The 288,358-nt window shown below is 42.7% G+C and overlaps 1 protein-coding gene and 1 long non-coding RNA gene across 2 annotated transcripts; one reads left to right on the top strand and one right to left on the bottom strand.

Moving 5' to 3' along the window:
* The first annotated feature begins 94,023 nt into the window (after positions 1-94,023).
* Positions 94,024-186,306, top strand: LOC308613038. The gene is made up of 3 exons (XR_014015210.1): positions 94,024-94,121; positions 154,181-154,389; positions 186,097-186,306. It is a non-coding gene; the product is annotated as an uncharacterized lncRNA (long non-coding RNA).
* On the bottom strand, positions 171,402-222,273 carry NGF (nerve growth factor). Its single transcript, XM_081225931.1, has 3 exons — positions 222,185-222,273; positions 178,963-179,086; positions 171,402-172,299 (listed from the first exon to the last, which is right to left on the bottom strand). The coding sequence occupies exon 3, from the start codon at positions 172,285-172,287 to the stop codon at positions 171,562-171,564; it is 726 nt and encodes a 241-aa protein (XP_081082057.1). The 5' UTR covers positions 172,288-172,299; positions 178,963-179,086; positions 222,185-222,273; the 3' UTR covers positions 171,402-171,561.
* Positions 222,274-288,358: the final 66,085 nt, after the last annotated feature.

Below are 288,358 nucleotides of genomic sequence, written 5' to 3'. Positions count from 1 at the left end.
ATTGAGGGGTCACAATCAGAAGACTTAATAAAATGCAAGTGGTCAGCTTCACAAACATCTGCTGCAGACAGTCTGTGTCCATGTACAGTCCTAGGATCTGGGGTACAAGAGTCACTGAGACACAGTCCTTGTTCTCGAGAAATTTACCTTCTGTGGGGGAGAGTCACATAAGTCAGTGGCTACATCCGGTGTCCCAGGCATGGAGAGAAGTATGCACGAGGAGGGCTGATGGGAGATGAGGACAAGCTTTGCTAAGGAAGGTCATTCTAGAGCAGGTTTTAAAGGGTGAATAGGGGTTTGCCAAGTGAGCAAGGGGAGGGAAAGGGCGTTCCAGGCAGACAAAGCCCCACGGGCCAAGGAGCAGATGTGTGAGGTTACACGATGTAGTAGGGGAGTTGGGGCCAGGGAGACAGCGGCATGGCCAGGGCCTGAACACCTAGTTATAAAGTTTGTGATATGAGACTGCAGAGTTATGAAGGTCTTTCTCTTCCATGCTGAGGACTTTTAGCTTTATACTACAGGGACTGTGGATCCCAGAAGCATTTCAATCCTATCACCTTTTGGTGAGCAAGTGGAGGATGGCTCGGAGGGGTGTGATAGCGTGTGCACGCATGTGAATACGTGTATATGATGTGCATGGCCAGATGCAGTTGATCAAAAAGCCTAAGGATGTGGGGCCTCCCCCAGCAGACATCCTCATAGTCTGCTTTGAAACCACACTTCTATCCTCAAATTGTTTCACTTGCCTCTCATGGAATAAAAAAATCATTCAGCTCGGTTCTCTCATTTGACAGAGGAAGAAAGTGAGACCCTGAGCAGGGCACTCCCTTGCCCAAGATCACAGAGCTAGGAAATGTCAGATTCCTTGGTTTCTTGGCTCTTAATCCAGTGTTCTCTTCATGATGTCATTCTGCCTTCTGAGAAGCTCCAATACCCACAGGGCGGACCTGGAGCTCTGGAGAATGGTAAATAAAGCTTTGGCAATCAAGACACAGCTGTCTTTCCTTCCCAGCTAGGTCCCCAGCACATAGAATGCCCGGGGACACCTCTCTGCCTCACTTAAAAAGCTCCTGCTTCGGGGACTTCCCTGGTGGCGCAGTGGTTAAGAATCGCCTGCCAATGCATGGGACACGGGTTTGATCCCTGCTCTGGGAGGATCCCACATGCCGCAGGAGCAACTAAGCCCATGCGCCACAACTACTGAGCCTGTGCTCTAGAGCCCACGAGCCACAACTACCGAGCCCGTGAGCCACAACTACTGAAGCCCGCGCGCCTGGAGCCCGTGCTTCGCAACAAGAGAAGCCACTGCAATGAGAAGCCCGTGCGCTGCAATGAAGAGTGGCCCCCACTCGCCACAGCTAGAGAAAGCCTGCACGCAGCAACGAAGACCCAAAGCGGCCAAATAAATTAATAAAATTAAATTTAAAAAAAGCGCTTCTGCTTCCCACTAGCTATCTATTTTACATTTGGTAGTGTATATATGTCCATGCCACTCTCTCACTTTGTCCCAGCTTACCCTTCCCCCTCCCCGTGTCCTCAAGCTTTGTGACCACGGGGTGGGGGGATAGGGAGGGTGGGAGGGAGACGCAAAGAGGGAGGCATATGGGGATGTATGTATATGTATAGCTGATTCACTTTGTTATAAAGCAGAAACTAACACACCATTGTAAAGCAATTATACCCCAATAAAGATGTTAAAAAAAAAAAAAAAAAAGCTCCTGATTCTCTTCTTCCTAAAGAACTCCTACTCCTTCTTTAGGTCCCGGCAAATGTCACCTTTCATCTGAGGGAGTCTGTTACCTCAACGCCTTTGGTCAGAACCAATCATGTTTCCTCTCTGTTTGCACAGCACCTAATATGGCAGGTTTACAAGCCTCCTGCCCCACAAGTCTTCAAGCTTCTTGAAGGAAGGCACCATTTCTGTCTGGCTCCTGGTTGGAACTTCAATGCCTAGCATGATACCTGGCAATGAGTAGATGTCCACAGAATGTTTGTTGGATGACTAAATTGATGAATGTATGAATCAGGAGTCTGACCCTGAATCCTTCTATGTGGATCTATTGTGAGACTCTCAGGGGTCTAACAGAGCACATGGTTTTCTTACGTTATAGTGGCTGGTGCTGGTGTTCTAAGCAGAAATGCATTAGGGCTGGAAAGTTTTCTATGTGTTTCTTTTTCCTAAAGCAAAGTGAAGGTGGTGACTCTGGGTTCATTTTTCCTTTGTAATTCCTCTGCATTACATTGACCCCAGGAAATTAATTTCCCCTGGACACTTTCAGCCTGGAAGATTTATTTGTTTATTTTTTAGCTGCTAAGAGCTAAAGCTGTTCTTACAGTTTAGATTTGTTTTGTGTCTTTTGGGAAGAAAAATTCTCTTGCCCTTCTAAAAAAATTTTTTTCTTCCTTCTCCCTCTCAAATTCCATGCTTGTTTAATCTTGTTTAAACAATTAAATTCACCTTAAGGGAGCCAAAAGTGGAGCCACTTTGGGGAGGGGGCTGGGGCTTGGCCAACTCTTCTTCTCTTTTCAAGAAGAGCCTTTCCTATCAGCATTCTTCTGCCAACTGATTAACACCTTGTGTTGAAGCACCAGGCTGTGCATCTCCAAGGGATTAGCTCTTTCCGTATGGAGAAGACTTGTTCTTTGTTTAAGGAGAACTATTTACATTTTTTTTGCATTTGATTAAGTGGGCCTGGTGCAGGCAAAGCTGTGAGAGGGTGACCCTGGGGCCAGGGTGGACTGCATCTGGAGAGCTCTGGCCTCTTTACTTTGGGGGAACCGCAGGGCTTGGCCTGGGCAGGAGAGACCCTCTTTGGTTGTAGGTGTACAGATACCTTCTCTCTCTCTGGCTTCATTTTCGCCTAAGCCTCAGATCCCTGGGGCTTTCTGGGGGCTGTTGGTGGCTATTGTCAGCTGGTGGCTCTGGGCAGGAGCTTACACACAGCCTTGAGGCCAAGTGGTGTGAAGCAGGGGCAGATATGTCTTCCTGCAGCTCAGAGAGGTCTGTTATGGAGTAATAGCCCTCTGGGATATTTGGAGAGTGATTGGAAGGAAAGTGAAAGGAAGGGCATTTGTGGATCATCTTGCAAGTGTGAGGAATTGAGCTAGGTATATTTAAAATGTTTGCTCGTTTAGTCCTGGGAATAACAATCACTAAGTGTACTGAGTGCCTACCTCATGCCAGGCAGGATACATACACGATCACGTTTAGTCCTCAGCATGTTTCCCCATGAAGTGCTTACTGTTATTTCTCTTTTACTCATGTGGAAACTGAAGCTTGGAGAAGTCAGGCGAGTTAAAGAAATTGCCCAGGGGTGGGAACCAGACCTGACTCAAAATCCCCTTCCGCAGTGCCTTGTCATGGAGCCTACCGGGGTTGGAGGCTGGGGCCTGAGAGTCATGAGGCTTTTTTCAGAATGCCATAAAATATGATCTATTGAATCCCCTCAGATGAGAAAGGAACAATTTCCCCAGCAAAGAAATGATCGTATTAAACCACAAACATAAGCAGCCCAGGCCAGGAGAAAGCAAACTGTTGAAGGATGTGTGAGTGTTTGCTTTTGAGTTTTCTCATTAATAGTTTCTACTCATTCATTTATTGTGTCTTACGCTCTCTCTGGCTAAAAGGCAAGTGGTAACAGGCATTAAGGGCGGATCAGAAATTTATGGAAGAAATGCCTACAAATTGAGAAAAGGCTATATGTTCACATTTTTTTAGCGCTTTAGGAAAGCTGCTAATATTTGATTTAAGCAGTGCACCCCCCAGGCATGCTTCCAGAGCGCCAGCCTCCACAGAAGTACTGATTCTGAGCCATACTGAAGATGTGTGGTGGACATGGGTCTGTGCAGGGGAGGGCTCACCCCCAAGTATGGATCTGCTCCTTTGAGCCCTAAAAGACGTTGCCTCCCATTTTACAGGCAGACAACTCACCTTCCACGTCCTTTTTGCTTAGGTCACCATCAAAATGATTGGAAATGCTCAAGTCACTGGTGGGCCTGTGAACTTGACCTGAGGGTGCTAGAGCAGAGGTGGGAGTGGGGAAGGTGTATTTGCTTAGAATTTTAGAAACAGGGATAATGCTGTAAATGGTCCACTGCCCTTCAGAAATCACCTAGGTGATTATCCTTGTCCTTCCAACAGGCGCAGACTCACGGACCATCATTTTCCCCAACTTGCAAACATTCTCCACAAGAGAGAACGAGAGCTTTCTGTGCTTCTTCTCATAATCATTCCTCACTGGGGCCTGAAGGTGTAAGTACCACAGATTCCCACACTCTGTAGAAGGATCAGAGCTCTCTCTGCTTTTGCTGCACTAAGTAACTATTATTGTCATGCACGAGGTCAGCTCTTTTAACAAAATCTCACATGGATCTTTGACCAGTCCCTCCATTTGGATGGCAAGGATGGGTGGATGAGTTGGGTGGGGGAATAATATCAAGCTACAACAATGCCAATATATTTCTCCAACTCACCTCTATTTCTAGTCTCTGCAGTGAACTGGGCTCCAGATGATAAGATACTAATGAAATGATTACACTGTACTTTGCACTGTAAAAAAGAACAAATGTTAAGTAACAACAACAATAATAGTAATAAGATTTTGATTTGGGGCTGGGGCCTCAGAATTTCAGAGGTGGAGCACATATGGAATACATTCGTAGCTCTGTGTAATGCCCTGTAAACGGATTGGGTTCAGGTGAGAAACATTTGTCAGCAAAGTTCCCATTATGGGGCGTGGTGGGGTCTGGCCTGGGCTCTTACTGGAGGGGCTGCCTTAGGAGACCAGATGCTGTTGTTAGCTGTGGTAGTGGGATAGGTTCTGCAGGGAATTCTCCTTATCTTCTTGTAAGTTCCAAGCCAAGGAGTGGTTGATCTGGCTTGAATTGCTCATTTCAGTCTGTTATACAGAAGGTATGATGGATCAAACAGGAAATGCTAAGCACACACGAGGAGACCTGCTGAAGTCATAGGCCATGAGAATTTCAGATTTCAAGTTCATCCTCTTAAGGACCTCACTATTCTGGTACCAGTAATGGGATGTTATTGGTGAAGTTATTGCAGGTTTGGATAATCTAGAAGACCATGGATGATGAGTCCCAACATACCAGTAGCTGTTTGTGGTACGCTGCAGCGCCGCTGGGGTAGGGCATACAAAGCCCCTGCCCTTCTAGTATTGGGGCTGGGCACCCCTTTCATGATAAGATAAACAACCATATGACTATATTTTTGTTCTGGAAAAGAGGAAACCAAAGGTTTTCCCAGAGGCTTCTGTCCCCGGAGTTTCCTGATCCTCTGTGGTTTGGCTTCCCCACTTGGGTGGCCTTAGTGGTCTGCTGTTTTTATCCAGTTTCCTTGCTGCTATTTTGATCACCGTTGCCCCTAGTCACTGTTGCATGTTCTAGTGGAAATTTTACAAATATTTAAAATGAGACTGAGTTAGAGGTGTATCAGATAGAGATCTTCACCACACTTAGGGAGTAGTTCTAACATATGGGGAATATTTAAAAAGCCAAAGTCTATTTTAAGAAAATTTCTCCTTTGAAGCATAAATCAGTTTTTTAAGTTTTGTTTTATAAAACTCAGTTTTTGCTGGAATGTATCGGGGGTATGGGTAGATGAGAGAGCTTCAAGGAGCTGGGGAGGAAGAAGGGGTGTTGGGAGTTGGGTCTGAGGAAGGAGGTGACAGTGGGAAAATGGGCAACTAGTGGAGGGGAGATGTTCAGATGGATGATGGAGCAACCATCAGTATCATCAGAAAATAATTATTAAGTGCCGATGTATGCCACTAACAAAAACCTGGGGATGACCGATACGCCCAAATCTAGGAACCGAGGCAGGTAAGCTAGTGTTTCTCATCTTATCGAAGCAGGAGGGCTTCCTGAAGGAGGTTGGGCATTTGGAATGATGCACGGGAAGAATGCTGGCTGAGCAAAAGGGCAAGGGCTGGCCTTGCCCCTGGGGGTAGCCAGTGTGGACTGCTGGTCTTGTCCTAGTCACTTTTTCTATTTTTAGTATCTTTGCCAGTCCTTGGCCTAGGTTAAATATTCCAAAGCAGTGGTAGAATTTTAGCAGAGACTTGTGCTAACTTCCAGCAAGGCAAGCTCTGGCTCCACAGCTTAAACCATCCCCTCTCTATAGACTCTAACCTCGACTCCTGCCTGAGTCCCAGCTTCACATTTCACCCTGCTTGTTGGACTTCTCCAAATGTATCCAATTGGTACCTCACGTTTGAAGAGTATAAAATATAATTTTCTTATTATCCCTCTCTTTTTTCTCTTCCTGACATCCAATTTTACTCTGAAATGCATTCCACATTTTTTCCTATGATTTTCATTCCTATCACCACCACACTCCTCTTTTCAGACCAAGTTACATCATGACTAGTGTACTAGCATGGCCATATTTCCCATCACCATGCCCCCATATTCTCTCTTCCCTCATGTGCTGATGCTAGAGTGCCTCCCATATATAGTCCAGCTTAGTAAATATTGACCGAGTGCTTAATATGTGCACAAGGCCTGTCGCTTATAGACCTCGATAAATATGTCCTGAATTATACCAAACTGAAATACTTTTAAGATGCATGTAATCTCTTTCAAGAAGAAAAATACAAAGTCATTAATCAGAAACAACTGAACAAAGGAGAGGAGAGATCTGTATAGAAGAAGGGGATGGAGAAGAACTTTCCAGGCAGCATGAGATAGTGGACTATGTACTGAAGGAAGATCCAGGAGCCATTGCTGGTCCGTGATAGACTTGCAATCAAGTGCAACCCCGTACTTACTAGTTACAAGGCTGTGGGTATTGACTATCTCTGGACCTGTGTTTTCTCATTTTCAGGGTGATAATTAAAAACTGTCATCATCAAGTTCCCTTTTAGGGGACAATTATTTGATTTTTTTGTTGACTTTTGGTCATTTTCCAGTTCTGCCCAAGGGCTTAGGTTTGGGGTGATGACTGATGATTTAGTTCTGAAATAAGTAACTCAGTAACCTATTTGTTAGCATGGGTCCTGTAAACAGCACAACAGGCCTGCCAATTTACGTTGAGCCAACAGACAGAGGCATATGAGTGATGTGCTCCTGGAGGACTTTCGTCTGCATCGCCCTTCTTCGTGGTGGGGAATGATGCTGATGATTGTGGCTGTCCACCAGGGTGGGTGTGTCTGCAAGTTCCCCACCTGCTGCAGGACTTAGTCACCACCCCCTGCTCCTGTGAGAGTTCACTTTACTCTTTATTCTCTTAGCCCAAAGTCCCGCTATAGTCCTTGTTTATAATGATCTGAGCTGTGTTTCAAAAGACCCAGGCACTACCACATGCTGGACCACAGGTAAATCCTGGCACCTCAGATAGTTAAGGTCACTAAACTGTATGGGATGCAGGGAGGTTGATGTCACTCTGAACACAGGCTTCTGAAAATCTGGTTCCAGAGTGTATATTAACTCAAATGTTAAAATGTCAGGAGAGAAATTATGAGATCAAAAGAACTCCAACTTTAAATATTACTTAGTTTTTTTTTTTTTTTTTTCAATTGGCTAATGTGGAGCACGTGGCCTAATCAATGGAATATTACTCAGCCATAAAAAGGAATGAAATTTGGTCATTTTAGAGATGTGGATGGACCTAGAGTCTGTCATACAGAGTGAAGTAAGCCAGAAAGAGAACAACAAATATTGTATATTAACGCATATATGTGGAATCTAGAAAAATGGTACAGATGAACCTATCTGTAGGGCAGGAATAGAGATATAGATGTAGAGAACGGACATGTGGACACAGTGGGGGAAGGGGAGGGTGGGACAAATGGGGAGATTAGGTTTGACATAAATACACTACCATGTGTAAAATAGATAGCTAGTGGGAACCTGCTGTAAAGTACAGGGAGCTCAGCTCAGTGCTCTGTGATGACCTAGATGGGGCGGGGGGTGGGGGAAGGGAGGAGGGAGGTCCAAGAGGGAGGGGATATAGGCATACATATAGCTGATTCACTTCATTGTACAGCAGAAAGTAACACAGCATTGTAAAGCAATTTTACTCCAATTAAAAAAAATAAAAATAAATGCCAAAATATTAGTTTTGAGGAGCAGCACTGTGGGCTTGGGAAAGATCTCAGGAAAAATATATCATATATATTTTAATTCTTCCCAAATATGGGAAGGCTTATTGTCATCAAGGGTAATAACTTTGGTCAGCTTAACAAGTCTAGGAAAAGATTAATTTGGGTCCAAAGATAAGATTAATAAAAGGAAATCATTCACCAAATGCATTCTTTGCTTTGCCAGCCAAGCTCATTGCTCTCAGCATCCTCTCTGTCCATGCAGCTTTTTATTCCTTCACCTCTATCAGCCTGTGACTCTTACCTGTAATGACCTTCACCTTCTCTCTGTAGAATTGTATCATTGGAGTCCTCCGAAACTCATTCCTTCTAGAAGTCTTTCATTATCAAGACATCCAACTGGAGGGTCACAGAGTTGTGTGGTAGCGGGCAAGACTGTAAACCCTGTGCCACATTATTTTTTTAATCTTTGAAATGAGTCAATAAAATATTAAGCATCTGTCTAGCTGTAAGAGCTATGGCTCAAGATAACCTGTCTGCATTTACCTTTTTTATAAGAACTAGATTGCAGATCCAGGTATAAGGAGAACAGAGAGAGATCTGTGGTTCTGTTTGAACAGAAATAAAACATGAAAAACACATTTTATCCCTCTCTGCAAAGCTGATTTTCCTCCTCTCCAGATTAATGTTATCTCCTCCCTTCCTGACATCCACACTGTAGGGACAGGCTTATTTTTGATTCTTCCTGCTCCTGTAGTCCTCCTTCCCATTTAAGGTCATCATAGTCTGAATCCTATTATTAGGTTGAACCACAGGAAATTGCCTTTTATTTTTTTGTATGTCAAAGAAACGGTCTAATATTGGCAATTTCATATGGTCAACCTAATGCAAAAGCATTTGTAGAAGCTGTTCCCTCAGTCTTGGCACTCTTGTCTCCCCCTCCCCCGATCATAACCCTGTTACTAACTGACAAGCCTTTGCTCCTCTTTCAAGGCTTTGTCAGGTATGAGCTTTATCTCTGCAGCTTTCACGGATCACTTAGGCTCTCACAGTACTTTCCTTGTGCTCCATGAGGTCAGGGTACCAGTGAGAAATAGATGGCATGTTCAGGTGGGGAAATCAAGGAGAGCCTAATGAGGGTACCATTTATAAAGTTACGGGCAGAATGAAGGAAAACCAGACTGGACATTGAAGCACCTGGGGCTTGTGACAGCAAGGAGCCATTACCCACCCCAGGCCTGAAGAAGCAGGGAAGGAGGGATTGCTGCAGCGCCCAGAAGGAGCCACAGGGGAAGCCGGTAGAGGCCCACACTTGGAGATGTGGCCTTTAGCAGAGAAATGCATCCACTTCCAACCTGTAGGCCAACAGGGAGGAAGCCATTTATTTAAGTACCTGGTCCTTTCTTTCTTCCTGTTGGGCCATCTCTGCTTCTGCCTCCCATTTGCCAAACCCAATCAGAAGCCAGAATCTGGAAGCAGTAAGGACCTGTTGTCCTTACAGGTGAACTTCTCAAGGCATGGGGCAAGGTGGAGGGGGGATGTCTACTAAGGTCAGGAACGGCCTGGAGGAGAATGGGTGACCCTACTACCAACCTTTGTTTAGCATAAATTTCCATTTGCGTCTTAAAGAAGGAGGAAAATCTGGCAGATTAGACAAATTATCCTTTGTGAGGGAGGCAGGAGCCTGGAGAATTTTTTTTTAATTTTTTTAATTAAAAAATTTATTATTATTATTTTTAAATTAATTAATTTATTTATTTTTGCCTGCGTTGGGTCTTCGTTGCTGCGCGCGGGCTTTCCCTAGTTGCAGCAAGCAGGGGCTACTCTTGGCTGTGGTGCACGGGCTTCTCACTGCGGTGGCTTCTCTTGTTGCAGAGCGTGGGCTCTAGGCGCATGGGCTTCAGTAGTTGTGGCTCATGGGTTTAGTCGCTCCGCGGCATGTGGGATCTTTCTGGACCAGGGCTCAAACCGGTGTCCCCTGCATTGGCAGGCGGATTCTTAACCACTGTGCCACCAGGGAGGCTCTGGAGAATGTTTTTTAAGAGGAGTAATTCACATTCATTTTTTTTTCAGTTGGATAATATTTCAAATACAAGAAAGCACAATCATGAAATAGACACTCGATATACACACTACCAGATTTAAGTAATTGTTACTATTTTATCATATTTGTTTCAGATGCTTATTTAAAAAAAATAAAATATTAGAGATTTGGCTATAGCCGTCTCCCCCAAGTCCCATCACCTTCCCTTCTCAAAAGTAACCACTTTCCTGAAGTGTGTCACTTCTCCATAACTTTGTCACACATCTGGAAACAACATGCCTGGTCTTGTATGCTTCAGTGTACATAAATGGCATCCTACTGTACATATCTTCTACAACTGCTTTTTTTTACTCAGCTGCATATTTTTGAGAGTTATCCATATTAATATATTAGATCTAGTTCATTCATTGTAATAACTGCTCGTCGTGTGACTGCTCCATAATGTGTTTACCATGCCTATGTTGATGGATTCTGAGGTTGTTCCAGGTTTTTCCCTTCTTTCTCTTTGTGCTATCACAAATAGTGCTACATTAAACATCTTTGTACCTGTGTACTGTGCAGGAGTGCCTCTGAGCTATATATCTACAAGTGGAATTGGTGGGTCACAGGGAATGTGCACCTTCCACTCTACTAGCAGTGCTAAGTTATCCTTCAAATTGGTTGCACCAGTTTACAAAGTTGTGGAGCAGAAAGTAGGGCCATGTGAGGATAATTGTGAGTCCTCTCTTAGTCTCGGTCTGGTGGAGCAATGAAGGACTCTGCTTCTGGGTCCCTTCCTATTATCTATAACCTTGGTCCCAAAGGGAGAGGGAGCGGAAGGTCAATAGTTGCCTGTGACAGCTTGTAATTTTCCTTGGAGAGCCCTTTGGGAGAAGAAAGTCTGTTTTATGTGCTCAGGGGTGAGAAGGGTGCTTAGTGAATACTATTTAATAGTGAAGACTATTTTCTAAGTGCTTACTACATGACAGGCACTTTAATTATTTTGTTTATTTTTATCTGTTTTTGGTTAAGAAATAAAACCCACATACAGAAATATATATATATGTATATATATATATAAAATAAATGTGCTTAATAAATTATAACAAAGCACATAACCTCCTTCATGCCCATTCCTCTGTCTCCACACTAGACGCTCCCTCAAAGCTAATCATCATTATTTGACTTCTAATGCTATAGTTTAGTTTTGGTTGTTTTTAAAGGTTATCTAACTAGAACTACACAGTAAATTTTCTTTTGTGTCTGGTTTCTGTGGCTCATTCATATTGTTAAGTGTACCTGGAGTTTATAAATTTCATTGCTGTATAGTATTATATTGTATACATACAACATAATTTAGTTATACATTTTTACGGTCGATGGACATTTTGAGTTGTCTTCAGTTTTGATTCTTAAAAAGAAAGTTACTATGGACATTCATGACCATGTCTCTTGGTGCCCATATGCATGCATTTCTGTTGGGTATGTGTATGCCTGGGTTACAGGATATGCGTATCTTTTTTGTTATTGTTGTTGCTGTTTTTGGCTGCACTGCACGGCTTGTGGGATCTTAGTTCCCGGATCAGGTATTGAACCCAGGCCCTTGGCAGTGAAAGCACGGAGTTCTACCCACTGGACCGCCAGGGAATTCCCAGGATATGACTCTCTTTAATACTTAACGTCAAACTATTTTTCAGAGCGACTGTGCCAATTGATGCAACCACCACTAGTGGATGAGAAATTCCATTGCTCTAAATCCTTACCAGTGGTAATTATTTTCAGTTTTTAAAATTTTGGCCAGGCTGTAGAAATGTAGAGCTACTTATCTCACTATGGTTTTAGTTTGCTTTCTTTCTTTTTTTTTTTTTTATGACTAATGAGATTAAACAACTTCTACTTACTGGCCATTTGGGTATTATCCTTTGTAAAGGGCCTGTTTGAATCTGTTTCACATACATCTATTGGGTTGTATTTTTTTTCTTTTTGATTTATGGGAATTCTTTATATTTTCTAAATGCAAACCATTTGTCAGTTGCATAAATTGCCAATACCTTACTCTATTTTGTGACTTACCTATGTATACCTTGTTCTCTTAATTGTCTTTTGGTGAACAGAAGTTCTTAATTTTAATGTATTCCATTTTATCAATCTTTTTCTTTATTTTTTGATGCATATTTACCTCCTGATTAAGAAATATACCCTCTTCACAGTCATGAAAATATTCATATATGTCTAGAATCTTTATTTTGCCTTTTAACATTTAAAGCTTCATTCTTCTTGCAACTGATTTTTGTGTATGGTGTGAGATAAAGAGTTCAGATAAGACTTTTTCCCATATGGCTATCCAATGAACTTAATACCTTTTATTAAAAATATCATACTTTTCCCACTTCTCTGTAGTGCCACTTTTGTCACAAATATCACATATCAAGTGACATACATGGATTTCTGAAATTGCTCTTTTGTTCAATGGTATGTCTATCCTTGCACAAAAACCACTCTCTTAATTTTTGTGGGTTTAGAATAAGTTTGATATCTGGAAAAACTTCTCCCTCTTTGTCTTTGTCAAGAGTGTCTTGGCTATCCTTGGCCTTTGTGTTTTCCTACATATTTTAGAATTAGCTTGTGAAGTTCCACCAAAAAAAAAAAAAAAAAGACAACTCTACTGGAATTTTTATTGGAACTGTGTTGAATTTACAGATTAAGTTACAGAGAATTGATAACTTTACAATATTGGGTCTTCCAAGCCATGAACCAAGCCAAGTTTTCTTCAGTTTATCTTGATAATTCATATTTTTTTTCTTCTGTGAAAGATTTACACATTTTTTATTAGAATAATTTCTAGGTACCTAATATTTTTAATGGTTTTATAAATGATATCCCCCTTTTAAATTGAGGTTTAATTTATTTATTTTCTATTTTTTTCTTTTAATTTTTTTATTGGACTAAAATTGCTTTACAATGTTGTGTTACTTTCTGATGTACAATGAAGTGAATCAGCTATATGTATACCTATATCCCCCCACTTCTTGGACCTCCCTCCCCCCTTCTCCCCCCCCATCTAGGTCATCACAGAGCACCGAGCTGAGCTCCCTTCCTACCAGCTATCTGTCTTACACATGGTAGTGTATTTATGTCAGACCTAATCTCCCTATTTGTCCCACCCTCTACTTCCCCACTGTGTCCACATGTCCATTCTCTATGTCTACATCTCTTTTCCTTCCCTACAGATAGTTTCATCTGTACCATTTTTCTAGATTCCACATATATGCGTTAATATACGATATTTGTTGTTCCCTTTCTGGCTTACTTCACTCTGTATGACAGACTCTAGGTCCATCCCCATCTCTACAGATGACCCAATTTCATTCCTTTTTCTGGCTGAGTAATATTCCGTTGTTTATATGTACCACATCTTCTTTATCCATTCATCTGTCATTGGATATTTAGGTTGTTTCCATGTCCTGGCTATTGTAAATAGTTCTGCAATGAACACTGGGGTGCATGTGTACTTTTTTTTTTTTTTTTTTTGCGGTATGAGGGCCTCTCACTGTTGCGGCCTCTCCTGTTGTGGAGCACAGGCTCTGGACACTCAGGCTCAGCGGCCATGGCTCACGGGCCCAGCTGCTCCGCGGCATGTGGGATCTTCCCGGACCGGGGCACAAACCCGTGTCCCCTGCATCGGCAGGCGGATTCTCAACCACTGCACCACCAGGGAAGCTGACATGTGTACTTTTGAATTACGGTTTTCTCAGGGTATATGCCCAGTAGTGGGATTGCTGGTTTATATGGTAGTTGTATTTTTCGTTTTTTAAGGAAACTCCATACTGTTCTCTATAGTGGCTGTATCAATTTACATTCCCACCAGCAGTGCAAGAGGGTTCCCTTTTCTCCACACCCTCTCCAGCATTTATTGTTTGTAGAGTTTTGACTGAGGTTTAATTTATAAACCCTAAAATGCATAGATTTAAAGTGTACAGTTAGATGTATTCTGACAGTTGTATACACCCATACAACCAAGGTATAGAATATTTCTATCACCCATTAAGGATCCCTTTTCTCGGAGTCAACCCCTACCCCCTCCCTGACTGGAGGTAACCACTGCTCTATTGTGCTGATTTCTTTCACCATGGATTACTTTTCCCTGTTCAAAATGTCATATAACTGAAATAACACAATATGTACCCTGTCATGTCTGGATTCTCTAACTCAGCATATCTTTTGCGATTCACCTACATTGTGTGTACCAATAGCTCTCTTTTATATTGCTAAATGATATTCAGCTGAATGAACATACCACAATTTGATTTTCCATTTTCCTGTTGATGAAAATTTGGGCTAGTTCTAGTTTTTGGTTAATATGAATAAAGCTGCTCTGAACATTTTTAAAAATTAATTAGTTAATTAATTAAGCAGGCTGCGCTGGGTCTTAGTTGTGGCACGCGGGATCTTTTTTTAGTTGCAGCACGTGGACTCCTTACTTGTGGCATGCACACTCTTAGTTGCGGCATGCATGTGGGATCTGGTTCCCTGCAGGGATCGAACCTGGGCCCCCTGCATTGGGAGCATGGAGTCTTACCCACTGGACCACCAGGGAAGTCCCACTCTAAACATTCTTGTATAAGGCTTTGTGTGAATGTATGTTTTCATTTCTCTTGGGGAAGTACCTAGAAGTGGAATGGCTGAGTCATAGGGGAGGTGCATGTTTACCTTTATGAGAAACTACCAGACTCAGGCCCAAAATGAATGTCCCATCAGTAATGTCTGAAGTTCTACTTGCTATATATCCTCACCAATATTTGGTATTGACATTCTTTTAAATTTTAGTCATTCCAGTGGGTGTATTGGTATCTTATTATGGTTTGAATTTTATTTCTCTGATGATTAGTGATGTTGAGCATCTTTTCACATATCTGTTGTCCATTTATATATAATACCATTTGTCAAGTATCTGTTCAAATTTCTTGCCCATTTAAAGAAAAGTGGATTGCATTTTTATTTTTGAATTGCAAGTGTGTTTAAAATACATTCTTATATATTCTTGATATAAGTCCTTTGTCAAACATAAGTATGAAATTTTCTTGCAGTCTGTGTCTTACTTTTCATTTTCTTAATAGTGTCTTTTGATAAGCAAAAGTTTTAAATTTTGCTGAAATTCATTTACCAATTTTTGTCTTTTATGGTTACTGCTTTTTGGGCACTAAGAAGCTGTTATCTACTCAAAGATTATAAAGATTCTTCTCCTATGTTGTCCTCCAAAAGCTTCATACTTTTAGCTTTACACTCAGGCATGTGATCCCTCTACAAATAATTTTTATGTATGGGTTGAGACATGGATAGGCAGTTTTTCCAGCATCACTTAAAAATTTTTTTTTCCTTTTCCCATTCATTTGCTTTGGCACCTTGGTAAAATATTAATTGATCATATTGTATGGGCCTAGTTTTGGACTCTATTCCATTGATCTGTTTGTCTGTCTTTATGTCACTACCACATTGTTTTGATTACAGTAGCTTTATAATAAATCTTGAAATGAATTAGAGTAAGTTCTTCAAGTTTGTTCTTTTTAAAGAATGTTTTGGCTACAGTATTTATGTTTCCATATAAATTTTAGAATCAGCTTATCAATTTCTACAAAAAAGTCTTCAAGGGTTTTGATTGGGATTGTGTTGGATATATAGATCAACTTGAGAAAAATTGACAACTTAAAAATATTGAATCTTCCCAACCATGAACATGGTATATCTCTGCCCTTACTTAGATCTTCATTACTTTCTTTCAGCAGTGTATAATCATATTTCATGTGGAACTCTTCCACGTATGTCTCCAAGTTTATCACGGAGTATATTATGTTTTTCAGTGTTACTGTAAATCATATTTTTAAATTTAATTTTACATTTTTCCTATAATATATTATATATACAACATTAAAAAAATAAATTTATTTTATTTTTGGCTGTGTTGGGTCTTCATTGCTGTGCATGGGCTTTTCTCTAGTTGCGGCGAGCGGGGGTTACTCTTTGTTGCAGTGTGCTTGCTTCTCATTGCAGTAGCTTCTCGTGTTGCAGAGCACATGGGCTCTAGGTACATGGACTCTAGGTGCGTGGGCTTCAGTAGTTGTGGCTCGCGGGCTGTAGAGTGCAGGCTCAGTAGTTGTGGCGCATGGGCTTAGTTGCCCCGTGGCATGTGGGATCTTCCTGGACCAGGGCTTGAACCCGTGTCCCCTGCATTGGCAGGAGGATTCTTAACCACTGTGCCACCAGGGAAGCCCTATACAACATATTTTTATATATTGATCTTATTTATTAAGTTGTCTATTATTGTGTAACAAACTACCCCAAAACTTAGCAGCTTAAAAGAACAAGCATTTTATAATCTTACTCTTTCTGAGGGTCAAGAATCCAGCTGGGTAATGCTGGCTCAGAGTCTCTTTTGAGTTGTGGTCAACCACTGGTCAAGGCTGCAGTCATCCAGAGGTTCAAATGAGGCTGGATTATCTTCTTCCAAGGTCACTCATGTGACTGTTCGCAGGAGGCTTTTGTTCCTCACCACAAAGGCCTCTCTATAAGGTTTTTCATGACACGGTAGCTGGATTTCCCCAGAGTGAATAATCTGAGAGAGAGCAAGAGAGAGAGTACCCAATACAGAAGTTGCAGTATAACCTAATCTCAGAAGTCATTTACTATCCCTTCTGCCATATGCTGTTGATTACACAAACTTTTGTACAGCATGGAAGCCACAGGATGTGAACACCAGGAAGTGTGAATCATTCAGGACCATCTTGGAGTCTGGCTACCACAGTCTTGCTGCTAACCCTCAATAATTCATAGGCCCTACACATACAAAATAAACTCATCCCCTTCCTAGGTCCATGAGAGTTTCATGCCATTACAGCATCAGACCCAATTTCAGAATCTCATCTTCTAAAGCAGATCCAGGTTCTTAAGTGTAGTCCCTTAAATATAGCTCCATGAATATAGTTCCTCTCAATCTGTAGACCTGTGAACTAAGAAAACAGGTTGCCTGTCCCCTACCCACCCAACATGCAATGGTGGCACACCAGAGGATAACCAATATAGACATTTCCCCCTTTGTGCTTCAGGGGGAAACTGAAGCACAAAGGAGTCATTGGTTCATAGCAATTCTGAAATCCAGCCAGCTAAATGTTGTAAGTTCCTTGATTAGGGCTCAGTCCTACTCCTGCCGGAAGTGACTTTCCATAGTTCTTGGCTCTGTTCTCTAGGTTCTTAGTCCACCTTTCAAGTCATCCTTCCTCATTCATGAAAGGTATCGTGTTTGCAGCTGAGTTGTTTTCTCAGACTATTTCCTGCTTGTAGAAGTTTGGGGGTTCAGAGGCCTCTTTTCATTTTATACTGTCCCTGTCACTCTCAGGTCAAGCTGGCAGTATTTCTGGTCTCTCAAAACCTCTGTGGTCCTCCTGTGAATCTCACTGGGGTTTGCTCCGTTAGACAAACCTACACCTACAAGTCTGAGATAAATCCTCTCTACATGGGCTTCTGCTGAAATGGCTGAGGGACAATGCCCTTAAACTTCTTAGGACCTCGATTATTTTATTTATATGTTCTGTGAGGCAAACCTTAAAAAAAAAAAAGAAAGAAAAGTCACTTTCAAAAATAAAAATAAACTCTTTGGAGGGCCTGTTGTCTGATTGAATGTATTCTGAGCATTAATTAGGGACTACCGTTTAACTTTTTGAGGTCTTAACAAAGGATTTTACAGTTACCCCATTGGCTTTACCTTTAGAATATTGTTCCCTGAGAGTGTCCTGGATATGGTCTTTGCTTGGGAGCAATTTCTTATTTTTAGTATTGTTTGCCCTCTAGGGAGGCTCAGAATCTTCAAAACCAGCAAGTGTTGTCTTCTTTTGATTTAACAGTACTTCCTTTAGCTTATCTCTCTCCTCTAACATTTTAATATAAGCAGCAACGGGAAACCAGGTAGCACCTTCAACACTCTGGCTGGAAAACTTCTTAGCTAAGTTACCCAGTACATTAGGTACCTTTTCTACCTTTTACAATACTGCGGGAGAGAGTGTTGCTAAACTTTCTACCACAACAATGCAAGGATCGCCTTTCTTCAAATTTCCAACAAGATTTTCCTTTAATATCTCACCAGCAACCTTCCCAAAGTCTGATTCTAACAGTCTGTTCTAGGTGATTTAGGCTTTAATTAGTGCTCTCCTTAAAGTCCATTGAGAAGGGAGCTAATGATTAACATATGAAGGGATCTAGGTCTAGGTCAGTGCTAAGTGTTTAAGAAAATAAACACACACACACACACACAAACACACACAAACACACACACGGAGAAAACCTAAACTGACCTCATTTTACAGATGAGGAATCTATGATTCAGAAGGGTTAAGGGACTTGCCCAAGGTCACATGGCCAATTGGTGGCACAGAAGGGACTAAAACCAGTTCTTCTAACTCTTTATCCAGTGAACTTTCCAGGTACCATATGGCCTCAGATTCCCATCATGTTCCATGGTTCTAAGAAAGCAGCTCCTACCTGAGAATTCTCAGTGACAGCATGTAAGAAAGCAAGGGAAAGAATGTTAGGATTTTCTGTCAACATATTAATTGTTTTAACACTTTGTAATAAGTCATCAAACTAACTCTTGGACAGCTAATGCTGCTCATGGGAACCTTTCCATTGTGATTCTGAAGATATGAGAACTTGACAGTGACATCTTCAGAGATCCAAGAGTGAAGGATTATCCCTGGCTCCTCTTGTCTTTGATTTTTTTTTTTTTTTTTTTTTTTTTTTTTCGGTACGCGGGCCTCTCACCGCCGCGGCCTCTCCCGCCGCGGAGCACAGGCTCCGGACGCGCAGGCTCAGCGGCCATGGCTCACGGGCCCAGCCGCTCCGCGGCATGTGGGATCCTCCCGGACCGGGGCACGAACCCGCGTCCCCTGCACCGGCAGGCGGACTCCCAACCACTGCGCCACCAGGGAAGCCCTTGTCTTTGATTTTTAAAAAAATTAATTACTTAATTTTTTTTGTCCCAGCATTATTGAGACATAATTGACCAATAAAATTGTCTTATCTTTGCTTTTGTTTCAGGAGTGATGAGTCAGGGATCTTTGAAGACAGTTTTCATTTTCTTGGTTACTTTTTCTTTGGAAATAAAGTTTACAGTACACGTTCAAAAAAGTAGATTTTGAATAGTTTGGTTCACCTGCCTCTATGAAAGACTTGAGTAAAAATTAACTCTTCCGAGGTCCTGATGCATATGTCTAGTTGTCTACTGGACTTTGGGTTAGCTCCTACTCAGCATACTCCTAACTCAACTCATTACCTTTCTCTCTCAACCTGCCTGGCCTCTTATATTTTTAAAGACCTTAGAGACCTTATTAGTCACTCAATATGGAAACTTTGAATTTTTCCATTTTCTTCAGACAAAATTCTTTAGACTCTAGCCCAGATCAATTTTTTGAATATGCCCTTTTCTCTAAATCCCCACTGATGCTGCCCTACTTTAAGTCCGCATTCATTCATTCACCTATGAAGGGCATTTTTTTGCATGCTTGCACTGTGTCAGCCATTCTTCTCTGTGCTGGGATACAAAAGTGAACAAGACATAGTGCTTGTCCACAAGGAACGTCTCTGTGTGTCTGGGGTGGGAAGGGGACAAAAACAAAGAATGACAGTAACATGTGATATGTTTTACTTTCATCATTCCTCTCCTAGCTATTACAAAAGATCTTGACTTCTCTCTCCCTCCTGATCCATTCTCTTCACTGCTATCAGCACTATCTCTCTAAAGTACAGATTTGATCATGGTCATGATTATGATCATCTTTGTCTCCTTGTTGCCTAACGAATGAAGGACAAAGTCCTCAGAATGCTGTTCCTTCACAAGCTTTCAAAAGTTGGTCCAAAACTACTTCATCACCTCTCCATCCTTTTGTTCTCTAGCTTTGAATCCTATACTTTAGCCAGTTAGGCTACTAGTAGGTCTCCAGATACTCCACATGTAGTCTCACATTTCTGTCTTTTTTTCCCCTTTTCCTTTTGTCTCAAATATCTTTCAAATCTCATGCGTCACCTGGCTAGCTCTTACTCATCATTTACCTTCCTCAACTTCCCTACCCTGAGGCAGAATTAATTATATCCTCCTTTTAAAGTACCACTATTATTATATAATTTATTTTGTTTCATTGTACTTAATTCACAACTTAAATGTTGAGTTTCCTCCTAGCACCTAGCACAATGCTCAATATATACTTTTTGAGTGATTGGGAAAAAAAAGTATAAAGTATTTAAAATATACAGTGCACATTGTAAAAGGTGTTTTTGTTTTTACTGGTAATATATTGTGAAAGAGTAAACAGAGTCTCTAGCGCCTGGACATGGTAATCAAAATTCCTGCATTTGGAAATCAAAAGAAGTTCCCAGGCATATTTTTCATCCCCCCTCTTTCATGTGAAGTTTGGGGATATGAGTTGGGACATTTCCATTAGGTTATCCTGAGTTTCCAAAACGTAAGATGGGACTAAATGACCTTAGGAGTTCCCACGAGAGAAGTGGTGGTGAGAGAGACTATTCCTCAGGGACGCTGGAGGTCAGGAGAAAGTCCTACTTCCACTTCACTGATGTGCCTGAAGTCCTAGTGTCACTTCACTACTTTCACTGAATCACTGATATGATTTCACAATCTGTCTCATGGTTCTGGTGGTGAGGTATATGTGGCTGTGCATGTGGCAATACTTGGAGATAGTTGAAAATCTTAGACATGAGATGACCTATACATGATTCACCTATTGCTGTCACTGTATCTTCCTTAACTTTATGAGTAAGTGGCAAGATATCTGGGCCTAAGTGCTTTTTTCTACCAAACCCTGCCTTGAGAATGCAATCAGGATGCTTCAGAAAAGAATCTGCCCCACATCCAATTGAATAAAGATTTCTCATACATTTGGGAAAAATCACTCTGAAAATTTTCAGCCTTTATTACAGATTAATCCCCAGAATTTCATTTCATGGAATGTTTACTATTTCAAAACATTTCCCACAGGGAATTCTATCAATGGATAAGAAGTCTGCAGGAGGTTACAGATAAGGGCTGTAATTCTTTCTTTCTTTTTTTGAAGCTAAATTTCCAAGAGCTAAACCACATGATCCCTAGACCTGGTTTAGGGTTGCATGCTTTCAGGCTCTTAGAATGTTGGAGCTGGAAGGGACTTGAGGGAACATCTGGCTCAGCCCCCTCACTTTATAAATGGTGTCAGGGAGGTTAATGGTTTTTTAAGGTCACATAGCTTGTTGGGGTGGATCTGGGACAAGGACCCAAGTCTCCTAGCTCTCAGCTCAGGGATCTTTCCTCTATACCAAGTTAGACACAGACAAATTCCTGTATGAAATGGATGGAGCAGTTTTTAAGTTTAAATATAGGACTGTAATCATTTTTAATATGGCCATGTCCCCCTGTTTTCCTGAGGCCTGAACCTCACTGCAGGCTGGCTTTCAGAGGCATCACTCTAGGAGGCTCGTGCTGTTGGTCTCCTTATCTTGGACCTGCTCTTAGAGGAGCAGTAGATGTTGATGTTGATAATGGATCAATATTTAACCTAGATTTTGGGGGCTGGCCAATCCACTTAACTGGTATCTGCTTGTCCTCCCATTACTTTCAGGAATTTCTGGCCCATCCTCAACCTTTGGCCTCCTCGGGCACTGCCTCCTTCCCCCAGTGGCAGGCCTGCCCTCCTCTCTTCCTACCCAGGTCAGCCCCTCCCACCCAGGACCCCTCTGCTCCCCCTCTATGGGAGTCTTCCACTGAGCCCAGTAGAACCCTTATTCTATCGGAATAAACTCCTCCTCCACCTTTCCCTAAAGCCTTCTTCCTGCTTCCTTATCACAGCAGAAGCTTGCCTTTTCCCTGGATACTGTCCCTGCAACTTGCTCTCACAGAGGCTTCTGTTTTCCCATTCCCGATGGCTCACAGCACGGGAAGGCTGAGGAGTGTGTATGCCTTCATTTTCCTCCAAATCGTGTTCACTGGTCATTCTCTGGCCCTCTCAGTCTTTTTACTCTTACTTTAAAAATTCTTACTGACTCACCAGAGCTTCCTCAAGGAGTCAGTTTCTTCCAGATCCCTTCTTCTCTTTAAACCTTGAACAATAGTTCCACTCCCTCAGCCTTCATAGATGGCTCCATATCCTTCCTTCAGAGATGATTTAGGCTTTTTCTTCTTTTTGTCTCAAAATTTCTATGTATCTTTCCCCATATTTTTGTTCCTCCTGACTATTTTGGAGAAAGGAGTCAAAACTTCAAGGTCCACTTCCCCCTGGTTCATGGATTCTGGCCCATCCACCCGCTCTGGGACATCAAGACCCATATCTCTGAATCGCATCTCTCGGTATTTCCTTTTCACTGAATGCAACCTTTCCTTCCCCATCTTTTCCAAAGAGTGCTGCCCAGTTAGTGCTGTATCCCCAGTGCCTAAATAAAAATCTTTGGGTCTGGTGCCTAGAATCTGCATTTTGTCTTCAGGTAATAAAATTTGAAACTAGAATCATGTGTAGGCCTCCCTTATTAAAAAATAAGCATCCTGTGTTGGCTACCTATTGTCATGTAACAAATTATCCCCAAATTTGGTGGCTTAAAACACATTTCTTAGTTCACTGTGTTCTGTAGGTCAGGCGCCAGGACATGGCTTAGCTGAGTCCTCTGCTTCAGGGTCTCACAAAGGTTGCAAAGTGTTGGCTGGAGCTCCTGCCCACATCAAGGCTCAGTCAGGGGAGGACCTGCTTCCAGGTGCATTCGTGTAATTGTTCAGAGCACTCAGTTCCTTAGGGGCTGTTGGTTTTAGGGCCTTAGTTCCTTGCTGGCTGTTGGCTGGAGGCCACCCTCAGTTCTTTGCCATGTGGGCCTCTCTGTAGGGCAGCTCATAACATGGAAGCTTGCTTCATCAGAGTGAGCACACTGAGAAAAGCCAGAGAAAAAAAGAGTGCAAGTAAGACCAAATCACAGTCTCTCATAACCTGATCTCAGATATGACATCCCATCACTTTTCCAGTCTTCTGTCTGTCAGAAGCAAATCACCAGTCCAGCTCATACACAAGGTGAGGGGATTAAACAAGGGTGTGGATGTCAGGAGGGTGGATATTGACAACCTTTTAGAAGCTGACTACCCTATAGCCCAACCCCAAAGCTTTTTCTCAAACTTGCTGCTACCTATTTAAGGTGTCAACCTTTTTTCCTCCTTGTATTTACCACTCAGCTTCTGAAGAGAGGAGTCTAAATTGGAATCACCCTTTAACCTGTGCCACTGTGGCTTCCACGCTCGCCACTCTATACAACTGTCTCCTTGAGGGTTGCAAGTGAACTGACTGCCAAGTCCTCTTCTTCTCCTCCTCTCCCAGGGCCTCTCTGCAGCATCTGATTGCCCTTCTTTCTTAGGATTCTCTCCTTCTTGGCTTCCATGATACTCTACTTTGCTGGGTCCTCAAGCTCTTCTGTTCACTTCTCTGTTTATTCCTCTACTGACTCCTGCACCCCCCAACTTTGACCAATTATTACACTGTACTGGACATAATAATTTTATATTTGAATAGGACATATTATCTGAGAGAGACTGAAGAAGTTTTGGGACCAGCTCAAGATTTCATCTAGGGGCAGAGAAATGACCAGTCCACTAAGCCTGTTGGGAGAGACAGTCTGAGAAAAAAAATAAAGTTGCCTTAAAAATGAATGCTATCACCTGTCACAGTCACAAGGAACCTAAGGAGACATGATGACTAAATGCACTGTGGTATCCTAGATGGGATCCTGGAACAGAGGAGACATTAGGTTAAAAACTAAGGAAATCTCAGTAAAGTACGGACTCTTGTTAATAGTAATTAACCAATATTGGTTCATTAATTGTGACAAATGTACCATACAAGTGTAAGATGTTAAAAATGGGAAACTTGGGTGTGCAGTGTCGGAACTCTGTGCTCTATTCACAATTTTTCTGTAAATCGAAAAATATTATAAAATGAAAAGTTTAATTTTAAAAATGCACGCTATCAAGGTCTACTCTTCCAGGTAAAGGTCACACTAGTATTTGTACATTTACATTTATGTGTCATGCCTCTACCAGATTCTACCTTCAGGTGTATGCTCACCTTTCTACCTCCTTAGGACTAAGTTCAGGGCCCCACATGTTTCATAAGTAGCTATTGAATGAATGAGTGAGTACATGAATGAATGATTGTGAAATACCAAAATGATCTCTGGGACAGGCTGTTCTGTAAGGACATAATTAACCCAGTTGAAGCCAAGGGTGATGGGAACATTTTACTGGGCTTTGTCTTCAGTTCGTTCAGTTCAATCAAACCTCTAAAGTGGTGTTTTCCCACTTTCTTCTTCAAATTACATGTTCCTGCTCTGTTTTTGTCTCTGTCACTTAATCTCCTTTCTTTTATCTTTTTCTCTCTATTATTGTTTTTCTTCTACTGTGGTGTGCTTTCCACTCATTTTGACCCAAACAATAGTTGTTCTTCCTAATGTGTTGTGGTCTAGTGGGAAGTTTCTGGAGTGTCAGTGATGAGCTGGGACTGAAGCAATAGGAGAACAAAGACCTTTGGTTCTGGATGTGTGCCACCCAGGTAACCACAGATCCTGGACAGGAAAGCTTGGTGCCACTTCCCGTGGAATTAGTCAAAATGAACTTGTTTTTACTAGCATTAAACAATTAGACTTAATCTCCAAATTTCATCATTTCGAAACAGTTGTTTTGGCCTCCGTTAGCTTCAATTTTAGTGTTTGCTCCTGGATATGGTTATCAAATAAGAGAAAAGTCTCCTTTAATGTCACTCACAGGGCTCCTATTTCTACGTCATAGAAACATTTGCATATTTGCCTCCTCCTCCTTCTTCTTCCCCTTCCTCTTCCTTTTCCTCTTCTTCCTCTTTCTTTCCCCCTCCTCTTCCTCCCCCCCTTCCTCCTCCTCCTCTTCCTCCTCTTTCTCCTTCTCCTCATCCTCCATTTCTGGATATATGGCTTGCTTATTCATGGACTTGAACTTTCCTGGGCCTTGCGAAGTGTCTTCTTTCTGTTCTTTCTTCACGTTTCAAAAATAACATGCTGTTCTCTGTAAAGGAAACTAGTGCTATTGGCTGATCCTAAAAAAGGATAGATGGGAGTCAGCTGATTTCTGTTGGTTTTAATCAGTGGTTTGGGGTTTAAGTTCAGGATGTGACATGAAAATAAATGCAGTTAATGAGATCACAGAGTTTTGACCTCAGCAGCACTATTTTCTGATCCTCTGACCTAACTGGCTATTGATTACCATTGAAAATGCCTTGTAATTTTACAGCGTTTCATGCTCTTCAAATAAGTTAATTTTATTTGATTCTCACACTTCTTAAAAAAAATCTTAAGACATAGTTCTTTCAAGAATTGTAGTTCTTGGGTTTTCAGACCAGCATGGCACTGTGTGGAAAGTGTGACTGAGGGGACTAAGCTTGGGGTGGACGTCCTTAGACTGTGTTTCAGAGTTTGACGTCTTAGCAGGGCCTAGGAGGGAATTTATGGTCCTTCATGGAGGCAGGCACTGTGTCTGTCCTGTTAATGCTCTATCCCCAGTGATTAAAACAGTGCATGACATGAGGTAGATACCCAGGGAAAGTTGGCTCAATATCTCTTTCTCTTGGTGGAGATGAGAGAAGGAAGCTGAAATGGGCAGATGAGAGAAGGAAGCTGAAATGGGTAGATAACCCAGGGAAAGTTGGCTCAATATCTCTTTCTCTTGGTGGAGATGAGAGAAGGAAGCTGAAATGGGCAGAAGGTGTGATTCATTCTCATCATCCACTTCCCAAAATAGAGATTTCAATCAACAGTCTTGGGAAGGTTGTGGTTCCCAAACTGTTCCTATTTGTAAGACAGGGATGAGCTTAGCTCTATTCCTACTTCCCCTTTTGTGTTCAACAGGGAGGATGAGTTATTAGTTAGATTTGTCACAATCCAAGACATAGAGCCATATTTACTAGTGGGTGGGCTTTAAAGGACAATGGGCTGAAAGTTTACCAACCCACACAGGTTTGTGGGAACTCATCTCTTTGGTCTTCTACAATTGACCAGAAAGTGGTAAGACCCTCCAGCCATTCGACTGGGACACATGTGTCATCCCAGCTTACCAGGAAGCTCTGCAGTGGACTTTTAGACCCAAAGTCAGTTAGATGTTTAGAGAGGTATATTGGTCTTGTACTTGTTATTTTTTGTTGTGCTCCCATCTCTTAGGAGCTCACAGGGAGGAGGGCTGGCTGAGCCAAAGCAGGTCTTAAGTACTCCTCGACCCACTGGCAGGACGCCAGGTAAGAGCTCCTGCCTCACCTACATCCCTAATGCTACTGCTGGAGAAACAAGAGACGTTCTCCTTCTGCTGTGCAGCAACTCTTTAATCTGAATGGACCCTGGATGGATGCAAACATCAGTCAGCAATGAACCTCCCTCCCATGTGTAGAAATCTTACAGCCTATTAGTTCCACTTGTCCCTTCTTTTACCCTCATCTCCAGGCTTGTATTCAGTGGCTCTTGTAAATAGCTGTGTATTAGTCTCCTGTGATTACTATAACAAATCACCACAAAGTTGGTGGATTAAAGAAACAGAAATTTATCCTGTTACAGTTCTGGAAGCCAGAAGTCTAAAACCAAGTCAGCCACACTCCCTCCAAAGGCTCGCTTCTTGCCTCTTCAGCTTCTGGTGGCTACTGGCATTCCTTGGCTTGTGTCTGCATCCTTCCAATCTGTTTCTGTCTTCACATGGCCTTTTCCTCTTTTGTATGTGTCAAACCTCCCTCCACCTCCCTTTTATAAGGATACATGTGATGGCACTTGGGGCACACCTGGATAATCCAGATGACACCTCCATCTCAAGATCCTTAACTTATTCGCATCTGCAAAGATACTTTTTCCAAATAAGGTAACATCATAGGTTCCAGAGATTAGGACCTGGTATCTCTGGGGCCACCATTCATCCCACTATAAGCAGACTCTAGAATCTTGCTTTTATCTATCTATCTCCCCGCCTTCTTCTCCCTTATAGAAAGAGACTGGTGTGTCTACAACTAAATTTCTTTGAGAAGATTAAGCCCCCAGGTCTTGCTCTTGGGCGTGGTGCTGGAAAAGACAAATAACATCTCACTTCTTCTAGTTGTTGTGACTAATTCCAAGTCATAATAGAAAACACAGCTTCTAGCTGTGGCTGCAGGACTTCTAGGCAGGGTCTACAGGATACCAACATCTGGATGAAAAGTAAAAAACCAACACCCACCCCCCCCAGCCAGTTAACCAGATGCTTGTTTCCAAGCATCTAGATGTTTGGTCCTCATATTGGTTGGGGGGGGCAGGAAGCATCGTGGAGGCAGTTCTGAGAGGAGGAGGAATCAGTTTACCTTCACCCTGACGTGATGGAGGAAGGTCATAGGTGGTGAGGCCAGCCTGCGGGCAGGGAGGCAGGGTGTTCAGGGTCTGGAGTTGAGGCATGCTATGCTCTCAGGAGGGGGATGAGAAGAGAGGGAGAGAAGAGGGACTTCTGAATGCAGAGTTGCAGAATTGTGTTCAAGAACTTGGGGTGGAGGCAGAATCAGTGGAGGATGAAGACAGAACTAGCTGCAAATACTGGGATCCTGGCCCCTCCAAGCAGCCATAGTAAAGATCAAGGGGACAAAGTCCATGCATTCCAGATGGAATCAGGTGCAAAGCACCACTGTGAAAGCATTCTTGGCCGTCATACCCTCGAGTGCAGTGGGTGGGCTCTCCACACAGTACTCTGTGTTCTGCCTGCAGCGTTGAGAATGCTCCATGTAGTCTTCACAGGGTCTGGGCCTTGACAGTGAATATTTTCAGCGTGATCAAAACAAGATGCTTCAGTGCAGTGGTTCCTTTTTGCTGGGGACGTTTGGGGGCCTCTAGGAATAGGAGGATGAGGGACCCTGTCTCTTTGGTTTCTGACCTTTCAAGAGTGATTGAACACATTCACTTTGAGGCCAGGGCTTTTGGAACAGTCACCTGGTTGACAGCTCCTTTTCCTTTTGGGACCTTCCTGAGAGCTCAAGATTCCAGGATCCTGGCTGGAGGAGAGACTGCCAAGCTTGGTGCCTGACCAGAATGTGGTTGACAAAAGGCTGGCAGGAAAGTTGCTTGGGTCTGAGTCCCTGGGCCTTTAGTCTGGGGTGGTGATGGGCTTTCTCTGTCCCAAATCACAGTGACTCTTATTACTTCCCCAGTACCTGGTCAGAATTTTAGATTGGCTAATGGATGTGGGCCATGTGATTTGGCCATAGCTCAGCTGAGAACCAACACCCGGATGGGTCCTTCGGAGTCAGTGTAATTGGGGATTAAGGGCCCAAGCTCTGAACTTAGTGACTCTGCCACTTACTAGCTGAGTAACCCTGGACCTCAGCTTCCTCCTTTGTGGAAGTTTGAAGATAATGCCCACCTTTTAGGCTGTTTGTGAGGATTATATGAGATAACTTTTGTAAAGCACTAGCTCTGACTGGCCTATAGTGAGTGCTCAATAATGCTAGCTATTTTTACTACTCTTATAAAAGCACTTCTTCCTTCCTTCCCTTCTCTGCCTACCCCCACTTCCTTTTCCTTCTAGGGTTGCACATCTGGGAACCAAAAACAGAGAGAGAGAGAGAGGAACAGACAGACCATGGATTCTTCCATAGATCCTCTCGCCTTGGCTGGGAGCTTATTTGTCTGTATAGTAAAACAGTTTTGGGGTCACTCATACTCTGAGGCAATTAATAATTTTAAAAAATATGTAAATTTCAATTAAAGAAAAAATTATGAGCCACATTAAGGTTTCCAGGTAGGGCTAAATCTAGTTAGTCCCTTAATATACCTACCAATTCCTGCCTTTCCTACGAGGAGTCATGGTGGGAAGATGTGTACTGTCATCACGCTCCACTCTGTGTTACCCTGGCTCCTTCCCAAGGCCCAGATTTCCAGACTCTCTTATATTTCAAGCTTGTTCTTCATGTGTGGTTCATGCCTACCTGATACAGGAAATTCTGATGACAAAATGAAGTAGAACCCTTGACTCATAGTCAGTGCTCACTAAAATTAGATTGAGTTTGTTGAGTAGTTTGTGTTGCTTTAGAGGTAACTTATCAGCTTTACCAGAAATCTTCTTTCTTCTTCATGTGAGGTGGATGTGCTCAGGACCAGCCACCAGATTAGTACGCGATTGCCCAAGTGGCATGATTTAGAGGGGTGAGAGAAGGCCCCTCCCCGCACTTAGATACACAGCCCATTCCCTTCAGCTGGTGTAGAAGAAGTCAGAATACCCTGACTTCTAAAACTATCTCTCCTTTGTACTGTGTGGTCGTACTTATCCCCTGAGTAACTTAGTCACCCTATCTATAGAATAAAGATCAAATGGTGTCTGTAAAGTTGCAACAAGGTAAAGTAATATATATGTGTGAATATAAGTGAGGATTTATCCAAATGGGAGCAACCTTGTATTTGAGGCCATACCAAAGCTTTCATATTACAGGGGACTCTCTCAATTACTTTGTTTTGAATAATAGGGTAATGTTTGGTTAAGGGCCAGCCTGAAACAATCTTAATTAATGCCCTTTTGAGATGTTTTGGAGTTCTTTAGATAGAAACTATGGGGGAAAAAAGGCAGATAAATTTAACATAGATTAAATGATTCTTCCTGGAAATAGGGCTTCCCTCTTGCAAGTGATGGATGTAATTTTAAATAAGCCCTTTGAAGATCATTTTTAGTTATGATAATAATCACCTATAAGAAGAATGAAAAACATAACATTTCTGTTGCTATAAATTGCTTTCTTTTCTTTCTTCCTTCCTTCCTTTCTGTGAGTGTGGAAAAAATTTCTAAAATATTATATTATTTTATATATGATGTGTTTTAAATATTTTTCTAATTAAATTTTCAATTGTAAATGGACATTTAACTATTTCATCATCAGCTTTCATGTTTATATATTAAAACTGGAGAAAGCACTTTTTGGGTGGTACTGGACCCTGGGAACTGGGAAGTATAAGGGACCTGGGCAATGCATTTTCCTCCCACCTCTGCTTCTGTGTGCATTTCAGTTTCATCCTGCCCTCACTGTGGACCTGCTTTCTAAGCTTTCCTGGTCATGTTATGGGAAAAATGGCTCCCCACCACTCCTGAGTCTTTACAACTTACTTGTTTAAGCCTTTAGCCTAGACAGAGACTGAATGAAGCTTTTGACCATCTATTCAGAATTTCCCAGGAAGAGATTCAGACTGGCCCAGGTTAGGTCAGGGGCTCACCCCTGGACACTCAGCTGTGACCAGGGCCACATGGTACACACGTGGCTGCCAGGAGCTACTCCCTCTTACCCTACATGTGGCTGGCAACGAACTATACAGTGTTAGGAAGAAGACATTTTTACTGAATTTGGTATGAGATGGGAGTTTTTGAGCAGTGAGCTACATCTGAGGAAGATTAATCTGGTAATAATATCAGGCATGATTTTAGTGGCAAGAAGAATGATTTACTAGAAATTCTTTTAGCAAGGTCGGGGAGGGGAATTGGGAAGGCTTTGGGGCCTTCAAGAGTTTTCTAATCATAAATTACAATAGACAGGGAGGGAGCTGCCTTTTTTGTAGTTATCCTCTAGGAGCTGATGCAGAAGCAGGTGACAGCAGGAGGACAAGAGGGGCAGACGAAGGAGGGCTTTTGGAGGAGAGGGAAAGTACCTGGTGGGGCCTGGGGTAAGCACTAGTGCTCAGCCTTGGGCCAGGGCCCGATTTCATCGGGGTGCTCCAGGGAGCCTGGAAACACATGGCTCCTGAAGACAGACAGAACCTGGCTAGTAAGCAGATCGCATGGCCCCTGCCACACCATGAGGCATGCCAAGCTTCACCTCTCTTGGAAGGCATTTCTCCTGGGAGAGGACAAGTAAGCAGTGAGTCACTGACACTATAGCCCAGTGACATAGCTTAAATAAAACGTGAGAGAAATCTTGACTCATCTTGGCTGGGGTGTCTGCTGAGCGTGTGGGTATGGATATAAACACACAGCCACACACACACACCCACGTCCCCTCGCACATGAGGCAGGCCCACAGGGGGTCAGGTCATGTCTCTGAAGATAGCAGCATGGATAACCCACTGACTCATGGTCTTACATTCCTCAACTCCCTCCTCAGATAGGTCCTGGGTTTGAAGCACAGGTGACTCACAGACTGCCCCTCTCTCTGCTCTGGCTTTTCCAAGTGCTTTTCTTAGTTCTCCAGGTCACCCCAACCTCTGGGGCATCCCTAGTCTGGAGGCCAATCCAGCCATATTAGGTCCTCAGCCCCCTACTTAGTTTGCTCACTGGGATTTCTGTTCCATCAGCCTCTCCATTTGTAATCATTCATCAGTTAACAAATATTTAGTCAGTGCCCGCAATGTGCCAGCTCCGTACTGGGTGCTGAGCATCCACCAGTGGCACAAGAAATGACCCCTGCCCCAGGCAGCTATAGCCTTCTCTTGGGGACTGTTCTTACTCACTTTCTGTGGAAGTTGGTTCCGTCAGGAAAGAGACACCTCTTCAAACCCCCCCTCTCTATTGCCCCAGGGGGCTCATACTTCTGGGTGGTGACTGGTGGGTTCCCAAGTCTGGCCCAAGTGTCTGGACCCTCTCCCATGTTCCTACTTCATATTTCTTGCCACCTGAAGGGAGTGATTCCTCTTCCTCTCACCAAGCATTTAGCAATTTGGGACTATTTTGTAGGCAAAGGGTTGCTTGAGTGTGTACTGAGCTTCACACATATAGTAGCCCCAGCCTTGCTCCTAGACTCCTGGTCATTGCCCATGGGTGCACCCCGGGAACGGCAACTGCTTATTTATGGAGCCTTAGAGTTTTGTATGTAATTTGATAATCACAATGACGCTCTGAGATAGGCTGTTTGTCATCAGGTCACATTATCATCATCATTATTTTACATGTCAGGAAACAGGCTCAGAGCAGTGAAATCCCTTAGATCACACAGCTTGTAAGAGACAGTCATGGTTCACCTGGATCCCACTGCTCTCCATGGCTACACAGATTGTCTCAGACCGAGGGTGAGTTCTCTGCCTTCTGGGGGCATCTTCATTTTGAGATTGGGGGCTCTTCATCTTTTGGCTTCTCCAAGTGCCTGACCTCTATTGGCCTAGGAGGCTGGCAGTAGAAGGAAGGGACAAAGTGTAGGCGAAAGCTTGTGGGTGCAGAAATAACAAGAGTGGCAATTTCAGCATTGTGTGAGTCTGGTGTCAGGGCTTGTGATTGGACTGCAGGGTGGTCTTAAGCAAGACTGTGGTGTGGACAGAATTTAGGTTCAGGCTCCAACCCCTTTAGTAGTACCTTCTCATGGTCCTGGTTCGGTGGGCTACTCTTTCAGGTGGGCTGCGTCTCTGTGGTCCCATCAAGAATGTGAAAAGAAGAACACTAGAGTCATGATCACTTGCTTTTGAGCTGGAAGCGTCTCAGAGGTCACCTAGTCCAATTTCTTCATGTTACAGACAAAAAAAATATGAGCAGAGGAGCTTCTGTGACTTTCCTGAAATGGCAGCAGGACCAGGACTTGAACCCAGGTCTCCTTACTGTCCAGTGGTGTTTCTCTGACATCACCTTTCAGCATGCTAAACAAGATCACAGGCAGTTTGAGGGTCTATACATTTGGCCATGAGATACAATGAAACTTTCATCAGTACAAGTCTACACAGATGGGCTCTTTCTTCTGCAGACCTCCCCTCCCCAAGCCAGTTATCTTGCGTGTCTACCCCAGGCCTTTTGGGGCCCATCCCCCCTACACTTTATGCATGTTGTCTTATATTATAAAGAATGCTTTGCGTAAGAGTTCCTTTCTGACCATGGCATCTGAGAGTAGAAAGTGTAACCATGAGTCTGGCTGGAAGAGCAAGGATTGTATCCATCTGCAGATGTTCCTTTTCTCTCTCTTTTGGCACCGACAACTGTCTTTTTGTATTCTTCTTTGTTTCTTTTGCAGAAGAACCTGTGTTTGGCAGGACAGATATGTCAGTGCCCTTGTAAAGTACACTTTTCTCTTTGTGAGGGGTCTTGGATAGTGTGTCCTTAGCTTTCTTTCCCTGGCTACGACGAAGGATCTCCTCCAGGGAGCATCACTGTTCCCTTCTGCTCCGCTCTGCTGTGGTGGGTGTTATGGAAAGACTTCGTTCCTGAAATCAAATAGAACCTGGTTTGAGTCCTGGCTCAAACACTTTAATAGCAATGAGACCCTGGAAAAGGTACTCAGTAGCTCTGCATCTTGATTTCCCACCTGTGAAATGGGCATCACACAAGAAAAGGTGAGTGAAGGGGTCTCGTATGTGAGACAGTCCTGATGCCTTGTGGACGAGGTGGCCTTATCTTCACTAAGTTGAGGAGAGTTGGCTGCCAGTCGTTGCCTGGGATGGTAACAAGACTTTAACTTCAGCTAAACCCCACAGCAGTGTCTTTGGTACACACACATTTGTGAAATAATCTTTCTCCTGCTGGCCTCCGTGTTATTTCCTCTGGTGGCATTGTGGGCAGAAAGTTTACTGATGCTGTGACCTGTCTGTGGGGAGCAGTGGGCCAGAGTGGTGGGAAATGTGGCACGGAGGGTTCTAGACCTGTCACCAGCTGCCATTTGCCAACAGGCAGGATATTTAACTATAGTTTTCTCATCTGTAAAGTAATGGGAACACTTACATTGCATTGGGCTGATTAGAGGATTAAATGCGATGGTGCCTGTGGAACATCAGCACAGTGCCTGGCACATAGTAAGTGTCGCCTTTTAAATTGGCATCATTTCTGAGGATCCTTGTTTTGAGTGTATTTTTATTTAATTAATAGGGTGATAACTTCTTATAGGAACCTCTCCAAAGAGGTGATCATTTCCCTGGTTCCCCCTGAAGTTTCTCCAGTTGGCTGAGCTATGTCTCTGATTTTGGAAATGTAGTGTCTCCTCATCAGGAGGGTCCCTGTGCTCAAGGACCCTGGCCTATGTAAGTTACTATTACTTATTGTCAGTTCCCCCCACTTTTTCTGGAGCTTGGGGCTTCATAACCTTGCCCTTGATGTGAGCGTACAGAACAGAATTTGGTATATGGTGTGTTGTGCATCTTGGGCCCCACCTAGGATTGGGGGAGAGGATAGGGTTAATTTTCAAAGTGCAGCATGGCTTCCTCTGCCTGGAGCAATCTTCTCATTTCTTCTGGTAAATGCCTAGTCACTGTTTAAGAGACTTTTTGTGTGTGTGTGTGTGGCAAAGCCTTCTCCAGCCATTCTCAGCAAATTCCACAGCTCCCTGCTCTGTGCACCACAGCCCTTCTGCATGCGTCTATTAAGCTCCTGTTGTGTGCTGTATGTGGAGGCCTGTCTGCTGCCCAGCTCTCTCTCTCCCCTTTCCTCTGCATTTTACACTCAGTCTGACTGTGTTCCTCTTAGTTTCATAAGTGTGCTGTGCCTCCTCTCACATGAGATTTTGCATATCCAGTCCCACTGTCCCTCCTCTGTGGCCCTTCCTTGCCCCCCAGCCCTGTGTAGTGACCTCCTGCTCTTCCCGGGTTTTGGCTGAACACCCTCTCCTCTGGGGAGATGCTCCTGAGCGCACACGTCGGGGTGGCCCTCCCATGGTACCCCTGGCACCTCCTCATATTCCCTATCACAGTGCTTTCATATCTGTCTCCCCCGCTAGACTGTGGCATCTGGACGGTTGGGCTGTATATCTTGTCCCTGATTATATGCCTAGCACAGGCCTGTGGTAGCTGTTCATCATATTAAACCATCAAATCTATTTCCACGTTTGTCTCCCACTGCAGGAGCCTAGCTCCTTGAGGAGGGAGCTTGTCTTCCTTCTCTTCACATCTGCAGTGGTTAGCCCCATGCCCGGCCCACCAGAGCTTCTCATCAAGGCCGACTTAGAGCATCAGCTCCTAGGCCCTGTCCCAGTGAGCTCCAAAGCTACTTTTCCCCAGCAATCAAATTTCTCTTTTTAGCATCAGAAACCAAGAAACTGGAAGGAGCCCCAGAGGCCCAGCTCCTTACAGAAAGCTTCAGCTCCCTCCTCTCTCCATGGCAGGTGGTCCTGCACACCTTCCCTCACACCACTCTTCACTTCCACTTACCTCCATCTCCACCCCCTAGCCAGCCAAGCTGTTATTGGCAATTAATGTAATATTTCTGGGCTTTTCTTTAGGCCGAGACTCTCTGGTTGTACTTAAGAACATGAGTTGGTGTTGTCCAGGCTTGGCCTGCCAGTGATTTTAAATATTCCCCCTAATCCGGTCGTTGCAAACCTGTCTCTATCCTCTTTATTTGATCAATATGCTGAGCATCCAGGTCAATGGGAGTCATCCCATGGATTCCTGGCCCATTTATTAAAAATGTGGAACAATTTAAGTTCTTGCCGCTTTGACTGGAAGTCATTGAGCACATGTTTCCAGCAGGCTCTGGGACTGGGAGGTCAGGTTTCAGACGCGACTAATTCAGTGCAAAGGTGAGCCTTCCAGGCCTGGAAGAAAGAAGAACTGACAGCTGATTTATGATGAGGCTTTTAAACAAATCGCCCCTAAAACCCAGCTCGTTTCATTATGGAAGGGGCTCAATTTGTATTAAAGTGTCATCCTTGGACACTGAATGCTGCCCCTGTAGTCAGCAGCTGGTGGAATAAAATGGGATTTCAGTGATTCCAAAAACTGTCTCCATGATGTTTGGCAAAAGAAATGCTGGTGTGTTCAGGTCCCTCCCATGACAAAACACACTGTTGGTGCCCGGGGGTGTGTATGACGGTAACGGAACGGCTCTGTGAGGCCCATACCTGGGGCCAAGGGTGACCCAGTTTGTGGGAACACCCTACACAAACTGCCCTTGGCATCTGTGACCCGATGTGGTTTCTGTCCCCAGAAGTGAATGGGATCAGGAATAGTGACAGGTCCCGAGAGGAAGCTGCTCTGTGTGTTTGGGAAGTGATGCCTGTCTGGGAGTGTTTACAGGGATCCTTTCCTTAATTAATGTGTTTCAGTTTACTGCATTCTATGGAAGAAACAGAAAGCCTACATTAGTGCTGAGTAAATAGAGAATGTGACTAAAGCCTTCTCGTAGGTCTGGGTAGGGGGGGTGGACTTCCAGGTATTTTAGTGTTTTGGTATTTAATGACAGACCGTCTTGATTCTCTTTGTCCTTTCTGTTCCAAATAAGAAAAGGAACATTTTTTTGCCACCATCCAGAAACACTGGGCTCAGGTGGAGCCCTGAGTGTGGCAGTGTAGGGAGTGGCCCTCACCACCGAGACATGCGCTTTCATAGGTTTTGATCTTCCCGTCCGTCCCAATAACAATGACTCAGCGGCAGAGAAAGCGGAGTCATTTCTGAGTCCCAGACATGCTGCCACAGGGACTCCTCATTAGTGGTCAATCCAGGCAGGAGCTGGCAGGAGCTGAGAGGGAGCCATCTGTGTGGGTAAAGTGGGAGGGCAAAACTTAGAGCCAGAGACCCTGACAAGTGATGTTGACAATGGAAGAAAACCTCTCTGTGAGGGGATGAAGATGTAGCCAAATAGCACCGGGTAATAAGCATGCTTACATCCTGGGTTTCCAGGCTGAGCTCTGCTCTCTGTTCAGACTGAGGAAGACCTGTAATAGAAGACTGCTCCTGGAATGGGCAGGCCTCATTCTGGGTGGTTGCAGACAAATGTCTAATGAATGGCATCTGGAGCTGTGAGATGCCAACTGCTTTTGGTTGGGCAAGTGACTTCCTGGACTTTAGAACTGTAGTCCATAAAAGGAGAATTTATGAACAAACAAGGATACTGGTCTATTTTCTGGAACATTAAAAAATACATTTTCAACATGAGGTCCTCATTACTGCTGTTTTCTGGGAAACCAGTCAAATTTAGTCAATATACTATAGTTTCACATTTCTGTCACTTACCACCCACCTGCTGAACTCCTCTGGCAAGCTGTTTGTACTTCTTGTCTTGCATGCATCACTTAGTGCCCAGTGTTTTGGGTATTTATACATTGATCTACATTCTCAGTATGGCTTGATGGAAAGAATTTGAACTTTGGGACCAGACAGATCCAAATTTAGATCAAAATTCAACTTTTCAGTGGCTCTGTGAGCTTGAAAAATCGAGTTAACTTTTCCTAGCTTGGTTTTCCTTCTCTGTAAGATAGAGACAATTCCTCTTTCAGGGTGTAGTGGGGATTAAGTGGGGCAATGCATTATAATTCCAATGTGTTAGTACCCATCTCTCCACCCAACCAGACTGTAATTTCCTTAAATGTAACATTGTATCACATTTATTTTTCTGTCTCTCTCAACCCTTAACCAATTGTCTTGTCTATAGTAGGTACTGTAATAAATAGTGAATGACCTCATTTTACTTTAAAGTCAAAGTGGGGTGAGAAATGGACCAAAGAGTTATTGGGTTAGAGCCTCCCTATTCAATGTGTCGTTCAAGAGCCAGCAGCATCAGCATCACCAGAGAACTAATGAAAAATGCAGAATCTCAGGCCACACCCCAGGCCTACTGAACCAGAATCTGCATTTTAACCAGACGCCCAGGTGATTCATGAGCACATTAGAGTTTGAGAAGCCCTGGTCTAGAGTACTGTGTCAATAACCTTGTACTAAATAAATAAACAAAGGAGTAATATTAGGAAGCTAGCAGAATAATTTACTAGGACACTACTGGTTTTGCTTAAAAGGAAAAGTCTATTAAAAATGAAATAGAGTACCAAGAATTCGAAGTCCACCAGCAGTTTTACTCCATTTCCAGCAGCCCCTGTCCCTGGCTATTAGTCCATGGCCACAGACACTGAGATGCCACCTGGACTCCCCTGACTCGAGTTCCCTTCCCCCTCTGGGCCCCCGTGTGCTTGTGCCCTGTGCTTCTGCTCTCAGACAGCTGTGTTGTCCCTTTGACCATCTCCTCTCCCCAGCTCTGTGAGTCTGTTCGCTGCTCGGCACAGTGTCATGTCTCAGAACACCATGAGTCACTGCGCTGCCTGTCTGACTGTGAGTGCCAAGCGTGGGGATTGTGCTGGGCCCTCGACAGAACATCTACTGTTCCTGTTTGGATCACTGCCCTAAGTTCGGGTTCATTCGAAAGCGCTTGAGAGATTCCGGCTCTCGCATTCACCTTTCAGAGTCGTGTGTACCTGGAGAGCAGCTCAGGGACTACTGATTCCAAGACAGAGCATCTCTTTGTGTCCATCTGTCCTTCCCACCAGTACGCTCTGTGGAAGTACATGGTCCTTCTTGCCCTCTTCCTCTGGATTTATGCTTTATCCGATGGAGGTCTAAATCCTACTGCTTTGACGGTGGTGGGAACAAAGTTATGAACACCTGTCAATTCTGCCTCGAAAATACATTTCAAATCACGGTCCTTCTCTTCATCTCCACGGACACCACCTGTCGGGCTACCACCCACTCCTGCCTGGACGACAGCAACTCCCTCTTAACCGGGTTCCTGCAAGCCATTCTCCTCACAGGTAGTCAGAGGTTTTGTCCTAAAACAGAAATTGGATACTGTCTGTTTCCTGCTTAGAGTCTGGCAATGTCCCCCTCCACTACACTGCACTCCCGTCTCCTTCTGGTGGCCTCGAGGGCACTGCCCATCTGCTGCCCTCACTTCTGTCACCTCTTCCTCATTACCTCTTTTCTAATGACGCTGGCCTGTCACTTCCTGCACCCACCCAGCTCTTTCAGGACATAGCTGAGATGATCCGTCCTCAGACCGGCCTTCCTATCACCCTAGCTAAAATAGCAACCCATTTGCTATCCTCCAGATTTTCCCGTCCTATGGCTCATCACTTTTCTAATTGTTTAATTCATTTGTTGGCTTTCTTTTTTTGTCCATCTCGCCTACTCGACTCTAAGCTCCACGAAGGCAGGGAGGGTGTCTGTTCACCCACTACTGTGCCTCCTTTGTCTGTAATGGGGCCTGATATACACCAGGCACTCATTGAACATCTGTGAAATTGGATGAATGAACCCATTGGGTGCTAAGCGTTTTCACCCCAAATTCCCTTTCTCCCAGTCTCCACCCATATGGATCTTCTTTACTCCTCTGGGCTTTCTCCATCAGGGGGTGGAATCAGTCTTGCTTCATGACTTCCTACCCCACTCTAGCTCAGAAATCATCTTCTGTCTTAGCATCTACTGTGGTACCATTCACCAACAAATCTCTCATCTCATTGGAGTCAATTACCTCCCCCCAAACACAGGGCACATTCACATATACACACATCTGTTCTTTTTGTTTTAACCAGACATCATCCTTCTTAGAGAGGAGGTAAGGGGTAGTGGTTAAGGGCTCAGCTTCTGCAGCCCAACTGCCTGAGTTCAAATCTTGCCTCTTTCATTTACTTGTTTGGGCAAGTGATTTAACCTCTGTGCTTCAGTTTACTCATCTGTAAAGCTGGGACAGTAACAGAACCCTCCTTACCTGGTGAGAATTAAATGGATTAAAACATATAAAAATATACAGAACAACGCTGGGCATGTAGTGAGTACTATATACATGTTAGGTGTTGTTATCATTTAATTGAAGAAGAAATCAAGGACCACAGATGTGGTTTTGCACTGTGAGGTCCTTGTGAAACTAGGCTTTGAACCCAGATTTCCCCTAGACCAAGAACCTTTCTACCTTCACCATGGCTGCTAAAGGCTTTCTTTGGGACAGAAATTCCCCTGAGGAGAATAGGACTTGGTCATAGATGTAGCTGGGTGAAAAAGAAAAAGGAATTCAGGTATTGAGCAAAGACGTGTTTATTTAGCAGCTTAGGTCACTTTGCTGCCCCGCCTGACCCTCAGCTGAAAACAGGAGGACAAGGATGGTCTGTGGCTCCCAGGATGGGCTTGCAGGCAGAAGTGAGCGCTGCCTCAGCAAGTGAAGCCCCTGAAGTTAGGCTCGCCCCAGATGCACTGTGTGCATCTCCTCCCATCTCAGGAGCAGGTGTGAGCCAGGATTCCTTGTCTCCTGGAGCCTTTCTGCCCTCCATCTGTCCTGCAGCCTGCTGACTTATTGCTGCCCCTGCCCGTATTTTGGAGTTAAGTCTTCTTTTGGTATTTGTCTTAATTTATAAGTCTCACTTCCCTCAATCCCTTTCAGCACATTCTCTGCCCTTTCCCTCCCCTCTCACAGCTCACAGAAATTCTCCACAGCTGAACTGCCTCAGCCTCTGGAGCTGACTCAGGCTTCCCACTGCTCCCAGCCTTCCCCACGATAAGGATCACCTGGAGCACAGGTTAAATACTTAGTTTACCAGGCCTTTTCCCTGGAATTCCCCTTCGGGATTAAGTCCAGGAATCTGTTTCTTGTTTTTTTTTTTTTTTTTGCGGTACACGGGCCTCTCACTGTTGTGGCCTCTCCCGTTGCGGAGCACAGGCTCCAGACACGCAGGCTCAGTGGCCATGGCTCACGGGCCCAGCCGCTCCGCGGCATGTGGGATCTTCCCGGACCGGGGCACGAACCTGCGTCCCCTGCATTGGCAGGCGGACTCTCAACCACTGAACCACCAGGGAAGCCCGAGGAATCCTTATTTTTAACAAGCGCTCCTGGTGACTTGTCTTTAGGGAAGTTGAGGACTCCACACCCAGGGCTGGCTCGTGTTCCTTCCCCAGGAGATCTCCATGGTTCTGTCCCAGCCTAAGATGCATCTCCCGCTTTGACAATGATGACAGCTCTTGTTTTGGTACCCTATGTTGATACCTAATCCTCAGTAGCCTATAGCTTTGCTACTCAAACATGATATATTTCTTGAGAGTAAGCATCAAGTTTTTTCTTACACAGGAGACCCTCAATAAATATTTGGTTAAAATTTTACTGTTTTCCTCTCATTATATTCATTTTGGAAGAACATTGGAATTGTTTTACCTAAGCGCCATCAAAAGATCATGAGGGGGCTCCCTGGTGGCACAGTGGTTAAGAATCCAACTGCCAATGCAGGGGACATGGGTTCGAGCCCCGGTCCGGGAAGATACCACATGCCGCAGAGCAACTAAACCTGTGCACCACAGCTACTGAGCCTGTGCTCTAGAGCCCGTGAGCCACAGCTACTGAGCCGGTGTGCCGCAACTACTGAAGCCCACGCGCGTAGAGCCTGTGCTCTGCAACAAGAGAAGCCACCGCAATGAGTAGCCCACGCACCACAAGGAAGAGTAGCCCCTGCTCGCCCCAACTAGAGAAAGCCCGCACGCAGCAATGAAGACCCAATGCAGCCAAAAATAAATTAAAAAAAAAAGAAATATAAGAAAAGGCAATGAGAGAAGAGACCTAGAAATATGCTAAATAAAAGAGGTGTGTTCATTTGCAATTAAACACATCTCATATACTCGAAGTTTGATTGAGTGAGGCTACACGAAAACATCTCTGCTGTCTGGGGTAGTTTGCTGCTGTCTACAGGACATGACAGATGGACAGAGCAGGGCTGGGTTTCTTATCTGAAGAGTGATTCCAATTCCTGGCTCCACCGTGGGCTACATGGGTGACCTTAGGTGAGATGTCAGCAAACCCAGCCTCAGTTTCTTTCTTGTAAAAAGAAGGTTAAATTCCTGTCTCATGGGGTGATGGTGAAGTTAAATGAGATGTCACATGTAGAATCATTTTGTAAACAGTAAAGTGCTCTGCTGACAGTAACAATTACTATGAGTCATCCTTACGCTGCGTTTTTCAGCTCACCTGTTTTTCTTCATTGTCTCACAGCTTTCCTACCTGAGGCATGTAACTAGCATTTAAATGCCATGCTAAGGAGTCCAGAAAATCTATTTCCCAGCAAGAGCTATAAAATATCCCATTCTAATTGAGAGAGACAATGGGGAACAGTGACTCAGAGACAGCTCCAGGGGAGTGGCCAGCTCAGACAGGAGGCTTTGAAAGAGACTCTTCATGTCTTAAAAACGTCTTCTTGCATGGGTGTGCCAGGGAATGGGAACAGACCCACTGTAAGCTTTGGTTGTCCAGGAGAAATTTGTAACCAAACTGTGATTGGGTGGATGTTTAACATCACTGAAAATGGACAAGATTTTCAGATGGTAACACAAAGTCTGAACAATAACAATAAAAAAATGATAAAGGCATTACAGCAAAACAGGACGCTGTCCTGTCAGTGAACCCTTAGAAAATCAGATTTGCTGAGTTTGATAAGAATGTATTAGAGGAGGCAGTTTTCAGAGTTCTGTAAGCTTCGGCAGGGATGGGCTAGTACACGTGAGAAGAAAGCGACAGATTTAAAAAATCTGTACAAATACCACTAGAAATAAACTTGTGACTTGTTGCAACGTACCCACATCGTTAGAGCTTTTGCCCTTAACATCTCTCTTTTAAATCTGACTCCAGGAAATAGATTTGGAACCTGATCAATCCCGTCCTCGACTCTGCCATCCTTCTCTCAGAATTATAAACATAAGACTATTGCAGTGCATTTCCTGCATGTGCCTTCCATGTGGCTCCAGTCTCAAACTCACACATGCAGCAAGCAAACACTCTGCAAGAGTAGTTCTGAAGTGTCACCCAGATGATTCTCCGCTGATGGGGGAGGGGCTGGGGAGGCGGGGCCCAGGGACTGTCTGCGCTGGGAGGCACCATTTCAGGGAGGGAACCACCTTCTCCCGGTGGCAGAAGAGTCGCCCTTCCTTTCCTGCTTTGCGTGTTTGGTTGGTGTGGGGGAGCTTGAAAATATTTTCCTTTCTTTCTTTTTTAAAAAAACCCATTTCAGTCCATCCCATTCCTGGAAAAACCACAATCCCCCAACAGTCTCCAAGTCCTTCGGCTTTGAAAAACACGTATCTTCCCTGCTATCCTTTGCTTCTGTGGATTGGGTTTGAGCAGCAGTTAATTTCAATGTAAATGAGTTTGAGGCTGAGGCTTTCCTTAGTGTGTTAGGACTCCAGACTCCTGTGGTTTGACACCACTTAAATACACACATTGTTAACTTCAAAAAATTTCCGCAATTTCTCCCCCTCTTCCAAATCTCGTATGAAACTCATTTCCCAAAGCATTGACCAAGGACCCCTGACCTCTTGCCTCAGTTGCTTTAAGGCCCTCAGTACTTTTTCTTGGCCTGCTGCTCTTGATATGAGAAGGTGAACTGAACTTCAAAGGGCAGCAAGCCAGATGTCCTCTTTCCCTCACGAGTGGCTGACTTCCTCTCATTTGTCTGCACTCTGTGTGCATGAATTCAGGTTGGCGTCCATTCCCCCTGGGCCTCCGCCTGTCCAGGGTGCTGCACCTAGATGCCTGGGTGCAGGGCTGTAACTTGTGTTATTTGCTGGCCCTGATACTGCAGCGATTTGAAAAAGTTCCTTGATATTTGTGCTGCTCTGGGATGAGTGTGTGCATGTATATGGGTCAGCACGGTCCAATTCAGCAGCCATGATTCACATGTGAGCACTTGATTTATGTTGATTCCTATCGAGAACTTGAAATGTGGCTTCTGTTTTGAGATGTTCTCTAAGTAAAATACACACCAGATATCAAAGACTTAGTATGAAAAATAGAATGTTAAATATCTCAATAAATTTTTATATTGATTCATGTTGAAGTGATAATATTTTGGAGGCACTGGGTTAAACGAAATATATTATCAATATTAATTGTACCACTTTCTTTTTACTTTTTAAGTGTGGCTACTAGAAAATGTAAGCTTATGTATGTAATTCACTCTGTGAATCTTCATGGTCTCACATTAAGATCCCTCAGGTGGTACCTCTACCCTAGCCAGGTTGATCTCCTGTGTGTGTCCTCATGGACAGAATAGGGAGATGTGCCCACCAGTCTGGGGGCTGGAAGGGGGCTCCTGATGACTCAGACCTGCTTGGTGGCCTGCAGTACACTCTAGGTATATTTGTCCTGGACAATATCCAATCACTTCCCACAAGTCTGTGCTGGATCATTTCTCTTTGACCTTGACATGTTTAGTATATAGCTTAATGGGAGAGGACTTTAAAGATTATATAGTCTAATCTTTTTATTTTACAAAGAGGGCACTAAGGTCCAGCTGTACAGTGCTAGAGGGGGGTGATTGTGAGCTTAGACTTTGGCAGAGGAAGTTTCAAGTTCAAATCCTAGCTCTGCCACTTCTTAGCTCGGAGAACTGGGTAGGTTCATTGAATGTTTCTGGGTTCAGTTCAGATTTCTCTCTATTAAATGAGAATCATCGTATTTCTCTCACTGAATTGTTGTCAGAATGAAGTAAGAAAATGTATGTAAATACTGTGGACTAAATACGTGTGTCCATGCAAATTCATATGTTAAATCCTGACCCCCAATGACATGGGCCTTTGGGAGATGATTTGGGCTCCCCTCTCATGAATGGGATTAATGCTTTTATGCAAGAGACCCCGGGGAGCTCCCTCATCCCTTTTGCCTTGTGAGGACACAGTGAAAAGATAGCCATCTATGAACCAGACACTGACTCTGCTGACACTTTGATCTTGGGCTTCCCAGCCTCCAGAATTGTAAGAAATAAATATCTGTTGTTTATAAACCAGCCAGTCTATGGAACTCTGTTACAGCAGCTCGAACAGACTAAGACAGTAACTTACTCAGCCTGTGATCTGGCAGAAAGTGAGTACTTGATGAATAGTGATTACTGTAATTTAGATAACTCTGGAAAGATCCTATGGCCAATTAGTGGCTGAGGTTGGGTTTAGAGCCCAGATCTGGACTTCCTACACCAGTGTCCTTGTTTTATCAGAGGCACCAGGACTCAGACAGAGATCAGTTGCCCACAGCTCTGACAAGTGCTCCTGAAGCCGCCTGGCCTGCCGCCAGCACAGCCCTCATGTTCTGTCCTGCCTGTTTGCTTGAGTGTGTCCTCCTGGGCACTGAAGGCTCATTGAGGGCAGCGTCTGTATTCTCATTCATTATCATAGCCCTTTCATTCTCTCAACAGTGTGCTGAGTAACTATTACGTACCAGGCCCTTTTCTAGACTCTTGGGGTGCCTCACGGAATACAAAGAAAGATCTTGCCGTTAGGGAGCTTATATTCTAGCTGGGGCGATGGATACTGTGTTGGAAGATCATACAGAACTCAGTTTGTATACATCCAGATCCACACACGGACGCTGCCTGGTTAGAGCAGCCCTGGCAGCAGCTCAGTCTGCGCCTTCAGTCCTGGAGCCGCTGGTGCTCTGTCAGCCACTGCCACTCCTGCAAGCAGAGAGGCCACTGTGAGCGCTGCCCTCATGCTGCTCACGCGTGGGCCCCATAGCTCCACCCCCGGCGCTTGTGCTGCATCTCTTAGCTCCCACCTTCCACACTGGGGCTTCCCTGCTGCTGCTAAGGTGAGGGACCTCCTGTGTGCTAACCTGCATTTTCATCAGCTGGAAATATGAGGGAGTTAACCCCCATGCGGCAGACTTTTACCAACAGGAGACAGATGCTGAAGGACACGTTCTTTTCTCCTCCTCTGGGCAGATCGTTTGGGGTTGCATTAGCTCCATTCAGTGTCTCTGAAGATGTCCTGTGGAACTGAGCTGTCTCTTGTTACAACACTGAGGTTCTTTGGAAACATACTCCCTTAGGTTTGCTGTCTCTGCTCCTATGCTTCACTTTCCTTTTGCCTCATTTCTGCTTCCCTGGAATTGCGTTCCTTCAAGCTGTGTTTTCTAGGGAACTGGGCCAAAGCAGTAGGTGATAAGTGCTGCAGAAAAAGAAAATTTAGGGTAGGGCAGGAAGGGGGATCAGACATGCTGTCGAAGACGTGCCGCTTTCAACAGAAGTGTCAGTTTAAGCCTTGTTGAAAAGTGATATTTTAGCAAAGACTTGCAGAAGCTGAGGAAGTTAGCCACTGTGGGGAAAGGGCATTCCGGGTGTTGAGGAGGGAACAGCCAGTGTGAGGGCACTCAGGCAGAGGAAGCAGCATGGTCACAGGAGAGCAGGGAGGCCCAGGTAGCTTTGGGGAGTGAGTAAGAGGGAGAATTACAGAAGAAGAGATCGGAGAGGTAGGGGTGGGAAGGGGGTCGTTTTAGGTCTCGTAGGCTGTTGTAATGACTTGAGCTTTTACTCCAAGTGAAATGGGAGTCTGTGTTGAATTTTGAGCAGCAGTATGATGTTGTATCTGGCAAGTACCTGATGGACAGCACAATGCTTGGCACATAAGAGGCACTCACTCAGTGATTTTAGGTTTGAAATAAGACATGCAGCTGATCGCCCACAGACTGTTCTCTGGAGCTACACCCTGCAGAGGACCCCCAGCCCTGGAGAGAGCTAGAGCTGGACTTGCATGTTTCTAACCAAGACTTGAAAACAGATGGAAACAAAATGCCAGCATTAATCCAAAAGGCATGTGGAAGAAAAATCAAATGGGAGAAGAGGATGAATGTGTTTTCAGTGGAGCTCCATGCTTCCTTCAGACCAGATTTGTGGAAAGTCTGCTGAACCAACCCGATGCCTCATGGCAGAAAGTGGTTTTCACTGGAGCCCTGGCGTTGGGAAAGGTGCATCCATCTTCCCCAAAACACGGTCACAAGGGGCCAGCTCTCCACTGAGAGCCAGGCAGCTCCTGTGAGCTTTGACTTGGAAATGTACACAACAAAGTTTGCCATTGTTGATGCTGTGAAATCCCTTTGGCAGGGTCCTTTCAGGTTTGAGTTCTGTGGTTCACTCACTTTTTAGGTCCTGGGTGGATCTAGTGGCTGGCTCCTTTCCTGGTCATCAGGGCAGCTAAGGGCAGGAGGAGTGTCAGGAAAAAGAGCTCCCCACATGCATCCTTATTTTCTTGAGGCTTGTCTTCTTTTCTTTGATCCCGTCCTTTTATACCTACCTCTAAAAGACTGAGTGTCAGAGAAGGAGAAAGAGTCTGGGGTGGTAGCTGGGAAGTTAGAGATCTTGGAGCATAGATAAGGGAAGAGGTCAATGAAAGCATCCCAAACATTCTGTCTAAGAAGGAGGTATAAATGCTTCCAAGGAACAGAAAAGAAGGGAAATGTAACAACATGAATCATTTTATTCTAGGAGCAGTGGGTTGGGGGTTGGGAGAGAGAGGAGGGATTTAGTGGTTTTAGAGTCTGAATTTGATATGATATTGATTTATTTTTAAGAAATCTGAATCCTTGTGCCCAGGTCAAGGAAGATGGGTGGGCTCTTTGTCAAGAATCTTGTAAGTCAGTCTTCCTAATCATCTAATTTTGATGCACAGCTATCCCTCAGCTATGCTTCTAGGAGAAAAGACAAAGCCAGAGGGTTCTCAGTATTTTCCAAGCAAGACCACATAAATCTTTGGAAGCTAGAAAAGATCGTTTAGTACCTAACAAGGGAAGAGACTGAGAATTGGGAGGGTAAATAAAACACTGTGCATCTGTAGGTGATCTGAGAACCTTCCAAGCTGGAGCAGCCAGCTGGGCAAGAGCAAGTCTCAAAGCTGCTTGGGAGGTTCTGCCCATTTCCCAGATGGGCAGCTGAGGCCACAGGGAGGTCCAACTGCTCATGAGCATGGCCCCACGTGTTACTTGGCTTTTTTATTTTTTATTTTTTGCTTTATAACAAATTTAATCAGTTATACATATACATATGTTCCCATATCCCCTCCCTTTTGCGTCTCCCTCCCACCCTCCCTATCCCACCCCTCCAGGCGGTCACAAAGCACCGAGCTGATCTCGCTGTGCTATGCGGCTGCTTCCCACTAGCTATCTACCTTATGTTTGGTAGTGTACATATGTCCATGACGCTCTTTCACTTTGTCACAGCTTACCCTTCCCCCTCCCCATATCCTCAAGCCCATTCTCTAGTAGGTCTGTGTCTTTATTCCTGTCTTACCCCTATGTTCTTCATGACATTTTTTTTTCTTAAATTCCATATATATGTGTCAGCATACAGTATTTGTCTTTCTCTTTCTGACTTACTTCACTCTGTTTGACAGACTCTAGGTCCATCCACCTCATTACAAATAGCTCAATTTCATTTCTTTTTATGGCTGAGTATTATTCCATTGTATATATGTGCCACATCTTCTTTATCCATTCATCCGATGATGGACACTTAGGTTGTTTCCATCTCCGGGCTATTGTAAATAGGGCTGCTATGAACATTTTGGTACATGTCTCTTTTTGAATTATGGTTTTCTCAGGGTATATGCCCAGTAGTGGGATTGCTGGGTCATATGGTAGTTCTATCTGTAGTTTTTTAAGGAAGCTCCATACCGTTCTCCATAGTGGCTGTACCAATTCACATTCCCACCAGCAGTGCAAGAGTGTTCCCTTTTTCCCACACCCTCTCCAGCATTTATTGTTTCTAGATTTTTTGATGATGGCCATTCTGACTGGTGTGAGATGATATCTCATTGTAGTTTTGATTTGCATTTCTCTAATGAGTAAAGATGTTGAGCATCCTTTCATGTGTTTGTTGGCAGTCTGTATATCTTCTTTGGAGAAATGTCTGTTTAGATCTTCTGCCCATTTTTGGATTGGGTTGTTTGTTTTTTTGCTATTGAGCTGCATGAGCTGCTTATAAATTTTGGAGATTAATCCTCTGTCAGTTGCTTCATTTTCAAATATTTTCTCCCATTCTGAGGGTTCTCTTTTGGTCTTGTTTATGGTTTCCTTTGCTGTGCAAAAGCTTTGAAGTTTCATTAGGTCCCATGTGTTTATTTTTGTCTTTATTTCCATTTCTCTAGGAGGTGGGTCAAAAAGGATCTTGCTGTGATTTATGTCATAGAGTGTTCTGCCTATGTTTTCCTCTAAGAGTTTGATAGTGTCTGGCCTTACATTTAGGTCTTTAATCCATTTTGAGCTTATTTTTGTGTATGGTGTTAGGGAGTGATCTAATCTCATACTTTTACATGTCCCTATCCAGTTTTCCCAGCACCACTTATTGAAGAGACTGTCCTTTCTCCACTGTACATTCCTGCCTCCTTTATCAAAGATAAGGTGACCATATGTGAGTGGGTTTATCTCTGGGCTTTCTATCCTGTTCCATTGATCTATCTTTCTGTTTTTGTGCCAGTACCATACTGTCTTGATTACTGTAGCTTTGTAGTATAGTCTGAAGTCAGGGAGCCTGATTCCTCCAGCTCCATTTTTCGTTCTCAAGATTGCTTTGGCTATTCGGGGTCTTTTGTGTTTCCATACAAATTGTGAAATATTTTGCTCTAGTTCTGTGAAAAATGCCAGGGGTAGTTTGATAGGGATTGCATTGAATCTGTAGATTGCTTTGGGTAGTAGAGTCATTTTCACAATGTTGATTCTTCCAATCCAAGAACATGGTACATCTCTCCATCTATTTGTATCACCTTTAATTTCTTTCATCAGTGTCTTATAATTTTCTGCATACAGGTCTTTTGTCTCCTTAGGTAGGTTTATTCCTAGATATTTTATTCTTTTTGTTGCAGTGGTAAATGGGAGTGTTTCCTTGATTTCACTTTCAGATTTTTCATCATTAGTATATAGGAATGCCAGAGATTTCTGTGCATTAATTTTGTATCCTGCTACTTTACCAAATTCATTGATTAGCTCTAGTAGTTTTCTGGTAGCATCTTTAGGATTCTCTATGTATAGTATCATGTCATCTGCAAACAGTGACAGCTTTACTTTTCTTTTCCAATTTGGATTCCTTTTATTTCCTTTTCTTCTCTGATTGCTGTGGCTAAAACTTCCAAAACTATGTTGAATAAGAGTAGTGAGAGTGGGCAACCTTGTCTTGTTCCTGATCTTAGTGGAAATGGTTTCAGTTTTTCACCATTGAGGACGATGCTGGCTGTGGGTTTGTCATATATGGCCCTTATTATGTTGAGGAAAGTTCCCTCTATGCCTACTTTCTGGAGGGTTTTTATCATAAATGGGTGTTGAATTCTGTCGAAAGCTTTCTCTGCATCTATTGAGATGATCATATGGTTTTTCTCCTTCAATTTGTTAATATGGTGTATCACGTTGATTGATTTGCGTATATTGAAGAATCCTTGCATTCCTGGAATAAACCCCACTTGATCATGGTGTATGATCCTTTTAATGTGCTGTTGGATTCTGTTTGCTAGTATTTTGTTGAGGATTTTTGCATCTATGTTCATCAGTGATATTGGCCTGTAGTTTTCTTTCTTTGTGACATCCTTGTCTGGTTTTGGTATCAAGGTGATGGTGGCCTCCTAGAATGAGTTTGGGAGTGTTCCTCCCTCTGCTATATTTGGGAAGAGTTTGAGAAGGATAGGTGTTAGCTCTTCTCTAAATGCTTGATAGAATTCGCCTGTGAAGCCATCTGGTCCTGGGCTTTTGTTTGTTGGAAGATTTTTTATCACAGTTTCAATTTCAGTGCTTGTGATTGGTCTGTTCATATGTTCTATTTCTTCCTGATTCAGTCTTTGCAGGTTGTGCATTTCTAAGAATTTGTCCATTTCTTCCAGGTTGTCCATTTTATTGGCATAGAGTTGCTTATAGTAATCTCTCATGATCTTTTGTATTTCTGCAGTGTCCGTTGTTACTTCTCCTTTTTTTTTTTTTTTTTTTTTTTTTTTTTTTGCGGTATGCGGGCCTCTCACTGCCGTGGCCTCTCCCGTTGCGGAGCACAGGCTCCGGACGCGCAGGCCCAGCGGCCATGGCTCACGGGCCCAGCCGCTCCGCGGCACATGGGATCCTCCCGGACCGGGGCACGAACCCGTATCCCCTGCATCGGCAGGCGGACTCCCAACCACTGCGCCACCAGGGAGGCCCTACTTCTCCTTTTTCATTTCTAATTCTATTGATTTGAGTCTTCTCCCTTTTTTTCTTGATGAGTCTGGCTAATGGTTTATCAATTTTGTTTATCTTCTCAAAGAACCAGCTTTTAGTTATATTGATCTTTGCTATCGTTTCCTTCATTTCTTTTTCATTTATTTCTGATCTGATTTTTATGATTTCTTTCCTTCTGCTAACTTTGGGATGTTTTTGTTCTTCTTTCTCTAATTGCTTTAGGTGCATGGTTAGGTTGTTTATTCGAGATGTTTCCTGTTTCTTAAGGTGGGATTGTATTGCTATAAACTTCCCTCTTAGAACTGCTTTTGCTGCATCCCATAGGTTTTGGGTCATCGTGTCTCCATTGTCATTTGTTTCTAGGTATTTTTTAATTTCCTCTTTGATTTCTTCATTGATCACTTCGTTATTAAGTAGTGTATTGTTTAGCCTCCATGTGTTTGTATTTTTTACAGCTCTTTTCCTGTAATTGATATCTAGTCTCATAGCATTGTGGTCGGAAAAGATACTTGGTACAATTTCAATTTTCTTAAATTTACCAAGGCTTGATTTGTGACCCAAGATATGATCTATCCTGGAGAATGTTCCATGAGCACTTGAGAAAAATGTGTATTCTGTTGTTTTTGGATGGAATGTCCTATAAATATCAACTAAGTCCATCTTGTTTAATGTATCATTTAAAGCTTGTGTTTCCTTATTTATTTTCATTTTGGATGATCTGTCCATTGGTGAAAGTGGGGTGTTAAAGTCCCCTACTATGATTGTGTTACTGTCGATTTCCCCTTTTATGGCTGTTAGTATTTGCCTTATGTATTGAGGTGCTCCTATGTTGGGTGCATAAATATTTACAATTGTTATATCTTCTTCTTGGATCGATCCCTTGATCATTATGTAGTGTCCTTCTTTGTCTCTTCTAGTAGTCTTTATTTTAAAGTCTATTTTGTCTGATATGAGAATTGCTACTCCAGCTTTCTTTTGGTTTCCATTTGCATGGAATATCTTTTTCCATCCCCTTTCTTTCAGTCTGTATGTGTCTCTAGGTCTGAAGTGGGTCTCTTGTAGACAGCATATATATGGGTCTTGTTTTTGTATCCATTCAGCCAATCTGTGTCTTTTGGTGGGAGCATTTAGTCCATTTACATTTAAGGTAATTATCGATATGTATGTTCCTATTCCCATTTTCTTAATTGTTTTGGGTTCGTTATTGTAGGTCTTTTCCTTCTGTTGTGTTTCTTGCCTAGAGAAGTTCCTTTAGCATTTGTTGTAAAGCTGGTTTGGTGGTGCTGAACTCTCTCAGCTTTTGCTTGTCTGTAAACGTTTTAATTTCTCCATCAAATCTGAATGAGATCCTTGCTGGGTAGAGTAATCTTGGTTGCAGGTTTCTCTCCTTCATCACTTTAATTATGTCCTGCCACTCCCTTCTGGCTTGTAGAGTTTCTGCTGAGAGATCAGCTGTTAACCTGATGGGGATTCCCTTGTGTGTTATTTGTTGTTTTTCCCTTGCTGCTTTTAATATGATTTCTTTGTGTTTAATTTTTGACAGTTTGATTAATATGTGTCTTGGCGTATTTCTCCTTGGATTTATTCTGTATGGGACTCTCTGTGCCTCCTGGACTTGATTAACTATTTCCTTTCCCATATTAGGGAAGTTTTCAACTATAATCTCTTCAAATATTTTCTCATTCCCTTTCTTTTTCTCTTCTTCTTCTGGAACCCCTATAATTCGAATGTTGGTGCGTTTAATGTTGTCCCAGAGGTCTCTGAGACTGTCCTCTGTTCTTTTCATTCTTTTTTCTTTATTTTGCTCTGCATCAGTTATTTCCACTATTTTATCTTCCACCTCACTTATCCGTTCTTCTGCCTCAGTTATTCTGCTATTGATCCCATCTAGAGTATTTTTTATTTCATTTATTGTGTTTTTAATCGATGCTTGATTCATCTTTAGTTCTTCTAGGTCCTTGTTAACTGTTTCTTGCATTTTGTCTATTCTATTTCCAAGATTTTGGATCTTGGAAATAGAATCTTGGATCATCTTTACCATCATTATTCTGAATTCTTTTTCAGGTAGACTGCCTATTACCTCTTCATTTGTTAGGTCTGGTAGGTTTTTATCTTGCTCCTTCTCCTGCTGTGTGTTTTTCTGTCTTCTCATTTTGCTCATGTTACTGTGTTTGGGGTCTCCTTTTTGCAGCCTGCAGGTTCGTAGTTCCCGTTGTTTTTGGTGTCCATCCCCAGTGGCTAAAGTTGGTTTAGTGGGTTGTGTAGGCTTCCTGGTCGAGGGGACTAGTGCCTTTGTTCTGGTGGATGAGGCTGGATCTTGTCTTTCTGGTGGGCAGGTCCACGTCTGGTGGTGTGTTTTGGGGTGTCTGCGGACTTTTTATGATTTTACGCCACCTCTCTGCTAATGGGTGGCGTTGTGTTCCTGTCTTGCTAGTTGTTTGGCATAGGGTGTCCAGCACTGTAGCTTGCTGGTCGTTGAGTGAAGCTGGGTGCTGGTGTTGAGATGGAGATCTCTGGAAGATTTTCGCCGTTTGATATTATGTGGAGCTGGGAGGTCTCTTGTGGACCAGTGTCCTGAAGTTGGCTCTCCCACCTCAGAGGCACAGCACTGACTCCTGGCTCCTCAATTTGGGATGATTTGTTGTCTATTCATGTATTCCACAGATGCAGGGTACATCAAGTTGATTGTGGAGCTTTAATCCGCTGCTTCTGAGGCTGCTGGGAGAGGTTTCCCTTTCTCTTCTTTGTTCTCACAGCTCCTGGGTCTCAGCTTTGGATTTGGCCCCGCCTCTGCGTGTAGGTCGCCGGAGGGCGTCTGTTCTTCGCTCAGACAGGAAAGGGTTAAAGGAGCAGCCTCTTCGGGGACTCTGGCTCACTCAGGCCGGGCGGGAGGGAGGGGCACGGATTGCGGGGCGAGCCCGCAGCGGCAGAGGTCGGCGTGACGTTGCACGAGCCCGAGGTGCGCCGTGCGTTCTCCCAGGGAAGCCGCCCCTGGATCCCGGGACCCCGGCAGTGGCGGGCTGCACAGGCTCCCGGAAGGGCAGTGTGGACAGTGACCTGCGCTCGCACACAGGCTTCTTGGCGGCCTACTTGGCTTTTTTAGTAGCCAGAGGAGTGTATTATAGCCAAAATATATGTGGCTTTTGTTTTACTATTGGATTTTTTGAATACCATGACATGGTTTATAGATATGTGGGAAGCAGTATTTCAAAACTTAATTTATATAAAAGCAATGCAAAACCCCATTACTACATCCTTACTTATGGGGAAAGGGGTGGTATAGTCCATTACTAAACAACTTACTGCTAGCCAGGGAAGCACCCATGAAATCTAGAAAAGCATAGAAAACAGTTCTTTCCTTCAGTTTCAGCCCTATATCCCATCCAGAACCTACAGGAGTGTAGGTTTGAGGGAGGCTTCTCTGTGCTAGTTGACCCATCCCAGCTCTTTGTCTGGGATGAGACCCTTATTCTAAACCAGGGAAGGCAAACCAGACTCCACAAACCAAACCCAGCCTGCTGCCTGTTTTTGTATGTGAGCTAAGAATGATTTTTACACTTTAAACTGGATGAAAAAAACCAAGAATATTTGTGACATGTGAACATTTTATGAAATTCAAATCTCTGTGTCCATAAGCGAAGTTTTACCGATACCTAGCTCTGTCTGTGAGTACTCTCGTGCTAAACGGCAGAGATGAATACTTGCGGCAGAGAGCGGATGTCCCAGAAAGCCTGTTTCCTCTCTGACCCTTTACAGAGCAAGTTTGCCGGCTCCCGTTCTAACCCTGAGCACCTCTGTGACATTCAGATTGGCTAGGGAACCTTTCACCTCAGACCCTGTCTTTCTCCCCTTCCCCCTTGTCCCCTAGGCCACTTTAACATTTCTTTCCCCATCCTCCCCTATCTTCCCTTCTCCTTGACACAGCTGGTCAGTCAGTCACTTCTGCCTGCCACTGGATGGCAAGGAGTGGAGCTGGGGGTGGGGAATGAGAAAGCTTGTTTGGTCACAACCTGGAGTCACCTCAAGACCACCAGACCTTTCTTGCCATCAGGAGGGACTCTGTCTTTTCTTTTCTTTTCTTTTCTGAGTTATAGTCTAGAAGAATTTCTGAATCTTTTCCAGAAAAAGATGAGTTCCTTGTAGCCTTTCTTTATGCTTCATCTCAGAAAAGCAGGGGTTTGGGGGAGAAAACAATCTCTCCTTCACAAATGCTGTCCCTATGATGGGGATGAGAATTTATAATGTAGAGGGCATGACAGAGATCATATGTTCTTATTCTCAACTCCTCTCTTTCTGTGAACACTACCTACGTATTACTGGTTCTTTGGCCTTGTTAATTCCACTCCCTCCCCCTGGGATTTGCCCATCTTCACTACCTGTCTTCTTTTTCTTTAAAGAACTGCTCATATCCTACCTTCTCCATGAAGTTTCCCAGACTGGGTCTGTAACAAAATTTTCGTCAAAGCTTAAGTAAGTGCTTCCTTTCTGCGTCTCACTGGGCTCTTGGGATTTTTAGGACTTGTCTTGCCACCTGGTTTCCCTCGCCCTTGTCTCTGTGCCCATGATCACTGTCTCTGTGCAGACTCATCTTTCTCCTGAACCCCAAGAGTTCAGACTCCTAACTGCAAACAGGCTGTCCCATTCACGTCCTTCCTCTGCAGGTGCAGCTCTTCCTCTAGAGCTTTTGTCTGAAATGTTAAGCTGACTACCTTGACTCCTAACTCCCTGGCTTCAAATCCTTCACTGCTCTCTGGATAAGGTGAACAAACCCCACTATGATCTGGTTCCTACCTTCCCCTCCAATCTCATCCCCTGCTTCCAATTCTGTGCTCTGGCAAAATTGAACTGCTTGTTGTTCTCTAATACACAGTTCCTTGTATTTTCCTCTCTGCCTGGGATGTTCTACTACTGCCTTACCCAGGCCCTTTTCCTAATTAACTCCTGCTTATACTCAAAGGTTCAGCTCCAGGTCAGTGCTTTCAGAAATCCTTCCTGGATTTCCCTCATCTTCCCTTACCAAGTGGGATTAGATGTTTATCTATTTATGCTGTAAAATGCCTAGCTTTGTGATAATGCTTTCCACATTATATAGTATTTATCTGTTTCTATGATTGTTCCTCCCCTAGTGAACTATGGTAAGAACTAAGTCCCATTTAACGTTTATACCACTAGTTCGTTTTTTAGTCTCTGACTTATAGGAAGTGTATGATAAATGTTTATTGAGTAGGTAAAGAGATAGATGGTTTAGGACATCACCTTTAGGACAGGTGATGTTTAACACGTTTGTATCTTGAAGACCTGACTCAATATGTGTTTTTGCTGCTGATAAGGATGATTCCACATTGCTGTTCTTTGGGTTAAAGATGCCACGGCAGACTCTTGACCAAACCTGTGCCTCACAGCAGGTCTGCAATGCCTGCCTGTTCTTCAACACACATCTTGGTTTACATTGTATAATAATAATAATAAAAATAATTACAAGTTGAGTGGTTGCTCTGTGTGTATTACGTGTTCTAACACGTAACCACTAATCCTCAGCAAAACACTGCGAGGTTAACATTATTCTTTGGCAAAGAAACTGAGGCACAGAGGAGTTAAATAACTCTCCCTAGATCATACAGCTAGTCTTTGGCAAAACTGGGATTTGAATCCAGGTCTACAAAAAGCTACAAAAGCTTTAATATTTCCATAAAATTATCTTTTTCCTACCTATAATTTATATTTTAGCAACATCAACAAAACTATAGAGTAAAAGGAAAAAGAAGGAAAGAAAGAAAAAAGGGAAATTTCAGCCACAACCCTGCCACATGAAGAAAATCCAGGTGTTTAAATTAAATTTGCCCATGGTCTTGTCCTGTACCTGTCCATATGTGTATCAAGTGAACATGGGTAGACATACCATTAATGCTCTGCTTTTTTAATTTTTTTAACTCAGTGTTACATCAGAAACATTTTTCAATGTCTGGTTTTAGTCTTCATAATTGTAATTTTAATGACTTACACTTCACTTCTGATCTCAGTGTTAATAACAAGACTCTTCCAACTCCAGTGGCACCTCTGTCCTGTCCCCTTTCTACTCACTGCTCTGTAAATGCATCTGGCCTTTATTGGAGGCAGCTGTGAAGACAGTGATGAACTTGATGTCAGAAAAGTTGGACATAGTCCCAGATTTGTATGACTTGGGCAAGTCAAGTTTGTTCAATTCCAGGCTCTTCCCTTGGTTTCCCAGTAGGGCAGGAACTGTTTTATTTCTCCTTTGTAGGCCTGTGTTTGGCACAGATTATGAGATCAATACATGTTTTTTTTTTTTGCGGTACGCGGGCCTCTCACTGTTGTGGCCCCTCCCGTTGCGGAGCACAGGCTCCGGATGCGCAGGCTCAGCGGCCATGGCTCACGGGCCCAGCCGCTCCATGGCATGTGGGATCTTCCCGGACCGGGGCACGAACCCATGTCCCCTGCATCGGCAGGCGGACTCTCAACCACTGCGCCACCAGGGAAGCCCAGAGTATATGGTCTTTTTTTTTTTTTTTTTTTTTTCCGGTACGTGGGCCTCTCACCGCCATGGCCTCTCCCATTGAGGAGCACAGTCTCTGGACGCGCAGGCCCAGCGGCCACGGCCCACGGGCCTAGCCACTCCGCGGCATGTGGGATCTTCCCGGACCGGGGCACGAACCCGTGTCCCCTGCATCGGCAGGCGGACTCTCAACCGCTGCGCCACCAGGGAGGCCCTCAATACATGTTTGATAAAGGCTCTCAACATTCTCATCTGTAAAATTAGATAATTAAGCCTATTACATAAGGGTATGGTAATTAAATGAAGTTTTATACACACATACACTTACACATATATGTACCCTGCAGTTGTAAATCATTATGGAAATATAAGCTGGCATAACTATTTTAACTGATAGGTTTATACAATTCGCATAAAATTCTATTTGATTATATGGAAGAACAGTGAGCTTCCTGACTGAATGTTGCATCTTCTATCCAGATGTTTGGCATCCTGTAGGCATAGTAGACCAGAGAGAAAGGAATCAACATTCAGTGTTTATGTTGAGTTGTCTGTATTCCTTCTTCATGATGTTCTCTGCTTTGACAACAGAGACTGCATGTGCTTAACTTGCTGGGTACAGCACTGTGCTCAGTCAGGACCTTAATAAGGACACTTTGGTATGATTAAAATGAAGGACGTAGAATGTTAAATGTTCAGGTCTAAGGGACAGAGTTTGTAAGAACTAATTTTAGTTGGTGCAGTCATTGCCTGGGGGCAGAAGCTGCTAGGGTGGGTTGGTTTTATCCTTGAGGAAATAGAACAAGATTGTGGGAACAGTTTTCCATTCTTCCCCAGGTGTAAGGACCATGACCTTACACACACAAAAAAAAGAAACAGTGTAGAGACTTGCAAAGTAATTCCTGTTCATCTATTCTTATTATAATCCCCTTTTCACCACAAAGTCCTGAGAGCCATATTTTCTCATCATTTACACAATATCAGCATTGTAATTCTCAGTCTTAACAAAGATTAAGTTGCTTTCAAGGTTAGTTGACTCAAAAAAAACCTGGAAACATGTTGGCTACACATAACACTTGGAAAAAATAAAATGAAAATTCAAAACCAACCCTAAACCTAGCTAAATTTAATTTAAAGATCAAAGAATAAACAGATACAAAGCAAAGTTATTTTTAAAGGTACTTCTGCTTAAGTGGTAAAATGGGCTTAAATTGTACAGTAAAAATATTTTCTAGTGTGTTAGAAAATAAAACCAAATGTAAAAATCACCAAACATATTATTATTTAAAAAAAATTTTTTTTTTTTGCCGTACGCGGGCCTCTCACGGCTGTGGCCTCTCCCGTTGTGGAGCACAGGCTCTGGACACGCAGGCTCAGCGGCCATGGCCCACGGGCCCAGCCGCTCCGCGGCATGTGGGATCCTCCCGGACCCGGGCACGAACCCGTGTCCCCTGCGTTGGCAGGCAGACCCTCAACCACTGCGCCACCAGGGAAGCCCAAACATATTATTTTTAATGCAAAGTTGTTCAGGTGTGCAATACAAAAATATTGTTTAATCTGATTAATGTAGTTTAAAAGAAGTTATAAAGGAGTGTGTGTCTAGTAATGGTAAAGTAGCTTCTATTGTATTAACCCTCATATGGGTAACAATGATACACTCTGAATTAAAATGTTAAAATCAACCATTTAAAGTCACTGGAGAGTGACCAAAAGATAGTGCAAACTGCAGGGATGTCATTCCATGAAAGAGGGCAACCGAACAAGGTTTTCATACCCAAGCATTCTACCTAGTCTGCATGGTGCAGGATGGCTGGACCTCATGCAGAAAGCTCCAGTATTACTGCCATAAAGTGTCAGAGGACAGAGTTTGGGGTTGCCAAAATTGTTGCAAAGATAGGGAGAAAATCCTGGAAAGGAGAGAGCTGTAGAAGGGGGAGCCCAATTTCTGTGTATAAGCTTTACCCAGTTTTTGGCTAATTACTAATTTATGCAACTGGAGGGGAAACTCCAGGGAACCAGGTAGAAAGGAACTGCTGGAAGACTGAAGGAATTAAGTGGATATTTCAGCTGCTGCCCTGATCTGTATCCTAGAAGAAAAATTAACCCCTTTCTGAGGAAAATAACAGTCTCCAGAGACTCTGAAAGGTGTCATTTACAATAATTATACAATAAAAAAATCACTAGATATGCCAAGAAATGGGAAAATGTGACTCATAGTCAAGATAAAAAGTCAGCCAATAGGAGCCAGCTATGAGATGACTCAGATGTTAAAATTATCAAATAAGAACTTGAAAGCAGAACTTATAAATATATACAATGACTTAAAGGGAACTATGATTATAAAGAATGAGAAGATGGGAAGTCTCAGCCAAGAAATGTAAATTATATAAAAGAACCAAATGGAAATCCTGGAACTGAAAAATACAATACATGGAATGAAAAATTCAATGGATGAGCTTAACAGCAGATTGAGAATGGCAGAAGAAAGGGTCATTACATTGAACTTAGATTAACATAAACTATCCAATCTGGAGGACAGAAAGAAAAAAGATTAAAGAAAAATAAATAGAGCCTCAGTAACCTGTGGAAAAATATCAAGTGATCTAACATGTGTAATTGGAGACCAGAAAGAGAAGTAAGAAAGAATGAGACAGAAAAACATTAAACAAGTAGTCCCAAATTTGATTAAAAAAAATATATATATGTATATATATATACACACACATATAGATCTAAGAAGCATAATGATCACTAAGCAAGATAAAACACATCAGGAATGGTGGAAATAAAAGATAATGGAATAACATCTTTAAAGTACTAAAATAATAATTTAAAAACTCCTATCAAGCCAGAATTCTATACTCAGCAAAAATACACTTCAAAAATGAAGGCAAAGTGAAGACTTTTTCAGATGAACAAAAGCTGAGAGAAACCAATGTCAGCAGACATGACTACAAGAAATTCTAAAAGAAATTCTTCATACAAAAGGGAAAAGGTCCCAGATGGAAATTTAGATCTACAGGAAAGAATGAAGAGACCTCAAAATAGTAAATATGTAAGAAGTATAAAACATGCTGTATTTTTCTTCTTTCAGTTTCTTTAAAAGATATCTAAGTTCCAGTTATGATGGATTAACAAGGACCAGACTCGACTTCCCATGGTAAATGACCAGAAAACAGAGCAAATATCTGAAACAGTGTTTTCAACAATAGACTACAGGCAGGGTGAGCCTTTGATCCCTAAGAGAAGAGAAATGTATGAGATGAAGTCTGTGATAGCCCTGACATTCTACTTGGAGACACTCTAAATCAAGGTATAGGGAAGAAGATCTCAAGCAAAATATAGTAGTCTTGCTAGATGATGATATAGAGTTCTAAGTTTAAGGAGACTGAGGTGACTGGAACCTGTGGGCCAGAGTTTTGTAATGGAGGGAGCTAAACAGAAAGGGAGATCCAGAAATCTGTATACGTGTCTGATTGAGTCTTTGCTGAATACTAAGCTGCACATGTGTAGAGTGAAGTTCTGTAAGGGTGGGCAAAGAAAGACTATGAAGCTATAAGCCAAACAACTACTAGACCTCACATGGGGCTGGGAGGCAGTCGTGTCCCAATCAGCCAGAATAGCATCCTTGTTAATCACCCAGGGCACAAAGAAGAGACTCCTGAAGGGTCACACTTTATTAGTAAGGTGAGAATATCTCTATAAGCATATTACTCTAGAGTCACACTAAGAGAAAGTTGGAAAACAAGCTCTGAAAGGATTAAGCTCATCTGCAATTTAACTTCCTACAAAGGTAAAGCACAATCCTATTTTTATGAAAGGCAACAAATTGAGATACTCAGCAACATAAAATTCACAGTGTCCAACAAATATTTTTCAGCTTCATTGAGGTATAATTCACCAATAAAACTGTAATTATTTAAATTGTACAACATGGTGATTTGATATATGTATACACTGTGAAAGAATTTTCACCAACAAGTTAATACATTCATCACCTCACATATTGACCCTTTTTTTTGTGAAAACACAAGTTTTACTCTCTTAGCAAATTTCAATTATGCAATACCATATTATCAATTATAGTCACTGTGTTATACATCAGATTCTCAGACCTTACTCATCTTATTAACTGCAAGTTTATACCAATTTGCCAGCCTCTCCCACTTTCCCCCATTCTCCAGCCCCTGGCAACCACCATTCTATTCTCTGTAGACATGCAGACATATTATTGTGCAGTGTTATTATTGTCTTTCTTTGTCTGGCTTATTTCACTTAACATAATGCCCTCTAGGTTTATGCATGTTGTCATGAATAGCAGGATTTCCTCTTTTTTTTTAAGGCTGAATAATATTCCATTATACACACACACATACACAGTTGACCCTTGACTTGAACAACATGGGTTTGAACTGCATGGCTACACTTATATGCAGATTTTTTTCAGTAGTACATACTACAGTTCTACAAGATCTGAGGTTGGTTGAATCTGCAGATGCAGAATCTCAGAATTGGAGGAACTGAGTATATGGAGGGGCAACGATAAGTTATATGCTGATTATTGACTGCACAGAGGGTCAGCACCCCTAACGCCTTAGTTGTTCAAGGGTCAACCATACAAATGTCACAGTTTCTTTATCCATTCATCTGTTGAGGAACACTTAGATTGTTTCCATACCTTGGATATTGTGAATAATGCTGCAGTAAGCATGGAGCACAGATATCTCTTCAAGAAAGTGATTTTGTTTCCTTTGTGTATATACCTAGAAATGGACTTGCTGGATCTTATGGTAGTTCTGTTTTTAATTTCTTGAGGAACCTTCATACTGTTTCCATAGTGGTTGTACCAATTTACATTTCCACTGCAGTGTACAAGTTCCCTTTCCTCCACACCCTCACTGATAATTGTTGTCTCATCTTTTTGATAATAGCCATCCTAACAGCTAAAAGGTAATACCTCATTGTGGTTTTGATTTGCATTTCCCTGATGATTAATAATGTTGAGCATCTTTTCATGTACCTGCTGGCCATTTTTATGTCTTCTTTAGAAACATATCTATTCAGGTCCTCTCTCCATTATTCAATTGGGCTATTTATTTATTTATGCTATTGAGTTGTATGAGTTCCTTGTATATTTTGAAATATTAACCCCTTATTGAATATGTGGTTTACAAATATTTTCTCTCCCATTCCATAGGTGCCTTTTCATTTTGTTGATTGTTTCCTTTGCTGTGCAGAAGCCTTTTAGTTTCATGTTGTTCCATTTATTTATTTTTGTTTTTGTTGCTTTTGCTTTTGGTGTCAAATCTGAAAAAGTCATTCCCAAGACCTATGTCAAGGAGATTATCCCCTATGTTTTCTTTTAGGAGCTTTACAGGTTCAGGTCTTACTTTCAAGTCTTTAATCCATTTTGAGTTGATTTTTGTGTGTGGTGTAAGATAGGGATCCAATTTCATTCTTTTCCATGCAGCTGTCCAGTTTTCTCAATATCATTTTTTGAAGAGACTGTCCTTTTCCACTGTATATTTTTGGCCTCCTGTCGAAAATTAATTAACCATATATGCATGGGTTTATTTCTGGGGTCTCTATTCTGTTCCATGGGTCTATATATCTGTTTTTATGCCAATATAATACTGTTTGATTACTGCAGCTTTGTAATATAGTTTAAACTCAGATGGTGTGATGCCTGCAGCTTTGTTCTTCTTTCTCAAGATTTCTTTGTGCTTCGGCATCTTTTGTGGTTTTATATGAATTTTAGCATTTTTTTCTATATCTGAAACATGCCGTCAGAATTTTTATAGGGATTCCATTGAACCTGTAGATGGCTTTGGGTAGTATGGACATTTTAACAATATTAATTCTTCCAGTCCATGAACACAGTATATTTTCTTACTTATTTGTATCGTCCTCAATTTCTATCGTCAATGTTTTATAGTTTTCAGTGTATAGATCTTTCACGTCCTTGATTAAATTTATTCCTGTTTTATTCTTTTTGATGCTGTCATAAATTGGATTGTTTTCTTCATTTCTTTTTCCAATAGTTTGTTGTTAGGGTACAGAAACACACCTGATTTTATTTTTGAAAAGTACTTGGTATGTAGTAACTGGATTTTTTAATGCTTTAAATATAACATTTTAAATTAATGATTTATTTATTTTTACAGTAGGTCCTTGTTGGTTATCCGTGTTATTTATTTATTTATTTTTTGGATACATATATTTAAAACAAAATAGGTAATACTCATGACAGTTAGAGTCTTTGTTTTTGTAACTGTTCACATGGTTGTAGCTGGTATTTACAACTGCCTTCTTCCACTTATACCTTCTGTATTTCTTTTGCCTTCAGCAAGCACCTCAGTTGGTCTTGGTTCTTTAACTGGTGAAGTGACTCCAACTTTTATTCCCAAAGGGTCTGGACCATTAGTAGTCTTGCTTGGATTGGATTGCTGTAGTTTTCCATTGACTTCCATTGTGGCGCAGTACTCCAGTTTCCCCTTGGTGATCAGGATGAATCACCCCAGCAAGCACATTAACTCCCTTCTTTGCTTGCCTCTGGTGATTGACTGAAGCTACTTTGGTTATCCATTTTAAATATAGAAGTGGGTACATGTCAATCCCAAACTCCCGATCTATCCCTCCCCCCCACCCTTCCCCCCTGGTAACCATAAATTTGTTCTCTAAGTCTGTGAGTCTGTTTCTGTTTTGTAAATAAGTTCATTTGTATCATTTTTTTTAGATTGTGCATATAAGCAATATCATATATTTGTCTTTCTCTGTCTGTCTTACCTCACTTAGTATGATATTCTCCAGGTCCATCCCTATTGCTGCAAATGGCATTATTTCATTCTATTTAATGGCTGAGTAATATTCCATTATATATGTGTACCACATCTTCTTTATCCATTCATCTTTTAATGGACATTTAGATCGTTTCCATGTCTTGGCTATTGCAAACAGTGCTGCAATGAACATTGGGGTGTATGTATCCTTTCAAACCATGTTTTTCTCTGGGTGTATGCCCAGTAGTGGGATTGCTGGGTCATATGGTAGTTCTATTTTTAGTTTTTTAAGGAACCTCCATACTGTGCTCCATAGTGGCTGTATCAATTTACATTCCCACCAATAGTACAAGAGGGTTCCCTTTTCTCCACACCCTCTCCACCATTTATTGTTTGTAGATTTTTTGATGATGGCCATTCTGACTGGTGTGAGGTGATACCTCATTGTAGTTTTGATTTGCATTTCTCCAATAATTAGTGATGTTGAGCATCTTTTCATGTGCCTCTTGGCCATCTGTATGTCTTCTTTGGAGAAATGTCTACTTAGATCTTCTGCCCATTTTTTGATTGGGTTGTTTGTTTTTTGGATATTGAGCCACATGAGCTGTTTGTAAATTTTGGAGACTAATCCCTTGTCAGTCACATTGTTTGAGAATATTTTCTCCCATTCTGTGGGAACAACTGATTTTGGTATATTTATTTTGTATCCTACAACTTTGCTGAATTTATTTATTAGTTCTAACAGTTTTTTTTTTGGTGGAGTCTTCAGGATTTTTATATGTAATATTGTGTCATCTGCAAAGAGATACAAAGAAGAGATACTTCTTCCTTTCTGATTTGATGAATTTTATTTCCTTTTCTTGTCTAATTCCACTGTCTAGGACTTCCAGTACTATGTTGAATAAAAAAACAGTGGCAAGAGTGGCCATCTTGATCTTAGAGGAAAAGCTTTCAGTTTTTCACTGCTGAGTGTGATGATAGCTGTGGACTTATCATATGTCACCTTTATTATGTTGAGATACATTGCTTTTTTACCCATTTTACCCATTTACCCATTACCCAAAAGGTACATTTACTTTTTTGGGAGTTTTTATAATGAAAGGGTTTTAAATTTTGTCAGATGCTTTTTCTGCATCTATTGAGATGATCCTATGATTTTTATCCTTCATTCTGTTAATGTGGTATATCACATATATTGATTTGCATGTGTTGAACCATCCTTGTATCACTGGAAGAAACCCCACTTGATTATAATGTGTGATCCTTTTAATGTGCTCTTGAATTTAGTTTGCTAATATTCTAATGCAGATTTTTGCATCTATGTCCATCAGGGATATTGCCTTTAATTTTCTTATCTTTAGTGTTCTTGTCTTGTTTTAGTATCAAGGTAATGCTGGCCTTGTAAAAGGAGTTTGGAAGTATTTCCTCCTCTTCTATGTTTTGGAAGAGTTTTGAGAAGAATTGGTATTAATTTTTCTTTAAATTCTTGGTAGAATTCACCAGTGAAGCCATCTGATCCTGGACTTTTGTTTTTTGGGAGATTTTTGATTATTGATTCAATCTTCTTAATTGTTATTGGTCTGTTCAGATTTTCTGTTTCTTCTTGATTCAGTCTTGATAGGTTGTATGTTTCTAGGAATTTATCCATTTATTCTAGGTTATCTAATTTGTTGGTGTATAATTTATCATAATAGTTTCTTATGATCATTAGTATTTCTGTGTTATCAGTTGTAATATCTGCTACTTCAATTCTGATTTTATTTTGAGTCTTCACTCTTTTTTTCTTAGTCTAGCTAAGGGTTTTTCAATTTTGTTTATCTTTTTAAGAAACCAGATTTTAGTTTCATTGATCTTTTATATTGTCTTTTTAGTCTCTGTGCCATTTATTTCCACTCTGATCCTTGTTATTTTCTTCCTTCTACTAATTTTGAGCCTAAGTTGCTTTTCTTTTTCTAGACTTGAAATGTAAGGGTAGTTGTTTACATGAGATTTTTTTCTTATTTTGTTTTGTTTTGTTTTTATTGAAGTATAGTTGATTTACAGTGTTGTGGAGATCTTTCTTTTTCTTAAAGTAGACATTTATTGCTATAACTTGTCCTCTTAGAACTGGTTTTGCTACAACTCATACGTTTTGGTATTTTGTGTTTTCCATTTTCATTTATTTCAAAATATTTTTTGATTTCTCCTTTGATTTCTTCCATAACCCATTGGTTGTTCAGGAACATGTTGTTTAATTTCCACATATCTGTGAATTTTCTGTTTTTCTTGTTGTGATTGATTTCATAACATTGTGGTCAGAAAAGATGTTTCATATAATTTCAATCTTAAATTTATTAAGACTTTTTTGTGGCCTAACATATGATCTATCCTGGAGACTATTTCATTTTTGCTTGAAGAGAATATGTATTGTGCTGCTGTTGGATGGCCTGTTTTGTGTGTATGTCTGTTAGGTCAATCTGGTCTAACATGTAGTTTAATTCCAGTGTTTTCTTATTGATTTTCTATCTGGATCATCTATCTATTGTTGAAAGTGCATTATTGAAATCCCCTACTATTATTGTATTGCTGTCTGTCTCTCCCTTTGCCTCATTAATGTTTGCTTTATGTATTTATTTGCTCTGATGTTTGGTGCATATAAATATTTACAATTGTTATATCCTCTTGATGAACTGACCTCTTTATCATTTTATGTCTCTTATTACAGTTTTTGGCTTAAAGTCTATTTTGTCTGATATGAGTATAGCTACCCCTACTTTCTTTTGGTTTCAATTTGGATGGAATATGTTTTTCCCTTTCAGTCTATGTGTGTCCTTAAAGTTGAAATGAGTCTCTTGTAGGCAACATAGAGTTGGGTCTTGTTTTTTATCCACTGAGCCACTCTGTTATCTTCTGATTGGAGAACTCAGTCCATTAACATTTAAAGTAATTATTCATACAAATGGACTTAGTTTTGCCATTTTGTTCATTGTTTTCTGGCTGTTTCCTAGTTCTTGTTTCCTTTTTCCTTTCTTCCTCTCATGCTATCTTCCTTTATGTTTTGATGATTTTCTACAGTAGTATGCTTGAATTCCTTTCTCTTTCCCTTGTGTTTATCTACTATAGGTTTTTGCTTTGTGGTTACCATGAAGCTTACACAAAGCATCTTATAACTATCCATTTTAAGGTGCTAACTTAACTTCAAATGCATACAAAAGCTCTACATTTTTATATCCCCCAAATTCACATTTTTGATGTTACAATCTTCATCTATTTATATAGTATATCTATAACAAATTATTGTAGTTATAGTTATTTGAATACTTTTGTGTTTTCACTGTTATGCTAGACTTGAAAATGATCTACCTGCAACCATCATGATATCATCGTATTCTGAATTTAACTCTATATTTACCTTTTCCAGTGAGTTTTACAGTTTCATATGTTTCATGTTACTAATTAGCATCCTTTTGTTTCAGCTTGAAGAACTCCCTTGAACATTTCTTATAAGGCTGGTCTAGTGGTGATGAACTCCTTCAGCTTTTGTCTGGGAGACACTTTATCTCTCCTTCAATTCCAGAGTATTACTTTGCAAGGTAGAGTATTCTTGGTTGGCATTGTTTTTTCTTTCACCACTTTGATATATCATCCACTCCCTTCTGCCCTGCAAGGTTTCTGTTGAGAAATCTGCTCTTAATCTTATAGGGGTTCTCTTGTATGTAACATGTTGCTTTTCTCTTGCTGCTTTTAAGATTCTTTCTTGGTCTTTATGTGTCTCTTTAGTTCTCCTTATTTGGTATTTGGGTTTCCTAGATCTGAATATCTGTTTCTTCACGTTAGGAAAATTTTCAGCTATTATTTCTTTTTATAAGCTTCTGTCCATTTCTGTGTGTCTCTTTTTTTCCCCAGGACTCATATAATGCATATATTGGTCCTGTTGATGGTGTCCCTTAAGTCCCTTAAGTATCTTTACTCTTTTTCATTCTTTTTTATTTTTTCTTCTCTGGTGGGATGAATTCTACTGCCCTTTGAGTTTGATGATCTTTTATTTCCTGCTTGATCTAGTCTGCTGTTGAACCCCTCTATTGAGTTTTCAGTTCAGTTAACTTATTCTTCAGCTCTATAATTTCTTCTTGGTACTTAAAAAAATATTTTCTATCTCTTTCTTGAAATTCTCACTTTGTTCATTCATTGCTCTCCTGACTTTGGTGAGCATCTTTATGAATTCTCTTTTGAACTCTATTAGGTAAATCACTTATCTCCATTTCATTAAGATTGGTTTCTAGAGATTTATTCTTTTGTTTGGAACATATTTCTTATTTCTTCATTTTCCTTGACTCTCTGTGTTGGTGTCTGTGTGTTAGATAAAAGAGCTGCCTTTTCCAGTCTTGACAGACTGGTCTCATGTAGGAGATAAACCTCATCAATAAACCTGGCTATAGCTCCTAGTTGACTCTCAGATTTTTGTGGTTGTCCAAGCTGCTGTCTTTGTTCTTAGTGGCTTCCAGCAGTTGAGGGTGTGCTAAGACCTGTCACTGTCCCACAGGGGAGGGTCTCAGTCAGTACCTAGATGCAGTCTGATTGGAAAAAAAAAGTTGGGACATTAAATGTTGGGTCCAAACCCTTCACTCAGGGAGAAACTGAGAGTTGTGAGTTCCCTTCTGCCTGTGTGTTGCTGCACCAAGGGGGAAGTTTATGAACAGACTGTTTCTGTCTCTTCCACCTATTTCAGTGTTTCTTGTTTCCTTTTTCCCCCTCATTTGCCTGATGTGTAGGATTTGCTTGGCTAGTTTCTGGATTTCTTTCCATATGTGGCTGTAGATTTGTTGTGTCTGTGGGAGGAGGTTAGTTTAGGAGCTTCCTATGTTGCCATATTGAACCAGAACTCTTCAGTACTTCTTTTCAACATTTTACTGGAGGCCACAAACGATAATCTTGCACATGAAAAGCCCTACAGAATTTACCAAAAAATTGCTAAGAGTAATAAGAGAGTTTAGCAAGATCACAGGGTTAAAAAGTCAAGATACAAAAATATACGCTGTTCTATATATTAGCAATGAAATTGGAAAATAAAATTAAAAAACAATACCACTTACAATAATGTCCAGAAACGTAAAATACTTAGGGATAAATTTAACAATTGTGTACCAGACTTGTACAATGAAAGCTACAAAGCATACTTGAGTGAGATTAAAAAAGACTTAAATAAATTGAGAGATAAACCATGTTCCAGGATCAGAAGGCTAATTTTATTGCTAAAATTGCAGTTCTCCCTAAATTGATCCACAGGTATAATGGAATCCTAACAAAAATTCTAGGGTGTTTTTTCATTAAAAATTTTACAACCTAATTTTAATATTTTATGTAATTGTAAAGGACTTAGGCCAAAATACTTTTTAAAAGAGGAGGAAATTTAGAGGATTCAAATATTTGATTTGAAGACTTACCAAAAAGCTGTAATAAACAGTGTAATATTGATGTAAGGATAGACATGTAGAGCAGTGGGATAAAATAGAAAGTTCAGACCCACAGAAACATGGAGAACTGATTTTCACCAAATGTGCCAAGGTAATTCAGTGGGAAGAGTACAGTCTTCTCAACATTTATGTTGAAACAATTGGTTGCCCATTTGGAAAAAATGAACCTCAGCACTTGACTTATTCCTTATACAAATATTACCTTGAAATGAATCATAGATCTAAAAGTAAAGGTTAAGACCCCGGAGGAAGATGGCGGAAGAGTAGGACGCGGAGATCACCTTCCTCCCCACAGATACATCAGAAATTCATCTACACGTGGAACAACTCCTACAGAACACCTACTGAACGCTGACAGAAGACCTCAGACCCCCCAAAAGGCAAGAAACTCCCCACATACCTGGGTAGGGCAAAAGAAAAAAAGAATAAACAGAGACAATAGGATAGGGACGGGACCTGCACCAGTGGGAGGGAGCCGTGAAGGAGGAAAGGTATCCACACACTAGGAGCCCCTTCGCGGGCGGAGACTGCAGGTGGCGGAGGGGGAAAGCTTCGGAGTAGCGGAGGAGAGCACAGCAACAGGGGTGTGGAGGGCAAAGCGGAGAGATTCCGGCACAGAGGATCGGTGCCCTCAGGCACACACCAGCCCGAGAGGCTTGTCTGCTTGGCCGCTGTGGCGGGCGGGGCTGGGAGCTGAGGCTCGGGTATCGGCTTTCAGTCGGAGCGCAGGGAGAGGACTGGGGCTGGCGGCAGGAAGAGAGCCTGAAGGGGTTAGTGCACCACGGCTAGCCCGGAGGGAGTCCGGGGAAAGGGTCTGGAGCTGCCGAAGAGGCAAGAGACTTTTTTCCCTTTTGTTTCCTGGTGCGCGAGGAGAGGGCATTAAGAGGGCTGCTTGGGGAAGTGCCGGAGACAGGCGCGGACCTCGGAGACGGGCGTGGGACGCTGGGGCGGCAGCCGCCGCCGCCGCCGCAGGGCCTGTGTGCGAGCGCGGGTCACTGTCCGCCCCGCCTTCCGGGGGGCCTGTGCACCCCGCCACTGCCGGGGTCCCGGGACCCGGGGACGGCTTTCCCGGGAGAGCGAACGGAGTGCCTCGGGCTGCTGCAACGACACTCCGGCCTCTGCCGCCGCAGGCCCGCCTCACACTGCGCGCCCCTCCCTCCCCTCTGCCTGAGTGAGCCAGAGCCCCCGAATCAGCGGCTCCTTTAAACCCGTCCTGTCTGAGCGAAGAACGGACGCCCTCCGGCGACCTACGCGCAGAGGCGGGGCCAGGTCCAAAGCTGAGACCCGGGAGCTGTGAGAGCAGAAACAGGGAAATCTCTCTGTGCAGCCTCGGAGGCAGCGGATTAAAGCTCCACGGTCCATTTGATGTGCCCTGCGTCTGTGGAGTGCATAAATGGACAGCGAATCATCCCAAATTGAGGAAGTGGACTTTGAGGACAAGATTTAAGACTTTCCCCCCTTTTCCTCTTTTTACAACGAATTATCCCAAATTAAGGAGGTGGACTTAGAGAGCAAGATTTCAGACTTCTCGCCCTTTTCCTCTTTTTACAACGAATTATCCCAAATTGAGGAGGTGGACTTGGAGAGCAAGATTTTTGATTTTTCCCCCTGCTCTATTTTTGTGAATGTGTATGTGTAATCTTCTGTGTAAGATTCTCTCTGTATAGCTTTGCTTCCACCATATGTCCCAGGGTTCTATCTGTCCGTTTTTTTCCAATACTTTTTAATTTTAATAACGCTACTATATTTCATACTTTATTCTATTTTACTTTACCTGCTCTTTCTTTTTTTCCTACCTTCCCTTCCTCGCTCCCTCCCTCCGCTCCTCCTTTCCTTCTTTTTCTTTCCTCCCTCCCTCCCTCCCACCCTTCTTCTTTCCACTTTCTTTTTCTTTCCTTCCTCCCTCCCTCCCTCCTGTCTTTCTTTCTTTCTTTCCTTCCTCCCTCCCTCCCTCCCTTCTTCCATTCATCTTCCTTTTGCTTTCATTCCTCCCTCCCTCCCTTCTTCCATTCACTCTTCCTTTTGCTTTCATTCCTCCCTCCCTCCCTCCTTTCTTTCTTCCTTCCTTCCTTCTTCCTTTCTTTCCCTCTCTCTTTCTTTCTTCTACTAATTGTTTCTTTCTACTTTTTCTCCCTGTTATTCTGAGCCGGGTGGATGAAAGGCTCTTGGTGCTGCAGCCAGGAGTCAGTGCTGTGCCTCTGAAGTGGGAGAGCCAACTTCAGGACACGGGTCCACAAGAGACCTCCCAGCTCCACATAATATCAAGCAGCGAAAATCTCCCAGAGATCTCCATCTCAACACCAGCACCCAGCTTCACTCAACGACCAGCAAGCTACAGTGCTGGTCACCCTATGCCAAGCAACTAACAAGGCAGGAATACCACCCCACCCATTAGCAGAGAGGCTACCTAAAAACATAATAAGGCCACAGGCACCCCAAAACACACCACCAGACGTGGACCTGTCCACCAGAAAGACAAGATCGAGCCTCAACCACCAGAACACAGGCATTAGTCCCCCCCACCAGGAAGCCTACACAACCTACTGAAACAACCTTAGCCACTGGGGACAGACACCAAAAACAACGGGAACTACAAACCTGCAGCCTGCAAAAAGGAGACCCCAAACACAGTAACATAAGCAAAATGAGAAGACAGAAAAACACACAGCAGGAGAAGGAGCAAGATAAAAACCTACCAGACCTAACAGATGAAGAGGTAATAGGCAGTCTACCTGAAAAAGAATTCAGAATAATGATAGTAAAGCTGATCCAAGATTCTATTTCCAAGATCCAAAATCTTGGAAATAGAATAGACAAAATGCAAGAAACAGTTAACAAGGACCTAGAAGAACTAAAGATGAATCAAGCATCGATTAAAAACACAATAAATGAAATGAAAAATACTCTAGATGGGATCAATAGCAGAATAACTGAGGCAGAAGAACGGATAAGTGAGGTGGAAGATAAAATAGTGGAAATAACTGATGCAGAGCAAAATAAAGAAAAAAGAATGAAAAGAACAGAGGACAGTCTCAGAGACCTCTGGGACAACATTAAACGCACCAACATTTGAATTATAGGGGTTCCAGAAGAAGAAGAGAAAAAGAAAGGGACTGAGAAAATATTTGAAGAGATTATAGTTGAAAACTTCCCTAATATGGGAAAGGAAATAGTTAATCAAGTCCAGGAGGCACAGAGAGTCCCATACAGAATAAATCCAAGGAGAAATACGCCAAGACACATATTAATCAAACTGTCAAAAATTAAACACAAAGAAATCATATTAAAAGCAGCAAGGGAAAAACAACAAATAACACACAAGGGAATCCCCATCAGGTTAACAGCTGATCTCTCAGCAGAAACTCTACAAGCCAGAAGGGAGTGGCAGGACATAATTAAAGTGATGAAGGAGAGAAACTTGCAACCAAGATTACTCTACCCAGCAAGGATCTCATTCAGATTTGATGGAGAAATTAAAATGTTTACAGACAAGCAAAAGCTGAGAGAGTTCAGCACCACCAAACCAGCTTTACAACAAATGCTAAAGGAACTTCTCTAGGCAAGAAACACAACAGAAGGAAAAGACCTACAATAACGAACCCAAAGCAATTAAGGAAATGGGAATAGGAACATACATATCAATAATTACCTTAAATGTAAATGGACTAAATGCTCCCACCAAAAGACACAGAGTGGCTGAATGGATACAAAAACAAGACCCATATGTATGCTGTCTACAAGAGACCCACTTCAGACCTAGAGACACATACAGATTGAAAGTAAGGGGATGGAAAAAGATATTCCATGCAAATGGAAACCAAAAGAAAGCTGGAGTAGCAATTCTCATATCAGACAAAATAGACTTTAAAATAAAGACTATTAGAAGAGACAAAGAAGGACACTACATAACAATAAAGGGATCGATCCAAGAAGAAGATATAACAATTGTAAATATTTATGTACTCAACATAGGAGCACCTCAATACATAAGGCAAATACTAACAGCCATAAAAGGGGAAATAGACAGTAACACAATCATAGTAGGGGACTTTAACACCCCACTTTCACCAATGGACAGATCATCCAAAATGAAAATAAATAAGGAAACACAAGCTTTAAATGATACATTAAACAAGATGGACTTAGTTGATATTTATAGGACATTCCATCCAAAAACAACAGAATACACATTTTACTCAAGTGCTCATGGAACATTCTCCAGGATAGATCATATCTTGGGTCACAAATCAAGCCTTGGTAAATTTAAGAAAATTGAAATTGTATCAAGTATCTTTTCTGACCACAATGCTATGAGACTAGACATCAATTACAGGAAAAGATCTGTAAAAAATACAAACACATGGAGGCTAAACAATACACTACTCAAGAATGAAGTGATCACTGAAGAAATCAAAGAGGAAATTAAAAAATACCTAGAAACAAATGACAATGGAGACACGATGACCCAAAACCTATGGGACGCAGCAAAAGCAGTTCTAAGAGGGAAGTTTATAGCAATACAATCCCACCTTAAGAAACAGGAAACATCTCGAGTAAACAAGCTGACCCTGCACCTAAAGCAATTAGAGAAAGAACAAAAAAACCCCACAGTTAGCAGAAGGAAAGAAATCATAAAGATCAGATCAGAAATAAATGAAAAAGAAATGAAGGAAACGATAGCAAAGATCAACCAAACTAAAAGCTGGTTCTTTGAGAAGATAAACAAAATTGACAAACCATTAGCCAGACTCATCAAGAAAAGAAGGGAGAAGACTCAAATCAATAGAATTAGAAATGAAAAAGGAGAAGTAACAACTGACACTGAAGAAATACAAAAGATCATGAGAGATTACTACAAGCAACTCTATGCCAATAAAATGGACAACCTGGAAGAAATGGACAAATTCTTAGAAATGCACAACCTGCCAAGACTGAATCAGGAGGAAATAGAAAATATGAATAGACCAATCACAAGCACTGAAATTGAAACTGTGGTTAAAAATCTTCCAACAAACAAAAGCCCAGGACCAGATGGCTTCACAGGTGAATTCTATCAAACATTTAGAGAAGAGCTAACACCCATCCTTCGCAAACTCTTCCAAACAATTTCAGAGGAAGGAACACTCCCAAACTCATTCTACGAGGCCACCATCACCTTGATACCAAAACCAAGCAAGGATGTCACAAAGAAAGAAAACTACAGGCCAATATCACTGATGAACATAGATGCAAAAATCCTCAACAAAATACTAGCAAACAGAATCCAAGAGCACATTAAAAGGATCATACACCATGATCAAGTGGGGTTTATTCCAGGAATGCAAGGATTCTTCAATATTTGCAAATCAATCAATGTGATACACCATATTAACAAGTTGAAGGAGAAAAACCATATGATCATCTCAATAGATGCAGAGAAAGCTTTCGACAAAATTCAACACCCATTTATGATAAAAACCCTCCAGAAAGTAGGCATAGAGGGAACTTTCCTCAACATAATAAAGGCCATATATGACAAACCCACAGCCAACATTGTCCTCAATGGTGAAAAACTGAAACCATTTCCACTAAGATCAGGAACAAGACAAGGCTGCCCACTCTCACCACTCTTATTCAACATAGTTTTGGAAGTTTTAGCCACAGCAATCAGAGAAGAAAAGGAAATAAAAGGAATCCAAATTGGAAAAGAAGAAGTAAAACTGTCACTGTTTGCAGATGACATGATACTATACATAGAGAATCCTAAAGATGCTACCAGAAAACTACTAGAGCTAATCAATGAATTTGGTAAAGTTGCAGGATACAAAATTAATACACAGAAATCTCTGGCATTCCTGTACACTAATGATGAAAAATCTGAAAATGAAATCAAGAAAACACTCCCATTTACCATTGCAACAAAAAGAATAAAATATCTAGGAATAAACCTACCTAAGGAGACAAAAGACCTGTATGCAGAAATAAGACACTGATGAAAGAAATTAAAGGTGATACAAATAGGTGGAGAGATGTACCATGTTCTTGGATTGGAAGAATCAATATTGTGAAAATGACTCTACTACCCAAAGCCATCTACAGATTCAATGCAATCCCTATCAAACTACCACTGGCATTTTTCACAGAAGTAGAACAAAAAATTTCAAAATTTGTTTGGAAAAACAAAAGACCCCGAATAGCCAAAGCAATCTTGAGAACGAAAAACGGAGCTGGAGGAATCAGGCTCCCTGACTTCAGACTATACTACAAAGCTACAGTAATCAAGACAGTGTGGTACTGGCATAAAAACAGAAAGATAGATCAATGGAACAGGATAGAAAGCCCAGAGATAAACCCACGCACATATGGTCACCTTATCTTTGATAAAGGAGGCAGGAATGTACAGTGGAGAAAGGACAGCCTCTTCAATAAGTGGTGCTGGGAAAACTGGACAGGGACATGTAAAAGTATGAGATTAGATCATTCCCTAACACCATACACAAAAGTAAGCTCAAAATGGATTAAAGACCTAAATGTAAGGCCAGAAACTATCAAACTCTTAGAGGAAAACATAGGCAGAACACTCTATGACATAAATCACAGCAAGATCCTTTTGGACCCACCTCATAGAGAAATGGAAATAAAAACAAAGGTAAACAAATGGGACCTAATGAAACTTCAAAGCTTTTGCACAGCAAAGGAAACCATAAACAAGACCAAAAGACAACCCTCAGAATGGGAGAAAATATTTGCAAATGAAGCAACTGACAAAGGATTAATCTCCAAAATTTATAAACAGCTCATGCAGCTCAATAGCAAAAAAACAAACAACCCAATCCAAAAATGGGCAGAAGACTTAAATAGGCATTTCTCCAAAGAAGATATACAGACTGCCAACAAACACATGAAAGAATGCTCAACATCATTAATCATTAGAGAAATGCAAATCAAAACTACAATGAGATATCACCTCACAGCAGTCAGAATGGCCATCATCAAGAAATCTAGAAACAATAAATGCTGGAGAGGGTGTGGAGAAAAGGGAACACTCTTGCACTGCTGGTGGGAATGTGAATTGGTACAGCCACTATGGAGAACAGTATGGAGCTTCCTTAAAAAACTACAAATAGAACTACCATATGACCCAGCAATCCCACTACTAGGCATATACCCTGAGAAAACCATAATTCAAAAAGAGACATGTACCAAAATGTTCATTGCAGCTCAATTCACAATAGCCCGGAGCTGGAAACAACCTAAGTGTCCATCATCGGATGAATGGATAAAGAAGATGTGGCACATATATACAATGGAATATTACTCAGCCATAAAAGAAATGAAACTGAGCTATTTGTAATGAGGTGGATAGACCTAGAGTCTGTCATACGAGTGAAGTAAGTCAGAAAGAGAAAGACAAAGACCGTATGCTAACACATATATATGGAATTCAAAAAAAAATGTCATGAAGAACCTAGGGGTAAAACGGGAATAAAGACACAGACCTACTTGAGAATGGACTTGAGGATATGGGGAGGGGGAAGGGTAAGCTGTGACAAAGCGAAAGAGAGGCATGGACATATATACACTACCAAACGTAAGGTAGATAGATAGTTGGAAGCAGCCGCAGAGCACAGGGAGATCAGCTCGGTGCTTTGTGACCGCCTGGAGGGGTGGGATGGGGAGGGTGGGAGGGAGGGAGATGCATGAGGGAAGGGATGTGGGAACAGATGTATATGTATGAATGATTCACTTTGTTATAAAGCAGAAACTAATAAAAAAAATAAAATAAAATAAAAATAAAAATAAAAAAATAAAAGTAAAGGTTAAAACTATAAAACTTCTGGAAGAGAACATAGGAGACTATCTTTGCAAAGTTGGGTTAAGCAAAAAAATTTGTGGATAGGACAAAGGAAAAAACCTGATGAAAATTTTTAAAAATAGTTTTTCATAAACATTAAAAACTTTTGCTCTTTGTTACCATTAAGAAAATGAAAATGTCAAGCCCTAGACTGGGAGATAAGGTTTGTCTTACATGTATCTGACAAAGGACTTCTACTTGGAATATATAAGGAATTCTTATAATTCTACAATAAAAAGACAAACATTCTAATATATATTTTAACAAAGAAAGATATGCAAATATACTCTGAGGCAAGTTGTATGAATAGAGAAAAGAGAGCCATTTCATAATGGTATAATGTGGGGGATTTCATAATGAATTTATCAGGAAAACATAACAATCACAAATGAGTATTCACTTAATAGCAGAGCTTTTATATTTATAAAGCAAAAACTGACAGAACTAAAGGAAGACACAAATACACATCACTGATGGAGTTCTTTAAAGTCCTCTTTCAGAATTCCTCACCTTACCGCATTTCTACACTGTGTGTAACCGTGGATGAGCCTCCCTGGCCTCGGGGAATGTCTGTCAGGCACCAGGGCACAATGGAAAGGGGGATCTACATCCCAGGACTGTACCTGACACCGTGTTTCTCTGAACAAACTTCATTCAGTTATTCAACAGATATAGATTGAGCTTCATGCAAGTACCAAAGAGTTCCTAGATGCAGCAATCCAAAGGCAGTCTGCCCTCAGGTTTATGAGGTAATGAAGCACACAGGTAAGTACACCTCTCTGAGCCTCAGATTCCTATTTATGAAGTGTGGGTTATGGCAACAATATGGAAACATCATAAATGACCATCAACATATGAGCACATCACTAGATTGTGATATAAGTGTAAGAATTCTATAGAGCAGTGAAAGTGGATGAATTAGAACTACACTTATCAATATAGATAAATAAGTTAAGTGAAAAAAGCAAATTGAAGAAGGATACATTAGTAGGATTATTCATATAAAGTTGTAAAATATGCAAAGCAATAATAAATTATGGATACATATCTTTGTAATAAAGGCAAGAAATTATGCATGGGAATGATATGCCAAATTTGTAAAAGAGTCTGCACTTTTATGTTCAGAGAGCTCTTGAAAGTTTAGAATATAATGGCAGAAATTAAAAATTCAATAGAAATCTTGGAATAAGGTTGAAGAAAACTTTCAGAAAGCATAGCAAAAATCCAGAGATGAAAAATAGAAGTGAAAAGATATGAAATTGGAGGACCCATCCAGGAGGTTCAATAACTGAATAATTGGAATTCAAGAAAAAAGCCAGAGAAAACTAAGGTGAGGAAGTTAACAGTGAAATAGAATTTCCCATAACTGAAGGCTTTGCATCTTCAGGACCCAGTTACTAACTTGTATAATGGTTAAAAATAGAATCACATCAAGGCATATCCCTGTGAAATTTCAGAATATTGATATATTTATCAGGGAAATTAATGCTGGAACCCTCAAAAATCTTAGTGGTTTAACAAAACCAAAGTTTGTCACTTATGCAAAGCCTGATGTACTTCAGGAGGTCCAACTCCACCTTATAAATATGTCACCTGGATTGCGGGTCTCCTGAGGTAGTTGTGGGAAGGGAAATTAGGGTTGGAGGAGGCATACTGGCTTGTAGCCGGGAGGTGACATGTGTCACTTCTGCTCTCAGCCCATTGGCCAGAACTAGTCATATGGCCCTGATCTAACTGTAGTCAAGGCTAGAAAGGCTGGAAAACCTAGAGGAGTATATGCAATACTTGGTGTTTTGCCACCAATAACTGGAAACAAAAAGAAGATCCCTCACCACTGGTCATATACAAAGGAGCAGGAAGAAAGATGGCCTTGCACTTCTTAGTGGTAATACTGGAAACTAGAATACAGTGGAGTAATGCTTTCAAAAATTTCAAAGTTAGTGATTTATAACTTAGAATTCTATACCTAGCCAAACTATCAATCAAGGGTCAGTGTAGAATAAAGCCATTTCAGACAACAATATATCAAATAATTTACTTTCCATGTACCCCTTCTCTGGAAGCTGCCAGATAGATAATGTGCTCCATTAAATTGAGAGAGAAGCAAGAGGAAGAAAAAAGATACAAGGCACAGGAGATCCAATGCAGGAAAGAGGTGAAGAGAGTTCTTAGGACTACTATGGAGGGAGATCCCATGATGTGAGCTGGGCACCTGGCACACAAGGAGAACAGAAGCAGGTGAGACGATTCCAGGGGAGGCTTCTTCAAGAAGATGTAATCAACAGACTACCTGGACTATCTGAATATATTGAGAAAAAATTTAAACAGTTGGCAATGAATTTGTTGAATTAATCATAGTTACTTAGGAAATAAAGAAAATGGAAAAAAGATAATTATTAAATACAGAGAAAACAAAAAGTTGTGTGGGGAAGGAATTTAACTATAGCTTAGTACAAAACTCAGCTGTGAATTCCAGAAGAGTCACCATCATGTTTCCCAAATACTGATCTAGTTAAAATTGTGCTGTAAGTATATTGGGAGAATGAAATGGTGGGAAGAATACATGGAGGAGAATGAGGTGGGAAGGAGGAAAGAGAGCCAAATTTCACCTTCTATTGTGTGAAAGTAATTGATAATTCCTAAAACAAACAAACAAACAACAGTAGCAAGCATGTTATTAAGAGGTAGGAAGTCAATACCAAGAGAATCATCCAGAGGAATTGCAAGTGGTTGCCTGTGGGAAGAAAGAAATGGGACAGGGAGGCAGAGGACCACTGTTTTGACTTAATAAACTTGATTGATCTAGTTGACTCTAAATTATGTGCTTGTATAACTTTGCTAAAAGTAAAGAGATAATAAAAGAAAAACCAAGCTCTAGACTGATGGATATAGCATGATACAATTTTTATAAATGCCCCCACACTGTATAGGAACATACAGATTTGTGTGAATGACTTGAGAAAGACTGGGATAGTCACCAAAGTGGAAACTCTTATCTCTGGGGAGGTGAGCCTGACATTTGAGGCTTATGTATAGTGTTTAATGGAGAATTCGGCCTTATTTTCATAAAAATGTATTTATGTGTTATCTATGAAATTAAGTGTAAATAACTAATAAAAAGCAAAAAAGTATTTTAGATCTGGAATGTAATGGCCTAATTAAGAAGTCATTTTTTAACTTAACCTCACTTTCGCACAGCTGATGGTAGAAATATCAACAGGGAGAGTCAAGCTGAGAAAAGGGGCAACCATGAGAGTTACAAGAGTGGCACCAAGGTGGGGACAATGCAGGAGACTTTCATTTAATCTCACTGTATGTAACTGTGTGACACTTATCCAGTCCAAGGCCCCAGAGAGATCTGCACATTTTCTACCCCTCCATCCCCTATTCACTATCCATTCAATATCCATCTTCATTCATTATCCATTTACTATCCATTCAATATCCATCTTCATTCATTATCCATTCACCATCCACTTGCCATCTATCCATCTTGCTCCATGATACATTAAACCATCCATTTACCATCACTCATCACCTACCACCCATCCACTGTCTCTCCACCGTCTACCCATCCACCATTCACCTGCTATGAATCCATTTACGAAGATGTAGCTATCTGTCATTTACCCATCATCCACCCATTTATCACCTAATCATCATCTATCCATCCAGAATCCATCCATTCATTCTATCCACCATCCACCTTCTATCTACACTTCCACAGTACACAACCCATTATCCATCCACCTAGCAACCATCCATTTATTTACCATCTATTCCCCATTCATGCACCATCCAGCCATCATTCACTTGTCCACCATTTTCAATTACAAAGTCCATTCAAGGTGGAAGCTATTATTACTATCCTCAAATTCTAGCCAGTGAGAGAAAGCTGAGATACAGGGTGTAGGTGAGGGACCTGCCTGGCATCGGGCACTGAATCAGGAAGAGTGCCGAGTTGCCCAGGAGTTTACTTCCTCATTACAGCTTCTCCCTGCTGAATACTCAGGCAAAGGGACCTGGGTTTAATAATGAACTCCCTACTTACGGTCATGTGAGGTTGGCAACTTCTCTGAGCTTCAGCAACTTCACTTAAAATGGTAATAATGCATGTAAAATCCTTAGTGACTATGTATTATATGCCTGGCACATAGTAAGCACTCAGTAAATGTTGATGGTAGTTATTATCAATAATAATTGGAAAGTTAACCTTTTATCTACCCTTCCTCAGGAATCAAATGGAATGTTCCAGGCCTAAATAGATATGCTTAGGGTTATCTGTTGTTTGGGTTATTCATACTACTGTACAATTGACTGATCATAAGGATTAAAAAACTAATTATCTTTGCAAGTTCAATGTAGCATTAAACTTTTATTTCAATATATTTCAGGCATACCAAAAATAGAAATAATATAAGAGACACCTGTGTACCCTCTAGCTCCCTGAAAAGGTAAAGCATTTCAGGTTAAATGAAAACTCCTGAGCATCTCTTCTGGCAAACTCTTGAGTGTGCCTTCCAGTTCCTCTCCCTTTCTCCCCAAAGAGAACTGTTTTTCCAAATTTAGCATATCATTCCCATGCATAATTTCTTGCCTTTATTACAAAGATATGTATCCATAATTTATTATTGCTTTGCATATTTTACAACTTTATATGAATAATGCTGCTAATCTAGCCTTCAATTTGCTTTTTTCACTTACTTATCTATATTGATAAATGCAGTTCTAGTTCATCCCCTTTCACTGCTCTATAGAATTCTCACATTTATACCACAGTCTAGTGATGTGCTCATATGCTGATGGTCATTTATGATGTTTCCATATTGTTGCCATTACCCACACTTCATAGATTGGAATCTGAGGCTCAGAGAGGTGTACTTACCTGTGTGCTTCATTACCCCATAAACCTGAGGGCAGACTGCCTTTGGATTGCTGCGTCTAGGAACTCTCTGGTACTTTCACGAAGCTCAGTCTATATGTGTTGAATAATGGAATGAAGTTTCTTCAGAGCAGCAGTGTCAGGTACAGTCCCGGGATGCAGATCCCCCTTTCCACTGTGCCCTGGTGCCTGACAGACATTCCCTGAGTCCAGGGAGGCTTGTCCAGGTTCAAGCACAGTATGCAGAAAGGTGGTAAGGGAGGAATTCTGGAGGGAGGAATTCCTTTCCTTCTTGCATGTGACTGGGTCAGGACCTCTGTCATTCACAGGACTGCCCAGACAGGACAGGCAGTACGGCTGGCTTCTTGACAGGAAGTTGGTAAAGCAAGGGGACTGTGAGAAGGATCTGCTTTACCAGGAGGCAGTTCACATGACTCTTGACCTTGGTTTACTTCCTGCCGATTCCTGCCCACTTGCTGCCACCAGGAGACGCCCACTGTCTGGCCTAACTTGACTTTTTCCTAAAGAGTGCAGGGATGCTTCTCTCCATTCAGGCGCAAGCTCCAGGGAGGTTATCCTTTCCAACAAATTCAGAGTAGAAGCTGGTACAAGTGCTTCCAGGCACAGCCATATCTGTGACATGTCAAGGCTTAATTTATTCACCCAGAATTAAGACCCACTTGAGCTGGCCAGTTAACCGTCTCTGCTTGTCCAGTCCTGCTGTGCCGCTGGCCTTCATGAGGTAGCCCTGCCCCCAACTCCTGTGCAGAGACCTGGCTGGTTCACAGCAGGCCAGTGCCCCGTGGCCTCTTCGTGACACACCATGCTGGGCTGGTGTCCTCTGTGGAAACCTCTTGAGTGCAGATGGCCCCTTTATGACAGAAACATGACAAGAACATTCCCCAAGGATGCGGTTTGCTGTGGTAGTCATCTACAAATTTTCCCACCAGCATCCTGGAGCAGGTCCAGTGCAGAGTTGCCACTGTCCTGAGAAGGGAACAGATGACCATGGAATTAAGTAATAGCCCTTCCCCCTTCTCTCTCCAACCCTTTGATTTCAGAGGCTCTGCTCTCGTTGTTAGTGGTCAGGAGTCCTGCACCTCCTTTGTGAACTAGGAACACATGGGAATGAGAGGTTTTCTGGGCTCTGAAAAGCAGCAACAAATAGCCCACAAAACCACTATCTGCAGCTTGAGCAACCCTTGCTACAAACCTCCCTGGAGGACAGCCAGGAAAACAACCAAGTCAGCCCCCAAAATAGGTTCCTTGTAGGCACTTTCTTAAGGAAAAAAAAAGAGAGAGAGAGAGAGAAAGGGAGGGAGAGAGAGAAAACTAAAATAATGTTCAGAAGTAGTAATAATAATTGTAGAATGCATTTTTTTTTACTGTCACTCACTTGGTTTAAGTCTAATTATGTGTGAAAAAATATGTTATCAGCTGACAAATAGCATGGCTGTCAAGAAATTCATCACCATTTTTTTCCAGAAGCAGCCAAGTTTAGGTTCAAGTGAGGACTCTGTAGAGTGTAGATTTTGCCTTTACCAACACTGTCAACAGAAAGATCTGTGAGGTGTGGAGAAGATTCCTTTTGAGAATGATCCCCATATTTTTCTTTGCCTTTTTCTAGAAGGCCTTACAGATTGAATAGAGTAGACAGCCATTTACTGAAAGAGGCCTCCATTGTGCTAGATACCCTACTAGGCACTTCTGCAAATGTTGGCTCCTTTGATCCTCAGAACAACTCCTCTTGGTAGGTATCACCACTAACTCTATTTGACAGACAAACACAATGAAGATTGGAGGTGGGGAAGTGACTCTCTCAGTTAGTGGCAGATGATTCTGGTCTTATGAGGCTGAGTTAGTGTTCTTTACTCTCCTTACAACTACTCATTCATTTTATCATTTGACAACTTAATGAAAAGAGTCAATAACAGATTACACTGACTCACATCCATGTCCTGCCAAATTAGACTTGTGCCCTGCAAACCTGAACTCGATCAAAATTCTGGACTCATTTCCAGCTGTCTACTCAACACCTCCATTGGATATCTGATAGTCTTCTCCAACTTGATGAGATCAAAATAGATCTTTTGAGTTTTACCACAAAATCTGCTACTTCCATAATCTTTCCCATTTCTGTAAATTGTCCCAGCATCTAGCCATTAACCAAAGCCAAGATCTCATCCATTGGAAATCCTATTGAAAAATACCACAAAATCAGTCCACTTCTTTCTTCTCTGCTGCTACCCTAATCCTTTTATCTCTCACCAAGATTACTGCAGTAGTCTCTTTGCTACTATTTTTATTACTCTTGCCCTCAAACCCCTTCTCCATTTTCCATACACAAATCAGATATGCAGCTCTCTACTCAAAGCTCTTCAATGGCTTTTCGATTAAAATTCAACCTCCTACAAGGGTTCCTTACCTGACCCTCAATTCACATCAGTCTCCCATCACGCGTGAAGCTCCAGCTACTCTGGTGTCCTCTCTGTTTCTTAAACACGCCTCAGGGCGTCTATATCTCCCTTTTGCCCCTGATTTTTACCTATCTGTCTCCTGCTTTGTCATTCAGATCTCAACTTAAATGTCACTTCCTCAGAAAGGTCTTACCTGACCACCCAACTTGAAGAGACCACTCAGTCATTTTCTATTACATCACGCTTTCTTCATTTCTTTTTATAGTATGTGTTGCTATCTGGTTATTTTCATATATTTATATATTTACCTGCCGCCATAGAATGTAGGTATGGACTGGTCTTTCTTGTTTATCTCTGACACCCAGAATAGTTGTTTTCAACATCTAGAATAATGTCTGGCACATAATAGGCACATCATATACATTTGTTGCTTGAATGAATGAATGCTTTTGTGAGTAGCAGCAAAGGATGGTTTCTGCAGGAAGATCTTTCTTTGTGTTCTCTAGGACCCGGTCCTCAAAGGTAGAGGTGTATACTGTTTTGTGTTATTCATGTCCAGATAAAAATATGACAATTCCAGAGATCAGTGCAGCATCCAAGAACATGAACCTAGTCAGTGGTAGAATTACAACTAGACTAAAGTTCTCTTTTCATGAGACTCCTATCATCCTTCTAATCTCACTCTGCCTCTACAATTCCATGGGCTTGCTTTGTGAATAGTGAAGTCCTCTTCACCTTCATCAAATATAGGTATTTATTTATTTATTTATTCTTAACTCAGTTTATTTAATTTACCACGCATTCATCAAAAATATATACTCAGTGTTAAATATTTGCAAACACTTTGCTATGACGGTGGAAGAGGGTCTTTATTTATGGCCTGAGCTTTCTGAGAAAAAAAAGTCACTGATTGTAGCTTCTGGGAGGTTTCTGGCCAATCAGAAGAAACACTTGACCAAAGAGGTGAGTCAGCCCCAATAAGACTGGGAGTTGACCTATGGGGAAAATGCTCAAAGACCCCACTGCCCCACAATATCCTTTTCTTTTCTTTTTTCTTTTTTGTTACAAACAAACTCTTTAATCAATATCCTAAAAATATACATTCATTTTGGAATACTATACCTCACAGGCCATTGAATATGAAGTGAAATGTTTTGAATGTTTTCTCTTTTTTTAATTTTTTAATTTATTATTTACTTTTTTATACAGTAGGTTCTTATTAGTCATCAATTTTATACACATCAGTGTATACATATCAATCCCAATCGCCCAATTCATCATACCACCATCCGAAAACCCCCGCGGCTTCCCCGCTTGGTGTCCATATGTTTGTTCTCTACATCTGTGTCTCAACTTCTGCCCTGCAAACCGGTTTATCTGTACCATTTTTCTAGGTTCCTCATACATGCATTAATATACGATATTTGTTTTTCTCTTTCTGACTTCACTCTGTATGACAGTCTCTAGATCCATCCACGTCTCAACAAATGACCCAATTTCTTTCCTTTTTATGGCTGAGTAATATTCCATTGTATATATGTACCACATCTTCCTCATCCATTCATCTGTCAATGGGCATTTAGGTTGCTTCCATGACCTGGCTATTGTAAATAGTGCTGCAGTGAACATTGGGGTGCATGTGTCTTTTTGAATTATGGCTTTCTCTGGGTATATGCACAGTAGTGGGATTTCTGGGTCATATGGTAATTCTATTTTTAGTTTTTTAAGGAAGCTCCATACTGTTCTCCATAGTGGCTGTATCAATTTACATTCCCACCAACAGTGCAAGAGGGTTCCCTTTTCTCCACACCCTCTCCAGCATTTGTTTGTAGATTTTCTGATGATGTCCATGCTAACTGGTGTGAGGTGATACCTCATGCATTTTTGATTTGTGTTTCTCTAATAATTAGTGATGTTGAGTAGCTTTTCATGTACTTCTTGGCCATCTGTATGTCTTCTTTGGAGAAATGTCTATTTAGGTCTTCTGCCCATTTTTGGATTGGGTTCTTTGTTTCTTTAATATTGAGCTGCATGAGCTGTTTATATATTTTGGAGATTAATCCTTTGTCCATTGATTCGTTTGCAAATATTTTCTCCTATTCTGACAGTTGTCTTTTCGTCTTGTTTATGGTTTCCTTTGCTGTGCAAAAGCTTTGAAGTTTCATTTGGTCCGATTTGATTATTTTTGTTTTTATTTCCATTGCTCTATGAGGTGGATCAAAAACGATCTTGCTGTGATTTATGTCAAAGAGTTTTCTTCCTATGTTTTCCTCTAATAGTTTTATAGTGTCCAGTCTTACATTTAGGTTTCTAATCCATTTTGAGTTTATTTTTGTCTTTGGTGTTAGGGAGTGTTCCAATTTCATTCTTTTACAGGTAGCTGACCAGTTTTCCCAGCACCACTTATTGAAGAGACTGTCTTTTCTCCATTGTATATCTTTGCCTCCTTTGTCATAGATTAGTTGACCATAGGTGTGTGGGTTTATCTCTGGGCTTTCTATCTTGTTCCATTGATCTATGTTTCTGTTTTTGTGCCAGTACCATATTGTCTTGATTACTGTAGCTTTGTAATATAGTCTGAAGTCACAGAGTCTGATTCCTCCAGCTCCGTTTTTTTCCCTCAAGACTGCTTTGGCTATTCGGGATCTTTTGTGTCTCCATACAAATTTTAAGATTTTTTGTTCTAGTTCCATAAAAAATGCCATTGGTAATTTGATAGGGATTGCATTGAATCTGTAGATTGCTTTGGGTAGTATAGTCATTTTCACAATATTGATTCATCCAATCCAAGAACATGGCATATCTCTCCATTTGTTGGTATCATCTTTAATTTCTTTCATCAGTGTCTTATAGTTTCCTGCGTACAGGTCTTTTGTCTCCCTAGGTAGGTTTATTGCTAGGTATTTTATTCTTTTTGTTGCAATGGTAAATGGGAGTGTTTCCTTAATTTCTCTTTCAGATTTTTCATCATTAGTGTATAGGAATGCAAGAGATTTCTGTGCATTAATTTTGTATCCTGCAACTTTACCAAATTCATTTATTAACTCTAGTAGTTTTATGGTGGCATTTTTAGGATTCTCTCTATATAGTATCATGTCATCTGCAAACAGTGACAGTTTTACCTCTGCTTTTCCAATTTGTATTCCTTTTATTTCTTTTTCTTCTCTGATTGCCATGGCTAGGACTTCCAAAACTATAGTGAATAATAGTGGTGGCAGTGGACATCCTTTTCTTGTTCCTGATCTTAGAGGAAATGTTTTCAGTTTTTCACCATTGAGAATGATGTTTGCTGTGGATTTGTCATTTATGGCCTTTATTATGTTGAGGTAGGTTCCCTCCATTCCCACTTTCTGGAGAGTTTTTATCATAAATAGGTGTTGAATTTTGTCAACAGCTTTTTCTTCATCTATTGAGATGATCATATGGTTTTTATTCTTCAATTTGTTAATATGGTATATCAAATTGATTGATTTGCATATATTGAAGAATCCTAGCATCCCTGGGATAAATTCCACTTGATCATGGTATATGATCCTTTTAATGTGTTGTTGGATTCTGTTTGCTAGTATTTTGTTGAGGATTTTTGCATCTATCTTCATCAGTGATATCGGTCTGTAATTTTCTTTTTTTGTAGTATCTTTGTCTGGTTTTGGTATCAGGATGATGGTGGCCTCATAGACTGAGTTTGGCAGTGTTCCTTCCTCCTCAATTTTTTGGAGGAGTTTGAGAAGGATGGGTGTTAGCTCTTCTCTAAATGTTTGATAGAAGTCACCCGTGAAGCCATCTGGTCCTGGACCTTTGTTTGCTGGAAGATTTTAAATCAAAGTTTCAATATCATTATTTGTGATTGGTCTGTTCATATTTTCTATTTCTTCCTGGTTCAGCCTTGGAAGGTTATACCTTTCTAAGAATTTGTCCATTTCTTCCAGGTTGTCCATTTTATTGGCATAGAGTTGCTTCTAGTAGTCTCTTAGGATGCTTTGTATTTCTGTGGTGTCTGTTGTTAACTTCTCCTTTTTCATTTCTAATTTTATTGATTTGAGTCCTCTCCCTCTGTTTCTTGATGAGTCTGGCTAATGGTTTATCAGTTTTGTTTATCTTCTCAAAAAACCAGCTTTGGGCTTCCCTGGTGGCGCAATGGTTGAGAGTCTGTCTGCTGATGCAGGGGACACGGGTTCGTGCCCCGGTCCGGGAAAATCCCACATGCCACAGAGCGGCTAGGCCTGTGAACCATGGCCACTGAGCCTGCGCATCCGGAGCCTGTGCTCCACAGTGGGAGAGGCCACACAGTGAGAGGCCCATGTACCACAAAAAAAAAAAAAAAAAAAAAAAAAAAAAAAAAAAAATCAAATAGCTTTTAGTTTTATTGATCTTTGCTATTGTTTTCTTTGTTTCTATTTCATTTATTTCTGCTTTGATCTTTATGATTTCTTTCCTTCTGCTAAATTTGGGTTTTGTTTGTTCTTCTTTCTCTAGTTCCTTTAGGTGTAAGGTTAGATTGTTTATTTGAGATTTTTCTTGTTTCTTGAGGTAGGCTTGTATGGCTATAAACTTCCCTCTTAGAACTGCTTTTGCTGCATCCCATAGGTTTTGGATCATCGTGTTTTCATTGTCATTTGTCTCTAGGTATTTTTTGATTTCCTCCTTGATTTCTTCAGTGATCTCTTGGTTATTTAGTAACGTATTGCTTATACTCCATGTGTTTGTGTTTTTTATGTTTTTTTCCTTTTGATTCATTTCTAATCTTATAGCATTGTAGTCAGAAAAGATGCTTGATATGATTTCAATTTTCTTAAATTTAATGAGGCTTGATTTGTGACCCAAGATGTGATCTATCCTGTAGAATGTTCCGCACCCACTTGAGAAGAAAGTGTAATCTGCTGTTTTTCGATGGATTGTCCTATAAATATCAAATCTATCTGGTCTGTTGTGTCATTTAAAGCTTCTGTTTCCTTATTTATTTTCATTTTGGATGACCTGTCCGTTGGTGTCAGTGAGGTGTTAAAGTCCCCCACTCTTAATGTGTTACTGTCGATTTCCTGTTTTATAGCCGTTAGCAGTTGCCTTATGTATTGAGGTGCTCCTTTCTCTATCTCTTGTCCTTCTGGCACTCCATAATGCGAATGTTGTTGCGTTTAATGTTGTCCCAGAGGTCTCTTAGGCTGTCTTCAATTCTTTTCATTCTTTTTTCTTTGTTCTGCAGCAGTGAATTCCACCATTGTGTCTTCAAGGTCACTTATCCATTCTTCTGCTTCAGTTATTCTGCTATTGATTCCTTCTAGGGTAGTTTTCATTTCAGTTAATTGTATTGTTCATCTCTGTTTGTTTTTTCTTTAATTCTTCTAGGTCTTTGTTAAACATTTCTTGCATCTTCTTGATCTTTGCCTCCCTTCTTTTTCCAAGGTCCTGGATCATCTTCACTATCATTATTCTGAATTCTTTTTCTGGAAGGTTGCGTACCTCCATTTCATTTAATTGTTTTTCGGGGTTTTATCTTGTTCCTTATTCTGGTACATAGCCCTCTGCCCTTTCATCTTGTGTATCTTTCTGTGATTGTGGTTTTTGTTTCACAGGCTGCAGGATTGTGGTTCTTCTTGCTTCTGCTGTCTGCCCTCTTCCCACAATATCTTCTTCACTGTAATTATCCCCTGCAGTTATGTGGGTACCACTGTGTATATATCCCTGCGGGACTCACAGCATGGGCCTCCACCCCCACGGATCCGCAGCTTGACAACCTGGGGTCTAGTTGTAACTCTACAGTTTTTTACAGATTAAGGCAAGTGGAATATTCCGGGGAAGACCTACAATGGAGCTGAACTGGACTCTGACCTTTTTAGTCACCTGTTTAGTACTTTACCCCAGTGTCCTGCCCTCCCCCCATCTTATACACCCTGAAAAAATAAACTGAACAGTATATTTTGAGCAAATGTCACATAAGCGAGGCCTTTGCTGACTATCTTAATCAGATTTGTAGCCTGGCTCCCCACCCTGGCCCTCCCCATCCTCTGTGCCCAATCCACTTTACTCCATAACATTTATTATTCTCTAACATAATAGAGACTATACTTTTTTCCTTATTGAAGCCTCCCACTAGTAGAATGTAAGCTTCTCCATGAGAATAGAGAGTCTTTGTTTGTCTCACTGCTGTATCCCTAGCACCTTTAAGAGTGTCTGGACCTTAGAGGTGCTTGGTAACTGTTTGTTGATGGAGTGAATGAATCAATTAATCGGAAACTTTGACATGTGCAGTATTTTTTGACCCAGAATCTATATTTCTAGGAATCTGTTTTTCACATACTGGCTTGAATGAATGGAAAATGTATGAACTAAGAGGGTTCATTTCCTCATTATTTATAAGCATGAAAAAATGGGAAACAGTCCTTTAACAATAAGGGAGTATTTAAATAAATTGTGTTATTAAACCACTAAAATTCACATCTTAGAAGAATATTTAATAACAAGGGAATATGTTAAGGATGTTTTGTTAATTTAAAATAGTATTATTATAATTTGATTGTAAGTGTAACATGACTATGTATATATGCATTGAAAAAATGGTGGAAAGGTAACAGCATCTGTGGGAGACAGGATTATCTGTGGTTATTTGTGGCACGAAGGATTACAAATTATTTTAATTTTGCTTTTTTGTGTTTTCCTCCGTGTTTAAATTTTCTAGGGAAAGAGCAGGAGGCTGGTGGTGATGGTGGGATGTCTCCCTGGAGCCTGGGGATTTTTAAGAAATGGCCTCCTAATTATCTCCTGGTAACCAGGCCCTCAGAGTGACTCTGGGTTAGGTCATGTGACTTGCTTTGGCCAGTGGGAGTTTAGACCTCACTCACATGTCTGAGGTGTCAGTTGGGATGGCTGGAATGGCTAGAATTGTTGGAGCTTCTTTTCACATAGCCTCTCATCCTCCAGGAGACCAGCCCAGGTTTGTCTGCATGACAGAGGAAGAGTTTCTTTCAGCAATAGAACCCCAGTGCACGAGTGAGGTCATTTTAGACCTTCACTGTCCTATACAGTGGCTGTTGAGCAGTTGAAATGTGGCTAGTATGAATTGAGATGTGCTGTAAGTTTAAAATGCACACTGGATTTTGAAGACTTGTATAAAAGAATATAAACTATTTCATTAATAATTTTTATATTAATTACATATTGAAATAATAATACTTTGGTTATATTGGGTTAACTTAAAATATATAATTAAAATGAACTTCACCTGTATAAGTCTTTAAAATGTGGCTCCTAGAAAATTTCAAATTACAGACATGATTTATATTATATTTCTGTTGGGCAGAAATATAATATCCTAGACCATCTAGCCACAGACAAGCCATCCCAGATCAGAAGAACCACCTAGCTGACCCACAGAAATGGAGCAAATAAAATGGTTGTTGCTTTAAATTACTAAATTTTGCCATGTAGCAAAGCCCATTTGTTGCCAGAAGCATACTGTGATTTACAAATCTTACCAACTCAGCTCCTTGACCTTTACAGGAATGAGCCAGACTCCCAGAGAAGTTTGGAAAGGAAGCAGGATATGATGGAGGACAATGACCAGTGACCTGGTGCTGGAAACAGGAACATAGGTGAGAAGGTTGCAGGGTGTGGAGGGGGTGAGGATGTTGAGAGACCTTCATCTTCTAAGAGTCCCAGTCTGGAAGGCCACCTCCTCAGCCTGCAGCCCTGGAGGGCGGGGGCTTGGGAATTCCTAGAGAAGCCCTTACCCGCCTTTCCTACTGCCACTCTCCTTTCCTATGTGCTCTGTGTGTGCTCTGCTGTCCAATCCCAAGAACTCTGTGGGCAAAACACTACATCAACAACAACAAGATAATAAAGGGCATGTCAGTGAGAGAACAGGAGGGAGAGGAAAGGGTGATTTTGGCAGTAATACCGTATCATCTAGGGCCTCTGTGCTTCCCTCAACTCCCTCCTCCCTGAGCCAAATGTGATTGGACATCAGAGCTAGAGGAAGCCTTAGAGATCATCCAACCTAGCCCCTTTCTGTTACATATGAGGAAACTAAGGCCCAAAGATGTTAAATGACCTGCCTAGGGTCACACCAGAAATTAGTGGTGGTCAGATCTAGAATTCAGTTTTCAGACTCTCAGTCCAGTGCTCTTTCTTCTGCTTCCCATGATACCAACTCATTGGGTATCAGTCATGCTACATTCATCCTGGGCTTTTGGAGGCTCATTCATGCCTAAGAGCAGCGTGAGTGCAAGGGTTTCTCTTTGCATGAGCACCATTTCTCTCTCTGAACTCATCCCTCCTCTACCTCTCAGACTCTCTGCTACTGAACTTTGGCTCTAAGATGTGAGAGGTTCAGAGTGCATTCACTTGGGGGCCTGTCTCCTTCCTGTAGTGCTGTCCTTGCATGGAGTCACACTCATGTTCCCACTCACCTTCTGCTGGATGCTGATTGAACAGAGTTATGGGCTCTGGAGTGATTGCTGCTCTGGTCTTTGTGTAGCCGGCACACAGAGGCGGATCCTGAAGCATAGGGGCAAGAATTGAGAGCTTTGCCAGAATCTCTTGGGTGGTAGGATACAGGAGTGGGATGGGTTGGAAATAATGGGGAGGAGGGTGAGGAAATCCCAGAGGCACCACTTCTCTCCCAGTGGGTGCCCAAACCATGAGGTTGGCTGCCATAACCCTTGCATCTCCTCTGCTTCTAGACCATTGTTCCACCATCTTCTGAGTATAGCACTTCTTTGGAAGGCCAACCCTCTCCTCCTGCCTCATTTACTGCTTTGCTGTTTTCATCATTTGACATCTGGTGGACAATCTTAGCTGTTCTCCATGATTTGAGCACAGGTTGGTATGTGCTTATTATCCCAGGGACTTTGGCATCCAGGTGGAGACATCTCTGCCCTCCCAGCTCCATTCCTTGATGGAGTCAGTTCCAATGACCTTTATCTCTGTTCTCTTTAGTTGCTTATCAACCATATCTTGGGACTGATTGCTGCATGGTGGCTGAACTCAGAATTGCTTATCTTCAAGATTTCAAAATCTCTGACCCCCAACCTCCTGTACGTTGTCTCCTCACCCTGCTGCTTCTGTGAAGTATTCTCCTAACTCTCCTCTAGTTCTGACTTGCTCCCCTGCTGGGATGAAGGCACTCAGTTCTTCCTTATAGTAGCTTGCCATCCTTTCTCGGAACAGAAGAACACTTACCTGGAAGGCTGCTTGTTGTTGGCGAAGCAGCATGCAAAGAGACATTGAAACCAATAACCCCAAAAGAATCTGGATTAAAAAAAATTTTTTTTTGGTGTCTGGAACCTTGTTACCATGATGATTTTCTGAAAAGATTTTCTACTTTTCACCCAGATATTTAAAGTCAGGAAGATGCATCCAGTATTGTGGTACTACAAAGCTGCTTACTCTCTCAGGAGGCAAATGATGAGAATGTGGCCCAATCCAGAGAAATCAGCCATGGCAGGTGATGGCCATCAGAGGTCTAAGGAACTGGTCTTTGGGTTATTTCTGGTCCACATGGCAAGCGTTCAGGGTGAGTGTCTTAGTCTGTTCTGGTTGCAATAACAAAATAGCACTGGGACTGGGAAGCTTATACACAATAGAAATTCATTTTCACAGTTCTGGAGGATGGAAGTCCAAGATCAGGGTGCCAGCATGGTCGAGTTCTGGTGAAGGCCCTCTTCCAGATTGCAGACTGCTGACTTTTTGCTTTGCCTTCACATGGTGGAAGGTCCAAGTGTTGTCTCTGGGGTCTCCTGACCTAATCACCTCCCATTCATCTTGCGGGATAGGATTTCAATGTATGAATCTTGGGTGGGGACACAGACGTTCAGACCACAGCTGTGAGGAGGAGCAGAAAAGCTGCATGAGGTGGTGTGAAAGTTGAAAAGAGAGAAGTGTGATGATATCCAGGAACCATCTAAGGAAAAACCTCTTGCAAGGCAGATTGAGAATTTTAAAACAACACTCTCCCACCCAACCGCCCCATGACATCTGTTAACACAAGAGGCAGAGCTATTTCCTGGAAAGGCTCCTTATGTTTACAAGGGTGAGACCCTCTTGATGTTTTTGCAACTTTAATTAAAGTTGAGCTGAGGGATGGATTTATATCCACAGCGGTTCCCATGGGGGAACACACGGGCTGGTTGTACACAATGCTGCACAGTCAAATGAAAAGAGAAAAAGTCAATCAATTATCCAGATGTTTTGGAATTGTACATAACTGTAGTCACAATGGGGATTTGATCCTTGATAATAACGTATTATTCTTCCATAATGGTGAGAAAAATGTTCTTGAAAGGAAGACGAGAGTGTTTTCCTGATACTCTTTTATTCTTCCTTCTCCTTTCTGAGTTTATACTTAACAGCATCAAGCACAACAGAACATGGAGACTGAGGACAGAAAACAGAAAAAAACACAGGACATGGCCCCCTCTCCAAATTGCTGTGGGTGCTCCAGGTTGGGGCAGAAGAGCCTTGGGGTGGAGGGGAAGGTGGGAAACAGTACTTCGGCAGAGTCTTGCTATTCTGGGATGTGCAGACCACAGCATAGTAGATGTGTGCTCAGAAAGCATTAATGGCATTCAACATAAGAGTTTCTCATATAGTTCTTTAACCTTTCTCTAAAGGCAGAAATTTCACCATTAGAAATCTAGCCCTTTGACTTAAAAAAAAAGGTTTTCAGACATTAGTGTGTATAAGAATCATTCTAGAAATGAATTAAATTATAGATTTCTAGTCCCCACTCTCAGATTCAGATTCAGTAGGTCTGGGCTGGTGCCCAGGAATCTGCACTATGAACAAGTACCCCCAGTGGTTCTAGCATGTCTCTGCCTTGTGAAACAATTAAGACATTGCCTACTTTAGCTGTTCTTTTTCAAAAGGAGACACACAGGCTGAAAGAGCTACCATCCAGCCACAGCATGGGAACAAGGTTCCAGAACATTAGGATCTAGTCCCAACCCTCATCCTTCCAGTGCTGTGACTTTGGTCCAGACATTTAAACTCTAAGGATCTCAATTTCCTCTTCCATAAAACGGAGATGAAAATTTCTGTCCTATCTAACCAATGGGCCTATCTAACCAATGGGCCAATGTAAGAAACATTATCAAGTGAAATGATTTAATGTAAAAGCCTTGAAAACTGTTCAGTGCTTTGAACAGTATTTTATTCCATACATTTGTAAAGTGTTGTTATTGTTATTTTCCATTATCATCCATTAACACATCTGTTTGAATGAGTTTGAGAGATTAAGTGATGGGGGAAGGGATGAACTTGGAGCTCAGGCAACTGCAGGACGGGGGTGGGTGGGCAGGCCACTGTCCCATGCCCAAGACTGCCAGGAAGCCTCAGGAGGGTATCAAGGTGGTGAGGGAAGCAAGCAAAGCGTGTGTGCTTGTTGGGGGTGGGAGAAGTGTTGAGTGTTGGAGAAAAACTTAATTTTACAGTTTTGTTTCAAGTTTCAGCTTATTGGGCACTAATAACATGCCTGGAGGGACTTCTGTGTTTTTTATCCTCAATAAAGACACAGACCTACTAGAGAATGGACTTGACGACACGGGGAGGGGGAAGGGTAAGCTGGGACGAAGTGAGAGAGTGGCATGGACATATATACACTACCAAATGTAAAATAGATAGCTAGTGGGAAGCAGCCACATAGCACAGGGAGATCAGCTCGGTGCTTTGTGACCAAAGAGGGGTGGGATAGGGAGGGTGGGAGGGAGGGAGATGCAAGAGGGAAGAGATATGGGAACATATGTAAATGTATAACTGATTCACTTTGTTATAAAGCAGAAACTTACACACCATTGTAAAGCAATTATACTCCAATAAAGATGTTTAAAAAAGATAAAAAACAAACAAACAAACAAAAACAACCTTGAGAGTCACAAATAGGAAAGTATAGGAGGATAGTTTTTCATGGAAAAATAAAGAAAAGGAACATTATGGAAATTGTATGGGAAAAGAATCAACTTCGACCTAAAACTTAAAGAATGTATTCAAACCAGCCACAGATGGTCCCTCACCTTCTGGGTATTCTCTCTCTCTTTTTGGACAACAAGAATGGTCAGCTATCTTCATACACCCCAGGCTGGTTCAAAATAGCCACTTCCCTTGGGAATTCAAGCCAAAAAAGAACGCTGCCGTCCAGGAACAAAAACGGAGCTATGTGTGTGTGCACATTTGTCTCCCACAAATGTGGATGGCGACGTCTCCATCTTCCCTGCTGTTTGTGATTAGCAGCTTTGGGAACAGGGCATTGTGCTTGTCCTTTCTTAGCACAGAACATTAGAGACTCCATTCTCAAGGGAAGGAGAAAGTACAAGGTAGAGGGGGGAATAGAGCCAGTTGCACGAGGAGCCCTCTCCCCCTAGAGGTCAGAATGCATCCACCTCCGGATGCAGTGGATTGCATCTTGACTGGTTAGACTGCACTCTGAGTGGAGACCGTGCTGTAAGCTCAGCACCCCGATTGGAGTTTGTGCGGTCACTTATCATGGCTCCGTGGGTCAGTGAAGGGCATCCATCGCTGAGGGTGGAAGTGCCAAGCTGTTTAAAAATCAGTGGGAAAAGTGAGACAGGAAATAAAGAGCAACGCATCTCCCGTTTAAAATTTTGCAGAGCAGGGAAACAGATGGAGATTGGATTATTAGCTCGGATTTGGGCTGGGAACAGCGGAGTCTGCAATGCTGAAGGGATGTGGTCCAAACTGCCTGCAAAACAAAAGGCCAGGGAGGCCTCCTGTGGTCAGGAGGAGTCGCCTGGGGGCCTGGGCTGACAGGCTGGATGGAACCCTGCTTTACTTGTGAGGCCCCAGTGAAAAGTCTCTGGTCCATCCGGAGCTCGGAGAACGGAAGTCGCCATGCAGATGTGGAGCTGTTTTCTCATCCCTAACACATCCCAGATTTGTGCTGCTGAGGGTCAGGTCCGGTTGTGTGAAATTCCCGCTGTTTTCCCTTTTCTAAAAGAGCCACAGGATGAGATGTCAGACCTGCTTCTTTAAGCAGGATGGTAAAATGTGTCACAATGCAGTTGACCCTAGGGGAACAGTGAGGAGGATAATCTGTAGCTCTGGAAAAATCCCCAAATCACATGTAATTAGCTTTGGAATGTGTGTGTGTGCGCGCGCGCGTGCTTGGGTGCGTGTGTGTGTGTGTGTGTGTGTGTGTGTGTGTGTGTGTGTAGAGTGAGCGGGGATGGGGGAGGGAAGGAGAATAACAGGTTTAACTGTATTATGCTTGCTTTAGCTGATATTAAAATGCAGAAGCATTCCCTGGATCCTCACTGACTAACGTTAGGTGCTAGGATACCCTACGCCATTTTTGGACATGGGGGGATGTCACCCTGTGATGGCAAATGAGGTGGAAAATTTGTAAAATAACGAAGTTACCCATGGGTAATGACTGAAGTGTTTACTGCACTTGAGGATTCTTTAAAAATCGAACATAATGTAAACTCGTGGTTAAGCTTCTGTCCCTCTTAGTTCTCTGGGTGCTCTAGGAAGGAGAAGGTCTTTCTTCTCCATGTAAAGTACCTTCTTAACACCTCCCCCCCCCCACACATGATAAGCCCTGTCCTGGAGGTGGCTGATGATTAGAATGATTAATTTATGGATATATTCCTGGGAAGGGAACCTTCCAGAAGCAAAAGCTCAGATGGACTTCTGAGAACTTTGGCAAAAGTCCCCACAGGAGTATGTATTTTATGAGCCCTGATTTAATAACAGGGCTGTCACACCCCCTGGGACTGCATGCTTGCTACTTGCTACCTAGAATAAGACATATTTTGCGGTGCTGCAATTTTGCTGGACTCATGAAGGGGAAAAAGCCTCTTGCTTTTACACTGTTTACTTTTTACACTGTTTTGCACTGTGCTAACTTTATCGCTTCTGGGTTGAGTGTGGGATTGAATTCTCTGGCCTTTTAAAATGGTCTGTACCTTGCTTACGTGGGCTGTCTTTAATGTAGTTCCATGCCCCCCACTTTCTTATTTTTATCTTTTTTATATTTTATCTGAAGTCTCAGGGTAAGCTGAAGTCTCCCCTAAACTTTCTTGCAGCCCAGCCGTTCAACCTAGCCACCCGCCTACCCACTGGGCTGGTTGTATTTATGGAGGATCTGCTTTACGTTCTCTGTGGGCAAAGGCAGACACAAAGTACAACCTATAGGCTCTGTTCCCCTAGAGATTATAATCTCGTGAAGAGGATGATACATTTTGTAGACATACAAATAATTGCTTTTTCATAAATGGCCATGATGTGCTGTAGTCCGAGGTGGAAGGTTAATAAATTCTGGATTTCCCCAGAACATGAGTGAGTTTTCCTTCTCAGGTAGGAATTTTACATAGTAGACTGATATAGTTACCATACCTTCTGGATGTTCCGCAGCCAACAGCATATAGATTTGGGTGAGTTTTAAAGACTTGGCCCTGGTACGAGCACCTTGAGTTGAAGTCCCCAGGAGTCTAGTGATATTGGGAAGGTCATTAGACTTTCCAGAGTCCCCTGATGGAATTCTTTCTCTCCTAATCATGGAGTGGAAGGTGGCACACCAAAGATCTGAATCGTTACTCCATCATTTATATTTAAATGATTCTAGCCTTACTGATCTATAAAATGAGTACAATACCACCTACTTGCAGGGTTGCTGTGAGGGTTTGAGTTAGTGAATGTAACTGTCCAAATACATGGCTCATAGTAGAGCCTCAGTTGGTAGCAACTATTACAACTATTATTCAGTCCTAGACTCTTGAGACAGGTAAATTCTCTGCAACTGGTCACGGAAATTAGCTAGAGAAGGTGATGGGGAATTGCTGCAGTAGAAATAAATGAACGGTACCAGTTTATCACCTAATAGCTCTGGGACTGAGAAAAATACATAAGCTCTCTAAGTCTCAACCTCTCATCTATGTTACCTGCCTCATAGGTTTGTTGGAAGGATTGAAACAGCAATCCTGAAAATGTTTCCACTTTAAATGTAAAACCTCCAGACATGATTTGACTCAAATTTGTGCCGGTAGGTATGTTCCTTAGCAAAGCTGAGGGAATCTCAGGTGTGCTTTCATAGTTCTGAAAGCAGTTCCTGGGCTAGGAAGGAAATGGTTTTTGCAATTCTTTCTTTTTTTCTTTTTTTTTTAAAGGAAGTTTCTCTCCCCACAGAGATTCTACAAGTCAGTACCAGTTTGTTTGTTTATTTTTTTAAATTAATTTATTTTATTTTGGCTGCGTTTGTTCTTCATGGCTGCGTGCGGGCTTTCTCTAGTTGCAGGGAGCAGGGGCTACTCTTTGTTGCAGTGCGCGGGCTTCTCATTGCAGTGGCTTCTCTTGTTGCAGAGCACGGGCTCTAGGTGCACGGTCTTCAGTAGTTGTGGCACGTGGGTTCAGTATTTGTGGCTCGTGGGCTCTAGAGCACAGGCTCAGTAGTTGTGGCGCATGGACTTAGTTGCTTCGTGGAATGTGGGATCTTCCCAGACCGGGGCTCGAACCCATGTCCCCTGCATTGGCAGGCAGATTCTTAACCACTGCACCACCAGGGAAATCCTTGCAATTCTTTCCTATATAAATAGGAAATTTGAGACTTAGAAAAGTTGTGACACGCCCAAGACTGTGTCAAATCCAAATAGGAACTTGGTTCTCCGATCTGGCAGTTTCTGTCAGACAACTTTAAAAGCAGGAGACGGCCGAGTGTAACTGCAGGGCTGCTTCCCACCCTCTCCACTCCCAGTTTTCATGAGTGAGATTAGTAGAGCATGCAACCCCACTCTGGTGAGAATTTGTCAAAGCCTTTCTTGTCCTGGAAAGTTTACAGTAAATAGAGTTTCAAGTAATCACAGGGATTGATTTTAGTATCAGGTACTGTAAAGAAAGTACTCTTAAGTCTCTTCTAAAAATAAAATTCTTCCAAGGAGATGTTTGGCCTGTGGCTAATGTGTTTGAAATATGTTTTCTATAAAACTCAACCTCATTAATCTACTTGCAAATCCAGAAAGACAGCTTTTATTGCACACATCAGGGCTTGTTCCAAACTTTCCCCATTCACAGCGGGGGATGAAGAGAAATGAACTGCAGGCTCAAGGTGCCTTTATCTTGTTTTCCCCCCAGTAGTTCAGCAACTAGTGTCAAGTCCAGCCTCAGCTCTGGAAGTCAGCACTCAAGACGCAGGCACCAACAGGGAGGCCATTTTCTTTCCCCTTGTCTTAACACTTCCTACCCTCTATGCCATAGGTGGAGCTTGGAAGGGGCTGAAAGCTGTCACCCTCTTACCAACCAGGTAGAGTCCTTCCTCTCCAAGAAAGGCTTTTGCCTCTCTCTGGGTCCTGGCTATCTCCATGGCTCCTGAAGAGTCAGCCTGTGATGTTTCAACTATTCATTCATCAGAACTGTCAAACCTTGTGAATCTCTTTTCCTTTCCTCTGGCTGACACAGTCTGAAATACTCGTCCTCCACAAGTTTTGAAATCACTGAAGAAAGGGAACAATGCGAAAACTCAATTCCAACTAACACTTTAATTTACTGCTGTGTAACTGGGCGAGTTGCCATTTAGTAAACGGAGGTGACTGTCTTAAAAAGGAATGAAGTAGTCAGGTAAACTCAAGGATCAGGACCTGAGTGCTCACAGACCCCCCCTTTTTTTCTTAGTTTATGAGATTGCCGATCCAGGGGCAGAGGGGAGCATTCACAGGATGCAAGTCCCAGCTGCGTCCTTGGTGAACCAGGGTTGAATCCCACATTGGACAGACTTTGCCACCTTTCATCAGCTTTGCTCAGGACACTCTCCTTCAATATCATGCCTTGAACTGATGTAATTTCTTGTAATAAAAGGATTAAAATCTGTCCTTCTTGACCTACATATTCCACATGCCTATTAAGAGGGTTGTCTTAGGAGCAGCAGTTTTACGCTGGGAAATCTGAGCCTGGGTTGTGTGTCGGGGGAGCTTTATGAGGCATTCCACAAGGTCTAGGTTTTAATTTTGCTTTTATTTCAATGTGACAAGATGTGTTGGACTGAGATGTCTTTGGGCTCTAGCCCTGGAATTTATGAATAGAGAATGCTACAGGGTTATGGCATGGGTGAGGCTGGAAGATGTCACCTGCACACAAGGGTTCAGCACAATAACATATGTTAGAAGAATAAACTAACCTTGGAATAGTAAATACACATACACACACACACATACACACACTCCTACATATACACATATGATATTTAGCAATGCCAGTGTCAAATCCTAGACACCCTCTGTTTGGCTCTCAGGTCTGCCTTTTCCTCTTAGTCTTGTGAAGGTTGGGGAGCAGCTTCATCGGTATTCTTCATGTCTCCCTCTCATGCACAGGAATATGAGAGGACAGGAGTCAGAAGCCAAGTTTCTGGGCCCCTCTCAGCCATTCTTCATTTCCACTTATTATTGGAAGTAATTCATCCCACTCCGTCCTCTCTCTAATCTGTCTCTGGAGCCTTCCCCTGAGCTGCCTCCAAGGTGGCAGGTGACAGGCTGGCCTGGCCAGGAACAAAGACAGTTATCCTTGGCTGCCACCTGTCTCCCTGAGTGCCTGCCCTGTCTTGTCACGCTCCCTCCACGTGTCTAATCAACACCACAAGCCCTCTGGGCAGGGGCTTTTTTTTCCTTTTAAAAAATTCTACTCTCTTATGTGGTTAGATGGCTTATGTCTTATGTTTAACTTCTCCATACCTCCACTCTTCTTCATTCTTAAAAAATGCTGACAGAAAAATCTTTAAAATAAACACATTTGGTTGCTGTTAGATATACAGAAAAAAAAAAAAAGGCAAAATGAAGCATGGGAGATGCCATGGTTTGAATGTTTGTGTACCTCGGAAATTCATATGTAGAATTCCTGACACTGCCCCCCACCTTCAGGCAGTATTAGTGCTACCAAAATCTTGGCTCCCTGCACACGGATGCCTAAATGAGATACGGAGACAGAGTTTTGGAGGAGAAAGAAAGGGTGGCTTTATCGTTTGCCAGGCAAAGCGGGGAACACAGCACTAGGCGGGTCTCGAGGTCAGGGGTATGTGAAAAGGATCAACGCAGTAACAGTCTTGCATTCTTCTTTCTCCTGCGGAGTTTCAAAAGAGTGGGGTTGCTGACAAGATGAGGGTGTGTGCAGGGTCTCAGGTGGTCTCCTAATCTTGATGAGCTTCTCTGGTCCCTTTAATCTTGCCTCAGGTGGTTTCCTGGCTGCTGCTCCCTTGATTTGCAACTGTTTGAATCTGCTCTTTGGAACTCAGGGAAGGTCATGGAGGCTGGAGTCTTGCCTACAAGAAGTGGGGGACAAAAAGACATCCAGGCCTGGGAGCCCCATAGGGCCCCGCTTGGTTTCATTCCTCCCTTTTCTTTGATACACCTCAATCTTGAGGAGAACAGATGTTGGACGAAAAAGGGAACAATCATTTTGGATGGAGATGTTAATCATAAACTCGGCAGAGGGACTTGGTTTTAGGGGGACTTGGTTTTAATCCCCATTTCGGTTTAATCTTTCTCGGAATGGGATGACGACCACTGTAACTACTTCTTGCTGAGATGGGGCATAGTCCTCCCTAAATTTGGGGGAGTAGATACCAAATTAGAAATATTTGAGTTTCAAGTCCTGGATCCAAGTCTTATATGATTAAGATCTCAATCCTTTGTTCTGCCATTTTGATGCAATAGACCCATTTAGAGATAAGAAGAGTGACAACTAGAAATGTAGTAGACAGAATAAATCTCATTTCCTTAGGAATTCAGGAGAATAGGTCTGAAGTCCAGTCTGGAACCGGCACTTCAGAGACAGTTGTTTCCAAACCGTTCCCTGTATGGTGAAAACCCATCAAGGCAATCCTGAAGACCCAGAAATAGGAAGCTGACCACATATCTAGCAGTTAGAATTATCGAAAGAATCAGTGTATGAATAAGGTATGAGAAAGGATAAGAAAACAGAACTTTCATTTAGCTTGTTGGAACAAATACTTAAAGTTTCTCAAAGGGTGAAATGGCTGCTTCTCAGGAGTCTGCTCGCTGGCTGTAGGCAGGCTTGGCTGGTCAGTCTCTGGTAATTTTCTTGCTGTGGTGTGATGTACCCACGGTTTTACTTCATCCAATTTTAGAGAAGAATGTTGTAGGATCCCTTCCATTTTTCTTCAAGCTGCTGCTCAGGTCATTGCTCTTTTTCATACTTTCAGTAGCACCCAGTCTCCTGCTTTGAGGGGATGCAAGGGAGCTTTTAGGCAAGGGGGAGACCTGTGGAACACAAACTCATGCATAGCGGTTAACAATTGAACATAGCAATTGTAAAGACGTTGTCCCATTTTAGATGACTTTTCCAGCATAGCTTGGTGAGAGTTTTCTTAATAATGTCCTTAAGAAGGGGTTTTGTCACTTCCAATGCTTTTTCTGGCTGTAAAGGCTTTTATTCAACCTTGATCCAGGCATAATCCTCTCAGATCTTCAGCCAAAATCTCATTGAAGAGGGTGGGGGAATTTTTAAAACCTTGTGGAGTCTGATATAGCTTAGAAAATTCAAGTTTGCAACAATACAGGAATGAATGCGTCTGAGATCACATCCACAGTGGTCACCTAGTTTTACCATAGTTATTCCATTTTGACTTTCAAATGCATTCCTCTCCTCAATATTAAAACAGATGTCACTATTAATGATTTCACTGCTTTTCTAGATACGGGAAAATGCAAGAATTTGGGTTCATAAAATCTTCTCCTGAAAGTATCTAACTATCTGAAGGCCTGTTCTGCCAGTTTTTCCCCAGAGCACAGAGTGCCTCATTCCTGATCTCCACCCTGAACTCCTTTCTGCGGGTGTTGAAGGTCAATGGCCACAGTGGCCAGTGACTTAATCCTTGCAGAGGCAGATGGCAAGTGCCAATTTTCAGTTGGCAGAGCCCCTTCAGGGTCATAAATTTGACCATAGTTTAGGGGCACATTTCATGACCATTTCGTCCCACGGTGCTAGGAATGCTTATTCCACAGTCTGGCGAAGATTTCACTGATAGGCCACTCAATGTGCTATTATTATTGGACTAAGCCTCATTAATAGTGCCAAAAGTCTCCGGACCACCTGTCTCACTAATCTCTTATGGCCCAGGAAAATATTCCCTGTTGTTGCTTCTTCCCATATCTAGAGTTACACTATTACAATCATCGATCTCATATGGAACTATACATCATCATTTTATCAAAGGCTCAGTCACACATTTGGTAATGCAACAAACAACAATTTTGTAAAACAGACAATATAAAAAACCACAAATATATAGCTAGCAGATTAGTAAGATCATAAGTAAGAATATATGTCAAGAACTTCCATTGGGTGAAGCCCGGTATATCTGAGGTCATCTGACTTAGTCTGTTCTGTATCAACCCTTATCTTTAAGGGAAATGATACATTGGCACTGTCCATGAGGCACCCAGCCTAATATCCTAATGTTACTAGACTGATTATCCTTAGTACAATTTATTTGTTCTCAACATAGAGGAGCCTTTAAACTTAAATTAGCATAGTTTGGTGTTAACTACATAAATCCATCCCATAGTTGTGGGAGGTTTTATTCTTTGGCTGAAATTTTGCTTGTTGCCCTGATTGAGCCTGAGTAATAGAGGAAAATTAATATTTATGGCCAGAGTCGGAACAAGTATTATTAATTGTCTAGGTGAGGGGATCCCATCTAGTAATATCAAGAGTAGCCTGAACAGGACTGAACCTTCTTTCTTCTAAAATTTCCTAAGGGCTATCCAATTAGAGCCTTGGAATGGAGAAATCCACCAAGGTAATCCAGAAGTACTAGACACAGGTAATTGGCCACAAACCCAACAATTGGACTGATTTTTTAAAACTAGCATAGGATCATGTCCATGATAGAAAAATATTCAATTTATATGCAAAAGTCCAAGAAGTCAAGAAAACATTATAAATGATCATACAAATCAGGTCCAGCATCTAGGGTAAGCTGTCTGCTTCTGATGTTGTCATCTTCTTATCTTGGTATGAGTGTAGTTTCTCCTTTGTTTGAGCATTGTTTTAAGGTGAGTTTGAGGTCAGCAGTCTTCTCTAATAAGGGTCCTTCTGTCCACGTTGGAGATAGTCCTTTAAATTATGTCTTTTCCAGCATGCATAATCCCCTGGTTGCAGGTCGTGGGACATCTGATCTGTTAGTGAGTTAGCCTTCCTAATTTATCTGATAAAGCTGCTGGGAACCTAAGAGTTTCCAATCTCCAGTTCAACATTATGGTCTGAAAGTCAGAAACTTGTATTAATCCAAAAGTCCTTCCTCTAAGTCTTCTTGAAGAGGAAGCATTTTTGCAAAGGCATTAGAGTAAAACCATAAGTGTCTATAATGACAAAAGACTTAAGAAGGCATGTTTAACATCTGCTTACAATGAAACTGACAAAGTAACTTGGTTACTGCTGTGACATACAACACTTTAAGATAATAAATAGAATTATGACTGATAACATTTTACCAGGACATGTCAGATCTTTAGGAATTCCATATAATTTCTAGAATATCTATATTAGTAAACATTTACCATACCATATAACCTAAGAAGATTTATTACTCACTTGACAATACTTCCCATGTAATTTAACATACCAAATGAACCTTAGTTAAATATCTCTTTTTGGGATGTTTCAGGGGCCCTTTGAAGCATCCCAAAGTTAACGAGAGGTTGAAGAAACTTCATTATAATTTGATTTGGGAAGTTTTGTCAAAAGGAATATCAAAAGGGTTTAGAACACTCAGTCATATAGAATCACAGGTCACTGTGAAACAATGTTATTCACTCAGCCAAAGTAACAATAAAAGATTTCAAAGGCAATTACAGAACAGATCACTTAAAAGGTAAAGAAACTTGAAATCTGTTATCGTAGGCAGTTCAACATTTTAAGAAATCTTGTCCTCTTAAGAGAGAGAAAAACCAAATTCAAGTTTTGCACGTGCTTACTTTTAAAATTCATTTACTCAATTAAATTTATTTTAACCTTAGTCAATCCCGACCATGCACAAAACTCTTTTCTCGGGGTCTACATTGACAAACTTTTCTATCACTTTTTGTATCCATCACTTTATTTCCCCATTCAGAATCAGCCAGCTATAAGTCAGACCTACTTCCCTTTCCCTTAGTAAAATGCAATTCCATTCTTCATCCCTTCTTTACTGAAAACATACATCCTACTTTCCTACTGTATACTGAAATGTTTCCTTTATTATTTCTATTAGCTTTAATTACATGTTTAAATTAGAATCCTCAGCTCTTAAAACCTTAATTTCTTGTAAAAACTAAGAAGTAAGCAATTATGAACTGTCCTTTACATCAGCATTCTGTAGATTGGTGAACATAAATACCAGTGATATTTTCTAAAAACATTTGCTTTCTTTAGAGAACGTGGCACCAAACGTATTCATTAATAGTTCTAAATACCTTTTGTTTCTCTGTAAAAGGAAGCCAATGTTCAGTAATTAGTGTTTCAGTATCTTATTTTATTTGGGAATGGCCTAGCTATTCAATAAGCTTCCATCACTTAACTTAGTTTAGCACAACTCTAGAATTTCAAGTTACCAGAATCTATTTTAGATAGACATTCCTAAAGTATAATTATTATTAATAGAGTTTATCTAAAAGCTCATCTCATTTGCATTTTCTTTCCTTAAAAGTTTCTTCACATCGAGTTACTTTCCTTGCTGACAAATTTGCAACAGTTATAATAAGGTCTTATTTAACTCATATGAAACCTAGGTTCAGTGAAAGTATTAATGTTGATGACTCTGAAGACATGTATATTAATTAGATCAACAAACTTAAACATTAATACTAGGTATTAATTTAATACTGAATATTTCCCAGTTCACATGAGCCTAAAATTCATTTAGCTTAATTTCTTATGTATTTAGAATCTTTTGATTTGTAAGTGCTTACTTGAAGCACTTTTCTTTTTTTTTTTTTTTTGGCGGTACGCGGGCCTCTCACTGTTGTGGCCTCTCCCGTTGCGGAGCACAGGCTCCAGACACGCAGGCTCAGCAGCCACGGCTCACGGGCCCAGCCGCTCCGCGGCATGTGGGATCTTCCCGGACCAGGGCATGAACCCGTGTCCCCTGCATCGGCAGGCGGACTCTCAACCACTGTGCCACCAGGGAAGCCCGAAGCACTTTTCTTTAAGACAATTTAATAAAGCTCATTTATAAATTAACCTCAGCAATAATATCCAAAGACATATACTGAGACCTACATATATCCAGACAGACACAACAAGAGATCTCATAGCTTCATTTTCCAAACTTAGTCATGAATCAGATATCACAATGTAAAACTCACTAGTTTATAAACAGTTGGAATAAGAAAAAATTTTAAAAGCCTTCTTCCTCTTTTTTTTTTCCCCTAAGTCTCAGGAATTAGGGGTGGTCTAGATAAGATAAATATTCCTTACAGCCATGGTCTCAAGGTACAGGGAGAGAAACCATGTTCTCCTGGTAGGACTTGTTCCCTCAGGGTCAGAATTCTGAAAACAAAGAAGTATTTTAACAAGCTAGCTTTCTCTAATTACACATGCAAAAATAATTGAATTTGCAATTTCAACAAAGTTTTATCTAATCAGTTTTCTCCAGAGTCTAAAGAATATTGTGGCCACACTGTCAAAAATCACATTTCCTTTTCTGTGGTCATAGTTCATAGCTAAAATTTAGACCAGATAGTGCTCAAATTGGCCCTGATAACAAGGGCAGACTGGCTGATAAAATGTTGTTCCAGCAGGGATTGTCCCTTTGGGGAGGTGGGGTCTTAGTATGATCAGAAGAATCTGAAGGAGTAAGGAAACTTGCAGAAGTGGGGGAAGCTTGGTTCATCCCTGAGACAGGAGAGTTTTTTCTGATTCCCCAGGCTTTTGATTATAGGAGAAAGTCCTGGACATAAGGGAACCTCTGTCCATCCATTTTCCCATCCTGTAGCAATAAAGATCTAATTGTAAGAGACCCATTTTTAGGCCTTCTTGTGACTGGATCATAGCTATAGGTCGACCAGTCATTCAAAATTTTTCCCAAGGGGCTCCCAGGTGGAGATGGAACCCTAGAGGAAGCATTTCCCATTTTAGCTCTAGCAGTTAGTACCAGATGTCTGTGCACCCAAACCAAAGTAACCAAACCAAACCAAACCAAAACCTCACCAGCTGGAAGTCACACTCAAATTAAAACAAAAGGCAAAGAGATGCCCAGAAATCAAAAGCCAAATGGCAAAAATGCCCCAAATGTGACTTCCCAGTCCCACTAGACCTGTGACCTTTGTCCAAGGTGGCACCTTACAAACGGAATTTCCCTTCACTGGGAGAGTTCCCCAAATTGGAACTGAAGTTCCCCACATTGGAACTAAAGTTCCCCACATTGGAACCGAAGTTCCCCAAATGGACAAAGTCACAAAGATCCTGGTGTGCACTCTGGGAGATTTACCAAATTGCTAGTGGGTGTGTCACGACGAACCAAATGACCTGTTTTGATCCTCCAAGAGTTAATGTCTCCTCAAAGTGGAAGTCCGGGCCGATGCAGGGAAGGGAAAAAGAAGGTGTCCTCAGGCAAAGAAAGCCTTGACAGCTGCTAGGGCAACCTGTCCCCCATTCTCCACTGCAACCTCGGAGTTCTGCAGTCGAGTCGGCAGGCTGGGTGTGATCAGGGCACGGCCCACGGCAGGGAAACCCTGGTGACCTGGCTTCAGAGAAATCCTCCAACCCTCTGCTCTCCCTGGGGACACTGGTGTGGAGAGAAATCCCCAAGCGTCTGATCAAGATGAGGGGCCCTATGCGGCCACATGCCCACGAGTTGATCCTGGAGGAGCCCCCAAAATTTGCTGCCAAAATCTTGGCTCGCTGTGCACCAATGCCAAAATGAGATACGGAGACAGAGTTTTGGAGGAGAAAGAAAGGGTGGCTTTATTCTTTGCCAGGCAAAGGGGGAACACAGCAGGCTAGTGCCTCAAGAACTGTGCCCCCCTCCTAGGGGAATAGGGAGGTCTTATAGGCAGGTCTCGAGGTCAGGGGTATGTGATAAGGATCAACACAGTAACAGTCTTACATTCTTCTTTCTTCTGCGGAGTTTCAAAAGAGTGGGGTTGCTGACAAGATGAGGGTGTGTGCAGGGTCTCAGGTGGCCTCCTAATCTTGATGAGCTTCTCTGGTCCCTTTAATCTTGCCTCAGGTGGTTTCCTGGCTGCTTCTCCCTTGATTTGCAACTGTTTGAATCTGCCCTTTGGAACTCAGGGGAGGTCATGGAGGCTGGAGTCTTGCCTACAAGAAATGGGGGACAAAAGGCCTCTGTGCCTCGGAGCCCCATAGGGCCCGTTAGGGTTTCATTAGGAGGTGGGGCCTTTGGGAGATGATTAGGTCATGAGAGTAGAGCCCTCATGAATGAGATTAGTGCCCTTATAAAAGAAATTCCACAGAAGTCCCTAGTCCCTTCCACCGTGTGAGGACATAGTGAGAACACAACCATCTATGAATTAGGAAGAGGGCTCGCTCCAGACATTGAATCTGCTGCTGCCTTGATCTTGGAGTTCCCAGCCTCCAGAACTGTGACAAAATAAATTTCTGTTGTTTATACACCACCTAGTTTATGATATTTTGAACTAACTAAGACAGGAGGCCTTTGATGGCTATTGGTGGGTACCTGAGAGCAGCTGGTGACTTCAGGGAGAAGAGGGGTTATTCAAGGAGGGGGGGAATTCTCCTTGTTTTTACTGAGGGTGGTAACCCAGGTCCAGGCCCTCTGACTGCTTTGCTCAGAACAGAGGTTGGTAGTTCCCTATCATAGAAAAACTGACTGGCCTCATGACCAGAGAAAAGTACCTTTCTTAAGTACTTTTATGAGTACTGTGCTTAAGATTCTTGTACCAAATACAAGAATTTAGGGTTAGACAAGGTCCAGGGTTTGGTGGAAGTCACTGTTTATTTCTTGAACCCATTTATCCATCCATCCATCATCCATCCATCTATCCATCCTTTCATCTATTATTCATCCACACACACTGATTAACTACAGTGAAACAGAAGAAAGTTTTAGAAGATAAACATGGATAACATGCCCCCAAACTTCATCTACTTGCACATAAGTCACTGCAATGTGGCTAGTAGATTAGAGGGCTAAAAATGAGAAGAGAAAGGCAATGATCTGGGCTAGGAGGGGTCAACTTGGGAAGGTTTCCTAGAGGATTAATTGATTGAGATAGAAGAAAGGGGATGTGGAGGAGGCAGAGCATTCCAGGTTGGGAGAAAGATGTATAGAATGCTCGAGGGTGGGGATGAAGGGACTGGTGGACGTGGTCCAGGGCCTGGAACGGGCTATCCACGGATAGGCTACTCAGTAATGAGAGCAGTAATGGCAGCTGGGGGAGAGCTAGTGGAATAGATAAGCATGATGGGAACTGCCAGGGTGCTGTTGAGACTCCAGTGAAGAAATCATACATCACAGGCTTATTTAGGAAAGTGCAACAAGCAGAGAAATGGTCCTCCGTACAAGCAAGGATGAGCATTCCGTATCAGGCTGTCTGCCCTACAGCTGAGGGCCCATGCTTGTAGCTCTGAGTCTGTGTCTGTTGTGGAGGAAACAGTCTGGTTGAAACAGTGACAGTGTATAATGTATTCATGCCCAAAGGGCCAGAGGCCACTTCTGTGGCACAACGAAGGTATTGAGAGTCAACAGTCCCAGAGCGTAGGAGCTCTAACAAGATGCCAAGGCCTAGAGAAACAAGAATTGAGCACTTGCCATGAAGGTGCAGAGAGCTGTGGTCTCAGCCTTTAGAAGCAGCATCAAAAGAAGCTGTTCAGAGCAAAATGGTTTCCATGTGTTGGCTCTGCCCATGTGTTTCTTGTCAACGAGGTTGATCTTCCTGGGTTTGGAAAGATTTCTGTTTGAAATTTTATGAGCCTTGGTTGACAAGCAGCACTACCCCCAAATTGTGGGAATTAATGGCCTTTTCTGGCGGTACGACTCTGGGGGCCCAGGGGGAGTTCTCAAATGCCAGGCAAGGAAAAACCCATAGCCCATATTTCAACTTAAAATTGCACTTTACTTATAGGTAGCCTGGGACAAAGCCTCCCCAGAGCCCTTCTTCAGCATCACCTCAGAATGTGATGTGGTGTATCTGGGCTCATAGGGTCTTCCTTGGGTCAGCACTTAGAGCTCAGGCCAGCATTCTTACGAGGAATATGCCAAAGTTAGGGGCTCTTCAGTCCCCCATACCAAATAGGGACATAAGCCTACATTCAGAGCAGGAGACACATTTGTTCCTTAGTCTTCCTACTTAATATTACTTAAGTAGAGAAGTACTTAAACACAGAAATAAACATTAGCCCTTGACACACTGATGCCTACTTAATTTACTTCAACCAGCATTTATGGGGCAGAGACTGGGAGTTGATCATTGTATTGGACACCGTGGTAGATGCAAAGGGAGAAGAATGGGATGGCAATCCAGAGGACCTTAGTTCAAGCCCTGCCCTTCCATAATCTATCAAGTTATGTTACTATTTCAAATCATTGCCCTCTCTGGGCTTCTGTCTTCTCATTTGTAAAACAAGGAGCTTGGACCAGTTAGTACAAGTGCTGAAGAAACTCAAAGTAATGGAAAGATTCTTAAAATATTAGTCTAAGAAGAGTAAATGAAGGAGGCTCTTGGAATTTATTCAAATATTGGTGTTTTGTATGTGTCGCTTAACTGCTTATTATCTATGGTAGATGATCTACTTGGGACAGCCTAAGAAAGACTCGTTACTGCTATCCAGCTTGGCTGTTTGAGACCCCTTGCCATCCAGCATCTTTATGCCAGCCTGATATCTCATATGCTAATTCCCTACAGATGAGCTGCTGTTTACAGCAGTGATCCCAGACCAGGTCCTTGACCTGTTCCCATTACAGTGTCCTTTCTGCCTGGGCCTGACTCTTGGCCTTGGCTGCTGTTTACTGTCTCCTGTCCTTGGACTTGGGGTTGCTCTTTGTTCTTCTTTGCTTGACTCTTAGCTTCCCCTCAAGGTCTTGGCTGGGACCCACTCATGGATTCAACTCTTTTCAAACTACTTCAGGTAGGATTTGAGTGCCCCGTTTGATCCCTCATGACTCAATTCCTGTTGTTGGGCAAAAAAGAATGAAAAGCAAGGGAATTGGAAACTCTTGAATATAGTACTCCTAGCTAGTCAGTAAATATTGCACCAGAATTTTAGCCAAAAGGAGTATGGATAAAGGAAACTGTGTGATCCCAGAGGGCTCCAACCATTGGTCCTAGTTTTCTCTTTTGAGGTCACACACGAACAAGTCTAATTCCTCCCTTATTGGACAACTCTTCACATATTTAATTACAGTTATCAAGCCCTCAACCTTCTGTTATCATCTCATACCCCTGCCAAGTCAGCTCTTCCCCAGGCTAAACATGTCAAATTTTCCAACATTCCTCAGATATTATGGTTTTGATTATTTGTGCCAACCTGACTGCTGTTACTAATCCTGTCCAACTGACTCTCTTCCTCTTCCTTTGAGGTGCCCAGAGCTGCATGCCACACTTTAGATTAGGCTCTGATCAACCCAGGGAGCTGGATTCCTTTGCTATAAGTCATACTTCCCAAAGTGAGTTCCATTCATCCCATCTCCTGGGACATGATGCTCTGAGGTCAGGAGTGGGAAGTCAGTTAGTTTCAGTCAAATATCTTTGGGCAATCCTGCAGATTTATCCTCCCTCTTGGAGATTTCAAAGTGCACATTAGAGTACTAAAGGATCTGAGTAGTCCTGTTTACCTTTACCTAACCCAGTGTTTCCCAATTTTATTTGACCACAGAGCTATTTGCTAAAGTATCACACATTAGCCTCCCTCATGTGCCATGAAGATTTGGAAGGCACTGCTCAACTTCTATTTATGTCACCCGAAATCATTTATTTTTTCCTCTTCTTTCTCTTTCCCTCTTCTTTCTTTCCTACCCCCTTCCTTTCTTCCTTCTTCTGTCCTTCTATTACGACATATGGAGTTTAGTATCAGTCAAAACTCTTAGATATTTTTCAAACCTATTGCTGATAAATCATGGCTGACTCCCCCACCCCCATTCCTGTATTTGGACAGTTGTTATTTGCTATTCCTCACTTATGTATCAAGCATGCCTTGTACACCTTAATTTAAGCCATTAATAAAAATATGGAGCTCAATAAATATTTGTCAGAAAATTTAAGCATGGGGTGGAGACCTACATCCTTTGGATATGGTAGTTCAATTAGTTATAATTGTCCAAATTTTACTATTTAGCTAGTAATTCTAGTACCTAGCCCTTGTTTCTCTATGCTTGCTCATGAGGCTATCTTGAAATGCTCATCTGCTTTGCTGCAGTCATGTTCATTACCAGGTCAGATTCCCTAATATGTTAGTCTAGAATAATCTTGTCCTAGAAGGTGAAATTGATATGGCAGGACTTTGCGCTTCAGAATCCCATGCAGAAGTTGAGAAACAGAGGCAAGACTTGAAGGGTAGGTAAGATTTAAATAAGCAGAGAGGATCAGAAAGAGTAGGGGTAAGCATGAGTAACGTTATCCAGAGTTTCCTGTTGTAAGGCTCTATGCAGGGAGCTGCAAGGAAGAGGGTTGAGTAAGATGGATAAGTAGCTAATAATTTAGCTTTATAATTACTGCTTAAAGGATGAGATGTGATAAGTATTAAATAAAAGGAATGAGCAAAGTAACACAAAACTTTTATTACTATGGGAACTGGGGAAAGCTTCACAATAGAAGTAGACCTTGAGCTAGCCATAAACATTGGGAAGTCTCCACCAGGCAGGGATGGAGGGCTTCAAGTTCAACCCTTTGGTGATGGAACAGATCCCCTTTACCATGAATCCAATGTGATTAAGGGAAGACAAGACTTGGTAGGGATGGGAGTCACTGACATGACATGGCAGCATAGCATGAGAAAAGACCCCGTCCTGCAGACAGTGTAGGAGGGAAGACATGGGTAGCAGGAGGGCCATAAAACAGATGCAGCGGGATGAGGGCCTGGGCTGGGATTGTAGCCACATAGATGAAAACCAACAGCAAATGTAAATGTTCTTCAAAGGAAGAAATAGGATATAATGTCGTTGGGATCAGGAATAATGGAAAGAAAGAGTAAAAAAGTGTTTGTGAAGCTTTCAATCTATGAGGCCCGAAGGGGGACCGTGGGAGGTGGTGTCACGAGCAGGGGAGTAGGAGGGCGATGAATTCAGTCACAAGGAGGGGGCTTCTGCTGGCAAATACCCTCGTTACCCACAAGCGGGTGAAAAGCCTGGGATTAAACATTCTGAGCGATTAGAGTTGGTCCAGGGCCAACTGTGATTTTTACGTTGTTTCAAACGTTTCTGGATGTGGTAAGGTTAGCTCATGTCATTTATATGAGCCAGTTTCACAGAACAAAACACATTTGTGTATTTGTTGGACATGGGGTGGTGCAGGAAGTAATTCTGGCATATGTTTCCCTGGAGCCAAAAGGCTCAACAGGGTCTTTTCTTGGGGGGTTTTCCACTGTGGGACTTTTCAAATGTTCAAACACTATGACTCCTGTTCTGGGGCTGAAGTGGGTCTAAGACAAGCCCAGATAGATCCCTATAACCTCCACACTGGTTCCCTTTTGCTCTTCTCCATTGATGCCTCTGGCATCAATCTATTGAACAAACCAGCTGGAATAATTGCAATTAATTGATTCATTGATTGATTGCTTCTTTCATTCAAGAATGTTCTATTTTGCTAATTTCTTGTTGGTCCTTGTGGGAAAGAACATCTCTTACTTCCTCCTGGTCATTCCTTCCCCAGAGTCTCACATCATATTTTTTGTCTGTTTTCCCACCTGTTTCCATTTTCTGGATGAGGGCCGTCCAAGAGGAAGCATGTATGGTGGTGAGCTGTAGAACAGTGATGACCATCCGCTGCCACCATCCTGTCACGTGCTTATCACCTCTCTACACCTAAATATGCTTCAAGGTCTTGGAGGACCATCAAGCTGGGAGAGGGCAGCTAAGGGATAATGAGGAGCTTGTGTCGCTCCCTCTGTTCCTCATCCCTCCTGAGAAGTGACTGGCTGGCTCTGTCCAGGCCACTGCTTCATTCAGTAGCAGCACCAAGGGACCAGGTGACCAAGGGACACTATGTGAGGGTGGCAGACCCCTCAATCATGGTCACAGCAATTGTTCTTTAGCCAGAAAGATGCCTTAGAGCGATGCTCTCTGTTCAGGAGCCCTGGTCTCTGTACACCCACACTCTCCTGAACCTTAGCCCTTCTCCCCTCGGGGTCCCTGCTCCCAGTCCTGCTTCCCAGACAGAGGAGCATTGTTGAAGTCTTTGGGGACTCTGAGGGATTCTGTGTCATCCGTTTCTTTTAAACAGTAACAGTGCCTCTCCAGTATGGCTGTCGCACCTCTTTTAAACAAAGCAAGTTTTCTTCTAGCGGGAAATTGTTTGGTCTCAAGATTTACTTAAGAAAACTTTATATAAACTAAGCCAAATTTATCAAACAAAAGAGTACAGGCTTTGAAGCAGGACTCACCACAAGTTCCCCAAACAATCGTAGTTATAATCTAATAGTACTTACTACTTGAAAAGACCTTTGCACTATTTCATTTAATTCTTGCAAAAACCCTATGTGACAAGTGATTAGCTCCATTTTACGCATCAGAAAAGATCAAAGACATAGGAAGAGATCGAATAGCTTTCCAGAGGTGAAGGAGCTAGTTAGTGAAGGAGCCAGGATGCAAATCAGAAATATGCCATTGATTCATGGCTATGTTAGCTTCCACACTGTGGGACAGCCCCTGTAAACCTAGAACGTTCACATCCGTCTTCCTAGGAACACATACTTGGGGTGAATCCCTCAGTTGGAGAGAATCCTTCTCTCACCTTTCCCCTAGGGTTACTTGCAGTGTTGGAACAGTGAATACCTCCTAGCTCCATTTCCCACACCAGGTATGAGTCACTGGCGGAACATTCTCAGGTGATTACTGCCAGCAGTTAGCTGTGTGTCACTCTCCCCAGACTCCTAACCCTTTGCTCCTCCCAGTGAAGATTTTGAATTAGTTCAGAGCATCGCAGAGAAAACTAGAGGCTGCAGTTGCCCTCTGCGAGGTTCTCAGGGTGAGCGGGGCTCTGGAGGAATTGCTCTCCAGGAAGCCTTTGGCTCCCTCTGTGGATGAGCAGGTGGGGCTGGGGCTAGGGAGGGGGTGAGGGAAAGGCAATTCTAGGCCAAACACCAGATTATGCCTTTATCAGCCCCAGAACATTTAAGGATTTGGGGATTTCTCGTGCTTTCAGGACATGAATTGCTTGTTAATAACTGAATCTGAGAGGAAGTAAATAGCAATTACTGTGATTTAGTGTAACCTTGGGGACATTATTAAATTCAGCACTGCCCACTTGATTGTAGTTGAATGTGTGGTGTAGAGCAGAGGGAGTGGGCATTCGTCCCAGCAGGTGGGACCACATGTGTAGGGTGGGAGAGGAAGGGGAAGATGAAGAGAAGCTCCTGGGAAACAAGTTGTGCAGACAGAGCTAGGAAGTGCTGACGTGATGGGGCCAGTGGTGCCTCTTGGATCTGGCCTCTGTGGCCAGCACATCTTGGGCAAGGATGGTTCTCTCCCTGTGCACTAGGCCCTGTGCACACACTGGATCACACTCCCAGAATGCAGGTGGACGTGGTAGGTCCTAACCTACCATGGAGGCCACTGTCTCATTTTATCCATGAGGAATCTCTGGCCCCTGGAAGTCCTTCCCAAGCTAGTTAGCAGCAGAATGGCAGCTAGAATCCAACTTTCCAGACTTTAAGATTCATGAGCTCTTTCTTGGACCTGGACCCTATGGAACCTTAGACAGACCTGGGTCTTAAAGTCACACATCTGTGATGGATCAGTCACTTACCAGCACTGTAACCTTGGTCTTTTCATCTCACTTTTATCATCTGTAAAATGAAGCTAGTAGTACTGCAGTGGTGGTGAGGATTGCATAAATATCACAGGTAAATTTCCTACCTACTGGAGGTGCTTAGTGAACCTTCCTCCTCCCTATACAGATGGGCCTCCCCACTGTGTGTGGGCTCTGTGAGGAAGGGCTGGGAGCTGCTGAAAGAAGGTTTCCTCTTGGCACTGACCCAGGGCAGAGAGATACAGGCTCAGAACTCCTTCTCTAGCTTCACCCTGATGAGGCTGCATTCCTCCGCCCTAGGTGGGGCCAGCCTAGGTGCCAGGCATACTGGTACCTCCTCCCCGTAGAGCACAAATGTCAGTGCCATTGCCTTCTGCTCCTGCACCTTCTCCTGGGGGGCTGGCCCTGGCTCTACCCCTGCCAAGTCCAGTGGACACTGGGTGCTGGAAGGGAGGAGGCTTTTTCTCCTTTTTCTTAAAAAAATAAAATAATATATATATATATATATATAAATATATATACATGCACACACACACACACACACACATATATTTTTAAAAGATGTACTACTTGTCTTTAAATATTGTTTATTTGGCTGTGCCAGGTCTTAGTTGCAGCATGCAGGATCTTTAGTTGCGGCATGCGGGCTCTTTGTTGCAGCATGTGGGATCTAGTATTTTTTTTTAATTTAATTTATTTTTTTATACAGCAGGTTCTTATTAGTCATCCATTTAATACACATCAGTGTATACATGTCAATCCCAATCTCCCAATTCATCACACCACCACTCGCACCCCCCACTGCTTTCCCCCCCTTGGTGTCCATACGTTTGTTCTCTACATCTGTATCTCTATCTCTGCCCTGCAAACTGGTTCATATGTATCATTTTTCTAGGTTCCACATATATGCGTTAATATACGATATTTGTTTTTCTCTTTCTGACTTACTTCACCCTGTATGAGAGTCTCTAGATTCATCCACATCTCTACAAATGACCCAATTTCATTCTTTTTATGGCTGAGTAATATTCCATTGTATGTATGTACCACAGCTTCTTTAACCATTCATCTGTCGATGGGCATTTAGGTTGCTTCCATGACCTGGCTATTGTAAATAATGCAGCAATGAACATTGGGGTGCATGTGTCTTTTTGAATTATGGTTCTCTCTGGGTATATGCCCAGTAGTGGGATTGCTGGGTCATATGGTAATTCTATTTTTAGTTTTTTAAGGAACCTCCATACTGTTCTCCATAGTGGCTGTATCAACTTCATTCCCACCAACAGTGCAAGAGGGTTCCATTTTCTCCACACCCTCTCCAGCATTTGTTGTTTGTAGATTTTCTGATGATGTCCATTCTAACTGGTATGAGGTGATACCTCACTGTACTTTTGATTTGCATTTCTCTAATAATTAGTGATGTTGAGCAGCTTTTCATGTGCTTCTTGGCCATCTGTATGTCCTCCTTGGAGAAATGTCTATTTAGGCCTTCTGCCCATTTTTGGATTGGGTTGTTTGTTTTTTTATATGTTGACTGCATAAGCTGTTTATATATTTTGGAGATTAATCCTTTGTCCATTGATTCGCTGGCAAATATTTTTTCCCATTCTGAGGGTTGTCTGTTCGTCTTGTTTGTAGTTTCCTTTGCTTTGCAAAAGCTTTTAAGTTTCATTAGGTCCCATTTGTTTATTTTTGTTTTCATTTCCATTACTCTATGAGGTGGATCAAAAAAATCTTGCTGTGATTTATGTCAAAGAGTGTTCTTCCTATGTTGTCCTCTAAGAGTTTGATAGTGTCTGGTCTTACATTTAGGTCTCTAATTCATTTTGAGTTTACTTTTGTGTATGGTGTTAGGGAGTGTTCTAATTTCATTCTTTTACAGGTAGCTGTCCAGTTTTCCCAGCACCACTTATTGAAGAGACTGTCTTTTCTCCATTTTATATCCTTGCCTCCTTTGTCACAGATTAGTTGACCATAGGTGTGTGGGTTATCTCTGGGCTTTCTATCCTGTTCCACTGATCTATATTTCTGTTTTTGTGCCAGTACCATGTTGTCTTGATTACTGTAGTTTTGTAGTATAGTCTGAAGTCACGGAGTCTGATTCCTCCAGCTCTGTTTTTTTCCCTCAAGACTGCTTTGGCTATTCGGGGCCTTTTGTGTCTCCATACAAATTTTAAGATTTTTTTGTTCTAGTTCTGTAAAAAATGCCAATGGTAATTTGATAGGGATTGCATTGAATCTGTAGATTGCTTTGGGTAGTATAGTCATTTTCACAATATTGATTCTTCCAATCCATGAACATGGTATATCTCTCCATCTGTTGGTATCATCTTTAATTTCTTTCAACAGTGTCTTATAGTTTTCTGCATACAGGTCTTTTGTCTGCCTAGGTAGGTTTATTCCTAGGTATGTTATTCTTTTTCTTGCAGTGATAAATGGGAGAGTTTCCTTAATTTCTCTTTCAGATTTTTCATCGTTAGTGTATAGGAATGTAAGAGATTTCTGTGCATTAATTTTGTATCCTGCAACTTTACCAAATTCATTGATTAGCTCTAGTAGTTTTCTGGGGGCATCTTTCGGATTCTCTATGTATAGTATCATGTCATCTGCAAACAGTGACAGACTTACTTCTTCTTTTCCAATTTGTATTCATTTTATTTCTTTTTCTTCTCTTATTGCTGTGGCTAGGACTTCCAAAACTATGTTGAATAATGGTGGTGAGAGTGAACATCCTTGTCTTGTTCCTGATCTTAGAGGAAATGATTTCAGTTTTTCACCATTGAGAATGATGTTTGCTGTGGGTTTGTCATATATTGCCTTTATTATGTTGAGGTAGGTTCCCTCTATGCCCACTTTCTGGAGAGTTTTTATCATAAATGGGTATTGAATTTTGTCAAAAGCTTTTTCTGCATCTATTGAGATGATCATATGGTTTTTCTTCTTCAATTTGTTAATATGGTGTATCACATTGATTGATTTGTGTCTATTGAAGAATCCTTGCATCCCTGGGATAAATCCCAGTTGATCATGGTGTGTGATCCTTTAAATGTGTTGTTTGATTCTGTTTGCTAGTATTTTGTTGAGGATTTCTGCATCTCTATTCATCAGTGATATTGGTTTGTAATTTTCTTTGTAGTACCTTTGTCTGCTTTTGGTATCAGGGTGATGGTGGCCACACAGAATGAGTTTAGCAGTGTTCCTTCCTCCTCAATTTTTTGGAGGAGTTTGAGAAGGCTCGGTGTTAGCTCTTCCCTAAATGTTTGATAAAATTCACCCATGAAACCATCTGGGCCTGGACTTCTGTTTGTTGGAAGATTTTTAATCACCATTTCAATTTCAGTGCTTGTGATTTGCCTGTTCATATTTTCTATTTCTTCCTGGTTCAGTCTTGGAAGGGTATACCTTTCTAAAAATTTGTCCATTTCTTCTAGGTTGTCCATTTTATTGGCATAGAGTTGCTTGTAGTAGTCTCTTAGGATGCTTTGTATTTCTGCGGTGTCCCTTGTAACTTCTCCTTTTTCATTTCTAATTTTATTGATTTGAGTCCTCTCCCTCTGTTTCTTCATGAGTCTGGTTAATGGTTTATCAATATTGTTTATTTTCTCAAAGAACCAGCTTTTAGTTTTATTGATCTTTGCTCTTGTTTTCTTTGTTTCTATTTCATTTATTTCTGCTGTGATCTTTATGATTTCTTTCCTTCTGCTAACTTTGGGTTTTGTTTGTTCTTCTTTCTCTAGTTCCTTTTGATGTAAGGTTAGATTATATATTTGAGATTTTTCTTGTTTCTTGAGGTAGGCTTGTATAGCTATAAACTTCCCTCTTAGAACTGCTTTTGCTGCATCCCATAGGTTTTGGATCGTCGTGTTTTCCTTGTCATTTTTCTCTAGGTATTTTTTGATTTCCTCTGGGATCTCTTGTTTTTTTAGTGATCTCTTGTATTGTTTAGCCTCCACGTGTTTGTGTTTTTTAGGATTTTTTCCCCTGCAATTGATTTCTTATCTCATAGCATTGTGGTCAGAAAAGATGCTTGATATGATTTCAATTTTCTTAAATTTATTGAGGCTTGATATGTGACCCCAGATGTGATCTATCCTGGAGAATTGGTCCATGCGCACTTCAGAAAAAGTGTAATCTGCTGTTTTGGATGGAATGTCCTATAAATATCAATTAAATCTACCTGGTCTATTGTGTCACTTAAAGCTTCCATTTCCTTATTTATTTGTACTTTGGATGATTTGTCCATTCGTGGAAGTTTGGTGTTATAGTCCCCCACTATTATTGTGTTACTGTTGATTTCCTCTTTTATAGCTGTTAGCAGGTGCCTTATGTATTGAGGTGCTCCTATGTTGGGTGCATATATATTTATAATTGTTATATCTTCTTCTTGGATTGACCCCTTGATCATTACTTAGTGACCTTCCTTGTCTCTTGTAAGAGTCTTTATTTTAAAGTCTATTTTATGTGATATGAGTATTGCTACTCCAGCTTTCTTTTGATTTCCATTTGCCTGGAATATCTTTTTCCATCCCCTCACTTTCAGTCTGTATGTGTCCCTAGGTCTGAAGTGGGTCTCTTGTAGACAGCATATATGTGGATCTTGTTTATGTATCCTTTCAGCTAGCCTGTGTCTTTTGGTTGGAGGTTTTAATATATTCATGTTTAAGGTAATTATTGATAGATATGTTCCTATGGCCATTTTCTTAATTGTTTTGGGTTTGATTTTGTCAGTCCTTTTCTTCTCTTGTGTTTCCCACTTAGAGTAGTTCCTTTAGCATTTGTTGTAGAGTTGGTTTGGTGGTGCTGAATTCTCTTAGCTTTTGCTTGTCTGTAAAGCTTTTGATTTCTCCATCAAATCTGAATGAGATCCTTGCCGTGTAGAGTAATCTTGGTTGTAGGTTCCTCCCTTTCATCACTTTAAGTATATCATGCCACTCCCTTCTGGCTTGTAGAGGTTCTGCTGATAAATCAGCTGTTAACCTTCTGAGAGTTCCCTTGTACATTATTTGTCATTTTTCCCTTGCTGCTTTCAGTCATTTTTCTTTGTCTTTAATTTTTGCCAATTTGATTACTATATGTCTCAGTGTGTTTCTCCTTGGGCTTATCCTGTATGGGACTGTCTGTGCTTCCTGGAGTTTGGTGGCTATTTCCTTTCCCATGTTAGGGATGTTTTCGACTATAATCTCTTCAAATATTTTCTCTGGTCCTTTCTCTCTCTCTTCTCCTTCTGGGACCCCTATAACGTGAATGTTGTTGTGTTTAATGTTGTCCCACAGGTCTCTTAGGCTGTCTTCATTTCTTTTCATTCTTTTTTCTTTATTCTGTTTCACAACAGTGAATTCCACCATTGTGTCTTCCAGGTCACTTATCTGTTCTTCTGCCTCAGTTATTCTGCTATTGATTCCTTTTGGTGTGTTTTTCATTTCAGTTATTCTGTTGTTCATCTCTGTTTGTTTGTTCTTTAATTCTTCTAGATCTTTATTAAACATTTCTTGCATCTTCTAGATCTTTGCCTCCATTCTTTTTCTGAGGTCCTGGATCATCTTCACTATCATTTTTCTGAATTTTTTTTCTGGAAGGTTGCATATCTCCACTTCATTTATTTGTTTTTCTGGGGTTTCATCTTGTTCCTTCATCTGGTACATAGCCCTCTGCCTTTTCATCTTGTCTATCTTTCTGTGAATCAGATCTAGTATTTTTTAATGTGAATAAATGTATAGAAGAAGATGAATGCACTTTACCCACTCCCCACCAAAAATCTCTCCCAACCACTCCAAAAAGGAAGACAATCAGTGCTCTGATCTGTTGACCCAAACATCCTGGACCCAAACTCTCTTAGATCTTTCACTTCATTCATCTCTGACCAGTTTATTGGCATATTAAGCCCTTAATAATAATAGGTAATAGTTGTTGCAACAGTAATAGCAATAGCTAGCAATTAGTGTTTTGTACAAGGCTCTATGCTGGTATGAGGTAGGGATTATTACTCTCCTCCTCCTACAGAAGAGGAAACTTGGCTTAGAGAAATTAAGTAATTTGCTCACTATTGCACAACCAGCAAGTGGCAGGGCTTGGATTTGAATTTAGATTTCGCTGACCCTGGAGGGAGCCCCTCTTGGTCACGGTGGTTTGTACAATATACTTAATATATAGGGGTCTGAGGAAAGAACCACCCTAGGTTGGGCCCACCTTTCCCCACCCTAAGCTCCCCCTCCCCAACCCCTGGCCTCAGATCTGAGGCAAGTGAGCAGGCCTGACACAGTCAGCTGCCAGGAAGGACGTGTCTTCATCACTTCCACAGAGACTGTGACAGAAGCAAATAAAACATGAAGAGAAGGCTTACCAAAACGCCTAGCCTCCCTGGGTGATTGGGCTGGCTATTTAAAATACTTCAGCTACAGCATGAAGGTCATAAAATGGGAGAGCTGCAATTTCATCCCTTCCACACCGGCTCTGGTGACATAAGGAATTGATGGAGGAAGGGGACATTCTAGCAGGTCTTTACTCCTCAGTCAGAAGGCCTGGTGTGCCTCATTGGCTGTGCTCTAGTTGGGACTGAAATGGCATTTCCATCTCTGGGTTCAGAAAGTTGGGAAATGGTGCCTAAAAGAAAAATCATCACCACCACTAACATTTTGTAGAGTTTTATAATTTCAGAGCATTTGTGCTTTATATCTCGTACCCGTATCTCCTGATTATTGCCCAAGTTTCCTGAGCCACAGTTTGTGAGTCTTCTTGACCTTAAGTATTATTGAAGTTTTCAATAATGGCTGGAGAGTTAATCAAGAAAGTTGTTCAGTTATTTTGGCCCTTTTACCCTTGAAGGAGCAGCACTGGATTAGGAGTCAGAAGGATTAGATTTTGAGCCTTAGTTTTTTCATCTGTAAAAGGGGGATAACATTGACCTTGACTGTTGTACATGGATATTGTGAATATCACATGAAATGCATACAAATAGGTGTTGGATGTCCTAAAACTATGTAAAATAAAAGGAACTTACTACTACTCATAATGCATGTATTTGGCTTCATATTCATGCAATACATATTTTTCACTGTCCAACCCTAAAATTTATCTATCCTTATTCTTCATTGTAATCAATTAACTTTTATTCATTGTTCAGTGAATAAGTCTTTTTTTTCCTAAAGACTTTTATTTTTTAGGGCAGTTTTAAATTTACAAAAAATTTGAGAAGAAGGTCCATGTACCTTTCACCCCAACACATGCATAGCCTCTCCTGATATCAACATCACTCATCAGAATGGTACTTTTTTTTTTTTTTACCAAGGATGAACCTATATTGACACATCATAAGCCCTCAAAGTCCATAGTTTACCTTAGAGTTCACTATTGGTATTATATATTCTATGGTTTTAGACAAATGTATAATGACACATATCCATCATTATAATATCAAACAGTATTTTCACTGCCCTAAAAGTCCTTTGTGCTCTGCCTTGTTTTCTCTCCCTGTCCTCCTGCATCCCTGTCAACCACTGATCTTTTTATTGTCTCCGTAGTTTTGCCTTTTCCAGATTGTCATATAGTTAAAATCATATGGTATGTAGTCTTTTCAGATTAGCTTCTTTGATTTATTTTATTTTATTAAAAATTTTTTTTTTATTTTTTGGCTGCATTGGGTCTTCATTGCTGTGCTCCAGCTTTCTCTAATTATGGTGAGTGGGGGCTACTTTTCTTTGTGGTGCACAGGCTTCTCATTGCGGTGGCTTCTCTTGTTGCAGAGCACGGGCTCTAGGTGTGTGGACTTCAGTAGTTGTGGCATGTGGGCTCAGTAGTTGCAGCATGTGGGCTCAGTAGTTGTGGTGCGTGGGCTCTAGGGCACATGGGCTTCAGTAGTTGTGGTGCATGGGCTCAGTAGTTGTGGCTCGCAGGCTCTAGAGCACAGGCTCAGTAGTTGCGGTGCACAGGCTTAGTTGCTCTGCAACATGTGGGATCTTCCCAGGCCAGGGATCAAACCTGTGTCCCTGCATTGGAAGGTGGATTCTTAACCACTGTGCCACCAGGGAAGTCCCAGCTTCTTTGATTTAGTTATATGCATTTAAGTTTCCTCCATGTCTATTCATGGTTTCATAGCTTATATCTTTTTTGTAGTGAATAATATTCCGTTGACTGGATGTACCACAGTTTGTTTATCCATTCACCTACTGAAGGAATCTTGGTTGTTTCCAGGTTTTGGCCATTAGGAATAAAGCTGCTGTAAACATCCATGTGAAGGTTTTTTTTTTTTTGTGAATATAAGTTTTTAACTCCTTTGCAAATACCAAAAATCATGGATTGCTGGATTGTATGGTAAGAGTATGTTTACTTTTGTAAGAAACCACCAAACAGTCTTACAAAGTAGCTATACCATGTTGCATTCTCACCAGCAATTCCTGTTGCTCCACATCCTCACCAGCATTTAGTATTGTCAGTGTTCTGGATTTTGGCCATTCTAATACAGGTGCATACTGGTATCTCATTGTTGTTTTAACTTGCATTTCTTTGATGACATATTAATGTGGAAGATTTTTTCATATGTTTCTTTTTCATCTGTATATCTTCTTTGGTGAGGTAACTGTTAAGGTGTTTGGCCCACTTTTTAATCAAGTTGTTTTCTTATTGTCGAATGTAAGAGTTTTTTGGTATATTTTAGATAACAGTTCTTTATCAGATGTGTCTTTTGTAAATATTTTCTTCCAGTCCATGGCTAGTCTTATCATTCTGTTGATATTGTCTTTTGCAAAGCATAACTTTTTAATTTTATTGAAGTCTAGCTTATTATTTCTTTCATGGATTGTGTCTTTGGTGTTGTATCTAAGTTGTCACCATAGCCAGGGTCATCTAGGTTTTCTCTTATGTTATCTTCTAGGAGTTTTATAGTTTTGTGTTTTACATTAAGGTCTATGATCCATTTGAATTAATTTTTGTGAAAGGTGTAAGATCTGTATTTATGTTCATTTTTTGCAAGTGGATGTCCAGTTGTTCCAGTACCATTTGTTGAAGAGACTATTTTCACTTCATTGTATTATCTTTGCTCCTTTGTCAAAGATCAGTTGACTATATTTATGTGGGTCTGTTTCTGGGTTCTCTGTATCTATTTGTTTATCCTTTCACCAATACCATACTGTCTTGAATACTGTAACTTTACTGTAAATTCTGAAGTTGGAGTAGTTGTTCTTCTTAATATTGCATTGGCTAATCTGGGTCTTTTGCCTCTCCATATAAGCTTTAGAATAAATTTGTTGGTATCCATAAAATAACTTGCTGGGATTTCGATTGGGATTGCATTGAATCTATAGATCAAATTGGGAAGAACTAACATATTGACAATATTGTCTTTCTATCCATGAACATTGGACATCTCTCCATTTATTTAATTCTTTTTTGATTTCTTTATTCCTTTTCTGATATCCTATGGCAATAATGTTCACTTAGCAATAAATCAAATATTGTTTCATGATATGTTAAATATTATTTTTAGCTTTTATTATCATTTAGCATTTTATATAACAATAATTCATTCTTTTCCAATTATATTGTAAATGCCATCCTGGTGCAAAATGAATTTTAAAAAGTTTCAATATCCTATCTAATGTCATATGTGGCTCACCTAGGTAAGAATTATTTAAGAGTGGCAGTTTTGCTGAGCTTCCTTCTCTTGGCACTCCAGCTTTCACTGCAAATGTCAGTGGGGTCAATTTCAGATGTTTCTTAACAACATCTCCCCAAACTCTTTTATGTTGACTTTAATAAAAGCTACAAGAAGATGACTTGATAGGAGCTGAACTTATACTATAGAATGAACCATGTCGAATTTATTAAGCAGTTAATTTAAGAACATGGTGAGTGTACATGTTGTGTACCACAAAATACATACATGTTAAGTTAAAAAAAAAGAGCAGTATGTTTCTGGTTCTGGCATTTACTACAAAAACAAACAAACAAACAAAACCCCTGTGGTCTGTAGAATACTAGTGAAATCCTGATCCAGGAGTCATTAAAAAGTATTTTTCTGGTGGATTCTAGTTTGAGGCCTCTGTCTCTTCTCTTTTGGGTGTCAGATTGATTCAGGACAATATGTATACACTGATTACTTCCTTTGACTAATTGCAGGGGTTTACATTAACTGTGGAGAATTCTCCTACAATTCTCTGCTTACAACTGGCTTAAGGTATAGAATTGCCAGCCCTAATTTTCAAAAATGGCAGAAAAAGTATATTCAGGAATTTAGAGACCAGAAAACTTTCTTTCTTTCTTAAACAAGATGTCAGGGTGTGGTATAGAGAGAAGCACATTGGGGCAAATCTTTGTTCAGGTTTTCCCCACCAGAGGCCCGTCAGTTCCTCATGGCAAAGGAACTAGAAGACATAGTCTGAGGCTGAGGGGATAGCCTTACCTCCAGAGGGAGGAGTTCAGGTTTGGGCTCCCAGAACACAGTGAGTTCACATAGACCTTTGCTGCCCATCCCTTAGGGATTCATCACCTCTGAACCTCTTTCTGGAAGAACTTCCAGAAATCTTTTACCAGCTCCTTAATTTGGCAAACATGGAACCTTGGATGCCTGTATTGGCAGGGTCCAAACAGAGGAAGCAACCTGTCCAAGTTTATACAGCTGTTAATGGCTGAGCTGGGATCAGAGCCAAGTGAGCTGATTCACCACCTGGAGTTCTGCCCCTTTATGCCACACTTATACTACCTGGCATGCACTTTTCATTTATCCCTATGTATCTTTTATCTCTCCAATAAAACTGCATTCATTTCACACTTACTGAGCATTTATTGTGTGGCAGGCACTGTACTAGCTGCCCTGTGGCTATAAAGATGATTAAAATCTGGTTCTTGGAGTTCATGAACTTCTAGTGTAGTGAGGGACATAAGTAGAGACCCATTTACAGTGGGAGACTCAATGGGAAGAGGTTGGGTGCTATGGGATGATGGTGAAAGATGCCATCGTGGTCTGGAGGATTCAAGAAGGCTCTACCATGAGGTCTGAGCCTTATGGGCAGGGAGACTACCTTACACAACTTTGTATTCTTCACAGAGAATGCACAGCATGATAGGAGCCAGGAAAGCTGCATTAGCACAGTCATGGGAGACCTCTCAGAACTTCTTGTTTTAGAATTTAGAGAACTAGTACAACCTGCTCTTGACCTCTGCCCTGAAGGATACTGGAGAGCAGATAGTTCTCATTCTCCTTCCCCTTTTATTTTTTTGTCTTTCTCATGCCACTCAGTTCTTCTGGGCTCTCCTCCAAAGATTCGATGAAGATTAAAAATTGATTTTTGAGCCAGGATGTGTCACTATCTGGGAAATGAGAGGCCAGTGAATCACACCAGGAGGCCGCGAGTTTCTTGCTTGCACTGGCTCCATGGCTGGACTGCTCCCAGGACTGCTGCAGGAATTTGAGGAAGTTATGGGGCAGAAAGCATTGCATCTTAGGGCCTTCTTTCTAAGGCAGTTTTGAAGCATCCACAGCCCAATCAGGAAATTCAGAGAAAGGAATGGAATCGATGACAGGGACGTTAGGAATACATTCTTTCCCACTGACCCCTTCTCCCTGGGGTGCAGGCCTGTGGAGCAGTTTGGAACAGAGAGAGCTCCCTGGGTGCCTGGACTGGAAAGGACTAAGATTTGGCCTGGGGCCCCATCAGGTTCCAGAAGCCATTGGTGAACACCAGATTACCAGGGGGGAAGTCTGTTGGAGTCTCTGCCCCCAGAGCTAGGCACCCATTAATCTGTACTGGGTGTCCACAGCAGGAGGCTGATCTATACTAGCTGGAGGGGGTTGATGAGGGCAGAGCTGTTAGAATCACTGGGTTTAAGTCAACTTCATTCTTCTCTTAATAGGTTGACCTTCAGACAAAGTGCACATACCTAATTTCTCAAGGCTAAGAAGGACTTCATGTAGCTGCTGGGTGGTTGGAATCAAGAACCTCTAAAGCTTTTTCCTTCTCAGAGATCTGGGATTCCATAAAAAGAAAGCCAATTTATCTTCTTTTCTATCTTTGTCACTATGTTGTAATCCTGACTTACTAGCTGTGGAACCCTGGTCTCTTACCTTCTCGAAGTGACAGTATCTTTCCTTGTAAAATGGGTGTAATACTTTCTACTGCCCTTGGTTGTCAGAGGGACTAATTGAAATAATATATGTGAAGGTTCATGATTACGCTTCATAGGATAAAATTTCCTCCCTTCCTTTGCTTCCTCTCTCCAATACCTTACAAAGATACTGATGCAGTCAAGCATGTAACTGAAGTCAGTCTTATATAATGATGATACTGCCTAGGTGAAAAAGCACTAAGACCCTCCTTGCCCTACCCCAGACAAAAATTTTATCTCTCATTATACCTTGTGATAATGATTGTGATAATGCTTGGTGTGGTGCCATTAGTCATTGTTTTTGTCATATGATATCATACTGTACATATTAGTCATTAAAATCTTAATAGGAACTAATTTTAAAAACATCGTTTCTTAAGATTGGAAGTCACTTTGTCCAACTCTCACGCCCCCAAATTATTCAAGAAGGTTCATCCAGACTCTGGATGAATTGAATAATTCTAATGGTAAAGAGCTCACTATTTTATTGAGGTAGCCCACTCCATTGTGATGCATCTGAAATTGATTAGACATTCTTTTACAAGTTGAAGTAAGTCTAACTCCCCAAAACTTTGTTTCATTGGCCTGAGTTTTGTGAAATAGAGCAAACAGGAGTAAATCTGCTCCTTCTTTCATTTGTCATCACCTTAAATATTTAAAGATAGTGATCTTCTCTTTTCCAATCTCTAAACATGGTTTAACTGTTTCTCCTGTAACTGTTTCTAAATCCTTTACAATCCAGGTTGCTCTTCTCTAAAGATGTGCACATTTTCCAATGTTCTCCAAATGTGTTACCTGAATACTACCCCAGGAGGGTTCTAATAGTGTGGAGGCCAGAAGGTTAAAATCTCCTTTGGTCTGGATTTAGGCTGATAGCATTACAGTTTTTTTTTTTAAATCAGGTTGCATAATTGCTTAATATTTAGTGTCTGATAAATTAAAACCTCAAGACTTTTCCACAGAAACTGCTACTGTTGCCAATATCTTGGCTCTCTGTACACCAGTGCCAAACAGAAATACAGAGAGAGAGTTATGGAGGAGAAAGAAAGAGTGGCTTTATTTCTTTGCCAGGCAAAGGGGGAACACAGCAGGCTAGCACCTCAAGAACTGTGCCCTCTTCCCTGGGGAATAGGGAGAAGTTATATAGTCAGGACTCAGTTGCCAGAGTTATGTGATAAGGATCAAGGCATTAAGGTCTTGCATTCTTCTTCTGCAAAGTTTCAAAAGGCTCGGGTTGTCGACAAGATTAGGGTGTGTGTAGGGTCTCAGGTGGTCAGGGTCTCCTTTTAAAAAATATTTATTTATTTATTTATTTATTTATTTATGGCTGCATCAGTTCTTCATTGCTGACGTGAGTTTTCTCTAGTTGTGGTGAGCAGGGGCTACTCTTCATTGTGGTGCACGGGCTTCATGGGCTTCTCACTGCAGTGGCTTCTCTTGTTGCAGGGCACGGGCTTTAAGCGCACAGGCTTAAGTAGTTGTGGCATGCGGGCTTCAGTAGTGTGGCATGCGGGCTTCAGTAATTGTGGCTCGTGGGCTCTAGAGTGCAGGCTCAGTAGTTGTGGCACACGGGCTTCGTTGCTCCGTGGCATGTGGGATCTTCCCAGCCCAGGGCTCGAACCCATGTCCCCTGCATTCAGGGCAGGCAGATTCTTAACCATTGCACCACCGGGGAAGCCCAGGGTCTCTTAATCTTGATGAGCTTCTCTGGTCCCTTTAATCTGGCCTCAGGTGGTTTCGTGGCTGCTCCTCCCTTGATTAACAACTGTTCGAATCTCCCCTTTGGAACTCAGGGAAGGTCATGGAGGCTGAAGTCTTGCTTACAAAAAATGGGGGACAAAAAGGCCTCTGTGCCCAGGAACCCCTGCTCAACATCACTGCCAAATTGGGCCTTTCCTGGATTAGACTATTATATTAAGCAATTAAATATTTTAATCTAAATGCATATAATTTTATTATTAGTTAAAAATCTCTCTCTCCCTCTTATGTTTGTTTCAGGCCACTGTTCTTGTTTCTTCACTGAATCTTAATTTGTCAGTCTACAAATTAGAGGTTCTTTCTAGCTTTGTATCACCCAAAAGTTTGAATAAGCAGGTCCAATGACAGAGCACTTTAGCCCAACACTGAAGGCTTTACTAAAACTGGCACCTATACAGTCATCCCTGTGTAAGTTTGCTAAACTAAAATTGTTTAACAGTTCTGTCATTCAGCCTAAAATATTGAGAGCTCCCTTGCCTGGCCACTTCCATAGTCATTTAGTTAGTAAGGGAAAGTTCATTTGTTAATAATCTGAGTGGGGCTCTTAAAATGCATATGCTTGTTAGACAGTACTAATCAGTATGAGGTTTCTGGACACCTATGATGCTATTTACCCAGGTGGACTGATGCAGGAATTATTGCTCTGGCCTGGAGACAATATACTCAGTCACTGAATAGTAGAAACATTTTGAAATGCACATGAGAAATTTTTGATTTGCCTTATTGTCTCACAAGATTGAGGAAAAGCTAACTGGACTTAATTCTGACAGCAAAAGGAATCCTGACCCACCCAATATCCAGGATGCCCAGTCTTCAAGAGCTTCTCTGTTGCCTTGTCCCATAAACCAGCAATTGTACAAGAGACTTCTGCAATTGTGAAAAACTTCTAAGAAATTCAAGGACTTGGACAGTAGGGGAAGGAGGAGGTATAGTCATTGGGAGGAAACCTAAGACAAAGGAAGTTTTGAACACTGGGCTCCATGTTGAGAGAAGTAGACCAGGGACTGAGGGCAGAGGGAGAAGGAGGTTGTGCTATATGATTATTTTCCCAAGACCACAAACTTAGCTTGGACAGTTGAATTGATTCTTTCCCCCATCAACTGGTATGCATTATTATAAGAGACCAGGGTGAAGCAGTCACTACTCTCAAATCTGATCCCATATATTTGAAATCTTTCAGCAAACTAGGGAGGCCAGTTATGAGGGTCCTAGCCTCCTTTTGAAACATTTACCAACTTACCAGAAATGTGGAAAACAGGATCTTTGAGTGAAAGGATCATATTTTCATGTAATTTGTGAAAGCCAAGGAAAGGGACTTCTTGTTGAAAATGGCGCATGGCATGCGTGTCCCAATAAAGCTTCTCAAAATATCCCAATGACATAAATACCCCTGAAAGACCAGGAAAAATACCCCAACTAAACTAAAATAAACTAAAAATGATGGGCAGCCTAATCCTAGGCTCTAAGAAGAATCTCTTAAGTATCAGGGAGGTGGAAGAAAATTGGAGGAATAAATTCTGTGTAGGTTTCATGAAGTTAAGTTTTCACTTAACTTCATGAAACAGAACACCTGTGAAAAAAAGTCACATCATAATCCCTTGATCAATCAGAGGCTGAGGATTTTCACAAACTGGAAAACAGGAAAATATTCTTTTAGGGCATGGGGTAGTACTCTTTGAGATTTCCTAAAAACTGTTCTCCTACATTCAACCATATTTTGCTATTCACAGACAGACAGATATAGCCTTATCAGTTATGAAAATGATATTACTGAGTGTATTGGGAAAAGCTACTGAACCCCTAGAAAATAGGTACAGTGACAAAAATGGACAGGAATTGAAGAAGAGAATAAAGGGGAGACTTGGAGAAACCTGTGGTGGAATATTGCATTTAAACAGATGTTCTCATAAGTAAAGTAGGTGTAGTCAGAGAGGAAAAACAATGTTGATTAAGAGTACATGCTGGAAACTATAGATTTTCTTGAACCATGTTTGTTTAAAGTATTAGAGCCTTGAACAGTGATTATAGGTGAAGATGCCACTGAAGCTGAACTAGATGAAAGTCTGTTAAAAATTGTAGCAACCTGAACTGTGAATATCAACCTCTCCTTAAGCTATAACTTGAGGAGAGGAGTCATCTATTAGCCTAGGAGTTAGAGTACAGCCAAAGACAATTCATACACCCTGTCGTTTGCAAAGATTCAGAATATGTAGATCCTGCCTTATATGAGAATAGGTGAAGAGAAAAATTGTCCATGGAAACTTTCTAAAAAATACTATAGAACAAAGAAAATTTAACATAACTGTGGAAATTCAAGAAAGAGGACTTCTGTTTCTCATAAGATGGCAGAGATTGGAGAAACTCTCCAAGTTTAGAACATCTAAAGTTGCTGAATAATTTATTTAAATGCTTTGCTGAGTTGGTGGGAGAGTAAAAGAAATATTCAAAACCTAGAAATGACAAAAACGTTCTAGACAGCATTTGTACACAGGTATATGTGGATCCCTAGTTTTCTAGAGCTTGGATTTTAACTGGGCAGAATACAGAGCCTATGTAAGGTAGGAGGCAAGTCAGATCTGAGACTCCTGTGCAGAGCAACATCACTGAAGGACAACATCCTTAGTGATAAATTAGGGGGAACAAACAATGCCACAGAGGTAAATAGTGGGGATACTTTAATGTCTTGGTTTTGATTCTGAGGGGAGGAAAATAAGGCAAACATCTTCTGCAAAAATTCCTATCCCAAGCTTACCTTCCCATGTATCTGGGCCCAAAATTCACAACAACTCTAAGATTGGAAAACCAACCTCCAAGCCAAATACTTATTCTAAAGCGGTCTCAAGATTAGTTGTCAACCCAGGTCCCTGAAAGAATCAAATGAAAATCGCCTCTGTGGGAATATTTTTCAAATTTCAGAACTCAAAAATTACTATAGATAAATTCCAAGGAATATGAACTTATAAATACACACACACACACACACACACACACAAAGAAACCACCATGTGATAGAATCAGAAGACACAAGGACTGCAAAACAGGACAAAGCTTGAATATATTGGCATTGTCAAAAATAGAATGTAAACTATTTTCAATAAGCTTAAAGAAAAAAGAGGGCATTTAACGTGCTACAAAAGGGAAGAAGATTATAAAGAGTGACTGAAAAGAATTGAAAAGGAACCAAATAGAATTTCAAGTTCAGATTAGAAATTCAATGTGTAGATTAAAGAAGTTAAAGAACAGTTTAGAATCACCTAAAGAGAAAATTAGTGAATTGAAGGATAAACTGGAGACCTTACCCAGAATGATGCACAGAGAGCCAAGAGAAAATAAAAGGGAGGGGTGCAGGTATTGGGAATTATGGAGGTTAGCATGAGAAGGTATGCCATTATCCTAATCAGAGTTCCACAAGGAAAGATTAGAGAATGGATGATGGTAAGGAGCAATATTCAAAGAGATAATAACTGAGAATTGTCCATCACTGATAAAATATATCAATTCTTATATTCAGGAAGTTCATGTAAGATGAATAGAAAGAAATCCACACCTAGATACATAGTAGTCAACTGTTGAATAACAAAATGAAGATCATAAAAGCAGCCAAAAGATAGATCAATAGTCTGCAAAAGAATGCTAGTTAGACTTAAGTAGACTTTTAAACAGGAACAATGACAATGAGAAAACAATGGAAATATATCTTCTAGTTATAAATCTAGAATTCCATCCCTAGCAAAATTATCTGTCAAAAATGAGACTAAAAACAGTTTCACAAAAACTGAGAGTTTACTACTAAATTGTTCTTATTAAAAGAACTCTAAAGAGTATACTTAAGGTAGAAAGAAAATAAATGGAAAAACATGCTCTGAGATGCAAGAAGAAATGGTGAACAAAGAATATGACAAATGTGGGAAAATATAAATAACCATCAACTAAATAAAACAATTATAATAATGTCTAATCTTGAGGATTAAAAAAGATAAAACTAAAACCATGGGGAAAACCACATGTAAATGGGGAGAGGGGTTTGTGATTAGCATTACAGTGTTCTAAGCTCTGTATTCAGGAGGATGGAAGGAATACTGCTTAACTTTAGACTTTTTAAAAGCTATATTGTGCATGTTGAAATTTTTAGGGTAACCAACAAAAGAATAAAAATTGTAATGATTATAAATTAGATGAATAAAAATATTTTTATTATTTACAATAAATGTCAATGGACTAAATTTCCCAGTGAAAAGTCAAAGGTTAGGTTTCAGGAAATAAAAACAAAAGCAAAATCCAGTTATATACTGTTTATAGTAGATACATCAAAATTTAAGGACACAGCAAGGTTAAAAATAAGAGAGTAAAGAAAGATACAACAGGTAAATACCAACAAAGGAAAGAGGGGATAAGTAAAATAATATAGATTTAAAGGAAAAAACATTGCTCAAGGTAAAGATATTGTCATAATTTATAAATGGTTCAGTTTACCAGGGAGGTAAAACAATACTAGATTAGTATACATATAATAACTATACATAACTATATAAATGTCTCTGTATCATCTATCTTTGTCATCTATCTATCATCTGTCTAATTACTATCATAATGGGAGATTTTAATACATATTTTTTCAGTAATTGATAGTCAAACCAACAAAAATTAGTAAGTATATGAAATATTTGAATAACAATTAACAGTACACCTAAGAACTGCCAAGTGTTTATTTTAAACACACATGAAACATTTGAAAGTTTGATCACATAAAGCAAGTCTTAAAAAAGTTAAAAGGATCAGCATCCTAGAGAATACAATCTGAGCACAAAATTAGAAATCATTAACAAATATTATTTGTTTGGGGAAAAGAGACCCATGGATCAAAGATAAAGAGGAAATGAAAAGTTACTTAGAACTGAATAATATTGAAATAATACACATTAAAATGTGTGGATGGAGGGGATTTGTGGGAAGTAATGGCTGCATAGTTTTAGTATCTTTCTTAATACCTACATAAAAGAGCAGAGAGAGAAACTGTACAATAAAACCAAAAGCCCAGGGATAACATTTTCAACCAAACTAAACAATATTTCCTTGAATCCTGAAGTACAATTACAAGTACCACCACTCCGGCCACAAGATAAGCATGGTATCAGTGGCTATCTGAAAAAGAAGAAATGAGCTCAAGTAGTCCCTGCTAAGGTCTGAAGGAGCTGGAGCAGAACTTTCAAAACAGACCTGCCAAGACTTCCTTCTAAGGCAGGCCCCACACTCAGGAGGAACTGCTGGGAGTAGAATCAAAATTGAGCAGGAGAAAGGCAATGGAGACAAAGGAAAGAGAAGGCTAAGATAAGGGTAGAGGAGACAAGTGGATCCTGGAAATCTCTTAGAGCAATTAACCATATTTATTTTTAACACAACATGGAAAATAGTAGAAGAGGAAGCTCTGTGAAATTAGAAAATCTACCCTGAACCACATCTTCTTCTGAAACTGAACAACAGAAATGCATTGAGTTTTAATTCCTTACCATAAAAATGAGCAACAAGAAAGTAACCAGGTAAAAACTCACAGGAAGTTATTGTATGAAAAAATAGAGTATAGAACAGAATAATAAACCTGTAGGCACTGAATGCACACTAGAGTGTGAAATAAAACCAAAACTACAGTCTACTATTTCAAAATGAGCTAATGTATAAATGTTAATTTTCTGATTTTGATGGTTGTACTGTGGTTATATAGAAGAATGTTATTTTTAAAAGGAAATACAAATTAATGAATTTAGGCATACTGGGAGCATCAAGCTGGCAACTTATTTCCAAATTGCTCAGGAAAAAAAATCTTTGCATAGTACACACAACTTTTTATAAGTTTGAAATTGTCTAAAAATTAAAATCTTCAAAAATAGAAAGAGGAAAGGAATTTCAGATGAAGTGACAAATATTGAAACTAGACAAAGAAGAGAAAACATATGAATAATAGCAGTCCCTTAAGAAGAAACCCAAAGCAAGGACACAAACAAATACTATTATAAAAACTATAAATAAAGAAAACTTTTTTGAAAATAATTGTAGATATGAGAAGAGTAAACTGTGTAATTGAGAATATTGACCCAGAATAACCAACACTGAGACATGTACAAATACAATTATTGGACTTTAAAGAAAAATATTTTAGGTATCTAGATTAAAAAGCCTATGATTTATAAAGAAAATTAGAGGTATCATCAGACTTTTTGACAGCAAAGCTTTATGCTGAAAGAAGAATAACATTTTAGATACCATTTAATTTTATATTAACGAAAATATGAAGGAAGAGTTTTATATCCAGCAAAACTGTCTTTCAAGTAAAAATATCAAAAACTGTTATAAATACATACAAGAGCTCAGAGAATATTGTCCTCATGAACGCTTCCTGAAGAGTCTTCTAGAGAAAAATCTAAATGATTAGAGAGACATTATCAGAAGTGCTGCCATCTGGCCTCTATTACATCAGGGTCCTATCATCTCCATTGCCATCAGCAAGCTAAGTTGTATAACAACCTCTTTTGCTATCAGCCCTGGCCTACAGAGGAGAACCTCCAATGAACTTTATGGCTATGCTGGTGCCTATTTCACCAGTGTATCCCCTATGGCCTTTGTCAATAGTGTGTAAATTATGTTCCAATGGAACATAATCATCTAGCAGGTCTTCTAGTTGTACACAGTATATCCATGCCACCATGCCTGATTTCTTGAGATTTTTAATTTCTTCATCTGTCATCTGTCATGGCAAGTCTAGCATTTCAACTCTGCTTCGTGTGAGCTATTGCTTTTCCAATGCTTCTAGAAGCCCTTCTAGTAAGGAGCGTGGGCCATTTCCTGAGGTCATTGTCAGTATATTAAGTCCTGTGTCTCAGTAGAATGCTTCCAAGTCAATGAATCATTTCCTATACAATTTTATATTCTAGACTCTTGATCAGTCACACTTAGAATCCAGTCCCAAGCAGGCTTTTTCTAGAATATGCTGGCTAGGTCTTGAAGCTCCACGTCTTCCCTTACTAGGCCTAGCACACACCCTGCTGGGTTTTGCTGCAGCTCGACCCTAGTTCTAGGAATAGTGAATGACTAGAAGAGGAGATGGGGTGGCTACTGAGAGAGACACATGTTATTTTGCACAGATAAGAGCTCTGTACCTTCCAACAAGAGGGGGCGGAGGAAGGTAAGGGGACCATGCTGACTTTTAATAAGAAGGAGTGGGCTACATCTGCAAGCTCAGAAGCTTCAGAGGAGTCTTAATAGTCAAAATCTTTAGGCCCAGTGACTCAGATGGTCCTATCCCATGTTTCAAGTCCCAGATTTTCCTAAACAAGGCCCTAATTTTGTCATAACAGGCCTACCTGGTTGTGCATTTAACTATCTTTGAAATTCAGCAACTCTGACTATTAAGTGATAAGAAGAGATGAGAGCTTCTTTGTAAGCATCCAAAGAGGCCCTCTGGCTTTTACAACTGACTCTCTAGTGTCTGTTACCCTGTTCCTTATCTTCTATAGATAATTCATGCTGCTTAGCAATAGCTATCTAATCCTGTAATCTTATAGCTACTATTTTCTCCATACATCTCAAACAACTGATACATTATTAGCCTGCTAGCACATTCCCTTTCCTCAGTACATTTTCCCAATTCATCACAACTGAAAATTTTAACAAATGGATTATCACCTGTGCCAGGAACTGTTGGTATAAAACCTACCATCAGTGATGGGATCTTCATTGCCAGACAAGCAGTGAGTGATTCAGCTTCATACCATCTTATTGTCTGTTTTCTCTGATCACTTCTGATACTAACTGTTGTAGGTTGGGTTCTTCAGAAGCATAAGTAGACATTGAGATAGAGATTGGGGTACAAGGTGTTTGTTAGGAATCAACAACTGTGAAAGGAAGGAGGAGAAAGCAGAATTGGGCAGAGGAAGAAGTCTATCATGCAAGCCCAACAGAGCCTTGCTCAACTTGGTAGGAAACTCTGGAGCTAGTATTGACCATCAGAGTGTCTGCCATTAGGCCAAAGAGACCAGGCCTTTGTACCCTATCTTGCTTAATCACGTGGTCAAGCCTGCATTAAGAAGGGCATAATTTCAGGAAGGCAGCTCTCTGCAGCTGAGGTAGATCCAGCTGTAGGCTGTCTACAATCCAACTCCCAGCAGCTGGGCAGCAAGTCCTTCCTTGAAGGGGGATCTGGGTGGTACATCATACATAATGGTTATAGCCTTTGACAGTCAATACTTAGGATGACCATAAAAAATTCAGTTTGAATGATGATAGCATATGCAAATATATTTTAAAATCATAATTGGTGGTAGTAGTAGTAATATTATTATCCTGAGGCAAATATATATGAAATATGTGATAAAGCAAATGAGTAGTAATGGGATGTTGTAATTCTATTATCCTTTGTATCCTTGAGGGGAAAAACAATTTATATATATATATATGTATGTATACACACACACACACACACACACACACATATAGTGAAGATTGGAACTGAAATTAATGCAATTGGAAACTAAGATAGTAAACCAATAAAGCCTAAGCTTAGTCACTGGAAAGAATTATAAAAGTTAAAAATCTCTGATAAGATTGATCAAGAGAAAAGAAGAGATGGTGTATGTAAATAATAACATAAAAGGTAAGAGAATATAATGCAAGACTTTTTGCTAATAAATTTTTTAAATATCTTTATTGGAGTATAATTGCTTTACAATGGTGTGTTAGTTTCTGCTTTATAACAAAGTGAATCAGCTATACATATACATATATCCCCATATCTCCTCCCTCTTGGGTCTCCCTCCCACCCTCCCTATCCCACCCCTCTAGGTGGTCACAAAGCACCGAGCTGCTCTTCCTGTGCTATGCGGCTGCTTCCCACTAGCTAGCTATTTTACATTTGGTAGTATATATAAGTCCATGTCACTCTCTCACTTCATGTCAGCTTACCCTTCCCCCTCCCTGTGTCCTTAAGTCCATTCTCTACATCTGCGTATTTGTTCCTGTCCTGCCTCTAGGTTCTTCAGAACTTTTTTTTTTTTTACATTCCATATATATATGTTAGCATACGGTATTTGTTTTTCTCTTTCTGACTTACTTCACTCTGTATGACAGACTCTAGGTCCATCCACCTCACTACAAATAACTCAATTTCACTTCTTTTTATGGCTGAGTAATATTCCATTGTATATATGTGCCACATCTTCTTTATCCATTCATCTGTTGATGGACACTTAGGTTGCTTCCATGTCCTGGCTATTGTAAACAGAGCTGCAATGAACATTGTGGTACATGACTCTTTCTGAATTATGTGTTTTTCAGGGTATATGCCCAGTAGTGGGATTGCTGGGTTGTGTGGTAGTTCTATTATTAGTTTGTTAAGGAACCTCCATACTACTCTCCATAGTGGCTGTATCAATTTACATTCCTACCAACAGTGCAAGAGGGTTCCCTTTTCTCCACACCCTTTCCAGCATTAACTGTTTGTAGATTTTTTTTTTTTTTCTTTTTGCGGTATGCGGGCCTCTCACTGTTGTGGCCTCTCCCGCTGCGGAGCACAGGCTCCGGATGCGCAGGCCCAGCGGCCATGGCTCACGGGCCCAGCCGCTCCGCGGCATATGGGATCCTCCCAGACCGGGGCACGAACCCGTATCCCCTGCATCGGCAGGTGGACTCTCAACCACTGCACCACCAGGGAGGCCCTGTTTGTAGATTTTTTGATGTTGGCCATTCTGACTGGTGTGAGGTGAAACATCATTGTACTTTTGATTTGCATTTGTCTAATGATTAGTGATGTTGAGCATTCTTTCATGTGTTTGTTGGCAATCTGTATATCTTCTTTGGAGAAATGTCTCGGTCTTCTGCCCATTTTTGGATTGGGTTGTTTGGTTTTTTTTGTTTTGCAGTATGCAGGCCTCTCACTGTGCGGAGCACAGGCTCCAGATGCACAGGTTCAGCGGCCATAGCTCACGGACCCAGCTGCTCCGCGGCATGTGGGATCTTCCCAGAGCGGGGCACGAACCCATGTCCCCTGCATTGGCAGGCGGACTCTCAACCACTGCGCCACCAGGGAAGCCCCGGGTTGTTTGTTTTTGATACTGAGCTGCATGAGCTGCTTGTAAATTTTGGAGATTCATCCTTTTTCAGTTGCTTCATTTGCAAATATTTTCTCCCATTCTGAGGGTTGTCTTTTCGTCTTGTTTATGGTTTCCTTTGCTGTGCAAAAGCTTTGAAGTTTCATTAGGTCCCATTTGTTTATTTTTGTTTTTATTTCCACTTCTCTAGGAGGTGGGTCAAAAAGGATCTTGCTGTGATTTATGTCATAGAGTGTTCTGCCTATGTTTTCCTGTAAGAGTTTTATAGTGTCTGGCCTTATATTTAGGTCTTTAATCCATTTTGAGTTTATTTTTGTGTATGGTGTTAGGGAGTGTTCTAATTTCATTGTTTTATGTGTAGCTGTCCAGTTTTCCCAGCACCACTTATTGAAGAGGCTGTCTTTTCTCCATTGTATATTCTTGCCTCCTTTATCAAAAATAACGTGACCATATGTGCATGAGTTTATCTCTGGGCTTTCTATCCTGTTCCATTGATCTATACTTCTGTTTTTGTGCCAGTACCATATTGTCTTGATTACGGTAGCTTTGTAGTAGAGTCTATGCTAATAAAATTTGAAAACTTATGTGAGTGGGAAAAAGTCCTGGATTCAGTGTTGTGAAAATTTACCAAAACTGATCCTAGAAAATATGAATATTCATAGAAATGATATAAGGAATTAAGTTTTAAGGGATTTTCCTAAAAAGAAAACACCACATTCAGGCAATTTTATAGGTAGGCCCTCTAAAGTTTCCTGTGTCATCACTTCTATTCAATATTTTGCCAAAGGGCCTAGCCAGTAAATAAGACAAGAATTATAAAGAAACTTATGGAAAGGAATATGTGAAACTATTTTCAGGTGATAATGTTCTCAATATAGAAAACTAAAATATATAATCTGCAGGAAAATTATTAAAATTAATAAAAATTTATGAAGTTTGCCAAATATGTAAATGTCTGTTGTCTGTCTATACAATGGCAATGTCCAGTTAGAAAATGCATTCATTTTTAAGTTTAAGGGAGACCAATTAATAGCACCCTTCTTTGCAACCTGAGTTCTGAACCAGGCAAAAAGAGTAGGCACATAAATGCTGAAACACTATTGTCAAAAACGTTGATTGTGGAAAATATGGCTTATATATGTGTATATGGAGAGATTCATAATCCTGAATTCCAGAATTAGACAGCCTTATCTAATGATTCACTTGTAGCATAGGAACTCTAAGGGCGTCTTCTATAGGGGACAAGTTATTTCTGTTAAGCTTTATGCATTCCTTAGGGTAATCAAGACCACATGTTCTCATAGGTAGAGCAGCTCACAAGAGGAAGAGAAGAAGGGGCTGGGCAAAAAAAGCTAAGTTTATCCTTCCAAACCGTTAATCAGATTATGTTGCTTCTTCTCTCTCAGGGCCAGCGTGAGTGAGGGGTGGAGACAGGCCAGGATTATTTCACAGGTGAAGTTCCCTCCTCATGGAAGGAAATCCTCAGATCAGGGAAGGAGTTTCTCCTTCTTCCCCACAGAAAAGAATTTATAATATTACCCTTCCCATATACACCAAAAAAGTGTTCAGCCCATAGGAAGAGATTTAATAAAAGATATACAAGATCTTTATGTAGAGATGTATAAAAATTTATTGAAATACGTTGAGAAAGACCTAAATAAATGTCCACATTTATTTGACATGAGACATATCATGGTCACAGACAAGAAGACTCAACGTTATAAAGTTGTTAATTTTCCTAAAAATCAGTCCACAGATTCAATGTAGTTTTAATAAAATTATAAACAGGGGTTTTGAGGAATTTGAATAGCTATTTCTAAAATTAACGTGGATGGACTAAAGGTCATAAATAATAAATACATTCCTGAAGAAAAATGGCAAGGTAAGAGGACTTGTTCTACCAGACCAAGTCATTTCAAGCTATGAGACAAGCTATTAAGACAGAGCGGTTTGGGTAAAGGGATAGGAAAATAGCCCGAATGGAACAGAATAGAGAGCCCAGAGGCAAACTCATACGTTTCTGATTAAAAAACAAAAAAATTATATGCAAAGCTGGCATTGAAGATCAATTGGGAAAAGATGAACCATTTAAGAGATATCACTGAGACAACTGTTATCTATGTGGAAAAATAATTGGATCTTATATACACAGATGCAGGACTTCAGGGAGAAACTGTACAATTTTTAGGGAAAAATATAGAAAAATATCTTTTGACTTTGGGAGTAGCAAAGGATTTCTTAAAAGAGATTCAAAGGGGCAAACCTTATAGAAATTAGGTTGATCAGTTTGACTGAATTATAACTAAGAACTTTTTCTTTCAAAAGAAAGTTTAAAAAAAGCTATAAATTGTTAGAAAATAGTTGCAACTTACCAACCAATAAAGAATTAGTATCTAGTTTATATCACAAATACCTATGAATTAATAAAAAAAGGTAAACGAAACATTAGAAAAAATGGACAAAAGACATGAACAAACATTTCACATTAAAGAAACAACACTAGTTAATGTATGTGCAAAGATGCTCAACTTCATAAGGAATATCACAATTAGGCAGCAATTCATATTGCCCAGATTTATAAAATTAACAAATCTTACAATACTAAGTACTGTTGAGGATGTGGAACAATGGTAACATTCAGACACTGCTAGTAGGAGTATAAATTGATGCAGCTTCCTTGGAAAACTCTTTGGCATTCCTTGGTATAAAGATGTGAATATCCTGTGATGTAGGAATTTCACACCAATATATAGTATTTCCTAGAGAACTTGCACAAGTGCCCCAGGGACCATGAATGAGATTATGATTGTAACATTATTTGCCACAGCAAAAACTGGAAACAATGCGAAGTTCATCAACACTAGAATGGATGAATACATTGTAGTACATTCATGTAATGAAATACTATACCAAAGTAAAAATGAATGAAGCACAACTATATGCACTAAATAAATTTCATGTTGAGTTAAGTCATGAAAGAGTACAAATGTTATGATTCAGTTTGCATAAAGATAAGAAGGCCCAAGGCTCAGGACTTCACTGGCAGTCCAGTGGTTAAGACTCCACACCTTCCACTGCACGGGGCGCAGGTTTGATTCCTGGTCCCGGGGCTAAGATCCCACATGCTGCATGGTGTAGCCAAAAAAAAAAAAAAAAACAAGCCCAAGGCTCCAGGTTGCCTTTAGCCCTGGCAAAAGAATCACATGGTCCAACCTGATGCCCTGGGGTTCCACACTGGGGGTTTGAGGCCAAAGCCTCAGAGAAGAAATGAGCATTCATTCATTCATTCATTATTAAGTTCCTACTCTGGGCCAGGCACTGGCGGGAAAAGTGACAAAGTAGACTAGGTATTTGTCCTTATGGATTAATAGGGAAGACAAAATTAAATAATTATACCAATACATATATAATTACAAAATGTGGTAAATGCTGTGAGAGGAAAAGCAAAGAAAGCAGTGAGAGTGTAGTGAGAGTCCTTCACTGAGGTTTCATGTAAAGTACATAAGTTGAATGTCACTAACACAGTGCCTGCCACATGGAAAGCACCTAATATATGTTTTTTGAGTGATTACTACTTCTGCCTATTCTATTCATTCAACAAATATGTATCGGGAATATTCTCTGTGCTAGGTATTATTACGGGTGCTGGAGATACAGCAGTATCTCCTTGTAGAGACCTGGCCATAAAACCAAGCAAGTAAGTAAATTATATACTACATTTGAAGGCATTGAGATCTATTGAGAAAGGTAATGCAGGAAAGGAGGAGTAGAGAGTATTGGGATGGTGTTGGAATTTAAAATAAGGTGGTCAGCAAAGGCTTTGTTTCCTTAAGAATGTGGCATTTGAGTAAGGCTGGAAGGTGAGATAGGAGCAAGAAAAAATGATCAATCTACAAAGGTAAGTATAGATACAGTTAAGGGGAAATTGAGACCCAATTTAGGTAAGAAGAAGTAGTTACTTTCAGTTCAAATTTCCAAGCCCAGAGAACATTCATCCTAGAATGCATATAGAATCACACTAAAACAGAGACATATAAATATCTTTTAAAAAATAGAAAAAGATAGATTCTGGCACTGACCAACTGGTTAGATTTCTCTGTGTCCTTGGCAGAATTCTAGAATGCATTAACAAACAGGTGATGTTGAGCATTTAGACAAGGAAACAGTTATTGGTGCCCAAATATACCCTATTATATAATATGCCCCAATATCCTTTTTTGTTCTTTGTGTGTGCAGCACAGATTCCATGGGCAACTAATCTGAAATTCTACATAGAATATAACTCTAACTAGAGTTTCACAATGCGCATTATTAGCATATTAAGAGCTCCACAGTAAATGAATTAGTTTAATTTTTTTAAACTCAAGAACCACTCAAAAACAACAACAACAAAAAAACTATTATCTGGCAGAAGGAGTATTCCATTTAACACACTTGAAGATACACTAAGTTAGAAGAAAGGATGAAAGATGGGATTAGACTAGACAGTGGAGGGGTTTTGGAGCAAGACTGGACTGGACTAGGCTAGAAGAGCCCTCTGAGAACCAGGAATAGCTGGGGGTAAGTGGTGTAGGGGGAGCCAGACTGGCTTAAAGGGCCAGAGGGAGAGCAGGCAAGCACAAGAGCAGACATAGATTCTTTAAGAACAAGTCATCCCAAACTAAATCATTTTTGATGGGTTTATAGAACTTGCAGATCAAGGGAATGCTGTAGACGCAGTGCATTTTGATTTCAGAAAGCATTTGACAGAGTTCCTTATAATATTTGTATGAAAAGAAAGGGTGGGAAGAAGTTAAATAAGAGCAGAAATGTTTGAGTATTAGTTGTTAACCCAGTTATTCCCAAAGCACACTGATTGTTGGACTAATGATGCCAAAGTGGAGGGAAGTCTCTTAATGTCTTCTAGCCGGGGCAATACAGAGCAGTGGATAAGTCGATAGGCTCTGAAGCCACAGTACCTGGCCTCAAATCCTGCCTCTGCCATCTATTAGCTGAGTGACCTTGGGCAAGTTACTTAACCTCTCTGTGCCTCAGTTTGTCATCAGTAAAGTGGGAATACTAATCATACTTATTAGATTGATATGAAGATGATATGTGTTAACTCATGAGAAGTGTTTAGAACAGAGCCTGGCACATGGTAAACACTCAGTAAATGTGGTTAACTGTTGTATATTCTGTCCTGGGCTCTACATACTTTCTTTTTGTTTTTAATCTGGGGCTCTGATTAACATACAAAAGTCAGTTTCCTCCTATAGCTGGAAGAAACAGATGATATGTTAGATGACAAAGTCAAGATTCAAGAAGATTTCAATAGGCTAAATGAAGTCTTTAAACCGTGAAGATAAAAACTTCAGAGGTAAAGGTCAAGATCAGGTCTATACTTCAAAAAAATCAATAAAGTCTAGGATGAGGTGAAAGTGACTTAATAGCCAGTTAATGCAAACACACACACACACACACACACACACACGCACAGATTAAACCATAGAATGCTACAATTGTCTCATTTTTCTAAAGAACCAAGGGTAAGAGAGGTAATGGTTCCAGTGCCATACATACTCCGAAGACCACATCCAGAGGATTTTATTCCTATCTGAGAGCTCCCTGCCTGACTGCAAGACAGCTTCAAGCAGGAACATGTCCACTGGGGCTACTTGAATGGGGAAGAGCTCCCCAATCCCATCGGGTACAGGCCAGTTTCAGGAAATCGGGACTATTTAGCCCAAAGAAAGGAAGACTAGGAGGAGGCCTGACAACTGTCTTAACATATTTGAATGTCTGCCATGGAAAAGAGGGATTTGATGTATCCTTTAAGGCTTCACAGGTCTAATGGTTTGAGTTACAGGGAAGCAGTTTGGGGTGGGATATGGTGGAGAACTAATAAATAAGAGGCCTGGATTGCCCCTTGAGTTGGCAAGCACCTGTCATTGGAAGACTCCCCCCGCCACAGAGGGGAGAGGGCTCCCTCATCCCGACCCCCTGACCTAGAGGGCCTAGTGAGGGAGGAAATTCCTGTACAGGGAGGAATGTCCTGCTAGGTAGCCTCTAAGGTCCCTGCCGACTCTGAGATTGGCCATTCTGGGAATAGGGTCTGGTGGGTTGGGGAGAATTTTCTATGAAGGAAAACATTTTATGAGTTTCTGTCTGGAGGGAAATGCATAGGGACACATGGGAGCTGGCCTGTGGGTTCCTGCAAAGACGGCCATGAAAGAGGCCACTGCCCACCTTCACATCCCCAGCCTGCTCGCCGGGAGCCCGTCTCTTTTCACAGCAGGGAGTATGCCTTGGAGATAAAACCATTTTTGAAAAAAATAAAATAGAAGTGAGGCAAGTGTGCATGTGGTAGACAGGGAGTACTTGTTTGGAGAGTGTTTCATTCTTCTCTTTCGGTTGTTTTCTGAGTAGCTTGTCAGCAGACCTCTTGGAGAGGCTTCTATGCTCTGTAGTGTGTTTCCAAGTGTTATTGGCACACATGTTTTGGAAATCTAAACAGGCTGTCTGAAGCTGCTTTTTAAAGTGAAGAACCGTTTTTTAAGTAGTGTGGCAATCCATCTGAATTGAATATTTTAAAACATTCCATGTTTGTATAAAGAACAGTTGTATCTCCATGTCCTGAACATAACTTCTTCGTGAAGATGATCAGAACTTATGTGATATTAAAATGTGGGGCCACAGAGGACCAATTCTACAGCAAAGAAGGAATGGCCCCAGAAACCCTTTGTATCCACCATGGAGGATTTTCTCCTGCCTTCTCTCATTTCTGGGTGGATTTACTAAGGCTTCTGTGTCCCTGGTCCTGAGTGATAATGTAGCTAAACCGAAAAACGGGGTCCAGGTCTTCAGGAAGCTTAAAATCCAAATTGGGAAATAGTTTTACCCACCTCTTGGTGGTAAATTGTAATGGTTGGTGGTAATTGTAAAGCAATTAACAGATGAGCAGTTCTGGCCATGGCCAGGATGGAGGCAAGACATGCTCATTAGCGCACACGCCAGTGCAATGCAATTTTTTTTTTTTTTGGTAGAACGACTCATATTATGGTATCTTCTTAGGAAACACAGTTACAGAGGGGTGGTTCCAAAGTCTGTTACATAAATCTCAAAGTGCCATAGCTAACGCAACTGCTCTACTTGGCCTCTGTTCTTCAGGAGGCAAATTAGAAGGGAGTATCATGGAGGAACTGCTATGAACTTGTGGGCAGCAGAACGTGTGTATCTTCCACTTGGCTTTGAGCAGGAATGGAAAGTAAGAAGAGTTAAGACAACTGCATTTGGTAACCCTGGTTAATTTATGCTCGTCAGGTGGGTTGTTATATATTGTCATTCAAGATTCATTTTTGAATCTCTATCTTCTTTGACTTAACATCTGCTAAGTGTGTACTACCTGATTATAAGAGCGCTCTTATTACTGTTGAGGAGACAGATTTGTGAACACAAATTCCAATATGCTAGATGTAAAGAATTAACCAAGGCACCCCGTTTTCCAGCCACAGGAATAAAGGAATTCTCCAGGACTGCTTTGCTTGTCAGGTGTTCCAAATGGAACCTTAAAAGTGTCTTTACTTTTTCAACTTCTGGTACAAGGACCAAAAAGAGGGGGAAAAATGATAGGAAGTGATAAACACTGTTTATGAAGAATGTGTCTCTTCTTTTTCCAGTAATAGTTACCCATGTGAAGGGATTATGCCATTATTTGCCCAATCCTCATGAACCTCACTAATGACAATGCTTTCGACATAGGGAAAGTTATGTAAAGGGGGGGAAATTGGACATAAGGCTCACCCTCTTATCCCTGAAGTCTTCCCTGCTGTGTCCCTTGCTTCAAGGACGGGGGTGCGGGGCTTCCCTGGTGGCGCAGTGGTTGAGAGTCCGCCTGCCGATGCGGGGGACGTGGGTTCGTGCCCCGGTCCGGGAGGATCCCACGTGCCGCGGAGCGGCTGGGCCTGTGAGCCATGGCCGCTGAGCCTGCGCGTCCAGAGCCTGTGCTCCGCAACGGGAGAGGTCACAACAGTGAGAGGCCCGCGTACCGCAAAAAAAAAAAAAAAGGACGGGGGTTGCAGAAAGGAGGTGAAAGGAGGTTGGGTTTGGATGGATAGCCATTACATTTTGTTAAAGATTGCAACATTATGCAGCCACTGTCCCTCCTCTGTCAGGATTTTTCCCCTCATGGCTTTCATTTCTTCAGAAAGTGTTGGAACCATAGTCCCTGGTTTCAGGCTGGACACACGTCATTCTCTTAGAGCCTGCTGGTCTGTATTCTAGAGGACACTGTCCCCCTGACTGCTGAGTATGCACTAGCATCTCATCTAGTCTTTAACAGGGAGCCCAAATTATCTGGTTCCTTCCCCCATGACTTTTTCCTTTAAGTTAATGAACTATACCTGCTACCTTAATTTATTTGCTCCCAGCTGTCTGTCTGCACAATGAGAATTGATTATCAAAGTGAAAAGAGGACTTTGGGGTGAATAATCCTTATCTGGGACCCTTTGAGTCTTAGTTGTCTCATTTGTAAAGTAGATTGAAGGAATTTAATGGATGCAATTTAGAAATGGTAAAGGCTGTAAAAATACAAGGTGCTGCTTACTACTGATCCCAACAATCCCACCTCTCCTTTCTGGCCTCCATTGCCTACCATCAACATTTCTTAGAGCCCTTCTCGCTACCTCCCTTCTCCTGGTTCATTAACATGCATTCCTTGTTCTTAAAAAGAAAATATATTTGCCACTACAGGAATCTGACTTCAACTGTCTGATTTTATATTCCTTTAACCCTTTCAATAAACATTGATTTCTTTTCCGTGCCAGGCATTATGCTGATGAGGTCTATAAAGGTCTATAAGAGGTAGTCCTTAGTCTCAAGGCAATACTATGGAGTATGAAAGATCTGGATTTGAATCTTGGCTCTGACATTTACCAGCTGGGTGATCTTGGAGAAGATGCATAATATGTGAACCTCAGGTTTCTCATCTGGTGTTATCAGGAGTAAAGGCAATAACGTGCCTGACTGATCCATTTTGTTGGTCTTCTGTAAATGTTGGATGTTGTTGTTGTTGTTGTTATTATTACTATTATTATGCCAGGTCATCCAACCCCTGGAATTCATTCACTGTAAACAGCTAATGCAGGAAAGGAGCTGGTGGCCCTGCCTGAGATAGACTGTGTTTGAGAGAACAGGTAAACTACCCTTTGGTGACGTCATGAAATAACTGAGAAGAATTTGGTGGGAAATACCAGTTCATTCTTGCACTGGGCCTGGCTGGGGAAGCACAGATGTACTGCAGGGTGTGGCCATTCTCCTAATCACCTGAGGACATCAGGCCACCTGTCTCCCTTTCTTCCCTTGCCACCTCCGCCTACATTTACAGTGTGTTTCCCATCTTTACACTTTGTCTTTCTGTTTCTGCTATGAAACAACAGATTCTTCCTGTATTACAGGGTAACTTTTACTTCCTAAGGTTTTGTCAGCTCCTAGAAGACAGGAAATATTTTACTAGTATTTATGCCTCCTGCAATATTACAGTAGTAGGTGCTCCAAAAGTATGTCATGTATAATTAAACTGAACTTCAGTGATTCCCCATTGATTATCTTATCAAAATTAGTTCCAAACTCAGCCCACAGTCAAAATCCTCCATGAACTTCATCTTCCACTATTCTCCAGGGCTGCTTTAGACAGTTTTTCTTCCCTTCCCAATTTTCTCTGCTGTTCTCACCTCTTCTGGAGGTGCTATTTTCCTCTCTTTACCTCATACTCACTTACTTCTTCACTTTTAATGCTGTGTTCATGTCCTACTTCTGCCACAGAATCTTCCCTTATTATCCAACTGACATGGATTTCTCATTCATTCATTCATTAATCATTCATCTAGCACTTTCTTCATTTAGTCCTGATTACATACTATTTTATATTGTTGTCCAGTTGTTGCATGCTTTTGTAATATGATAGACATTAGTCCTGCTCATCAGTAGTTCTGGTTCTCCTCCTCGTGGGCCCAGTAGGATTGTACTTAACCTACCTCTTGTTAGTCACACCGTGTGACTTGCTTTAGCCAATCCAAAGCAGAATTGACAAGTGTCCTATGCAGGCAGAAGCTGAAGAGTCAGTGCATGACTCTCTTCTTCTCCTACGGTTGCAATGACCTGTGACAGTCCACAGAGTCAACCCTCTGTCAGCCTGGATCCCTGAAGATGATGTGGAGCAGAGTCCCTCCTCCATGACTTATGAAAGACATGTAACCATATATGAGAATTTAAGCACTGATTGATTTAAGTTTCTAGAATTAATGTAACTCGGTGATCCTAACTGACACAGGTGTCTTGTTTCCTGAGTAAGGCTAAGCACAAGGACTGAGTCTTCACTGGTTCCTACATGTCTCTTGGGACCTCAAGGAGCATAGCACACATACCAGGCTCTTACTGTTTGTTAAATGAACACATTTTAATCCAATCACAGCACCTTGGGATTGAAAGGGATGACTAAGGTCATCTAATGTTAACATTCATTTGTTTGAATCTCTTCGATGACTTTTCTGCCTGGTGTTTAGTCTGTTTAAACAATTCCAGTGACAGTAGACTCACACCATTCAAGGCAGTTTTTTTTTTCTGTTTTTTTAAATTATGCTAGAAAGTTCAGCCTTATATTGATCCAAAATTGATCTCAGTGTAGCATCCAGTCCTTGGTCTGAACCACCTCTCAATCTGTAAGGGAAACATTGGCCCATGAGTCCTGCTCCTCACCGTGTTGGTGCAGAGGAGAGAGGGACGGCTCTTACTTTGGAGAATTTACGTCAGTGAATTCCATGACTCAGGCTGAAGTTTCCTCCCTGTTCAAGAAAAGCCTCAAAAGCCTCCAGGTCACTCGCAGAACAGCTTTAAACATGTTACTATGGCAGAGCCACCACATGAAGGAAGATCTTTTCTTTGGCCACTCTCAAGTTGCACAACACATTAGAGGGGTTGGAGGAAAATTAGGAGCGCTCTGTGATCATAAATTGTGAGGACAAATAGTCACTATGTGGGATTCCACTGATGTTTCCCTCAGATGTGATAAAGCAACACCAACTGTTGGCCACAAAACCATCCAGAGACACTCACCTCACCAGCTCTGATGACCTCAGCTGCACTGTGTCTGGCCACAGACCCTACGCTTTCTCCAGGGAAAGTTCCATGATTAAAAAGCCATGGAAGGGTCCACCTGCAAGGATGCTGCTGAATGGATCTGAATGGAAACCTGGAGGATAGTGATTTATTTCTCTGAGCTGCATCTCCAGGCTCTGCAGCCAGTGGTGGGCTCTGCAGAGGAGGGATTCATTCCCCGTCCTCCGTTCCCCCACCCCTGCCTCAAGAGCACTCACAGCCCTGGAGCTATTCCAGCCTCAGAGGGGTTTAGAAAGTTGAAAGCTCAGCAGAGGAAATAATATCACAAATGAAATGGTTTTGAACCATAACAAAATGAGTTTTCCTTGGAAACTGTTTTGTTTCTTTAAATAAAAAACAAAACCTCTCAGACTGCAGAAAAACATGACCCAGAGACTGAGGCAATTTGGTGAGCTTACACACGCCTTCCCACCCGGCCCCAAGCCCTTCTCCCCATTTGTCGGGTCAGATTGAACATTTTGTGAGAAGCGGCTTCTTTGACAACTAGACACTCCCCAGAAAAGCCTGTGACTTTCTAAGGCCAAGAGATTGAGTTTTCTTCAGGAAGATAGAAAGAAGATAATAGAAAAATGTGATAAATTCATTCAACAATTGTTCAACCAGTGTGCTCTCCAGGCACTGGAGATGTGAAGAGGAATAAGACCCAGTCCCTATCTTCAAGGTGGGAGAAATAGCCATTCAATAAATAATTGTAAATTTGGAGAGTATATATTACACACACATAAAAACACATAAACAGCCTGGTATGTGTAAAGCATCTTTCTTTGGAATAATGAACATTTGTTGAGTGCTACTATGTGTCAAGAATTCAATATTTCTCACTGAAACCCAATGGAGGCAGAGGTACCATTACTATTCTCTCTTTCTAGATGGAGGAGTTGAGGCATAAAATGTCTAAGTAACATGCTCAAGGTCACACAGCAAGTAAGAGGTGATACCATGACTAGTACCAGATATGTTTCTATCACCAGTGGATTCATCCTTGGAATTATATACACACACTTTATTTGCCCCTCCCCACAGACCTGGTAGGTAGGAATAAATGTTCTTGCTTTACTAAATGATGACATGGAGACAGAGAGATTGAGTAATAACTCACCCACAGTAAGTGGAAGAGCCAGGGCTTGACCCCAGGTTTGCTCCCAGCAGTGAGCTCTGGACGATGGTCCTAGACAGCTGGTCAGGACAGACCCAGACCCAGATGTAGAAAAGGCTTTCCATATCAACTAGCACCCAGCACGGTGCCTGGCACTTACTCTCTGTAAGGGTTTGTTGAATAAAATTTAACTTAAGCTCTACTTCAACACTCTCATAAATTAAGAAACTGAGACTCAGAGAGGTAGGTGATTTGTTTGAGTTTGCATAACTAGTAAATGCAATGAACAAAACTGGAATATAAGAAGGCTTTTGCAAGAAGACAAGAGCCTGGTTATTGTAACTGAGGCATGGCAGTATATTTGTATTTATCAAGACAAGCTAAGTTGTGTGTGTGTGTGTGTGTGTGTGTGTGTTTCTATAGTATCACCAAATCTCAGCGGCTCAAAAGTTCATAAAACAAAGGTTTATTTCTTGTTCATGCTTCAACCCTGTAGGTTGATGGGGGACTCAGCTCAACCTGGGCACTCAGGACCTAGGCTGACAAAGGCTCTGCCATCATATGATTTCATCATCTCGACAGAAAGCTTTGGAGTTTTCCCTGCAGCACGGGAGGAGAGTATGGATAATTGCATACTGGTGCTTAAGTGCTTCCACCAGAACACGACCCCCATCACTTCCCTTCACTTCTCAATGACTAAAACAGGTAAGGTGACCACTCTTAACTTTTAAGGGAGTGAGCAGTGTAATCCTCCCTTGTGCCTGGAGGGAGCAGAGAACTGGGCATGCTCATGAGTGCTAACGATGTCTTCTTCAGTGGCAAATGGTTAGGTGCTTAGGATCTGGAGTTGGACAGTTAGATCTTTGAATTCCATCTAAGACACTTATTGACTGTGTGATCTTGATTTAGTCTCTCTCAACTGTGGATACCTCTTCTGTTAAATGGGGACAATAATAGTAACATGTAAAGCACTTAGCCCAGGGTCTGGCACCATGAGAGCCCTCAATAAGTGTTAGTTACATCTATGAGGTCACAACCACTTGGGAAGTATTACAGTAACATTTGTGTTTTAAACAGTATAGGCCTGGGGGGCAGGTATGAGGGCAACAAGACCAGACACAGATACATCAGTGAGGAAGCTATTGCAATATTTCAGGCAAGAGATGTTGAGGGTCTACAACAGGGCAGTGGTTACAGGGAGAGAGAGAACAGATCTGAGGAAATCAAAAGGTAAAACTGGCAGGATGAACAGAGATTCTGAGCTGTATCTTAAGGTTGCTTGTATTCTTTCCATAGTTGGTGGTCATGAGAAGGAGTGAGCACCGTGGCAAAGCCCTAAAGGGGGAGAGACTGTTACAGGAGATGGAAGCAGCGATGGGAGCCCAATGCTACTCCCTCTCCACTCCCACTTAACCTAGGTTACACGGGGAGTGGCAGAATGAGAAGCCCTGGAGAGGGTGGTAGGGAGGATGGTGCCTCAGGAAGTGTCAGACTTTAGCTTAGGCCACAAGGAAAGAGTACAAGGAATGAGGTTTCCAAGGATGCAAAGGAATGAGAGGAGGTTACCTGTGCTGGTAGGAACCCAGGATGAATAAGACAGTGGCATGAATATGTGTTGATGGATTTGTTTGGAGCCAGTACCCATTGGGCTCTAGACACCTCCTAGGAGAGCCAGAGCCTGAGGTGTAAGGTCTGAGTGCTGGCAGTGCCGTGACCACAGGATCTTGTATAATTTCTCCCAGTGGTCCCAGAATCTTACATAATCTCTGTCTGATTAGTGTTTGTTAAGTTGGAAGGGAGACTACCGTTAGGGAAGAGAGAGAGCCTGAAAAGCCCTCTTCCCAGCCAGACCTGAGATTTTCCTATCACCAGTGTTAGACTGAGGACATCAGGCAGTAAGTGTCACCAGCATCTGATGCTGGACTATTTTGCAAGTCTATTCTTGTGAATTCCTTTTCAGACATTAAGTGCTGTCACTTTTGTCACTGCCTTTGAGCAGGACAGGGAGTGTCCCTGAGCTGAGAGTTCCTTGGACAGCCTCCATGATATGGAACTAATAGAGTTTCTGTGGATAAAACCTTGGGTGTGAGCATATGGAAGGCTCTGCCTGTCACCGTGTTCCAGAACAGCTCTGACCAGATCCTGCCCACACGTGTGGGTCAGGGGAGGAGAATGAATGGGTCAGCTCAGCTGAGCATCAGTCAGCCTTGTGGGAAGTGTGGAGATAGCCCAGCCTTTCCACTCAGTGGTGGCCCAGTTCCTGTCCATTAGCTCTGCAGATTGCATGTGGCCAGGGGTGGCCTGTGGTCCTCTTTTCAGAGTACTCAGTGCCCTGCAGCACTCTCTTCTTTTGTGTTGGATGGTGTTGATGGATAAGGTGAACATACCTAGCAACGTTGTCAGTCACTCACGGGCTCCTAAATTGCAATCCAAAACCAAGTAAAAATGTTTTGGGATCAACTGTGCCACTGCTCCCCTCCCTCTGTGCAGGTTATAAAGAATCAACTTGCTTTCATCCTTCCTCCCCCAACCTTTATTCTATTTGCTCATTAAAAAAAGCTATTATGGTAAAATATAACATAAAAATTACCATTTAACCATTTTAAGTGTACAGTTAAGTGGCATTAAGCACATTCACATTGTTGTGCAACAGAATCAACTTGGTTTTAACTTGACTGCCAAGGACCCTGGTTTCTATCTTTTTCACATTCCTGCAAATACAAAACTGCATGTAGCAGCTCCATTGGTCCTCCCTGTGTATAAAAACCATGGGAAGGATGGCACCATGGAAAGTACTCTGAAATGCCATCCTCTGCTTGGTAGGAGTTGGGTACTGTTAGATTTCCTAGGATCTGGCATTTTGCCTGTTAATTAAATGCCTCTTCTTGAAATGGATCCCCCACCGTGTGGACCCATATGCCATTCAAGGCATTAAGACCCCTCCCCTCCCTTTATATGAGAGGATAATCATGTCAAAACTCTTTCATGGTTATAGAAACTGGGAAAACAAAAATAACTCAAAATAACACAATATAACATGTCTATAGTTTAAATTTGTCTAATAAAATTGCAGATTGATAAGCCTTAGTTAATATTATCATTAAAAATTTTAGTTCTCTTGTTGGGAAGCCATCCTATGGGCCTGTGTTTTCTGCTCACTCAGCTTCCTAGTGTTGATAGTTCAGCCCAGTGTTGGGATGAAGTAGGAAAAGGGAGAGGAGAGGGTAACATGTGTCAGTTTTGGTGTTCCACTAGGGTGGCTTTGCCAACTGGTATCATTTCCCTGTTGAGATTGGAAGTTGACATCTCAACGAGCATAAGGTCTTCACACCTTTCCATTGGGCTGCAACAAAGAGGATCACTCTACAGAGACATTCTGTATCCAGGTAGAACTTCCTTTGGGACCTAGAGGTCAGGAAGGTTGGCAATGTGAGGGAAGCTTAATTTAGAGAATCTATTCAGTCATTTGTTCAGAAAATCTTAACTGAGTGCCTACCGTTGTGCCAAGTTGTGTGTGAGATGCTGGAGTAACTAAGAAGGATCAGATGATTCCTACCCAGTAACTTCTAGTCCAGGGGGAGGACCCATTTTATCTGTGTATGGATGACCTTGCCTACCCAGATGTTGAGCTTCAGTGCAGGGTGACTCCCATGCTCTGGCACCGCACAGCCACGTCTCATAAGATGCTCTGAGCTACCCATCTCTGTACATGGAGAAAGGCCCAGAGCTTTCTGTTTCATTCACATCTTGATCCCAACTTCCTACTCCATCTCTGCATTTACTTGGGACCTGATCTCCTACTGGATCTTCTTTTCAGACCCAGGCGTGATGTCAGACTCGGGTTCTTTATCTTGATACTCAAGCATTCTCCTGTGGTCATTATTGTTTTATACTCATGTCCTGGATCTCTGCTCTTCTCTGCCCCTGGCCACTTCTTTTTTTTTTTTTGCCATACGCAGGCCTCTCACTGTTGTGGCCTCTCCCATTGCAGAGCACAGGCTCAGCGGCCACGGCTCACGGGCCCAGCCGCTCCGTGGCATGTGGGATCTTCCCGGACCGGGGCACGAACCCGTGTCCCCTGCATCGGCAGGCGGACTCTCAACCACTGTGCCACCAGGGAAGCCCTGGCCACTTCTTTTTATGACTTAGCCTGGCTCCTTGAACCTCCTCCTTACCTTGATCAGCCTGGCTGGTACCACCTACCTCACCTGGCCCCTTTTCCAGGGGTTAGAAAGCTACACAACCAATTCTTGAATTACAAATTAGTTTCTCCCTGCTGCCTGGCTGAAGCTGAAACTGCTTTCTTCCTACTCTTAGTAGCTGTGTGCTCAGAGAGTACCATTTTCAGCCCATTTTAGCGCAAGTCCAAGGAAAGCATCACAAACAGAAAAGCAAGTGGTAATATCTGTGTCCGTAGTTACCTATACCTATATATCTTCTTCGATGTCTTCTTGAAGAAACACAGAAGCACTTTCTTTGCTTTATCTCATTTGGTTTACCTATAAGGCTACTCTACTCCCTATGGGTACTAACCTAGATATAATTGGCAGACATTTCCCCCCTACTTAACAGCTGCTAACACCCCATAGGACTAGTGTCCTGTAGAACACACTTTGGGAAAAACGGAGGCAACTCCAGCTGTCTTTCCAGAGATCCTGTGATTGTCATTAAGGTTTAGATTTTCTGTCAAACAAATCAAGGTAGCACCATATGTAAATCACCAAATGTATAGGGACCAACCAGTCATTGGTGTCAGATGCGTTAAAATTCTCTTTGACTCTTCATGATTACAAATTATCCTCCATGTGACTATCCGTGTGATCTTTCTAAAGTAAAAATCGGAGCTTTACAGGCTTACCATTGCCTATGGGACAACATCTAAATTCTGGAGAACAAGGTTCAAAACTCATCATGAGTGATTCCTACCTACTTTTCCAGCCTCATCTCTCTCCTGACTCCTATGGACATCTTGGACTCTGTCCAAACCACTTTCCTATGGTTACCCACTATTCCATTCTTTCCTTTGCCTCCCTGCCTTTGCAAATGCCATTTTCTCTGCCTGGGACTTCCTTTCGTCCTTGTGTGCTCCAAGCCTCAGCTCAAATGTCCCTCCTGTAAAAGTCCCCCTTTGCCTTGGTAGGCAGAGCTAAGAGCTTTCTCTCACCTCACGTTACCATTTATCATATATCTATTCCATTACTTACTAATTGGATTATGCCTGGTTTTCCCACTTGACTGTGAGCTCTCAGAGGGCAAATACTCCTGTATTATTCATATTTTTATCCTCAGTGTCTAGCACATAGTAAAAACTTAATATGTGTTTGTTGAAAGAATGATGATTAAATGAAAGAACAATAAAAGTAGAGGATGTTATCGCTTGGTTACAGATTTGTAGCCAGTGTTAAATAGTCCTGGAATGAAAGGAAAATGGGCTTAAAATTGCATGGTCACCAGCTGATTTCTTACCAACAAGGAAAAACATTGTACGAATGAAAAACATTGCTAAATGATGTGATCCTTAGGGAATGGTGAAACTATTCAGAGAAAGATATCAGAGAGGCACCTAGTGTTTTCTCATGAAGGACTTTGATTTTCACCCACATCAAATCTTCTCTAGCACCCATAGTTTCTCCTTCTTCTTGCTTCCTTATGCTTTTTCAGTAGGTTCAAAAACTACATGTTAAATAAGAAAATCAAACAAAAACCCTCTACTCATGCTTGAAGTTCTATCTCTAAGATCCATGATAGACCCAATCAGGGTCATCATACGCACATAATTTATTTTGATTTCCTCAAGGCATTGACAATGTAGCTCATGAAAGCCTTGCAGACAGGATGGAAAAGGTGAATTAAGAGTTATTTGACAATCAAGTTTAAATAAAACTGGTTGTAGATCGGACTTAATCTGGAGTCAGGTCTTTGTGACAAGCCAAGCAGCTCTCTTCCATAGCCTCATCTTCCTGCCAGCTCCCTCTTCTGTGTTCTGTCCTAGCCATGCTGGCCTCTTCTAGGACCTTCTGGGCTCTCCTCCACCAGACCTTTTGCATAAGGCTATTATCTCCGCCTGGAAACTTCTTCACTTTCATCCTCACCGGGTTGATCCCACTCATCCCTTACCTCACACATGATTTTCTCCTCCCCAACTAGGTCAAACCCCTCTGTTGTGGTGCTCATGGTCCCATGTACCTCTACTTGTAACACTCATCATGGTTGCAGTTTCTTTTATTTGTGGGATATCTTGCTCCTTCACTTGACCATAAGGTGATTTTTCTTTTCCCATGTCTGATTTTTCTCACCAGTTTATCCCAGTTCCTATACAGCCCTTGACTTGGATGAACAAATTTATGAATAAGAAAGCTCAGGTCCAAGTTAAGCAAGTACAAGACTCGAAAGTCTGTGGGAGTCTGCCTGGGGTCCAAAGCTGATAGGAGCAAACAAATAAACCAAGTGAAGGAGTTAGTGCTCAGACAAAGAGAGTTTGCAATGAGTTCCCTGGGCTAAGGTCACATTTGTTGATGTTTCTTTAAAAGCTCCAGGTTGGCCTTGTCCTTCCTAATAGATGAGAGGATCTGTCAGTATGTTGGATTATGAGATTAAGATTCATATAGAACCCAACATCAGTGATCATTCAAGTTATTGAGCATCTCTTATTAGTCTCATGCTCTAACCTCTAGGGGGAGCTCAAGGCTTCCCCCTCCTCTCACAGGGTGCTCAAAATAGAAGGGGTGGGGCTCTTAGTGGAAGGAATAATGCAATTATAAATGGAGCTGGACTGAGCAAATGCTCTTATATTCACCCCTTTCCAGTTTGCTCTTGTGTTCTTTTCTCTTTCCTTTTCTTTTTCTTCCCTGCTGTGTTTGCCATCAGATGGGCTTGTTTGAGTTCACAGAAGTCCTGCTAAGGTCAAAGGTGCTCCTGTTCAGGTTGCCAGGGTGGGAGACATTATAGGGATTTGGAGGCCAAACCTATAATTAGGAGTAAAGATCAAGCTTTTGCCTGGTGCATTCTTGGTGTCTTTATTCCTTAGGCTCTCATCATGGTGGCAAGCAGCAGGTAGAAGGTATAGCTAACACATAGTGAGCCAGGCACTGTGCTAGGCTCTGAAATACCACGATGAGTTAGACATAGTTCCTTCCCACAAAGACTTTAGGTCTCACCATTCAGTAAGCCACATGCCTGTGTTTAAGCTAAATAACCATTGGTAAAATGGAAGATGGAAGAGTCCTGGTCTAATAATAGTGAGAAAACAACAAGACAAAACAAAAAAACCAAGCAGTTGTAATTTACCATAAACTTGAAAGGAAAGTCTACAGTGATGTGGGAGCTGAAAATGTTTTTGTAATTTTAGGCTCCATTAATAGATATATACTATGTGGATCAAAGGAGTTAATAGTCCCATTGTAACTAGTGCTGGTCAGCCTACATCTGGAGTATTGTGTTTCCTTCTGGACACCACATTTGAAGAGGAACATGGACAAATTAGAGTGTGTCCAGAGAGGGTTGACCAGGATAGTAAGGGGGCTGGAATGATTGAAGGACCTGGGAATGTTTAGCCTGGGAAATAAAAGACTTAGGTGGGGGACATAATAGATATTTTCAAAAATTTGTCATATGGAAAAGGGCATGGGCCAGTTCCATGTGTTATTCCAGAGAACACTTCCTAGGGACAATACTTGGGTGAATGGGTAGAAATGTTGGGGAAAGATTTTTAGTTTAATATGAGGAGAAACTTTCTAGCATCTAGGCCATCCAGCAGTGGACTGCACATCCTCTTTTCTTAGCACTTTGCTTTCTTGTGTCCTTTTCTGCCTCTCCTTGTCAGCATCAGAACTGGTTTGCATGTTCCCCATTCTTCCCTAACAATCTCAAATCTCTGATCCTTCTTGGTCACCCTAATGGAATGAAGTCCTAGAATTTGCTTTTGTGTGAGTGAAACTAGCTCTTGACAACTGACACTCTGCTAAGCACTTTATAGAGGTGATATTGAATGCTTACTGCAAAGGTATGGGGTAGATAAAATTATCAATTTTATATAATTGTCTGTTTTACAGACAGAGAAACAGCTTAGACAACTTGCTCAAAGCCACAAACCTGATACTATGTACTGAATGGTGTGCCCTAAAATTTATATGTTCAAGCCCTAACCTTCAATGTGACTGTATTCAGAAATGGGGCCCTCAGGGAAGCAATTAAAGTTAAATGAGGTCATAAGGGTGGGACCCAGGATTAGTGTCCTTATGAGAGCTCTTCTTCACCCCACTCTCTTTCTGTCTTTCCCACCATGTGAGGACACAGTGAGAAGGCAGTCATCTACAAGTCAGTAAGGGAGCCCTTGGCTGGCACATTGATCTTGGACTTCCCAGCCTCCAGAATTGTGAGAAAATACATTTCTGTTGTTAAAGCCAGTCTATGGTATTTTGTTATGGCAGCCTGAACTGGCTAGTACAGCCAGTCAGTGGGAAAGCCAGGATTTGAACTCAGGAATTCTGCTTCCATAGACTAGTCCCCTACACACCCTACTATGCTTGCCTCTCCCCTACCAAAATATAAATTCTTAAAAAAATAAACAAAAGAAACCAGGTGGATTAAGAGTCTGGACCAATGTGGACTAATGGAACAGGGTGGTTGTTTTTTTTCCAGTGAATAAGGGGCAGAAGTGTAGGGCAGAGATAAACATGTAGCTTTTGTGGGCGTGTCAAGGGCAGTGATGTTCAGTGCGTTCTCCAGGATCTATCACTATTTGCCACCTGAGCTGTGCACAGTGTCTTTGTTCAAAGAAAACAGTACTCAGATCCACCCTGTAGTCCAGGTGGTCTGCACATGTCACCAGACTGAGAGCCCTCTTTATTTAGTGGTACAGTTAGGATTCTGATTTAAACATTGCCCTTCTTTTTCTGACACTCTCCCCTCATTGCACTGGGATCTGGGTATTCCATTTTCATCACATCTTTATTGCTTTACACAGGACAAAGGATTTTATAATGAATAACAAAATTGAAAAGCTTTTTCCTCCTAAAAGCCTCTATAACTCACCAAATACACACAAACCACAACCCAATAAAGCCATGATTAAAGTCTATGTAGAATAAATCTCTCAATGAGTAACATTTTGAGTTATGTTACCGCAAGTCATCCAAACCCTTTGATGTATGTTGGGCCCTCTTGCTCATAGACCTCTGTCCTATCATCACTTTCCCCAACCATGAATCTTACGCCTGTGTGATTTCTCAGTGGAGAAGGAGTCTTGTCTAATAGGAGGCACAGGGGGAAGGCTTCCTGGAACATGTGGAGAAAAATAAGGAAAATGACCCAAGTGAAAGGTGAATCCAGAAAAAGAAAATCAACACCAAATGGATAGTTTTCCCAGCTGGAATCCTTGTTTGTACTGAATCCAGAGGCTGCTGGAATAAGACTGATTTAGAGGGAATTTTGCCCGCATTTTTGTCTTCTGGCTCTTGTTCTGTGTAGAATCATGTTGTTTAAAAACAAACAAACAAAAAACCAACAACAGTAACCAGACAAACTTCAATCTCTGAAACAAAATATTTTCCAGATAAATTTATATTTACCACCTAAAGCTGCAAATCTCTGACACCGAATGATGCCAACCAATGAACTTCACTGAGTTATCTAAATATACAATTTCTGGTATACGCATACAACATTCATTTGATTCTATTGCTTCCAGCAACTATTAATTTAGGGGGAACAAAGTGGCCATCTGTTCTGATAAACTTTAAGTAGCTTGAATTCTTCATAATTGCTTCTAGCAAAGCTTCTCTTAGGGCAATTGAAAGCCACACTTTTTTGTGTGTGTCCATGATATTTTACTCAAAGTTGTGATATTTTTGCTTAATGGATAAAAGAGAGATTGTAATGGCAGCAGCAACTGTTGTAGATCCAGAAAGGAGCCGACTAAAATGAGAAGGAATCGAACTGGTTGTTATTTTTAAATGACATTCTTCAAATATAACAAACTGTGAATAAACTGTATATTGCCCTTTAAGGGTGAGAGCCAGAGGTAGAAACTCCACATATGGCCACCAAGGGATCTGGTTTGAGGTTTTCAAATGCTTCAAGTGACTCCTGACATGGTTTGGCTATGAAATTCATCTACTTAAAGCTGAAGGGAGACAAACTCTGAGACAGGTGAGAGCTACTTGTTTTATACATTTAACTGTGACATTTTTCATTTTTACAGCCATTGCTGAGAGTTATATCAAGTGTTATGTAAATTGTCCTGGGTGCAGTAAAAACAGCCCCTCTGGGAAGTTTTAGGACAGTCCACAATGTCTGACGCTGATGAGAATGACTTTCATCTCTCTGTTGTGAAAACAAAGAAACTGAGGGTCAGAGAGGAGAGGAAGCTTGCTCAGATTTATTTTGAGAGGGAAAGACTGCATCAGGCCTCCATTGTGGTGCTTTGCTTGTCACTAACTTTTTCACAAGTAGGATGAGCCTGGTGCTGTGTGGCTGGTGCCTCTCTCTCTTTCTGTCTCAACGCCAAATACAGCTTCGAGGCCTGACTCTTGCGACCCCGCCTCCGCCCCGGGCTTCTCTTTGGGATGAGTTTCCACCTCCTTGAGACTTGGTTGTAGCCCCCATCACATTCTTCCCAACATGATATTAGTTGGGTCTGCCCCTTTCTGACTTCTCCCTACCAAAGAAGGACAGCAGCACTGACCTTGTGGGACAGCAACTCAGGAGTGTAAGGCAGAGGTTGGATTCCCAGTGGCTGGAGCAGAGCCAGGACTGTTGTACCCAAGGCCAATTTGGACTCTAAGAACCAAAGAGATGAGTCTGGTCAAAGTTCCCAAGGGAGGACTGAGGTCTAGACCAAGGGGAGGCCATATGTGGTCTATGACCCTGATACTCAAGAGTGTGGTCCCCAGAGCAGCATCATGGGCATCACCTGGGGGCTAGTTAGAAATTCAGGATCTCAACCTCCTATCCTTTATATATTGAATTAGATCCCCAGGTGACTCAGGTGAACATTAAAATTTGAGAAGCACTTCCCTGGAGAACCCAGGGCAGGATCAGGGTCAGGGGCATGGGGCCAAGGGTTTAGAACTCAGTAAGGATGAGATGGGAGTGAGAGGAGGTCAGAAATAAGCAAGTAGAGGCCAAGGTGAGGGGGCAGGGTGATTGCTGCCAATACCAGTGGGTATTTGAGCCTGCTGTCATGGGCTGTGGGTGTGTGGCTATAGATGTATCTAGACTAAAAGCTGAAAGAAAGACCAAAATCCTCTATCCAGCCTCCAACTCAGACATAGAGTCCTGGAGGACAGGGAGCCCCACTTACCCTCTGTCTACTCAGGGCCTAGCAAGACACCTGTATGTCATTGATGTGCAGTTGGTCCCTGCTCAACTGAATAAGTCCCCTCAGTCTCTCCTGTCAGTCACACAGCTTGGGTGATTATAGTTGAGAGGTGCCACTGATTCTGCATTTCCCTCCGGAGTTTCCTGGTGAGATAAAGATATTTTGGTATCTTCTGTAGCAAAAATCACCCTGCTGGATCAGAGAGGAACCAGCGTTGGATTCCTTGAGAATCCAGGCAGTGCCCCAGAAGGCCCAGGCTCCCACCTGGGTGGTGACCCGTCAATGTGCCAATTCTGCAAAAAGGAAAATAAGCCTGCTGATTCTTGCTATTATTGCTGAAAAGTTCCTGCCTAGATGCCAAGTCCAGAGCCTTGCTGTGGACCTGGGAATCGTTACTGCCAGCCTCTGCAGAACCTCAGGAATGAGCTCTGCTTGCAGCAGTCTTCTCCTGGCAAGAGTTAACACTAGGTGCAGCTGAAAGAATGTGAAGGCTGGAGAGCCAGCTCGGGGGATTGCTGTTGCAATCAGAAGACGGCCCAAGTCCGAGTTCCAGAGCCCTTTGAAGGGATGCCAGCTTGGACACATGTTTCCAATTATCATATGCAACCTCTAGACAGTGTGCAAGTTGCACTTTTCATTAAGTGAAAGGAATGGTGAGGGCGAGATGAAGGGGAAAGAGGCTGCCAGGCCGGATGGAGAGTGCACTTAGCCATGGCACCAAATGTCAGCCAGGGCAGCGAGCTGGCCTCCAGCCCAAGTCCGTACCTGGAGCCAGCAGTGCATGGTGCCCACTCTGGGGACCTCTCTTTTTCCTACTTATTTTGAGTCGTGGAAAGCCAGCTGATAAGGCTGGAGGAAGCCCCATATTCACAAGCTGTTTGACCAGCTCTTCAGCATCTGGTTGAATACAAAGACTGTGTGGACAGCACACGGGGACCTTACGTCCACCCACGGGATTTCACACTGTTATTCTCTGAGTTTTCCCAAGGTCTGTGTTTGCAGGAGAAGCTGGTTCCATTGCCAGTTTGTAGTTCACAATGAGGTGAGAGAATAGGGGCGGCTCTTCTTTCTCTCCCATCCAGAGCTGGGCAACCTCGTGTTTGGGTTTTACCTTGTTTGTAGATCTGGAAGAAGTCCCAGCACAAACAATAATTTCGCTCAACTTCTTTTTCCAAACAGTTCAGAAGTTGTTTCCTTTGGAAAGTCTTCCCCAGTTTACTCTTTCCACCTGATTGCTTCTTATCACTGTGGCCATCATTCAGAAGGTTTATTTGCACTGATTTGTCTGTTTCTCTGTGTTTTTAAGTCAGTGTGTGGGTGTGTGTGAGTGTGGAATGTACACATCCTGGCTGCTTCATAGCTCTCAGGGGCTCTCTTTGTGTGTGTATCTGTATATTGTGGCTATATGTATATATAGCTGTATGTGTATTTACCTAAGTTTTAAACACAGTAATTTACTATGTGCTACACACTGGACTAAGTGCCTTTCAACTCAGCAAAGTAGGTGCTATCATCATCATCCGCATTTTCCACATAAGAAAACTGAAGTGCAGAGAGTGAAGGTAACTTGTCTGATATCACCCAGCCCAGCTAGTGGTGAGGCCAGGGTTTGACTGTGGCGGTCTGACTGTGCTCTTCATCATGACACCAACCTTGGAAAGCTGCTCAGATGACTCCCAGGCAGTGGCTTCAGGAAAGACCTTGCCTCCAACTCAGACCATTAACCCATTTACTGCCGACACAGGGAGGGCACAGATGGGGTGGGGTGGTGGTGGAGAAACAGATGGGAGCTAACTTCCATCTTAATTACCCTGGTTGAATGCCTGCCACAGGCAAGGTTGGGCCAGATGCTGAGGGGACACAGATGGAGCACTTCCTTGATTTTAAGGAACAGGCCTGGGTTGGAGGGATTCTCCTCAGGCTGCTGCTGCTAGAGGGCCCGCCCATCTTCATCTTGGCCCTGGGGCCCCTGAGCCATCTCCACAAATCCAGGTGAACTTTGAGAAGGTCAGAGCTTTCCAGTTGCAGACGCAAGTGAATTGGAGCAAAACAGAGCCCACGTGCTTGACACGTGGAAACTCTCAAAGACAATGGCATGGACATATATACACTATCAAACGTAAAATAGATAGCTAGTGGGAAGCAGCCGCATAGCACAGGGAGATCAGCTGGGTGCTTTGTGACCACCTAGAGGGGTGGGATAGGGTGGGTGGGAGGGAGGGAGACGCAAGAGGGAAGAGATATGGGGACATATGTATATGTATAACTGATTCACTTTGTTATAAAGCAGAAACTAACACTCCATTATAAAGCAATTTATACTCCAATAAAGATGTTAAAAAAAAAAAGACAATGGTTTATAAACTTGCCAAGGGCTGGGGAAGTAAACACATCCCAGAGAGCCAGGGAGCAGTTCTGTGGCAGTGATGCGCGCAAACAGAAATCACAGCCTTCCGGTGCTCTCCTTAAGGTGTTCTTGGTTTTAGAACCCAGAGGCTTGCTCAGAGCTAATCCACATGAACTGCTTAGTGCCATGCTTGTGGAGAGCAAGCTCTTAGTAAATGCTGATGGTCGCTATCAGCATTGCTTGTCACAAAAGGAACCTGTGATACATCTGTAAAGCAGTCTGTTCCGAACCTCCTTGCCTTGTTGAAAGCTGTCCACCCCATTCTAACAAACTTCCAGGGTTTCTCAGCCACCTCTACTTTTCAACACTAAAATTTATTATACACTTCTTAGGTGTGTAACTATATATATATCTACACACATATATATTACTATTATCCCCATTTGACAGATGAAAAATTGAAACTCAGAGAAGCAAAGCAACTTGCCTAAGGTCACACAGCCTAAGCAGAAGTACTTTGCTTGTCTGATTCCAAAGCCCACGCTCTTAACCATTACACTAGAACCTCTAGAATCTAGGTGGCCTCCCCGAGCCCAGATTCAAGGAGAATCTGGGCTGAAGAGCTGCTGTTCTTGCTCTTACCCTTTGGGGCCTGGCTGTGCCACACCTGTATTCCATCATGTCCACTAGTCAGAAGATTTCCTTTACCCGATCTATATATCTGCCAACAAACATATATTTAGTGAGTACTAGCATAATTGTCACTCTCCTACAATTAACAGAGAAATTATTAAGTGCATAGTAAATTACTTTGCCTTACCTTTGTATAGAACATGACTGTTTACTTTCAAATAGTTTTGCTTCATGCTCTCAACTCTGGGATCTAGGAATGATTATTTTCATTTCACAGCTGCAGGAACTGAGGTCAAAGAGGAGCTTGCCAAAGTTGCACAGATAGGAACGGGGGAGCTGAGCCTAAAAGCTAGCTGACGCCAAGCCCAGTGTTCTGACCATCACGCTGGGCTGCTTCCTCAGCACCAGGGCCCCGGGGGCTCCCACTGCTCCAGTCAGGCCTGTGAAAGGAAGACCGGGGTCACTGCTGCGTGGGCCCCTGTGCTCTCGATAGCCGCGCTTCCACTCAGGTCTGCTCCCCAGCCTCACCGTCCCCTTTCTCCAAGGGGACGAGAACACCCGGCCCTTCCCTGTCGTCTGGGCTCCAGGGCTGGGCAGACCCTCTGCCCCTAATGCAGATTACGCTGAGGGGAAAGTGGTGAGACTTAGGAGGAGCATTCCTATGTTTCATGGGAAATGAAAATAGCCCTTTGGTTGTTGCTGAACAGCTGTATCCCCGTGGTAGGTTTCCCGTTAGGATGGAATGCAGATCTAGGGCAGGCCGGTGCTGTGGTTGAGGGAGGGGGAAGTCACAGAGCCAGACTTGAAATATACACTAGAATTAGACAACGTATTGCTCTTCTCTCCCAGAATGAGGAGTCTTACCTCAAGCTGAGGCCTTGCTAGGAGGGCTGGGCTGTGTCAGGCTGTGTACGAGCCAGGGTCTGCACTCCTCTCGGGCGGGCGTGCTGGAGGGGAGAGGGAGCTGGGCTTCTGGGGACCCCGGGTAAGAAGACCTCAGTGAGGCAAGTGAAGGAAAAGTTTGCGGGATTTGCAGCTGCTGCTCTTCAGCAGAATATAGCGGGCAGTTTTGAGCTGTTTTTTCAATGTGTTCGAGTGTCTGGGGCCCTGGTGACCTGGCCGGCCTCTGGGGGGCAGCCTGGGTGGGTCTGGAAGCCAGAGCTCCCCTCTCTATTGGGAGCAGGGTACAAGCTAGAGAAGCCACCAGCTCCGGATTGTTTCTTGGATCGTTCTGACTCTTTTCAGACAAACTGATATTCCCTCGCATCGTGTGAAAACTTTGGCTCCCACGCTGGGACTCCGGAGCTTGGCCTGGAGCAAATGTTGCCTTTGGGGCAGGCTGTGGTGTTGGTGGGGAGTGGGGGGACTTGGGGGGTGGGGAGGACCTCCTCTTACCACACCCTCAGCCTCAGTGTTTCCTCAGCGGCTAGAGGCTGCCTTCCCTCTAGGCAGGCAGTGGGGTCCAGGTCACCCCAGTGTCCTGCAGGGCTGGCGGTGGTTCTCCAGACTCTCCACAACGTGGTAGCGGTTCACAAACATAGCCTCCCTTCCCTGCAGAAGCTTCCTGAATGCCTCCCTCAGCAGCCCTCTCTCCCCACATCTAGGACCCAGCAGGCCTGTCCAGCCCTCGGAGGAAGGGCCCCCAGGAACTGTCTGTCAGAGGGGCCAGGAAGGCCAAGGCCACTGGCACTGGAGTCCAGGAAAAAGCCACAGACACAGGTCAGCGGGACGGCTCCCTCCCTGCAGCCTTTATCTGAACAAGTATCTTAGCACAGAATGTTCTGGTTGGTGTTTCTTGTACGTAAATCTTTATTCCAATTGCAGTAGCTATGATAGGAAAAACAGGGCCCATTTCGTCACGCTTTCACCTTAATCAAATGTCTCTCATGCCAAAGCTGTCTATGTTTCTAATTTGGACTGGATTTTGGGGCGGCAGGCCGTGGGACAGGGAGAGTTACAGATGAATGAATACCGCCATTTGCTTTTTTTGTCAGAGGGACAATTTGGGCCTGTTCTTACACAAACTAGATAGGCATTTTACCCTGGGGGGAAGGGGAAGGGTAGGAAAGCAAAATTTCCATTTCAAGCTAAGTGCTCTAAGGGGGAAAGTTTTTTGCCTTTGTGGAAAATACAAAAAACAAAACAAAATATAGACAAATAAAAGTTGCCGGGGAAGGTAGCAGCTGGAGAATGGGTAGAACCCTGCTCCCGGCTGTACCCTGGAGTCCCTGTCATCTCCCGCTATCTCTAAGACACTCCTGACACAGTCAGTGATAATGAGCACATCCCCCAGCTTCAAAAAAAAACCAAAACTAAACAAAAAAAGGAAACTACCCAGCGTGTTGGATCTCTTGGAAGCCTGGGGATCCTGATGCTGGTAAAGATGACACATCTTCCTCCTCTTTCTGCTCCTGCTCCCTGCCCTCACACCCCTCTGCTCCCCTGTCTCTCCCTCTTGTTTAGTGTCCTCTGTCAGGGAGGAGCAAAGAGTCGTGTTCCCTTCTGGCTTGGCCCACCTCTCCTCCACCACTTTCCCGGTTATCTGTGTTGGTTCTCACTCATCTTTGTCTTTTCTCCCCACACCATCTTCTCTGCAGTTCCCATGACCCCATCCACCTTTGGTCACTTGTGGAAGTCACCCAATGAGGAATTAAAAAGTTATTTTCAGGCCGGCCTCTGGTTCCTCTGATTCTAGGCTGACGTTGGGGCCACTGGAAGTGGCTGTGGGGCCGTGAATGCGTGACAAGGGTGTTGGAGGCCTTCATGTTTTCTTGGGTAATGGAGTCTTTCTGCAGGAAGCCACTGGGGGATACATTGAGGGCCAGCCATTAGAACTAAGGCAATCTTAACATGAAATCAGATCTACCGTGACAGGCCTCCTGAGATTATTTCATTACAACTCTTCCAGGGAGCTTTTCAGCAAACAGCAGATCTCCCCCTAAAAAAAATGAGCCAGCCTTATGGGTCTTTGGTGCAAGTCTCCTCCTATCTATCTGGTGAGTCCCTGCAGGACCCAGCCTGGGCCCCTCTGAGGTCAGAGGCAGCCCTGTGCCCAGCGGCAGGGATCTGCCTTCCGATGAGGCTCCACAGATTTCCCCGAATGAAGCAATCAAGGCTCGGGAATCTGGGCTGTGGGGTGGGTGATCCAAGGATTAGGTAGCTTTGGCTCTGGAATGCAGAACAAAGTTGCAATCCAGCAGACTTCCATTCCTAATTACACACGGCTAAGGCTAATTTAATCTGAACCTGGTTAGCCTTCCCTGAAGTGTGGCAAGGCTGGCTGGGGGGCGATGTGAGGGTTACAGGTGGGTCTGAGGGAAAGCCAGGGGGTGCTGTGTACCTTTCTCCCTGCAGCCTCCATCCCAAGGCTTGCGGATGGCCACCCTGGGCAAAATGACTGGAGGGCTGGCACACAGGTTGCTTCCAAAAATTTAATAAATAATGGTTCTTTAAAACTGTATAAACTATAAATTACCATGCAGTCCTTATAATTTAAAATAATTTACAGGTTGAGGTAGGGAGGGGCGCCGGAGAGTGTGGAGGGGGGAGCTGGGAGAGGTTGAGGGCTGTTGGCCGGTCAGGCTTTCCTCCCAGCTTTCCTGCTGAGCACACACACGCAGGCCGTGTCGATCCGGATGAACCGCCAGGCAGCCTGCTTGCCATCCATGGTCAGCGCCTTGACGAAGGTGTGGGTCGTGGTACAATATGAGTTCCAGTGCTTCGAGTCGATGCCCCGGCATCCGCTGTCGACGGGATTGGGTTCCCGGCACTTGGTCTCAAAAAAGTACTGTTTGAATACACTGTTGTTGATGTTCACCTCTCCCAACACCATCACCTCCTTGCCCTTGATGTCCGTGGCGGTGGCCTTGTCCCCCACCCACACGCTGATGCTGTCGCACACCGAGAACTCCCCCCGGTGGAAGACAGGGTGGGACGACGACCGCTTGCTCCTGTGAGTCCTATTGAAGGGGGCGGCCCCGCCGGCCTCCAAGTCCAGATCCTGAGCGTCCGCGGCCGCAGGTGGGGGCTGGGTGCTAAACAGCACGCGGGGTGAACGCAGGCGCCGCTTTTTAAACAGTTCGGGGTCCACGGTGATCTTGCGGGTCTGCCCTGCCACCCTGGCGGCTATCGCAGCTGCCGGGCCGCTGTGGGCTCTGCGGAGGGCTGTGTCAAGGGAGTGCTGAAGGTTAGTCCAGTGGGCTTGGGGGATGGCGTGTCCTGCTGGGACATTGCTCTGGGTGTGCGCTTCTGCCTGGACGCCGATCCAAAGAGCTGTGATCAGAGTGTAGAACAACATGGACATTACGCTGTGCACCTGGAATGAAACAGAAATGAGGATTATTCCCGGAGCACTGGGTGTGGGGCGAGGGCAGTTTCTGGGTCCCTCGGAGTTGACCTCCCAAGAGGATGACGAGGAGGTTTCTCCTGGTGGCTAAAAGCAAGGAGACCCTGGAATTGACCATTCAAATTGAGACGCTTCTGAGAGTGAAGGGCGGTGCTACAACAGTTACACTGGGATGACAGGCTTAAACAGGGCTGGCTCCGGCAACCTGGGTGTCCGGGCACCCCATCTATGGGGTGCGCTTTCCCAGGAAGGGACGGAGCCCCTGAAATTCTGCCCTGTGGTGTGGTATGAACTCGGCAGTGCTGGTTACAGAATTCTTTTGAGTTCTCTGCCTGCCAGCGAGACAGACATGGGCAGGCGGTATGTGTGCACCTGTGTACAACAGGATGGCTGGGGGGTGAGTCTGACACCTCTCCCAGTGCTGTCTCCTGCCCAACGGCTTGACTCCTCTGGAAAGGCAGTGGGCAGGGCTGCTGGGGACTGGTCTTGAAGCCTCATCACTGAACACACCCTCTTCAGACAGTAGCACCGGGTCAGCTCTGAGATCTGGTGACTGAAAACCCATGAAGCACCATGTTTGGCAAAAAAAGTGAACACAGCTCTGGGACCATCTTAACCAGTCCATCTATTCAGCCACCAGCCATCTATTCGCGTCTATAAATGTGATACTGATAATGGTTTCTCTTGGCGTGAGTGATGTTTTTCAGCTTTTCAAATGCATTCGCTTCTAGTTTCTTATTAGTCTGTGAGTTAGGTTAGGATTTATCATCTCTCTTTCATATGCAAGGAAAGTGAGCCACAGAAATTAACTAACAGGCCTACAGCTGCAAACAAAAACTGGACCAGAAATAGAATCCAAACATGACCCCTGACTAAGCCAGTCTACCCTTCCATCCTTCCTTCCTCCCCCACTTTCTCCTTCATTCTTAAGTGCGTCTTTTTAAAAATTATTTGATCTTACGTGAGAGCAGACCAAATGGCATAAGTCATCTGTCCCCACAAGGCACTGCCAGCCCCTCTTAAGCATGTGCCAGATGGGGCTCTGCACTGCACTGTACTGCTTCCCCGCCAGCAGCCACCCCCAGGCCAACTAGCTGTGAGACTAGCTCTGTTCTTGAGCTCACTTTCGGTGAGCTCCTGTGCACACCTGTACGTGTGTACCAGCCATCACCTCTGGAAAGCTTCCCCAGATCTTCCTGGTAGGGTTAGAGGTATCCCCTAGAGAGGGTGTTAAACTTCCAATTTGATCCCTCTCCATCTCTCTCCCCACAGGTCATTCTGCTCCCTGCCCACTCTTCCAGCCTGGCATGGGTACCACTTCCTCCTTGAGGTCTGCTCAGATCACCCAGCGAAAAGCTGTCTCTTCCTGTTCTCAGCTTCAGAAGTGTGTGTGTATGTGTGTGTGTCTCTGTGTGTGTCTGTGTGTGTTCTCTCCTACTAAATCAGTGTAGTGGAAAGAACTCTGCACTGCATCTGGGGTTAGGAAATCTTGTTTGGATTCCTAGCCCTGATACTTGTTAGCAGAGGAAAGTCACTTAATCCCCCTGAGCCCTCATTTCCTCATTGATAAAAAGCAGGCAATAAACGCTATTTCACAGGGTTGTTGGTAGGATTAAATAGGTGCTCACACACCTATTTAATTCTGAGTCATTCCAATGTCCTGCAGTCAAGGACTTTTTTTTCTTCAATTATATTGCTGCCAATTCACTCTCAAAGCACACTCCATACACATCTTTTCCTAGCACCTAGGTTTACCTCTGTCAGGCTTCTTCTCAAGACTAATATTTGAGCCTGTCTCCCCACTGGCCACAAGGTCCCGGAGGGCAGAGCCTGTCTCATCCACCTGCGCACTAGTCACTCCACCCCTTGTCTCCCATGGCGGTTTGTGCATAACCCTTCGGCCTCTCTGCATGCTGTGGATAATCGTTTACATGTCTGTCTCCCTGAGAGCACTTTGGAAGCGGTGCAATTTGAATTTACTGGGGCCATGTGCAGTGCCTGGCATGTAGTAGGTCCTCAAACTCTATAAGGAAAATGAATGAGAGAGTGAATGGGTATGTCCAGAGCAGCTCACCATCTGCCTTCTTTCCACCATGATGCCTGGTTTCTTTTGGATTTTGTGCCTTGTGACCACATGCTGCATTCCTAATCTGTTTTAAAGTGATGCATTCTTCTCTGTAATGTGCTTCTATTCAGCTGGAAATAGACAGCTCTTTGGTGAGATACCAAGAATAAAACCACTAAATTCTTTTCTCTCTGGTTACTTGGAAAAATGTTTGTGTTTGCCCCAATTCTCCAGCCAGCCATGCAGAGGAAGCAGTGACACATCTGACTTTTCGACCATCACTGGTTGTGCTGGCTAATGGTCTTGCAGATAAGTGTCCAGCTGATTAGTCAATTGGCAGCTAATTCAAGCCCTTTGCTTTTGCTCCTTTTCTTGTTTCATTTCTTTCTGCCTCTCAGTATGCATTACCTCTCATCAGGTAGATGAAGGGAGAAGAAATGAAATGGAAATTCATCCCTTTATATCCATGTTAGTAACACTTAGAATTTGGATAGGGAAATGACTAAAAGATTAAAATGTAGGGTTTTGATGGTAATAAGGGACATACTGCTCCCTATTTCCAATTACCAGAGGTTCCCACCTCATTCTGGAGTCCCCTCTTTGGTGAGCTCATCCTCTTCTAAGGAGTCAACTGAAGTTTCTGTGCAGTTGATGCCCATGCCAGGATCTCTGGTCCAACTCCTCTTTTGAAAGCCCGTTCTGAATCCCCAGCTTCCTGATGGGCAACTCCCCATGGATACTGACATTTTAAATGCAAGACATCCAAAACAAAAATCTTTGTTCTCATAATCCTCACTAGGGTCATCATTCTCCCCTTCCTCCTCTTTACTCAACAGAAGCTGCCCCATCTGGGGCCACTTGATGATTTATGAATTAGTTCCACAGCTACTGTCTCTTGTGAGCATCTCTCCCCATCCTCCTAAACATGTTTCTCTGCATTTCCTTTTCCTGTTACTGGAGCCACCATTCCTCCATTCACCAGCTCCAAGACTCAACTCATGACTGGACTCTGCTCTTTCCTCTCTGACCTCCATCCAGCCCTTTTTGTCTGCTTCAGTAGCATCTCTTTTTTTTTTCTGTATTAAAAAAATTTTTTCTTGGAGTATAGTTGGTTTACAATGTTGTGTTAGTTTCAGGTGTACAGCAAAGTGAATCCATATAGATATATCCACTTTTTTTTTTTTTTTTAGTAGTATCTCTTGAAACTATACTTTCTATTCTCACCTCTATGTTCCCAGTTCAGGTCATGGAACAGTCTCCCAGCTGATGTCCTGCACCCTCGTCTGTCTTCTTCCAATGCCTACCATCCCTGGCCGCCCCATTTAACTTCTTAAAGAACTGCTCTGATCATATCACCCTGCTCAAAGGATCCAGTGGTGAGTGGTTGTCTAGTATGCCACTAGGTTGCTCAGCCTGGCAGACAGACCCTGCTCTCCTTCTCCTCCCTTCACATATTTTGCATTCCAGGCAAACAGAATTCCTCAGAGGCAGTGCCGGCTCTGTGCTTCCCCCCTGTTGCCCTCGGTTCAAACTCTTTTGTGCCAGGCATTCTTCCCTCTGCCCCTCCCTGTGTCTTTTCTGCTCTCCACCTTGGCTGGTCAGAGTCCCTCCTGTTGGCTTTAACACCCACCTTAATAGCCACCTCCACTGGGGAGCTTTTCCTATTTCCAAAGAGACCAGTTCTCTCCCTTCTCCATCTCTAAAAGCATTTCCTTAATGCTCTCTTATGGCAACGTATTCTCCTCTTATCCTCCCACCTAGAGGGTAAAGTCCCTGGAGGCAGAAATGCATCCTGTCCATCTTTGTCGTGTGCACGTGACCTAGCCCTCACAGGGAGCTCCACCTCTTAAGAGTCAGTGAGTGTGTGAACAAGTCTCCTCCTTCTGTGTCCCTTAATTTCTCCATCTGAGTGGTGATGTTTAAGGTATCTTCCAACTCTGACACTCTTTGGGTTTAAGCAATTATACAATTTTCTGCCCTGCCTAGAACTCTGCTGGTTCTACTCAACTGACTACACAGAGTTCTTAAAGCCTAATGTGCTACTCCTCATTGCACTGTCCGGATAACCTGTGGTACCTGGTGGCATTTGATCCCAGTGGAGGTTTGCATCGTGGAGAGATTGTTTTATTGTTTCATTGAGATTTTAAAATGTTGCAAATATATCTCTCATTTGGGTCTTAGAGTAAAAGGTTTTTTTTTTTAAATTGACTTACTCATAACAGAATGCCCCTATAATCTTTAAAAAATAAAAAAAAAAGTCTTTCATTTAAAAAATCATGAGTGGATAAGAAAGAAAAGAAAAATTAGCGTGTTTTCTATTCTAGTAATTGAAAGCACAAAGCGCGGTCTACAAAAGAACATTGTCTCCTTGACGTGAACCAGGGGAGGAGTTGTGTTTATTTATTTTTAAAAACAACCTCTGAAGCCTTTCTCCTGAAGAGATGAGAGTTCTCGCCGGGGCTTCACTAAGCAGAGACATGGGAGTAGAATGATTAGCGGGGGAAGATGCAGCTAGGGGCTCACATGATAGAACATGTTCTCTTTAACGTGTGAATGTTCTGTGTTTGTTCTGCTCCCACCAGAATGGAAGATAAATGACTAAAAGTTGAGGGACCCGTCAGGGGCCTTTTATCCATCTACTCAAAGTCCGCCCAGCTTTCTTCACCCTCTCCCAGGCCGAAGATACATTCTGTGGCTTTCCAGTGGTTCACACACTCCAGCAATAAGAGAAGTTTCCTGCATCAGGTGAATGATTTCACACAGGTTCTGGCCTCACCCGAATAGGTGATGAAGCTGCTGGGCAGAGCTAAGCAACTGGTCCACCTCTGTGGCCAGGACAGCTGATGGCGCTGGGGGGCCCGGCGACCGTGCCTTTGGAGGTGCATTGTAGAAGGAGAGAGAGAATTCCTGCCTTCGCGGGAGGAGTGTCGAGAGAGAGCTGTTAGTGATTCTCAGGCTAGAGATTAGATCAGTGAACCAGGGTCCCTAAGCGTTAGCAGGAGAGGAAATCCTCGTGGCTGAGGAAATCCAGCCTCCTCCTCCATCTCACTCGCCACATTACGAGTGCGGGTCAGGAATCATTTCTTGTTTTACACTTGGCCTCCACTTGCAATGTGAACTGGCTGCTGTCTTCAGCCTGGGACTCAGTTGGGTGTCGGGGCCTGCGTGGAGTGAGCTTCCCAGGGGGAAATTCCTGAGGCTGCAGCACAGAAAGGCACTGACAAAATCAACTCCAGCTCCTCTGCAAGCATCTCCCAGGCTGAATTTATTATGGGGAAGCATGAACTGCAAGGGACGTCAGAGTTGAGCAAGGCCAGAGGTCCAGTGCATTAGAGTCACCTGGAGGGCTTGTTAAACCACAGACTGCCGAGCCCACACCCCCAGAGTTTCTGATTCAGTAGGTCTGGGGTGGGACCCGAAAAATCTGCATTTCCCACAAGTTCCCAGGTGATACTGATGCTGCTGGTTTGGGGACCACATTTTGAGAACCACTCATTGAGTCCAATCCTTGAACCTTAGAGAGAGAGGAGAGAAATGGGCCTCGGAGAGGCTCAGCGACCTGGGGTTATGCAGCTAGTGAGTGGCAGGCTCTGCACGTGGGCGCTTGGCATTGCTCAGCCTCGGCTGCTCTAGAGACGAGAGGCCTGAGGCCGCACACGGACTGTAATGGATGGGCCCTGGGCTGCGTTTACTCAACCTCCAACATCAAAATGAAAGTTCTGTTCAACAGGTTGTGAGTTTTACCGTCCTGAAGCCATAAATCCAGATTCCAGGGAATAGTTGGACATTTAATTGTTTTATATCTTGTTTATCAGGTTTCTAGACATCATGCAGACTTGATCCAAAAGCACTTAAAATGCCCACGATAGAAATATGCAGCCAGAAAGCCCTAGCAGGTGCAGGCACCTGTGGATTTATTGTCTACTCCAGGATGGAATGGAAACAGAATCTACTGGTCTGAATTCTTAGAGACACATCTCAAAATGAATGAGGAGAGATCATAATTACACCATGATCAATTTAATTGTCTCATTACCCAGCACAACAAACCTAGCAGGTGGTCTTATTCTTCCCATTTTACGGAAGAGGAAACAGAGACACAGTAATAGTAAATAACTTGACCACAGGCAGAAGCCTGGTGGAAGTGGAACTCACCCCTATCTTCAGACCTGGAGCTCTCCCCACCCTCCACTCCACGGCCAAGGGCATGAAGAGTGATCAGGGGCCTTCAAGCTCATAAGATCACCTGCTCAGACAGACCAGGAGCTGCATGGAGGGTCTGACCGGCACTGTCTATTTGAGACCCTGTGTTCTGTTCCTTTAGAGGTGCATGGCTCAGATTCTTATCATGCCCTTGGAAGCCGTGGGGCCAGCCTGAGAGCATGGGTGACATCCTCTCCAGATGAGCTAGGAGGGCCACATGTGCTAGGTCACTAGGAGCCACCCGGGTCCTTGCTGATCGACAGCTGGCACCTATGCCCCATCCTCAGCCTGGGGCTCATTTCCAGTTGTCCTGGCAGCTCTAGAGCTAGGAACCTTGGTGAGACAGATGCCTCTCGGGTACTTACCTCAGTGTGGCCAGGACAGAAAGCTGCTCCCTCGGAAAAGCTGTTATTGGGCCCAGACACTGAGCTGAGCTTGGGTCCAGCATGCCATCCAGCCCCTTGGACTGCACGACCCCGGGCCAGGACTCTGTGGGAGGAGAGAGCTGGCATTAGATCGGCGCTTCACCACGTTCTCTAGTAGACGGGTAGCTGTGTCCCAAGCAGGAGGAGAGGGAGGTGCCAACACAACAAACCCTGTTTTCTTTCTTTCTTATTTTTTTAATTAATTAATTTATTTTTTTATTTTGGCTGCATTGGGTCTTTGTTGCTGCCCGCGGGCTTTCTCTAGTTGTGGCAAGCGGGGGCTACTCTTTGTTGTGGTGCGTGGGCTTCTTACTGCGGTGGCTTCTCTTGTTGCGGAGCACGGGCTCTAGGCACGCGGGCTCAGTAGTTGTGGCACGTGGGCTCAGTAGTTGTGGCTCACGGGCTCTAGAGCGCAGGCTCAGTAGTCGTGGCACATGGGCTTAGTTGCTCCGCGGCATGTGGGATCTTCCCGGGCCAGGGCTCGAATCCATGTCCCCTGCATTGGCAGGCAGATTCTTAACCACTGCGCCACCAGGGAAGTCCCAAACCCCGTTTTCTTGAGTGTTGGGACTTTGCCAGCATCAGGACCAAAGGAGAAGACAGAGCTCAGCTACCAAAGTTGCCAGGGGCCTGAACTTGCACAGACCTGCGGCGGCACCTGCCTCTCACTCTTGTGCCAGCGCTCTTGGTTTCTGCCTGGACACAGTCTATGGCTGATCTTACACGCAGTGTCGGTGCTTCTAGTCCCACATCAGAGTCCTGCTCTAGCAGGACCCTAATCCAGGGTTGAAATGGAATTATTTTGCACATTATACCCGCAGATACAGTAGACCCGATTCTGGACCAGCATAACTAAGGTAAATTACTCAGAAGAAAATGTCCTGACAATTGAGAACACGTTGGTGTTTTGATGAGAATCTAGAACAAGTCATGGTGGCAAAGAAGGCAACCTGACCACTTGATAGATAACAGAGAGCTGTTACAGAACTAAGATGCCAATCTCAGAGTTCAAATTTTAGGAAAGTCACATTTTACGAATCAGGAGCTAGGGAGCAGATGCAATGAGGAAAAAAATTCTATTCAATTTTAGGTTGTAGTTCCTAGAAGCAATGGTAGGTGTCTATTCTTTTACTTCTGTAAACCTCGTATATGTAGGTGTTTCATTCATTCATTTCAACAACATTTCCTGAGCACATATTTCTACTATGTACCAAGTACTATCCTAGGTGCTAGGGACCCAGCAGTGAATAAGATCAACAAGGTCTCTGCTCTTGTGGAGTTTATAGTCTTGTGTAAATAAACATCTTCAGATTCTTTACATGCCCTGCAGGTAAGCAGGGTATGAGGATAGAGGGTGATAGCAGGGTGTAGTGAGGGGCCATTGTAGACAGGGTGCTCAGTGGAGAGTTCTCCAAGGAAGTGGCCTTCAAGTTGATATCTGAAGGATGAGAAGGAATGGGGGAGAGAGCATTCCAGGCAAGTGCAAAGGCTCTGGGGTAGAAACAAGTCAAAGATGCTGGGCATGTAGGGAAGAGACCAAAGACATGAGTTGGAGAGGTAGAAGGATGTAGGGAGGAACTATGGTTTTACCCTATGGGCAGTGGGAAGGGAGTGGAAGGCTTTAAGCTAGAGGGTTACGTGACATTTTTTTGAATGAATGAATGAATGAATGGTTATGTCTATTTGCAGAACTTGTCATAGGGTGGGGTAGCTCTCCCACCAGAAATGTTGTAGAATGACATCTTTATCCTTCCTGTCTAGATTGTCTTTTCAACTCCCCAACCCCTTTTCCCATCATGCCTCTTCCCAGTGGGGGGCTACCCCCACCCCCCATCTTCCTGCAACACCCCCTGTCATCTTGTGCTATGGAAGCAAATGTCAGTGAAGCCACCATGGCCCCCAAGTCCCTGATGACACAGAGGAGCTGGAGGACAAGGAAGTAGAAAGGGCCTTGGGTGGTTTTCCTGCTGTTAGAAGTCATGAAATTAAGGACTGAGATGTTACTATTCCTCTTTCTGACCCACTTTACTCAGAATATCATTTTTCCTCTAGAAGTACCAGAAAAACCCTCACGTACTCAACTGGGGTTCAGGCCTAGAGATGAACACTTACTCAAACACCCTAAAAAACATTAGATTCCATAGCAAAGACCATTTTCAGGCTCCCTCAGGATTGGATTGAGCACAGGAGAGGGAGGGTAGCAGGTTCCCCACAGCAGGAGGTGAGTATTCTAGGGTCTTGTTGCATCACTCATGGGAAGAGGATCTGGTCCACAAACGCTTCAGCTGGGTGTTTGGCCAAACCCGACTGATCACCAGATTGGAATCTACAGAGCTGTGTCCTGGCCCATTTTGCTCTCATTTGTGGGTAAGTTGCCAAGTATCTTTAAACATCTCTGAGGCTTCTCCATAGAATGAGGAACCAGCAGGGATGATAGCCAAGGTCTCCTCCAGCTCTGATCGCCTGTGATTCTATGGGCATTAGTGTTTCCAGCCTGCATCCTTACTGAGTGCTTAAGGAATGCTTTTCTGCCTGTCCAAACACTGGAATTTATTTATTTCATTAATTAAACACTAAACTTGGAGGCGCTGCACCAGCCACTGTGCTAGGTGCTAGGGAAGCAAAGAAGAATGAGACACAGCTCAACTTCCAAGAGCAAGTAAGCTAGAGGTAAGGAAAGCAACACATGAACAGCATTTAAAGCACAATATGTTAAGTATGATAGATATCTGACATGATATGGAAAATATAGTGGAGGGAGGAGTTTGTTTTATTTGGCCAGATTAGCCAGAGACATATGTTCATAGAGGAAGGAACATTTGAACAGGGTTCTTAAGGATGAATAGGAGAGCATCAGAGAAAAAGGGAAAGGCATCACAGAGCCCCAGAAGTCCAACATGGCTTAAGAGGGAGTCTTGGGGGAGGGTGAGAAAGGTATGTGATGGGCCTTATACAGTAGCAGGTACTTATGAGCTTGCAGAGCTCACTGCTGTGACCTATCTGCTGACTGTACCTTCCTATGTGACACAAAAGGCCTACACTTTAATCTTTGGGACAGTCAGGGAAGCAAGAGTGACTCTCTTTGAAAATATTCTATATATTCCACTGTAAGCCAGGATGGCCTCCAATCCAGCTGATTAGAAGGAGAGAGAAGGTCGATCTAAATCAAACATTCCACAACTCCTAGGCAGACCTGCCTTCTTGGAGGATCAGCTCTAGACCGACCACAAAGGGGTCCCTGGCCATATATCTGCAACCTCTGGGCCAAGCCACTTTCGCATGCCAGGGTCTCCTGCCAACCACATCTAGATGCCTGATCGCTATACCTGAGATCCTGTGTCTTTGGCCTTCTCTTGTTCAGTGGAGGTACAGGTAGTTTACTACTGGAGAGAGCAGTTTCCGGTCCAGAATCCTGAAACACTAAGTGATTTTCATAGATATTGTTGTCATTGTTTTTAGCCTTATGCTAGTGAAGGTTGGGGCTCTGAAATTAAATCCGATTTAAATATTGCAAAGATATTAGGAACAAACAACCCAAATGCATATCTATTCTTAAACTCAGGCGGTAATCACTTAGACAGTTTTCACACTTTTGTAAAAGCATGGAAATAAATCCCAGCTCATCTCAGGACAGTGTTCTATTCCTTCTTGCAGGGCACGAAAGAATGCTATTGAAACCTGGTATACCCCTTCTAGACCAGGACAATGCTGGCCTGGCCTGTGTCTCAGGCTTTAAAGCAGTATTTCTCCAAGTGAGGTCTACCATAGATAGTACTGGCAATATCTTGGAACTTGTTAGAAATGCCAATTCTTAGGCTCTACCATAGGCCTAGCAATGCTGAGTGAAACCCAGCAATCCGAGTTTTAATCTCTGCAGGTGATTCTTAGGCACATCCAAATTTGAGAATCACTGTTTTGGAGGGTCCCATTCTGGTCCCCTTCCACTTGCAACCTCTCCCTTGGGTGAGGGATCCAGGGCTGAGAGAGAGTGATAACCCAGAGTCACCCTACTGCTGTGGGGCGCCTGCTTGACTATAACTTTCCATATCACGATCAACATTATGTCTAGACCACGCCCCAGAACCCCTGAGCAGCCAGACTTGAGTCAGCTAGAGCTAAAGCGTCTTCTGAAGACCCCCCTGACGTTAAGCGTGTTTGTGTGGCCCTCTCTGTTGACACTTGTCTCAGCCTCCCCTTCACTTTCATATGGTCTCAATGATCTTTTGGTCAATTTCAGAATGCAAACTTTGTTTTGTAAAGCTCCCAAGGTGACCCCAAGGAGAAGCCAGGGCTGAGAATCACAGCTGTACAGGAGGAATGGGAAACTTGACACTGGCTTTGATGAGCTAGCAATTAAGAAAAATTCTCAAGAAATTAATATATCTCAGAAAATATAAAGTGCAGGTATGGTCACATCATAGGCAACAAGAAGGTGTGAGAATATAGCTTGCAGAGTCTTGGGGGGATATTGCCCCGTCTCCCCTTCCCACCTCCCTACCCCTGGCAATTGTCTAGATATAATTGACATTTGTGAGTTGGAAGGTTTTCCTTTTACTCCTGGCATGCCACTTACAATGTTCTTTGGTGTTGGAGCTATGGTTAGCTTATTATTAAGTCCAATGATTATTTGCTGACAGTTAAACGTACCAAAAACTGGGGGATGCTTGACTAAAACGACGGCTTGGACCGCTCATTCCTCGCAGGTGCTGGGACACAACGGCTAGTCCCAAGAGCAGTTTACACCACATCAAAGATGCTAGAGCAGCTGGCGTGAACTGCAGCCTCTTTCCTCCTAGATTCCACCTGCTGGAGTTCTGTGGGCTGGGAAAACTCACTAGAAAGGCTGGGCATTAAGAACATGTTGCTGAGGGCATAATAATAACTGTTGGTGCTGTCGCTGTGGTTTTCACTGCTGTAACTGTTCCCCTTGATTCTCCCCTCTGTAAGTTCTTTCTCTGAGCCTATACACAAAGAAAATTTGAAATCTTTTACATTGAAAGTCTGTTTTCCTAATTTTTAGCCTAACCAGACATTTTCTAGTATGGAATATGACTGTGGGGTTTGCTGACTAGGAGCTTTTTTGGGGGGGGGAAAAATTCAGTTTTGGCCATTTTGAGATCATTTGATGTGTTTTAACTGTTTAGTGGTTTTGGCACATCCAATAGGAAAATAGCGTCTGGCAGTAAGGACTCAGGAAGACATTAAGGTTCGGCAAAACCGCTATTCTTTTTGAAAGTTTCGATGCTGACAATTCTAAAGTGCCTTGCCACTTTTCTCTAAAAGAGAAATGGTCCTGTGGCTCTTTTGGAGATTCTCACATAAATTACAGACTCTTCCTAGCATTTCCCAGAGAGGCAGCTCAAGGAAGAAATCATCATGGTGTTGACCTTGAGCTTCAGAATCAAAGAGCATTTGCTACAAACGTGCGTGGCCTTCTGGGGTGTGTGGCAGGCCACAGTTTGCCTGTATTTACCCGACTGGATTCATGAGCTGTGGATGCATGAGCTGTGCCATACCAATGCCACAGAGAGGTTTTTGTAACGTGGGTAATTACAACGACACAGATGTGGTAGAAGATAAGGCATCTAAACACACAGCAGCCTTCCATTATAGAGTTGAGGGCAGTGCATTTTTGCAAGAATATGCTAGTAAATAGCAGTCCTTGTAGTGTAGCCCATCAGCTTAGTAATACTAATGATATATCTGTAATCTACATTTGAGTGCCAAAAACAATCCAATAGTTTCAAACTCTTCTGCAACCCTAAGAAAACATCTCCTCAGTTCCAACTGGCTGGTCCTTAAACCACAAGAAAAAGATCCATTTCAGTTCTGCATTGGGCCTTTCCTGGCTGTTGTTCTAATACTTGGGACTAAGAGGTATTGAGGGAAAGGGGGACTCTCAGGTTGGTTGGAATCAAAGTTTACATCCAATGATACCAGTGCCTACCAAGGCCCCCAGCCCACTGTAGACCGAGATGACCACCTGGGACAGAATACATGAATGGAAACAAAACATTGCCAGTGAATGCTAACTCAGATCCAAGCTCTTTATTCCATTTGCTTTATAGGATTAAATGTCCTCAGCTCTTCTTGAACTAGCCTTTTCCTCTCAGTGTATGGTATGTTTTCCAGGCAACAGGTCAAGCAATATTACAACACATAAGTCTATAATGCAATTCAGATGTAACTTCAGAAATTAAGACAAGCTAAAGATCCATAGCCCTGAGAAAGACCCGGGAAAAATCCTGGCTAAACAGACACACAGTGTTCTAGGGCTTTTAAAAGGCAGGCAGTTCATCCTTCCATTAAGGAGGGATAAGGGACAAGCTGTGGGACTTGAATGTAAAGATCCCAGCAAAAGGCCACCCTTACTCAAAGTGTCCATGAGATGAGGCCATTTCTGTTTGAGCAGCTGGGCTTCAATTTTACTGCAAAAACTGCTGCAACCCAACCACCCTGCATCAAAGGAAACGTGGATCACAGGTAGCCAGCACCAAACACATCCTGGGGACACCGAGTCCCAAGGGCACGTCAGATGCCATCCTACTCCACACCCCCCCTGGAGTGACAACTCCCTCACTCTTCCGTGCTGACATTTCCTGGCTTGTCTGCTGACTTCACACCCAGAAAATGACTCAAAGTATTAAAGAGATAACTTGGCCCAGCTTTGCCCAGGCATGCAGCATATGTGAATCCTAGGTAACCAGAGGATTACCTAGATAAGAGCTGGAAATGAAGAATTTATTTCCCTGTGTGTGTTTGTCAGGGGGCTTTGGGCTGTTTTAGCTACTTCCTGTGTATGGCTTTAACTATCCCAGCCCCAAGTGGGCGCCTACTACACAGATCATATACGCCTGATGGGGAATGTCGGAATGTCAGCGGGCTGGTTAACTGTAATGAGGGGCTATTTGGTGGGCATTTTAAAGCTCACTTTAAAGAGTTTCATCTAGCTCCTTCATTACCTCAGGAGGAAAGGTCAGAGGAGATGAAAACCTGCTGTCCTCCTAAAGTCACTTGATTCTCATACAATTATATTTCAGAACATTCTCAAACTTCTAGCGTTTCTTCTTTTAGGCTTTATTTGACCGTGACATCATGAACAAAAGCAAAACCCTGCACTGGGGAAATTTACTCCAGAGCTAACAAGGGACCCACAGAGTGCATCGTCTCCAGGGACCCAGAACACTGTGGGTAGTTATAAATTCCAAAGATGAAGACAGACAGTTTTCCCTGCTCCATCACCCCCCGCCCCGCTGACACACACAGAGAAAGAAACCAGGCACTCAGCCACTCAAGAGGTAAGTTTAGATGTTTAAGATTCAAAGAAATAAAAACTATTTATTTTAGAATCTCAATTGTTATTTTACAGAATTATAGGCTGTTAGAGCTGTAAAGAAAGGGCCGCTAGTGACTCTGCACTTCCCTTGATGGCCATGTCAAACAAGGCCCTGAGGCCTGGGGCTGGTTGCATTTTAGCCCCACCGCTTCTCAGCTGTGTGACCTTTAGCAAGTGACTTAACCTCTCTGTGCCTCAGTGTCTCCTCTCAAAGGTCAGAATAATTATACCTTCTACCTTGAGTTGTTGAGAGGCTTAAATAGAATAAGCATTTAGCCCAGTGGCTGGCACCTAACTGTTGCTACATAAATGTTAGCTATTCTTATTAATGCCATTAAAGACATCCAGCTATAATCAGGCAGTGGGTTACTGGCAGGCCTGGAGCAGAACAGAAGGCAGTGCCTCCTGTCCATCCCATGCCCTGGTCTGGCTGTCTCTGGCAGGAAGAAATCCTGTTTGTGTTACAGTTGTTGTCTATATTCCAGTCATTTTGGAATGGCTGGCCAGGCACATGCTCAGTGGCCCCGTCTGAGCAAGTGTGGAACACAGTCAGTCGGCAGCTGCAGGATGATTATCTGCAATCATTTGCTGACAAAGATGCTGAGTAACGAGCTAAGACATTTGTTTTTGAAATGATCCATTTTCTTCAGCCTTGTCGTAGTCAGGGACAGGAAGCTACTCCAGCTATGACTAAAACTTGCCAGGCCCTGTACAGTTAATAGCATCTTTGCTTAGGGTGATTGCTGCCTAACAGGGAAAGTGGATCACAAGGAGAATAAAACATGGAGGTATCTTCATGGTCAAATTTATTCTCAGTTATCCAGGGATTTGGGACAGATTTAGGTATCTGCTGGATCGTTAACTTTTTGAGGTCTTGGGTGTTTTTCTCTCCATGGGGCAGTCTCAGAGGTTAGGCCCTTAATGAATGTTTATTGAACAGAATTGAAAACTCTTCCCACAGCTGCACCAGTTTATTCAAAGTAAATCATTATTTCATACTATATTGGTAAATAACAAGTGGTCCCAATTTATATCCCTGGATAACTGGGTACGCCCCCCTTTCACGTTGGCGATGTGGTGTTTTATTTAAGGAGGAGAATGCCCCATTGCTGGGCTGACAGGTGCACTGCTGAGGAACCAAGTGTCTTAGCTCTCAGCAGCCCCTCATTCCAACTTCATTACAAGCATTAAAAAACACACAGGTGTGGGCAAAACAAACTCCTTATTTCCAGCTTGCTTATTTTTCTTGTTCAGAATTTCTTCAGAGAAAGCTGTGCTCCAATCCAGCCACTGGTTATATTGTGCAATCCACTGGGATGGCAATCACCTCATTGTTTAGTTACAACCCATGAAAAGATGAAGCAAAGAAAGAAAAAAGCAGAGCACACATATAGGGAATGAGGATGGAGGCTGCACGATGATAATGAAAACCATTTGCTAGCATTTCACTCCTTTCTTTGTGAATCAGCCGAGTTCCTGGCACCAGGCCTCTGTCTGTGAAACAGAGCTGCCCTTCCAAGGCCTTCCAGGGGCTCATCCCGCCATATCTGGTCTAGAGTGTCACCCTTTGTCCCCAGGAAGGCGGGTGCTTGACTGGCTGCCCCAGCTCCCTCTGGGCCTGGCTCTGGCCCTCACCTTCTGTCCCAGGGTACCTACCCATCCTGTGTGAATGTGCCCGGCCTCGGTGACTTTTCAGCCCTGCCTGCACCGGATTTGGTGCACTTTGTGTATGCAGGGCTCTCCTCTTTGCCTGCATTGTGTCCACCCGTCTGTGTCCAGGACTTGCAGCCCCAGCTTTTTTTTTTTTTTTTTAACTATTTCTACTTTTCTTTCTTTCAGCAGACCTGATTTCTCTATTCCCAAAATACAGACTGAAACATTTTTAAGGATAAAACCCAAAAATAAATGAAAGTTAAAAAATAAAGCATAAAACAAGCAAAAACCTTTCAACAACGCCCCCCCCCCAAATTTACAGCCAGTAGAACAGTATATGTCTGTCTAAGCATCTCTGTTTTGCTTGCATTGTCCCCAAGAGAGGAAGCACCTCGAAATGCACATGTTGTAGTTACAGGCAGAGACCAGCACCAGATGCTCTGTGTACTTGTGCTCATGAAGTCCTAGTACCTAAGTGCCCCACCGCCCTCTGCCTACTTCTCGAATCGATCACAGCATTTATACAAGTCTCTTATTCAGATCCATAGAGCATGGCAGCATTATCTTCAACCATCACCACCACCACCGCTATCTCCACCACCATGACTGTCATTTCCACCACCTTGGCTGCCTGCATCGCCATGCCCACCACAACCTCCTCTATCCTATCATCATCCATCACCACCACCAGCATCACCACTTCCACCATTTTACCATCACCATTACCACACCCCCACCATCAGTACCACCATCACCATTACTACCATCACCAGCATTACCGCCACCACCACTACAAAGGATTAAAGAACTTTTTGGAGTCAGGCAGAGAAGTCTGACCAGTGTTCCTCAAGGCCTCCTCTTAGGCTGAGCCAGAAGAGGGTCAAGACTGGGGGTCATTTAGTCTCTTCCAAGTAGTTACGTGAATTGTTTATGTTCTATATAACTCAAGTGAGTGGTGAACAGAGCTGGGTCTAGAAATCAATATTCCTGCTTTCCGTCTGTGTATTCCATCATACTATTTTCCAGCACCCATTCTGGAAGTTGTATTTTTTTCTTCCTTTTTCCTGAGTTTTGTTATTGTTGTTAACTTTGTATTTCCAGTAACGTAGATGACATTATCTAGTATAGATTTGATAAAATTATCTCAAAAGAGGAGTATCTATGACTATTCAAGGACATTATATATAAACACACATATACTTCAAAAGGTAAAGAAGGAGTTAGGTACCTCGTCCTCCAGAATGAGGCTGGTTCTTCCATTTGCCTGTGCAATGTTTGAGGATCAGTGCACCATTGTTGCCGACCATCTTTGAGCTTTTCCATTTGTTCATAATCTGAAGACAATCTGACTTTGTGTTTAGGCCCCTGCAGGAGGGAAAGCTCTCCCAGAGCCCTCCCCTCAGCTTCCAGGAGGTACTCCTCAGACTAGTGGGACTCCATGCAGTGATTGGCTCCCACTTGAAAGAGGGGAGTTCCCTGGGAGTTAAAGGCCAGCCCGAGTGTGGCTCTCTACTGGCCCCTCTGTGCCAGCCAGAGAAGGGCCGCCAGTGTCCCAGGAGAAGGTTAGCTCCCTGGCGTGCTTCTTCCTTATCCACTTGTTCAGACACTGGAAGTTTGAGTTTAGGCTTGTGGGGCAAAAGGGCGGGGGTGGGATAGAAGTCCCCCAAAGAGCCCCCTTAAGCCTCTCCCTTAGGCTGCCTGAGAGGCATCAATAAGGATGGAATTACCTATATTTTAGGTGTAAAATTAAATGTGGTATAATATGATGCATTAAAATATGATAAGCACTTCACTAGCATAAACCATGGGTTAAAAGTGAATACAATTACTACCACTAATAATGAATAACAATTATTGGGTATTATGTGCCAGATACTCTACTAAGGGCTTTCTAGAGATTATCTTTTTAAATACTTATTAAAAATCTTCTGAGATCAGTATTACCGCCAGTTTGCAGATAAGGAAACTTCCATTCGACGTGAAGTGGGGAAGTGCAAGTGCTTAGTGGTTGTGTGAAGGACAAGAGCACAGGGCTGCTCTGTGGTCACTCCTCGTCACTGTTCTCCAGACTGCTCACAAATCTGACTGTTCAAAGGAGCAACAGCTTTGTCCTCTGGGCTTTGTATTGATGGCCGATTTCTGCTTCTGTGATATGGATAATGTATAGGTGGGATTCTGCATATTTTCTATTCTTGAATTTACCTAATTGCTTTTAAAAATCGAATGGTGATCTCCTATTTATAGAACACCTTGACTTCTCCACTGCTCTGTTTACAACCTGAGGGAGCCCACAGACACTGAAATGCCCTCCTCGCTGAAATACTCTAACCACCAAGGAACAGATTCTGGATGGACCCACTATTCTGACAGTAATGTAGGTACAGAAGATAGATGCTTAGACTGTGCAGTTGTTTCTTACTGAGCAATTTATAGACATGGGAATGTGTCTATTCCATGTACTCTCATACATTTTCTGGATAAGATTTACTCTTAATTGTGAGACTGTGAAAAAACCGAACAACAAAAAAACACAGCAAGAAAGGCACTACTCACTCTGGGCTGGGTGTGATTCTCTGTTGGTTGGCTTTTTGGGTGTGAAGACCAAGCCAGAGACTGATGGAGCCAAGTGGAGTCTGTTAAATATTTCCATTCATGGACATGCAATAGAAAACCATCTCATACATTTACAGGAAAGCATCACATATAATATCTTTGTTGTGCTTAATCAGAACCAGGGTAAAATTCCAGTCACCAAGAATAGAAACTTACCCTAATGATTTCATTTTTAGTCCAAAATATACAGTGTTTTCTCTGCCTGCTCTGTTTGTCACTTTCTAAAACAAGAAATTACGAAGCTATGACTTTGGTTTGAGGGATGGGGGAAAGCAGTCAACACTGAACAGAAATAAAGAGAGATTGAATGTCAAGGGTCCTTGGTGGATGAGCATCCAGAAGTGGATTCAGTTTGTGGATTGTTGACTTTATTTCCCAGAACTGTGTGAATTACTCAATCAGTGTTCAACTGTCCATCCAGGCTTCAGGCTCTCAGCAGTAAGTACTTCATATATATATAATAGGAGTGAATCAAGGCAGAGAAGAGGTTGAGTGAGCTACCACCAGTGGTTTGTGTGTGTGTGTGTGTGTGTGTGTTTTAAGGAAGACATGGTTGTTTTCACTGTTAATAAATGAAATGGTCTTTTCCAAGAAGACTGAGAATCTCATGCTATGAAAAACAGATAGGACACTAGGCAGAAGAGAAGCACTTCCTTCTGATTTGCCACACTGAATTACATTGAACTGAGTAAACGGTTTAATATTAGGAATCATGCTGCTCTGTGTGCAGCAGATTAATGGTTTTCATTTTAAGCTCTGAGGTGAAAACCTGGCAGCTTCTTTAGCTTACCAGCCTACAGCCTTCAGAAACTCTCTTTGAAAGAGACAGGATTGCTGTCTTCTAACTTCTCAAGAATCGTGTGAGCAGGAAGAGTGCAAATCATAAGAAGGCTCTTCACCAGTGAGCAATAGCTGTCACCTACAGGCTGACAGCGACACTTTGGCAGACACACCAGAAGGGCGGACATTGGCCATGAATTATGCGGCTTGGCCCCGTCCCCACTGGGCACCATGGGGGATCTGAGTAATGCTGGCACTGAGGATGGCCCTGGCTCTGGTGCAGGATCTGCAGCTTTCAGTTAGGGGCCAGCCTGGGGCTGGGTCCAGGTCAGGGACAGGGAGAAACGCCTTTCTCGTTTCCCATCAGCTTGGAGCTTGAAGAGTGTTTGTGGCATGAATGAATGAGTTCTGAACAGATGGAATCAGACCAGCCCAATGCCTGCAGGCACTGGGACAAACTCAGTGAGCTGGGGTTCGCCCTGCCCTTAGGAAATCTGATGTCATCATAGAGGGAAACTGAAGACAGGGAACGAGAAAGATGGAACTATAGTAAGAAGCACTTGAGAGAGGAGGAGAGTGGGGCGAAGTACAAGGGCAGTAAAAGAGAGGAGAGAGAGGGCAAGAAAATGACGGAGGGCAGTGGGCAAAGTGAAAGAAGGTGAAGAGGGGGACCCAAAGGGCAAAGCAAGGAGAGGGGAACCAGAGGGAGAAGGAAATGGAAGAAAGACACACAGATTGAGAGAAGACTTTGGAGATGGCCTTGGCCTCAGCTCCAGTGAGAGGGAAGAAATCGCCGCACAAGTCACAAACAGACACACGCTTCAGCCTGTGCTGGTGAGATGTGATTCCTAGATTTGCCTGGAGAAATAGCCCAAGCAAAAGGTAATCGGAGCCATTTATAATTAGCAACTCCCCCCAAAGAACCCAGATTTCACCGAACTGTCTTCTGGTGACCGTACAAGATAATTCTGATGATGTTTCAATTAACAGTCTATTAGAATAGGATTTTTGCTGGAAAAATTCCAGATTTGAACCCAAACCCAATGGTAGCATTGTCTTGGCAGAATGACACAGAGATCTTGTTCCATAGGTTAGGGTAAGGCCATATCCTAGGGTACACAGCGACTTCAACACAGAAGTCCTTCATCACAGAGCTGCCATGTTGGGTGTGCCAGACCGGCCCTTAAAATAAATGTGATTGAGTGACCTCACAACTATCAGAGTCAGAGAAAATGGCTTGGAAGAGAAACTGTGAGTGAAAAGGACTAAAGGACAACATCAGGGGAACTGGGGCTTCCCACTTATGCATAGATCCAACTGGACTTGGTTATAGTGTAAACTTTGTTTAATCAAATCCTCTGTCATTAATAAAACCCCTAACCAAATACAAACACAGATAAATGATGATGTACTTGGATTTCACATTGGGCTCACATCGCTGCTTCACCAGGTGCCATCCACAAATCTGGGATGCAAGCTGCTGGGGCTGGAGCTGCAGAGAGTCTGTCTTGGAGGTGTGCTTCCGCCATTCCGTTTGTGACACTGCCATTCCCCTGTTACTGCTGCTCAGCCAGTCAGTGAAGGAGCTGAGGGAAACCACAGGCTCTGCCCAAGACCCACGATCCTTCTCTTCTCAGTGAGGCAAACGTTAAAGGCAAACCAGGAGGGTGGGACATCTGGAAACCACCCCATAATAAAAATGGATGAAGTAGGGCTGTCACAAATTCAGGAAAGTTTCCACAGGGAGGGGAGAAGAGAGGCCCTCCATCGTTCCAGGAGACACAACTGGGACGAAAGCACAGAAACGGAAGAGAAGCGGGTCCTACCTCAACACTAGGTTGCCAACGATATCCAGCAAAGGGAAACGGCTGCCTGCTGCGGTAGAATTCCCTGTCACGAGCCATGTTCAATTCAGGCTGAATAAATGTAATAGCCTCTCATTATAAGAGTATTAAGCTTGTGTAAATTATCAGCAATTAGAACAAATAAAAGGAGGGGGGAGAAAAGGAGGGAAGAAGGAAGGAAGGAAAGGAGAGAAAGAGAGAAAATGAATAGCAATGTAAATAGTGAGAGTGAGTCTTTCTGTAGTCCCACCAAACCAGCACAGGAGGTGGAGATACAATTCTTCCATCAGTGTCAGTTCCCATCCACCTCTCCTTCTGTGAGCCTGGGCAGATTTGGTCTCAAAGATTCGTCTGTTTTAAACAATATGGCCTCTTTGCAAGCCAGCTACATCCGGTGCTCCACTGAAGAAAGAGCAGTCTGTTCCCATACTGGAGGAAAAACCAGCTGGTTAAACTTATTGAGAGGCATTGTTATACTTCAGCATGGAGACTTCCTAAGGGGTTTTTGAAGGTAAATTTGGCTATACTTCACTGCTGTCTCTTATACATTGACTTTAGAACACAGCCCTGTTGGAGGGCAGGTAGATGGTCTTTAACAGAAGGTGGATAATATTAAAATAAACTTTAGATAGATGCAGATATTAAAGATGAACACAGGGAAAAAAGACTGAAGGGAAATACAGCAAATGTTAGCAGTAGTCAAGTTAAAGGATTATGGGTGAGTGTGTTTTATTCTTTTTTGTGGCATGGGGGATCTTAGTTCCCGGACCAGGGATCGAACCCGTGCCCCCCTGCAGTGGAAGCATGGTGTTTTAACCACTGGACCGCCAGGGAAGTCCCATGTTTTATTCTTTATACTTTTCTGTATTTTCTAAATATTTTGCAATGAGCCACAAAGAGCTTTTACAATCAGAATAACATATTTTAAAACAATTTGACAATTGTATATTTAAAACTGTAGAAATGTCCATAGATTTCACCTATTAATTCCACTTTTGAGACTTTATCCCACAAAAATAATCCTGAGAAGGAAAAAGCTATACTCATGACTTTTTTTCCCTAAATTATTTATAGTTGCAAAATCAGAAGCCAAGGTTCTTCAATAGTGGGATAGTTCATTAGTTACTTGGCAGAAAATCTTTTTCTAGAACTTCTGTGTAGTCATTAAATATGAAAACTGTGAAGGCAGTAAGAACAAGGAGAAATGCTTGTAATCTAGTGTGGAATGGCAGTGGGGGGACGGGTTAGGGAAGACCATGTATGAGATCATTGCAGCCAAGGGAAATAACACATGCACAGGAACCAGGCCTGGAAGTAGATATCTAAAATGAAAACAGTTGTACTGAGTGTTAGAACTTTGGGTATCTCCTTCCCTTCTCCCCCATTTCCAAATGGTTCATAATGTCATTATAATGCCTTTATAATGAAAATCAGGTCCATAAACCTTTCCATATGTTCTTTCTGTAAACCCTTCAGGTTTCAGGTGATACCAGATTTTTTTCTGTGTTTGTGTTCCCCTCAAGGTGCCAAGCCTGGGCTTCTGCATTCTGCAGTGGAGCAGTCGGTGTTGCTGACTAAGCCACCAGGTTTATTTTTTGACTTTGGGTGGCTGCAGCTGGGAGACATGCTCAGTCTGTGAGCAGCCTCTTTGTTTACTCAAGCTACAGTTGTATTTCATTGAACACAGAATAAGAAACTGATGAATGGTTTCTATGTCTGTGGACACGCTCTCTGTGCTTGGAAGTTCTTGGATACGTATGCAAATGGTTGGGAACTCGGATTCTCCTTCATCTATTGTTGACTTAGGCGGTTCTGTTCCCCCAAAGCTCACATAAGGTTTGGATATAATGGCAGCTCCTGATTACCTGTTCTATGGAAGGAAAAAAATTGTAAACAAACCACGAAGCTATTTGTAGGGCATATCATTTGGTTGTGTTCACCCCAGGCTTGGGGGAAGGGGGCTAGGGGGAAGAGGGGTAGGAAGGCTGGGAGGAGGGTAGCACTAACATTTAACACATGCCTGCCCCTCTCCAGGAATAACACTAGAGGCTTATTAGTGTGTGGCTCACTTGCACATCCCAGACAGACAAGGGAACTGAGACTCTGAGAGGTTAGGTAACTTGTCCCAGGCCACACAGGCTACAAAAAAGGAATTATCTAGTTCTAAAGCACAGTAAGCATTGATTTCCATGCTCTGGGCACATACTAACAGATAATCCACAAAATGAAAAAAAAAATGTCTGGAACTGACTTTAATCACCAGGGGTTCTTTTGTAGTCAGTGGTTCTCAAGCAAGGGTGATTGTGACTCCCAACCCCACCCCAGGAGATATTTGGCAACATCTGGAGACATTTTTGGTGTCACAGTGGAGTGGGGAATTGCTCCTGGCATCTCACAGGTAAAGGCCATGGATGTTGCTAAACATCCCATAGTGTTTGGGACCACCTGCCACAGTAAAGAATCATCTGGGCTGAAACGTTAATGGTGTTGAGGTTGAGAAACCTCGCTCTATCATAATAGAACCCAATGTAACTTATCCCCACTACATTCACTTCCTTATTCACTTATGAAATTAAGTTTCTGTGCTTCTGAACAATTCTCAAATATATAAAGCATCTGAGGTGCTGTCTGCTTACTGATCATGTGATGAGGAACCACTCAGCATACGTAAATCAAATAAATGTGCATCTAGATGACAATGCCAAGTTCAAATCTGAAATTTATGAAGGGAGTTTACAGTGAAATTGCCAGCAAGAAATTAACAACTCCCCTAGTGTTACCAATTGTGGCTAACCCTAATCTGTATTAAATTCTACAATGAATAGCTAAACATTCTTCTGGGTCTCAGGATTCCCACATGTAAAATCGGAAACTTGGCTGTTCTCTGATAACAAGGTCAATCACTAAGATTTAACACTTAAGATATGTCTGTAAGCACAGTAAATTGCTTTGGTTTGCTGTGCCTTGCCTATTTGGAGGGCCAGCTCCAGGAAGGCCATTAATCTTGTTAGTTCTATGGCATCAAGACAGCCCCTGGATAACTATAGAGCTAATGAATTATTCAATACTTTTGTGGTTCACCATAATTTTGCAGGCATAGGATTGTACCGATATTTGAGAAAGACTCTTAGAAACTCTGCAAAACTAAAAAGGACTCAGGGATCATCTAGTTTAGTCTTTAATCAATCAAGTAGTATTCCCTGGATGAGCTACTATGTGTCCAATTCCATGCTCAGTATCAGAGAGAATACTAGACAAGCATAAAGCACGAGCTTAGCCCTCAAGTAATAAACAGTATAGGGGAGGAGATGAGACAAGAGCACAGGAAATATTTAGTGAATAACTTGGGTTCTAAATTGTGTTGTATGGACTGTCAGAAATGACGGGGTTCAGAGAAGCCTCGATCACTTGGAATTGTTGATATTTGTTCATGTGTTTACCTCTCCCATTACACTGACAGCTACCAAGAGTGCAGGGACCTTGACACTTTCTTCTTGGTGTCTAGACAGAGCCTGGTCTGTAGAAGCCAACAAATTAATGTCCATTTAATAAGTGAATGAATGGTCTCAACAGGAAGTGGACCTTGATCTTGGCCTTGAAATCACAGGAATGACTAAATCAGTGTTTCCCACCCCTGGGATGTCAAAAGAGATTTGATAAAACAGGGGTTCCATGGTCAAATGCATTTGGGAATTGTTGGGTTAGAAACAGCTTTCTTTAATCAGAGCTTTCCATATGCTAGTATGCATTGGGAATCTCTAGAAGGATTCACTTATCTGAGGTCAAACTTATTTGATCATGGAAACATTTTTTACTGAAGATTTGGTGACATAAGTTTGAATCAATACACCAAGAAATTCACTTTGAGACTAGCTAATTTAAATTATCCAAAGAAAATCGTTTCTTGGATTGATCAGTGCTTCGAACACAGTATAATGGAGCCCATAAAACTGTGATTTGGGGATTTTCAAGAGAGAGAAAAAAAGAAGTCCTGTCCTTCTAAACCAAGCTGTGTGAAGGAAAGACCAGAATACATTTTATGCTGTCCTTGAGTAGTTCTCATAAGTGGCTCCTTTGCCTCTCTGGTTTAGAGTGGCCTGCTTTGGCCTGATGTAATGGCTTAAGCCTTGGATGGACATTTTTAACATTTTTGGATGACTCTTCTCTTAATATTCCCAGTGGGCTTGTACTTTTATTTTTTGTAATGTCTTTTGCCCTGAACTGCTCAACTGGGCTTGATAAATTCTCAGCAGACTGCTGGCCCCAGAGCCCTAGATGATCTGGGACAGCTGCTGTTTGTTTTTTGTAAATCTGCACTTGCTTTGATTTTGGTGGGTTTCCTTACATAGTTTCCAATTATAAGGATCATGTATGGGCACCAATCCACTAAAAAGGTAAAAGCAAAAATGCCTATTATGTTGTTTCTTTACCTTATTAAAAGTTTCTTTTTTTGAACTTTAATATATCTTTCAAATGTACAGTTGTTTTTCCTTTTCTAATCAACTTTTTTTTTTTTTTTTGCGTTACGCGGGCCTCTTACTGTTGTGGCCTCTCCCCTTGCGGAGCGCAGGCTCCGGACGCACAGGCTCAGCAGCCATGGCTCACGGGCCTAGCCGCTCCGCGGCATGTGGGATCCTCCCGGACCAGGGCATGAACCCGTGTCCCCTGCATCTGCAGGCGGACTCTCAACCACTGCGCCACCAGGGAAGCCCCTCTAATCAACTTTTGAAACAAGTCTTCCAGATCCCAAAGGGTTTTTACTAAAAGACAAAGCAGTTTAAAAATAATTGATGGTGAATTGGGGAGTTGAGTAATATTCTATTGCCATTGGGAGAAAATACAAGCAGACAGTGACACATTTTGTGAATTATTTCTGTTTAAACATCTGAGCCCGAGGTTACAGTTGAAGGCAGAGTTAAATGCCTTTCTGCAAGTAGCTTTGCTTTTAAGATAAATTTGTAAAATGATTCCTAGTACATTGTGTCATGTTCTAGCCCAGCGTATAGCCTTGAATTTTGTACCTGGATTCCTTCCAAAGGAGTGGGTTGTTGGGAATGGGCCTCATTATAGTACATCCTCATCTGTATCAGGGCTTGGGGGCATGGGTCCAGAGGATGACACTGCAGAAAGACGCTGGGTCATACCACAAACAAATGGATGCAATTCCCAAGTTGAGGAACAAAGTTGTCAAGTCCTGTAGAAGTGTAGCAGAATCAGACAGGAGCAAAAATCCTGGTGTGTCTGACTCACCAAGGTTTGTCTACATGGTTCTGTGGAGGATGTATGGTATACCCTTCCCCTCTAAGACAGACCCTTGACCTTGGTGGCTCTGGGCCAGTCAGCCCTCTGGTCACATTTGTTTCTGTTGCTTTTCCCAGAGCTTGGCTTGGGATGCTTGCTCTGCTGTGACTGCACCTCTGTTTTCTCCAGCACACAAAGCTCCATTTGTGCTGCTCTTTCTCCCCAGAGTTGCTTCCTAAGTTCTAAAGAAACACTGGGACCATCTCTCAGAAAAATTAACAAACCCTCTGGGCACAGCGCCCCTTATAGATGACATGAACTGGATTCAAGTCACATAATTTGTGGCTAGTGCTTAGCAGTTGTTCAGTTTAATTCAACACACATGTGATGAGCACCTGTTCCACGCAGGTACACCATGCTAGGGATTGCAGGAATTACAGAGGGGAATAGGACTGGTCTAGTTGGAGTAATGAGATAAGTACACAAACGGCTAAACTGAAACACAGAATGACAGCATATTGTTAATTCACTTGTTTAGCAAATACATAGAGAACCTACTACCTGCCAAGGCCCTGTTTTAGATATGGGGATACAGTAGTGAACAAGGTGAAAAAGTTCCCTGCTTTAAAGAACCTTAAATTCTAGTGGATATGGACAGAAAATAAAGGACAAATAACCAACAAAATGTCAGTTGGTGATAACTGCTAGAAAAAACAAAGCATGATAAGGGTTTGGGAATTACAGATTGGGGATGTTCTAGTTTGTGACAGGAAGGTCTTTCCGATGAGGTGATGTTTACAGAGATTGAATAAAGTGTGGCAGAGAGCTATGCAGGAATGTGGGAGAAACATTCTAGGCAGAGAGGATGGCCAGTGTAAAGGTCCTGAGGCAGGAACGTGTTGGGCTGAAGAGAGCAAACATTCCCCTGTGGCTGGGGCAGAGTGATCCCTGGGGAGAGTGGCAGAAGATGAGATCTGAGAGGTAACTGGGACAGCTCTTTTAGGGCATTATGGACCTTGGTGAGGGCTTCGGACTTTATTCTGAAGGAGAGAAGAAGCCATTAGAAGGCTTTGGGCAGGAAAGTGACCTGATTTGATATATTCTAAAAGGAGCACTCTGGCTGAGCTTGCACAATGGGGACCAAGAGTAGAAGCAGGAAGATCAGTGAGGCGGCCCCTGTAATAATCCGGCAAGACGTGGTAATGGTCAGGGCTGTCATGGCAGTGGGAAGACACTGTGAGTGGGATCTACTGAAGGAATAGAGTGAACAGGATTCCCGAATGGATTGTGGTATGGAGGAGTGAGGAAGAGGAGAATCAAGAATGACTCCAAGGTTTTAGCATCCGGCAGGATGGAGCTGTGATTTCCTGTGATAGAGAACACCAGGGAAGGAGCAGATTTCAAGGGCAGAATCAAGATTTTGGTATGGACATGGTAAATCTGAGATCCCTATTGGACAAGAGTGCAAGTAAGTGGTTAATATGGAAATCTGGAGTTAAAGGAGAGAGGTCAAGAGCTGTAAATGTAAATTTTGGAAATACTGAGATTTGGAGTTTGTCTAGGATAAGGAGCCTGGAGAACTAACTCATTGAGGTTTATTACGTGATTCAATTTCTGACCTTCATTTTTCTGTAGATGAAATTAAACAAGTCTTCCTGCTCTGAGACCCCCCTCCCCCTCGTCCCCTTCTGTGCCTTCCCTGGTCAGTCTCTGGAAGCTTCTCAAAAGCAGTCACTCTCTCTTATCTAGCTTCCTATCCTTTATACTGTCCAGCATACACCTGGCATATCAGAGGCTGCAAACTTGCTGTTGAGTTGCATTAAGCAAACCATTTATCAAATACCTGCTATACATCCAGGGCTATGCTACGTGCCGGGTGATATTATGAGTGGTATAGGGCACCAGTGGGGAGTCAGTATCCTTACACATCAACCACTAGAGAAACCAAGAAGCCATCTGTCAGAGTGAAAAGAGATGCACAAACAGGAAACAGTCAGGGACCTAGGGTGGTCTGGTCTTTGTTACTCAGTAACATCCGGTAAGTCATCACACATCTGGGCTCAGTCTCCTCATCTGTAAAATGGTCTGGACCAATTATCTCTAAGACTCCTTTCAGTCCTAAATTTCTGCCTCACCAAATTATGCATTATTTATAGGAGTAACTGGGACGAGATCTAAGACCTGATGGAGGCTGGAAGACTTGAGTTGGGCCCTAGATATTCACACTCATGTATCTCAGATAAATTCAAAAAAGAAAACAGTTGATATCTGCTCATTGCCTACCTATTTTTTTTTTGCAAATCTTGATGTCATCTTTAAAAGAAAATTACATATATATATATATATATATATGGTTAATGATAGCTAAAATTTATCAAATATCTTACATGTGCCAGCTACTGTGGTAAATACTTTAAATGGATTATCTCACTTAATGCTCATAATAGCTCTATGAGTAGAGTTGTTTGTTTTTTGTACAGAGGAGGAAACTAGAGTATATATATTTGCTTAGGTAAATCTCGAAAATCAAACAACCAACAAACAAACTCACTCTAACAATGTTTTACTCAGATTACATAATTTTAACCTAGAAAATCTCAAAGAGAGTCAATACAATTTTGATTAAACTATTAAATCTTAGAGCAACTGAAATAGTTTATTAACTAACTAGCATTTTAAGATGTATTTTTCTCAAATGACATTGCATATTAAGAGAAAATATTTCCCCATAACCTCAGGATTTGTTTGTAACAAGGGGAATATTATTTGGGGATTGAGTGTAATTTTCTCGAACAAGTATGCACAATTCGCGATATGCCATCATGCTTTTTATTCCAATCCCACTACTCAGAGATAACCAATGTTAACATTTTGGTCACATCCTGCAACATTGTCTTTGGCACTCAAATTTTCATACCACTTTAGCTATCTAGAAGTACTTTATTTTGACATGGGCCTGGCCCCTCAGAGTGCGTAATGGAGGAGGGAGGGCCTTTCTCTTGCCCAGTTGGTAAAAATGGAGTCTTGCACAGGGGTGAGGAGGTGGAGTCATGGCTCTTGTAATTTTCCAATGTGATGGCGCTTGCGTGGAGCCACCATGTGTTTGCAGGGCAGCTCTGAGGGCTGGGCATCTGATTTCAATAAGCCCAGAGAGCAACTCCATCCCACAGTGCATTAGCAGGCAGACACATCTGCTCTGTCTCCACACTCCACAAGCCAACAGAAAGTTGCTCTTATGGAGCCTGTGGTCCGGCTTGACAACCAAAGAGAGTAGTTGCTGTTGGAGCCTGTCCAATCCCTGTGGAGGTCAATTTTTGACCCAGAGCCTTTCGGAGCTTAGAAGCCAGGCTGGTATTGTTCTTTATCGTGAGTCGTGTTGTCTCAATTAGAAACAAAAAAATCTATGAAGTCTGGATGCAGACTTCTCAAGTCTGGAATTCCTCCCACATATGGAAAACAAGACTCACTCAAGGAAACAATGCCACTGTATTTGTCACCCACATACTTTGGGATCTGACCACAGAGAATAATTTGCACTTCATCCGAGCTCTCTTCACCTGGGGCTGATAAAGAGCTTCCATTGAGCAGAGCCGCAGTCAGGAGACCCCAGTCAAATGACTGTGTGCAGCAAAGTAAACGCTTGGCTCTCACTGTTGAACTGGAATCCCATCCCTGCCGCTGGCAGGAGTCCCGTGTCGCTGAAATGTTTGGGTAATTATTGGCAATAAGATGTTTTATTTAACAATATTTAGACAATGCACATGATAACATAGACTCGTTAGTTATTTCAATGTTAATAAAGAAAACATCCCTTGATCTTCAGACCGTGTGGCTTTCAGTGGAGTAAACAGATAACCCGGTGCTGCTCTAGGAGACGGTAAGCGGGCAGCATCAGTCTTCACCTTTCCCTCCCACAAAGGCTGCCCCTCCCCTGGCCCCATGGTACACAACTTTCCCCTTCTCTGGGCTTCCCATCCTCTCTCGTGGCCTCTCTTTGAGGACCCAGGGGGCCTTCCCAGGGGCAGGCTGCAGCCAGATCCTGCGGAGCCTTTGTGTGAATTAGTGGAAGGTGCCCTTCCATCAGCAGGGCTCCCACTCACCCACTCGGCCGGATACCCGATACAGGACACAACCTGCACAACTGCCGTGGAGAATGGGGACCACCCACAGTCCCTCTACGGATGGCTGGACAGGGCTGCCCTCTGGACTGCCTCACTGACTCACGGGATCTGGGCCAGGACCCTGGAATTACGGCGCATTGCCAGAAGGGTCAGTAGGTACCCTTGGACTCCAAGGCAGTGTCAGCAGAGGAACAGGGAGGGGATGTAGCTTCTCTGCACAGCAGCCGGGGGCTGTCTTCACATCCACCCACCTCTCGTCTACATTACGGTGGGCAGCTCACCTGTGCCAACCTCCTTTGGCACATCTTCTGTGACCTCCAGCCACCCTCTCTCTTTCCTCATCTCCTCTGTGCTCTAAATACAGAGCACCTACAAACAGCAACTGCTGCGGCATCACCATGTCCTACCACCCTGGCGGCCCACCTGCTGGTCTCCCTCTCCACATCCCCTTTGGGCAGCCTCTGTCCCTGAGTGCATCCACTGCCACCCTGCGTGTGCAGTTTGATAATCTGAGAATCTAATTCAAGAGTAGGTGTTAGTAATGCTGCCCTGATCACTTTGGGTTTTGCTTTTAAGGGAAGCCATCTGGAGACTCACAGTCCACCTAAGGGGTGGTGCCCAGAGTGCGCTATGGGCAGATAACGTTGGGTGGCTTCACAGGACCCCCTAAATTATTCCCTGCATACTCATGCCTGGCTCTAACTGAAAATCCTGGCTGGGAGACTTGCTGGCTGATGTCACCCAGCCTTTAAATCTGATTAGAGGTTAAGCTAGCAAATGGTTGAGTTTCCATAGCACAGGCTGCCTTCTCCAGGGTGAGCCAAGTGTGAGCATCATGGGTTCCCATCTGGGAGCTGGGAGATGAGCAGAGGGAATCATCTAGAGTGTCCAGCTTCTTTACCCAACCAGACCCCATGGCTGGTCTTTTCCTCCAAGATTCTCCATCTCACAGCCCTGCTGACTGCCTCATCTGCACCTGCACCATCATCCAGAGCCTGTATTCTGTGTGCACAGCAGACACCATGCACACACACAGAAACACACACACACACACACAGGTGCACACACGCCCTGGAAACAAAGGTACTTCCACTGTAAAGCACCACCTCTGCGATGTCCACCTGCTTTGCTTCCTGTCAGTCTTTGTAAGAACTCAAAACTCACTCTTTCTTTTGGCAGATCCCTTTAGAAAACTGGGAGGACAGTGAGGGTGCAAGGAGAGTAGAATCAGTTGTTTTTAAAACTTGACCAAATCATATATATTGTGAACTCTGACCTGTGCTCACCTGGTGTTTCCTGTGCCTAGAAACAGACTGGGAAAAACAGTAGTGGTGCCATCTCCTAATCTCGTGCCCTCGGCTGGGCTTTCAGCCCCTGGTTCTTGTGCCCCGAGCAGCCCGAGTTATATTAAGGAAGAACAATGTCAGCCTAGCAGCCTCAGCCAGGCCACGAATTTCTGAGGGGTCAAAGCCTGACTGGAGATCTGCCTGACCAAGTGTCTCATAGAGGTGGTTGATAAATATCTTTAGATGGCAAGAGGGTGACGAGGACCACAAGAACGGGCTCTTTCTTAGAAGCCAGATGGCCCAGGGTGTGACATAAACAGCCTTAAGTCCCCAGTCACTTGTTGACAGTGCCTTTCTGGGAATAGGCTCCTGGAAGAGTCTCTGCAGGAAGGGGACAGGCATTTGGCTTAAAGGGCAGGGCCTGTGCTGTCCACAGCAGGAAGCAGGTGGAACGTAGTAGGAGCCCATGGTGTGTTGGTAAAGATGGTTCTCCAAAGTGGGAGGGACCTTGATTTGTAGCATCTGCTGCTTTCTGGGGCGTAAATACTTCCACCGTGGCTAATTTCAAGCTACCAGTGTGACCTCACTGAGTGTGGAGTTGGGAAGAGAAGCTCGTGGTGGAGCCCACCTCAGCATACCAGTGTCGGAAATATCTTCCTGGGTGAGGAAGGGTAACTACCCTTTATCTGGGGAGCATCTCTCCTTCTCCTGCCTACCTTTCCGCTCTCAAATGAATCATGCCTTCCTCCAGGAACCATCCCTGACCCCCTAGGACCCCCCCTCCAATGGCATGTGGATCTCTCACATGGAGCACTTCTCAGAGTGGAAACCGCCCATTCCTTTGTGTGATTCTTGCCACTGTCTTCCCAACTAGTCTGTAAGCCCTGTGAGGGAAGAACTTTGTACAGTTTTTGTCCACCTTGTATCAAGGGTGCCTGGCATGGCTCCTGGCACAAAATTGGTGCTTGTGAAATAGCTGATGAAAGAGTGAAAAAAAAGAAATGACCTGAGACCTGAGCTGGGCTTGGTTGATAACCCTGATTTTAGACAAAACACTTCACCTGCTACCTGTTTGGCTTTTTTTCCTTCTTTTTCAAAATTTGTATCTATATCTCTGTATAAAGACTGAATGATTTCGCATGATTCTTTCAATGCTAAGATTCTATAGATATTTGAGTCAGGAAGGTAATGCAATTTTTGAATGTTTGCAGCTGCTTCAGCAATGTCTTCACTTTTTCATGTGGGGTGTGTGGGTGTATGTATGTGTGTATATGTGCGTGTGGTTATAAGTGCATGTGCGTGTGTGTGTGTGTGTGTGTGTATGTGCATGTGTATGTGTGGTGTGGAGGGTAGATGGGGCAGACAGCAGAAACATGTGGAAGGGGGGAAGAAAATCTCATAATGAAATGTTTTCATTTCCTTTTCATGTCCAAGGCCACCGGGTCATAGAAGAATCCATCTGACAGCCAGCCCTGTGGTATTAGACTCATCCTAGTGATTCTTTTTCCCAAAAGGCTAAAGGCTTCATTGGAATTAAAATGAAGTAAGAACTGCCAGTCAGTTCCTAAGTCCCTTGTGGGCAGGTCCAAGTCTTTCTTAAACGTCCTTATATCCTGCTAAAGCCCAGAACAGTGCAGTGAGAAGCCAGTGGCACCTGCTGAATAGTTAGCTTTAAGACAGACCTCACCTTGGCAGTAGGAGTTAGTCCTAATCACCAGTTTTGTTGGAACCAAAATATTCCTCCATTTTTATAGGTTTACTTAGGAACACATGGGCAGAAACATCCTCAGAACATTTTATAAATTTTGGTAGCTTTGATCACAAATCAGGCAACCTACAATTTACTTCTCCTTGAGTCCAAGGAAGCTAGAGGACCCTTCTCTCCGGGATTGCTTTTCTGTCCCAGTCCAGCACTTTCTGGCAAGACCAATGGCAAAAGCTAAGGTCTGGGCCCCTTTTCCTTTTACCTGTCGCTGCATAAATTCATTTCAAGGGCCATGGTTCCCTTGCTTTTGTGACCATCCCAGGAATGAGAGGTGAGAGCGAGGTGAGACCACCAGCAAACCCCTTGTAAGAAAGGAAAGGAGCTGTCCCCTGTCTGTGCATAACATGATATTGCCTTTCCACATGACAAAGCCACATGGAGGCAGCAAGGAGTGGATCCCAGAAATCTGTGGGAGTAATTCTTAGCTGGCTGTAAATGCTCTGCGACAGGGACAGGCCCTTGCGGGTGGGGGAGAGGTGTTCCAGCCTAAATCCTGGAATAGTGCTTAGGAAGCTAGGTTGCACTTTCTACATGGAAGCTTGACCTGAGTAAAGAGTTGCAAGAGGACCTGGCATGGGGAAGACAGGTTGTGATAACAACCACGACAACAAGAACCCTGAACTTTTCAAGGCTTACGTGTGTGGTGCTATGTTAACCATCCATAGGCATTATTATATTTAGTCATCATAGCAACCTTATTATTACTGCCATTTGACAGATGGCTTAACTGAGGCTAACCCCACAATTGAACGGTAATCACAGGGACACTGTGACGTTGAACTTCTGCCTTCTTCTGCTAGGGATTTCCTCCCAGTGTTTTAAACTCCATTCCCTTTCCCTCTCACTTCACAAAGACCTTAAGCTCCAAAATATTTCCATGAGTCATTGACTGATGTCTGAAATTTTACTTTCCAAGATTTTAATAACGAATAGCAAATAGCTGCCGTTACAGCTTTTTATGTGCCAAGTACGGTGCTGTTACATATATGCTCTCATTTAACCACTGCTTTATAAAGGAGGTATTATTATTATTATTATTCCAATTTTACAGTTCAGAAGACTGAGAATCAAAGGGAGTTTTTATGATATATGTAAAGTCACACAGTCAGTAGGAAGGAAGGCCCAGGGCCAGCCCTTTGCTTGCTCTGTTGCCTCTGAGTGGTTCACTGCCTTCTGACCGACGGAATTTGATGGCTGCTGAGAGCATTTGCCCCTGGGATAAGCATCTGTCTGAGCCTTTGTCAGCCATGTATTTCTTAGTATGAACGAAGGGTCAAAGATCAGCCTTTGATGGAGTAGAAGTTTGAGAGCATCAAATCTCTGTATACCAAGGAGACCTAATGATGGAAGGGGGATCCAGTGACAAGTGGCAGACAGGTTTTGTGACCAAAAAGTCAAAGTGAGTGTCAGCGGCTCTCTGAGGAAGCAGCAAAGAGATGGTTAGCTCAGGGGTGTTTTATGGCTTTCGAGGATGGGTGACAGACAGACTCATCACCTTAGCTCTACGAGGCACAGGGGGCCCAGGCAGCTATGAGACTAAACCTGTGGGGAAATCCATATTTCTATGGACTGAGTCAGGGCTAAATTAGACATGGGGGTAATGTAACGCATCTGAATTTCACCACCATTATATCATTCTTTAGACCTTGTAAATGTTCATGATGATATTTTTGGTAGCTTGGAGTAAGCTGTCTACATCTGAGGTGTATTACTCTAAACCTACATTAACAGACTAATAAAATAGGGTGTTGGTCAGCTAATCCTCTATAGTCATATCCTCAGAAGTATCCAGGCAGCAAAATGAACCAGAGTTGTGAGTAAGTGTTCTGAGGTGGCCGTGAGGGCACAGACCCTGACCATACGTGTCACTTGGAGGAGATGTTGGGATGAGTGGAGCTATGTACCTGGGACGAGGCATTCCCCTCCCATGGGGGGCTCCATGATCTACAAACTCTGGAATCCTGAGACCTTGGAAAAATAATCCATGATGTGAACCCAACCCTCCTCAAGAACTGGACATTTACATCCCATTGTGAGGTGGCACGGGGGGGCTGACCTGGGGCAGGGGGGGCACCCACTCATCAGCTGGCATGTGCTGCACACGGACTACACATCGTCACATGTGGCATTATGGGAATTGGTTTTTTAAACTGAAGCACAGGACCAATGTTTGGCAATGGCTCAGAGTGTTTGAAATCAAGACTATCCTGGAACCACATTTTCATAATTATCTCATGTAATACCAACTAGATGTGGGTCAGTATGTCTATTCAGGACACAGTCTCTGCCTGGCTACATGAAAGGTCTGATTTTACCCTTTGCTGGCCTTTCTAATGGTCCAAGTCCAACTCACAGTTGTCTCACTTGGCTCCTGGAAAACTTAGAAGAACCCCCAGTTCCTTCTCCAGGAGCTACTATCAGCCCTTCAGGATGAGCTACCCAGAGATTTTCCCTGGAGATGGCTTCTCCTCCATCCCAGACCCCTCCCTCCCTCCATACTGAGCTCTGCTCCTGATCTGAACCAACTGGAGCCTAGATTTCTCCTTCCTGCTCCTGCTTTTCACCCACTCGCCTCTCTTTCCTGGCTCCTCTCTTCAATCACACATCTTAGACCCCTGAGCCCTCCAGCTCTGCTCTCCACCCTATTGCATGTTAAAGTCCACAGCTGGCTCTAATCTGCAAGAGGTGCCCCCAGGTACATTCAGGCGTCAGAGGAGGACACAGCCCTGCTCCATTTGGGGCCACCTTAGCTGAAGGGGTGAGGGCTGCACAAACTTGCAAAGCAGCCCCTGTCACACCTCCTCCAGGAAGCCTTCCCCTACATGCTGATGGATTCCACTGATGGTCTCCTTTCCTAACCTTCTGTAGTAATCCCTGTCTGTGCCATATTTACCAACCATTTATTCATTCAACAAATACTTCTTGAGCTTCTATATGTGATGCAGCCCTTGATGAACACAAAGTCCCTGTTCCCATTCTTACATTCCTGTGGAGGAGAAGGATAATAAACAAGAAAACAAGTAATAGAACTAAGTACTGTGAAATAAAGAAAGTAGGGTAAGGGAACAGAACCTACCATGGCAGGGTTTGGTCAAGTGGAGATAGACATTAAATTACGGTGTTCAAGAGGTGACATCTGAGCAGACCTAAGTGATGAGCAAAAGCTAACCATGTGAAGAAGACCTGTGGGTAGAAGTGTCCCCACCAGAGGAAACAGCAAGTACAAAGGCCTAAGACAGTAGCAAGAGTGATATGTTGAAGATATAGCAAGAATGTCAGAGAGGCTGCCACATAGCAGGCGATTGGAGGAGTGATACAGGACACAGGAAGGAGGGTCAGGGTCCAGATCACATAAAGGCATTCTCCGCCTCACCCTGCTGATATTTTGAGCCAGATAATTCTTTGTTGTTGAGGGCTGTCCTGTGCACTGCAGGATGTTAGCTGCATCCCGGACTCCACCAACTAGATGCCGGTATCACCCAACCCCCCGCCCCCTCCACGGGTGACAATCAAAAATGTATAATGTTGCCAAATGTCCACTGGGTTAAGAACCATTGAAATGAGGCCATGGCAAGGGTATGAATTTTATTCTCTGTGTAATTGGAGGGTTGAGAGCTAAGAAATAATATGACATGATTTACATCTTTAAAAGGGCACTGTGACTGCTGTTGGGTTAAAAGGCTGTGGGAAACGAGAGTGGAGGCAGGGAATCCAGGAGGAGGTCCCCGTGTCGTCTGGCTGAGGGGTGACAGTGGTTGGGACTAAGAGGCAGTAGTGGGATGCTGAGAAGGGACTGGGTTCAGAACTTATTTGGAAACCAGCGAGACTTGCTGGTGGATTGAATATAAAAGGTGATGAGGAAGGTCCAGTCAAGGATGATTTCTAGATTTGGGGTCTGAGCACCTGGGAGTAATGATGTCATTTTCTAAAATGGGGAAGACTAAACTAAGACTCGGAGAAAAGTAGTTTCAGGGGTCTAAAATTCTCAACTTGAGATGTCCATTAGATCTCCAAGTGGCCATGACAGTAGAACAGAAGAGCCTGGAGCCCAGGGGAGAGTCCAGATTGGAAATAGACATCCAGAAGTTGTAGCTCATCTTTAATGCCTGGGGGAAAGAAAGGACCCTGGACTGAGCTCCAGGCACTCCAATATTTAGAGGTCAGAAGAAGGAAAAGCCAGCAAAGGAGACAGAGAAGAGGGCCAGTGAGAGAGAGGGGACATTAGGAGAGCTTCACATCCCCGAGACATCCTGGCCTGGCAACCTCATCCGCCTTGGACTGTCCTCAGCCAGGTCACTGCCTAAGCGGGGAGCCCCTTGGGCGCTCATTTGTGATCAACATGAAGGACCACTATAAAACTGGGTTTTGGACAACCCAGGGACTTGGCAGGGGTCACCCTGTTTAATCTTTGCACTAAGAAGTAAGTGCTACTAGTTCCCTATCACAGCTGAGGAAACTGGAAGTCAGAGAGCTGCAGCAATTCGCCCTTGATCACACGTGTTTTTCAACCCCACTCCTGGGCCTGGAGCCCTGGAGAGTCTGATTCCACGTTCACACCTTTTCCATGGTACCCTTGGCCTCAGTCTTGCAGGCCCCACTCAATGCCTGGCACAGGCCTCCGTCCCCACCATGGCAGGAACAGCTTGCTTCTGCCCAGGCTTACATGACGTGCTCTCACATCTGCTGCTGCATTTGAGAGGGGCAGGTGGGAGCTGGGAGGGCTCATGCAAGGTACGTGACTGTCAAGGTCCCTCACCCAACTAAGGGCAGAGCCAGCACTGGCGCCGGGAGTCTCATGGTCCTTGTCCAGGGCTCTCACATCTTACCTCTTATGCCTACAGTCAAGGTATCTTCCCAGCTGGCAACCATATTCAAGGCAGCAGCCCCATCTGGTAATGCAGGGGCAATATTATTTTTCTCATTTTACTGATTAAGAAACAGAGGCTCACCTAGTTACCAGAGTGGGAAAAGCAGAAATGCTGCTGCCCTCTGCCCGTTTACCTGCAACAGCAGCTTGAAAACCTGTGCTAAGGGTCACTTCATATGCACAAGTACTGTTGGGCTGTAAATGAAACCTGCCCTCAACATGTCTTGAGGGAGGTAATGGTCAAAATATTTCAAAATGTGGCATATATTTCAAGAAAACAATATGAAGAGGTAAGCTGTACTCACAGTTTTAAGAAGAAAAAAGGACATGCCTGAAAGCTCAATTTCAAGGGATTATGAGACGCATGCAAATCCAACCACAAACAGGTACCAGCTCACACCAGTCAGAATAAACTTCAGCAAAAAACTACAAGCAATAGATGCTGAAGGGTTTGTGGAGAAGTGCATACACTCCACTTTTAAGTGGGACGTGACCTGGTAAGAGCCACTAATGAGAGCAGAATGGAGGTGCCTTTACATGGTCAACATTTTGCTACCATATGATCCCGCAGACCCACTCCTGGGCCTATAACCCGAGAAGACAGAATTGGAAAGACACAGCCAGGCAAAGCTGCATTGCAGCCGTATTACAATAGCCAAGACATGGAAGCAACCAATAATTCCCTCAACAGATGAGTGGACAAAGAAGAACTGGTACATGTACAGATGGAATATTAGCCAAGGGAAAAAATGACACAATGCCATTTGGAGCACCGTACATGAGTCTAGAGTTGATGACGCAACTTGTAGTAGGTCAGAAAGTGAAAGACACATATCCTATGATATCACTTATAGGTGTTACCTAAAAATTGATACCAGTGAAGATATTTCCACAGAGAAAGGCAATCACAGTTTCATTAAACAAACATATGTTTCACCAATGGAAATGTGTGAGGATTGGATACATTAGGTTACTGGGATTAACAGAGATATACAAACACAGGTAAAGTATATAATCACCAAAGACCTACGGAATACCAAGAGAAGACTACTCAACATTCTGTCATAACCTACATGGGAAAAGGATCCGAAGAAGAATCGATAAATGTATATGTGTAAATGAACGACATCTTGCACACCTAGAACAAGCAAAACGTTGTAATCAAACTTGCTGTGATAAAAAATAAAAATTAAATTAAAAAAACGAAAAAAAAAGAAACAGAGTCTCAGAGGGGTTCTGTGATTTGCCCAAGTTACACAGCTAGGAAGAAGCTGAGCCAGAAATAAATCCCCAGTCTCCTAGCTCTCAGTATTACTGAGTTGAAATAAATAACCTATATCTGACTTAACCATTTTTCTTTCTTACATAACAACTTTCCCAATCCATAAAAGAAATAAGCTTCAGAGAGGTGTGTGAAATTTTCCCAAGCACAAGTATTGCCCGTCAGAATTCTGCAATAGGTCCATAATCATTTAAGAAGTGGAAATGGTTAGAAGGAGGACATTCTGTGCACTGTGCCAACTTAAAATTCCTTTTTTTCCCCTTAATCATAAAGGTGCTGTAAAAGTAATCTTTGAAACATATTTGTTGCTTTATTAAGCCTTCTACTTTCTGACATGTCCCACTCTTTTTTAGAAAAAATCAAAACAGTACTTAAAAGCCCCACTCCCTAAATATTTTCTTTCATTTCCAAGATACAGAGATGCTGACACATGGACATGAAATCTGGAGTCAGGCTTTGGTGTCTGACCTCCTAAAAAAGAAAATGAAAACATTTCTAAGTGTTCACACTTTACCCGTGAGAGGACACAATACCCTTGAACCCAGATGAAAAGAAAGGTAATTCGTTTCATGCATAAGAAATATTCTTGGTGGTGTGTCATGTTCTGGGACCGTTGATTCCATTTGTCATTGCAAGTTTCAGAAAGGGTGGAAATATGCTTTTTTCGCCCCCTTTTGGGCACAGAAAATGTTAAGTCAGCATCCACTTTTTCTTAAAAACAAAACAAAACAAAACAAAAAACCCAGGTGCAACAGTGATGGATTTAAACAGCCTCTTAGCTGCTTTGCTTATGGTTCAGTCAAGCTCCTGGTGCTTGGCTCAGTATAACCCACCTGCTTAAGGAGAAAGGGGCTGGGTATGATGTCACAGATGTCTCTCTTCTGCTATAAATGTTATTTAAAATGTGCAACTGGCCTGGTGACATTAGTTTTACAGGGAATAGTGGGATGAGTGGTGGAAAAGCACGGAGACTCTTACAGAGATGAAAATTACACCAGATCCACGTCTGCCTTCTCCCCGTAGGCCCCCTGCCCTGCACCCTCAAAGAGAGATGTCTTAACCGCCTGGAAAGGAGCGTTAAACCTTTGGTCTGGATAGGAATTCAGCATTTGAGGAGATGTCACTAATAATCCTCTTTGAATCTGAGTGGTGAAAATGGGGCCCAGGGGGAGGGCATTTTACAAGAAAAGAGTTGGAATGAGCCCCGGGCGAGCACGGGAAACAGAGGAGGGAGAAAGGTGAAGCTTCCGTCTGAACAAAGAGGCAGCACTTTGTCATCCCTGATCTGTCTTCAGGGGCTGTGTTAGCCAGGCTCTCAGGAAAACTGGGGCATGTCATCTTTGTGGCCCCTGGTGTGGGTCACTCTTCCACACTTCCAGCTGGAAAGGGGTGGTCTGGGGTCAATGACACACTGGGGCCAGGTTGTGGACCGGAGTCAGGATTAGGGTTTGGTTTACCTGAAGCTGTCAGCTCCAGGGCCCACACCAGGAGCCTTTAGGCTGTTTATACCAGGAGAGAAACTGAAACCCTCCACATTGGGGCCGCCTGGAGCCTCGCTCTCGAGAAAATGTTAGGCTCTCTGCTCTGGGCAGGAACTTCTTAAGAATTTGACAATGTCAACATTTTAATGGTATCTTAGCCCTGTTGCCCTTACAAAAATATACTGAGAAGGAAGGATGTGATTTGTGGGAACAGAAGCTCCATACAGAGTCACTATACCACCACATTAGGACCAAAGCATTCATCCCGGTCACAAGGCCAGGGAAGGCTGGGATACCTCTCTGATGGTTCTTAGTGACGGGGAGGGGGATGTCTTGGGCCCCTTGGACAATTACTGTCATGATCATGTCTGGGGAACAGAATCACAGAAAGATGGCTATGCAAGCGTGAAATAGGAGAAAGATGTTAGAGAAAGGTAGGGACAAAGATGAGATATGACTGCTGTTGTTTCTTCGCTGGGTTGGCCAGAGAAACAGCCAACCTCAGGGATAGAAACATCTAGGGAAGTCATGGTTCTGATGAGGTTGATTAGTCTCAAAGAAGAAGATAAAGAAGGAAGAGGAGGAGGGGGGTGGGGTGGGGGAAGGAGAAGACAGATGATGCCATTGGCTCTTGCTTCCTGAGGCCTCCTTGGTGGCAGGCACAGTACCAGGCACTTTATACATCTTTGTCACTTAACCTACACAACAGCCCTATGAGGAAGCAATTAGGCTGACCTTACAGATGAGGACACTGATCCTTAGAGTACTTAAGTTACCCAAGATCACACAACTAGGAATCACAGAGCTGGGATTTAACCCCAAGTTTGCCTGGCTCCAGAGCGATGCCCTTTTCTGTACAACGCTGTTGTCTGTGCCAGTAGCTTTTAAACGTTTTTAACCATGACTCACAGTGAACAAATACATTTTCCATCATGATCCGGTATGCACACATATTGTGTAAATGTATATACAACTAAAATAAAAGTTTCATGAATACCTTCCCTTTCTCCATGCAACGCATATTGATTTTTAAAAATTTACTCTACTTCTTTCTTTAAAAAAAAAAAAAAAGAGAGAGAGAGACTGTTGTACTACTTGATTTCACATCCCCCTAATGGGTCAGTAGTTTGAAAACCATTTTCCTTTCCTTTACTCTATGGCAGAGTAACACTTGAAATGTTTTTCAACTTCCTGCTTGATCTTGTTGGATGCTGGGCAGCATCTTTGCTTTGGAGGCAGGCTGCTAATTATGCGCCCTGGACCATCCCTCTGATGAGGGGACATCATTAATCAAATATTTCAGAAATTACAAATCTCTGACAAAGCCGTTCACTTGGAAAAGAGTCAGTCCAGGAAACCATCCAGAAAACATAATCGCTGATCTCAGGCACAGACTAGTAATATTTTAAGCAGTTGATGCATGCTTTCGCAAAAGAAACTATTTTCTCTGCCTTCAGAACCTAAAGGACACATCTGCTCTGACGGGGCAGTGCAGTCACCATCTAACAATAAATGCCCAAGGAAAAGAACAATGCAAGGGGCTGCTGAGACCCCATCACTTCACCATCGAGAATAGTGTTGTCTTTCTCAGTTCTTGGTGAGTACACCCAGGATCTGAAATTAGACTGCTTTGCAGTGTGGTGTGTACGTCTCCACCCTGGTTTAGGATTTGGGGGTGATTTTGTTGTTTCGGCAGCTAGGGGCAGGGACAGGTTTGGCTGAATCAGATTTAGATCATGGAAAGTGAGGTCCAGATCAGGTGGCTTCAGCACAAGTCAGCCTGAGGAGCCGCGGACTCAGTGACTTCACTCCAAGCAATGTGTATGCTAATTGAGAAAACATGTTCCTGTGATGGCCTCATGCAAAAACCCAGATTTATGAATTTTTTTTTTTATTCCTAAGAATTCCTTGAATATTTGCCGTGCGTGTCTATACAGCCTCCCGGAGTACTTTTCCTTCTTATGGAGTCGAGTTGTATTTTTCTGCTGTTGGCCCAGGTCAGGTTTTTAAAGGGTGGCATTCTGACAGAGCAAGCGGGCACATGGTCTCAGGCAGTGGGGAGAAGCAGGAAGAGGTCAGGAGGGGAGAAAAATAGCCTACACCTTCTGTCCTTCTTTTGGGACAGGAAAAGCAGTTGAGGCTCAAGTCCTCAAAAAGCAGCTATTCACAAAGCTCAGTGAGGGGCCTTTCTTCGTGCCTCTGGCCCTTTAATGCCCTCTGGACTGGCTAAACCCCACCCACCCAGCATTAAGACAGGACTCAGGCTCGCTGGGCACTGCCAGTGTTCCAGACTCTGGTCTAAGTAAGGGTTTTCCAGCCCTCCCTCCTGTCACCCTCGCAACCGTCCCCCGAGATCAGCATTTTGAGTCCCTTTTACAGATGAGGAAACTGAAGCTTAGAGGGATTAAGTAATGTGGTTATAGAGCCAACGAGAGGCAAAGCTTGCCTCTGAAGCTAGTTCTATTTTGTGCCAGGGCTGCTTTCATATGATCCTACCCGCCTGCAGGACATCCCCTCCCTCAGGAAGCCTCTCGAGAAAGCACCACGCCATTCAGGCCTCTCTGAGAGCCACACAGCTCGCACTTCTTCAACTAGTTTCCGTTTTGATACTGGTCTCAATTGCTCCAAGTGTGTTCATCTAGATGACAAGACAAAAGAAGCTGCAGACAGATTTTGTTTGGTCTGCACAGGTGTTTTGAAAAGTGAAGACACTATACATTCAAACTCAAAGTTTTGACTCTTTTGGAGAAGTTGGAAGATCTGGCCACATTAGACCTACAAACCCGCAAAGCAACAGACGGCCTGTCCCCTTCTGATGGGCATAACCTCGCTAGTTTACTGCAGTCCCCATCGGCTCATGGCCTTACCTCATTTACTTTATCTGATGAGCCTCTCTTCACTCTAGAGCCAGCTCCTTGGGCAGGATCATGATTTATATTTATTATGATTCTCCACAGTGCCCAGGCCCCTGGTTAACATATTAATCAAGATGCTAATTGAGAGAAGGAAAATCAGTCCAGTGGCCTGATGTCCAGTGAGCCTGCCTCCCCGGGGAGGGAGGACTGTTCTCCCTTTAACCACAGGTTGTACGCTATTCATCAACAGCTGCCCAGCCACTGACCCTTGGGGTGGGAGAGTGCAAATGCCCGCCTGGCTGCCATAGAGAAATTCACCTCCTCCTCTTCCTTCTCTTGTAAACTTGATAAGTAAGATACATAAAATCCTAAGGAAACAAGTTGTTGGAGGAGGAGTTTGTTATGCGGGGTAAGGAACTGAAACACTCCTAAAGCTGCCAGTACAAATGGCCATTCGCAAGAAATGCCTTATTTAGAGAGCATTACATAACATCTCTGAGATACAAGTCTGAGGAGAAGTTTGCCTCTGAAAGAAAATTGCAGGAGAATATCCATGCGTTTCCTTTTACTCAGATATTATGAGGCCAAGGTAGTTCGGAAGGTGAAATGTTTGGTTCAAATTCTATCACGATGAGAATGTTCATTACAGAAGATCAACATATAGGTGGGTAAATTCCTAGAGAAGCTTCAGTGCTTCCAGAAAGATTTCTTCTCCTAGTGCAGCAAAGCTTTACACATACAGAGGCATAAAAAATGCAAAGATGATGTTGTCCGATCTGAAGTGAAAAGCATAAAAGGCGGACTCCCTCAGATCAGTACCCCGGAAGGAGAACACGAGGGAAGGGAATGCGTGTTTGTTGAGTGCCTGCTCAGCTGTGTGCCAGGCCTCTGCTGGTGTCCCATCAGTATCATCTCACTTGACGTGCACAACGGCCCAACAGAGCAGGTCCTACTGTTCTCTCTGTTTCACAGAAGAGGAACATTGGGTACAAGAGATGCCCTCCTGTATCTCTGGTCTCCTGGTGCTCATCTCCTTCCTCCCTGCTCACCTAGTCCAGCTGCCTGCAGGCTGTTAGAGCCCAGCATGACTGCTCCTTCCTTCGAAACCACAAACCAAAGGGAGCCTGCCTCTCTTGGTGTCTCTCATACAATGTGGGAGTTCAACGTATGGTTACTGACAAAGGATGAGGTGATTCACCTCCAAGCCGGGCCTGGTCAGGTCCAGACATGGGACGGCACTTCTCCAGACTGGACAAGTGAGAAACGCAAGTCACTTTAGCCACACATCAGATCCACAGGGATGGGGGGCAGAGACAGGACCTCCCTCCCCCAACCCGGGCTGAGCTCTCATGGCTTCCAGCAAACGGCCTTCCCTGGGCTCACTCGGGAACAGCGTGCCACGTGCAGGCAGATGATATACTCCACCAACCCTGGCTACCGAAGGAACAGCCAAAGGAAATGGGAAAATCAGCCCATCTGTACCAAACAACAAATACTTTGTGGCTATTGGGAGACGATTCCAGTAGGAGTGGATTGTAACTGCCCTCGATGTAGAATAGCTTCTGTGGGAAGTTTGGGCCGTTCATGCCCACTGACTTCGGAGCTAGATCGTTCCACTCTCAGAGCTCTCCACCTGCAGAGGTCCCCACGGGCAATGCCAAAACATCTCTGTCTGCTTACCCCAGTGGGGAATTTTCAGGGAAACCCTGACTGTCTGACTGACTAATACTACCACTAATAAAAAGATGTTCCGTGTGTGAAAGAGGCTGGCCAAACCTGGCCATTCAAAAGGCATTGTCGCTAGTCCCACTTGCCGGATTGCATCATCAGACCAGTCTCAACCTCATTTGGGAATCTCCTTAAGTCTCCAGCGACCACTTTTGGGGGCCTCATTAGGAATCAAATTCAAACTCTGCCAGTTCTACTGCTTTGGTAGTTTTCTCTCTTCTACTGCTTGGGGGTGAGTAGCAAGCAATTATACCCTCCAAAGTCATTGTTCGTTTTAGCCGTTTGCACTATGAATAACCACATGGTCTTATTTTTTTGTCCTCCAGGGAGACCTTGGGGCAGAGGAAAGGATACGTGAGAATAAACCCAGGGCTACAAGCACCATCCCTCCAGCGTAGCATTGCTAGCTTCCTTTTTCAATCAAACGTCACATTATTGATTCTCATTTATTCTCACAGCTTGGGCACTGTTGTATTAATTTGATATCAACATGTGCCCATGTTGTATGACGTGCTGTCAGTACCGGGGAGGGTTCTGCTTCCTTGTTCTCTCATTCAGAGCAGGGACCTCCTGGTGCCAGAGTGTGATCCATTTAGTAAAGGAGAGAAGGATTTCCTCCCAGTGCTGTGGACACCCGGGGCAGGCAGTCTGCCTGTGTTTTTAATAGCATATGGCAGAGAAAGAAGCTGCCATGCTCTAATACCACCCATCCCTTCTCCCCACTCTCCCCACTCTTTCTGGTTTTCTTTTCATGTGGGTCATTTGTAGTCACAGTCCACTGACAAAAGCAAAGGATGGTGCCCAGCGGGACCACAGCCCTGCCAGTGGCTTCCTCCGGGAAGCCTGATATGCTGGCTCCTGGAGGATGAAGCCCAGGGCTGGACCTCTGAAGCCCCAATTCAATGATTAAATAATAGATGACCCGAACATAGGGCCTGAAAGAAAAGCCCTTACTGGTAATTGCCAAGGGACTTCTCAACCGGGAGCAGTATTATCCTTTTAATAAGCATTTAGCCATATATGGGGGGAGGGGATTTGGGGTTGCCACCATTTCTGTCATTTTAGTAGGTGAGGTAGGGATACCAAACTTCCTGCATCACATAAATAGGTCATCCTCAACCAAGAATCATCCCCAAATGCCAATAGCCCCATTGACAAACACTGTTAACCCACTACCCTTGTCCTATAGATTGGGAGAGTGAAGGCTGGGAAGTTTAGTGACTTGCTCAAGGTCACAAAGCTACTTTCCCTCCTGTCTTATAATTCAGGAAACTACCACAGGAAGTTTCCCCAAAATACAGGAGAAAAATATCAAGAGATCATTTCAATGTGATTCCTATTGAGGCCAATAACCTATAGAAACTCCTCCAAAACATGGAAAGTAACCCATAGAAGAGTAATGAAAAAAATCTACGACGCTTTTTTATTGTATGTTTTCATTATTCTCATCTTGGCCAAATTTTGTGGCTCAAGGTCTATCATCTGAGCTTAAACGGTGACAGTTCCATCCCTGTGCACAACCAACCAAAAGGTCAATGACCTCAAAGCCTGAGCTTCTCCAGCTGCATTTCTGCCTCAGGGCCAGCCCGATTTTACTGCTATTTGGAGTTAGGATGTTAACGGTCTCCCCACTGCCAGGAAGCAAGATCCCTAGTAAAGGGTTGGGGAAGGGTCTTTCATCTCCATTTACTTACTAGAGGCCACCATATGCTGTTCTGTGAAACTGGTCTATCACAGAGTTGATTTCTCAGGACCGGCTGAGCCTGGGAGCTGTCAGTTTAGCTGATGGTTTGCAAGATCAGAGGTGCCAGTCAAAGAAAGAGAAGCCTTCTGGGGACATGGGTTATTTGCTCAGAGATATAGAGACTATATATGAGTCCTAGGCAAGCTTTCCACTGCCTGCTGAGAGCAGAGAGGAGTTTTCCTGTGGCTCCAAGGCAGTTGCCACTGAAATAAGGCACTCCACGAATGTGCAGCAGGAGTGTTCAGCACTCATTTAAAAGTAAAGTTGTGCGATTTTCTCATCAGTTGAATCTCAGTAATGATGAGAAACTTCCCTCGGGCTCCAGCCTTGCCCTGCCATGCCCTACCCTCCCTGCTGATGTCGGCAGCTGGGGCCCCCTTCCTGGCCACTGCGTAGATTTCTCCATGGAAGAGGAGAGTGTGAGGCCTCATCCCTTGCTCCCTCTGGCCCTCTGGGTGGGGGAGACGTGTGGTGGGTGATAGGAGAAGGTGGGAACCTCACTCCTTGACAAACGTTAAGGGTATGGAAAGAGTCACCAGGCTGCCCTGAGTAGACCCAATTTTCCAGCTCTCTAGTGGGTCTGGGCTGCTTTGGGGTAAGAGGGCTGTCCAGGGATGGCGTGGCACCAGCAGCTGGCTGTAAAATCCTCTGAGGTCCTCCTACAGTTGTGTCAAAACATGTGTCCCTGGGGCCCAGAGACCTTGGTTTCCCAGTCCTGGTGCCTCCTAACATTTTTGCCTCAAGACTGCCCTTTTTCCCACCTGCACACGAACACTGGGAAAAGCATATGGGGGAGGAGTTGACAGCAGGTGATGTTAACCCCAAACCCCTTCAACGACCCAAGTTTGAGGAGAGTTCATTTCCTCTGTGAGTCAACACCAGCAGGGCCAGTCTCAGCCCCCAGACCACTCTCACTCAGCCCGCTCCCCCAGTCCTCAGTTGCCTCTGAACCTCTGGGAACATAGCCCATAGTGGATTGACATTCGGGTTGCCCGGACTGACGTACAACTTCTTCCACAGAAGAGACCCTTCCACGTCTAATGTAGTCATTCTTCAGTAGCTCTTCAGAAGGGGCAAGTTTCAGACATTCGATAGGAAATTGTAAACACTGCACAAGAAGAGCTGGCAGGGCCCGGTGGCTGCTGCCTTTCTGTATGCTCTGAGAGGGAGAAATAGTCCCCTCCAGCAGACTTAACTGACAACTTCAAGAGTTTGAAGACCCTGGAGAGGAGATACTGGTGGGCCCTCCACCTCCATTTCTGAATTTAAGAATGCAGCTGGCCGTGCACGTGTGGGGGGAGGAGGGGGCTGGCTGGCAATGGGTGCGCCCAGAGGATGGAGCCAAGACAATTAATCAAGTGTCTTTTCTCCAGGACTTCCACTGGCCTCGGAAAACAGAGGGGGCAGAGATACCCAGGAGAGCCCTATTTTGGTTTCCAGCTGGGAACGTGCACTGAGTTTTCCTTAATACCCATAGCACCCAAAGGCTTTGCAGTAATACACTTTAATGCATGAAAGACCCATAAATTATCCTACAAACTGTTACAACTTCCAACCTGGAACAACTTGGAAAAACCAGCCTAGCAAGCAGGCTCTTTTTTAATCTCTCAAGTCACGAGAGAAGAGAAAGTTCAAGCAGAATACACCTTCCATGAGAATCTCAGAGGTTTTTTGTTTTTTGTTGGTTTTTTTTTTTTTTTTGGAAAGGGAAAGGAGAGTTGTAATCAGAATGAAGCTGCTTGTTTCCGATGGCTCAAAGATGCCGCTCCTTGACCCCAAGTCCTCTCCCTCCCCTGGGTCTTTGTCGCTTGGACCCAAGGCGCTGCCCGCCCCACCCCTCCAAGACAGCTTCTCCCACACCTGGCGGCAGACAGCTGGAGGTGAGGCGTGAGACCCACGTAGCAGGACCTTCCATGGAGGTCCCTTGGCGAGCAGCCTTCCCCTATCAACCCCTGGGGCCCTCACTCGAGACTCCCAGCCCTCCAACGACTCGCGGAGGAGCCCAGAGACCCTTGCTCCATTCCCTGCACCAGGTCCAGAGCCCCCTGCCCCGCTCGTCCCCTTACCTGGGGACAGCGCAGCGCTCGCTCGGGACTCGGCGCACACCCCAGCCCCCGCGCGCCGTGCACTAGCCCTCCGCGGCGCAGACCACCACTCCTGCGGCCCCAGCGCGCTCGCAGCCCGCGCATCCCTCTCGCCACGCTCTTTCGCTCTCCCTCACTTGCGCGCTGTCCCCGTCTAGCTAGTCCCCGGTACCGCCGCGCGGCGACTGCAGGCGCCAGGGTTGCCTCCCAGACTTCGGGCCATCGGGACATCGGGAACTCCACGACCTGAGAGAGCGCTGCTCCCCACGACTCTCCCGCCCGCCGAGGCTCCCGCGCTCCCGCACCCACTGGGGACGCTCCTCTCATGGCCGCACTTCAGCCCGCGGAAGCCTCGGGGAGTGCCCGGAGATCTCGCCAGACCGGGATCCATGCATACTCTCCCCAGGAGCCCAGCCACGCCGGCCCGCGCCCGTGCCCGCGCTGCGCCCCTCTCGGGCTGGGCTCGGGGCAGCCTGACTCACCGCTGCGCTCCCCTCCGGCTCCCAGCGCTCTCTGCTGTGCCGGAGCGCCGAGCTGCTCTAACACAGGCTTCTTGAATTCTTAGCCCCTCCTCCCGGACTCCTGAGTCACCCACTCCAAATCCTTTCCCCCACTCCAACCCTTCCCGGCTCCAGCCCCGCACCTGCTCTGGCCAGGCGGAGGTGCCCGCCAGTAGGGGATCCTGGGGACGAGAGATCGATCTCTCCCAGGAGGGCCGGCTCGACCCAGCCAAGAAGGGGTTCAAACCTCCAGAGGTCAAAAGGAAACGCACGAGGGTTGGAGGGGCCGCGCGCAAAGCCCGGCTGGCCAGGGATTTTCTGGGGCACCAGACTGTGCTGGTCTCGCGTGCCAACGGGCCAACAAGCTGGGGGTGGGCTGAATCGCCCGGCCCTCCCCGCACCTCCCCGCCTTTCCCTCCCGCGTCGCCTGCAGCCAGCGACTGGAGCAGGGCACGGGAGTGTCTGCCGGCGTCGTCCGTGCCCTAGGCTTCAGCTGCTCCTGGCAGCCAAGAGAGAAAAGCCCAGAGACCCCTTCTCCCGGGACACCTCCTGTCACCCTGGGAGAAAAGAGCACCCAGGGGAGCTTCTGGAGATACAGGTGCCGGGGCTTCTCTGACACGAGGGTGGACTGTGGCTCCAAGAACCAGAACCAGCCAGAAGACCCTGGGGGTAGGGGCAAGTCCTGCGTAGGGACGAGGGGCAGAGGCCTTAGGCATCAGCACCTAGAATCAGAGCATTAACTTAAGGCCCTGACTCCGGAAGTTTCCTTCCTGGGGTCCCCCGTCCTTCTGAAGTTGTAGGCAAATTTGTCTGGCTGTGTGTGATGCGTGCACTTTTCTGGGTAGAGGGTCCGCAGCTTTCACCAATTTTGCAAGAGTTCTGTGACTCTAAAGTAACCTAGGCAGAGAGCCCTCTGCTTCACCCCAAGCCCTACCTAAATTCTGCTTTTCTTCCACCATCCATACTTTCAGTGAGGTGGGATCTCCTAGATTGCCCTCTGAAATTTCTTGGGTTCCATGGATACAGACCTTGATGGGGGAACTTGTCTGACCCATGGCCCATACTAGCAAGGCAGAAATACCCCTTAAGTCAGATTTCTACCAAATATGAATCATTAATTTTAATAATGTTCTGGGGGATTTGTGGGTCTTTGAAAATTCATACCACCATCCCCTCTGGTGTTGAGCTTGTAGATGTTTTTCTTCACTTCTTCCTTGAGCAAATTGCATGCTGAACCCCTACACTGTGCCTGAGTCAACAAGGGAAGAAGGCATGTAGGGAGAGAGAGAGAGGGAGAGGCCCAGTCCCCCTTTATGGGTGAAGCCATGGCAGCACAATTAAGGTGAAGGTCACTCTCAGGTGCCAGGGTTTAGTGAGGCACAGGAGTTCCCGCTCTAAGTCCAAGAGTGGCACTTGTCCCCCAGTGGAGGGCACTTGAGCAGGGTGAGGCCCTGCTTAGACACTTGACACAGATTGGGCTGAGGTTTCCGCTTCTTTCTGTTTTCATCTTTGCTCCCATACCTAAGTTCACCCACTTATGTATGCTCTGAGAAGGATGAGGTAGGAGAAAACCCCAGACTTGGAAGGGAGCTTTAGGTTTGATATGACCTCATTATTTCCCAGCAAAGCCTCATCCGCTTGAGTTGCTGAGATACAAACTGGTAGAGGAACACACTTCGGAGGTGAGTGTAAGTGACCAGAGCCACCATGAATGGCCCTTTCTATAGAAGTAGCATCAGAGTCAGGGGGATCCATTAGGAAATTTGTCATCGTCAGTGAAACAAAGGAATTTCCAGACCATAGGACAAATTCATTCATCAATCATGTTACTTATAAACTTGTTTGAAAGCACCAGCCCTAAGCCTTACATAATAGCTGTCCAAGAATTTAGGGATGAAGTTGAAAATTTTAGAATAGCAGAGTATTTGGTTGTTGAATACAGAGCTTTTATATGTGTCCTTGTGGTATCACCCGGAAGGATAAAAGGATTTGGGGCACTTGTGGTTCTTTTTCATGAAGTGTGTAAGAGGGGAATTTAAAAGTGATGTAAGCAGGATATAAGCCTGGATACCCCCTCAGCAGATTGTTGATCACATTCTGATGGCACATGTTGGTTTAGTAAGTGCTCCTTTCCATCCCTGAATAGCTCCGTTTCTGTCCCTGAGCTTTTAGGATCTTGAGTAAATTATAACACATAAATAACAAACACACACTCCAAAGATTGATTATTGGGCGCCTACTGTGTGCCAAGCCCTATAACATAGCCATGGTACCTGATCAGAGAGCTTGTGGCTCTGGATTCGTGGCGGCTGGATTATTAGATCCCGGCCATGTTTATCACCATCTCTCCTGGTCCTAGCACGAGGCCTGGCGCACAGTAAGCGTTCGGTGAATGCTTGTTGAATCCAAAAATGGTCAGAGCCATTTGTGGCTGTCAGACAACCCATCCACACTGGATTGGTTTCCAGCAGGTTCCAGGTCAGACCGGCCTTGGCACAGAGACATATAGCCAGGTGTCTCTTCTCTTGCTTCTTCCACATTCACGAAGGGCCCAAACAGAAACGTCTTCCTCCTGGCTCATTGAGACAAGGACTTTAAAGCCTGGACCAGCTACACTTATAGGAATGAAAGCAGCGGAGAGGGCAGCGGGCAGAAGGAATGGTGCAGACAAGCAGAGGGTAAGACTGTTTTCTGTACTAGATTTTCTCGAAAGCTTTTTATCCAGAGTATGAAAATAACCAGCAGCTGATGCATTTGCTGCCTTGGAGGACAGATTTTGGCATGTGCAGTAATTGTTGTTATTTCTGAGGATTCAGAAGCCTGCAGCCATTGAGTGCCTCATCAACAGCAACACTCAGCCTAGCACAAAGCTCCTGCCTCTCCCTTGCTTCATCCCAGAAGGCCAGGACAAGGTGCACATGCTACTTAAAACACCAGGAGCCTCAGCAGCGATCTACCAGTACTGATGGAATCACCGGACCTGCTCGCAATACGTGTGAAGCAGAAATATTGTCCCAGTTGCTGGAGGAAATGATAGCTTCAGTTCAAAGATTTTTTTTCCCCTTTCTTCCAATCAGAGTGGAGAAAAACTTCAGAAGAGGAAATGTTTTATAATGCTTAGTGAGATGACATGGTTACAAAATGACAGAGAGGATCAGTCATTTATGCAGGAGGACGCAGTTCTGGAAGGACAAGGGTGCAGCCAAGTACAAATGGCCAGGGTCAGGACCGGAATTCAGGCCTCTTGACTTCTAGGCAAGTCTTCTTGATACCACACTTTCTGAAAGCGGCTGAAGGAAAGAACTCCCATCCCTGGCCTAAGTGGGGAGGCTGGTAAAGGAGTGAAGGAAGGCCGGGTGCAGAGAACACTGCAGTCGGTGGCGGGGGGGGGGGTTCCCCCTTCTCTTCTGGGGGACCATCCCTGCGTACTCACGGGCCTCTCTCTGATATCTCCTTTCTCCCTCTCTGATATCTTCAATTGCCCCATCTCTGCAGGTCCCTTTCCCTTTGCTTGTGAGCGCTCACTTGCCTCTTCTCTCCTAAAGAAACCGCTGGCCCTCCTGCTTCCGAACCAGTGGATTTCTCGACTTTATTTACTACCAAATTCCTCAACAAAGTCAGCGAGACACCCACCATCTCCTTGGTTCCCCTTAACTTCCTGAAATCTGGTTCCCATCTTCTTCCACTTCCCTTCCCTTCCCTTCCCCCTACTGAACTGATATTTCCTTCTTCAAGGTCACCAGTTGCAATAATAACACTGCAACCAACATAATAATGGCAGCATTTATTGAGCCCATCCCTAGTTTCAGGTCCTGGACAAGGCCTCCTCTGGCCCAATCAGTAGGTATCATCTGTTTGTAAATAAGGAAGCTGAGGACCTAAGAGGTAAGTCTCTTGCTCAGCATAAGCCAACAGCTGAGCAGAGATTTGACCCAAGCCTGTGGTGCTCTTGCTGTTAGACCCCATGCCTCTTCCTCCTTTCAGCCAAGTTCAGCAGACTTTGCCAGTCCTCGGCTTCCTCTCCGATGACCTCCGACATCATCACTTTCCTTTCTAGGCTTCTGTGACTGCGTCCTGCCTTAACATCTACCTCCCTGATTTCTCCGTCTGCCCTCAGAACGCACATTCCTCCCATGGCTCAGTCCTGGACTTACATTCTTTCCCATGCATCCTCTTCCAGGTGTTCCCTCCTCGTTTTATGATTCCACCCCTACTTCAACTCTGACCTCTCACACATGCCCCTCAGTCACTGACATTTTGAGTGTCCCTAAGTGCCAAGTGCTACCTGGGTTCTTGTTTTAGACCACATGCACGAGCACTAGCAAGGGCCCTGTTGCCATTCCCCCTCCACCCTCTGCACCTCCACCCAAAGTCTTTGTTCTTAACTCAACCTGCAGCAGCCTGGAGGCTCTCATCCTTGGAACCAGTCCGAGAACCTAGCTGGGCGCAGAGCGGTTTGGCTCTTCTCCAGCGGGGGCACCGCAGTCCAGGGAAGCTACCAGCTTGGAACTGGGAGGATTTAACTCCTCGAAGGTCGTGCGACCTTGGGAGAAAGATCTATCCTCTTTGAGCCATAATAAGTATAATTACTTATAATTATATAATTAAATAGATTAAATTAATTTCTGAGCACCTTCTATGGGCCAGTCCTGTTTTAGGTGCTGGGGATTGCGCAAGTGAACGAAACAGCCTCTCGTCACGTGGAACTGAATTTCTAGAAAGCTGCTTCTCCCATCATTAAATAGTTACTCAATATACAATATATACCAGGCCTGTAAAAATAAAATTGTGATTTAGTTGAGCTTGACTTGGAAAGAAGGCTGAGACAGATGAAACAGGCCCTGATCTCCTTAGGTGCAGAGTCTAGCGAGCCTCCTAGTGGATCGGAGTCTCTCCTCTGCTCTCCTGATGCAAACAGCTGTGGGCCTCCAACTTCCCAGACTGGTCCAGCTCTGTCCCCACAAGGGCCTCCAATGACCCTATGGCCACCACGTGGACAGCCCAGATCTCGTCTTCGTGGGTGCTGCGTTCAGACAGCTCTGAGGCTCTCCCCTTCTCTCCCACTAGGGCGAGTCCTCAGTGCTACTCAGGAGCCCCCACAATACTGCTGCTGCTCCAGAGTCTGCACCCAGGTCCTCATTCCGCAGCCCCCACCAACCCTGGCATCAGGCATTCCTACTGGGGCCACTGCAGAGATGCCCCTGGGGCAGGGCCCCCTAAAGATCAAATTCTGTCTGTACAGCATCGCGGCTGCTCTTTCCCACCACGTGGTGCCATGCTGACAATTAGTGATCTGTGATACTGAGGCACAGGCAGGAGCCTCACGCCCTCTTTGTAATGCTCCTATAGAGGAATCTGGGCTGGGTGGCTCTAGGTCACCTCAGTGGTCCAACTCAATGCATTTATTACAGTCCTGGGCAGGATCTGTGTTAGGTACAAGGAAACAAAGATCAAGAAGAAGTGTTTCCTGCCATATAGGAACTTGCTATCCAGTGGGGAAGCAAAATGTAAACTGATAAGATACATCCCAGGGAAGATATGGAAGCTCAGGGGATGGAGCACTTGACCAACTTGGAGCTTCAGAGACGCTTCATTATTGTCCATTTCAGTAGCATAAATTCCATATTCCTTAAAGCCCTGTGTCATCTGGCCCCTTGTGCCTCTTCACCTTCCCCTCTTGCAACTTCCTTTACTTTTCTACAACTCCAGCCTTAGTGACTTTTTTTCAGTTCATTTAATAAGCTGTGCTGGCCCCTCTGGACCCCATATTCCTTTTTCAGTGCTTCAAAAACTATCACTCCCCAAGCTCCATCATGCCCATTTCACTTACTTTGAGACTCATCTCTCAGAATCTTAGATGACATTTCTAATGAGGTGCTTTCCTTGACCCCCCAAGTCAAGACCGGGTGCTCTTTCTAGGTACTTCTGAGGCATTCTGTATTGCACAGAGCAAATGCTTAAATATATGTAAATGAGCTAAGCTTTGAAGCATGAGTCAGAGCCAGGGAAGAATGTTGGGAAGCACATCATTTCAGGTAGAAGGAAAACTTGAACTAAGGTGTTCAAATGTGAAACAGCATGGTGCGTGCAGGAAGCTGCCGTCGGTTTAGAATTAGTGGGGCACGAAATGGCAGGAGATGAAGCTGGAGGAGTCACAGGTGAGGTCAAGGAGACTGTGGATTATGGAGGGTAAGACCAAGTGCAGGGAGGCCCCCCGGGGTCTGTAGTCATTCCCAGGCAAAATGGTCACTCCTCAGTGTCATCTGTCATGAGGAGGGAGGGAGCTGGGGTATTTACCCTCCAACCTCCATTCAAAATTGGTTGAAGGCTCTTTTGGGGGAGGGGAGAATAGTCCCCCACCACTAGTAGTTTGCCTCCTTTACTCATTTGAACACACTCTTGCAGCCAGAGAAAACCCCCAGGTACTTGCAGAAAAAAGCCATCAGCATGACCCTCGATAGTGAGATCTGAGGCACTGATGGCACCAGTACCTCATGCTACACATTCTTAGCCTGATGCTCCAAAGTCTTCCATTTCTCTCCTCCCAGTCTGCTCTACTTGGATTGAAACATAAAGTTCATATCCAAGTGAACAACAACGATGACGCCTGAGCGGGGAACTGGGAGCTAAGCATAGAGAGGAGACACGTTCAAAATAAATGCAGGGGTAAGTTTGTCAGGACGTGGGAATGGTTGGATGAGGGGATGAGGGGGAGAAAGGGGTGTCCTGGATGTCCCCTGGCTTCCTTATTTGCCTGACCAGGTAAATGTTTGTGCCAACTATGGAGATGGTGTCAGTGATGGAGCCTGTGGGTGGCTGGAAAGCAGAGATCTTCAGTTTAGGATTTGGGGGGACCTGTGGAACACTGGGGGGCATCTGTGCAACATGAAAGTCTGGAAGTCAGGAAAGATGTCAGGGCTAGCAGTCTCTGCCCATTGCATGCAGGCTGTACGGAGCCAGAGGCATTATCCCAAAGTCTCTACTGAGGACTCCCTCCCTCAATGCCATACTCTCATTCCTCTACCATATTGGCACCAAACCAACTCTGGGGCATCTCCCAGAGGCCTGAGCCCAGGGAAATAGGCCACTTGCTCCAATATTCTCTGGTTCTTTCCTACCCGCTTCTGTAATACTCACCGCCACCTTTAGGAGCAGGCCCAAGAGTGAGGGAAAGTGAGGACCCTGGCCAACGATCACCTGGCCTGGCCTGGCCTGTCTTTCCCCTGCCCATTCTCCTCTGCTGGGCTGAAGGGAAGTGCGTTTTCCTCCTCCTTTCCTCAGCCAGACCTCATCTTAGGTTACACTCTGGGCTCTCCCCTCCTTAGGCCTATAGTGAAAGTCTGTGATCAAGAGCTCTAAGTCTGGCTCTTGATATTTTAACGGGAGCTTAAGGAATTCAGAAACCACCCCCCACCCCACTTTTTTGACTCTGAGAATGGCTGGCTTTCAAAACCATTGTCTTGCTATGAACTCAAAAATCCTATTCTGGATGTGGAAAGCTGAACATTGACTCTTTCTTTCTCTTTGCATCCCAGCTGCAACAATCCCAAAGGTCTCCTATGAAAACCACATACCACTGGAAGAATGGGGGAGATTGAATACTGGGAATGCACAAGAGAGTAGATATACACATCCTTGTTACATTCATACAATAGGCAACAGTCTACCATCCCCACTAAACTATAAAATCCTAGGAACTGTCAATTCCTAGTACCCATAACACCTGGAGTATAGTAGGTCCTCAGACAGAGGTCACACAGCTAGCAAGTAACTAACCTAGTCTGTGAGCTCCAAGACCCATGCCCTCAGCATTGCACCTTACTGACTAGTATTTGGAAAAATTCTTAAAGAACCAAGACTTAGGTATTTAAAATCATGTTTTGTCAGCATGGTAGAAGCTAAGAAGACTGTAGACCATTCAGGTGTGCTGGCTCACTTAACAGTTTAATCCCGCTATGACCCTGGCCATGCTCCCTTAGCCCCACTCAGTCCCGGGCTGTATTCCTGTTAAGTAAACAGCAGTTTGGGAGCAGCAGGGAGTTCCTGGGATCCGTTTCCGGTACTGATGGTGTGCCTGCTGAGATGCTGAGAGGCAGTAGATGGGGGACATGCATCACCCCTGCAGGTAGCACCTTTTTTTAAAAAAAATTTTATTGATTGATTTATTTTTGGCTGCTCTGGGTCTTGGTTGCTGCGCGCAGGCTTTCTCTAGTTGCGGCGAGCGGGGGCTACTCTTTGTTGTGGTGCGCAGGCTTCTCATTGCAGTGGCCACTCTTGTTGTGGAACATAGGATCTAGGCATGTGGGCTTCAGTAGTTGTGGCACATGGGCTCAGTAGTTGTGGCTTGCAGGCTCTAGAGCACAGGCTCAGTAGTTGTGGCGCATGGGCTTAGTTGCTCTGCAGCATATGGGATCTTCCCCGACCAGGGCTCCAACCCGTGTCCCCTGCATTGGCAGGCGGATTCTTAACCACTGTGCCACCAGAGAAGTCCAGGTAGCACCTTTTTGACAAGGGTCTTGGTGCCAGCAGGACTTCACTTCTGCCAGACTGTGAGCCTGGCAAAACTTGCCTCCATCTGAGGGACCAGTGATTGCCCTTAGGTTTCCATTCTGCTCTCAGGAAATGGCCTGGGATAGTCACTGGCCCTGAGCTGAAAGGGACTGAAATGCATTGGTGTTCTCAGGGGTATCTGCATTTCAGTGGGCAACAGAACTGGCTTAAGACATGGCAGAGCAACTTGTAACTTGGGTGAAGGGACATTTGAAGGAACACTGGATCTGGGGGGTGTGGGGCACTGAAATAATTTCTCATTTGTTCATGGACAGATGTATTGATATCCATGGATCATGCTTTCTCTGGTATCTGGGCCTTTGCACATGGTCTTTCCCCTTCCTGGGACATTTTCCCTGCTCTGTGTCCCCTTCACTAGGCTGACCCTGCCTTGTCTCTGAGGCCTCAGCGCAGATATGACTTTGGAGGCAGCCTGACTCCCCAGTGTGGGGTAGGGTCCTCCCCTGTGGCCCCATCACCCCCTCTGATTGTGCCTCCGCAGCGTCTGCACTGGATTACAAAGGCCTGCCTGCCTGTTGATCTCCCTTCTCTCTCCCTCAACAAGCTTCTCTTGGTGGTGGCAGGGGCCGTGCCATCCCCAGCACCTACCACAGTGCCTGCACACAGTAGGCGCCCCATTTTTCATTATTACTTAACTGCATGTTTACACACATGCTTCTCAATTCTTCATTTGCCTTTCTGTGGATGTAAGTGGAACACGCGTAACCACAGTTTCTTTCTTAGCTTATACCTTTCCCCAAGAGAAGCAAAAAAACCCTGAGCTTTAGAACCCAAAAGATCTGGGTTCACAATTCCAGTTCCTTCACTTATCAAGACCCACACATGTAAATTAAAATGAGGCCCACCTATAAGGCATAGGAGGGGCTCTGTTTAGCAGGTGCTCAACACAGACTTGGGTGCATCGCCCCCTCCACCGCACCCGCATGCACACACGCCCCGTGCAGATGTGTCCCACTCATGCACGCCCCACACGCCCTGTCATGGGCTGAGCTGGATGGATCGTAGCAGTACGTGCAAGAGACCAAGGGAGGTTTGAGTGACCACCACAGGGTTAGAGAAGGAGGGGATGCCAGATGCTACAGGACAGCGAGGGGCCAGGATGCAGACCGGAACTCTTCTTCTCCAGGTTCCCTGCTCCTCTGGGCGGTGGGATGTCCTCAAGCTGTCTTTCCTCCCTCATTCCGCAAACCTGCAGAGCATTTTTTTCCCAGGATGGAGATTCATTTATCGGCATTCTAATTTTAAAAGTTCCCCATGTGCAGAGCTGACTTTGATCTTCAGCAGGAGTTTATTTCTTCCTATTAGCATCACATTATACAATCTCTGACAGATTAGTCACAGCTACTGTTGTACTGTTTATTCTACACACTGGATAATTTTACTTTCAAAATGCTATTTTAATTAAGAAGGAAGTACATGAGGGGAAGGCATTGTCCTGACAGACAGGCTTCTGTGATCCCACAGAGCAGGTGTATGCCTGCAGTGCAGTGTCTCCAGCAAGGACTTCAGGTCCCAACCCCAGGGAGGAAGTCAGTCCTGGGCTTATAGGATGTCAGAGGAGGACTGGGAAGATCTTGGTTAGATATTTTTCTAAGAAATTTTCTTCTTTGTCTTTTTTGGATAGTTTGCCTTTGTGTTATATAAAATAAAGAATGTGATTGATGTTTTTTTTTTTTTTTTTTTTTTTTTTTTGCGGTACGCGGGCCTCTCACTGTTGTGGCCTCTCCCCTTGCAGAGCACAGGCTCCGGACGCGCAGGCTCAGCAGCCATGGCTCACGGGCCCAGCCGCTCCGCGGCACGCGGGATCCTCCCAGACCGGGGCACGAACCCGTGTCCCCTGCATCGGCAGGCGGACTCCCAACCACTGCGCCACCAGGGAAGCCCTGTGATTGATGTTTAATAGAAGACTGTATTGGCATAAGGGTTGGGCCTGTGGCCTTCAAATTTCCTTTATCCTAGGACGGAGTCCAACCTGCCTCAGCCACTTACTACCTCTGTGACCTTGGGTGAGTTTCTTAACCTCTCTGAGCATCAGATTCCTCAGAGGAGGAAGAGAAGGAGGGCACATGGGAACACTGGGAGGTTTAAACAAGACAATGGAGGGAGGGCACTTTGGGATGTTCCTTGGCACAGAGTGAGTACTCCGTGAAGCGATCATTATTTGATTCCACAGATACATTTCCTTCTTCTCAGATGAAGCTGGGATGAGAGAGGGGGGAGATGCAGACTTCACCAACTTGACAGTTTTTCAGAGGGCCCCCCCTGGTTTGGAAAGAGTAGCCACTTTGAAACCACAGAATCCAGAAACACATTTCAACCTCACCATTTACCCTAAAGTTCTGGACCTAGAGCCAGATACCAAGTGGGTTGGAGCAGCAAGTTCATTTTTTCAGAAAGGAAAGCATTTTGTGGTGAGGGGAAAAATACTTGCACAAGAGGCCTGAGAAGAAAGGCTCTGACGTGAAGTCATCCCTCTGGATTGAGATGAAATAAAGAGCTACTTTGCTACCAAGGTCTTAGGATGGAGCAAAGAGCTGGTTTAAACTCTGCATCTGATGTGTGCTTTGGTGAAGCTAAATCCTTGTTAAGTCATGCAGTGTCAATGCCAATATCATACTGTCAGACCTGATTGGTGTGATTAAGGTGATGAGGAGGCCTCCTTAGCCCCCTTGGAAATGAGTCTACGTTGTCACAGAGGAACGGCAGTTGCTGAAGGACTCTTATCCCCGTGATAGAACCTAGGAGCCATCAGGGCATGGACCAAAAAGCTACAGAAATGAAAAAAAAGAGAAAAAAAAAAACCCTAAAATCTCTACAGGATAAAACCATCTTTCCCACGTGGAATTCTATATTAGGTCCCATCCGAATAAAGTTCAAGGGGCAACCACACTTCTTTTGCTGTGTTAGAATCTTGTCATTTCAAGTATTGAGCCCTCTGAGATCAGGTATGCAGCGTTTTTCATCTCTGCGTCATTGGCAGATCTGAGTACTCACAGTACCTGGCAGAAATTGAATTCAGTAAAATTATTCCAAGAAATGGGCCATTGTTTGGGGTCATTTGCTATTGAAAAATCTTTGTTGTAATGGGACTTAAATACTGTTCTTTAATAACAGCTGGGGTCTGTTGGGGGGGAATAAAGGTATAAATGGGGTAGTAACTGAAGACAGCACATATGGCATTGTCATTAGTGGGATTTAGAATGCAGTTAATATATGAAACAGGCCGTGTGTCCAGAAGCAGCACACGAAGTCACATGGTTCCATGTGTGGCTTTAGCGATCTTTCCAAAGTCCTAGCACATGTGCAGGGAAAGGCAAAATTGGTTTGCGTTGGAAGAAAGGGAAGTTTACCCAGGACATCAAGTGCAGTATTTGTAGATGGCTCAACAGAGGAATGAGGCACAGATTATGCCTTTTTATGGGGATATTTCTTTTCCAATGAAAGCAAAATCACTGGAAACAGTGTCTTAGTTAGCCTTATTTTTATATGCTTTCATGTACTTTTCAGCACTTTTATATAATACAGATATTCAGAAGGAAATACAACTTCAGAAGGAAAAGTTAACACGATTTCAGTTTATTGTACACAGTTTTTTCAGTCCTGGGTCTGATAAACATTACAAACTGTCCCTCGGCTGCCAATGGCTCTGAGAGTTGCTATTAGGCATCTAAAGCTGTGAATCTCTTCTGCAATGTTTTTCTCTTCAGGTTATTCTTTACTTTCTTCTTAGAAGAGGAGATTCTGGTCCATACCTCTTTGTTCCCTCTTGCCACTCTGCCACACGTAGGAAATTGCTGATCATTAACTACCTAAAAAGGTGGTTTGGCTTCCCTAGACACCAAAGTAGGTCTAAGACAAAAGTCACTAAAAATGGTTATTGTCCAAGATTTGCAGAAGTCAGAGAAGAGTTTCAGTGGTAACGGTTCCAAATAGCTGTTTTAAAAGCTACAACAAATAATAAAAATCTAATTAAAATTATAGTCAGGCACTTCGCAAATTTCAAGCCTGACATAAAAATGCAGAATCAAATGATTCTAGTTAGTGTGCCAGGATGCAATGTGCCAGGATATGAAGAGGAGAGGAGTGTTGGCGCTGTTTTTAGCTGTGCCTGACCCATGGAGAGCAGCGCAAAGAATGCTTTGCAAGAAGAGTGGCACAAAGCTGGCAGGGCAGGAAAACACCAAACAAGACAGAGGGAAGAAGGGACTTGAACGTGCTCCATGCTTGCCAAGTGTAAGACGCTCACACACAAAGTTGAACAGGATGTATTATTTTCAGTTCCTTTTAATAATTTTTCTTCTCAGGTTTGGTCTTTGGCTTAGGACCAGTGAAGTCAAGGTTAGTGTGATGGAAGGATTTGCAACCTTGAAGGAAGATGCTCCTGAGTCCTGCTTAGGACTGGTCCACACAGAATAGTGAAGGAGGCACTGCTTCTTTTACATGGCTTCCCCCTCTCCTCCCTGCATCCCTTCCAAGGCCCATGCACAGCCAGGAACCCCCTACTCAGGCTGGGGAAAGCAATGCCCTAAGAGTCAGGAGTCCTTCTCTTTGGATCTCAACTCGATTGTAATTTTCTACATGACCTTGGGCAAGATCATTTATCTCTCTGGACCTCAATTTCTTCAAATGAAATAAGAGGCTGGGACTAGATGATTTCAAGGGTGTCTCTGAGTTGCTAAAATAAATCAATCCACATTAAAGAAACTCTCTACAAATAACTCAATTTCTTTTCTTTTTATGGCTGAGTAATATTCCATTGTATATATGTGCCACATCTTCTTTATCCATTCATCCGATGATGGACACTTAGGTTGCTTCCATGTCCTGGCTATTGTAAATAGAGCTGCAATGAACATTTTGGTACATGCCTCTTTTTGAATTATGGTTTTCTGTAGTGAGGTGGATGGACCTAGAGTCTGCCATACAGAGTGAAGTAAGTCAGAAAGAGAAAAACAAATACCATATGCTAACACATATATATGGGATCTAAGAAAACAAACAAACAAAAAACGTCATGAAGAACCTAAGGGTAAGATGGGAATAAAGACACAGATCTACTAGAGAATGGACTTGAGGACATGGGGAGGGGGAAGGGTAAGCTGTGACAAAGTGAGAGAGTGGCATGGACATATATACACTACCAAATGTAAAATAGATAGCTAGTGGGAAGCAGCCGCCTAGCACAGGGAGATCAGCTCAGTGCTTTATGATCACCTAGAGGGGTGGGATAGGGAGGGTGGGAGGGAGGGAGACGCAAGAGGGGGGAGATATGAGAACATATGTATATGTATAGCTGATTCACTTTGTTATAAAGCAGAAACTAACACAACATTGTAAAGCAATTATACTCCAATAAAGATGTAAAAAAAAAAAAGAATAATATACTCCTCTGTATGCCAAAAGAAAAAAAAAAAAGAACCTCTCTAGTGGGTAATTTCATTTTGAAATAAGCTGCCTGGAAAGGTCAATGCTTATCCAAGAAGAATGGCTCTTTAAAATGGTGAAGTTTCAGGCATTTTGCCTGCCAAATGAAAAATAGAGTTCGTTTTTTGAAACATGTTGGGGGGGGGTGGGGGGTGTTGCATGAAGGGGGTGGTTTAGAGGATTGAGAGCTTTCTTGTCTGTCTAGTTGCCAACACCATACACTTGGGGTCATCGTCGACTGCTTTCTTCCCCCCACCCCGCCCCACCCAATATCCAACTCATTAGCAAATCCTAGTGGTTCAGTTTAATGTATTTAGAATATGATCACTTTGCATTATTTCCAGTATTACTGATGGTCAATAGACCATCAACTGCATCTCTCACCTAGGTGATAGCAATACTCTCTTAACTGCTTTCTCTGCTTCCAACCTTGTCTCTGAATACCAGCTGCTGCCAGAATGATCCTGCCAAAACGCCTCTTCCCAAAATCCCCTCTTGGAATCTGTATTAGTCAGTTTGGGCCAGATTATGCTGAGGTAACAGACGGCACCAAAGTCTAAGTGGCTTAACCTAATAAAGCGTACTTCTTATTCAAAGTGACCACATCACCTCTGCTCCCATTCTGTTGACTGAGCAAGGCACATGGCTACACATAGCTTCAAAGGGAAAAAGAAGAGCAATCCTATCCTGAGGTCAGAGGGAAAAGACAGGAAATATTTGGCAGAAAGCATAACGGCTGCCACAACTCCCATCTCACTCAGGAAATATCCCAAGTCCTCATCGCGCCCTCCAGGGCCCTGCGCGGTATGACTTCCCAACCCCTGACCTCTGTCTCAGCTCCTTCTACTTTCTCTCTCCTTCCACTTCAGCTGCTTCACACTCCAGGCAGGCTCCCTGTGACACTGCGACTTATAATAAGAAATGTATATTTGATCCTTGACCCATTTGTGGCACAGAACCCCTCAAACCGTTAGAATGGCCTGTGATGAAAGCCATAAAAGTGTCTCCTGTTTTGTTAAGGAGATGACTTTTGGATCACACCTAAGGATGGAAGCTGGTTACCAGGAGAATCAACCTCATGATTGGAGGGTTGGGACTTGCAGTCCCACCCCCTCACCTCTGCAGAGGGGAGAGAAGCTGGAGGAATCAATTTCCAATGGCCAGAGACTTGATGTCATGTCTATATAATGAAGCCTCCATGGAAACCCAGAAGGATGGGCTCAGAGAGCTTCCAGGTGTGAACATGGGGAGATGGGAGAGAGTGGTGCCCTAGGAGACGGCATGGAAGCTCGGTGCCCTTTCTTTCTTTTTTTTTTTTTTTTGTGGTACGCGGGCCTCTCACTATTGTGGCCTCTCCCCGTTGCGGAGCACAGGCTCCAGATGCACAGGCCCGGCAGCCATGGCTCACGGGCCCAGCTGCTCCGCGGCATGTGGGATCCCCCTGGACCGGGGCACGAACCCGTGTCCCCCACATTGGCAGGCAGACTCTCAACCACTGCACCACCAGGGAAGCCCTCGGTGCCCTTTCTTTATACCTTGCCCTGTGCATCTCTTCTAACTGGCTGTTCCTGAGTTATATGCTTTTATAATAAACCAGTAATCCATAGGTAAAATGTTTCTCAGAGTTTTGTGAGCTGCTCTAGCAAATTAATCCAACCCAAAGAGGGGGTTGTTGGAACCTCCAGTCTATAGGTGGTTGGTCAGAGGAAGCATAGGTGACAACCTGGATTTGTGATTGGCGTCTGAAGTGGGGGGGGAGGGTAGTTTTGTAGAACTGAACCCTTAACCTGTGGATTCCGTGGCTACCTGCATAGATGGTGTCAGAATTGAGTTGAATTGTAGGACCCCAAGCTGGTGTCAGAGAATTGCTTGGTGGTGTGGAAAGCCCCCAGCCTCCCATGTTGAAATTGGGTGCAGAACCTTTATTCCCCCACCAGGGCCTTTGCACTTGCTATCTGCTCCTCGGAATGCTCTCCCCACCACCAGATGTTTGTATAACACACTTCCTCACTTCCTTCAAGTCTTCGCTCAAGTGGCCCATTAATACTGAGGATTCTCCTGACCACTGTAATTAAAAATACAAACCACCCTCTCCCACACATACACCCCAGCACTTCCTATCCTGCTTCCCTGTTTTTTTTTTTCCTACTGAACTTATCACCTCCTAATATAACATATAACTGACATTTATTTTATGATAGAGTGTGATCATTGGAAGCATGGGCTCTGTATTACTTAGATTCAAGTCTATGACTCCTCCACTTCCTAGCTGGTGACCTTGGGGAGGTTACTTGACCTCTCTGTGCCTCACTTCCCTTGTCTGTAAATTGTGGTTAACAATAGTGCCTACCAGACAGGGTGGTGGTGAAGATGAAATATGAAAGCACTTAGAACAGGGACTGGCACACAGTAGCAGTTGTTATTCTTATTTGGTGTCTGATATGCTGCCCTAGGCTGTCAGCTCCATTGGGCAGTGGTTTTTGTCCCTTTTCAGCCCTGACCCCAGAGCAGCATCGGGTTAACAGGAGGCACAGCATGAATATTGGTTACATGAGTGAGTGAGTGAGTGACTACTTGAACAAGTGGAGCATTGGACAACCTGGCCAGCACTCTGGCCCCAAAGTCCTCAGGCCTCGGCATGGGGAGGCCTGCAGAGGAGACAGCTTCAGCCACCAGGCCACATTGCACAGACTCAGGGTTCCCGAAACACCAGCCTCCACCCCTGCTCAGGACTCCCCTGATGCAATGATGAGTGATGAGTGTCTGGATTCATTTTATTGGGAAGTATCCTGCTGCTCTTTGAATCTGAGTCTAAAAATGGATCTCAGAATGCAGAAGAAAACTGAGCTGCTCTATAATGGTAAACACTTCATCGGCAGTCAGCCGCGACTGTGGCCTTGAACCCTGCTCTGTCCTCGGGTGGTGCAGGATATGCCTGTCCTACTGCAAACTGGCCACTTGTCACTGTTGTGTTTTGTCTCTGGTGTGTCTCTGTGGGGAGCTCTGAAGGCCCAGCAGCTATCACTGGGCCAGGTACACAGTCGGTGCTCTCAATATAGTGTTGTTCAATGAATGACCCACCAGATTCAGAAACCCACTGAGTAGAAGTCAAACTGTTCAGATCCTCTCCAGTTTGTGGCAGGGAATTTCAATCTCCCGAAGTGTGGGAAGTTACAAACAGAGCTATCAGAGTCTCATTCTCCCCTTACAACTGGACAAATTAATTTAGCAGCACAAACTCTAAATGTCTTAATAAGGAGCATCTGGATTCCTGGGACGCTGTAGCGCTTTGCAGTCCGGCATATCAGACCTTCCCAGGTGGATCCGCTGCCTGAGGGAACTCAGGGCAAAATCAGCAATTTCCTGATCTGTCCCATGTAGGGTGCACCAGAGCTTTCTGTGGTGAGACTGCCTTAGGATTACAAAGCAAAGTGTAGATACTGAGAGAAAAAAATTCCTGGCAGTGAGGATATGTGAGGGTGGTTAGTGTTCTTAAATATATTACATACGACGGTCTTTGAGGAGTGTAGAGGTGAGGGGAGACCCAGGGGAAGTATCAGGTACCATAATTCTTAATTCTGGACTCAATTCTGTTTGCCAACATCTGATTCTGTGTGAGGTTGGTGGGGAGTCTCTTGCCTGTGTGCTGCTACTCTCAACCTCCAGGCCCTAAGGGTAAAAAGTCAGTGGGAGGGGAGCATGTCCATGGTTGACAGGAGATAAGGAGGGGGCGTGCCTTTCTTCTCCACCTTGGAACCTTCTACAGGAAAATAATGGCGGGAAAATGACGGTGAACATGCTTGCTCAGATGGGTACATGGCTGTACTTTACTTGCTGGGTCCCCCCCACCTTACCCTACCCTGTGCCTCTTCTGGCCCCCATTCTCTTACTGGGAAAACAGAGAGAGCTGTGCTGTGACTTGTCTGGGGACTTGGCCCTGGCAACAATTGTGAAGCAGGTAAAGCTTACCTGTCCTCATACTTTTCTATTCGCTTCCCAACCCCTTTGCTTCTCAAAAGCTTGAGGGACCCAGGCAAGTTCCTGATTTGTTTTTTTTTAATTTACTTACTTTTTAAATTTTTTTAATTTATTTTTTATACAGCAGATTCTTATTAGCTATCTATTTTATACACATCAGTGTATACATGTCAAGCCCAGGCTCCCAATTCATCACACCACCACCACCCCTTCCCCAGCGGCTTTCCCCGCTTGGTGTCCATACATTTGTTCTCTACATCTGTGTCTCTATTTCTGCCCTGCAAACTGGTTCATCTGTACTATTTTTCTAGATTCCACATATATGTGCTAATATACGATATTTGTTTTTCTCTTTCTGACCTACTTCATTCTGTGTGACAGTCTCTAGATCCATATACATCTCTACAAATGACCCAGTTTCGTTCCTTTTTATGGCTGAGTAATATTCCACTGTATATGTGTACCCCATCTTCTTTATCCATTCGTCAATGGGCATTTAGGTTGCTTCCATGACCTGGCTATGGTAAATAGTGCTGCAATGAACATTGGGGTGCATGTGTCTTTTTGAATTATGGTTTTCTCAGGGTATATGCCCCATAGTGGGATTGCGGGGTCATATGGTAATTCTATTTTTAGCTTTTTAAGGAACCTCCATACTGTTCTCCATAGTGGCTGAATCAATTTACATTCCCACCAACAGTGCAAAAGGGTTCCCTTTTCTCCACACCCTCTCCAGCATTTGTTGTTTGTAGATTTTCTGATGAAGCCCATTGTAACCGGTGTGAGATGACACCTCATTGTAGTTTTGATTTGCATTTCTCTAACGATTTGTGATGTTGAGCAGCTTTTCATGTGCCTTTTGGCCATCTGCATGTCTTCTTTGGAGAAATGTCTATTTAGGTCTTCTGCCCATTTTTGGATTGGGTTTTTTGTCTTTTTAATATTGAGCTGCATGACCTGTTTATATATTTTGGAGATTAATCCTTTGTCCGTTGATTCGTTTGCAAATATTTTCTCGCAATCTGAGGGTTGTCTTTTCGTCTTGTTTATAGTTTCCTTTGCTGTGCAAAAGCTTTGAAGTTTCATTAGGTCCCATTTTTTAATTTTTGTTTTTTATTTCCATTACTCTAGGAGGTGGGTCAAAAATGATCTGGCTTTGATTTATGTCAAAGAGTGTTCTTCCCATGTTTTCCTCTAAGAGTTTTATAGTGTCTGGTCTTACATTTAGGTCTTTAATCCATTTTGAGTTTATTTTTGTGTATGGTGTTAGGTCGTGTTCTAATTTCATTCTTTTACATGTAGCTGTCCAGTTTTCCCAGCACCACTTATTGAAGAGACTGTCTTTTCTCCATTGTATACCTTAGCCTCCTTTGTCATTGATTAGTTGACCATAGATGTGTGGGTTTATCTCTGGGCTTTCTATCCTGTTCTATTGATCTATGTTTCTGTTTTTGTGCCGCTACCATATTGTCTTGATTACTGTAGCTTTGTAGTATAGTCTGAAGTCAGGGAGTCTGATTCCTCTAGCTCCGTTTCCTTCCCTCAAGATTGCTTTGGCTATCTGGGGCCTTTTGTGTCTCCATACAAATTTTAAGATTCTTTGTTCTAGTTCTGTTAAAAATGCCATTGGTAATTTGATAGAGATTGCCTTGAATCTGTAGATTGCTTTGGGTAGTATAGTCATTTTCACAATATTGATTCTTCCAATCCAAGAACATGGTATATCTCTCCATCTGTTGGTGTCATCTTTAATTTCTTTCATCAGTATCTTATAGTTTTCTGAGTACAGGTCTTTTACCTCCTTAGGTAGGTTTATTCCTAGGTATTTTATTCTTTTGGCTACAATGGTGAATTGGATTGTTTCCTTAATTTCTATTTCTGATCTTTCATTTTTAGTGTATAGGAATGCAAGAGATTTCTGTGCATTAATTTTGTATCCTGCAACTTTACCAAATTCACTGATTAGCTCTAGTAGTTTTCTGGTGGCATCTTTAGGATTTTCTATGCATAGTATCCTGTCATCTGCAAACAGTGAGAGATTTACTTCTTCTTTTGCAATTTGTATTTCTTTTATTGCTTTTTCTTCTCTGCTTGCCATGGCTAGGACTTCCAAAACTATATTGAATAACAGTGGCGAGGTGGACATCCTTGTCTTGTTCCTGATCTTAGAGGAAATGCTTTCAGTTTTTCACCATTGAGAATGATGTTTGCTGTGGGTTTGTCATACATGTCCTTTATTGTGTTGAGGTAAGTTCCCTCTATGCCCACTTTCTGGAGAGTTTTTATCAGAAATCGGTATTGAATTTTGTCAGAAGCCTTTTCTGCATCTATTGAGATGATCGTATGGTTTTTATTCTTCAATTTGTTAATATCGTGTCTCACATTGATTGATTTGCATATATTGAAGCATCCTTGCATCCCTGGGATAAACTTCACTTGATCCTTTTAATGTGTTGTTTGATTTTGTTTGCTAGTATTTTGTTGAGGATTTTTGCATCTATATTCATCAGTGATATTGGTCTGTAATTTTCTTTTTTTGTAGTATCTCTGTCTGGTTTTGGTATCAGGGTGATGGTGGCCTTGTAGAATGAGTTTGGGAGTGTTCCTTCCTCTGAATTTTTTGGAACAGTTTGAGAGGATGGATGTTAGCTCTTCTCTAAATGTTTGATAGAATTCACCTGTGAAGGCATCTGGTCCTGGACTTTTGTTTGTTGGAAGATTTTTTTTTTTTTAATTTATTCCTTAATATCATTAAATATCCAGAGTACTTAAATTTCCAATGTCGTGCATTTTTTACAGTTTGCTTGAATTAGGTTATAAATTATATCCACAAATTACAAAAGGTGTCTTTTTTTTTTTAAATTTTTTAATTAGTTTCTGCTTTATAACAAAGTGAATCAGTCATACATATACATCTGTTCCCACATCCCTTCCCTCATGCATCTCCCTCCCTCCCACCCTCCCCATCCCACCCCTCCAGGCGGTCTGTTTGTTGGAAGATTTTTAATCACAGTTTCAGTTTCATTGCTTGTGATTGGTCTGTTCATATTTTCTATTTCATTCTGGTTCAGTCTTGGAAGTTTATACCTTTGTAAGAATTTGGCCATTTCTTCCAGGTTGTCCATTTTATTGGCATAGAGTTGTTTGTAGTAGTCTCTTAGGATGTTTTGTATTTCTGCGGTGTCTGTTGTAACTTCTCCTCTTTCATTTCTAATTTTACTGATGTGAGTCCTCTCCCTCTTTTTCTTGATGAGTCTGGCTAACGGTTTATCAATTTTGTTTATCTTCTCAAAGAACCAGCTTTTAGTTTTATTGATCTTTGTTATTGTTTTCTTTGTTTCTATTTCATTTATTTCTGCTCTGATCTTTATGATTTCTTTCCTTCTACTAACTTTGGGTTGGGTTTCCTCTTCTTTCTCTAGTTGCTTTAGGGTGTAAGATTAGATTTTTTCTTTCTTTTTTTTTTTTTTTGCGGTATGCGGGCCTCTTAGTGTTGCAGCCTCTCCCGTTGTGGAGCACAGGCTCCCGACACGCAGGCTCAGTAGCCATGGCTCACGGGCCTAGCCGCTCCGCGGCATGTGGGATCTTCCCGGACCGGGGCACGAACCCGTGTCCCCTGCATTGGCAGGCGGACTCACAACCACTGTACCACCAGGGAAGCCCCTAGATTCTTTATTTGAGATTTTTCTTGTTTCTTGAGGTCGGCTTGTATAGCTATAAACTTACCTCTTAGAATTGCTTTTGCTGCATCCCATAGCTTATGTATGTCATTTGACTCTAGGTAGTTTTTGATTTCCTCCTTGATTTCTTCAGTGATCTCCTGGGTATTTAGTAATGTCTTGTTTAGCCTCCATGTGTTTGTGTTTTTCATGTTTTTCCCCTGTAATTTGTTTCTAATCTCATAGCGTTGTGGTCAGAAAACATGCTTGATATGATTTCAATTTTCTTAAATTTACCGAGACTTGATTTGTGACCCAAGATGTGATCTATCCTGGAGAATGTTCCATGCACACTTGAGAAGCAAGTGTAATCTGCTTTTTTCAGGTGGAATGTCCTATAAATATCAATTAAATCTATCTGGTCTATTGTGTCATTTAAAGCTTGTTTTCCTTATTAATTCTCTGTCTGGAGGATCTGTCCATTGGTGTAAGTGAGGTGTTAAAGTCCCCCACTCTTATTGTGTTACTGTCGACTTCCTCTTTTACAGCTGTTAGCATTTGCCTTAGGTATTGGGGTGCTCCTACGTTGGGTGCATATATATTTATAATTGTTATATCTTCTTCTTGGATTGACCCCTTGATCATTACTTAGTGACCTTCCTTGTCTCTTGTAAGAGTCTTTATTTTAAAGTCTATTTTATGTGATATGAGTATTGCTACTCCAGCTTTCTTTTGATTTCCATTTGCCTGGAATATCTTTTTCCATCCCCTCACTTTCAGTCTGTATGTGTCCCTAGGTCTGAAGTGGGTCTCTTGTAGACAGCATATATATGGGTCTTGATTTTGTATCCATTCAGCAAGCCTGTGTCTCTTGGTTGGAGCAGTTAATCCATTCACTTTTAAGGTAATTATCGATATGTGTGTTCCTATACCATTTTCTTAATCGTTTTGGGTTTGTTTTTGTAGGTTGTTTTCTTCTCTTGTATTTCCCACTTAGAGAAGTTCCTTTAGCATTTGTTGTAGAGTTGGTTTGGTGGTGCTGAATTCTCTTATCTTTTGCTTGTCTGTAAAGCTTTTGATTTCTCCATCAAATCTGAATGAGATCCTTGCTGGATAGAGTAAGCTTGGTTGTAGATTCTTCCCTTTCATCACTTTAAATATATCGTGCCACTCTCTTCTGGCTTTTAGAGTTTCTGCTGAGAAATCAGCTGTTAACCTTATGGGAGTTCCCTTGTATGTTACTTGTCATTTTTCCCTTGTTGTTTTTAATAGTTTTTCTTTGTCTTTAATTTTTGTCAGTTTGATTACTATGTGTCTCAGCTTGTTTCTCCTAGGGCTTATCCTGTATGACACTCTCTGTGCTTCCTGGACTTGGGTGGCTATTTCCTTTCCCATGTTAAGGAAGTTTTCAACTATAATCTCTTCAAATATTTTCTAAAGGTTCTTTCCTTCTCTCTTCTCCTTCTGGAACCCCTATAATGTGAATGTCGGTGTGTTTAATGTTGTCCCAGAGGTCTCTTAGTCTGTCTTCATTTCTTTTCATTCTTTTTTCTTTATTCTGTTCTGCGGCAGTGAATTCCACCCTTGTGTCTTCCAGGTCACTTATCCGTTCTTCTGCATCAGTTATTCTGCTATTGATTCCTTCTAGTGTATTTTTCATTTCAGTTATTTTATTGTTCCTCTCTGTTACTTAATTCTTCTATGTCTTTGTTAAACATTTCTTGCATCTTCTCGATCTTTGCCTCCATTCTTTTTCTGAGGTCCTGGATCATCTTCACTATCATTAATCTGAATTCTTTTTCTGGAAAGTTGCCTATCTCCACTTCATTTAGTTGTTTTTCTTGGCTTTTATCTTGTTCCTTCACCTCGTACATAGTCCTCTGCCTTTTCATTTTGTCTATCTTTCTGTGAATGTGGTTTTTGTTCCACAGGTTGCAGGATTGTAGTTCTTCTTGTTTCTGCTGTCTGCCCCCTGGTGGATGAGTCTATCTAAGAGGCTTGTGCAAGTTTCCTGATGGGAGGGACTGGTAGCGGGTAGAGTTGGGTGTTACTCTGGTGGGCAGATCTTAGTAAAACTTTAATCCGCTTGTCTGCTATTGGGTGGGGCTGGGTTCCCTCCCTGTTGGTTGTTTGCCCTGAGGCAACCCAGCACTGGAGCCTACCTGGCTCTTTGGTGTGGTTAATGGAGGACTCCAGGAGGGCTCACGCCAAGGAGTACTTCCCAGAACTTCTGCTGCCAGTGTCCTTGTCCCCGCGTTGAGCCACAGCCACCCCTCGCCTCTGCAGGAGACCCTTCAACACTAACAGGTAGGTCTGCTTCAGTCTCCTATGGGGTCGCTGCTCTTTCCCCTGGGTCCTGATGTGCACACTACTTTGTGTGTGCCCTCCAGGAGTAGAGTCTCTCTTTCCTCCAGTCCTGTTGAAGTCCTACAATCAAATCCCACTAGCCTTCAAAGTGTGATTCTCTAGGAATTCCTCCTCCCGTTGCTGGATCCCCATGTTGGGCAGCCTGACGTGGGACTCAGAACCTTCACTCCAGTGGGTGGCCTTCTGTGGTATAAGTGTTCTCCAGTTTGTGAGTCACCTACCCAGCAGTTATGGGATTTGATTTTATTGTGATTGCGCTCCTCCTACCATCTCAGTGTGGCTTCTCCTTTGTCTTTGGATGTGGGGCATTTTTTGGTGAGTTCCAGTGTCTTCTTGTCGATGATTCTTCAGTTAGTTGTGATTCTGGTGCTCTTGCAAGAGAGAGTGAGCCCACATCCTTTTATTCCGCCATCTTGCTCTCAGTCCCCTTATTTTTTTTTAAATGTCGGTTTCCTCACCTGTAAAATGGTGTTAGTAATAGTATGCTTGTCCATATAGTTGCTGGAGGATTCAGTGTGATAGTTCCCATAATGAAAGTATGATATCATCAATACCTCCTCTCAGGAAAGGCTCTGGCATCACTAAGGTGCATGTTTTGTTTGTTTGTTTGTTTTTGGTTTTTCTTTTTTTTTTTTTTTTTTTTTTTCTTTTTGCGGTATGCGGGCCTCTCACTGTTGTGGCCTCTCCCGTTGCGGAGCACAGGCTCCGGACGCGCAGGCCCAGAGGCCATGGCTCACGCGCCCAGCCGCTCCGCGGCATATGGGATCCTCCCAGACCGGGGCACGAACCCGTATCCCCTGCATCGGCAGGCGGACTCTCAACCACTGCGCCACCAGGGAGGCCCTCTTTTTTCTTTTTTGCGGTGCACGGGCCTCTCACTGTTGTGGTCTCTCCCGTTACGGAGCACAGGCTCCGGACACGCAGGCTCAGCGGCCATGGCTCAAGGGCCCAGCCGCTCCGCGGCATGTGGGATCTTCCCAGACCGGGGCACGAACCCGTGTCCCCTGTATCAGCAGGTGGACTCTCAACCACTGCGCCACCAGGGAAGCCCCTCAGGTGCATGTTTGAAGATTTAAGCTAGCATTTCCCAGAATGGTTGCCTTTGAACTTGAAGAACTGAGCAATGTGACTTCTGTCGAAAGAGCTTTGGCATCCAGAGAGTACCTGGGGAGATGCTTCTGGGTGTGAGGCTCAAGTCCCCCTTGAAACACACTAGGGGGAGGGTTACCTGCTTCTTCCAGAAAAGATGCTTTCTGCTTCCTTCCTGAGAGGGTGAAATAGGACCAACAAGCACTTGTAAGTCCTTTGCAATCTGCTCCTCCCCCACCTTTTACTCTGGGAAAATAGTCTCTTATTATATAAAGGCAGAAAATATGTCCTCCTTGCCCTTATTGCCCTACTTTCAGATGTTTATATCATGATCATATTCATAAATCCTAGAGTTTTCAGCTGGAAGACAGCATTCTAAAAGATTGCCATGTGTGCCCCTGGATGAAGGAAACCTCTGACTTCCCAGCCTGTTCAAGAGAAAATTCCTATTAAGCACAACTTTAGTTCTAGTACTGATTAAATATCAGCTTTTATCAACAGCTGAAATAAAATTTCCAAATCAGCAAATCAGAACATTCCGTGCACAATATATGCCTACTTTGGCATCTGTCCTTGTCGCCACCCAGTGAGGTGGAAGCTGCCAAGCTGCCGGTGAGATCTGTTTAACTTAGCTGGAATGTTATGCTAATTGGTGGCATGGAGATGCACAGAGGCCTGACTTTTGATCCAATGGAAACCATATAGAAACAGAATTTTGTTTTTTGGCTCCAAGACCATTGGCTCCTAGAGTCTTTCTGCTGTCAAATCACTGCAGGGCCATTTGTTTATGGAGTTTGTTGTCCAGGGTGGAACACAGTTTGGGGAAGTGAATTTAAAGAGATTTAGTCCTACAAGGACGGACTCATATGGAAAAAGATTGCTGGGAAAATTTTTTAGGATTCTTCTGCAGATACTCCTATATGGTCTACAGATTTTGGAGGAGTGTACACGCTCGTATGTGTGTGCATTTAAGAATACTACTGAGGCCTCACTTTACAAAAAGCCAGTAGGCCAATAGGCCACAACCCAAACTTATAGAGAAAATAAGGGAGATTTTTCACATCATAGATGCATTTTGCAATGCTCCTTAAGTGTCCAACATTTGAAGATATAAGCTGCACTATCAGGAATAAATGAACAGTGAAAAGTGAGGCACATCTGTAAGGATATTGTTAGAAAACATTTCTATAGGATAAACTAACCCTCTTGCAGAGCCCCACAAACTGAGTTTCAGAGCTTAAAACACATAAGGTATGAATCTTCATCCTAACGAACTCTACCTTTTAACTTATTATTTGGGATAAAATATTTCACAGCTTAATAGTAAACTCAGTGCACAAGGTTATTGAGACAAGTTGCAGCCTTTTATTTGCTGGCATTTATCTGCTCCCTTGCTAGATCACTCTTTTCTTGGTCCTGGTGGTTTGTTTTAGAGGTCTAACCTGGCCCCCACCCAGGCTCCATTAACCTGTTGTTAGGTATGTGCTCTTTGTGTCTTCAGCACGCACACCCCCACCTCATTCTGTGTTCTTTGGGTGGGGCTAAGCCCACAGAATCATTGTGAAGCATGTGGCCAAAGCCAAAGGCAATCAGCATGTCACATTCTCTGGCCACAGAGACTGGTTCAGGAATAGGTATGTGGCCCTATCAGAGCCAGTGAGATGTAATGGGATCTTGCTGGGATTTCTGGAATAGAAGGAGATGCCTCCCTCTAGGCTGTCCTTCCAACTTGAACCTCGGCCAATTTAGTTTCAATGGGGCATGAGATTTTCTGAGAATGGAGCCTTGAGAGAGTAAGGAAAGCTGAGATACTGGGAGAGAGAAACAATGTAATAATGACAGCTCTGAACACCTGTAGCCAGCCATATCTGAAGCTAGATCTGTGTCTTTGCCAGCTCAGGCTGCTATAACAAAATACCATAGACTAGGTGGCTTAAACAACAGAATTTTATTTCTCACAGTTCTGGAGGTTAGAAGTCCAAGGTCAGGGTGCCAGCATGGTCAGGTTCTGGTGAGAGCTCTCTTCCTAGCTTGCATATGGCTGCCTCTTACTGTATCTTCACATGGCAGAGAGAGAGAGAGAGAGAAAAAAGAGAGAGAGAGCTCTCTGATCTCTTATAAAGACACTGTTCTCATCATGAGGACCCCACCCTCATGATCTCATCTAAACCTAATTAGCCCCAAAAGCCCTACCTCCAAATACCATTACAATGAGGGCTAGGGTTTCAACATATGAATCTGGGGAGAACACAAACATTAAGTCTATAACAACCAGCCTCTAGACTTATAAGTTGTGTGGACCTATAAATTAACATTTTGCTTTAGACTAACTAATTTAGGCTGGGCTCTTAGTCACTTGTAGCTGAGCCTTAACTGATAAAGAAATACATCTTGGAGATACACATATTCAAGTCCCACCCATTAAGAGTTTCCATTTGCTCCAGGATTAAAGCTATTTCTTTCTCCTCCAACCCCACTTTCCTGCCCCTCCTCTCAAGCACAGGTGTGCCCCATATTGGAACATTCTGTATCAGAGTTTTGGATCCTAAGTTGCTTCATATACCTGCTTCCTGGCTGGAAGTTAACTCAACCAGTTATTCTAATATAAAGGCTATAAAAAGACTTAGGCTAAGCTCTGTTTTCATTTTCCTCCTCTGTGACCTCCACAATAAATCTTCATATACTTTGAGTTTGTTTTGGGCCATAAATGGTTCCATAGAACTAGTCTCATAAAGGCTACATTACCTGCTGTTTTTCAGAGTGACTGGAATAAAAAATCTCGGCAACCAGAGAGCAGTTTGATGATCTAGAAAGTAGTAGTGGACAACCATGTTTTGGGCCCAAACATTCCAGCTTTGCAGGGTTGTTTGTATAGATTGGCCAATAGTTAAAAGTGTGGCAAATGCATAAATGACCGCTTCCACTGCAGTACTGGAGTCTCTAGCAGCCATTGTCAATCTTGTTTCCAGGGTGGATGGGGAAGCTGGAAGGTCTCTAACAATGGATTTGGTGTGAGCTAAAAAGAAAATATGGCAGGTGGTGGAAAAGTTGGGTTTTGCAGTCACACAGACCTGGGTTCGAATCCCAACTCCACTGTGGAACCCTCAAGTCACTTAATTTCCCTGAGTCTTAGTTTCCTCATCTGTAAATTGGGAATAATAATAGTACTTACCCCATAGAGCTGCTATGAGGATTTTAAAGTTCCTAAAACACAGCCTGACAGATAAACATGCAATAGTTTCCTCCATCCCTCCACCATAATGCAATGGAGCAAACAATGGACCAAGAATCAGGAGATCCTAGTTCAAGCCCTGGCTCTATTCCCAATGACTATGACACTGTGGTAGCAGAAATGATATCATTATTGCTATTTTATAGGTGAGGAAAATAAAATTTAGAGACTTGGACAAAGCCACAAGGTAGGGAATGGATTTGGGAATTGAATCCAACTCGAAAGTCAAGGCAAATTCCATCCATCCATCCACCCTCTCATCCATCCATCCATTTATAGAGCAAATATTTAGTTAAGTATCTACCCTGTACCAGCCAGCATAGCAAGTACTTAGATTACAATAACGAACAAAATAGTCCCTGCCTTCAAGGAACCTAATGTTCTGTGGAGTCCAGTCATTTTCTTTCTGCTTCACAAGGTAATTCTGAAACCCACATGAGAGAAGATATATGAAAGTTATTTGTTAAGTATAAAGCACAGTAAAATGAAAAATATTATTATTCTCTGTTCACACATATTGCCTATACAACAAGGTTTCCCCAAATGTTGATTTGAAGCTGAGAAAATACCTAAAATACAGGTGAAGGGGGTTGGGAAAGTTGATAGATCTTAGTTCAAACCCTAAAGCTCTGTAAAACCACCTCAGGGCTGAACCCAGATGTGGCCTCAGGCAAACTATAAAGAGGTCCCTGCATCTGAGTCCCAGTGACCAAGGAGATGTTCTGGGTTGTGCTTCTCCTACAGTGTGTGCCTTGGGGTCTGACAGCAGCAGTGCCCGGGATCTGCCTCTCACCTTGCCAACTGACCTTCACATGGATGCTTTCCTTGGACTATCTGCTGCTTCTTGCTTCTGGCATCTGCCTGGTCCCTGAATCTGAAATCTCTTTGGCTCTCTTCTCTTGCCCATCCCTGGCACCCAGAACCAAAGACCAACTCACTGGCACTCTGCTTGTCCTGTAAGGCAGTTAACATCTTAGGAAGAAAACCCAACTGTAAAAAATTACATTTTAAAAAAAGTACCTACCACCTTCCAGTACTCATTTCATTGGCATCTGACTGACTGCCACTGGGCTGCCTCAATGGAGGAGGTCCTGGACCTTAGGTTGCCTACCCTGTGTGGCAGCTTATGGACTCTGGGCTACCAGTGAGCATCAAAGGATGATTGGGAATAATTTAGGGGATGAGAGAACCACAGGGCATGACCTCTATCTGGTTAGGGTGGGGCCCTGGGGTCACTTTGGCTTTGTTGCCAAGCTCATGACCCATGGGTCCTGAGATGAGCCGTTACATCTGTCAGGTTTCCTGTTGCTGACAGGTGGACCCCTCAAGGCTCACATGCTCTCCTCAAAGAGGACTGCATGCCCTCCACCTTCTGCTGGGCCTCCAGCAGGTGCATCCCCCTCCCGTGAGCATCTCCCTGAAGGGAAGGAGACTGGGCGGGTGTGAGACCTTGCTGCTCCCTGCAGGCGGGGGACCCAGAGCCCAGGGCCTGTGCGCTGCCTTTCTCCTTTCACTTGAGCTCCTTGAACGCTGAGACTGGGGAGGGCTGTGTGGCCCTTCCTCACTTCCAGCACACGCTGTTGCCACCCGCAGAACACACCAGCCCCTTTCTGCCTTCAGGCCAACCTCTGAGGGGCTCTTCCAAGTTGGTGAAAAATCCCATCATCCCAGGCCCCCGAGTGCAGGGTAACTCCTGGTGTTCCACAAAAGTCCTCAACTAGAACCTGTGCAGCCTTTTAATATATGGCTGGGAAAAAGAAAAATGAACGTTCCCAGTATTTTCCCATCCCCATTCCCTCTTCTACCAAGAAGACCTTAAATGAAGAGGGGAGGGAAGCTTCATACCAGAGGCAAGTTTGCAGTGAGAATCTCTGAGTCTATTTTCGTCCAGAACCATCTGGACACAAATCAAGAATCTAATTTTTCCCACTACTTTCTCTTTTTTTTCCCCTTTGTACTTGAGCTGACTCTGAGAGCACAGAGTCTGAAACCAAGTCTGGACCACAGAATTCCTCTAAAACATAAAGAGTAAACAGAAAGAAAATGTCCCAGAGTTCCACAGATGATTGCCCCTGCCGACATTGCCTGTGGCCGCTGGAGCCCCTCCTTCCAGGAACTTCTGGAGGCACCAGAAGGTACAGTGAGAAGCTGGGCAAGAACTGCAGTGGCAGGCACCTGGCTGCCATGCACCTGAGGCTGTGGCTGAAGTGTGCTGTGAGCACACTTCCCTTAGAGGGAGATCTAAGTCCATCCATGTGACAGCCATCAGCCGACCCCCAAGAAGCACTCACAGGCTGCCAGTGGGGTGAGTTCAGCCTTCTCACTCGCTGTGGGTAGCTTAGGAACCTGCTCAGCTGAGCAACAGTGCCAAAGTTACAGAGACCCTTGATGGAGGACTGAAATAGCACTCAGTTCCTTCCCCAGCCTGAAGTACTTCCCCTTTTCCCCCATGGTTGAAGCCCAGGCCAGCCACATACCCTGACGTATCAGTGCAGAGGGTTTCCTTAATGTTCTAGAGGAAGAAGGTTTCAGACCAGTGAGATTTGGTTGGAGCGGCAGATTTTCTTTAAAGTTGTTTGTGCCAGACAACTTTGGCTTGAAAATGAAGTACCTGAAGTTCTAGGCTAGACCTCTTGTATAATAATAAACATTGACTTTGGGGCCTGAACATCGGGAACTTAGCTTTATGCTTTGTTGGTTCATCTAACAGAACCAGACAGATGAAAGTGGGGGCTTTATTTTGTTTTTGTTTTTGTGAGGCTATTGTTGTGAAAGCAGCAAAGGCTGGCACAGTCTGGTCCTCCAGTCTTACTCTCCTTGTGCTCCTGCCGGGATAGGACACTGCTCATGGTATCCCAGGGCTTATGGTACGCCCAGCCCACTGGGCTGTCTTGGGCAGGACACTTGCTTCCACCAGAGTGAATAATATTAGGGAACTCCTCATCGGATTGAGCCTCTTGGAAGAGGCAAGGAGCCAGCTGGATGCCTGATGGGCCTTCAGTTGCCAGCAGGACAGATGTATCAAGTCAGGTTTATAGGAGAAGTTTTCCCAGACTGCTATGTCCAAACTTCTGTCCATCCTGCTATAACCTCTGCTGTCAGATGGATGAAAAACAGACCAGCCCAGCCTTGGACCAGAGCTATACAGATAAGGACTCAAAGAAGAAACTAAAGGAGTGTACTTTTTCCACTAGAGCAGAAAAACCAGGAACTGTAGGAACTGGAAGGGAGTGGCCTCTGCATGAGACTTGAGGTGACAAGACAACAAGTGAACACAGGGATGCATGCTCAGAGGAACTTCACTAGAATGCCCCATGGCATACTGGACCTGGGACCTTCTGGATATAGAAATGACCATAAAAAGAAACCAGACAGATTCCCATGCAGAAAAAGTGACCTCTCCTCTGAATTCCATGCTTGGAAAAATACTTATTTAGAGGAAGACAAAAAAAAATCTACACATAGCAAAACCTGGCTCTTTAGATGGCTCGACCTAAGAACGTGGCAGAAGCTGAGCCCCGAGAATAAGCCTGCAGAGTGCACACTTCTGGGTGGGCTGTTGTCTTTTTTGAGTTCCCTGGCCCTGAAAGTGTGACAGAGACCATGGGTGTGAGGAAATCTATCTCATTCCAACCAATCGTGTTGAAAAATGTGTTGAGTCATGGTGGATCATTCCTGTATGTTAGAGACAGCCTGGATGGGTTCTTTGGAACCAGTCAGAGTGGCCTAAGGCCAGCTCTGGTCTCCACCATAAATGGCAGGTGAGGGGAGCAGAAGATGGCTTGCTCACAGGACAATCATCAGTGGAGATAATTGCTCTAAGAAACAAGTATTAGATCCGGCAAATTTAATAGTGGATTGTAGAGGCTCCTATACTAGAAAAATAGCATCAATGTGATAGTTAAACTCTAGGATTTTTTTTTTTTTTTCTTTTTGCGGTATGCGGGCCTCTCACTCTTGTGGCCTCTCCCGTTGCGGAGCACAGGCTCTGGATGCGCAGGCCCAGCGGCCATGGCTCACGGGCCCAGCCGCTCCGCGGCATATGGGATCCTCCCAGACCGGGGCACGAACCCGTATCCCCTGCTTCGGCAGGCGGACTCTCAACCACTGCGCCACCAGGGAGGCCCAAACTCTAGGATTTTATATTACAGCTGCTATAAATGGTCTTAAACTCACAGAAACCTGTAGGGAAGAATATTAAGAAATTACATATGCCTTTTGTTTTCCCTTTTTTCATTATTTTGCTTACTCTAATTTGCTAGGTTTCCAACTTATGTTTAAAAGACAGTTGGTTATCAGATTTCTGATTAGTTAGGATAAAAGAAACTTTTCCTTACCAAAGTTTTAAAGTTTTCTTTTAATTTTGAAATTATTTTTAAATTTATCGAAAAAGTTGCAAAAATACTGGAGAGTTTTCTTCACCTGGCTTCCCCTAATGTTACTGTCTTATATAACAATCATACATTGATATAAACTAAGAAATGAACATTGATGCAGTACTATGAACCAAACTACAGACTTTATTCCACACTAGTCCTTTTCTGGCTCAGCATCCAATCCAGGCTCCCATATTGCATTTAGTTATCGTGACTCCTTATGTTCCTCGAATCTGGGACTGCTCCTACATCTTTCCTTGACTTTTACAACCTTAATATACTTTTTTAAACTTCTTATTTTGAGATAATTGTAGATTCACATGTAGTTGTAAGAAATAATACAGAGAGATCCCTGTACACTTCACCTGGTTTCCCTCAATATTAGCATCTTGCATGACTAGAGCACAAAACCACACCAGGAAATCGACATTGTACAATCCATGGACTTTATTCAGATTTTACCATTTTTATATGGACTCGTGTATATCTGTGTGTATGTGTGTGTGTGTGCTTAGTTCTGTGCAATTTTATCACATGTGGTTTTGTGTGGCTACCACCAAAAGACAGTTCCATCACAAGGATCCCTTGTGGTACCCAAGGAGGGAGCCGCAATTACCTCCCGTCATCTCCCAGCCCCTAAGCCCTGGCAACCATGAATCAGTGCTCTATCTCTATAGTTTTGTCATTTCAAGAATGCCATATAAATAGACTCTTATAGTATGTGACCTCGCAAAATGGCTTTGTTTTTTTTTTCACTCAGCAAAATCCCTTGAGAGCCATCTAAGTTGTTGCATTTATCAATTGTTTGTTCATTCTTCTTGCTGAGTTTTCCATGGTATGATGTACCCCAGTTTATTTAAGCATTAATCCGTTGAAAGACATTTGAACAATCTCAACTCTTTTGAAGACTACTGGTCAGTTTTTTGTAGAATGTCTCTTGATTTGAGTTGGTCTGATGTCTTCTCATGATTAGATTGTGGTATAGGCTTTTTTGGCATGAATATCACAGAAATGATGTACCCTTCTGAGTTCATTGTATCAGGAAGTACATGAAGTCAATTTATCTTGTTTCTGGTGATTGATTGTTAACCTTGATCAATGGGTTAAGAGGTGTCTACCACATTTTTGTACTGCGAAGTTATTGTTTTTCCCTTTGTAATTAATACATATATTGGGAGAGATAGCTTTCCTTAAAAGAACTTTAGTAAGTATGGAGGGTGTATTCCTAGCTTTCTTCGTTTACCTTACCCTGCAAGCCTGTGCCTAAACCTCTTGGACACCTGGCCCAAAGCAGAGCCAGAGCTTGTCGTGAGGTGGCAGTGACTGGAGAAGAAGGCATTATCCAAAAAGGAAACCAAATACGCTTCTTAAGCATGCTCTCCAATAGCAAATCTGGACAGGAAAAGCCCAACTAGGAATGCTGGCATCCTGGGTAAGGGCACACTTTTTGGTAGTGTCTTCAGGCAGGGCTCAGCAGCATCCTGGATGGCAGAGGACTTGTCTCTGTGGAAGTAAATGAGGCTGAAACTGTGGCCCCACTCAGAGTGCTGAAGGGAACAATGGTCAGTCACCTGCCTAACCTGGGACCCATCTGCCCCTCCTTGTCTCCTGTTATAATAGAGGAGGAGTGCTCCCTACCTAAGGCCAGTCCCCCCTCCAGCTCTGCTTTGGCTCCTATCCCCTCCTGCTTTCTTGGGAACATCATACTATCAATTTTACCATCTTTCTCTGTTATAGTCAATTATCCATCATCACAGCTTAAACCATCGATAGTTAAACATGTTTAAGTCTCTCCAAGCTTAAAGGTTTTAAGAATATAATAAGGTAAGTTAAGTGAGTAAGTCATGAAGGAAAGAAATGCCCTGAAAATCCCAAGGGCCCCAAAGCTCCAAGGACATCTCCAAGTGACCGGCTCCATGGCCATGTGACCCAGTTCTGACCAAAGTGGTATCAGGAGACATTTTTTCTTGCTCTTAAGTGAAAGACATCTAAGGTCAATCTTCTTTCCCAAGAGGATGGAAACAAGGACGCATGTAGCCCTGACTTCTCTAACAGCCATCCTACAACGGTGATGTGTTATGAATCAGGCTTAAGATGAAACAGCCATTGTGGACAGCAAAATGGAGAGACATCTATGCCTTGTAAGATGCTGATGCTTCTCAGGAAAAAGCAGGACATAGCATGGTTTCAGGAAAACCTAGTTTAACTTCTACTTCTGGCTCCTACTAGCCAATTTCTTCACTCTTTCATCCTCAGTTTCCCCATAAGATGAGAATAATAATAGAAGGTTTTATGACCCAGGCACTGTTTTAATTCACTATGTCAATCATTCAGTATTTATATGACCCTGTAAAATGTATACATTTATTGTCCACGCTCATAGATGAGCATGGGAGGTTAAGTTTCTAGCCCAAAGTCACAATGCTAGTAAAAAGCAGAGCCAAAATTCCAACCAGGTTCTGTCCACCTCCAAGTTCAGACTACATATTTGGGAGGAGGTATGACTTGAGTTTGGGTCCCTACTATCTAGTACAAGGCCAGCACATAGTAGATTTTTTAAAATTTTATTTAATTTATTTTATTTTTGGCTGCCTTGGGTCTTCGTTGCTGCATGGGCTTTCTCTAGTTGCGGTGACCGGGGGCTACTCTTGGTTGCAGTGTGTGGGCTTCTCATTGCAGTGGCTTCTCTTGTTGTGGAGCATGGGCTCTAGGCCTGCAGGCTTCAGTTGTTGTGGTGCACGGGCTTAGTTGCTCTGCAGCATGTGGGATCCTCCCGGACCAGGGATCGAACACGTGTCCCCTGCATTGTCAGGCGGATTCATAACCACTGCACCACCAGAGAAGCCCATAGTAGGTGTTTACTAAATGTTTGTTGAATGAGTGTGGACCCTCTATATGATTCCTGCCAGCACAGAAATTGAGATGTTCCTTTAGTAAGCAGAGGAATGCTGAGATTGGAAAGTATTAGAACGTCAACTACAGACAAGTTCTGATTTTTTTGTTGGGGGGGATTGAACATCACCACGCTACAAATTAGGGACATGCTCTGTGTCCCTGGAAGCCAAAGCTGTGCTTTGGGCCCCCAAGCTAGGGAACTGTACATAACTCTGATACATAGAGCTCTCTTTACACCCATATAAAAGGCCAATGAGAGAGTAAAATATTTTTACGTGCACAGAAGGAGACTCCATCAAGATGACAAAAACACATCTTCATTGTGAGGAATTTCTTATGAAATTTTATGATTATCTCCCATTGAGAAAAGGTGGAGTGAACATTATTTTGAATATGTTTAGGTTTAGCATTTGAGTATGTTAGTTTAGGATGCCAGGAAATTACAGACAGCCTTGTAATGCTTTGCATAACTTCACCACACAAATGCTTTAATTCTTGAATATGTCTTATATCAGATAAGGCAATCAAGCCAATGCTGATGAAGCCCCTGATTCTGATGTAATAGCCATGGTGGAGACAACCTCATGAAAAGTTGGCCTGTTTCTCATCAGTGGAGCTGATGAGGAGCACTAGAATTTGCCAGACCTAGTCGCAGCCTGAGTTACAGCAGTTGATACTACATTCATTCTGTTTAGATGATGCACTAAGACCCAGTCCTTTTCCTTTGGTTCTCCCTGGACAAGAGCTTTGGCAAAGACCCACATTCATCTGAAATTTAGTCCAAGGGATCCATTAGCACTTCATTTGTCACCCATCCCTAAGGACCATGATAACATCCTGTCTTGGGATCAGAGCTAAGAGAGTAAGGAAATAGGCAGTTGGAACTCTTTCCTTCTTTGTATACTGACCCAAAAAAGAGATCCCTTTTCCTTTTTTTTTTTAAATTAATTAATGTATTTATTTTGGGCTGTGTTGAGTCTTTGTTGCTGTGCGCGGGCTTTCTCTAGTTGCTGCAAGAGGGGCTACTCTTCATTGTGGTGCACAGGCCTCTCATTGTGGTGGCTTCTCTTATTGCGGAGCACAGGCTCTAGGTGCATGAGCTTCAGTAGTTGTGGCACGTGGGCTCACTAGTTGTGGCTCACGGGCTCTAGAGCACAGACTCAGTGATTGTGGCCCACTGGGCTTAGTTGCTCCATGGCATGTGAGATCTTCCCCGACCAGGGCTCAAACCCATGTCCCCTGCATTGGCAGGTGGATTCTTAGCCACTGAGCCACCAGGGAAGCCCCCGTTTTCCTTTTGATTAATGTTCTGACTTTAAAAAGTGCCTAATTTGGTCGGGTTGTGCTGATGGGTTAGAGACACTAAGAAGATGCTGTCTTTAATTTCTTTGAATAAATTAGGAGCTATATTCAAATTTAATTTCTTCCACCATGAAGGATGAAATTGACAAAAGCTAACCACATGGCTTCTGCTGCAGTGTTTGGAAATGATACCCCAGCAATCAGATTCTGGTAGTGCAGGACTCTCTCCACAAGTTAGGGAGCTCCCATCATTGTTCTTCATATCATATAGGGCTTTATACTGCTTTAACAATCGGCGTAGTCTGAAAACTATGACTGTTTTTGTGTTGTGCCTGTTTCACCCTCTTTTACCCACTCAACCTGGCGGGGTACTCAGCAAATTCTGTCTTTAAAACCTTTTATCCAGTTGCTTGACTTATCAATTTTATCACCTTTGCCTCCTCAAGAGGGTTAGATTGGCCCCCCAGAAGTTCTACTGAAGGATTTATTGTTGAAACTGCTTGCTGTGTAAAGGTTTTTAATTAACACGATTTAAGTTAGATGCTTCCTGTTTTCAAACTTTGCCACCAACTCTCTTTGCTTCACAATTTTAATGTGACTTTTCTTTATTGTCTCACAATGTTGAAAACACATATCCCACCATAACTGGTAAGGTTATCCTGTTTTGCTTATTTTTTCCCCAACATGTGCAGATCTGGAGAAATGCCATACAACTTCAAAGATGATGCTATCATTACCATATTCAAGGTGAAATAAGAAAGCTGATGACAGTAACTGTTATAGTAGTTTCACTCTCCATCCCTCACAAAATCTTTGCCTAACCCTTCTTAGATAAACTATTGAACATGGGCTTTATGCAGATCTGGGTCCAAATCCTGGCTGCTCTACTTACAAGCTCTGCGAACTTCGGGAGTCTTTTAAGCACTCTGCCTTAGTCAGGACTGGCCAAGCTATGCTGTGGTAACAAACAATCTCAAAATTTCAGTGGCTTCAAACAAAAAAGCTTTATTTCTTGCTCAAGCAAAGTCTGACACAGGTCTGGCAACCCTCCAGCACAGCTGTTCTCCTCACAATGGCTCAGCTTTAACTCTCCACATCCATGCTGGTTTCCATGATCACCATGGCAGAGGAAAGATTGGTGGAGAATTAAGCATGAGGAAGTAAATGTTCTGGGACTTCCCTGGTGGTCCAGTAGTTAAGACTCTGTGCTTCCACTGCAGGGTTCAATCCTTGGTCAGGGAACTAAGATCCTGCATGCCACATGGTGTGCCAAAAAAAAATTTTTAACCAAAAAAAAAACTTTTAAAAAAGGAATTAAATGTTCCTATCCAGAAGTAACCCACAACACTTCTGCTCACACTTCATTGACCAAAATTGATATGGCCACAACTAGTATCAACATGGCAGAAGATAACTTCTCACATGTGCCCAGAAAGAGAGGAGAAGTGAATACTGGTAAACAACAGTAATACCATGTTCTCTGACTCTCATTTTCCTCCTCAGTAAAATGGGAATAATACCTACTACAATGTATTGTAGTGCTAAGTCAGTAGGATAATGTATACAAAATGCTTAGGATTCAAAGACTCAATAACTGGTAGCTTTTAATATACACATTTTTGAAAACATAGTAGAATTAACATAATTTCACTGTATTTTGCATGAAGGGAAGATAAAAGGCATAATATCAAGAGTTCTACAAGATATTTCCAATAAAACACAATCATGCATGACTGCTATTTGAACCACTTGAGTTCAGCATATAATTCTCTGCATCATGCAAAGAGAAGAGTGAGAGGACATACATCAAAATATTAGCATTAATTACCTCTAGTTGTGAAGCCATGAGTAATTTAGTTTACTTTTTAATAAATCCTGATTTTTCTGAATTTTCTACCATGAGCACATATTATTAACGATAATAGCTTATTCCATTCCAGGCACTCATTTTAATTTTTATCATACATTATGATATAGATACTATTATTATCTCATTTTACAGTTAAGGAAACAGGTTAAGTAATTTGCCCAAATAATAAATGGCAGAGTCAGGATTTGTACATGAATCAGAAAATAATAAATATTATTTTTAATAGTGTAACATATTCATGGCCTTGATATTAAGTGCACAGTATGTGCCAGACATTGTATTAGGCCCTGTGGAGGACACCAAGATGAGAAAAATATAGCTTCAAGGACGCTACCATCTTGTTGGGGAGGTAAGCCACATATACGGACATAAGAAGTTTATAATGCAAGTCAGTAAATTAGAGACAATTATTCAAGGCACGGACATGGTCTTCAGGATCTGGCCTAGAAGAGCTGCTTGATACATATTTGCTGAATGAGTCAATGAATAAATAGAATTTCAGAGCATCTAGTTTTACTGATGAGAACATGAGGGTCTAGAGAGGTTACTTGGCTTATTAGAATCGTGCAGCTATTTAGTGGGTGATACTGAGACTGACTGTCAGCCTCCTGCTTTCTTCCCCAAACAGCTGCACCAACTTGTCCAGAGGAGAGGCTGACTCTGGGGTGGAACAGGCTGAGCAGAGTTAGCCTTCTGCTTTGCCATGTCAGAGTTAGTGGTGTTGCCCTCATTCATTGTGCGGCACCAGACCCTGAAAGGTCTCTAGTCAAGGCCACCCAGACCTCCGTGTTGCTTCATCCTGTGGACACTTCTCTGTCTTCATGTTACTTGACCTTTCAGCAGCATTCAACACAGTTGACTCCTTCCTCCTTCTTGAAATACTTTCTCCTCCAGGCTTCTCTGAGAGCACAATGACCTATTTCTCTCTTGGTCACTGTGTCTGATCTCCTTTGCTGAATTCTCCTTTCTAGCTGACCACTAAATGCTTAAGTTCCTCAGGGGTTAATCTTTTCTCTATCCATACCCTCTTTCTACATAATCCCAACCAGTCACCTCGTTCAACTACCATCTGATGCAGGTGACATGCAAATTTACATCTCTATCCCCCATCTTTCTCCTTAGTTCCAGATTTCTATATCCACACGCTTACTTGACATTTTCACCTGGATCCTTACTATGTATCTCAACCTAATTTCCCAAAATCAAATCTGTATTTTCCTCCTTTCTTCCACATCTCAATAAATGGCATCAGAAACCTCCCAGTTGGTCAAGATGATAACCTAGGAATCATTGTGAGTCCCTTCTCTGAACTGTCACGTCTAACCTACCAGTAAGTCCTCCCACCCTCTGCCTCCAAAATATGTTTCCAAATATATCCACTTCTTTTATTTCCACTGCTCTCATCCTAATTCTTGCTTGGACAACTTCAATAACTCTTAACTGGCTCCCTGCTTCTATTCTTGTCCCTATTCTAACTCATTCTCCACATAACAATGAGAATGATCCTTTTAAAATGTAAATCAGATCTTGTTCCATTTCATTTAGAATAAGATCCAACTCGTTACATGGAAAATCTGGCATTTGCCAACCTCTCCGGCTTTCCACATGCCTCTCTCCCCCGTTCCTGTCCCCAATCATCCTGAAGTCCTTCTTGCTGAAGTTCCTTTTCAAATATTCTTTCATCTGCAACATTCTTCTAGTGGTGTACTTGAAAGGGCTCCTACAGGCTTGCCAGAGCCAGATATGTGCCTTTCTTCCCAGCTCTGCATTTAGTGATGTCATGTTGGTATCTGGAAACTGGCTGTGATGTATTTACACTGTGAAAATCAGCAAAACTACAAATCAGAGCTTTCTTTTCTTTTTTCTTTTTTTGAGAGCCAATTAATCAGAAAATCACTGCCCTTTCCCCTGCTCCAGGATTTAACTCAAATGTTACTTTTTAAGTGATGGTTTTCTGACCACTCTATATCCAAATAGTGTTCTCTTCCACCTCCTAGTTGATATTTAGCATATCACCCTGCTAACTTCTTTCATAACACTTAACCTATCAAAGTTGCTCTTCCACTAAAATGTAAGCTTTGGGAAGGCGGGGAAAATGTCTGTTTTGTTCTCTGCTCTATCTTCAGCACCTAGAACAGCACCTGGCACATAGTAGGTGCTCAATGAATACATGTTGAATTTTGAATAATAAGCTCCTGTCTTGCTTCCACCAATTATCTTCCCACTGATCGTGGTCTGCTCCTTCTGGATTCCCCCTCAAATGCTCCGCTCAAGCTCCTTACTTAACCTTCTCAGAAGATGTCATCATTGCCTATGTCACAGAAAATATGGAGCTCATTATTTGCTGTCCCTCATCTACCAGCATCTGTTCACACCATTTTTTTTTCTTTCTTCCCACTCTAGGAAATGGTCTCAACATTTATTAACCATCTACTGGGCAAAGGTAGGTTCCATACTTCCCTTGTCATCAAGAATAGGTCAGGGCCTCCCTGGTGGCGCAGTGGTTGAGAGTCCGCCTGCTGATGCAGGGGATACGGGTTCGTGCCCGGTCTGGGAGGATCCCATATGCCGCGGAGCGGCTGGGCCCGTGAGCCATGGCCGCTGGGCCTGCGCATCCGGAGCCTGTGCTCCGCAACGGGAGAGGCCACAACAGTGAGAGGCCCGCATACCGCAAAAAGAAAAAAAAAAAAAAGAATAGGTCAGACTGGTGAGGAACAGAGGCCCTTCTTTTTTTCTTTTGAGCCCCCTCCTACTTCCTGTCTATGCTTGGGTCTTATTCTTGCTTAGTTATCCTCTTTCTCTTCTGTAATTCCAGATTCTTTTTCTTTCAGCTGGCTGCCTTCTCCCCAGCCTGTGACCATGTGCAAGTCAAGCCTATTCTACAAAACAAGTAAAAAAAATTCCTTGACTTTCTGCCCTGTCTAGCCTCTGTCCTCTCTCCTTCTCTCCACAGTCAACCTTTGTGAGAAATACCAGTACTTGTTGTTTTCACTTGCTTACCTCCCAGCCTTTTCTCCGGCTACTAAAATCTGGCTTCTCCTGCTACCACTTGAAAGAATCTTCTTCCAATACCTAGGCCACCCTGTTCCTGATATTGCTGATGAGCACTTTCCTCTAGAAACTCTTTCTCCTTTGGTTTGTTCCTTAGTTCTTCTTCCACCACTCTGATAATTCTTTTACCACCTATTGAGCATATGAATTAAGACCTATTATTGCATCCCTATCTTACAGATGAGGAAAATGAAGCCCATGAGGTTATTTCTTGCCCAAGTGAGTGGCAGAACTTATATTCAGGCAGCTTGACTTTTTTTTTTTCACACACACACACTGTATTTTATTTTTACAAGAGATAAATACACCAAGCATTGTAAATGGATGACCACAACAAAAGCAACAATGATTGCAATTACCAAACATGAAACACACTCATACTATGTCATAGTATTGACATTTAGTCTAGTAGTCAGGCAGCTTGACTTCAGAGCCCCAGGTTCTTGATCGGTATGCCATATTGCTTCCCTTTTCTTCTCATCCAACTCTCTCTCCCCAAGCAACCTCACTCATGGTCTTGGTTTTAATTTTCCTTGCTGTCCCTGTTACTCTAAAATCTATATTGTCAGGCCAACCCTTTCTCCCAAATTCCAAACCTGTGCATAAAACCTACTTATGTGCAAATCTACTCCACTCACCCACAGACACCTCCAACAACATATCCTCCAAATTGATTCTTTTGTTGTATTCCATTATGCCACTCTTCATTTATTCACTAATTTAACCAGTACCTATCGAATACCTATTACCTTCCAGGCTCCACCAGTAAGTATTAGGGATATAATGGTGAATAATAAGAGTTAGTTCTGGCCAGTAAAGAACGTACAATCTAATTGGGACCAAAAAAATACACAAATAAGTGGTCGCAATGCAACACATGAATTGTTATTATAAGCATAAGTATACTTTGCTATTGAAGCCTTAGAAGGGCATCTAATCCACTCTTGATTGGGTTATTAAGTTGTATGTCAAGACGGTACTGTTTAAACATAGAATAGTTTGAGTAAGGCATTTAACAAAGTTTTTCATTGTATCTTTTTGAACAAGACAGAAATTAGGCCAGAGATAGCTGGTTGAAGGATCAGTATGTGGGTGCTGTTGATTAATGAACTGAAACAAACTTGGGGATGGGAAGGAGTTTTTAATGGCTTGTCAAGGAGCCCCATACTGAGCCTCATCCTATGAAATGTCTTCATCAATGGCTTAAATGAAGGATATGTTTGGTAGATTTTCAGCTGAAAATAAGCTTGAAGAGAGAACTAATATGTTTATTGATAGAACTGGCACCAAAAAAAAAAAAAAACCCTCCAGAATGGGAATTCCCTGGCAGTCCAGTGGTTGGGACTCTGTGCTTCCACTGTGGGGTAGTGGGGGGTGGGGGTAGGGGGATACGAGTTTGGTCCCTGGCCAGGGAACTAAGATCCTGCAAGCCAAGCAGTGCGGCTAAAAAATAAATAAATAAAAATCCTTAAAAAAACAAAACAAAACAAAAAACTCTGGAACAATGAAAAGGAAGAAAGAAACAAGATGAGATTTAAATGTAAAGTCCTATGTTTTAGTTCCAATAGTGGACAAATACTAAATGAAATAAATAAATAGATATGACTTAGCTTTTTCTGAAAAGAAAAAAAATTTGAAGTACAAGTTAGTTATAAGGCAAGAATGCAACTTGGTTGCCAAAATTGGCAAGTCACTAGTAAGGCCGTATTAGAGGAAGGAAGAAGAAAGGGGAACGTGTATCTTCCTCTGTATCCGTATCACTCCTCATGACACATGAGGAGTTTTAAGAATTACTCAAGAAACATATAAGTGATAACATACATAAAATATTTGTCTTTCTCTGTCTGACTTATTTCATTCACTAGACCCAATATTCTCCAGGTCCATCTATGTTGTTGCAAATGGCAGAATTTAATTATTTTTTATGGCCGAGTAATATTCCATTGTGTGTGTGTGTGTATATAAAATACAAGTATATATAATATATATTTTATATATATGTATAAAATCTTCTTTATCCATTGATCTGTTGATGGACACTTGGGTTCCTTTTGTATCTTGCCTATTGTAAATAATGCTGCTATGCACATTGGGATGAATGTATCTTTTCAAATTAGTGTTTTCTTTTTTTTAAATTTTATTTATTTATTTACTTATTTTTGGCTGTGTTGGGCTTTCACTGCAGCAAGCTGGGGCTACTCTTCATTGCAGTGCATGGCTTCTCATTGCAGTGGTTTCTCTTGTTGCAGAGCATGGGCTCTAGGCATGCAAGCTTCAGTAGTTGTGGCATGCGGGCTCAGTAGTTGTGGTGCGCGGGCTTAGTTGCTCCATGGTATATGGGATCTTCCTGGACCAGGGCTCGAACCCATGTCCCCTGCATTGGAAGGTGGATCCTTAACCACTGCACCACAAGGGAAGTCCCCAGTGTTTTCATTTTTTTCAGATATATACCCAGGAGTGTAATTGCTGGATGATATGCAAGTTCAATTTTTAGTTTTTTGAGGAGCCTCCATACTGTTTTCCATAGTGGCTGCACCAATGTACATTCCCACCAATAGTGTACAAGTGTTCACTTTTCTCCACATCCTTGCATTTGTTATTTGTAGACTTTTGTTGATAGCCATTCTGACAGATGTGAAGTGATATCTCATTGTGGCTTGATCAGCATTTCTCTAATAATTAGTGATGTTGAGTATCTTCTCATGTGCCATTTATTGGCCATTTGTATGTCTTCTTTGGAAAAATGTCTGTTCAATTCTTCTGTTCATTTTGTTTTCTTTTTTTTTATTAGTTTCTACTTTATAACAAACTGAATCAGTTATACATATACATCTGTTCCCATATCCCTCCCCCCTTGCATCTCCCTCCCTCGCACCCTCCCTATCCCACCCCTCCAGGCGGTCACAAAGCACCGAGCTGATCTCCCTGTGCTCTGTTCATTTTTTAATTGGGTGGTTTGTTTTTTTTTGATGTTGAGTTGTATGAGCTGTTTATATATGTTGGATATTAACCCCTTACTGGTCATGTCATTTGCAAATATTTTCTCCCATTTAGTAGGTTGTCTTTTTGTTTTGTTGATGGTTTCCTTTGCTGTGCAAAAGATTTTAAGTTTAATTAGGTCCTGTTTGCTTACTTTTGCTTTTGTTTCCTTTGCCTTAGGAGACAGCAAAATATATTGTTAGGATTTATGTCAAAGAGTGTTCTGCCTATGTTCTTTTCTAAGAGTTTTATGGTTTCAGGTGTCACGTTTAGGTCTTCAATTCATTTTGAGTTTACTTTTGTGTATGGTGTGAGGAAATAGTCTAATTTCATTGTTTTACATGTAGCTCTCTAGTTTTCCTGATCTATAAAATATTGAATCACTATGCTGTATACATTCAGGTACTAATATGATATAGTAACTCAGCTATACTTCATTAAAAAAGAACTGATCAAAAGAGAAAAGTTGACAAATTGATGTGGGTTGAGAGGCAGTTGTCAAGATAGTGAGGAACTGCTGAAGGAAATGAGAAATTTTCTTTTTTTTTTTTTTGCCTTTCTTTATTTTTATTTTTTATTGGAGTATAATTGCTTTACAATATTGTGTTAGTTTCTGCTGTACAATGAAGTGAATCAGCTATATATATACCTATATTCCCTCCCTCTTGGACCTCCCTCCCCCACCCCCTATCCCACCCATCTAGGTTCTCACAGGAATAGAGATGTAGATGTAGAGAACAAACATGAGAAATTTTTATTTGGAGAGGACAAAAGAGGAGATGTAAGAATTGTCTCCTGAAGACTTCCCTGTACATATTCTGTGTAGGTCTAAAGGGCACTATTACTAAGTGGAAGTTAGAGGAAGGGAAACTTTGGCTCAATAAAAGGAATAATTTTTTAATATGTAGAGATAAGTGACAATGAAATGGGCTATCTTTCTGAAGAACTGAATGTCTTATCACTGAAAGTTATAAGCAGAGGCCAGAGAATGGTGGGTGCCAGCTTCATTTGAGTAGTTGAGCTAAATAATATCTAAGTATCTTCTAACTCCATATATCTTTGTTTCTTTTGGGAGGATCTGAGATGAAGAGGGAGAGTCACAAATGACACAGTCTGCAAACAGCAAAGAACAGACTTTGTGTACATGTACCTTGGAAGATACATGTTCTTTGCCCAACCATTTGTGCACACAATTAGCAGTCACTATCAGTGGTGTTATCTTTAAATGCAAAGCACATGACATGGATAAAATGTGCACAAATACATTTCTCCCTAAGCAGTCAATTAATAAAATAAATTACAGTGGATGAAAATGCCTAAATATATCTTTATATGTTTAAATAAGAGACCAGTTCAATTTCAGCTCAAGAACACTTTTATAATCCACCATGAAAGATGGGGTGATTTAAAAAAATTGTTTGGTTTTTGTGAAGAGAAAAAAGAAATTATATATACACAGTACTATTTAAACAACATCAAGGCTATGATTCAAGAAAACAAAAGACAGGAAATTCAAAGTTGAGGTGTGATGTGTTATCCTTCATTCCAGCTGCTATGTCCATCATAGTGACAGCTGAAAAGAAAATTAAAACACTGTGGAGGCACAGTTTTAAAATATATTTACTTAAGAGAAAACATGGCAAAGATCTTTTGTCCTATTTATGGGAGAAAGGATTAAACACTGACTCACCAGAGTGTCTTAAAAACATTTTACAAGTTCAGAAAATATTTGCTAATTCCTGTTTCACTTACCATATGTAAATCAGCTGTGTGATTCAGAGGATTTTTTTTCTAGCAATTGATTGAGTTAAGTGAATCTGTTAGATTTCTCTTTGATTTCTAAGGGATCGTGTCAAAATAAAGTACCTGTATCTAGTCCTGTTGAAAGTAGCCACATAGATGGAGCAGAAGCTGCAAGAGAAATCAAAGACATAAAACAACAATGCTTTCCCTTCTTTTCAGCACTTCTCAAAAGAGGAGGAATTGCCCATGGTGTGGGCGCACTCACCTGCTGTCCATAAGGTAAGGTGTTTCCGTTGTGGTACTGACATCAGCTCAAGGTCTTGCTGTTACTGATGTGGCCTGATCTCCCCAACTTGCTTGCCTAAGGGACGGGAGAGCATGTTTTTAGAAGCTATAGTTGGAAATGACATGGGAGAATAAGAGTATGATGAGTTGGCAAAGAAAGCAAATCAAGAATCCTGAAACCTGTGTGGACACAAAGCCCTAAGCAAAGACAAGAAAGGACCCTGTCCAGGGCTTCCCTGGTGGTGCAGTGGATTAAGAATCCACCTGCCAATGCAGGGGACACGGGTTTGAGCCCTGGTCCAGGAAGATCCCACATGTCACGGAGCAACTAAGCCCGTGCGCCCCAACTACTGAGCCTGTGCTCTAGAGCCCGTGAGCCACAACTACTGAGCCTGCGTGCTGCAACTAATGAAGCTCACGCACCTAGAGCCCGTGCTCCACAACAAGAGAAGCCACCACAATGAGAAGCCAGTGCACCACAACAAAGAGTAGTCCCCACTTGCCGCAACTAGAGAAACCCCATGTGCAGCAACAAAGACCCAACGCAGCTGAAGATAATAAATAAATAAATAAATAAATAAATAAATAAATAAAAGAAAGGACCCTGTCCATCTGGCAAGACACATGCACTGAGTTATCCAGTCGTAAGGATGGATTTGCCTTTGTCTGTCCTGAGCTTCCATGTGATTCCTCCGACTTCCTTGGCATGGAGTTCAGGGTTGCTCTCAGTCCATCCCAGCCAGCCTTCGAGGCTTTCTTCCCCTTATTCTGCCAATCCTATGCTACACATTCCTCACTGGACTACTCACACTTCTGACTTTGCTTATGTTCCCGGTTTTGCCAGGGATGTCCTTCCACCTGACCATCCAACTCCAATGGTTCTCTTCAGGGCGCAGCTCAGATGTCGAAAACCCCTCTCCACCGGCTCTCCATAAAGCAGGCGGCACACTGTTCTACTGTTACTTGATTCCCTGTTGTTCTCACATGGTAAATTTTAGGCTCATGGAGGATAAGAAGCTTGTCTTTTCCATTATTTATTTAATCTTACCATATTGTTTATGTTTTCATATCTTCAATAGTCAGGAGAGTGCCTGGTGCATAAAAGCGTACCATACACTTTAAATGAATAAATGAATGATACTACTAAAAGAAGCACCTAGTTACAAGTAAAACATTGATATTATGTTAGATGGTTTTTGGTTTTAAATCATTCAATCAAGCTTGCTAAGGCAACACTTCCTGGACTTTATTTACCTTTTTCAAGTATCCATACGTCCATTGAAATAATGTTAAATGATTTTAAAAAGAGAAACTTTTGGGAGGACTTGGGGTAACTCAGTGACATTGCGGTGCCACGGGGAAGCATTCTGAGGGCAGCACCAGGCCACGGGCTAAGAGGTGCATGCCCAGATGTCCACTCCAAGGATGCTCCCCCACTGCAGGATACAGCCAGCAGGCAACCTTGTGTGATCCACAGCTTGGGTCTGCTTCTGAGGCAGAGAGTGGCCTTGCTCAAGGTCACATGCTCCCTGGGGCAACCCTCAGCCAGTGATTGAGTGAGGTGGGGAGAGAAAGGCATGACCATTCTTGTCCAATGTGGGCCACTCTGCTGGGCAACGCTCACCCCAGGGTGCCCCACCGGGTTTGCCAGGACTTTGTTGGGTCTACACTGTGGTTTGACTGGTCCCTTCACCCAATCCTGCTTTCTCTCCCTTCCTTTTACAGGTATCACAGAATTTGCACCTGAATTTCTGTCTAAGCAGCTGCTTCCAGAGAATACAGCCTGCAACACATAGGAAGACTGGAAGTGTCTTTTCCTTGTTGGCCAGGGGAGGATTAATTCAAGGAATCTCAATTTAGGCTGAAATACTCTAACCATTTGTGTGTCGTAACCATACAAGCTTATATTGCAAAAGGTCATGTTGGGATAGAAAATATTCGTATTATATCATTGTGCAACTCAATCACATAGAATTAAGCGTTAAAACAGCATTCTATGCAAGAGGCAAGATAAGTCCATAATTTAGAGCTCACACTTGGGGATCAGCCACACCTGCTGACCAGTGGAGTGACTTTGGACATGCCACTTAAACACTTTGGGGCTCAGTTCCCTCACGTGTAAAAATGGGAAGCAATAGTATTCACCCCAAATGGTTATTCTGAAGATTGAATGGGATAATGCATCTAAAGGGCTTATCACTGTTCCAGGCACAGTGTAAGCCCTCAATGAAGGGTCGTTACAGCTGCTGTTGCTGCCACTGCCACAGCTGCCACCTGTTCTGCCCCTCTAAGTACAAGGACCTTGGTTCCTGTAGTCACCTCGTGGAACCTAGTTGTACCTAGCTGTACACAATCACATCATCCCCAACAGTTCCATCATCCCCAAAAATTGCCCCATACCCCTTTGCAATCAACTCTCTCCTCCACCCTTAGCCCCTGGCAACACTGACCTGATTTCTGTCACCATAATGACAGAAATCTAGAATTCATGTAAGTCTAGCATTCATATGGACGACTACATCAGATGTAGTCTTCTGTGTTAGACTTTTATATTCAACAAAATGTTTTTGAGATTCATCTGTGCCACTGTAGGTATCAGTAGCTTGTTTTTTTCTATTACTAAGTAGTATTCCATTGTTTGGATCTACCACAATCTGTTTATTCACTCACCAGTGGTGGACATTCACTCACCAGTGGTGGACATTTAGGCTGTTTCCATTTTTTGGCAATTATGATAAAGCTGTCATAAATACTTACATGTAAGTCTCTGTGTGAACATGTTTTCATTTCTCTTGAAAAGATACCTAGGAGTGGAAGTGCTGGGTTGTATGGTAAGTGGTATTTAACTTCACAGGAAGCTGCCAAATGTTTTCCAAAGAGGCTGTACCATTTTGTATACCTATCAGCATTTTATGAGAGTTCCAGCCGCACTACAAACCTGTCAACACGTGGTATTGTCAGATATATTTAGTTTATTTTGTCTAAAAAAATTAGCCATTTTGATGTGTATCTATATAGCTGTACTTCATTTTGGTTTCCCTGATGACTAATGATGTTGAGAATCTTTACATGGGCTTTCATTTGCCATTTACCTATCAACTTTGGTAAGGTGATTGTTGACATCTTTTTTCCAAATTTCGCTGGGTTGTTTCTCTTTTATTGGGTTTTAAGAGTTCTTTATATATTCCAATACAAATTATTTATTAGACTTATGTTTTGCAGGTATTTTCTCTCAGGCTGTAGCTTGTTTTTCATTTTCTTAGCAATTTCTTTGAAGAGCTGACTTTTTTTTTTTTTTGATGCCCAATTTATTATTATTTTTTGCATCGTCTGTGCTTTGTCCAAAAAAGCTTTGGCTCACCCAGGGTCACAAAGATTTTCTCCTATGTTTTTTTACAGATGGATTTACAGTTTTAGCTCTTATGTTTAGGTAGATGACCCATTTAAAGTCAATTTTTTATACAGTGGAAGGTTCATTTCTTTCTATAAGGATATGATTGTTCTAGCACCATTTATTCAATAGCACATTTTTTCCCATTGAATTACCTTGATACTGCTGTTGCTAATCAGTTAACCCATATGTATCAGACCAGTGTGTCAAGTGAGGGCCATTTGGCCCACCCAGGGGACATGTAGGAATGACTGGAGACATCACTGTTGGTCACAAACGTAGGATACTGCTGGCATCTAGTGGGTAGCGCCTAGGGGTGCTGCTGATCATTCTGAAAAGGCCAGGTAAGTCTCCCAACAATTATACAGCTCAAAATATCTCTCATTCTTGATATATTAATTTGTGTCTTTTTTCTACTTCCTGATCAATCTGGGTACAGTAAAGTGATCAGCTGTACCAGTTGTACCCAATCTTGATGGGATCCTGAAATGTGGAATGCTCAGCACTAACACTGGGAAAGTCCCAGGCAAACCAAGGATGAGTTGCTCAACCTAAATAAACATCAGGCTTATCAATTTTATTGATGCGTTCAGAGAACCAGCTATTGGTTTCATAACCTTTCCTCTAATTATTTGTCCAACTTAAATTTTATTGGTTTCCACACATTTTTATTACTTCTTTCTTCAGTTTACCTCAAGTTTAATTTGCTTTTATTTTTCTTGCAGGTGGAAGTTTAGATAATTGATTTTAGAACTTTCTACTCATATAATCATTTAATGCTATAAATTTCCCTCTAAGCATTGTTTTAGCAGCATTCCACAAATTTTGTTATGTTGTATTTTCATTTTCACTTCAGTTCAAAACATTTTCTAATTTCCCTTGTGATTTCTTTTTTGACCCATGGTGTATTTTTAACTGTGTGGTTTTAATTTCCCAATATTTGGGGATTTCCCAGCTAACTTTCTGTTATTAATTCTGGTTTGATTCTGCTACAGTGAAAGAATATACTTTGTATGGTTTCAATCCTCTTGAATTTATTGAGACCTATGTTATGGACCAGAATATGATCTAGATGAATGTTTTATGTGCACTTGAAAATGTTTATTCTGCTCTAGTTGGGTGGTGTGTTCTATAAACATCAATTAAACTGGTGTGTCTACTTATTCTATCAATTACTGAGGAATATTAAGATTTCTAACTGTATTCATAGATTATAATCTATTTCTACTTTCAGTTTTATTAGTTTTTGTTTCGTTATTTTTACACCCTTGTTATTATGTGTGCATATACTTAGTATTGTTTGTCTTCTTTTGTTCTAGATTAATTGTTTAATAAAAATTTTATATGTTCAAGTTGTACAACATGATGATTTGATAAACATATACAGGTGACCCTTGAACAGTTTGGGGGGTTGGGAGCACCAACCCCAGGCAGTCAGAAATCCAAGTATTGCATATCTTGCTTCAAAAACAAAGGAACTGATAAATGACTCATCCAAGGGCAGGAAGATGAAACCGTTTGGATAGAATCAGGACTCAAATCCTAGTTCTTTGGATTCCACAATATTTTGATCTCTAATTGAACACAAACTTTTCCCCACATTTAATTAATTTAAAAATCCATAAAATGAAAATCTAGGTACTATATTTATTGAAAAAAATCTGTGTGTAAGAGGACTGCACAGTTCAAACTTATGTTGTTCAAGAGTTAACTGTTTATAGTGAAATGATTACTATAGTCAGTATGTCTTCTTGATAAATTGATACAATTATCACTATAGTCAATTCTACAAAATTGCATGTAACTTTATAAATATTGTTAAGAGATATTGTTTTATAACTATTCAATATTCTGCTAATTTGATTTTGAATTGTAAGTGTCAAGTATTCTGTTTTGGGGGTTTTTATGTTTTATTATACTTAGCTAAAAAGGAAAAATTGTACATTTTTAGAATGTTTTTATGAGTAAACTTAATGTACTGAAGATAAAAAATTTTTTTAAATGTCCATCTTTATACCTGGTATTATTTCTTTTCCTGAATCAGGTTTCTGATAGTATTAAATCCACTTCAACTTTCTTTTGTTTGATGATTGCATAGTATACTTTTTCCTGTCAGCATCTTTTTATGTCAAATGGGTATTTTGTAGGTAACATATATCTGGATTCTGCTGTGGGTTTTTTTGTTGTTGTTTGATTTGGGGTTTTTTTTTTTTTTTTTTTTTTTAGTCAAATCTGACAACCTCTGCATTTTAATTGGAGTGCTTGGACCATACATATAACTTGGCCGCTGAGCCTGAGCGCCCGGAGCCTGTGCTCCGCAACCGAAGAGGCCACAGCAGTGAGAGGCCCGCGTACTGCAACAACAACAACAACAAAAAAAGCGGCCATGGCTCTCGGGTCCAGCCGCTCCGCGGCATGTGGGATCTTCCCGGACCAGGGCACGAACCCATGTCCCCTGCATCGGCAGGCGGACTCTCAACCACTGCACCACCAGGGAAGCCCTTAATTACTATTTTTAAAGTGTATAGTTCAGTGGCATTAAATACTTGAATTTTTGTTCTAAGTATGTCAGTCCATTGTGTTCTGTCCTACTTGTTTTGATGAGAAGTCTACTGTCATTCAAATGCTGGTTTCTCTGTATATAATTATTTTCCCCCCTCTGGCTGGCTTTTATATTTTCTCTTTATCCCTGGTTCTCAGTAATTTGATTATTATATGCTATAGTGTGATTTCTTTATGTTTATTCTGCTTGAGATTTGTTGGGTTTCTTGAATCTGTAGACTCAAATTTTTTGTAAAATTTGGAAAAATATTGGTATATTTCTTCAAATATATTATCTATTTTCTCTTTCCTCTTCTTTTGGAATTCCATTCATATATATGTTAGACCATTGATATTGTCCCATGGGTCATTGAGGCTCTGATCACTTCTTCTCAGTCTGTTTTCTCTCTGCACTTCATTTTTGATAGTTTCTATTGCTATGTCTTCAACTGCAGTGCTATTTGCTTCTGTAGTATTTCACCTTCTCAAGTCAATAGATATATTCTTCATTTTAGTTATACTTTTTTAACATAAATTCATCTGAGTCTCTTTAATATCTTTATCTTCTCATCATGGTGATGCTTTCCTTTACATTCTTGAGCAGAAGGAGTGTATTAGTCTGCATGGATGCCATACCAATATACCCCAGATTGGGTGGCTTAAACAGCAGAAATTTATTTCTCACAGTTCTGGAGGCTGACAAGTCCAAGATCGAGGTGCCTGTCAATTTGGTTCCTGATGAGAGCTCTCTTCTTGGCTCGCAGATGGCAACTTCCTCATTGTGTCCTCACATGGGTAGAGGAGAGAGTGAGAGAAATAGACAGACAGAGAGGCAGAGACAGAGAAAGTACATGCTCTGGTGTCTCTTCTTATAAGGATACTGATCCTATCAGGGCCTCACCCTTATGACCTCATTTAACCTTAATTACCTTCTTATAGGCCCTATCTCTAAGTACAGTTACACTTGGGATTAGGGCTTCAACATATGAATGGGGGGTGTGTGTGACACAATTCAGTCCACAGAAAAGAGTATATTTATAATAGTAGTTTTAATGTCTTTTCTGCTATTTTCATCAGCACTGTTCTTTTCTTGGTCTGCTTCTGACTTTTGTCTTAGTTATGTGTCACTTAACTTGTTTCTTTGTATGTTAGCGATATTAGAGTAGATGCTAGACCTTGTGAATTTTATCTTGTTGGATGCTGTATTTTGAACTATTAATTTAAAGAGTGTTTAACTTTTATTGGTGGGCAATTAAGGTATTGCAGATAAGTTTGATCTTCTTGCAATTTGTTTTTGTTTTTGTTTTTCTCCTCATTGGGTCTTCATTTATTGGACACCTCTATTCATGGAAAAAAATTGATCTGAAGCTTTAGATGGGAACAAAGATAAGCAATATTCCAATGGGTCTTTATGTAGATTTAAGCATTATTATATAATTTTAATGAAATAATTTTAATAAGTAGAAAATATCAGGGAAAATATTAGCTACTTTTTTAAACTTTTTATTTTATATTGCAGTATAGTTGATTAACAATGTTGTGATAGTTTCAGGTGTACAGCAAAGTGATTCAGTTATACATATACATATATTCATTCTTTTTCAGATTCTTTTCCTATTTAGGTTGTTACATAATAGTGAGCAGAGTTCCCTGTGCTATACAGTAGGTCCTTGTTGGTTATCCATTTTAAATACAGCAGTGTGTACATGTCAATCCCCAACTCCCTAACTATCCATTCCCCCCACTCTTCCCCACTGGTAACCATAAATTTGTTCTCTAAGTCTGTGAGTCTATTTCTGTTTTGTAAATAAGTTCATTTGTATCATTTCTTTTTAGATTCTGCATATAAGCGATATCATATGATATTTCTCTTTCTCTGTCTGACTTACTTAACTCAGTATAACAATCTCTAGGTCCATCCATGTTGCTGAAAATGGCATTATTTCATTCTTTTTAATAGCTGAGTAATATTCCATTGTATATATGTACTACATCTTTGTCCATTCCTCTGTCAATGGACATTTAGGTTGCTTCCATGTCTTGGTTATTGTAAACAGTGCTTGCAGTTTGTTTTTAAATGCTTTTAAGGCAGGTCTGGAGTTGTCTTCATTGCAGGGTTAATTTAGCCCTAGTTCTAAGATTTGACCTTTCTGGAATGTGTATTTTATGCCCCATGTATTATACATCAAAATTTCTCCATTTTGTCCAAAGAGAATTTGAACAATTCCTGGCCCTGTGAGAGCTCTTGAAATTGTCTTATAACTTTGAGTAATTGTCCTTGTCTCAGATGTTATTCATGTTTAACCTCGTCGGATTTACTCTACATGTGTACAGATCAGTACTCAGTCTCTCTGCAGATTTCTGGAGCTCTTTCTTGGAGTCTCTCTCTTCTCTTAGATATTCTATCTTTGAAATTCTTATTGCCTCAGCTTTCTGGAACTCTGACATTTGTCTTTTCAAAAAAACAAGATTGGGGGAGTGGGAGGTATAAAATATTGGGTGTAAGATAAGTTCAAGAATGTATTGTACAACCTGGGGAATATAGCCAATATTTTGTAGTAACTGTAAATGGAAAGCTATCTTTAAAAATTGTATAAAAATTTAAAAAAATTTAAACAAAAGAAAATACAATTACATATTAAAAAAAAAAACCCCACAAGATTGGTGGAGTCTTTGGGTTTTACCCCTTCCTGCACCACAATCTTGGAATTTCCCCCAGACAGAAAACCTAGGCACTGGTAGGACTTACCCATTTGTTTCCTTTTTCTCACTGACTACACTCCTGTGTTCTCTATTGTCCAATGTCTGAAAATAGTTGTTTCCTATATTTTTTCCAGTTTTTAGATTGTTTGCCAGGGGAATATAATTCTGGATCATCTTATTTCTTCATTGCTGTGAAAGATTTTTTGGTTTTATTTTGTCTTGATTTGGACTTAAATCATGTAGCTATAACAAAAATAATTAAGAATAATGGAATCAAAACTCTTCAATAAGAACCTTTCTACATTTGACAGTAAAATCAAGGCCTATGTACATGCAGTAATCTGCAAATGATATATAATTGGGTCTAAAAATTCATGACCAGTTCCTACCTCTCTTGGAACTGTTTAACACTCTGTGTCAGTGGGACAAATATTCTGTGTTCCAGTTCTATTTGGATCTATTATTCCAGGTTCTCTTGATATTTTTGTGTGGATGTCAAAAGGTGTTCTTTTCTTATCCCACATCAATCTTCGATGAGCTATCATTTTCTTGTACAAAATCCCAACTCTCAGGCACTATTTTTGGTTATCTGCTGATGTGTAGCAAACCACCTCAAACTTCATGGCAAAAAGCAGCTTTTTTAAAGCTCATGGATTCTGTAGATCAGAAATTCAGACAAGATGCAGCAAGGATAGCTTGTTTCTGCTCTTCTATCTGGAACCTTGAAGCCTCAAATGACTGGAGTTGACTCTAACACCTGCAGGATAGGATCATTTGGAATCTTTCTTACTCAAATAATAGATGCTTGTGGATTTGATGTCAGGCTCAGCTGGAGCTTTTGGACCTACACATGGTCTCTCCATGTGGCTTAGGATCCTTAGATCATGGAGCTGGTTTCCAAGAGAGACCATCCTGAGAGGGAGCATGCAGAGCGAGTGTTCTAAAAGACAAAACTGAAGTTGAAAACCTTCTTTTAATTTAGCCTCAAAAGTCATGCAGTGTTATTTCCTCTGCATTCTCTTGTTCAACCTAGATTCAAGGAGAGGGAAATTAGACTCCACCTCTTGGTAGAGTGACAAGCAAGGAATGACAAGGTCACATTAAAGATGAGCATGTGGATGGCAGATATTGTTATGGTTATCTTTGGAAAATACAAATGGCCACGGTTCCCCTTCTTACATCCTTCCTACTAGCAAAATATTCACCTTTCCCTATGTACCTTAAAGTCCCATCTCATTACAGCATGAGACTTAGGCTCAAGATCCAATATTGTATCATCTAAATCATGTCCATGTGCACTTTGAAGACTTAAGAGCTAAAGAGATAAGTTATCTCCTCCCATCCTACACATGACATATGTGTAGGATGGGAGGAGATAACTTATATGATATGACATATAATGTGTGACAGGCATAGAATAGCTGCAATAGATACTCCTGTTCAAAAAGGGGAAACGAGAACAGTCAGTGGTCTATGGCAATTCTGAAATGTAGCCAGGCATATGTTGCCCCCTCCTTGATGAGGGCTATCTTGCTCTCTGCAGGTTGTACTCCGTGAGTCTTGGCTTCACCCTTTCAGTGATCTTTACATTTCCATGAGAAAAGTCCATGTTTGAGAGAGTATTTTTACCAAGTTGTTTCCTGTCTATAGGCATTATGGAGTCTGAAGGACTCTTTTTATTTTACATTGTCTTTCTTCCTTTCAGGCCAACATAGTATATATTTTTTAAATTTAGTGTGTTTCTTATGTATCAATTTATACTTCACTCCATTATGCAAAAGTTGTACCTCCAAATCTCAAAATCATCCTTTCTCTTCCTTGTGTTCCTTGAGAGGCTGCTGAGGGACAGAATCTTGATGATTTTTAGATGCCCTCTTATGCATCCAAGAGAGAATCTGAGAGGTACACACTTGAGGTATTGAAAAGGCTATTTTTCTAAAATGGTCTGTTAGGCACTGCCTACAATATTTCTAAGCTCTTAGCAAAGGGTTTTATAGCTATACTGGCTTCAACTTTACCCTGAGATCATGTTTTTCTGATTTCTACCTTAAGGTCATTTCAAACTTTGAGAAAATTTTGCTGGTTGGAAAAAATTGTTCTAAGACCTTTATATTTTCTCCAAATTCTACTTGAATACTTAATAATTATTTTTTTATAATCTCCATCAGTATCTTATGCTATGCAGCTAGAAGTATCCAGGTGAATTCCTCAACATTCTGCTCAGAAATAGTTTTAACTAAATCATGACAATTATGTACATTTCCAATCTCCCATATTCCACAGAAGACAATGTCCCACAAATTTCCACCAATCTGTAACATGAGTCCCCCTTTTGTCCAGCTTTCAATAACATTTTTGTCACTTTCCTTCAAGCTATTACCATGGCCTCCTTGAGGCTATCAGACTTCTGCATGCTACTTTGTCCCCAAACTTATGTCACATGGTTTAGATCTTGTTATAATAGTACCCACTTCAATACCAAATTATGTATCATTTAACCTTTGATCAGAGAAGTGAAATTACTGAGTGATATAGAATGTATGATTTATTAAAGGAATCCGAGTGTATGTAAAATGACATTGCTAAATAGGTTTTCTCCCTCCATTTTTGCAAGTCACCTGCAACTACTGAATAATAAACCCAAGAATGACTTCAGGGCCTTGTGGCCTAACTGATGTTAATTTTCTGAAGACCATATACCTGATAAATATGGGAACCAGTATTTCAGTATAGATTTATCCAAGGTCATGCTCTTAACTACTAAGCCAGTCTGTCCAAAATATGCAGACCAAGAACCAAAGCTCGGAGCCTGAGTCCTGATTTCTAAGGCAGATGAAGGCATGTGCTTAAGCCCCAGGCCATGACCTACTAAGTTAGTAAAGATCCTTCTGACCTGGAGTCCCACATGCCCCTGGGCTCTGGAGCTATACCTGACACCAGAAAGATGTCACAACCATCTTTTTTTTTTTTTTTTTTTTTTTTTTGCTTAAACAGCACACGTTTATTTCTCACAATTGTAGGGGCTGGAAGTCCAAGATCAAGGTGTCAGCAGATCCAGTGTCTGGTGAAGGCCTGTTTCCTGGTTGACAGATGGCTGCCCTCCTGTATCCTCACATAGCTAACAGCAGAGAGAGGAAACAAGCTGTCTTGTCTCATCCTACAAATGCATGAATCCCATTCATGAAGGTTTCATCCTCATGACCTAATTACCTCCCAAAGGTCCCACCTACTAATACCATCACATTGTTGGTTAGGATATCAACATATGAATTTAGGGGGACACTTTCCATTCATAACAGCCCCTATAGACTTCTTTTTCAAGTGCATGGTAAAATATACATAACACTATTTACCATTTTAACCATTTTTACGTGTATAATTCAGTGGCATTAAGAACATTCACAAGGTTGTGCAACCATCACCACTCTCTATTTCCAGAACTTTTTCCACCATTCCTAACAGAAATTTTGTACCCATTAAACGATGACATATAAGTGGAATCATACAGTATTTGTCCTTTTGTGTCTGCCTTGCTTCACTTAATGCGATCAATGTTCATCCATGTTATAGCATGTATCAGTACTTCATTCCATTTGTAAGGCTGAATTATATTCCATTGTAAGTATATACCACACTTTGGCTATCCAGTCATCTACTGATGGACACTTGGGTTGCAACCATCTTATCCATATGAACAACGTCAAATATGTGGCAAGCTTTTTATCATTCTAGTTTTCCATTACTTTAGACTGATTTTTTTTTCTTTAAGTCTGAATGGGTAAGACGTTACTATAAAACAAAACTTTAAAAATCAATGTTAGAAATAGTTAAAGGATTGGAAGGATCAGTGCATTTATTCATGGGATGAATCTGAGACTTTCTCTAGTGAGTTCCCATGAGACTCTTGAGGCTTCATTCAGAAAGGATCCCATAAACTTTAAGATCTACTTAGATTGAGGAGGTCCAGGGGTACATGTTCTCACTTGCCATGAAGAAAGATTGATCACTACTGAAAGTTCCCACCTTATGTAAAAGATTGTAGTTTGTAATGTCTTTTAGACTGCAATAGATACAATAGCATAACGGTTTTGTTTCTTGGAGACAGAGTTTGTTTAAAATATAGTATAGTCGGGCTTCCCTGGTGGCGCAGTGGTTGGGAGTCCGCCTGCCGATGCAGGGGACACGGGTTCGTGCCCCGGTCTGGGAAGATCCCACATGCCGCAGAGCGGCTGGGCCCGTGAGCCATGGCTGCTGAGCCTGCGCATCCGGAGCCTGTGCTCTGCAAGGGGAGAGGCCACAACAGTGAGAGGCCCGCCTACCGCAAAAAAAAAAAAAAAAAAAAAAAAAAAAAAAATAGTATAGTTATTTCTTACACTGGTGTTAGGTTCTAAGTTAACTATTTAATATTGCATTGGAGATATTAATCAGTGTAATTAGACAAGGGAGAAAGTCATTAAAAGCATAAGAATTAGAAATAAATAAAACTATCTTTATTTTCAGGAAACATAATTATATAATTGAAAAACCTAAAAGAATCAATGGAGAAACTATTAAAACAATAAAAGAATTTAATAAAGTAGCAAGTTATAAAATAACATAAAATCAATAGCCTTTATATTATATATATAAGCAAAAAGCAATTAGAGTTATAGTGGAAGAGGAGAATCCATTTACAATAACAAATAAGTAAATAAAATATTTAGGCAGAAAATTAACAAGGAATGCCAAAAAACGATGAAACTCTCCTGAATGATACAAAAGTAGGCCTGAAAAAATGGAAATATACCACATTCTTAGATAGACTCAATTTTATAAAGATGTCAATTCTCTCTAAGTCAATTTATATGTGTAATGCCATCCCAATAAAATGCTCTCAGGTTATTTTTTAGACCTAGACAATTTGGTTATAAAGTTCAGTTGAAGAACAAATACATAAGAATAGATAGGATAACCCTGAAAAAGAATATTAAGTTGGGCTTGCCATACTAGACACTAAAACATACTATAAAACCTTTACAATTAAAATAGATTTATGTCAGTGCATGAATAGACAGACTAATAAAACAAAAGAAAAACTTAAAAAATACATCCAGTTGCATATGGATGTTTAGTATACAATAAAGACAGGATCTCAAATCAGCAGGGAGAAAGATCAATTTTTTAAAAAGTGGTGTTAGGATAATTGAATAATCACATGGAAAGTAATAAAATTGGATGCATCCCTCACACTGCCCACTCGGATAAATTCCAAATGGATCATACAAATACAAGTACCAAAAAAAGGGTTATTTCAATAATCTGAAAGTAGTGAAAACTTAATCTAAATATGATTAAGGGAAAAGAATGACAAATGTGATTACATAGTTTTTTTTTAAAATTCCACATGGAAAAATACACCATAAGTAAAGTAAAAGACAAGAGATAAACTAGGAAAAATATTTGCAACTTACATCACAGATTAATGGCTAATGTTCATATATATTAAAATATTTATAGAAACAGAGAAGAAAAAAGCCAGCAACCCTATAGAAAAAAATGGTCTAGGGATATAGACTATTGGACAAAAAAGGTGGAAATAGCTCTTAAGTGTTATGGAAGAATGCTCAACCCTGCCCATGATAAAATAAACCACACGGGGATATCATTTCTCATCTATCAGACTGGCAAAAATCCACGTCTGGCAACAAAATCTGTTGGCAAGTCTACGGGGAATTAGGTACTCTCATTGCTGGTGGAGATACAAAAGGTTGGTCCTTATGAAGGGGAATTTGGCAAGATCTAGTAAAATTATGTGTGCATTTGCCCTTTATCCTGGCAATCTACTTCTAGGAATCTTTCCTAAAGATACACCTGCAAACAATGAAAAGATATTTGCACAAAGCAATCCATTGTAGTAGTATTAGTAGCAAAAGACTACAACCCCGCAAATATCCATCTCTAGGAGACTGAATAAACTATTCTGTGTCTATAAATGGAGCACTATGCATCTGTATAAAGGAATGGGGGATCTCTCCATACATTACTATACTACAGTGGTGGGATCTCCAAGACTTACTGTTAAGTAACAAAAGGCATGGTGAAGAAAAGTGTGTAGAATATTTCACTTGTTTGCAGGAATGGAGAATACACAAACACGCACACACGTACACATACATATACATACAAGTTTATATTTTAAATTTATGTTTAAAATTTAATATATTAAAAAGGTTACTATGGCATTATATGAAACCATATGTATGAAACTTTTGAAAATTGTAAAGCACTATAGAATTTAATGAATCTTTCATTCAATAAAAAAATGTGAAAAAATAATGGTTTGGTTGAAGAAAGTAAATAAATAAAATTCAGACAAATAAGTCATAAAATTTCTAAATTTTGGTTACTGGGAAGGAATAAGGAAGAGAGAGAGAAGCTAGACTTTTAAAAATTGTTTTCTTGTGTAAAATTCACTTTGAAACCTTGTAGATATTTTACATAATTATAAAACAAAACTTAAAATTTAAAAACAATCTCTAAAAACAAAAGTAAAATGAAACAAATGAATCTAGTGTCGTGTCTAGTTGTTAGGAAGTAGTCCACGTGACTGGAAAGCACAGTAATCTGACTGTACATTTCTAATAGCATACACCCCAAAGCGAAAACAAACAAAAAACATAAAAATTTATCTCAAACTATTTTCAGTAATGCATTGTGGGGATTTCCCTGGTGGTCCAGTGGTTAAACTCTGTGCTTCCACTGCAGGGGGCATGGGTTCGATCCCTGGTCAGGGAACTAAGATCCCGCATGCTGCCCGGCCAAAGTAAATAAATAAATGGTAAATAAATTTAAAAAAATCTGTTGTGGTAATATTGTTACTGTTATTTTAGGACTGTATAATGTGGGACAAAGCTAATTAATAGTAATGTGGAGTCATTGAAAAACAAGATTTGGGGTGTGGGAGAAAGGAAATACAGAGGTAAGAGCATAAAGGATAAGTGAGAACTTTGTAATCCTGAGTTCTGTTATCAACCTGGGTTCTTGGACTCTTTAATTGATAGAAATTGATAAGAGGCCAGACAAGAAATTTAGGCAAGGCTTTACTGGGACTCGAGGGAGTGAAAAGAAGTAACGGGTTCCCTTGCTTGCTATCTGAAGACAGTGAGCTGGTCCCTTAAATAGGGTGAGGGTAAGGGCGGGTCAGTGCATTGGGCCAAAGGGATGGCTTAGGTGGTCTGCCCACCCCCTTGGTGGTGATATGTGCAGGGATTTTGCCCAGTACCCTGCTTTTGCTCCAGGCACCTCAGAAGTGGCAGTTGGGTTTTGGCCTTTTTGTATCTTATTGTTCATAATTTGTTCTTACAGTTTCTTTGTATTCTGTTGTTCAAGGAGAAGTTTGTCCAGGCACAAGCACTGCAGCAAAGTGTCGCAGGCCCCAGCCTGTCTCAGTTTGAACTGGAGATATCTCTATATAATCATGATTTTTCTAGCTCACGAAAAGGACCTAGAGGCAATGAGCAAAGCCATTGAGCACCTCTACAGCCTAAATTTTGCTTCTAAACACAATTTCTTACTAAAAGGAACAAGGCCTTCTTAGAGAAATGGCTGATTCTATGTCTGGGGGAGGAAATGCACAAGATGAGTCTGAAGCAGTTTGTCATACCAAAGTTAAAAGTAGCTATTGGCAACTACTGGGGTCATGTCAAAAGGACAGAGAGCCAATTGAAGAGTCTCTCTTTGGGTAGAAAGGGAATGACTTGAGCATCAATAAGAAAAATGACCACAATGGATTGAAATGCATCAAATATGCTTAAATCCATGAGTTCATTTTTTATTGATCACCTCTGAAGGATATTAGAGAACCACTGAAAATAGAAACAAAAAAAATCAAGTATTTATTCTTGATTCCTAAACAAACTGTAGCTTAGGATAAATAAACATTAGGTGAGGGAAATTTTGCCTTTTAGAAGTATTGCACTTAATACATGAAGAAGGAATACTGGAGTTAGAATTTCACCAATTTTCAAAACCCAATGAAATAATGGATCTAGATGGCAATCATCAATGACTGCTAACGTCATTAAAAAGGAATACAACCATATTTTGTACCTCCTGATAGAAACACACAGTACCTCCTATGAAGTGGTTCTGAAAAAAAAAAGAAAGAAAGAAAGAAAGAAAAGAAAACCAAATCTGAATTTAGTCAAGCCTCCAGATCTAACTACCAATTTTAAGGATACATAGGGAATAAGGTAACATGTTAAAGAACACCATGAAGATGCAATGAGCAAAATCCAGACTGTAGGAAAGTACGCGTTAAACAATGTAGTTTCTACAACAACAAAACACCAACAAGATACAATTAGAAAAAAAAGGAATGGAGAAAGATTCTACAAATTAAAAGAAATTTAAGAGAGATATTAACTAATTGCAAGGTATGGACTTTACTCAGATACTAATTAAAACCTCAAACTTAAAAAAAAATATATATATATATATATACATATATTTATACAACAAGTATAGGACATTCAAGGGTATTTGATAATATTAAGGAATTATTCTTGGGTTTCTTTGTGTGATGATGGTATTATGATTATATTTAAAAAGGAATCCTTGTCTTGGAGTTACATACTAAACTATACAGATAAAGTTTTTTTTTAATGACAATAAAATCAGAGTGTAAGGTAAAAAATTTTTCTAGACAAAAATTATCCTTTTGTAGACAAAAAAATTTCCTTAAATTTTCCATAAAGTACAGAACATGGTCTGCCATCTTTAAATAAATCTAACAGTTTTCCCTTTGCTGTTGGAACGTATGAGTGTTTCTTTGTGCCAAATGAAATAGATGGCATATATTTAGGAGCCAAACTGTATAAAAAATGTGTACCATTAAATTCTAAAACCATAAGTAGTGCTGAGAGCATATAGTTGAAATTATAAAAGTGAAATGTGCAGCTGTGTGATTCCACCATGGTCAATGTTAAACAAAGTGTCCTATCATGGGACATAGCAGTGCAAAATTCATAATGGGACTAGCCAATCCACTCATGGTAGGAGGGATTCTGAGTAAGTGAAAGAGATTCTGGTACTTGAACCACAGGGACTTAGGGAAGGAGATAGTCAGTGTGAGAGGTAACATTTGGCATCCAGGGCGGAGAGCAAAAACAGGTCTCAGCTCAGGCCATGCTGATGGGTAGAAGTCTTTCACTCATTCATTCATTCACTCACTTTTTTAAACAAACTTTTATTGAATACTATGCTATACTCTGTGATAGATGATGGGGAAACAAAGATGACACATATTCCCTGCCCTCCATTTGCTCACAGTTGAGTGTGGAGAACAGGTGAGTGGATCAGTGATTGCAGTGCAACTTACTAGGAAGTTGTAAGTAGAGATGCAGCCGGTAGGCCATGGGAACCTAAGGGAGGAATGTATACATTATATAAGAGTAGGCAGACCTTGGTAGTCTTCCAAGAGGAGGGGATGGTTGAGGTGAACTTTGAAGCAGGAATAGAAATTAAAGAAGTGAAGAGGGAATGAGAATAAGAGAGCAAGAAACCGTATTGAGGACCCATGCACAATGGAACCCCAAGGTAATTTGTGGAAAGCAATATTTGAGAAATTCAGAGACTTGTCATTCAGGAAAGAAACAGATAATAGACTTGTGTCCTAGGGCAGGATTTCAGTCCTGGATACACAAGAGAAAAGTAGAAACTCCCTGGTAATAGAATAGAGTGATGACAGAAGTCCAGTCATTTAAAGTAGGGTTTAGGGCAGGGAAAGACTAGCAGAAGGCCAACCTACACTGTGGACCACAGCTACCTTACCCCTTCATTCTACAAACATACGATGAGTACCTACTATGTGTCAGGCACTGGCTGGATGGGGCTGCCTTCAGCTTGAATACCTATTACTGCCTCCATAGACCATAAAAGCAGATAGCAGGATGTGTCTTGCTATGGGTCTGGTACTATTGTCAATGCTTGGATGTAGTAACTAGTTTGGTATTAGGAGCCTCTGGATGTGAATCAAGTGGCTCATCTTGGGAGAAAGTCAAGGTTCAGATTGGAAGCCAAGCCTGGTAGGGCCCAGCAGAAAAGGATGGGAAAAGTTGTAACCTGGTGGATCCCTGTCTTCACAAGGACCATTGTAATTGATACAAGTTGTAACTTGTAATTGATACAAGTTGGCTCTGGCTCCTTTAGTGTTACATGGACACAGGCAGGGTGTGACAATCTGGGCTTTCTGTGAGCCTGCCCCATAGATGGATGAATGGCTAGTGGAAGAGGCACCCCCAGTGGCATTGAGGTTGTACTTAAAACAAGAAGCTTCCTTTCCACTTTCTATCTCCCATTTTCTCTTTTTGGATTCTAACCTGACACTGTTCTTAATGCCCACTGATGGTGATAAAAGGTTGAAGTTGTGGCATTGCTCAGGACTCAGAACTGGCCAAGGGTTTTTGGGTTTTTTTAGGTTTTGTTTTTTTAATGTTTTTTTCTTATTAGTCATCCATTTTATACACATCAGTGTATACATGTCAATTCCAATCTCTCAATTCATCACACCCCCACCCCCATCCCCCGCCACTTTCCTCCCTTGGTGTCCATACGTTTTCTCTCTACTTCTGTGTCTCAATTTCTGCTCTGCAAACCGGTTCAGCTTTACCATTTTCTAGCTTCCACATATATACCTTAATATACAATATTTGTTTTTCTCT

The sequence above is a fragment of the Mesoplodon bidens genome (genome assembly GCF_964165515.1).
Source record: "Mesoplodon bidens genome assembly, chromosome: 2".
In the NCBI taxonomy this organism is placed as follows: domain Eukaryota; kingdom Metazoa; phylum Chordata; class Mammalia; order Artiodactyla; family Ziphiidae; genus Mesoplodon; species Mesoplodon bidens.
This window is presented reverse-complemented; position numbering and strand designations above follow the sequence as displayed.

Coding starts and splice junctions, on each gene's coding strand:
- NGF (XM_081225931.1), bottom strand. CDS start 172,287: ATGTCCATGTTGTTCTACACTCTGATCACAGCTCTTTGGATCGGCGTC.